Here is a 288,358-nt window from a genome sequence, read left to right as displayed (position 1 = left end):
ACTTCAGAGTACCCGCATTAAATCAACTAAAGGAATAGGTAAAGAAAACGAACATATATTTTCATGAATTGTATGTAGAAAATGTACCTATAGGATGGGGAAGAATGGAACATGCTAGTATAACAACTAAAATGTAAGACTTTATCATTTGTCAGCACAGGGAAGGTAAGACAAGGAACAATGTGAAATATGATTTTATTAAAAGCAAAGAAAAAGGAGAATGCGCAATGGGTTCCCTCAGATTTATATTTACCTAGAACGATGTGGAGACCAACCCTGGCCACGGGTCAGTTAAGGACAGGAGAAACCCCAAGGAAAGGACAATCGCCAGTAGGCCAGCAGGTGCAGAATGGACACCCAGGACAGGACAGGAAAACCAGATTAGGATCGGGACAGGACCACCAAGGAAAAACCAGCACCCGCAGTTCGGTAGCAACGCCTGCGCTACACCCTCTCTGCAGCTATCAGTCAAACCCCGATTGGGTTCTCGAATTCCCCAGCAAAGTGCTCCGCCAGCACTTCAGGTTCTCAAACCCCCGATTGGGTCTCTGGAATTTAAGGACAGAGTGCTCCGCAGCACCTCTGTTTCTGGATCAGCTATTGAGTGCGTTGGGTCAGTGACAGGTCAGCTATTCGGACAAGTCGGACAATTTCTCTAGCTAAACCTAGGCTAGTTATACTGTTTTCGGGTCAGTATACCACCCCCCAAATGTTGCAAGTGTAAGAATCCCCAATTTCGATTGGTCCAAAGAAAGGACAGGTCAACACACCAACCAGGATTTGACTTTCTCAAGCCCCAATTTACATCTTTTGGGACCGCCTATTGAATTTGGGGTTCCCATGACATGTTTTACACATTACAATGAATAATACAATATTCATATACAATTGTTACAAATGCAGTACAGTTCAGCTTCGTCTTGCTGGGTTACAGGTCGGTTCCCAGGAGCATCTTGGCTGTGGCAGCCAGCTGGCTGGGTTCCACTGGTACAAGGTTTTCTTCCCTCTGCCAGGGTGACATGCGCAGTAGGGACTTCTAAGATGGGGTAGTAAACACCTCCCAGGTCCAAAAGAGTCAATACATGAAAAGTAAAGGAAAACAATTTAGAACATAGAAATAAATGAATACACTGTATACCAGGAATCCCTATATGACTCCCCTTACTTTATACTAACTATAGCATTAAGGTTAGTACAAGACGAACAATATAGCAAAAAGCTGCAGTGCAAGCTTCGGCATGTGAGAACACAAAGCAGCCATCTTAAGTTTAGTGCGCAAGTGCAAAAGATTCCCACCAGAACTGCGAGTACGTCACGTCACGTCACGTGAGTGTGACCAACGCATGCGCAGAAGAAATTCCCGCTAGGCAGTGGCCATTTTAGAGGCAAGCGTATTACGGTTAGTAAACACATATGCAAGTTTCGATGGGACACCCCGTGTAATGTAGAAATGTGCAATATTAGTAACATGAACATGTTGATTACAGTTATTAACATTATTTAAGGTTCTTGATACAAGCAAGTCGCTTTACGTGCGAATCCTTGCTCCATCAATCCCCTCTTTGATGATATTTTATATCATCACAAATTCATGGAACCAGATGCCAACTTTTCATATTTTTCCCAGTTCAATCTCTTCGAACATTCGATTCAGTTTTTCTTTAGTCTCTTTATTAGGGTGAGAATTTTTCACCCTTTTATAAATCTGATTATTCAGCTCCTCTAATTCAAGTTCATCCACATTTCTCTTCACTCTTCTCTTGTTCACAGTGTATTTTTTTTGTGCTTTTGACATTTACAACAGATGAATATGATGAATACTACTAAACCTATTCCCGCAATTGGCATCAGTACTTTAATCAAAAAACTTTTACCTAAGTTAGCAAACCAGAGACCATCAGTGAGTCTCTTCCAGGCACTGTCAACCTCGAGTGGTTTGAGTTATTTTCCCAAATTTGTAATGTTCCTCACATACCCTTTGATCTCCACACTTTTATCAGGTATGTAAGTGCAACAATGTTGCGCTTTCAACATTCTGCAGACTCCGCCCTCTTTTGCCAATAGGGTATCAAGAGCAAGTCTATTCTGTAAAACCATTGATCTGAACGCAACCATTTCGGTATTGACCATCAGGAAACCTCCAGCAGTGTCAGTAGACAACCGATCTACTACTGTTGATAATTTGCAAATTCTGTGTGTATTCAGAACCACTCCCACTGTAGGTATCAGTGCACTAAAAATATCTCCTACTATTTCACCAGCACTTTCTCCTTTGGTGCATACTAATTCATTAGTCTTTTCAGTGCTTCCAGTGATTTTCCCCACATGGTATATCTTTGGGAAGACAATACCAAAATAACAACTCCCGTACCAATGGTCGGGCAATTTGAAGTAAGCCTTGTTCCCACAAATAAAATAAATCCCAGGAAACACAGGCTCTGACCCATCTTTGAAACCCCAACCCCCAATTACCTTGTAATTATGTTCGCATTCACCGGAACCAATGAAAATATTGTTATAATAACTAGTCATTTCTCTTTTAAGACAAAGTTTCCCTTTCTTTTCGAAATCCAGCAACATTGCAGCGTTAGCTCCACCATTTGAGGTGCTCCCTATACTCTCTGCCCATTTAGGAACTTTTTGGTTCTTGTCTTTGGCTTTCTTTTGGAAACTTTCTCTTCTCTTTTCTACCATATCCAGAAATTCCCTTTCTTTTTCATGTAAAGAACAGGTCAAGTTATTTTTGTGTGCGTCATCTATATTTATTTTTCCTACAGTTAGAAAATAATCACTCATGTATTTAGCTAAGTCTCTAGTTGTATGTACAGGGTTCAGGTTTCTTCTAACAGGAAGTTCGGAGAATGTCACATCAGAATTTGAATAATAATACTGTAAAGGTCCTCTTTTATAAAATAAACTAGTTAGTATACTACAGGAAATTCCATAGGTTAAGGGCAAGTTGTGGTAAGTCACACCTTCAGCTACAGAAGTAGGCAGCTTCATGCAGACATAACAGTCGTCTATTTCCATAGTTTCTACATAATGTACGAACAGGTTTGTGAAAACATTTAAATGAGTCTTGTTCTTTATTTTTTTAAAGTGTAATCCTTCCTCATCTGGTGCTTCTACATCTATGCTTGTTTGTTTCAGGCTAAGCGGTTTGTCCAATACTTCTTGTGTGTGATTCTAGTGTCGTCAGGTAGATTATTATTTGGGTAAAGACTTGGGTTTTTACTCATCATAGAAGGAATTGTTATGGTTAGTCCTATCCAAAGTATTAGTACTATCGCTACACTACATAAACATACTCAGACATTTTGGCTCAAAAGAAGCTTCAACCCCTCTTTGTAACTCTGCACAGCTTGCTTACTCGAGTAACTTTTCAGGGTGGCTCTGCTTCTTCTTCGGTCTGTTCAACAATCAATTCTTCATCACTTTCATTACTTTCGTCACTTATTTCCAAGTTCTGAAATTCCTCCAATACAAAGTAAGTCCATTCAGGGCTCGAATACTTGTTATTCAGTTTCTTGATGCGAGCACTTCTACTCTTTGGCTTTGTCACCACTGGGTCAGTGTGACTCGAGACCTCATTTATCTGTTCAGGCTCCTCGGTTATCGTCTTTAGACGCAATCTCAGCCTTTTCACAAATCTAGGTACTGAGTCACCTTTCTTTAGTCTTTTAACTGGCACTGTGTCTTGGCCTTCTCAAACACTCTTTTGTTTTCGTTCAGTTGTGGCACATTGGGATCAAGTTCGTCCTCTGTATTGTTTCCTAACTGACTAGGTCCAGGTCTTTCATCTGTTTTTTCTGCCTGGTCCCTGAACTGGCCTTGTTCAGGTGTATGCAGGTTTTGGCTTTGATCTGTTTCGATCTCTTCTTCCTGAACACAATTGTCTAATCCTATCTGTTCCTGTTCAAGCTCTTGATTTTCTTTCGCTTGAACTTCCGCCCTAGTTTCTATCTGTCCCTCTTCTGGTGCAGGTGTTCTTGGTGGAGTGTCAATCACCTGTTCTCTCCCTATCTGGTCCTCCTCAGAATCAGATTTAATGTGGATTTCGATGATCTGAGTAGCTTCTTCTTCACCTGTCTCGTCCTCACTATCCCACTGTCTATCTAAATAGGTCTGTCTTCTGGTTCGTATAGGGTCGATTGTCAGATCGATTATCGGGACCCAACCTTCTTGACTGGAGCTCGGTTGTTCTTCTTCAGCTACTTCAGGACCGATGTCTTGGGATCCCTCAGCTGCGCAACCTTCAGCCTCAGTTCGTCAGGTTCAGTCACTTTCTTCGTATGGCTGGCATGGATCCAGCGAGGTACTCCTGCACACTTTACAGCTGTGGTGGTTACCAGGATCACCTGTCGTGGCTTTCCCCACCTGGGCTCAAGGCAACTTTTCCGAGTGTGCTTCTTTATTACGACCCAGTCACCTGGATTCAGGTCATGTGCTGGAGTCGTTGGCCTGGCGGCGTCTTCTCCCCCAACCTGGCGAGAGATAGAACGTTCTTGGTCAGCCAGCTCTTTACAGTATTCTAGTGCCAAATCATCAGATATGCTTATTATTTTGTATCCTGGCACCCATGCTTGCCACATTGCTCTTCCCATCAGGATTTCATGTGGACTCAAGCCCGTGTTCCGGTCTGGAATACTTCTGAGTCCCATAAACACAAGAGGCAGAGCATCTGGCCATTCCAATTGAGTGTATTCACACATCTTTCCCAATCTTGATTTGATTGTGCCATTTACCTGTTCTACCACTCCAGAAGCCTCTGAGCGATATGCACAGGGCAGTTTTTGCGTGATTTTGAATGCTTCACAGATTTGTCTTATTATTTCATTCTGGAAATAACTTCCTCTGTCATATTCAATTAAGACTGGGAAACCGTAACGAGGTATAAGTTCCATAAGTAATAATTTGGCTACTGTGATGCTGTCATTTCTACGTGCAGGGAAAGCTTCCACCCATTTTGAAAACAGGCAGACAATGACAAGTAGGTATTTCATTCCTCGACAAGGGGGCAACTGAATGAAGTCAAGTTGTAGTCTAATAAAAGGGCCTTCTCCCTTTCCAATTTTCCCTGGCAATACTATAGTTTTCTTCCCAGGGTTAAATTGTTGACAGACCAAACACCTCTGGCAGAGTGCCTCTGCTACGCTTCTGAACTTCGAATTGAACCATGTCTGGCGGAACATGCGAATCATCGCATCTCTGCCTACATGTGTGTCTCCATGTATTAGCCTAGCCATAGGAGCAAGCATACAGTCTGGCAACACAGGCATATCATCAAGGTAAACAATGACACCATCTGCACTTCTCCTTCGACAACCGAAGTTTCTCCATCTTTGTTTTTCCTGTGGTTCTGCTGCTTCCTGTAAGTCTCTCACTTCCTCCCATGTATTCACTCCCTCTAGCATCAAAAGTTGGCAGCTGTTTCTGTTTCCCCCAACCTTGATATTGATTGAAATTCGGTATTTTGCACAATGTTGGGCTAACTGGTCAGCATATCGATTACCTGCTGTCACTTTGTCATCACCAGATGTGTGAGCAGCACACTTGACCACAGCCAATTATTTTGGTAATTGGATTGATTCCAGTAAGTCCTGCACGTATTTTCCATTTCTGATAGGGGTGCGTGAAGAAGTCAGGAATTCCCTTTGTAGCCACAACTGGCCAAAGTCATGCACAACCCCATAGCCATACTGGCTATCAGTGTATATGGTTATTTTCAAATTCCTCCCAAATTTACAAGCTTTTGTCAATGCAACCAATTCAGCTATTTGTGCAGACTTGACTCCATATAAATAGGATGCTTCCACTGGACGCTCTAAAGTGGACACGGAGTAGGCAGCGCTTAGGCCACCGTCCTCATGTCTCAGGCACGATCCATCTACAAACAACTCATAATCTTCACTAAACAGGGGGTTCTCTCTTATGTCTGGGCGCGGTTTGGTACTGAACTCAGTCAAATCAATGCAATCATGTGCAAATTCTTCCCTTACCTCTGCTGCGAATGAGCTAGGTAGTAAGGTAGCTGGATTCAAAATGTTACATCGTTCAAGGGTCACGTTTCCTGCACCTACAAGGATTCTCTCATACTTAGTCAGCCGACTAGGTGTGAGATACTGGGTTTTTGTTCTTGTCAGTAAAATTACAACAGAATGTGGAACATACACAGTTACCGGATGTCCCATAACAATGGACTTACTCTGTTCCAGACTCATGCAAGTTGCAGCTACAGCTTTCAAACATCCAGGTAATCCAGCGGCTACTGGGTCCAATGTGGAAGAAAAGTATGCCACTGAACGTCGAGTCAAACCATGAATTTGGGTCAGGACTGAAAGTGCACAGTTATCTCGGGTGTCACAGAACAGTGCAAAATCTTTTGAATAGTCAGGCATTCCTAATGCAGACACAGTACACAGACATTCTCGTAATTTGGTAAAAGCTGTCATGCTTTCGTCATCCTACTCTACTGGATCAGTTGCTCCTTTCTTTGTAATTTTTATCAATGGTTTTGCTAGGACTGCAAATCCCACAATCCACTGTCTACAGTACCCTACAAGTCCAAGGAACATTCTGACTTCCTTCTGGGTATTTGGCAATTCCATGTTTCGAATTATCCTAATTCTTTCTGTGGTGACTTTCCTGATACCTCTCTCTATCTGGTGCCCCAGATATTTTACTGATGTGGTACAGAATTGTAATTTTTCTGGTGATACTTTATGCCCTCCTTCACCTAAATGGTTCAGTAAGGCAATTGTGTCAGTTACACAGTCTCTTCGACTTTTAGACGCCACCAAGAGGTCGTCTATGTATTGCACCAAAACGGATTTTCCTGGCAGTATTAGGGTTTCAAGGCACTTTTTCAGAATCTGATTAAAAATTGAGGGGCTTTCTGTGTACCCCTGAGGGACACGATTCCAGACGTAGACGTGACTGTCGAACTCAAATGAGAAAATAAATTTGCTGTCTGGATGCAAAGGAATTGAAAAGAATGCATGACAAAAGTCAATGACGGTAAACCATCCAGCATTCCATGGAATTTGGTATAGAATTACTGCAGGGTTTGGCACGACAGGACAACAAGGAACCACAATTTTGTTAACCTTTCGCAGGTCCTGTACTACCCTGTACTTACCACTAGGTTTCTTGATTCCAATTATGGGCGAATTACATGGGATGCTCATCACTTCTTGTATGATTTTTGCTTCTAACAATCTTTTTATTTCAGTGGCAACTCCTGCTTTTACTTCTGCACTCACTTTGTTCTGCTTAATATTTGGGTATACTGCATTTTCTTTTATGGCTATTTTAATCGGGTCAACATTTTCCATCAATCCTACATCTTTTCCAGTAAAATCCCATACTTCTGGTTTCACTGTTTCTTGGAGCTCTTCAGGTAAGTCTTGTATTGTCAGTCTTTTAATTTCTGAGTCGGGTCTTGCTAACATTAATTTGTAAAGTCCGTCTTCGTCTGGGGTCTGAATTTTGACGCCATTTGGTGTGCAAAAGATAGTACAATTCATTTTACACAACAAATCTCGTCCTAGCAGGTTTACATGACTGGAATCACAGACAACAAATCTATGCATTTCCTTAAAATTCCCAATTTTAATCTCCATAGGTTTTGTAACTGGGGTACTAATTAGCTGATTTGAAACGCCAACTACCTGGATTGCTTCTCCCGAGAGGGGTAGGTTTGGAACGCCTGCTGTTCTTACAGTAGAACGGGTAGCACCAGTGTCCAACAGAAAGGTGACGTCATTTCCTTCAACCTTTCCTTCAATGTATGGCCCTGTCTGGTCCACCGGCAAGGAGACGCCAAGCACGCACTCCTCGTCCTCCCCCCTCAGGCACCGTCAGTAGGTGTCATCACAGAGAAACGTGTCATTTAACAGAAATTGTGAAGTTGCTGCATTCTTATTCTCCCTTCCTTCCCACACTTCGGTGTCTTCACCCTGTTATACTTTGCTCCCATAATTTTGTCTAGGTGCACGAGGCAACTGATTCTGTTTTACCTGTTGCTGGGTCTTCCATGGTTTCTCATTCTGCGTCTGTGGATTTAAATCATTTATTTGTACATTACCATTCTGTACAGCTGGACACTCGTCTCTCCAGTGACCTATTTGTCCGCACCCGTGACAGGGGAACTTCTTTTTGGCCTCCTCTCGGCTCATCTTTACTCTGGGCTTTCCCCCACCCCGGGGCCTTGATTCTGATTACTAGTCAATTTATTAGCTGCTGTTCTTGGTGTTCGGCTAATTTTACCTGTGCCCACATGACCTTTTCCTTTAACTCCTTTCGCTTATCTGCCAATTCATCCTCGCAATATTTAGCATACTTCAGGACCTCATCAATTGGTTTAGACTGCCAGCAGATTTTATTGTCTTTCATCCACTGTGAAATCTCAGGTCTTAATTCTAGCACAAATCTATAAATGAAGTGGGTCATGTCTTTCATCTCGATGTTGTCCAGACCACTGTACGTCTTGAACACCTGTAACAGTCGTTCATAATAGGAGTGCACAGTTTCATCTCTATTCTGGGTAGTTCTGTCTATTCGGGTCCAATCAGTTTCTTTTGCAGGCACTTTTCCTTTTAGATGTAATATTACCTGATTGTACTTTTTCATTACTTCTGCTGAAGGAGCCCCTGTGTTTGGGTCTCTCGGGTATTCCTCACTAGGCCAATCAATAGCAATTTTACATTCTGTCCACAAATCTACGGGAACTACAATGTCAAAGAACCCATCTAAATCTTTCCAGAGACACTTCTGGACCTTCACAAATCTCTCGACCTGTCGGTACCAATCTACATGGTTTTCTCGTAATTTTGGGAAGTCATTGGTAAAGGACACAATATCTTATCTAGACCATGGAACATGCACATATTTTCCCCCTGGCACTTCTCGCATAGGATATAATTTTTCTGCCTTGTCTGCTTCTTTTAACACGTACTCAGATGTCATTTGCTTTGATCTATTATCTTCTTTTTTCTTGGCCCACCTGGCTTTCCAATTGTCTAAGTCTCCCCATTTTTGTAAGAGATTTAACAATTCTCTGATCTGTACCTTCTTTCCTGACACATTCATGTTTTCCAAATCTTTGTCTGAGAATTCTACTCTGTAGGGTTTTTGCAAAACTTTGGATTTGCTAATATCGATTCCCATACTAGCCGCAGGGTCCATTAATTTCTCATGGTATATTCTGGTATTTCGGGTTAGACTTTTACAAATGAATAACAATTCTTCCTCCGTTAGGGTGTTCAGTCTGTCCAACCCCACATTTCCAGCTGATAGTTCTTCCAATTCTATTCTTATTTTGTAAATATCTAATGGTTTCGGCTGAGGATTTTGTTTTTCTAATTCTCGGCTCCATCTTTCAATTTCTTCAGGAGTCACTACTGTGGCACTTCTAGTACCCGAAGTTGACTCAATCTGCACTTCTCTCGAAGTGAAAGGAGTGTTCTTTCTCTGTGAACCCCTTTCTGGCTCCCGTACTGGTAAATCCATCAAGGAAATCACAGATTCACATTCGCTTGCCTGATCATCTACGATTAAGGGCTCTCTTCTCGGCTGCACTACAGATGGGGTAATAATTGGAGTCTTTGGACTTCCCTGTTTATCCCCGTACAAAGGAACAACTGGTCCAATAGTTACTGGGATTGTCAAGGCTTCAGGACTTGTATTTAATTGGGAGATTTTCTGAATTAATTCTGTTCTCTGTTTAACTATCGCTTCTCGTTCTCTATCCTGCAGTACTCTTTCCATATTAGTTTCATGCACTATCTGCGGAGTTAGGGTGGGAACATAATTCGGGGCAGTTGGATGCGTCATACTTGGTCCTTCACCATAGTTAGGTTTTAGGAAAGGGTTTCCTGTACTCAAAGGTCTTACCTCCTACCGATATGGAGGGCGTAGACAGGTATCTCTCGCATCTAAGGATCTTGATCCCTGCTGGTAAGCTGGTCTTAGGCAGGTATCTCCTACACTTGAGGATCTGGGTCCCTCATTATAAGGAGGTGGATTCTTCATTAATAATTCCTCCAAATAATCATCATCTGAATCCCCACAGGTCATCAAATGCTTTGTTTTCTCTGTCCTTTTCTCTCCCAAGGGTGCTTCTAGGGCTATTACAGGGTACAATCCTTCTACCATCATATCCTGTCTCCATTTTTTCATTCTGTTTTCTCGGGTTTCTTTATTTACCTTAGAATACCATTTTGTCAACCCCTTGTCCATCCTGGGCCTGTCTCGCTCAAAAGCCTCTATCTCCCATTCTTCTAAGGCCTCGTATTGCGTTAGTCTAGGTCTGGGATGTAAATCATTCATTCGGGTCCTCAAATTGAACAGAATCCTGCTATTGAATGTACCATCCAACGGAAATGCCAAGATCCCGTCATCTTTAGTATATTCCACCCAATTTTCCAACCACACGCAAGCATGGTAACCCCTGTCGAACATCATAAATGATGCGGGAGTATTAGGTGGTGGAATGACAACTCCTTCTCTAGTTTTTTTTTAAAACCACATTTTATTGATAGATCACATGGGAAAAAGAACAAATCGCAGCTCTCTGTAACCCAGAGACGTCTGCCAGACATAAGTGCACATATAATATAATGCAATCCATCACAATTTTTATCTGTAAGACATTGAAATCCTTGCAAGTAACTGATCCCCCTCCCTCCCCCTGCCCCCCCAACTATCCCCAACTCCCTCCCGCCCGGATCCCTCCCCCCCTTGCACGGTTTCTGACAATTCCAATCATCCGCGTACACACATCTTGTGGCACAACTCATTCACACCTCTAGGTCCGGGTCCTGTTCTGGCGGAGGCTCCAGCCATATGCCCCTGTAGTCAGCCCATCTCTTCCAGATCTTATAATCTATAACCTCGGGCAAGAAATATGGGCTTCTCCATCCCCATGCAAAAATCCAAGCCCCTTTTCCATGCTACTAGGGATGGGGCCTGCGGGTCCTTCCACGCCCTCGCAATATCTCGCTTGGCCACTGTGAGTCCTAACAGCAACAGATGCCTCTTATAGAGTGTAGTATCCTGACCTGACATGTGAAATGCTGTGTCAGTGGAACCCTACATCAGTGATGCAGTATAGAATGTTGGGAGCAGTAAATGTCAGTTAGATTAGAGCTGAGTACCTGGTTAGGTGCTCCTGGTGGGGCTATTATCCTGTTACTTCTTATCTACTAATAAACACCACCTATATGCACCTGGTCTGGTATCCTGTGTCTTCCTATCTACATCTGGACCTGTGGGACAAGCCCACTACATAGAGGTTGCCTCCCACTCCTTCCAACACATGCAACAGTCCCAATCGCGGTGTGCGCGGGAGCACCCAACTCAGCCCTTCATCCAAACCATTCCAGACACCCGTCCAGAACAGATTCAAGCGTCCACAACTCCACACAGTATGAAAGAAAGTGCCCTCCTCACGGCCACACCTAGTGCACTCTGGGGATGCAATAAGGCCCGCCCGCCACAGCCTCCGCCGTGTGTAATACACTCTGTGAAGGTATTTAAATTGAATCAACCTCAGGCAGACCGAAATGGCCGCACCCCTGGGACCCGCCAGCGCCTCATTCCAGTCTTCCTCCTCCAGCGTCCCGACCTCAGTCTCCCAGGTCTCCTTCAGTTTTAGTAGATCAGAGGAACAGTGTATGACTAGAGATTAGTAGATGCGGGAAATCTTTTTATTTTCGATATCACCCATGAAAACCCGCGCCTCTAATGGGCTAAACTCGGGAAGTGAGGTCAAGCCCTCTAAATCCGGAGCCAGGGCATGGCAAAGTTGTAGGTACCGAAAGAACTGCGTCCGGGGCATATTATACTCAATACTCAGATCTTGAAATGACTTGAACGACGTCTCGGTCATAACATCGCCCAGCCTAGAAATGCCAATAGCGTCCCACCCCGCAAACCCGGAGAGGGTCGCCAGACCCGGGAAGCGGCCATTTCGCCAGAGGGGGGTTTCTTCAGTTAGGGTCCGCCACCATCCCATCCGCCGCAGGGCTCGTCTCCAAACATCGAAGACCACCTGCGTCACCGACGGCAAGGCCTTACGCCCACTCGTCGCATAGAGCAGCTCGTGGAGCGAATGGGGTTCCATCAAGAGCCTCTCCAGTGCATAGGCCGGGTCTCCCCTGTCCACATACCACCATTCATTCAATACTAGGAGATGCAACGCTTGATAATAGGAAAGAACGTCCGAAGTCGCCAATCCCCCACAGTACGTTGAGCGAAAGCACGTGCGTAGCGCCACCCGAACAGGACCTCCCACCCAAAGGAACTGCCCCAGTACTGAGTCTACTTGCTTGAACCAGGAAGGCTGGATGGGATACGGATGATTCTGCAGTTGATATAGCATTCGTGGCAGGGCCATCATTTTAAATATGGCCGATCTACCATAGATGGTCAGCGGCATGCGGGACCATATTTTACTATCCGCCCGGGTCCGTTCCCAGACAGGTACCACATTCCGCTCCCATGCGACTGCGGGGATCTCGGTCAGGAACACACCCAGGTATTTGATGCCCCCGCCTGCCCTCTGGAGCTCCGCTGCCCAATCTCCAACCGTCGGGCCACTCCCTAGCACCAAGAGCGTAGATTTGCGTGGGTTCATGTAGAGGCGCGAGGTCTCGCCGAAGATCTGCAGAATGCGTAAGAGGCGAGGCCCCGACCGATTGAGATCTGTGAGAAAAAACAGGACATCGTCTGCGTATAGCGCAACACGGTCTGACAGGTCCCGCGTCCACTCAAACCCCTTCAACTGTGCGTCCACCCGGACCCAGGCGGCCAAGGGCTCCATGGCCAAGGCGAACAGATAGGGCGAAAGGGGGCAGCCCTGCCTAGTTCCCCTCTGTATGGCAAAGCTCGTGGACACCGCCCCCGCCACCCTAACAGAAGCCGTTAGATCCGTGTATAGTAGCTTCACATAGGACAAGAATACGGGCCCTAGATTCAGGTGCGGTAGGAGCGAGAACAGATATGTCCAACTGAGCGAATCGAAAGCCCTGTCCATATCGGCCAGGAATAGCGCCGCTTGCGCTCCGGAGGACCGAATGGCCGCCACTGCGACGTGGGCCCGCCGGATATTGTGCTGTGTCGCCCGCTGGGGCATAAAACCGGCCTGGTCAGGATGTACAAGTTCGGTGATATATGGCAATATCCTATTGGCCAGCGCCTTGGCCAAGACCTTGGCCTCCACATTGAGCAGGGAGATAGGACGGTATGAAGCGTACTACTCGGGGGGTCGACCGGGTTTGTGGAACACCACCACCTCAGCGTGTCTCCAGTCCGGGGGTAAGCTGCCATGCTCCCTTGCCTCTTCTACTACCGCTCTATAGTGGGCCCCAAGTTGTAGATGAAAATTCTTAAAGAACTCACTGGGGAAGCCATTAGGGCCAGGAGCCTTCCCAGTGTTCAACTCTCCCAGGGCGACACCCAGCTCGTCCTCAGTTAGTGGTCTGTCCAGGCGATCTCAGGCTTCATCTGAAATTGCTCGTGGCGGCAAATCAGCTATGAACTTAGCAACAAGGTCTGCAGAGATGCATTTGTGCGGGGAATATGAATCAGCATAGTAAGCCGCAAAGCCCTCCGCCAGTGATTTGGGATCTGTCATCAGGGAACCGGAATCATCTAAGATCCTCGGGGGGGGGGTCTGAGCCTGGAACTGGCCCTGACACAACCTATGGAGCATCATTCCCGCCTTATCCCCCCATTGATAGACCCTGCTGCGGGTCGCCAGCCACATCTGCCGCGCCTCATCTAGTAACAATGAGTTATAAGACTGTTGCGCAAGCAGCAACTGCTCCACCATCCGGTCCTTCCCACCAGGGCCACTGCGTTGCGCCAACTCCCTAATTCCGGCCTCTGCCAGATCCAGGGCATCCCTACACCTCCTCCTAGCCGCCGTACACCAGGCAATGTCTATGCCCCGCAGTGTAGGCTTCATAGCCTCCCAGAGCGCCCCGCAGTCTCCACTGTCCCAATGTTCTCGGCTAAGTACCGCGCTATGGCCTTCCTCATATGCGCTTGATAGTCCCCCAGTTGCAAGTGCCAGACCGAGAGGCGCCAGCGAAAAGGCTGCCGCCTCTGATCCAAACCTATAGTCACCGCCGTCGGGGAGTGATCCGACAACCCACGCGGCAATATGGCCGCAGACTCGACTCTACCCTGAGCCGCCAGGGGAACAAAGATATAGTCCAGTCTGGAGAAGGATTTATGAACTGCAGAGAGGAAGGTATATTCTCGCCGTGCGCCATGCATGTGCCTCCAAGTATCTATCCATCCCAGATTCCGAATCATATCACTCAATTTAGTGCGACCAGCTGCCACTGTCCCCCCCCAAGCCTGCACCTGTCACGTGCCTGATCCACAACGTCATTCCAGTCCCCACCTACAACAGTCAGCACATTCGGGACGTCAGCCCAGATCGCAAATATCTTTTCTACCAGCGACCACTGCAATGGGGGTGGGGCATTCACGCTGCCAAACACAACAGATTCCTCCCCCAATGTACCCTGAACAAAATTGTATCGGCCCTGCACATCTAGCCAGTGGGTGGAGTGGACATATGGGACCCTGCGATACACCAGGATGGCCACCCCCCCTGGAACCTCTGGCAAATCCTGCATGAAAGACCTGAGTATAGCCATATCGCTGGAGGCACAGTGTTTTAGTCCCCAGTAGATGTGTTTCTTGCAGCATTACGATATCTGCCCCGCCCTTTTAGCATATTTCAGAACCGCCCCCCGCTTAATCTTATCCAGCACCCCCCTTACGTTCCAGCTAAGGACACGGAGTGTGTCCCTGGGCCCACCGGCCCCGTCATCTGGACTGGACATCAAGGACCCACAGTATCAAGCGACCATCACGCTCGCCACGAGCATGTACTCCCCACCCCAACAGTGACATTGCCAGGACCGTGCATTCCCCCCTCAACTCAACATCAAACATTCCCCTGCATCCCCCCGCCCCATACCTCAAGAAACAATGAAGTACCTGTCGCGGTGTAGCAGGATCTCCACCCCAAACATGAGGTCGACGACCCTCCCCACCAACTGATCCCCATAACCCTAACCAACACCCAAAACACCTACACCCACCTACCCACTACTAGAGGACCCCTCCCCGCCCATGTACACCCCCCCATCCCCAGTCACCCCCATTCGCTCGCCGGAACCCTCATTCTCGCAGATCCACACCGCTCCCCGCTCGTGCAGGGCTCAATTACACCCCAGAGCGGAGCCCCCAATCAAAGATGGCATAAGGCAACGCAGCAACAAAATGTCTCGCAGAGCGCTCAGGTGCCCTTCTTCTGTTTCTCGGCCGCCCCGACTCCTTCTCGGAGGCTGTGCCTGACACTGATCGTTGCCGTGATCTGGACCTCCAATTGTCTTTGCTCCGAGCGTCTCTGGAGGACCTCGCCCGTGCCTCATCATGCGAGGAGTCTGAGTCCCGCCCTGGGGGTGTATGTACCCTCACCGGCCTGATTTCATCAGTCCATGAAAACACCTCCTACGGGGAGTCATACCGCAGTGGTTCTTTCGCTCTGGCCTGTTTCAGAATCACATCCCTATCGTGATAGTTGAGGAGCTTAGCGATCACTGGCCGCGGCCGTGCCCCCTCAGGTGGTTTTTGCATTAGGGCCCTGTGCGCCCGTTCAATAACAAAACAACAGGATAAAGTATCTGGCGGCATCCAGCTCTCAAGCTACTGCCCCAGGAAGCCCTCCATGTGACCCTTCTCGCAGCACTCGGGTAGTCCAACAAAGCGGAGGTTGTTGCGCCTGGCGCGCCCCTCTGCATCCTCCACCCGAAGCGCCAACCCCTTTTGGACAGATTCTAGGCTGGCCACTCTGCGTTTAAGAGTCACAATGTCATCTTCTACTCCGGAGATGCGCGTCTCGGCCTCAGTGATGCGTGAGACCGCATTCCGCAAATCTTGGCGCAGTAGTGTTACATCCGACCCCACCGCCCCGATCTTTGCGTCCAACACATCCCGAGATTGAGTAATGTCATTAGTGCCGCATTGTCCGGTCCTGTCGCCTGAGGTCCACCAGAGGCTCCCGCACTGCCCCCAGGCCCCGTGAACTTGTCAATCGGTCTCTGCTTAGGGCCTCCCCCACCACCAGCTCCACGGGTCATAGCTGTCCGGCTACTTCGGCGTCCAATCCTGTCGCAAATCCTCCGGTCCACCGCCCACAACTCCACCTATGGGCCCCCGCGGTCCGATCCGACCGCCGAGTCGTCGGGCAGGGCACCCCACTACTATGCCAACAGTTCCAGGCCGGCCCTTGTCGGCGTGTGCCCCCTCGAAGCACTTCTTCACTGGCAGCCACGCGGGCAGCCGGGGCCCCCAACCACCTCTACTAGCCTCCAATATCCACAGTCGGGCGGGGAGCCAGTCCACAGTTATAACAGGGGGCGCCCAGGGTCATTCACACGCATACCTGAAGTCAGAGGGGGGGCCAGAGCCCCTGTGTCTCTATCTTTGATAGGCTTCTCTTTCTTAAAATAATTCTTCACCTTGTTTACTAAGGTCATTTTCCTCTTATTTCCGTACATAATGTTTTTACGACCTTTCCACTGATCTTTTCCGAACCCTAGATATCTTGGATCAGGTCTAGTCTCTGGGTTAGACGTATGCCACATATACTTTTCCGCAATTTATCTTGTTTACAAAATCACTTCCAATACAAATGCGTCTTTTATTTTCCTGCAGCCAATCAATTGCTCGATTTCAAATAGTCTCAACCAATGGGTGCGCGGCGTTTCTCGTAAACGAGTTCTCACGCTCCTGTGCTCACCCCTCCTTTACAATTCCGCCTAAGCTACAAGCCGGCTGTTTCGACCAATACCAGCGCGGCACTGAGTGACGTCAGCGCAGCTCCGCAACTGACTCCCTCCTTCACAAGGCAAGGAAAACTTTGATTTCTACTCTTTAAAGTGCAAGTGCTCTGTTTAATTTACAACGCAAACACATTCGCCACTGTACTCGAGTGTCTAGAAAGAAAAGATTTGTTTCACTGCAAGTAAACCTCTTCTATTTACTTCTCAATTACTGCGAGTAGAACCCTTTTGCCTACCCTTCACACAAGCATTAGAGAACCTGCTACTCCTTCGACTCATCCACCTTGGGATATATACTAAGCCAAAAGTTTCACCAGTGAACCCCTTTGCTATCAATCAAGCTCAGACGAACCTGCTACTCCTTCCGTGTGACCCTTACTAGGTTATATCACAATAGAAGTTTTGCCAGCGAACTCTTTGCTATCATTTATTCATACATTTATACAGAAAACCCTAATTAGTGCTTCCAGTTCTGCCTAACCTGCACCAATTTTCTTCAGGTAAGTGACCTCACTGCGACGTGGATTCTCCTCACCACCCGCTATTCTGCCCCTGAGGATTCCAGACAAACATGTAACAATCACTAACGAGTGTATTAGTACATAAATCAATATAACAGCAAAAAGAACAATTTAAAACATTTCATAATTTTCAAAGCAATAAAACATTAATGGTACATTTGATCGATCGATACTTTTAGCAGCAACATTTTTTTCACAATTAGAAGCAAGTAACATACCTACCTATCTTAACTAGTCCTACCTATCTTTAACTAGTCTCTAACCATCATTCTGCTACCAGAAAATTACTGATAGAGCGCGCAGGTCACCCGACTATAATTTCACCATATGCACATTGGGCCCATAAATTCAATTCACCATATTTATTAATCGGGTAACCCTACACTCTACCACCAGTAACCCTGTTCCTTCCTATTTATTTCTAATGTACCCGACTTACCAATCCACTGTTACGGGTACCTATGATCACAATGGATCAGGGAGATAGCTGTAAAAGAAAGGCAGACACCAAAAATACATAATACCATTTACTCTAAATTTTGCACTCATATAATAACCACAGACTCAGGAAGTTTTAAAACCTTTATCTAGATTTCATCAGATTCAGAAAGCATAAGGTTCACAGCAAGTAAACTGTCAATGACTAAGATTATAAAGAGCACATATCCATATAGGAAGTAAATAAGACCAACCATTTAGGATTTATAAAGGGAAGGTAAGAAAAGGAACATACTAACATGGGTTTCAGAGCTTAGACTCAGTATGATGTCTAAAGGACGGGAGAAATAAGGAACATGCTAGAATGTCTCAGTTTTATTTTACCCCTTGTAGGTGGGTTAGGCAAAAGAACTTTAATCAGTCAATAGAAAATTCGAAGATAACATGTAGCTGTAGGGAAGGAAAAAAATGGAACACACTATATACTTCAGAGTACCCGCATTAAATCAACTAAAGGAATAGGTAAAGAAAAGGAACACCTATTTTCATGAATTGTATGTAGAAAATGTACCTATAGGATGGGGAAGAATGGAACATGCTAGTATAACAACTAAAATGTAAGACTTTATCATTTGTCAGCACAGGGAAGGTAAGACAAGGAACAATGTGAAATATGATTTTATTAAAAGCAAAGAAAAAGGAGAATGCGCAATGGGTTCCCTCAGATTTATATTTACCTAGAACGATGTGGAGACCAACCCTGGCCACGGGTCAGTTAAGGACAGGAGAAACCCCAGGAAAGGACAGTCGCCAGTAGGCCAGCAGGTGCAGAATGGACACCCAGGACAGGACAACCAGATTAGGATCAGGACAGGACCACCAAGGAAAAACCAGCACCAGCAGTTCGGTCAACGCCTGTGCTACACCCTCTCTGCAGCTATCAGTCAAACCCGATTGGGTTCTCGAATTCCCCAGCAAAGTGCTCCGCCAGCACTTCAGGTTCTCAAACCTCCGATTGGGTCTCTGGAATTTAAGGACAGAGTGCTCCGCAGCACCTCTGTTTCTGGATCAGCTATTGAGTGCGTTGGGTCAGTGACAGGTCAGCTATTCGGACAAGTCGGACAATTTCTCTAGCTAAACCTAGGCTAGTTATACTGTTTTCGGGTCAGTGTACCACCCCCAAATGTTGCAAGTGTAAGAATCCCCAATTTCGATTGGTCCAAAGAAAGGACAGGTCAACACACCAACCAGGATTTGACTTTCTCAAGCCCCAATTTACATCTTTTGGGACCGCCTATTGAATTTGGCGTTCCCATGACATGTTTTACACATTACAATGAATAATACAATATTCATATACAATTGTTACAAATTCAGTACAGTTCAGCTTTGTCTTGCTGGGTTACAGGTCGGTTCCCAGGAGCATCTTGGCTGGGGCAGCCAGCTGGCTGGGTTCCACTGGTACAAGGTTTTCTTCCCTCTGCCAGGGTGACAAGCGCAGTAGGGACTTCTAAGATGGGGTAGTAAACGCCTCCCAGGCCCAAAAGAGTCGATACATGAAAAGTAAAGGAAAACAATTTAGAACATAGAAATAAATGAATACACTGTATACCAGGAATCCCTATATGACTCCCTTTACTTTATACTAACTATAGCATTAAGGTTAGTGCAAGACGAACAATATAGCAAAAAGCTGCAGTGCAAGTTCGGCATTTGAGAACACAAAGCAGCCATCTTAAGTCTAGTGCGCAAGTGCAAAAGATTCCCACCAGAACTGCGAGTACGTCACGTCACGTGAGTGTGACCAACGCATGCGCAGAAGAAATTCCCGCTAAGCAGTGGCCATTTTAGAGGCAAGCGAATTACGGTTAGTAAACACATATGCAAGCTTCGCTGGGACACCCCGTGTAATGTAGAAATTTGCAATATTAGTAACATGAACATGTTGATTACAGTTATTAACATTATTTAAGGTTCTTGATACAAGCAAGTCGCTTTACGTGCGAATCCTTGCTCCATCACTATTTGCACACAAACAAATGCACAACACCTATATGCTTTTCCTGATAGGTCATTACTTTAGTTATTGCAAAACTCAAAAACCATGGTGGATGATCCTAATCAATCCAACATGGCCTAAACAATCTTGTTCATGGACTTGCAGATTTACCATCCATACCCTTGAGTTCACTAACCAACCATCTGTCCAGGTGCCACAGAAAAGTCATTCATCACAACCTAGAGATCTTTCAACTATCAGATTAGCTCCTGAATTCAATGAACTCTCAAATTTAGGCATGCCAGCAGATTTTGTGAAGACGAGAGCGTGCACTAATACTCAAATTTGACACCGTAAGATTGGGCCTTAACAAAGATGCGGTTGCAGACACAATAAACTTTGATCACAAAATAGGACCATGATAAATCAAAAGATACTAGGACATATTTTTAACCCCGTTCAGAGCAATCTGTATTTTTGATATATGAATTTTGGGGATTTGACATTGTAACACTGTCTATAACAAATGTGTGGAATGTATCCAAGGGTGGTATTATATGTACTTTCTCCTCACCAATGCATGCATATATAATGTGTAGAATGTAACGGAGGGAGGTATTTTATGGACTTTCTCTTCACCAACTCATGGATATGAAATAGTCAATAAGGTTCAAATCTCTCATCTGGAAAACAGCGTGGTTACTAGATAATACCTCAGCCCTTGCAGGGACATATCAAGTGCACTCCCAAGGAGTATGGCAACTTCAACAGCTCTCTACATGGTGGTGCCCCTAATGGATTATGTGCTGTGTTGCCACAAGGAGTAATCAAAAAAGACTTCAACCTGCATTATTGTTTGAATGAAGTAAGAGAGATACGACTGTGGGAAAAATAGATCTTAGACATCTTTTAAAATAAGACGAGCCTTCCTATCTTGTATTCCATCTTCCACAATCTTGATGTTTAATATGTCAAACTGCTTACTATTCTAATTCAAGCATGTCACTATGTGAGCGAGCTAAAGCTGTAAAGAAAACTGTTACGTACTATAATTTCACTTCTCTAGCATTGGTATATTTCATAAATTTACATGCATCCCTTTCTTCTCCCTCAATAGAGGCTTGCCCCAGTCCTTTAATTTTTTCACACTTGTGCCGGAAATCTGGTTTAAGGCCTAACGGGCAAGCTATATTTTTAAAATCCTATTGCACTGTTACCATAGTACTCACATCTTAACAATAGGCAATGATTCAAGTATGTGAATCTTTGAAAGATACAACCTGGAGAATTGCAGTTACAGGTAAGTAACTTTTTTGTTTATGGAGGATAGTCTTTGATGGGAGAGGGGTCTCTGAAAAGGAATTCTTGCGATTAAGGTATACAGGGGTATCCCAGCAAGAAAAGAAGTCTTCTTCCAGTCATAAGTGGTTGGAAAATTCTACATATAAATTTGAAGCACATATAGCTTATTATATTCACTGAATATGGGGTTGATAGTTCTTCATTTCTACTTGAGATTCACAGCTATGTAAATTTTGGAAGAAGATCTGTTTGCGTTTATAGACAGGTAAAGCACCTTCAATAAGTACGGCACAATTTCCACACTCACAGGTTTTCCTTAAGAATCAGAATTAGAATTTAATGTTCCCAATGTGGTTTGTGAGTGCCACGTTTTACCTCGATGCACAAAATGCTTTGTGAGCTGGACCTACAACTGTCATTTTAAAAATGGTGTGATCACTGGCTTTAGCTCAAAGAATAGATTTAATGAAGTAATCCTCCTTCCTGCCAGCTGCACTGAAATTAACAGATCCCGATAACCTTGAAGGCACAACATGCTCGGAGCACCACAAATAAATATATCTTGTGCTACTCAACTTTGTTACGATGGCACTAGACTCAGTAGGGTAATAGAAACCTGAAAGATCGCAGGTGCACTGAGCACAAACTGAAACATGCTCCTTTCCAATTCCTGGTGGTATTAGAATGATAAAGAGAACCAAGAACCATATATAGAGCCCACAGGATTCTGCAGTAGTCAACTTCTCATGCAGTTGACTCAGAGACACACACCGAAGATGGTAGCAAATACCCAAAATAACTTAAAGCTCAAAGCCCCGATGGCCGAACTTCTATATGAGCAGCCCTACATATGCCTAGCCTTAAAAACTACATTTGGCATACTTGTCCACTTAAATACAGCAGATACACTCAACAATCTCTAATACAAGGTCATTTCACTTTTAAATCTGTTAGAAGACAGCCGAGCATGCCCACTAAAGCATTAGCAACAACACCTGCAATGAATGCTGGGGGTGTCAGTGTATCATCGATGGCTGCTTGGAACATGCTGTATATTCTTCAGAGAGAAGTTGGCCTGGCCTGAAGTGCAGACAACAGGTGTTGCTGATGAAGGCGATGCTAAAAGGGAATAGCTATGTATGTATTTGTGTAGTGCAATCCTAGCTGAAAGGCAGCCCACCAAATATGTATTTAATTGTTGATTGGAGGGGAAGTTTGATTCTATGAGCTCAGGTGGACTGTTTCGTCATTGTGGCGTTTAGTTTTAGCTCATTCCTGATTGGATGATTCAGATCCTGGATGCATGACTATAGAAAGGCTGATGTCTTTTTTATTGACTTCTTTATCTCCAGTCATACAATGTCATGGCTGTACGTGTGCTGAGAGCCATCGTCGGCGGTAAGCTTCTAAGCTAGATAGGCAGGGAAGCCGGTCATGGCTTTGTAGATAATGCAGCGAGTTTTATATATGGTGTCAGACGCAAGGGGATGTAGCTTGAAACGATTTCTTAAGCAAGAACTATTACATATAAGTGACGGGCACATGTCTATATATAAAATCCTAAATGTTTGCCGTAATACAAACATAAACATGAACTGAATACAGTATATTTTATATTCAAAATATCAAAAATATTTTATTTCATGCACAATTGATAAGAAAGCTAAAATATTCTTGAAAGACTATCCATGTTCAGAAGTAGTCTCATGTGATGGATCAGACAAGATTACATATCATAAACATACAGTAGGATACTATGATATCAATACAATCAGCTTAAAATGTTCTCAAATAGTCATGATATTGTTTGTGACTAAAAGAAGTGCATTCATAAATTATAATCGATAATTAATTATAATATAACATTTCATATTGTGACAGGCTTTAAGACGCAAGGGGAGGCAGCTGAGTTCCAGTAGGCGCGATCATATTTCTTCATGCCCTTTATGAGTTGCTGGGGCATTTAGTATGCCTTTACAGGGAGGCATAGAGGCCATGAAGCAGGGTGTTGCCAACACGCAGATGTGAGAATATGATCTGCAGGAAACTAGTTCAGAAGTCCCTTTCTGGGTGGAATGATTTCACTTTTGTTACCAGATTTTCTAGTCCAAGTGTTCCTTGAGGGTAAGGCCAGTGTGCAGGGTGAATCACAGGTACTCAACATTGGATGAAATTTGGAGATCTAGAATCCGTTCAGATTCATATCTACAGAGACCAAGGTTAACACTGGTGTCCCACTTTTCTGATGGAGGTCTTGTCTGTCTTTTCCAGCTATTGTACAAGTAGCGGACACTGTACTCCGGTGTTACAACACAGGCATGCCTGGCATATGTCACAGTTGAAGGATGAAGACCTGTGGAAACATTGAACAAGGCTCTGTATAGAAAGAAAGCAGAACGTGAAGTGCAAAACTTGCTCCAACTAATACTATACACCTGTGTTGTGTTTTGTCCCTTTAAGTTACGTTACCGCGTGCAGTAGCACGAGTGTAGTTGCACGAGAATGTCTTATGATGCACATTTGTTATGTTTTAAATGAGCGTTCTTGGCTTCGGTTTTTCTCACCGGACAGCCTGCATTCTTTGTCGCGGCTGTGCAGGGAGAAGTACTGGAGCAAGTCAGCTCCTTTGTTGGACCTTAACTTGAAATAAATATCTTAACCATCAACTATTTGTGGATCATTACATAACAAATATGGTGACGATGTTTCCTTCAACGGAGTGAACCCATGAGATTTTACCTTATTTTAAGAAAAAGTCTGTGAAGTGATTTATCGGGAAACTGCGATTTCTAAACTTGAAGCTTCAGGAAATTTCTATAACCGGCGTGGCATTGATCCGGTAAGGCATTGTTATTTTCACATTTGGCAGGATTGTAATTGAGAGCAAAAGAAAGGATCTTTACCTTGTGCATCTTTTGGATTTGAGCGCGAGCAGTTACCAGTTCATCGGCATTCCACCTATGCGAGTGTGTCACAGCTGATGTTTACTTGTATCTACGTAGTACGCTAGCTGGAGGTCACGCTAGAGTTGATTACGTGCTGTATGTGCTGCCATCTTGTGGAATTACTTATTCCTTTGTTTTTCAAACAGGAAGCATTTATTGCCTACCGATTCATTTTTGATTCATTTTTAATTCATTTAAATATGAAACGATGTTTGGAATGAGCCTTTCTTCAGCCAATATATCGTGAGAAGGGACTGTTACTTCTTTTATTCATTTATTTATGACATTTTTATTTTAAGTGGTCATTATTATTTGTTACTTTGCGCAATATGGCAACTCAACAACAACATTTTACTATTCAGCCTCCACAGCCCTTTTGTCTTCTGGTGCAGAACCTGTTACAAAATGGTTAGAATGGAAAAATTATTTTTTGAATTTTATTAAAGCTATTGATTTGGACAAAAAAATGCCTGCTTAAAGAAAGAAAACTCTTCTATTATATTCACTTGGTCCTGCTGGATTAAAAGCTCATGAGCGCATGCAGAAAAGTGTTGTCAGTGGAGATATAGATGAATTTCTTGCTGTGCTGAAGGATTTTGACAATCATTTTGCACCTAAGGTGTGTATTGGTATTACACGCTATAAATCTTTTCACAGAGCACAAGAAACCAACAAAACTTTATTTGAGTACGTATCAGCTTTACGCCTTATTGCAGAGGATTGTAAATTTGATCATCTAGAGGATCAATTTATTAGAAATCAAGTGGTTATGCATGCCAGTGACTCTTCTATCCAAGACCGCTTATGGATTAATGGAGATTCTGAATTAAAAGACATTTTAGCTCTTGTAAGGAAGGCAGAACTGTCTAGTCGTAGTGCCAAAGCATTAAAAAAGGATACTAAGACTGATGACAAAACTGAAAGTACTGTCAGTAAGATCAAAGAAAAATCTGGAGAGAAAAGTAAAAAGAGCAATTTTAAATCTTCAAAGTTTGATTCATCAAAGAAGAATGAAAATTTAAAATGTTTCCGTTGTGGAAGCAGTTCGCATCTAGCTAACAACAAACTTTGTCCTGCTTTAAAGCAAAAATGTACGAATTGCAATTTGACAGGGCATTTTGCTAAAGTTTGTTATAGGAAAAAATCTGTTAAAGTGAAATGTATAGATGATGAGAATGAGTCTGGTTCCGATGAGGATGACAATTCTGTAAAAAAAAAATCATTTCACACTGTTTTGGATGATGAAACCATTAGTGATAGTAATAAGAAAAAGACGGTTATACTTAATATTGTTGACAAAAATTGTAAAAAAAAAAACCTTATGTTTACTATCCTTAGGTGGTGTTAATATTCAAATGTATGCAGACTCAGGGTCTCCTTACACGATAATGAATGAAGAGGTTTGGAATAGGAAGTTTGTAAGCAAACTGGGCAGTGATTTATTACCTTCTGACATCCGACCGGAAGGTTATTCGGTTGAAAAAAATCGACATGGTGGATTTTAGATCTCTTTTATTTAGGTTTAAGGGAAGAGAGGCCTTTGGAAAATTATATGTTTCTAAAAAAAGTCCCTTCCGTTTTGGGGTGGATGGATCAGGGCAATTTGGGAATAATTCTTGATCCCAATAGTGATGAACCTGTAATGCTGGTTGATGATAATACGGATTTTTGCAGAGTAATTTTAGATTTGTACCCCAAAGTTTTCAGGAAAGAGATTGGTAAGTTGAATGATTTTAAACATCATATTGTATTAAAACCGGATGCCTGTCCGAAGATCCATACGGTTAGAAACATTCCTATTGTTTTAAGGAAAGAAGTAGATCTTGAACTAGAGAAACTAGTTAATGCTGACATTATAGAGCCAATCGAATTGTCTCAATGGATTTCGCCCATTGTCGTTGCACGCCGTAGCAATGGTAAGTTGAGGCTATGCATAGACCTGAGGCATTTGAACAACAATATTGTTGTTGATAAGTTCCCTTTGCCTAAAATTTCTGAGATGTTAAGGTTGGTAAAAGATGCTAATTGGTTTTCTACCATAGATCTATCAGCAGCATACCATCAAATTCCATTAACTGACGAGAGTAAACATCTAACAGCATTTATTACACCGTCAGGTTGTTTCCAATATAAAAGGTTACCGTTTGGTTTAGCATCTGCGGCTGCTATTTTTCAAAGATTAATGCACCGGCTTTTTAAAGAATTTAATAATGTAAGATGCTTTCAGGATGATATCCTTGTTTTTGGTAAAGACAAACAGATACATGACACTATCTTAAAAGAAGTTTTGAACATTTTAGAACACAAAGGATTGACAGTAGAGCATACAAAATGCAAATTTGCGGTGAGATCTATCACTTATTTGGGACATGTAATCATTGGGGAGGGAATTTCTACTAAACCTTCTCTTGTAGATTCTGTTTTGAATGCACCTCACCCAAAGAACAAAGATGAAATAAGGTCTTTTGTAGGTTTAGTTGAGTTTTACTCGGAATTCGTTAAGAATTTTTCGAGCAAAATTTATAACATTCGCCAGTTATTAAAAAACAAGTCAAAGTTTGTGTGGTCAGCAGACTGTGATAGTGAATTTAGGAATATCAAAAAATAAATTTCAATGGCACCTGCTTTAAGTGCGTTTGATTTTGAACTTGACAATGTGATCACAGTTAATGCTAGCAACAAAGGTTTAGGTTGTGTGCTTTCCCAAGTCAATCAAGAGGGGAGAGAGTTTATTATTGCATATGCTTCACGTTCTTTATCACCTACAGAGGAAAGATTCTCGGTGATAGAAAAAGAATCCATGGCCTGTATTTGGTCACTTGAACACTTTAGAGCGTATGTTTGGGGAAGGCCTTGTATTCTGAGGACTGATCACAAACCCTTAGTAAAGTTATTAACTACGGAAGGTCTGTTCAATGCTTCTCCAACGATAGCAAGGATGTAATTGAGGCTACAAGATTACATTTATAAGGTTGTCTATGTTCTGGGGAAGGAAACTGTTTCAGCTGACTTTCTTTCACGCATTCCTATTAATTTATCTGACAGCTCGGATCATGAGTGGGAAAACATTCAGGTGGCTTTAGTGCATGATCAGGGAATAGCTAGTATTGGGAGAGTGGAGTGGGAGAAGTCTTATAAAGAAGATAAAGTTTTGACAACTTTGTTATCTTTCATCAGAGAGGGTTGGCCTCCTAAGAGCAAGTTGTCAGATGACTTTAAGCATTTATGGGAATTTCGTAATGAACTTTCTTTGTTGAATGGTAATATTATGCGTAATGATAAAGTCATTCCTCCCATCATTCTTCGCAAGGTCATTGTTAAAATGAGCCATGAAGGTCATGGAGGTATAGTTAGAACCAAGCAAAGAGTGAAACAATGTAGTTAGAACCAAGCAAAGTGTGAAACAATTGTATTGGTGGCCGGGTATGGATTTATTTATTGAAAGAATAGTGAGAGACTGTGTGTGGTGTGCAAATTCTGATAAGACGCTTGTAACTTTAAGACCACCTATGGCTGAACCAATTGTTCCCAAGGCTCCTTGGCATACGGTAGCGATAGATATAATGGGACCTATCGGTTCCCAGAATAAATATGTCTTGGCTATGATTGATCTTTTTTCAAGGTGGCCAGTTCTAAAGGTAGTGGAAAAGGTGAACTCGGAGGAGGTAATTAAATTTCTGGACTGTGTGTTTTCGGATGAGGGGTTACCTGCCTTACTCAATAGTGATAATGGGGTTCAATTCATGTCAAAGATTGCTAAAGAGTATTTTGATAAGATTGGTTTAAGGCATTGCACTACATCTCTCTACAACCCGAGTGCAAACGGTATGATTGAGCGTTTTAATAGAGTTTTAAAGAATTCTATTCAATCTGCAGTAAGCAATAATTGTGATTGGGAATTGCAACTGTTAAAGACTGTTTGGACATATAGGACTTCACCTCATGATGTTTTGGGTACATCTCCATTTGAAGTCATGAGGGGTAGAACAGTTAGGACTAAATGTAATCCAGATTGGATGGCCAATAATTCTAAGTCTGTTATTCCATTAGATGTGTTGAAAGAAAGGATTAAAAGCAAGCAACAAGAAAACAAAGATGCTTCTGATTCAAAACATAATGTTAAGGTTTGTGATGTTGGTGTAGGATCTTGGGTTAAAGTCAAGAAACCCTGGAAGGTAAAAAAAGGGGAAAGCCAGTTTTCTGAACCGTTGAAAATTGAAACAATTTTCAAGAATGCAGTATTTTTGAGTGATGGAAAGGTCTGGAATTTGAAACGTATTGCTGTTCTCAAAAGTGATATTCAGTTATATAAAAAAGTGAAAGTGATGGGTTGTCAGGGAAGAGATCTCAGCAATTCATCATTGATGAAGATCTTATAAGAAATAGTAACACAATTGTGGATTCAAATGTTTATTCTGAATTGGATAATTTTTCATCCTTGAAGAACAACATAGGTGTAGAGTCAAGAAAAGGTGATGTGTCTGATGGTGCTGTGCCTGGGACATCTGGTACACCTGTAGATGTTTTGCCTGGAACATCTGGTACACCTGTAGATGTTTTGCCTGGAATTTCTAGAGCTGTAGAATCTAATTCTTTTGTTCCTGTTGATGATACACTTAGTGTTACTAATGATATGTTAAAAAATGATGGTGTAAATATCAATCGTCCTGAACGTATTCGTATTAAGCCTAATTGGTTAAAAGATTTCGTTTGTGATGATTTGCCTTATTAATTTTTTTTCTTTTTTTTTTTCTTTTCATTTTTTCTATTATGTATTAGGAGGAAGATGTGTTGTGTTTTGTCCCTTTAAGTTACGTTACCGCGTGCAGTAGCACGAGTGTATTTGCACAAGAATGTCTTATGATGCACATTTGTTATGTTTTAAAGGAGCGTTCTTGGCTTCGGTTTTTCTCACCGGACAGCCTGCATTCTTTGTCGCGGCTGTGCAGGGAGAAGTACTGGAGGAAGGCAGCTCCGTTGTTGGACCTTAACTTGAAATAAATATCTTAACCATCAACTATTTGTGGATCATTACATAACAACCTGTCTCTAGCAATAGGCCACAGTCCATTCACAGTCGAGCTGCAAAATGAGGGAACAGAAGCACACGAGATACAGGCCCATTATTGGTCCCTTCATGGTAAGTTAGACTGGGAGACAATGCATCTTAAACAAGTTTCATCAAGACAGTTTAACCATAACAGAATCAAGTGGCAGGATTATCAGCGCAGAACCCCTTTCAACCTAAAACATAGCATAGCTTCATTATAGCCAGAGTTGTTTCAAAATCTTCAAATGTCTACAGTGGATTCACCCAAGTTCAGTTCGGGATTTGTCAGTACATCCTTGAAGGTCTACAGTGGCAATTAGTCCGAAACTCACAGGCTCAGGCTCCATTGAAAAATTGAGCACAGAGTCGCTGATTGTCCTTTGAAACAAAAGGGAGAGGATGAGTGAAGGTGGATCCCTAAAGCTACTGGCCCGCATTCAAGGTCATCTTTTTAGGCAGACGAGCTAATGTAGCTAAGACATTTCAGACCAGTACTGTTCTTTTTTGGAACCGCAGCATTAGAAAGTCTGCTAAGGTAAGGGATTTTAAGGTAAATGTTACTTACCCTGTAAGCATCTGCTCATGGCATGTAGTGCTGAAGATCCACTTGCTTTGCTTCTTCCACCAAGTGTTGGGCTCAGATGTGTGCAACTTGTTTTTCTTCTACGTAAGTCTCTTCGAGTCCACCTATTAGTAGTATTGTGCATGGGCATCCGTTCCATTGTTACACTGTTTCTTCCGCACCCACAGGGGGCGACATTAGAGCTGGAGTATAGAGAATATAGTAAAGAACACCATGCATAGCAAAGAAATTAAAGATAAGAGAAAAAATGAACATCTGCAACAACCTTGGGCGACCAGGAAGGATGGTGTGCGCATGTGAATCTGCAGCACAACATGCCACGAGCAGATGCTTACAGGGTAAGTAAAATGTTCTGTTCATCACATGTGTAGGTGTCGATACACATGCTGTGCATGGAATGTAAGAGTGTAATGGAAAGAGGTCTGGTAGGGGCCAAGGGAGGTCCTCCGGTAGCCTAGGCTACGGATTATTCAATTGAAGTGTTAATCAAAAACTGGAGACAATGCAAAAAAAGTCCCATAGGACTGCTAGACTTAATAAATGTTAGGACACAAGGTTTTCAATGACAACTCATTTATTATCGTCATAAATAGAGTATCATATATGTGAGTGATAGATCCAGTGCTCACACATAATTGTGAAAGTGCGTGAAGTGGGGGGAGTGGTGGTGAACATTTAGAAATACATCGAATTGAAAAAGGTAACAGTAAAAATCTTAAATCAATTGATTACAATAATGGAGTATTTTTTTAAGAGGTCGACGGCGTTTCGATCTCATATACTTGAAATCATCATCAGAACAGAGTAGTGTGAGCAACGTGAATCTAAGAAAGGAAAGAGTTTCAAAACATTGGTCCTAAGGGCTTGTACATGCTGGTATTTTTACACGGCTGAAATAATTGCGGTGGCCACTATCAAGAATGGGGCCATGCATGCGTAATAATATGTTAATACACGGGGATCGTGTTGGCTAGTTACGCTCGGTCTGCGTTAAGTATTAAGACAGTGAGGCCAATGAGGCAGGAGCGCAATAAATGCATAGGTGAGGCAAAAGGGTGTAATTTATAATTAGTGAGCGCCCTTGAGACAGACATTTGTAATTCGACAGTCTATATTGAACAACGTATTGAGTAATCTGCATTTGGAAAGAGCAAAAGCCTTGAGATGTCATCTAGAGGGACCGCTTTGCTAATAAATTGAAGTGGCTGAAGGCTGGCTTACTTGTAGAAGGAAGCGTGTATTGGCTTAATTATCCGAGTATCTAGCGTCTAGATAGACTAGACATCTATCGCGGGAGGGCATCTAGAAGGGGTCAGAGCACCTGTTATTTCCAGTATCTAAGAAGAAAGATGCACATTAAATGATAGGGGAGTGGTAGAGGGGGAGGGGAGTTGGGGATTACGGCACCAGGAGGCCTAGATAGCTTACTTTAGGAAGGGGCGCATCTGAGTTCAAGGTCCATAATTCTTAGCGTCGTAATTGGGTGAGGGCACCCGGATTAAGTCAGAGCACTTGTAGTGCACTAGTTCCTACGGAGAGAGGTGCACATTAGGGTACTGAAAGTTAGATTAAATTAGGGCATGAAAAGACGGCGAAACAGATCCGTATAACTTACTTAGGAAGCTATATTTTGCAGTGTGATTCACGGAGGGGAAGGTAATTAAACAGCCGGCAGCATCAAGGTCTTATACCTACATGGATGGAAGGGAAATTGATTATCTGGCCAAGTGGGGAGGCCTGGAGCGTGGATCTAACCACTTGTGTGGGGAAACTTACTTAGTTCCTCAGTGTGCTGGCAGCGGGGTGCACAGACACACACCTGTGTTCGCGAGGAGTACATTTCTAATGGTTTCCCAGCAGGGGGATTGTTTAAGGAAGCAGTGCGCTGCGATCACGCGCATGCGCAAAGGAATTCGGGTGCGTGAAGGGAGGTCAGTTAAAACGATGGCTCAGGATGGAGGCCATGTTGGGAGAGGAGAAAAGTGGCGTTAGTTATGAGTGTTAGCTTGGAGTTAAGGCGTGTGCATTAATGCAAAAAAATTGCATTCGGATTAAGGGGGTGAGGCATTTTGTCACCAGCCCAAGAGAGGGAGTACTGCCATGAGAATTAAGTGAAAACATAGAATAAGTAGTACATTCCTAAAATCATACATGTGGAGGAAAAACATATGAAGGGAGGTCAGTTATAACAATGGCCCAGCATGGAGTCCATGTTGGGAGAGGAGAAAAGTGGCGCTAGTTATGAGTGTAAGCTTGGAATTTTAAGGCGTGTGCATAGAGGCAATAAACTTGCATTCTGATTAAGTGGGTGAGGCATTTGGTCGCCAGCCAATGAACGGGAGTACTGACATGAGATTTAAGTGAAAACATGGAATAATTAGTACATTCGTAAAATCATATATGTTGAGGAAAAACATATACAAAATCATTAGATTAATGCAGTGATATGTAGACTGCTGTAATACATTATGGCATTGCAGTAAATTCTCATTGTTGACTCGCAATTGTCTGAAGGACTGAAACAGTTCGGAACAGGAGTAACGTTACAGAATCATGTTCCATTCGTCAATAGTGTTGAGTCCGTTTTCAATAGAGCGACAATGGAACATCCATTTACATTCAAGTCTGTTGAGGATCGCTTGAGTATCGCCACCTCTGACGTGAGGGCGTATGACGTCGATCACTTGCCATCGGAGGTCCAGTTCAGAGTGTCCTTTTTCTAAGAAACGTTCCACTAGTGGTGCTGTCGTGATCTGGCAGCGTATTATGCTTTTGTGTTGACTGATTCTTGCCTTCACTTTTTGTGTGGTCTGACCCACATATATGAGGTTGCAAGGACATTTAATACAGTATATCACGTTAGCAGAGTTACAGTTGGAAAATGACTTCAGTTTGTGTACAATAGTGCCATATTCAAACGTTTTGGGGTTGTTGGTGAGTGGGCATGCAACACAGTTTCCACATTTAAAATGGCCTATGACAGGGGGTAGACTCAGGTATGATTGAATTGTGTTGTCAGTCTTGGATGGTGTGTGTGCTCGGACCAAATGGCGCCGAATGTTTCGTCCTCGTTTAAAGAGAACAAGGGAGCTTCAGTTGAGATATTAAGAGACGTAATCAGAGGCCAGTGTCTTTTGATTACTTTAGTTATCTTGTTGCTAGCAGGGCAGAATGTGGTAACACAAGGAATTCTTGACATGGTCTTTTTGGGACTAGGTTCTAGTAGCACTTCTGTGTGTGAATACCATGCACGCTTCATTGATCTTTTAACCAGGCACCTTGGGTAACCTCTGTTCATCAGTTTGTCACACAGGTGATCTAACTCCCTTAGATAGTCTTCTTTCATTTGACAATTCCACCGTATCCTTAGAAATTGGCCATATGGTAGACCATCCCTTAGGGCTCTAGGGTGGGCACTGTTGTAGTGTAGGAGGGTATTATGCTCTGTTGGTTTTCTGTACAGTGTACTGTATAACCCTCCTTCATTGGGTTTAACAGAGACGTCCATATAGTTAATTTGTGTGTTGCTAGATTCATGGGTGAATTTTAGATCTGGTTGACAGCTGTTAAACCAAGTGCAGAAGGTCTCTAGTTCGTTAGTAGAACCTTGCCAGATCACGAACACGTCATTGATATATTGATGCCAGCTCCTGATTTTGGTGCGGTGTGGGTTAGCTTGGTTGAGAATGAGTGTTTTCTCTATATTTTCTACAAAAAGTATTGCAAAATTTGGCACACAAATTGCCCCATGGAAGTTTCTTTGCATTGTTTATAAAACTGGCCTTGGAACATGAAGTATTTTTGCCTGAGCGCTATTTCTAGTAGCGTGATGATGAAATCAGTGGGCACTTTGTGTGGTCTGGGCCTGTCACTCAGATGTGACTCAATGACTGAGATCCCTCTATCATGTGGAATGTTGGTATAGAGGGATTCAATGTCCAGTGTAATTAATAGTTCTACTCTGGGGTCAAATTGCTCACATTCCACCAGGTTAATAAAAATTAGTAGTATCCTTGACATAAGCCATGGCGTCAGTGACTAGGTCATGAATGAACAAATCGATATATCGACCCAGGGGTTCGAGGATTGAATCATAACCACAGAGGATGGGTCTACCAGGAGGGTTAGTTAGGTTTTTGTGAACCTTAGGCAGCGTGTATATCACTGTGATAAATAAATAAATTACCGGTACTATTTTTCTATGCATTAACTGGAAAGGATAGCTCAATAAATAAGAGGCAGAGTCCGTGGTATCTGAGTCATACAGGCTTTAATCAGGATGGCTCGAGCCAATGGACCATCGGGTTCCATCACCTGCTAAGGTTCAGGAAGGGATAATCTCAGGAAAAGAGGGGACAGCTGCTATTTCATTAACATCATACAATATATATAGTAAAACAGTACAATTGCATTGAATACAGTAGGCGTAACAAGTGACAAACGAAAGATAAGAACATATGGGCGTGAAAAGAAGGCGTGTACAGGGCGTGCACGAAGACATGTGATGTAAACGTCACAGAGATGTCATAAGTGGGTGGATACATGGAGGGGGCTTCATGGGCAGCTGGAACCTTTAACCTACTGGTGCGCGCAAACGGGCCATGACGTGTAACTGGGGAGAGCTGGGGGCTCTGACTTCTAGCACTAGAAGAGGAGACTAAAGTCTGGGATGTCAGAACGACCTGTACCTATAGCATATCTGATATCTTGTGTTTGGAGAACATGTTGCTTGATTCTAAAAGTCATCAGGGCAAAGGCTACTGCATGCATATATTTTTTCATGTATTGCGTGAGCTATGGATCTTCTATGGATATTAATTCAGTAATTCGCTTGCATGGAGACAGAAAGACTAGACTATAGATGAAGATGTTTATGCGGTTCGTTAGCTAGGAATGTGAAGCCGGGGAGCTGAACTGATAACTGTAAGCATAACATATTGTTGGCAGACAGGCAGGCAGGCCAGGCCGGGCACCGCGCTGCTTGGCAGGAAGTAAGTGAAGGGTCAGGGATGCGGGCGGGGCTGCATCTCTCCTCGGAGTGGTTCAGGAGACTTGAGGCTCGAATCTGGTGTCCGGGCCCTGTAAGGCCTAGAAACGGGTGCTTTTAACGTTCACTATGTAAATACGTTGGCAACATAGGCCTAAAAGCCTAATTCACGTTGCTTTCACAGAGGACTGGATAACTGACATACTAACGTTGGACACAACTGTAATTGCGTCTTTATTCGGTCAAGGGAGAAATATGCATATTAATCATGCACATATAACATATAATGGGGAACACGTAGGGACACATGACAGGGCAAAATTCGATTTTCCTCATTCCCTCCTTGTTCCCTACGTTTCCCTCAGGAAACATCAATATTCATGATACCATCTATCTGTTCATACAGCATCATTTGCTCGTCTCTTATCTTTTGGGAATAGGACTTTGGACGTGGAATACAAGAGGTAGCGCACAAGCCGCAAATCGCAGGGCCACATTGTAAACAGAGACAACAACTGAATATGATCATTACTACTATTCCCAGGAATGACAGCACTTTCCATCCCCAGGCAGATATTATACTCCAGAGCCAACCGGACCATGTCCAGGTGCCTGGATTCTGGTGTAACTGATGAGCTATTTTATGAAGTCTTGTTATTGCTGAATATACAGACGGTGCGTTATTAGGAATGAAAATGCAACAACTAGATCCGATGACTCTACAAGCTCCGCCCCTATCGGCCAGTATGACGTCAAGAACAAGGCGGTTCTGAAGAACGACAAATCTCATAGCAGACTGCTCTTCTGTTAAGTTACCTAGGGCGGAAGTAGTCTCATTCACTACTGCTTCAAGGGTTCTGGTTAACCTACGTATTAACTTACTATTCTGGACAGGACCTATGAAGAAAAAGAAACCTTTATTGAAATCTGTATACTGTTCTAATGCAGTTTCAGTTTGATCGACAATTGGGGACTCGATCTCTCTTCTATGTCTGACGTGTACTAGATGTGTATTTCTGTGATAATCGGATGGGGCTAGGAAAACTGGTGGCAGTAGGAAGGCAATGTAACATGTTCCATCCCAATCTAGGGGCAGACGTACATATGCGGTCTGACCACATACAAAATATGAATGACGTGAGGCTTTGAAAGTATATTTCCCACTGTCACTATACTCGACCACAGTATGACAATCACTGTGTCCTAGATGTACCGAACCATTTCTTCTAACACATAATTCGCCTTTCACTGGTAAAACTGTAATAGCAGGCAAGTCTGGAGTAGTCTCGGACTGAACATTCAAAATCATGAAATTGGAGGAGAAATTACCTAGATCATATACTTCATTTTCTAAATCTAACCCTGTCCTATGGGAAAGACCTTCCTTGTCTGGGAAACATGTTCTATTCAGAAGGGACTTATCGTCTAAGGATGATGTTAACGTAAACCATGCTCCACACGAACCATTGTGTGAAAATGGATAGGGAAAGAGTGGCAGAACTCCCTTAGGTGTCTGGAAAGGGGGGAGTCGACCACACACCCAACAATTAGTGGCATTGCTGGTCTGATGCGAATAGTGTAACATACGAATAAAAGTATTGTTGCGCATTGCAAGTCGATAGGATAACTCGTGAGGGGGTAGTTCACTAAAAGTGTGCTCTACTGTATCATTAGAGGAAAAATGTACATGCGGACCAAGAGGAGGAAAAAATACATGTAAAACGTAACTTACACATGTGATCGTAAGACTCAGAAATAACATAAACAATAATGTAACAACACATCTGCTTCGCAGACTTTTACAGTAACGTATTTTCTTGGAATTTCGTCTATCTCTCTCACTATGTGGGTCTATCTCATACATGTCAGGAACCTGTCTAACCGCTTCACCCGAGAGGGACTTAAACAATTAAACGCTGTCTGACTTGCTAGACCTTAACTTGAGTTTATACTCCTGCTGCGGAGTTTTCTCTAACAGGGGAAGTTTAGAGTCAGTATCGGGGCAGTCCTTGAAAAAAGTCTTTGGACACAGTCCATGGAAACGCTTGATGTGACTGGAATGGAGCCAGCCTTTTCTTCCTTCTAGCTTTACGGCAGTCCTTGTGGTCATCAGAACGAGTTTCGGCTCCTTCCAGCGGGGCTCCAGAGGGTTTGAACGATCGAAATTCCTAACGAGGACTAGGTCACCTGGAACGACCTCGTGCGGTTTCACCTGGGTGTTGTCTGGAAAGGCAGCCGCGACCTGTGAACGACAAGAGAGTAGTGCAGACATCAAGGAAGCTAGGTAATCTGTCAGCATATTACTATCAACATCGGTGATTTTACGTGGCATAGGTGTACCCCACATGTTTGGGGGACGTCCAAACACTACTTCAAACGGTGACAGACCAGAACGGGAGTGAGCGACCATTCTCATGTAGAAAAGGGCAACCGGCAGGGCTACCATCCAATCTACACCTTTTTCTGCACAGACCTTCGCAATACGTATTTTCAGAGTTTGATTGTGTCTCTCAACGAGGCCAGCTGCCTCGGGATGTCGTACACAGTGGAACTTCCACTGGTACCCTAACAGAAGTGATACCTGTTTCATGAGTTCGGATGAGAATGGCTGTCCGTTGTCTGAATACACGACTCTGGGCAAACCATAACGGGGGAAAAACTCACGAACCAACTGCCTGGCAGTGGTCGCGGCAGTGTAATCTGAGACTGGATATGCTTCTGTCCATCTGGACAAAGCGCATACAACTACGAGGACATACTTGAATCCACGACATCGATCCATCTGGATATAATCCATCTGGAGGACTTCAAAAGGGTGGTCAGGAGGATGAAATCCACCTTGTTCCACCGGAACACCTTTACCTGGATTGAACTGACAACAGATCATGCAGGTACGCACTTTCTGCTTCGCTGCTGCTCGTAAATGCTTGTTATACCAAAGGTTCTGAATGCTGTCTAACATGGCTTTTTCTCCTAAATGTGCTGGACTATGTGCTGTATTAATAATGACTTGAACCATAGAGTCGGGGAGAAACCATGTGGCTTTTCCCTTCGTTAACCATCCCTGATCTGTCTGGACCCCTCCTTGTTCAGACCATTTCTTGATTTTGTCTGGGGTAGCATGTGTCTGTATGTCTAGTACATCTTGTGTAGGGTCCTTGACTGTCATACAAGTTGTCTGGACTGGAACATCTGACTTTGTCGTGTTAACTGGAACATCTTGAGTCTGAGCTGTAAGCTTGGCTGTTCGATCTGCCAGATAGTTACCTTGGGAAATGGCGTCAGTGGCTTTCGTATGTGCTTTGCACTTCATAATGGCAATGGCTGTCGGAAAATGTATTGCTTCTAAAAGAGCTTGAATGAGGGGGCCATGCTGAATCTTGGCTCCATGAGAGGTCAGGAAACCTCTTTCTTGCCAGAGGACTCCAAAGTCGTGAACGACTCCGAATGCATAACGTGAATCTGTATATATGTTTACTTTCAGGTGCTTGGCTCGTATGCAGGCTTGTGTCAGAGCAATGAGCTCTGCTGCTTGAGCTGACAGGGTGTCAATACGTGTCTCTATAACTTCAGTTTCAGCAGTCACTGCATATGCGGCTACTAACTCTCCTGTACTTGTTCTCATACATGAACCATCCACATAAAGTGTCAGGTCTGGGTCAGGTAATGCAATGTCCGTCAAGTCTTGTCTTGGCTTTGTCATGGTGTTAATAACTTCCACACAGTCATGTGTGGCAGGATTTGATGAAATCGAGGGTAACAGTGTAGCAGGATTTAATACGTTACAGCGTCTGATCTCTATGTGTGGCTGAAACAGTGTCAGTTCATATCCTGTCAATCGTGCAATTGTCAAGTGCTGAGTCTGTGTTCGGTTTAAAAGAACTTCCTTCCACGGAGTGTGGAATTTGTACTGTCAGGGAGTGTCCTAACACTATGGAATCACTTTGTCTGATAGCTAGAGCTGTGGCTGCAACTGACTTGAGGCATGCAGGCAAAGCCTGGGCTACTGGATCTAATGTGCTAGAAAAATAAGCACAAGGCTTGTGTTGACCTGCTTGATCTTGCGTGAGAACAGATAATGCTGTACCATCACGTTCAGTGACAAAAAGCGTAAAAGGTTTACTGTAGTTTGGTGTCGCTAATACAGGTGCATTACATAAAGCTTTCTTTAACTCATTGAAAACAAGTGTATGTTCCTGGGTCCAAGGGAGGACAGTCGATGTCGCTGCCTCCTGTGTTGTCAATTGTATCAGTGGCTTGGCTAGATATGCGTACTGAGGGATCCATTGTCTGCAGTAAGAAGTGAGGCCGATAAAAGCTCGTACCTCCTTCTGTGTCTTGGGCTGTGGAAGACGTGCGATTAACTGGATACGGTCAGGTGTCAACTGTCTACCCCTCTTGGACAGCAAGTGTCCAAGGTATACCACTTGCTGGACACAGAATTGCAGTTTCGAAGGGGACACCTTGTGCCCCATTTCTGCCAGAAAATACAAGACTGTCAGTGACGCACGTTCGCAGTCACGTTCTGTACGGGCTGTGATTAATAGATCATCAACATACTGGAGTAGGGCAGTGTCAGTTGGCATGTGAATACTGTCTAGTTGTCTTTTAAGTGCTTGACTATAAATACTAGGACTTTCTGTGAAACCTTGAGGTGCACGTGTGAATTTATAGCTTCTTCCATTTAAACAGAATCCGAAAAGGAACTGGCTATCTGGATGAATAGGGACACTAAAAAATGCGTTCTTGAGATCAATAACAGTAAAGAACGTAGCTTCGGAATCAATGGCAGTCAATAGGGAAGAGATATCTGGAACCACTGGGTACTGGGGTATGATACATCTATTAAGCTCTCGAAGGTCAATCACTAATCGATAAACTGGAGGTGCATTTGGGTCAGTACGTTTAAGAATCGGAATGATAGGAGAATTGCATACATTGGAGTCAGTTTCTACAACTACTCCTTGAGCAATGAGCTCGTCAATGATTTTCGATAAGGCTGCTACAGCCTCGGGTGGCAATTTGTACTGTCGGATTCGTGGCAATACAACTCCTTGTTTCAGAGTGACACGATACGGTGTAATGTGCATACAACCTACATCAGTTGGACCTTGCGCCCATAAATGCTGTGGTACATTCAGTAATCTTGGATCAAAATCTCTTAACACATAATGTCCTTTAAAATCACGTAAAAACAATCTCACTCCTTCCGGAGAACAGCAAATCACAGCACCTAACTCTTTCAATGTTTTAATACCAAGTAAATTTTCAGGACATGATTTCGTAAGTAACAAGTCTGTAGTTCGGGACAATGGACCAACTTCTAGGGAAACTGGTTTCGATATTTCATTAACAATTGGCTTTCCTGAAAATCCCAGGGAAACATTTCTTGAGCCTGAGAGTGGAGCCCCTGGAACCTCGTCATGACTGATGGTAGTCCTACTTGCCCCTGTATCAATCAGAAACTTTCTGTCTTTCCCTAATACTTGACTGTGTACATAGGGACCTTCTTGATCTACAGGAACCTCGATGAGAGGCAAGCCAACCTCCCTCTCTAGGCTGTTTCATGAATACTGCTGATATTCTGGATAAACTGACTGTGCGTACTGGTACATCTGTTGTGTAACGTGTTGTGTGGCAGCTATAGGCTGCGGTACTGTAACTGTCTGTTGTGCGTTCTGCGGTGGTTGCGTATTCTGCGGAACATGTTCCTGTCTAGGAGGACGCGGTCTTTCTTTCGTCTTACCTGTAGCTATGTTGTGTTTCAGAACTGCACATTCGTTTATATAATGACCTGGCTGTTTACAGTAATTGCATGTCCCTTTAACGGGAGCTGCAGAATGACTAGTTTGAGTCGCACCCCTCTTTTGACTATCTGTTGGAACAGACTGTGCAACTAGTACTTTCATTTTCGTGTCTTTCATACGTCTCCTTTCATGTTCTTGCTCTTCTCTGATTCGATTCTGGTGATACTGTAACATCTGTAGCATTTGGGACGGAGTATTAGCTTGCCATGTACTCTCGACCTTTAATACTCGATTTTTAACTTGTGGTAAAGAATTTTCAACTAGTTTGGTAACAAAAAGATGTGGATACGACTCACTACTTGTTTTCAAGCCGCTATTAATAATGAAACATTTCTCAAATCTGGAATAAAAATCACTAGTGTCTTCGTCTTGTTTCTGTTTACAGGCTGAGATGGCATCCCAGTCTTCCTTTTTCGTGGCTAGTAATCTCGGCAAGACTTGTATTAACAGTTCGGGCAACTCTTTGGCTTTATTCCCGAGACCAGTACCTGGAACTCGTGTGTTATCTTCGTTCTCTAACGCTGTCCAGTCAATCTTTTTCTCTCCCACCTCCCATTCTTTTTCTTTCAATTTTTCATATATGCCCGCAGGCAACAGGACCTTTAACATTTTGATGATATCAGGATACGTGTATTCTCCCATACGGAGCATGTCTTTTAATTCACGGTGGAACCCTGCTGGATCCTTATCGTGACAGGGCACTAACTTTTTCATTTCTAGTAGTTCTATTTTCGTTATAGGAGTGTAAACAAATACTCGTTCGAGTGTACCATCCGTTCCCTTAACAGGATGGACTTCTCGCAAGGGATTCTGTCTGTCTATGTAAAATGTCTTTCTTACTGGGGGTGGTACAGGAACAAAATGTGGAGTCAGGAACGTTCTGTATTTGTGACGTTGTTCTAAAATGACGTTAATCAAATCGGTACCTAGACCTTTCCATCTGTTTAGGAGTAACTCGTCCAATACATTATATAAGGGACCTGGATCAGAATGCTGATCCTCGTACAATGTAATGAGGTGCTGGATCATATACATACCCACCAGTCGTTGTTCGTCTGGGGACAGTTTCAGAAACATTTGAGCCACTACTTCGTCTGAAAACGTGGTAGAATCACTAATCCATCGAACTGCTGATCGGACTAGTTCTTGTTCATGCATGGTACTAAGCTCACTGTAACCTATTCGTAGTTTCAGAACTTTATCGGTAGCCTGGAATAATTGTTCAAGAGAACACTGTTCTGGTACGGGAGGAGGAAAAACTTTCTTGTAGTCTAGGCGTGTGTGTCTGTCGGAAAGTCCCGTCCTACCTACATACGCTATTCTGGTGGGATTCTCGTTGTCTATATCTTCGTCTGAAGAGTCATTCTCTTTCTCGGCTACTCGGCTTGCTTTCTCCCTCTCGTGTATACTTATAATTTCTTTACGAATCTTTCTGTACATTGTTTCTATACTATTTTGTGTCTTGTGTTTTCCGTCTGCTATGTTGTCACTCCATCTTGTCAGGACCTTCATCTCGTCTTTATCTTTACCAGGCTGGTCTTGTTCTCTTATTAAACAATTTATCAAAAATTGCAAAATCATGCCTTGAATCTCGACTTTCCTGTGTGCCATAGCTTCGTGAATACTTTCTGGTTTCTCCCCTGTTCGGATGAAATGGTATATTCTGTCTAAATGTTCCTTCATATCTGATATGGTAGTCAAAAAGTTTGCAACTCGTCGTAAACGTACGGAATATAGTATCATGTGATCTTCGCCTGGCACTGGATCATATCTACAATCAGTAAGGTATTTCTTGAGGGCTGCGTACGTAGCCACTTTTGGCGTGCGCTGTAATGCTTTGTCTCTCAGTGTCAGTCGTTTTACTTGAGGCGGGGTGATAGGAATACCTCCCCCTGCTCCTCCTGAACTAGAATCGTCAATTAATACTGGATGTGCAGCTGCTGGTAATGTGACTGGTAAAGTAGGAGTACGTAATGTGGGTTGGTCCTGGGGTACTGGCGGATTAAAAGGATTCCCGGGACCAACGACTGGAGGAACAGGAATTACATTATTAACAGGGGGCTGAGGTCGAACAGGCGGAGTAGAATTCGAATTTGCATATTCTGGGACAGTGTCGTCTAAATAGGAAGAAAGGAAAATTTCAGCTGCGGTCGGTTTATGACGTAGCTTAGTCGGGACCAATGGTGGCGGTAAATTACAGGGTGCTTCCGGGGTCGCCTTAGGCAGGCCCTCGGCGAGAAGGGGATACATACCTTTAATAAGGGCATTTCTTTGTCTATTTAACTGTTCTGCTCTAACTCGTTCACCTTCTTCTAGTAATTCCCGTTCTTGGGCTTTTTCTGAGGATTCCCTACTTAGTTCTGCTTTTCTGAATTCTTTTTCTGTTCTTTTATGCGATTCTTTACGCCACAATTCTATGGCATATTTCTGGGATTGTCTGGCTTTCTTTTTCCATAATGCTTCCTCTACTCTCATGATGCACTCAGCATCCCAAGTTCCTGAAACAGGCCATCTATATTTTTCTTCGAGATCCTTGGTGTAGTCCACCCATAAATCTAGATACAGTATGGCATCTAAGCCATGTTTATGATACATGAAATGTCCAGGACTGTCCCTAGGAGGGACAGGAACTGATTCTTCGAGTAATGCTTTTCTAGTTCCTATCTGACGTAACTTTGAAAATAGAGGCATATTTGAACGTACCTGAAACTTGAACACAATACACAATGAACACAGTAATGAATAGCAAACAAATCACTCATACCACGACATCAAAAAACACATTAATAACAGTTTGAACAGAATACATTGAAAACACAATACTTCGAAAACAGAATACTGGAACTTCTCGAGAAACTATACCAGAGAACAGACTTACTAGAATTACTGGATGCACTGCTAAAACAGTACAGAACATACCGGTCTCCTAAAGAGACACGTCATACCGTATCCACCTAGGTGGACACGTCGGACCGGATCTGTGTACCCAAACCCGTCGGACCGGGCACAAATTAATGAACCAGTCTAGATACGTTCCCAGCAACGGTACTCACCGGGAAGCAAAACTGAAGGCCTCGGACTGGACTGGACTGCTACGACGTCTGGTTACTGCTACACACTACGCATGCGCCTCGGGCTTCGGAAACAGGTGGGCCTCCGGATACCTTGGACCTTGCTCTCTCGGCTTGGGCTCTGGTCGGGACGATCCGCCTTCCTCACCGCCTCGTCTGGATGCCGGACCGCAGTCTCCGTCTCCTCCGTGGGCCTGAGGGAGACTCGAAGCAGAAATATCTGCACGTGCACAGTAGGGGTCCGTCACGGCTGTAGAAGGGTCAGGGGGCCTGCGTTACATCGCCAGCGCGTGGGGAAGGGGCACCATTATGTGGTAAATAAATAAATTACCGGTACTATTTTTCTATGCATTAACTGGAAAGGATAGCTCAATAAATAAGAGGCAGAGTCCGTGGTATCTGAGTCATACCGGCTTTAATCAGGATGGCTCGAGCCAATGGACCATCGGGTTCCATCACCTGCTAAGGTTCAGGAAGGGACAATCTCAGGAAAAGAGGGGACAGCTGCTATTTCATTAACATCATACAATATATATAGTAAAACAGTACAATTGCATTGAATACAGTAGGCGTAACAAGTGACAAACGAAAGATAAGAACATATGGGCGTGAAAAGAAGGCGTGTACAGGGCGTGCACGAAGACATGTGATGTAAACGTCACAGAGATGTCATAAGTGGGTGGATACATGGAGGGGGCTTCATGGGCAGCTGGAACCTTTAACCTACTGGTGCGCGCAAATGGGCCATGACGTGTAACTGGGGAGAGCTGGGGGCTCTGACTTCTAGCACTAGAAGAGGAGACTAAAGTCTGGAATGTCAGAACGACCTGTACCTATAGCATATCTGATATCTTGTGTTTGGAGAACATGTTGCTTGATTCTAAAAGTCATCAGGGCAAAGGCTACTTGTCACTAAAGGCTAGTGCATGCATATATTTTTTCATGTATTGCGTGAGCTATGGATCTTCTATGGATATTAATTCAGTAATTCGCTTGCATGGAGACAGAAAGACTAGACTATAGATGAAGATGTTTATGCGGTTCGTTAGCTAGGAATGTGAAGCCGGGGGGCTGAACTGATAACTGTAAGCATAACATATTGTTGGCAGACAGGCAGGCAGGCCAGGCCGGGCACCGCGCTGCTTGGCAGGAAGTAAGTGAAGGGTCAGGGATGCGGGCGGGGCTGCATCTCTCCTCGGAGTGGTTCAGGAGACTTGAGGCTCGAATCTGGTGTCCGGGCCCTGTAAGGCCTAGAAACGGGTGCTTTTAACGTTCACTATGTAAATACGTTGGCAACATAGGCCTAAAAGCCTAATTCACGTTGCTTTCACAGAGGACTGGATAACTGACATACTAACGTTGGACACAACTGTAATTGCGTCTTTATTCGGTCAAGGGAGAAATATGCATATTAATCATGCACATATAACATATAATGGGGAACACGTAGGGACACATGACAGGGCAAAATTCGATTTTCCTCATCACCGGGGTTCTAGTGTTCTTATTATTCAGGAGAAATTCTTTGTGACTGATATGGCCTAATTCTTCAGCTTCTTTTGTTACGTCTTGGATCTGATGTTTAATTTCAGAGAGAGGGTTATGCCAAAGTAGTTCACAATGTGTAGTGTTATTGAGTTGACGCGGGATCTCATTATCATATGACAATACCACCGCCGTTGTCGCAAGGTTTGATAACGAGGTCATCCATGTTTTTGAGTTTAAGGAGGCTATACCTTTAATCTCTTTCCTCTAGGCTGATGTTATAGGGTATGAACTCATGTTGATTTTGTAGCTGCTGTAGGTCCTTGAGAACCAGGTTTTCAAAGGCCAGCACCTCTGGTAGTAAGGAACCCGTGGGAGGGTTAAAGGTAGATTTAGGGCGAAGCCCTGTCATGTCATTGTTGGAAGAGGATTCTTTGTTAAGGAAGAAATATTTAAGTCTAACCTTCCTGAAGAATTGGAAGGTCTCAATTTGTATACTGAACCAGTCTGGTTTCTCAGTGAGTACAAAAGAGAGTGCTTTACTAAGTAGCGAGACTTCTGTAGAGGCCAGTTGGTTGGTCAATAGATTGAAGATGGGGATAATTTCATTATTAGGGGAGGGGACAAGGTCCCCTGGTCCACTGATGTCTAGTACTGGTAGCCCCATTGATAAAACTTCTGCCGTGTCTGGCGTTCTCCTGGTGGGAAGTTGTACCGTGGCTTGCCTCTCCCCCTGTTCGTTTGGAAGTGTTGGCCTCTCCCTAAAAAATTAGGGTTGCTTGTGGAGGTGCTAGGACCAGCACTTGCGTCAGAGGAGTCGGAGTCAGCAGATGATTCTGCAAAGGTCACTGGTTGTCTGTTTTTGAAGCGGCCCCAGGAACCAGTTTGTTGTCTCTGTGTGTTTAAGGGGTTGTAAAATAATCGTCCTGTAGGTACGGGTAAGTCTTCTCTATTTTATAGTTCTTTATGTCCTTTGTTACCATGGTTGCCTTTTTATGTTGTTCAAATTTCTGGAAATCTGAGATTGTTTTTTCCAGTTTTTCTAGGACAGATTTGGCGCCCGCCAAACTATCAAGTTCTAGAATTGATTTTATTAGTTCAATCATTTCTGCCAACTCTTTTTTACTTTGTTCGAATGCGGTGTCTATGCCCAGCACCATCCAGTGGCGCGAGCAAGTCGTACCGATGTGAGCTAATCTGTTTTTAAACTTAGGGTTATGTAAGAAGACTGCTGGAGTGTTGCGAACTTGTAGGCCCAGGGGTATTATATCAGCCTTCAGGTATTCTGGTAGCATCCAGGAGTGAAGTTCAGTATGTATGTGTTTCTTTTTGAGATGTTCTAAAGCAGCTATCTTATCAGCGGCTACATCTGAGGGTGCTGCTGAGGTTAGTGTAGTTTGAAAAAGTGAGGGGCCGCTGGTCATTTTCGCAATATAGTCCTCAGTATAGGTAGGGATGAGTGGTGTTGTCATGCTTAGGTGAGATTGTACAGGAAAAATGGGTAGGGGAAAAAATATACATCATAAATAATAATTGGATGCGGTTCAGGTTGGGTACTTGGTGAGCGAGAAGGAAGATAAATTCAAAAGCCACTAAAAGGCGAAAACCCTTGCAGTGATGCCACTGCTCGTAGCCTGTGTTTAGAAACAAGGGTACCCCAGAGTTGAGACCGGGGGTCGTTGAGACAGTGTAATGGACAGAGGTCTGGTAGGGGCCAATTAAGGTCCTCCGGTAGCCTAGGCTACTGATTATTCAATTGAAGTGTTAATCAAAAACTGGAGACAGTGCAAAAAAGTCCCATAGGAATGCTATACTTAATATATGTTAGGACACAATGTTTTCAATGACAACTCATTTATTATCATCATAAATAGAGTATTATATACGTGAGTGACAGATCCAGTGCTCACACATAATTGTGAAAGTGCGTGAAGTGGGGGGGGAGTGGTGGTGAACATTTAGAAATACATTGCATTGAAATAGTTAACAGTAAAAATCTTAAACCAATTGAGTACAATAATGGAGTATTTTTTTAAGAGGTCGACGGCGTTTCGATCTCATATACTTGAGATCATCATCAGGATAGAGTAGTGTGAGCAACGTGAATCTAAGAAAGGAAACTGAGTTTCAAAACCTTGGTCCTAAGGGCTTGTACATGCTTGTATTTTTACACGGCTGAACTAATTGCGGGGGCCACTATCAAGAATGGGGCCATGCATGTGTAATAATATGTTAATACACGGGGTAGTGTAGGCTAGTTACGCCTGGTCTGCGTTAAGGATTAAGACAGTGAGGTCAATGGGGACGCAATAACATGCATAGGTGAGGCAAAAGGGCGCAATTTATAATTAGTGAGCGCCCTTGAGACAGACGTTTGTAATTAGACGGTCAATATTGAATCACGTATTGAGTAATCTGCATTTCGAAAGAGCAAAAGCCTTGAGATGTCATCTAGAGGGATCTCGTTGCTAATTAATTGAAGTGGCGGAAGGCTGGCTTACTTGTAGAAGGAAGCGTGTGTTGGCTTAATTATCCGAGTATCTAGCGTCCAGATAGACTAGACATCTATCGCGGGAGGGCATCTAGAAGGGGTCAGGGCGCTTGTTATTTCTAGTATCTAAGAAGAAAGATGCTCATTAAATGATAGGGGAGTGGTAGAGGGGGGGGGAGGGGAGTTGGGGATTACAGCACCAGGAGGCCTAGATAGCTTACTTTAGGAAGGGGCGCATCTGAGTTCAAGGTCCATAATTCTTAGCGTCGTAATTGGGTGAGGGCATCCGGATTAAGTCAGAGCGCTTGTAGTGCACTTGTTCCTACGGAGAGAGGTGCACATTAGAGTCCTGAAAGTTAGATTAAATTAGGGTGTGAAAAGACGGCGATACAGATCCGTATAACTTACTTAGGAAGCTACGTTTTGCAGTGTGATTCCCGGAGGGGAAGGTAATTAAGCAGCCAGCAGCATCACAGTCTTATACCTACATGGATGGAAGGGAAATTGATTATCTGGCCAAGTGGGGAGGCCTGGAGCGTGGATCTAACCACTCGTGCGGGGAAACTTACTTCGTTCCTGACCGTGCTGGCTGCACCGGCACGGTCCGGTGTCTGCGAGGAGTAAATCTCTAATGGTTTCCCAGTAGGGGGATTGTTTAAGGAAGCAGCGCGCAGCAATTACGCGCATGCGTAAAGGAATTCGGGTGCGTGAAGGGAGGCCATGTTGGGAGAGGAGAAGAACGGCGTTAGTTATTAGTGTTAGCTTGATATTAAGGCGTGTGCATAAAGGCATTAAATTTGCATTCGGATTAAGGGGGTGAGGCATTTTGTCACCAGCCCATGAGCGGGAGTACTGGCATGAGAATTAAGTGAAAACATAGAATAATTAGTACATTTGTAAAATCATACATGTGGAGGAAAAATATATGAAGGGAGGTCAGTTATAATGATGGCTCAGGATCGAGGCCATGTTGGGAGAGGAGAAAAGTGGCGCTAGTTATGAGTGTAAGCTTGGAATTTTAAGGCATGTGCATAGAGGCAATACATTTGCATTCTAATTAAGTGGGTGAGGCATTTGGTCGCCAGCAAATGAGCGGGAGTACTGACATGAGATTTAAGTGAAAACATGGAATAATTAGTACATTTGTGAAATCATACATGTTGAAGAAAAATATATACAAAATCATTACATTAACTCAGTGATATGTATACTGCTGCAATACATTATGGCATTGCAGTAGATTCTCATTGTCGACTCGCAAGTGTCTGAAGGACTGAAAAAGTTCAGAACAGGAGTAACGTTACAGAATTATGTTCCATTCTTCAATAGTGTTGAGTCCGTTTTCAATAGAGCAACAATTGAACATCCATTTACATTCAAGTCTGTTGAGGATCACTGGAGTATCGCCGCCTCTGACATGAGGGCATATGACGTCGATCACTTGCCATCGGAGGTCCAGTTCAGAGTGTCCTTTTTCTAAGAAATGTTCCACTAGTGGTGCTGTCGTGATCTGGCAGCGTATTATGCTTTTGTGTTGACTGATTCTTGCCTTCACTTTTTGTGTGGTCTGACCCACATATATGAGGTTGCAAGGACATTTAATACAGTATATCACGTTAGCAGAGTTACAGTTGGAAAATGACTTCAGTTTGTGTACAATAGTGCCATATTCAAACGTTTTGGGGTTGTTGGTGAGTGGGCATGCAACACAGTTTCCACATTTAAAATGGCCTATGACAGGGGGTAGACTCAGGTATGATTGAATTGTGTTGTCAGTCTTGGATGGTGTGTGTGCTCGGACCAAATGGTCCCGAATGTTTCGTCCTCGTTTAAAAGAGAACAAGGGAGCTTCAGTTGAGATATTAAGAGACTTAATCAGAGGTCAGTGTCTTTTGATTACTTTAGTTATCTTGTTGCTAGCAGGGCAGAATGTGGTAACACAAGGAATTCTTGACATGGTCTTTTTGGGACTAGGTTCTAGTAGCACCTCTGTGTGTGAATACCATGCACGCTTCATTGATCTTTTAACCAGGCACCTTGGGTAACCTCTGTTCATCAGTTTGTCACACAGGTGATCTAACTCCCTTAGATAGTCTTCTTTCATTTGACAATTCCTCCGTATCCTTACAAATTGGTCGTATGGTAGACCATCCCTTAGGGCTCTAGGGTGGGCACTTTTGTAGTGTAGGAGGGTATTACGCTCTGTGGGTTTTCTGTACAGTGTAGTGTATAACCCTCTTTCATTGGGTTTAAAAGAGACGTCCAGATAGTTCATTTGCGTGTTGCTAGATTCATGGGTGAATTTTAGATCTGGTTGACAGCTGTTCAACCAAGTGCAGAAGGTCTCTAGTTCGTTAGTAGAACCTTGCCAGATCATGAACACGTCATCGATATATCGATGCCAGCTCCTGATTTTGGTGCGGTGTGGGTTAGCTTGGTTGAGAATGAGTGTTTTCTCTATATTGTCTACAAAAAGTATTGCAAAATGTGGCGCATAAATTGCCCCCATGGAAGTTCCTTTGCATTGTTTATAAAACTGGCCTTGGAACATGAAGTAGTTTTGTCTGAGCTCTATTTCTAGTAGCGTAATGATGAAATCAGTGGGCACTTTGTGTGGTCTGGGCCTGTCATTCAGATGTGCCTCAATGACTGAGATCCCTCTATCCTGTGGAATGTTGGTATAGAGGGATTCTATGTCTAGTGTAACTAATAGTTCTACTTTGGGGGCGAATTGCTTGCGTTCCACCAGGTTGATGAAATGAGTAGTATCCTTGACACAAGCCATGGTGTCAGTGACTAGGTCATGAATGAAAAAAATCGATATATCGACCCAGGGGTTCGGAGATAGAATCACAACCAGACAGGATGGGTCTACCAGGAGGGTTAGTTAGGTTTTTGGTATATAAGCAGTGCTCCCAAAAGCGGGGGTCTAGATGGAGGACGTTGCAGAAGACTGAGAAAGTGTACGTAGGACAGCCTGGCCAACTCTAACTTGCTGTCTGGCGAGGACATCCCCACCCTAGTGTTTGGTAAAGGTATGAGCAGTGGACCAGGCGGCAGCTTTACATATGTCAGATAGTGGTATATTACCCAAGAAAGCCATAGAAGCCCCTTTCTTCCAAGTGGAATAAGGGATGGGTGGAGTTCTTTTTGCTTTGGAATAACAAGTCTGTATGCACTTGACCAACCAACGTGCAAAGAGCACGTTCTTTTATGAGCCTTGGAAAGAGCACGTCCTTTATGTGACTTGGTGTAGGATACAAATAACTATTGTGTCTTACAGAAAGGTTTTGTCTTGTCGATATATAACATTAACACTCTTTTGACATCTAGAGTGTGCAGAGCGCATTCTGCTACAATCCGTGGGTGTGGAAAGAAGACTGTCAGCTCGATTGGTTAAGGTGGAAACTAGAAACTACCATAGGGAGGAATTTTAGATTGTTTCTGAGAACCACTCTATCCTGCTGTATCTGGGAGAAAGAGTCTTCCAAGGTAAGAGCGTGAATTTCACTAATTTGCCCTAGGGAAGTGATGGTTGCAAAGAGTGAAGTGGTTGAAAAATAGGGCCCATGAATTTAGTGAGGACTATTTTAAGGTACCAGACAGGAATCGCCTGGAGTGGAATCACCCTTTTGAGGCCTTCCATGGATGCCTTAAAAAATAATTAAGTGTAGGTGAGGCCTGACTTCTTTAAAGGAAGGAGGTAACAGAGATGTCTTGTACAGATGCTGTCAGTGGCGTAGCAAGGGGATGTGGGGGGTAGGTAGCGGTCCACCCCGGGAGGCACGAGTTTTGGGGGGCTGCCAGCAAACACCTCCCTCTTCCCATGCGGCCACCGCGGGGCAGCAAAGGCAGGGACCGCAATGGGTGGCAAAATGTCTAGCTAGGCCACTGGACGATGTGAGAGGAATGATAGTTTTAGGAAGACAATCGTGCATGTAACATTTCGACTTGTAACATTTCCACTTGGCTGCATAACAGGCTGTGGTAGTAGGCCTGCGTGCCTCTTTCACAATAGACATACATTCTTCTGGTAGGTTAAGGTAACCAAACTCTGAGATCAAGATCTCAGGAGTCATATTGAAAAGTTGAGCTGCTGAGGTTTGGTGTGTCTGACTGTGCCGCTATTTTGTGTAAGAAGATCTGGGCTGTTGGGGAGCTTCTCATGTGGAACTAGAGAGTTCTAGTACAATTACTGTTATGCCCAGGTTGCTGCCACTGAGATGAGCATGAGGGATGTCTGTGTCAGCCTCCAGGCCGCGAATAGAAAAAGTGGGAGGCAGAAAAGTGTAGGCAAATACAACACATCCATAGTGCATTGCCCATGAACTGTGGGTGTGGTAGTTTGCCAGTGAAGGTTAGGCATTATACATTTTAAGAGGTGGCAAACAGCTCTATCTGTGGGAACCCCCGACGTTGAAAGTACGGGAGTAGGGCCTGAGGGTGGAGAGCCCATAACGACCTGCCAGATCGTTATCCACCCTTGGAATGTGTTGAATGAGTAAATGTACTCTGTGAGGTATCACCCACTGCCAGATGGTCTGGGGTTTACTGGAAGCTGTGATGAATGTGTGCCCCCTTGTTTCTGTAAGTGGAACATGACAGGACTGTCTTGTATTTGATGAGGGTTAAAAGCCCAGAGAGAGAGCAGGATGGCCAGCAACTCCAGGTGGCGGACATGAAAAATGTGTTAGCCAGGGGTCTACTGACCCTGAACAGTGAGATGATTGAGATATGCTGGCCAACCTGTGAGTGAGGCATCCGTGGTGATGGGCTCTTGCAAATCTGGGTCCAGGAAGACCCAACCTTGTAACAGGTTCTTTGCGTTCACCACTGTGGAGGGCGATGTGTGCGGCCTCAAACCAACACTAGGTCCTCTAGATGACCTTCTGCTTGAGACCACTGTGCTGCTAGGCACTCCTTTAAATGCATGGAGAGCCTGGTATGAGGGACTACAGCTATGCAAGAGGCCACCATGCCTAATAAACGCATCACAGGTCTGTCACCTGACGATCTGGCTGAAAAAGGAGTAGGTTTTGGAAGGCTTATTCCTACACAGGGAAACTGCTTGAAGACAAATCTTCTTGATCCAGTCTGACGCCTAGGAAATTCAAAGGTAAGGAATCTGCGGCTAGATGCCTCTATCAGATATTGGAAATAACATTTCCTTCTGCTGCCCTTGCAGTACTGTTCTGGGAGATGTTCTACCAAGTCTGCCACCTGATCCCAGTGGGAGCGGTTGAACCGGGAGAGTAAACCAATGGAATTGCCTTGAGTGTTAGCACATTTCCTGATTGAATGAACCACCAGGGAGTCAGGGGTAAACTGCCCACAAATGTATTGAGGGAAACTAGGTGAGGCCTTAAACTTCCTTTTTACTCTAGCCTCAACTGGCTCCTAGAAAATCCCCATAGCAGGATTGAGAACTCCCTTGAGCATGAAGAGGTATTTGAGGAAAGGGCTTCCACAAGGAAATCATCTTCCTCTTGTAGCATATATGTCTCCATTGTGGAAAGTGGCAGCCCTATGTATATCCTCATGGTATGAAGTAACATTGTCTGGAGGAGAGGGTTTAGCATGGTACTGGTCTGGGTCAGTACCTGCGGGGTTCTATATTATAGTTGTCTCAGTGGTCTGGGTTGTGTGGGTCATATGGATCACAAGGGAGCCTAGGACTATCCCCAGTCCCTGAGTGTGAGGAACATCGAGGTAAGTGCTGTGGAGACTCCAAAGGCAGAGGAGAAACAGGGGGAGGTGAAGGCGGAACAAACAGGAGGTAGTGGAGAGGTAGCCTTGTAGTCTTTTGGGCCTTTTAGGAGCAGGAAGTAAAGGGGGATTGATGGCCTCGTAATTCATAATTATTCTTTTGTTTCGTTAGACTTTTTTCCAGTTTTGATAGGATTTTAAATTTCTTCCCACCTTGGAAAATAGAGGAAATGGTCGATAGCCTCACAGAAATCCTTTTGATCAAGTCACTGAAAGGGCATTTTCCAGACAGCTGGGTTTCCAAAACCTAGATGAATAAACAGGTCATTTTGTTTTCTTTTGTAGCCAAAAGATCGATCTCAGATACTCGCCCGTCCAATTCCACACCCATTACTAATGTTCTAATCAATGGTTACTTAAATTGTCTGATTTTGTGTTTCTTGTACCTGGAAAATGAATTGCTGCAAGATGAATGCGCTTCTCCAGCATGCAATGCCAGATGGTCTGGGAACGGACTCTGAATCTTGTCCCACTCTACTACTTGTTTAGATTGTACATCATTGAGGTGTTGCGAGACTGCAGTAGTAAAATACCTGGCTTAATCACTGTAAATATTTACTTTAATACCTGTTGCTCCACTCTCATGTTTATATAAGAACTCTCAGTCAGGAGCAGAATCCTTGTATCCCCTTCCAGGGATGCAACTGTCACCACAGTCTATTTAGGAAACACTGGAAGGAACAAAGCACCTGTCAGCACATTCATTCTTCTTAAAAACAACTTGAGAGAATACGAGGCTCTCGAAGACATCCATATCTTGTCGGCCCAAATACCTGACTTTTGGTAGCACTGATCTTTCAGACAATCTTGTAGAAGTCTTGTATGCAATCTTGCTTCAGTTCGGAGAAATACAAGAGATTAGGGAGTCCAGGAGGGAGGAACCTTGTCCGATTGAAGGGTTTTGAGTTAACTGAATTGGAAGGCATTTTTTATGCAAAAAGTGAAATCTTTCTTGTGAAAAAGACACACTTCCTAAACATTTGTCTAGATCCAGTCCCAGATACTCAATCAAATGAGTTGGTTCGAGTGTTATTTACTTGAAGTTGCTGAGAAGACCCAGTTCATGTAGGTCTATTGTCAAGTGGAGATGGCTCAGGAGTCACTTGCATGATTCTGCCTTGACCAACCAATCATCCAAGCTAAGGACAAATAAAAACAACTTTTCTCTGGGCACCATTGCCTTGCCTTTTGAAAAAGCTCTGAGAGCCGATCTTAGACCAAAAGGTAGAGCTTTTTATTGTTAAAGATTGTTGTCGACTTTGAAGCATAAGAAATTTGAGTGTTTGGCCCAAATTGGCAAATGAATCATGCAGATCCAAAGCATGTATCCAATCCTCTTGATGGAGAAGGAGAAAATTTGACGAAATGCGAACATTCTTAATTTTGCAGTTAATCCATTTGGTTGCCTGTATGAGAGCTAAAATCAGGAAAACTCTGTTTGGGTCCTTTGTTCCCGATTATAACAGAGAGGAAGTAGACTCCTTTGTTTTACAGCTGTCTTGTTAGTGGCTCTATTGCATTGCTTTCCAACAAACATCTTAAGTTCGGAATCAAATGATCCTGCACAGGTGCAACTTGAGGAGAAGAAGAAAAGTTGAGTACCCATTCTGCACAATATCTAACACCCGCAATTTTTTGCATTCTTTTGCCATCTCTAACAAAGTTGGAAATAATCCAGCTCTCTGCCGTGCTTCTTGCTGGATGGAAAGGATTTTTGATTCTTCCTGAGCAACAAGTTTCCTTTTTCTGCTCTGATAAAGTAGCAACGTAGACTTTTGAAAGCATTGTGTAGATTTCTAGACTATTAATGCATTATTAATAATTTCACGTTATTAGTATACACAGAAAGATTAGTGTACACTCATACATAATCAAGTCAAGTCAAAAACCACTTTATTCGATTTTGTTAAAAATCATAAAAGCATACTAAAAACAGTTAAAAGCCATTCCAAAATTCATATAAAAAATTTCATACAATACAATTTCGATAAAAGTTATTAAAAATACAAGATTAAAAATCATCATGTACAATTAGGTAAGGCACAACAACAATCAACATGCACACCAATGTTACACTTGTATGTTCCTCTTCCTGATTCTAACAGCAGCGACAAGATAATTAGCTACGCTGAACATTACCAAAGGTGATTCAAGCATTTGCAAATACAGGAGTGCTGGTTTAGCCTGTAAAAAAGCTTTCTCTTTCAGTAAGGGTACCAAATACTTCTGTCTTGGAGCATTATAAAAAGGACAGAACAGCATTAAGTGCATGTTATTTTGCAGGGAAAAATCATCACATTTGCATACAGGTGCATCCTCGGGCTTAAACCAGCCTTCACTATCACAGAGTACCGTATAAATCTGGTTAAATCGAAATTTAACCAGAAGCCACCTGTGAAATGGGATATTAACTAGAGTGAGGTACGGTTGAATAGCTATACATGTTAATGTCATAAAATGAGCTCTAACAATGGGTTTTGTTAATTGATGTTCCTCTCTCTCCAGGGTCTTGAGTTTGAAGAAATTGAGCTTAACCCAATCTAGGTCTGCTTTTTTCAAGCCAAGCGGGGCGGAAAATATCTCGGGGCGGCCTAGTTCCACTGAACACTTATGAATGTAAGACAGCCAAACAATATCTTTATACTTGTCAAGTTTTAAACAGTCCATCAGTATTTTGTGATTAAGACCCAGATTGTTATTGGTCCAAACCCTAATCCATAGTAGGATAGGTGCCATAGCGAGGATGTCAGTAATGTAATCAGCTCCAAGCTCCTGGTGGACTGAGAAAGTGGCTGTCGACGGAGGAAGCCCTAACATAGAACGAAAAAACTTGTTTACCTCCTTTTGTATAGTTTCAGTTTTCACATAACCCCACAGACCTGCTCCATACCGTGCAATAGCTAATGTTTTTGCCCTATACAGAGCTAGTAATGCACCACTTGGTTTCCCCCCCAAGTCTCCTTGAGAAGCTTAGGATAGCATTTGCAGAACTCCTCACTGCTTTAGTTTTAGCTGTTATTTGCGGGGTCCAGTTGCTATTAGAATCAAAAACTACACCTAGGTAAGTGAAAACTTTAACATTGGTAATCACTTCCCCTTTACAATAAAAAGATTTAATATTATTTTTAGCGGTCCCAAAAACCATTACGTGCGATTTAGCATTATTCCCCACTAGGTCAAGAGAGGACATGAAATCACTAAATGTATTTAAAAGTCTCTGTAAACCTAAATGAGTCCTAGCTATCAATGCGGCATCATCCGCGTACAGGAGCACCGGAATATGAGTGTCCCCTGCACGCGGGGTATCCGCAGAGACAGCCAGAAGGTTTTTTTCCAGAGCATTTATGTATAAGGTGAACAGCATGGGGGCAAGGATGCAGCCTTGCCGCACACCCCTGCCTGATTTAAACCATGCTGTACAGTGTCCTACCTGATCCATTCTAATGGAAGCCTTTAAATCTTTATGGAGTTCAGCTAAGAAATGGACCAGAGGAGGATCCAATCCCAAGCTTAACAACAAGGCCCACAACTTTGCTCTGTTAACTAGATCAAAGGCTGTTGATAAATCCATGTAAGCAACAAAGATTGCCCCCTTTTTAGCCTTTGTATATTTTGAGATGATCATATGGAGATTTAAACATTGGTCCTCTGTCCCTCTTCCTGAGCGAAAACCATATTGTGCGTTGGACAAAATATCATTTTCAAGTGTCCACTTGTTAATTTTGGCCAACAGAACTTTTCCCAGGATCTTCATAGAAGAGTCCAACAAGGATATAGGGCGATAACATTTAGGATCACTTCTTTGCCCTTTTTTAAAAATTGGGACTATGATCGAGCATGCCCATGTTTTTGGGAAACCCCCTATGAGTACATGATTAAAAACATTCATTAATAACGTTGCCCACATCTCAGGGTTTGATTTGTATAAATCCAAGGGAACCCCATCAGGTCCTGGGGCTTTCTTCTTCGCAGAACCAATTATTGCGACCTTAACTTCAGTTTCACTAAAATTTAGATTTGGCTGGGTAACAGAACAACAAGGAATATGAACTGTTTCATAGGAATCATTACTCCCATAGATTGCAGAAAAATGATTTAGCCACTCAGCTTCTGGGATATTTGCCTCCAGGTCTATATTACGAGTTTGGGCAAATAAGGGGTTGTTTATTATTGACCAGAATTTGGAACTATTTTTGAGAGTGGCTGAATCCATCAAAGAGTCCCAAGCTTCTTCCTTAATGACTTTTTTACGTGACTTCATCGCCTCTGCATATTTCTTCCTCAACTGCGCTACCAAAGGCTTATTTCTGGGTGAATGTTTAAGCGCTGCCAACAGTGCAGCATGAGCTTTGGAGCAAGCGTGGTCAAACCAGCCAAAAACTGGGGCAGGTCCCTTCTTTGGTCTGAGTGTAAGCTCTTTTTCCACCCTGGAACATATAGCCTCAAATGCAGCAACTACTTCTTTTCCCCCCATATCTGGATCCCTACAAGTCTCAAAATCTACTATCATGTCTTCTTCAATACGACTTAAAAAATCCTCTGGGCAGACTTTGCACCATTTCAATCGCCTCCCCTGATCTGCACTCTTAACATTCTTCCCAGCGGTGGCAACAAAGCCACTTTAAGGAAACCAAGCGACACATCCATGACCAAAGACACCGGGTTATGGTCACTAAAACTACTTACAATAGCGTTGTAAAACAGAACGTAGCGGAGGAGACCTGGAGACAAAAAAATGTAATCAATAATTGATTCACTACCTCTCGCATTATAAGTGACCACACGGTCATTTGGATCTGAAAAACCTGGTTCATATAAGTCATTAGCTGATAACAGCTCTTCCATAGCTAAACCTTTCGAGCTATGCTCAAAGTGAGGATTGATAGCAAGATCGGGCCCGTGAGAATCTTTGATCTGACAGTGTGACCCACACAAATGAACGTTAAAATCACCCATTAAAATGAGTTGCACGAAAGTGGTTTGTTTTGACAAATAATCAGTTAAAAACAAAGATAAACTATCTAAAACAAAATTTGGGGGTCCCCCCTGCATTGAATTATAACAGTTTATTAAGACTGTCTTAATTTTGTCCGGATGGAGGATTTCTAGTATCTGAAAGTAATGCGAGTGACTAGGAATTTCTCTAATGCTACCGGCTATGTTGACAGACACCAATAGCAACAATCCCCCTTTATCTCTTCCTGCCGGTGCACACTGTGCTCCAACAAAAAAAGAAGAATAACCATCCAGCCAAAAATATTTTTCCCTTGACCAAGTTTCCTGCATGGCAACTATGTTGTGTTCTTTTAACATTTGTAGCCAAATCGGGTCACCCTGTTTAACGCGCAAACCCGCAATGTTCCAGGACAAGACCTTAACATTCCCCCTACCATATTCTATTGAAGCATTCCCATCATTCGCTGGTGTATGACAGGGTGGTAAAATGTTAGTACTATTATCCACACTATTTGGTGTCGTATTTATTTGATGTGTCAGATTGGGCTCTAGTCAGTCCATGCCAGCCTGATTTGTGAGAACTGAAAATCTATTTGACAGGGTTATGTCAGCTACGTACACTTTTCTTGCAGGCCAATCTGACCCACCACCCCTAGATTTCGTTGTCACCCATTCATTCCCCTGTAGAGGCAAAGTATGTCTACCCTCTGCCCCGACATTCTTATTGTGTTGCGCCCTACTATACCCGCCGCCAGTTGTCAAAATTGCGGGTGGGTAGAAAAAACCCAAAGGCATGGCACGCACACCCTTACCCACAGTATCCAAGGGCGAGGAATCCCAAAAAAGGCGACTAGAGACATTGCGAGATTTGAAATTTACTATGACACAGTCCCCTGCCACACATTTCTTAGTTTTTCCCACCCAATTTACCCGTCTGCACATAAGTATGTTGTCTGCAATATCACCTTCACCCGTACAATTCGCATTGCACCATCTTTTAGTGTGGTTAAGAAGTGTTTCACAATGTTCTTCTCCCCATCAGTAAGTTTAGGCACATTTACCAATACCGCTACAAAAGGAGTTGCATCTGGAGGTAATTGTACCGGGGGCACTCCACGCGCCTGTATGCCCTGCACACCTTGTTGCCCTTTACAGCTGTCTTGTTAGTGGCTCTATTGCATTGCTTTCCAACAAACATCTTAAGTTCGGAATCAAATGATCCTGCACAGGTGCAACTTGAGGAGAAGAAGAAAAGTTGAGTACCCATTCTGCACAATATCTAACACCTGCAATTTTTTGCATTCTTTTGCCATCTCTAACAAAGTTGGAAATAATCCAGCTCTCTGCCGTGCTTCTTGCTGGATGGAAAGGATTTTTGATTCTTCCTGAGCAACAAGTTTCCTTTTTCTGCTCTGATAAAGTAGCAACGTAGACTTTTGAAAGCATTGTGTAGATTTCTAGACTATTAATGCATTATTAATAATTTCACGTTATTAGTATACACAGAAAGATTAGTGTACACTCATACATAATAAAAACGAATCTTTCTGTTTTCTTATTTTTCTATTATGTCGCAGGGGAAAAGAGCAAAATTGAATTAATCACATGATGAAAATGGGAACAAGATGAATGTGAACATTAATTTGAGTGATAGTGAAAACTACTCAAACAATTGGTGTTTCTAGCCTGATATAGCCTTGAAAAAGTCAGTGTTCAGGATCTTCCTCACAGGTTGAAAAAAAACACAAATTGCCCAACTGTCTCCCTGTTAGGACAGTGCAACATTCTGGAATTTTCAGAGTGGTAGGTTCACATTTTCTCAGCCCTAATAAGCCAAGATAAAAGGACACAAATTCTTGCTTTTTGATTTTTAGTATATACTGTTATGCAGTGGTAATTTCAACCACTGCATAAAATGACAAATTCTGCTTTTCTGAATATTGAAGAGAGTACCATAGTCAGGACAAGGAAAGATGATTGGGTCCTTCTGCCTGTTGTCTTTTGCTGCAGGCAGCTGCAGAATAATACGTCAGGTTTGGGGCTGCATATAATTCTAGTCTGACAGCAGAATATGTTGAAACATTTTTTGGGGGGGAAATAGTCTATAATACAGCTCTCTTTCCAAGAGAGACCACATGACTTGTATGCCAACATATTCTTCATTTTCTCTTCCTGAAAGTCATTTGACGTTATTGCGATTTTAGCGAACACAACCTAACTTCCAATTCAAATGTTGATGGCATTCACAAATTATGACATAGGAAGTAAAATAAAAGACGAGATTAGAAAGATGAGTAACATTTGGAAGAATTGGAAAACAATGTCTGCAAAGTACTTGGAAAGTTGAAATATTATTTTGCAAGCAAATGGATCAGCCTGTTAATAATGTTTCCACCTTTAAAAGACATGTGCAAGCCATGTCTAATCACAAATTTACAACGCTAAATCTGATGGGCAAACTAGCAGCAGAGGATTATCAAACGAACTGCAGATATATTCCATCCTTGTTAAGGACATATTTAATCTGTCTAAAATTGCAACAGCTCCTAGGTCATTCCTTCAAGTTGAACAATACTGAGTTCAACTTAGATCACTAAGCAAAACATAATGAGAAATATACTCAGTGAAAATGTACACATTTTTTTATTTTTTTTTAAAAAAACTACGTACTCACAGAAAGAACATAATTGTAATCGTTCCTTAAACTAAATACCTCAATTACTTATGATTCACATTTACCATGCACTTTTAATGAATAGAAGAAACAACATTGACCGTTTATGGAATTACATATTCTGACCTGTCTTTTTATTTACATATGAAACTTACACAGCCAGCCATGTATAAAAACAGAACGGTCCTGAATATTAAACTTGTAAAGTCATAATTCAGAGACAAAGTTGGACAGTAAATTCCAAGACCAGGATATGAGGAGTAGCTGAAGATGTGGGAGCGATTGTGTCAATTGCAGCCAGATGAGTTCAGGAAGGAATACAAATCAAAAACTGCAACAAAGAAATTGAACATACAATAAAATAATAGTTACTTACAGAGACACGGTTATTTTATTTCTATAATCATGCAAGTTAGTGAGTTGCACTTAATTGTTTTACATTTTCTCAATAAACTTGAGCATCGTTTTGTATTGTTGGCAGAACTGACATTCTTCAATTAGCATTAGGATAATATTTTTAAATATAACATTTTAAGTTAGACGGGGTATAGCTATGCCCCTCATGTTCTTGTCCTGTCCTTGTTTATTGCAGCATACTGTTTTGTGGTTGGATGGGCTGGAGAGAGGAGGTGGTGAGAGCTAGGAAGGATAGCCTGTTATATTGCTGACTGTTGTTGTATTGTTCCTATGACGGGAAACGTTTGTATGTCGGGAAAGTTTGTTATTTAATGTTATGCAAGTCGATATGTGGCAAGTATAGGAACATGCTCCTTTTGGACATGGTCACCCCGCCACCCCCCTTTTTATCTGGTATGTGTTACAATTTTGACTGAAGTGAACTGGGTTCCTGCTAACCAGGTCCCCAGTGCCAGTGCTCTTTTCCTAAAATAAGGTAATTGGTTAATTGTTCCCCACCTGGCAAGACTTTTAACACCTCTGTAAGCCCCAAGCAAATGTTGCCCCTGGTGCCTGAGGCATTGCTACTAAAGAGGGTCCCTAAGGGCTGCATCATGTATTTAGCCATCCTAAGGAAACCAGCACCAAACTCAAGCAGACTGCCACTGCAGAATGTGTGAAATGGTGCAAACAAATATGAAAACATGACCTGGCACACACCCTGTGTGCCATGCCCACAGACACTGCATGCAATTTATGTAAGTCACGCCTACAGCAGGCCTAATAGCTCTAAGGCCGGGTGCATTATATTACATGTGAGGACATATCTGCATGAGAAGATATGCCCGTGTTGTCTAGTTCAATTACTGGATAGTACAAGAGAACAGGGAAGACATCTTTATTATATATACTGGGCAGTGGTCAGTAAGAGTTCCCCAGCTACATAATGGGTTCACTGAAACCTATGGTGTTTGGTATCAAACACCCTGTCTTAATAAATCATTACTGATGCCAGTAGTGAATGTATTAAGATATACACCCAGAGGTCACCTAAGAGGTGCTCCCTGAAAAGCTATCAGCCTCTTAGCGTGCTGGTTAACTGGTATCTTCCAGCCTGCCACCACAGACAAGTTTATGACCCACTGGAGGTGACAGCCCGCACTCTCAGAGGTCAGAAACAATGCCTGCTTTGGAAGGAGAAGTTTACACCTCCTCCAGCAGAATGGCTAATGAACCTGAATATCAAGGCCAGAGGCTTCAAAGCTTCTGCCTCCTTTGATATGCGACTTCGGCTTCCCCTCAGACCTGGGAGGTGCCATTTGGCACCAGGACACATGGGTTATTAGCTATGGGATAGGTATGTTGCACCACCAGGTTAGCCCTCCATCAGATGTGCGCCACAAAAGAAGGATTCCACCATCTTGATTTTGGTGGATTTAGGAACTCTGGGACAGGGTTATGCCCACCTCCCTACAAGCAGTGGTCATATAGTGGGTGTAGTGACCCCAAGGGTAAGTAGCCCATTGGGTACTACCCTTCACTCCCCTTAACACCCCTAAATTCAGCATTTAGGTGGCTCCCTGACACCAGGAACTAAGATTCTGTATAAGGAAGAAGGACCAAGAAGAGCTGAATAATCGAGAACTATGGACCATCTGTGGACTTTTGATGCCAAACCCTGCCTGTCTGCTCCTGTTCCAACAATCACAACAACCAGACTAGTCCTGCACCTGTGAATCCTCCATAAAGCCTCTGAGCACTGCCAGCACTTGGCAAACCAGCCAGTGTCTCCCTTGAAGTTGAGAAGCCACTTCCCTGCATCCTGTAGGCACCAACTGCAAAGCCGGTTCACCGTTTTGCTGACTATTGGGTCCACAAAGGCAGCAGCCACCCAGGAGGAGGTTACCGTGCTCCAGAGGGTCAGACCCATCTCCCCACCAAGTTTGGAGAAGCCAGGACCCCCAGGAGCCGCCCTGCCCTAATACCCCGTGAGCGAGACCCCTTACAGCAACCAAGGCAGTTTGTAGTCCATTCCAGACTTCGACACCGCCAAGACCAACCAGCTGACGAGGGACGTCCGCATCGTGGAGGCCAGCACAGAGAGTGGCCCAGCTGTCCTGCTTGTCTCCCCTCTGCAGGTCTGACCAAGTGCTGTGAGTGCCTTTGAGGCAGGGGAACAGCCGATCAAAATGCTCTGGACCAGAGCTCCCCAACCCGGGTCCACGAACCCCGGGTGTGCCCCCCTGCTCCCAAGACCCTCACAAACTGAGCTCCCAGACTTGTCCCCAAGTCTCCCTTTGTAGCCTGTTTCTAGGTGCCTGTCCTTCAACGGTGTAGCACGCAAGGCTATAAATCCGTCTAGCACCTCTGCACCCTGACACTCCAGGACAGGTAAACCCGAATTGCTGGTGGATCTTGTAACTCTGACCCCCTACCACCTTAAGCCCTATAAGGGACCCCCGAAATAAGATTGTAAATACTTGTAGGAATATATGTTTCTTTCTCGCATTTGTCTGCCATTGTTGCTTAGCTGTAAAAATTGATAATTGGAAAAGTACTTACACAATGACGAACTTCTTGCTATCAAATATTCCATAAAATATGTTATTTTTCTAAATTGGTCTCGAAGTTTCTTTTTGAGTGTGTGTCTCATTTTTGACTCTGTATGTACAACAAATACTTAACACTACCCTCTGATAAGCCCAAACAGCTCGCCCACACGACCACATAAGAGAACATTTGGGATTAATAATTTAAGCCTTGCAAGCCAATAAGGGTTGTCTGGACTTTCTATGTGGAGTACCTGATTTTGGTACACTACATAAAAAGCCAGCTTCCAACAGTATGAATGTTACTGTAGATATTAAGTGGTGCCGTCCGGGTACTGGGAGGATAATCAGCGTTGACCCTAAAAATCTGCTGTTTGCCAAACACTATGAGACTGTTGTGGCAGGTGGGGAAATGGAAATAGTCCAGGAATGCCCAAGGACTGAATACTTGCAAAAATGCAATGAACAGCTGCACTCTGTAGGAAGCATGGCATGGAAAAGCAATACCACCTAAATTTGTGTTACAGGAGAACTTAGCCATGAAGTGGAGAGGGGACCTCAATCACTCCGCTAACCATCTGAATGCGTAGTGTTGCCATGTTGATAAGAAGCCATGTTCTCTTCCTTACAACACAAGTGCTGCAGTATGCTGAAACAAACGTGCAACAGAATGTTGAAGGTGGTATGCTTTGACGTTTGGCAGCACAGATGGGCATGATCTTTGCCTTCTTATTGTGTATGGCTCCAATGTGGTTGAAATATCCTTCTTTACAAAACTGCCTTACATTATATCAAAAAAGGCAGATATTATGCTGATATTGGGATGGGCCTTCAACTGTGTGGTCTCTCGAGAGCTAGACAGATACCCCACTAGACTGAGTGAAGGAACCAGGCTGGTAAGCACAACAAAGGCTCATGATAGAGCACATGGATTTAAAAGACAGTTGGCGAGAATACCACCTACTTGACTTGGTTTACTCCTTTTACTCACCACAACATGACTCATACAGCAAAATAGGTTTCATTTTGTTAGCCGGCCAATACGGGACTGATGCACAAACTTCAAAAGAGAACTATATCAGATTGGGCCTCATATGTAGTATGCGTATATTCATGGTCTAAACATAGGCCCAGGGTACCAACATTCCGACTGTGTGCTAAATCACTTGAGGATGCTGCCTTTTGGGGTATAGTCGGGCTGTAAGAGTATTCTAAACATAATTGGGCATTGCTTCCCTAACAGCAGTGAAATGGGATGTAGTGAAGTTAGTGGTGAAGGGAGATTGCACTGGGAAAATACATTGGGGGACGAAGCAAATGAAGTGTGAGATAGTAGTAATAGAGAGCAGAAGAGTCGAACTAGAAATGAATGCCCCTACCCGGCTGGAACTGAAAGATGACTTGCTCAGATTCAGGTAGACCTTTCCTGAGTTGTATTCCTCCCTATATAGGTTTTCTGGGTGCTATTTCTGACAAAAACTGCATAGGGAAGGGGACAACTCTGGTAGACTGCTGGCTTTTTCACTGCAGAGGGAAACCAAACACCAACATTTCCTTCACATTAAAGAAAGTAATGAGAATCTGCAGTTGTTAGAAATCGGAATTTACAAGGTTTTTGTAACTTTTTACAGACCCTATACACTGCCCAGAGAACGTCAGGCTCGCTTGCTCTTGAAGATACTTAAGTAGAGCATCCCTCCTGCAGTTTTCCCTGGACCAGAAGTGACAAAGTCCCTAAGGTCTGACTCCATCGTATGTAGGCCCAGACTCCATCTTGACTAGAGTATGTCGCCATTTCTTCCCTCTCTCACACATGGGAGTTCCCATCTTTGCTGATTTATGTATAATCATTGTCATGCCTGGCATTCAATGCAGATGTCGCCAGACGGAATCTTTCTAAGAACTGTGAAAGCGTCAAGACATTCGATTAATGCGAAAGATGCAACCATCAATCCGACATTTGTCTGGGTCAAATGTTTACTTTTACAGTGTTAAGGATAAATAAGAACACATTCAGACATATAACTAAAACATTGTAGTCTGAATTGATGTCCTTATACCTTATTTGTTCATAAGGAAACGTCTATTATGCATACTTAGATGCACATAATCTATGTCAGACATTCTTCACATATGTCAACAAATCCAGTTTGTTATAAGTTTTTGTATATAAGGACGAACACTTGTCAGGTGAAGTCCTTTGTCCAGATGTGCAATATTACCTCGCTATTAAATGCCACCATGATACGATAATATAATGTACCCTGTGTCAGCAATCAAACACCAGTTCATGGTGGGAAGAATTCTGACGCACTTGACTGTGGTTTATCACATCAAGCAGATCTGTTTGAAACATTACACCCGCATTAGAAGCTGTGTCTATTCTATGCCGAAAATTGCAGTTTTCAGAACTATGAAATGAGAAGCCCAGTAATAAGATTGGAAGTCTTCCATTCCCAGCCCATCATCATATACTGACTGTAAGTCCTTGGTATCTTTACCCCCAAAAGAGAAATCTCAGAAGTATGTTGAAATCCTGCAGATCCATCTGCAGAGTGTTTCTAATAGGGGCATCATGTTGTGTGCCAAGCACAAATTGAGTACCCCACCATTTCAAACAAACCGATTTTCCATGCAGGCAAGTCTGCCAAATCCACCCAAAGTCACCCTTCTTCAAACGTATAATAACAGACCTCTCACAATTAACTTTTAAGCATGAAAATGCATCTAAAATATTGATTATTATTAAATGTTCCTCCTACTCAAAACCTTGCATCAGCGCATCTCGCGGAATCCATTTTGCTAACTGCCCCAAAGCTACGGCAAATAATGATGAAAAGGGTCAATTCTCTTCGGCGCCCCTTTCAATGGGTACTATGGCAGACAATCACTTTCACTACTGGGATCTAATATAAAATCATGAGACACTTTAAAGAGGATCAGAGAGTTCAGTCTCGGTACATCCTGCGATGAGGCACCATGGACCCATCTCAGACTGAGTGTCATGGAGCAGCCTGACATAAAGCTGTTTTGTCCTGAGAGTCCTCTGGACCGGATAACCTTCATCGATATTTTGGCAGGATGCTGGCTAGCACTTCTGTCTCAATATCGATGAAGGCGATTGGGTGGAATGAGGCACAGCTAGCAAAGCGTTGATGGGCTTTGGTATAACCGTAGTCGTTGCAGGCTATCCAAAAGGGATTCTGCCTGCCTTAGCAGTATATGTTCCAGAGATGCAAAGCATACTTTGCCTGCAATCAGTTGGAGCTTGGAGTCTCCCTAGATTGCATGCTTGCCATGGCCTTTGCCAGTTCTTTGTGGGTAAATTCAAGGTTAAGCTCATCACATCACACAGCACGATCCCTCAAAGTTCTGCAGCCCTCAGCCCTTTTCTTGGAGATCTGCCACTTTAAAGTTGTATGTAGTAATAAGCGAATGTGTTAGCTGTCTGGAAGTCCTCTGTCCACACTCTTGCATGTACTGCTGGCATTTGATAAGGACAGACTGCAACAATTAGCAAGTGTCCATGAAGCACAATATAGGAAAACTTCTTAGATATATACAGTTCTGCAGACTCAACATGATATTGCAAGATTTATTGGGGATGGGACCAGAAGCCTCAGACAGACAGCATCTGCCGCCAACAAATTCCCATCTTAAAACTCAGCAGTTTTTATTCGGGCTATCGTTATTTAAATGCACTGGCATTCTCACTACCTGCAAGAAAAGAAATTAGATGGAGCCCGCACAGGGTAAAATCCACAATTCACAGTGATTATGTCATTCCTACAAGTTATGGGAACCACTGCTTTTTCAGCATTAAAAGTACCCAAACGGGGGGCGTGGCCAAGATGGCGAGCTAGGAGGACGCTTTCCTCGTGTGCTCCCGAGACCCTGGAGCCTTTGCACCGCCCGACACCGCTGATCTCCCCCGGATCGAGCGGAGGCAGTGCCCGGTGCCGGTGGGCGTGTGGTGGCGTGGCCTGGGGGGCCCCCGGTGACTCCCTGGACGCAGCCAGGCCGAACCGGAGCAGTCCCCGGAGCAGAGGTTGGCCGCCAAGCCGGCGGAAGCCAGTGGGGCCGGAGTTCGGAGCCCGCCGGAGGTACAGCGGGGGGCCTTGGCAGAGCGGCGGTGACCAGCGGAGCGGAGGCGCACCCAGTGCGAGCCGCCGGCGAGGCCGCGGAGCGGGAATCCACAGCGGCCCGACGACGCGCCGGCCGAAGCCTCGAGGGGCGGACCCGGCGAAGACCTTCTACGCGAGCCCGGGGATCGGGTGGGCCGGGAGGCCTGCTTCTGCGCGCCGGCTTTCAGAGCCCATCACGGCGCCCCAAAGGACTGGAGGTACAGCGCGGAGATCGAGGGGCACTCAGGGGAGCCCCGGGGTTCCCGGGGGTGGCGCGGAGCCCCCGCCCTGACGCGGCTACTAGGTGGACCCCGTTGGGCCTATAGCGCGGAAGCAGCGCATATATTGAAGGCCCCTACCGGAGATGAGTCCTGCCTCCTTGTCCACCCACAGCATCGGAGCTCGGCCGCTGCGCTGGGACCCTCCGGCGGGAGCCTCACTGGTGACTCGAGACTTGCCTTTTCCACGCATTGAGTAGCGCGTGGATTGCGGTGGTGTGCACCGGCCACAAGGGGGATCGGCCTGCGCCATTCTTACTGAGACGCGGACGGGAGCGACCCCGACCCCTACAGATGGACTATAACGCTGAAGCTGGCCCGGGGGTACAGAGGGAGCCCTGACAACGCTGCGCTTTGGCCTGGGTGCGACGGGGTGGACCCTACTACCATTGCCTCTGGACATTTTCCTCCACGTAGTGGTGCAGAGGGGGTGCCCTGCTGCCGGAGGCGGACTGCTGCGCCCACCCTTGGGGTGACGCTACGGAGGCCTGGGACACCCTCCGGCTGGGATTGCACCGCGGAGTGACACTCCGGGGGGTGCTTGCACGCGAATCTCGGCCCCTACACTGCTTGGAACCTTATCGGTGCCCTCTCTATCGCGGCACGCTTCCGCCCCTACGATGTCAAGCAACCGAGGGGGTAAGAAAGGTGAACGCACCTTACCAGAGATGCTGAGTAGGACTGCCCCAAGACAGGACAGGAATCAGCCTGCCCCGAGCCCCCCGTCCAGCTCTCGAGGGGCAGAGGGAGGGGAACCTCCGGTGACCCGATTGTTTCTAGAGTCGCTGTTCAGCACCCTCAGGGAGGACTTCCAAACGCTGAAGCAGGAAGTGGCTGGGGAGGTCCGTGAGGTGAGAAGAGAGGTCGACTCCCTTGGAGAGCGAGTGTCCACTATGGAGGAAACTGCCACACCCGAGACGAGGTCCTGCGGCTCAGGGACCAACAGATTGACCTCCAGGCCCACGCCGAAGATCTCGAGAACAGGTCCAGGCGCAACAACATCAGAGTCCAGGGCGTCCCATCTGGAGAAGAAGGGGAAGACGTGGCCGCTTACCTGGGAGATATGTTTCGTGACATTTTGGGTGAACCCAGAGATTTCCCGGTGAGGATTGACAGAGCACACAGAGTGGGCTTGCCACGACGGGCTTCGGCGCCGCCCCCGGACATCTTAGGCTTCCTGCCGGACTTCCCTTTGAAGGAGCGGATTCTACGCGAAGCTCGGCGGCGGCAGCCGGTGAGTTTCCGGGGACATCAGGTGGCGCTGTTTCAGGACTTGTCTACGATTACCCTACAAAAACGCAAATCCTTCAAGATCGCCACAGACTTCTTGAGAGAACATGGCACGCAGTATTCCTGGGGCCACCCCTTCCGGCTCATTTTCCGTTGGAATGGGACTTTACATCAGCTCCGGTCCCTTCAGGACACTTGCGGGGTGCTGGGAATCACAGCAACGGATGACGACACCCCCACGCCTTCCCGCCGATGCACCACCAGGGAAGGGTGGCAGACTATCCGAAGGCACCGACCCACTAACCTGCCTTCGAGACCCGACTCGCCCACGGTCAGAGCAGAAATGGACAGCGCGATACGGGAGGTATCCAGAGACACGTCGTCTGGTGATATGGCCTTGACGGCCTGAGCATACTCCGGGGGGAGATCTTGATGGCCTCATCTTCACAGCAGGTGCGAGGGTTCCGGGGGGGAGGGGGCGGCGGGGGGGTGCAGGAGGTGGCTGGACGTCCACTCGAATAACTTACCACAGACTTGTCCGATATGGACCAGACTGGGACAATGATCTTCTTTCAGGGAATGTTGGGGGGGTGGGGACGTTGGGGAACCGGGAGGGGTGCGGGAGGAGGGCGGTTGGGCCTGGGGGGGAAGGAATGGGGGGAGGGTGAGCCTCAAGTTTGGGTGAGGGGAGGCCGGGAGTTGGGCTGGTTGAGGGACGTTTGGGGGGAGATTCGGGGTTTGTGCTGTGCTATCATGTTTTACTGCTGTTTTTGCCTTGACCTCAAACCGCAAGTACAGAGTTGCGGGTATCGCGCTATTGGGTTATTGCATTTGTTAGGATCTACACCGCCAATACACACGGCGATCACTGACGACACAGGTTCATTAAGCGCTTTCATTGGGACGACCGTTCATGACCCTTAAGATTGTTACCCTTAATGTGAAGGGACTGAACAACCCGGTCAAGCGTAGAGCGATATTATCCCTACTTGAAAACACCCAGGCAGACATCTGTCTCTTACAGGAAACCCACCTCCTAGCCCGAGATTGCCTCAGGATGAGGTCACCGAAATTCCCAGTACAGCTCTTTTCCTCAGGGACTACTAAGACAGCGGGGGTTGCAATCTTGGTGTCTAGAAAGTTTACAGGAGAGATCCTGCACAAGGTTGCGGAGCAGAGGGGGAGGCTCCTGGCTTACAGGGTCAAGTTGGGGGGATTCTTGTTTACTGTGGGTTCGATCTATAGCCCTAATGACCGCCAGGACCTGTTCTTACACTCAGCCTTAGAAGACATCGCGACTACACCGGATAGACACATAATCATTGGGGGGGACTTGAATATGGTCTTTAATTCACTCTTGGATAGATCTGCGCAGCGACGCCCGCACACCGGGGAGTTCTCACAGCTGAGTAACTCCCGCTTGGGTGATCTCGATATGCATGATTTGAGGAGACGCCTGCACCCCACCACCCAGGCCTATTCCTACTACTCCCACGCGCACAAGACATACGCGAGACTAGATCATCTCCTGGTTACGGGACCGGTCGCCGAACTGGCGACGGCTTCCGACATAGGGGTCCTCACGTTGTCAGATCACGCCCCGGTGTCGGGCTCCTTTCAGCTGCCGCCGGTGTCTCCCTCACGGGGGGTCTGGCGCCTCCGGGATACCCTGCTGCATAAGCAGTCTGTAGTAAAACAGATACGCGACGCGATTACTGAGTATCGGTCCCACAACGATAATGGAGATACCACCCGGGCGACGCAGTGGGCCGCCTTGAAGGCGGTGCTCCGTGGTGAGTTCATCGCCATTTCCTCCGCGGAAAATAGAGAACGACAACAAAAAAGGGACGAGCTTACGACTAAGGTGCGGGAGCTGGAACAGATGCATCAGAGGACGGGGGCCCCCAGAATCTGCGCCATTCTTACTGAGACGCGGACGGGAGCGACCCCGACCCCTACAGATGGACTATAACGCTGAAGCTGGCCCGGGGGTACAGAGGGAGCCCTGACAACGCTGCGCTTTGGCCTGGGTGCGACGGGGTGGACCCTACTACCATTGCCTCTGGACATTTTCCTCCACGTAGTGGTGCAGAGGGGGTGCCCTGCTGCCGGAGGCGGACTGCTGCGCCCACCCTTGGGGTGACGCTACGGAGGCCTGGGACACCCTCCGGCTGGGATTGCACCGCGGAGTGACACTCCGGGGGTGCTTGCACGCGAATCTCGGCCCCTACACTGCTTGGAACCTTATCGGTGCCCTCTCTATCGCGGCACGCTTCCGCCCCTACGATGTCAAGCAACCGAGGGGGTAAGAAAGGTGAACGCACCTTACCAGAGATGCTGAGTAGGACTGCCCCAAGACAGGACAGGAATCAGCCTGCCCCGAGCCCCCCGTCCAGCTCTCGAGGGGCAGAGGGAGGGGAACCTCCGGTGACCCGATTGTTTCTAGAGTCGCTGTTCAGCACCCTCAGGGAGGACTTCCAAACGCTGAAGCAGGAAGTGGCTGGGGAGGTCCGTGAGGTGAGAAGAGAGGTTGACTCCCTTGGAGAGCGAGTGTCCACTATGGAGGAAACTGCCACACCCGAGACGAGGTCCTGCGGCTCAGGGACCAACAGATTGACCTCCAGGCCCACGCCGAAGATCTCGAGAACAGGTCCAGGCGCAACAACATCAGAGTCCAGGGCGTCCCATCTGGAGAAGAAGGGGAAGACGTGGCCGCTTACCTGGCAGATATGTTTCGTGACATTTTGGGTGAACCCAGAGATTTCCCGGTGAGGATTGACAGAGCACACAGAGTGGGCTTGCCACGACGGGCTTCGGCGCCGCCCCCGGACATCTTAGGCTTCCTGCCGGACTTCCCTTTGAAGGAGCGGATTCTACGCGAAGCTCGGCGGCGGCAGCCGGTGAGTTTCCGGGGACATCAGGTGGCGCTGTTTCAGGACTTGTCTACGATTACCCTACAAAAACGCAAATCCTTCAAGATCGCCACAGACTTCTTGAGAGAACATGGCACGCAGTATTCCTGGGGCCACCCCTTCCGGCTCATTTTCCGTTGGAATGGGACTTTACATCAGCTCCGGTCCCTTCAGGACACTTGCGGGGTGCTGGGAATCACAGCAACGGATGACGACACCCCCACGCCTTCCCGCCGATGCACCACCAGGGAAGGGTGGCAGACTATCCGAAGGCACCGACCCACTAACCTGCCTTCGAGACCCGACTCGCCCACGGTCAGAGCAGAAATGGACAGCGCGATACGGGAGGTATCCAGAGACACGTCGTCTGGTGATATGGCCTTGACGGCCTGAGCATACTCCGGGGGGAGATCTTGATGGCCTCATCTTCACAGCAGGTGCGAGGGTTCCGGGGGGGAGGGGGCGGCGGGGGGGTGCAGGAGGTGGCTGGACGTCCACTCGAATAACTTACCACAGACTTGTCCGATATGGACCAGACTGGGACAATGATCTTCTTTCAGGGAATGTTGGGGGGGTGGGGACGTTGGGGAACCGGGAGGGGTGCGGGAGGAGGGCGGTTGGGCCTGGGGGGGAAGGAATGGGGGGAGGGTGAGCCTCAAGTTTGGGTGAGGGGAGGCCGGGAGTTGGGCTGGTTGAGGGACGTTTGGGGGGAGATTCGGGGTTTGTGCTGTGCTATCATGTTTTACTGCTGTTTTTGCCTTGACCTCAAACCGCAAGTCCACAGTTGCGGGTATCGCGCTATTGGGTTATTGCATTTGTTAGGATCTACACCGCCAATACACACGGCGATCACTGACGACACAGGTTCATTAAGCGCTTTCATTGGGACGACCGTTCATGACCCTTAAGATTGTTACCCTTAATGTGAAGGGACTGAACAACCCGGTCAAGCGTAGAGCGATATTATCCCTACTTGAAAACACCCAGGCAGACATCTGTCTCTTACAGGAAACCCACCTCCTAGCCCGAGATTGCCTCAGGATGAGGTCACCGAAATTCCCAGTACAGCTCTTTTCCTCAGGGACTACTAAGACAGCGGGGGTTGCAATCTTGGTGTCTAGAAAGTTTACAGGAGAGATCCTGCACAAGGTTGCGGAGCAGAGGGGGAGGCTCCTGGCTTACAGGGTCAAGTTGGGGGGATTCTTGTTTACTGTGGGTTCGATCTATAGCCCTAATGACCGCCGGGACCTGTTCTTACACTCAGCCTTAGAAGACATCGCGACTACACCGGATAGACACATAATCATTGGGGGGGACTTGAATATGGTCTTTAATTCACTCTTGGATAGATCTGCGCAGCGACGCCCGCACACCGGGGAGTTCTCACAGCTGAGTAACTCCCGCTTGGGTGATCTCGATATGCATGATTTGAGGAGACGCCTGCACCCCACCACCCAGGCCTATTCCTACTACTCCCACGCGCACAAGACATACGCGAGACTAGATCATCTCCTGGTTACGGGACCGGTCGCCGAACTGGCGACGGCTTCCGACATAGGGGTCCTCACGTTGTCAGATCACGCCCCGGTGTCGGGCTCCTTTCAGCTGCCGCCGGTGTCTCCCTCACGGGGGGTCTGGCGCCTCCGGGATACCCTGCTGCATAAGCAGTCTGTAGTAAAACAGATACGCGACGCGATTACTGAGTATCGGTCCCACAACGATAATGGAGATACCACCCGGGCGACGCAGTGGGCCGCCTTGAAGGCGGTGCTCCGTGGTGAGTTCATCGCCATTTCCTCCGCGGAAAATAGAGAACGACAACAAAAAAGGGACGAGCTTACGACTAAGGTGCGGGAGCTGGAACAGATGCATCAGAGGACGGGGGCCCCCAGAATCTGGAGGCAGCTTATGGCTGCCCGGAAACTTCTTTCCGCACTGGACATGGACAGGGCGGAGTATGCAGCGCTGCGCCTGAAGCACGCGTATTACACTGGCGGCGACAGGTGCGGCTGACTACTCGCGAACAAACTTCGGATGAAACACCAGCGCCAGCGGGTTACGGAACTGTCGATTCCCGGCGGGACGACAGTTGCGGAGGACCGCCAGATTGCGGACGCATTCCGTCGCTATAACGCTGACTTATACGCGGGCGAATCCCCCTCGGCACTAGCTGAGGCTGATTACCTCGCATCGGTCGAACTCCCCACTCTCGCCCCGGAACAGGCGGACCACCTGGAGCGGGACATTCGACCAGAAGAGGTGATTACGGCTATCTCCCGACTCAAGCATGGGAAAGCCCCGGGACCCGATGGTTACACCCCACTTTTCTACAAAACGTTCTGCCAGGAACTGGCACCACTGTTGACACGGCTCTATAACTCCTTTTCGGAGCCGGGAGCTATCCCTCCGGATCTGCTCCGGGCAACAGTATCGGTTATCCCCAAACCGGGGAAGGACAGCACTGAATGCGGCTCCTACCGGCCGATCTCGCTATTGAACGTGGACCTCAAGCTCTACACGGGGATCCTAGCAACACGTTTGACGCAACATATGCCAGGACTTGTGGACCCGGATCAAGCCGGGTTTGTCCCCGGTCGGCAAACGGTGGACAACACTAAGAGGGTGGTACACGTCCTAGAGAAAGCCTCCCGTATTCCCGGGGAACACATGCTGCTATCGGTCGACGCGGAGAAAGCGTTCGACCGAGTGCACTGGTCTTACCTTGAGAAAGTGCTTTGCAAACTGGGTATAGGGGAGAAATTCCGCACCTTCATATTTAACTGTTACAGATACCCTGCCGCGGTGGTACGGGTGAATGGGTGCAGCTCCAACCAATTTGCGATAGAGAGGGGAACCAGAAAGGGGTGCCCACTGTCACCGCTACTCTTCGCTCTTTACATGGAGCAATTTGCCCAGAGGATTCGTCAGAACCCGAAGGTGACTGGCGTCCGGATGGGGGGCTACATTCACACCATTAGTTTGTATGCGGATGACGTGATCTTAATGCTTGATGACCCGAGGGAGGCGCTCCCCGCTTGCATTGCCGAGATGGACACCTTCGCTACGGTAGCGGGTTTCAAAATGAATATGAGGAAGTCGGCAGCCCTAGATATCTCGCTATCCACTGCAACGAGACTTGAGTTACAAAGACGTTTCCCCATGCGTTGGTCTAAAGATCTGATCCCATACTTGGGCGTCTTACTGGCACTTTCTTTGCCTGCCATGGTGACCGCGAATTACACAGCATTGGGCAGGAAGATAAAGGAGGAACTGTCCCGTTGGAACAAAGGCACATTGTCGTTGCTGGGACGGATCGCTGCGGTGAAGATGACTCTTTTGCCGCAGGTACTGTAATTGTTTCGGGCCCTACCGCTTCAGCCGCCGAAGGGTTGGATCCGACAGGCTCAGGCCGACATCGCACGCTTTGTTTGGCAGGGCCGCAAACCCAGACTTAGAAGAGCTTTGTCCACGCTGGCACCTGAATCCGGTGGCCTTGGCATACCGGATCTCCACAAGTACTTTGAGGCGGCGCAATTACGGTATTTAGTGGAATGGAGCAAGTGGGAATCTGACAGACACTGGCTGTTTCAGGACCAGGTGGTGGCAGGCAGGACCCTACAGGAGATACCCTTCATGCGCAGAGCTCACCGCCCCCCCAATCTTTACGCGTCCTTTGTCACGCAAGTTCCGCTCAGAGTGTGGGATGCCGTGAATGTTGCGCATGAGCTCACCACCTTCCCGTCGCCACTTACACCATTGATTGGGAACCCCGACTTTCAACCCTGGATGGAACCTGGCGCATTCTCGCTCTGGCGGGCTGCCAAATGCTGCGCTTTGTTTCTCCGGGATTACCACCTGCCCGAGACTGAACGTATACGGTATCTACATGTACGCCATTGGGCGCTTCAGCCGCAAGTGCGGGACCTGGCTGACCGGAAACTTACTCCTTACGAGCTGTGGTTGGCGACGCGCTCTTCAGACGCCAAGCTCATCTCAGACCTGTACCGACTCTTACAGCCCCCCCCTTTCCACATCCACAACCCCGGACGGGATCGCTGGGAGCGGGAATTGGGGAGGGAACTGAGCCACAAAGACTGGGACGACATCTCCTACCGTGCGCGTCATTCGGCTTATCACACTGGGCTCACCGAAACCTTAACTAAGATAACCACATACTGGTACTACACACCCCAACGACAGCATGAAATGAACCATAACATCCCAGGCACCTGTTGGCGCGAGTGCGGGCAGACTGGCACGCTTACACACGTCTTGTGGAATTGTCCGTTGCTGGGTCCCTACTGGAAAGAGATCTTAGATGAGATAGACCAGTGCTTTGACATTGAATTGCCTCGCTTCCCAGCATATGTCCTGCTAGGGTTACCTAACGGGTTGATGTATCCTCTAAGGTCCAGAAGGGGTAGACAGATAGCGATTGCATTAGGCTCAGCGATACAGAACATACTCATATATTGGCGCACCACCACCCTTCCCACCACTATAGGCTGGCTGCACAGGTTATGGCACGTTCTGGGTATGGAGAAACTGTCCCTCACAGTGGCGGGCGAGGTGGATAAGTTTGAGGAACTGTGGCAGCCTTTCCTTACCTTACTACAGTCGGAATTCAAAGAAATGACATGTCCCCGATATCTCAGGCTAATGCGACTGACATCCCTGACTAGCCCGCTTGCCTAGTTAGCTTAAATGGAGAACGTGATGAGAGGTGTGGTTCCACCGCAGAGGTGAAGAAGGTGTGAGACATTCGCTCAGCACAGGGGGAGGGGGAAGGGGGTTTGGAGGGAGGGCAGGGAGAGGGGAGTTGGTTGTTGGTTTCGTCACTGCCCTCACACCTAGCCTGTGGCTCTACAACATGTTCTAATTGTAATGTCTGGAATACTGACGGCGCTCCTGGAGCAGAGACTTTGCATAGCATCCTTATGACGACTGTATACATTGTATGTATTGTTTTCCTTGTTCATAAAAATGCAATAAAATGCTTTAAACTTAAAAGTATCCAAACAAACACACATAATAAAAACAACAGAAAATACAGCTCAGCCTTAGCATTGGCTTTTTTTTATTTGATTTTTTTTATAGTTTACATTTTTTAAATCTGCATCCTCTTCATGAAAGGAAAACAAGGCTAAACAATCTAATTGCCATCAAAATCCTTTGCAACCACTCAGTTTTTTATATTCCTACAGTTATGGAGATATTTACCAAACCTAGAACAAGGAACATGCAGCCAGCTGTTGGTAACTGATTATCTTTGCAATCTACATACTGAATTTTATAAATTACCAGTGTTGTGTTTGCCAACTAGAAAATGCAACCATGCAGTAGTGCACCTCATCCTGAAATAACTCACCACAGACCACTCATCCACGCAACACTTGCTAATGTAGGGGTATCTGGTACTTGGCACTTTGTCCCTGTGGTGAGGCTGGGTTACTGTGGGAAGAGTGACTAGGGCTGCTAAGTGAAGTAGCATTGTACGATCTACATCTATTCTTAGAATGAAAAGTAAACAAGCGACTTTTTTATGCCACTCGTTCTGTATATGTTTGATCAAAGTCCCTTAATTATCTCATAATACAACAGATGAAATGCAAAACTTGTGAAGGCATCACTGGAGACGCACAACACCTGGTGGCTAAGTTTTTCTGTACAGTTGTGTCTGGAGGCCGCAGGTTATAGTTTATTGGCGCAAGCTTTTCCAATTACTCTCTCAGTAGTCAGAATGAGTGAGCACTTGCTTTACATTGCTGCAAATATTTGGTTTAATTTCAGTACTTTTCCGGTTTAGCATACAGAGTGATTCTGAGCAAGGCTTGAGGAGAAGCTCTGCAAATGCAGAAAGGGGCCTAACATACATATTAAATTAGCCACACTAACCCTCCCACAGCTGTGTGACAATATGCAAGTCTAGCACTGCCTAAACCACTACTACAGAGAGGATGCCCTGTCTGTGGAGCTCGTTACGGAGGGCGCACTCCCTACACATACTCAAGCCCCCTTATGTAGCGAAGGGCCTACTACGTATAGGTATGTTAGTAATATTTTATCTTGTGTTAATAAAACACCATAGAAATTTGTTGGAAAAAAACAAACACAAAGGTTGAAGTGACATTCTAGTTAGGGGTCGTAATAATTTGTTACTTTATGTTAAAAAAACCTCTAGAAAATTACTGAAAAAAGCAAAGGTTAAAGCCATGTTAGTTAGGCCTAAAAATAGTATCTCACTTTACATTAAAAAAAACCTTAGATCTTCACAAAAAAATCTTAAAGTTAAAGTGAGGTTAAAATTAGGTGAAAATATCAGTTGAAAATACAATTTTGAATTAAAAACTAACTGAAGTTCACCCGTTATAGTTTACCCGAGCTAAAAATAACATGCAGCCCTGCTATTCACTGCATACGACCTCACATATTACATACTCCTCACATGTTCAATGAATCATTGATATTATCCAGGATGACATCTCAAATGCCTTCATTGATGACATCATCCACTTTTCTAACGTTCAATTTAGTTTACAAATCAGACAGTCTTTGAAATATGTAAATAAGTACTAAATGGCACAGACTCACGCAAAGCACAATTTCCATAAACATATGTGCTTAAATAAAATAATTACACTGTAGTCCACTCCCTCTAGACACCAAGTCCCTTTAGGTGGCCAAGTCCTTACTACACACATCCTTTGCGATGTGTACAAAATTTCAGAGATAGCCCACTACTTCTAGACACCCAAGCACCATTAGGTGGTCATAATCCTACTATGTACAGCCTTCACCCTGAGCAAAGATCTTCATAGACAGCCCACTACCTCAAAGCACCCAAGTCCCATTAGGTGGTCAAGCCCCTACTACACAGTCTTTGCCCTGTGCACTGCTCTTCACGTAGAGCTCACTACCTCCAGGCAACCAAGCACCATCAAGCCACCAAGCTCCGACTCCGCACAGCCGTCACCCTGTGCACAACCTTTCACGGACAACCTACTACTTACAGACGCTCCAATCCTGTTAGGTTTTGAAGGCTCCACTAAGCACAGCCTTTGCCTATGGACAACTCTTTATGGCGAGCCTACAACCTCCACACATGCAAGTTCCCTTATGAGCCCAAGCACTGTTAAAAGGTTACACTTATTAGCAGTACGAAAACTATTGAACATTTGCTCTTGATGTAGCTAACTAAACCCCTGTCGGTGTCACAAGCATATAGAAAACTGTCCCACTCATTGGATGATTTCATCAATTATGTCACTAAACATGTCATGATTAATGTAATATGTGAGGTCATAAGAAGTGCAGGGCAGTGACTAAAGTTATACTTACCTCAGTAACTACAACTATATAATGTTATCCTGTAAGCCTCTGTTGCTTGTGGAGTTGTAAAATAATTTGCTCTGCACACTCACATAATCTAGCGCTGGGCCCAGACGTTTGCAAGTTGTTTTTCTTTGAAGAACTTTGAGTCACCTTATACCATATGGCTCCTCCCATACCACACAATGTACCAGGATAAAGAGTTCACCTCAGATTGTTTTCCCCCAGTGGTTTTGCAATATCAGTGGAGTGGAGCGAACTAAGACACTGAACTAAGACAGAATATATGTGCTGTGCATTGTGAACAGACAAAGTAAAAAACATGTTTGATCATCTGTCAAGTCTGTGGAGGAAGGAGGGCTTATGTCAAACTACAGAACTACAAGTTACTAAAAAGTTACTTACCTTTGGTAATGCCCTTTCTGATGGATACTCTATCTGCAGATTTCTCACTCTAAATATCCCAGGCACCAGCCTTGATCTGGCAACTTCTCAATAGCACCCCACGCCAATAGTGGGTGCTGGCTCTACTTCGATGCCATATACAGCGTCCCTGTGACGTCACTGAGGACATTAAGCACTCCGTTAGAATGCTGATGTCAGTTACCATCCCTTTTTTAACATGCCTTTGAAGCAGACATGGAGATTAGAATCAGGAAGACAGGTACAGCAGTTTTTAATATGTTGGGACCAAATCAAAAGGTCATGTGGGATAATCAGCTGTGCAAAGGGGAGGTGGGTGGGTCAAAGAGGAGCCTGCAGGTAGATATAGTATCCAGCAGGAAGAGATTTGCTGAAGGTAAGTAACTTTTTCTTCTGATGGACACTTATACCTGCAGATTACTCTCATTCGGATTAGATTCCCCAGGCATTCTTCAACTGGGAGTTGGGTACATGGCTGGATATAGCTAAATATCCTAAAGTATGGAGCACAGAAGTGGCCTTACTACCTCGCTTCAGAGTCTAAACAGTAATGCATTGCCAAATGTGTCAAGATAGCCAAGGTAACCGCCTTGCAGATGCCTGCTTTTGCCACCCCACTCGCCAACGCAGAGGTAGAACATTTTGTTCCGGCTGGATGAGCTTGTATACCTTCTAGTGTATTCTTATGAGCTAAGGCAGAGCAATTGTTGATTCACAGGATTATCTATCTTGACAATGTCCTCTTGTGCACTGCCTTGCCTTTAATTTTCCCCACATATCCAATGAAGAGCTGGGCGTCCAGTCTAAATTTACATTAGCTCTCCACGTAAAAGCTGACCACTCTCTTTGGATTAAGCTTGAGTAGTATTTTTCCTTCTATTGTTGGATGTGGCAGAGGGAAGAGGGCTGGTAGGGTGAAGGATTGCACTAGGTTGAATGGGAAAACCACTTTCGACAGGATGGCAGCCTTGGTTCTTAGCACCAACTTGTCTGTAAAGAAAGAGGTGCATGGGAGCTTTCCACTCCATGCTTGTTACTCACTTACATGGCTAGCTGACGTGATAGCAAATAAAAAGACTGTTTTGAAAGTAAGAAGCCGCAACAGGCAACTGCGTATCAATTCAAAAGTAGAACACATTAAAACGTAAGAATAATGTTCGGATCCTCTTGAGCCATTATGAAAGGAGTTGGAGGAAACTTGTTTGTAGGCAGGGCTTTAAGTGGGATGAAAAAACTGGGGGGTCTCTCAAAGGGGCGTGGCCAGTGTAATTAGGGGCGTGGCTCTAAAACACTTATGCAAAATATCTGTGTTTAGCATAGTGTGCCGCCCGACTTGTATTTTGCTGTCTCTGTCATTGCATCCAGATATGTGATACAACAAGTAACATCATACTTACAAGTAAGTACTATTGGCTTTGTCAATGGTTATTAGTTGCATACGATAAATAAGCTGCAACTATGGCTTGTTACATATAATATTGAAAAAGCATGCAGTTAAAGCCCTGGTGACCCTACCACAATGTTGCTGCTTTTGCGTTACAGAAAGAGAAGGGAAATCCACAAAGAAAATGACTATTTAAAGGATTTCCCTTCCCCCACAGCGCTCACCTGGCATGACGTCATGCCGTCATGCCGTAACTTCTCCGCTAGTGAGAAGTGAGGGCAGCGCACATCCATGTGCTTGCTGTCTCGAAACAGGTCTCTATCGGGCTGTTTTGCGTCCTGGCACTTTTTTCCAGACTACAGTGACAGCAAACTGCAGTCCGGGAAAGAAAACAGACCACCTGTGCCAGGGCTCAAAACAGACCCCGATAGAGACCCGTTTCGAGGCCCCCACAAAAAAACTGCCGGTGCTCAGACCCCTGGAGACCCGGCCCACTTAAAGCCCTGGTTGTAGGCCCTTTACAGAACCTCATAACTACTGGTGACAAAAGAGATGGCTGATCAGGTAGACAGAGTAAGGCAGACAAGGTCCATAAGTCACACTTAACTGGTGCCATCACTCACCCCTGCTGGACTTATGAGAGGTTGAAATGTAGCATACCAGAAAGACGGGGCTTGCAGAGTCTCTACGCAATTGTCTGAACACCACTTGCCAAATCTTCCTTATCGACCCAAGTGCACTGTCTTGGTAGAGTATATATGGGAACATAAGATAACACCACTTCAGGAGGCAAGTAAAACAATCTTGTTACCCTACTCAATGTCCAAGCATGGAGGTGTAGGATCTGGAGCTTGGGGCGGAGAACATGAATCTGCAATTGTGAGATGAGGTATACCCTGTGAGGGAGACGGAGCAGTGGGCACAGGGAGAGGCGAATGAGGTTTGCATACCACACCCTTCATGGCCAGTACCAGGCTAACAAAATTACTGTGGGCCCGGTAAAGGAATTTTTTTTTCTCAAAACACAAAGAATCAACAGCATGGGAGAAAACGCGTACAGAAGTGGGATGTTCCATCTCAGGCAAAATGCATCCTCCAATGAAGCCGGCAGAGGATACTCAAAGGAACAAAATTACTGGCGGTGAGCATTCTCGTGAGTGACAAAGAAGTCCACCTGAGGAGTCCCCAGAGTTGGAAGATGTACAGGACTACCTCTTGGGCAGGGCCACAGGAATTATTAGATTCTGTGGCCACAGCGTTCGTAGGCACAATTATGGATTTGCCACATTTGTCACGTAATCATTTTCTGTATAATCTACAGATTCTAACAAAAAAAAATTGTTTGCAGCTCTAACGTTACTAAAGAAAGTGGCGACATGTGCCTGCGCAGTGGGAAGCCCTTTGTAAAGGCTGACTGGTCATCTTTCCACTGCTTTTTGCAGTTTACGGGTGTTAAAATGGTACGTACAAGTTGTTTGCCCAGACAGTGTTACCATATGTAAAAATGAAACAATACTTTCAAAAAATTTGCTGCATTATGCTGCTTAATTTGCCTTTTCTTGCAGCAGAATTTAGTCCTCTGTCACACAATTCTAGTGGCCTACACTTGGTGTAGAAGCCACTCATGATCGACAAGAATACGCTGGCTGATACTGACCGCTCGTACATTAAGCACTCCAAACAGATGATTTGCCACCAAGCAGAACCTATGGTCTTGAGCGCAGGACCAGAGCCACAAAGCCTCTTGACAGAGAAGGTGTGAGTCTACACCCCCTTGCTTGTTGATGTACCATATCATGTTTGTATTGTCTGTCTGGTTAGACTGGCCAAGAAGGGACAAGAGGAAGGCCATGAAAGCCAGATGTACTGCCAGTAATTCTAACAGTTTTATGTGCAATATCAATTCTTTTGACGACCACAGGCCTCGGATCTCCAATTCCTCCAGATGTGCTCCCATCCCCAAATATTGTGATAAATTGTGTGTCCGGTGCCCTTGAGACAGGTTGCTTTCCACACTCCACCTGGAGATTTGAAAAAAGCTTTGGAGCGCTCCACCATGTCTGAACCACTGCTTGCAGAGGCTCAGCTGGAGGGCCCTGGTGTGCCAGTGTGCATGGGTGACCAACAGACTGCAGGAGGCTGGCAGACTGAGCAGGCGTAATTCTTCCGGACTAGAATGACCGCTCCATTGTGAAATATCGGACCCATAGCCTGAATGTCCTAAACCCTCTATGAAGGAGGGACAGTTCGACTCAAAGCGGTGTCCAGTGGTGCCCCTATGAACAGGATGTGATGAGAGGGCATATGTGTCAGTATCGCTGCGGTACAGCAATACTGGGCTCACCACAACCAGTTCAGTCTGCAGATTGTTTCCCCCTTGTTCATAGCGCATTGCTTAGGGAGTCTTCCCTGTAGGAAGAGTCATAGGTTCCCTGGGTTTGTACGCTGGTAGCTGCTCTGCAATTGCCATTTGTGAACATTACTTATAGCCTGGGTGTGTTTTCACATGTGCTGTATAGCCTGGGTGTGTTCTCACATGTGCTGTTTTCTTTGCAGCTCAGTTTCGATGCAGGACTATACTTCCCAGATGCCACAGATGGGGGCAATCTTGGGTGTGGCTGAACACATAAAAGCAGCCCTGCCCGAGGGAAAATGCTCAATATTCTGCTGACATTGGAGAGGATGGAGCTCTTGTTACATCACCAAATATAAGTGCTGCTTCTCCTTCAAGTCAGTGCCGCTTTCCTGTCGCGTACAGCGGATTCCTAGTGTCTCCTCTCTTCAATTGCTGGCTCCCGCTCCGAAGCTACTGCAGTCCTGGGCACTGTTGAGCACTCACAGGGCCGGTCAGGCCTTATGCAGCAAGCCTGTCATTGGCAATTGGCGCATTGGGAGAGTATTCCGAAGGAATCTTATTCATTCAAACTAGCTATTATTCTCTGACAGTATAATTACAAGCGATGTTTCCAATAACGCCCGAGCTCAGGCTTGAATTCATATTGGCATATACAAAAAATGCAACATAGATGGGTAAAAGGAAGGCTACTTGGGGGGGTGGGGGAAGGTTTGGTAAAAAGGAAACCTCAAAACACGCAGGAGGGAATTGTGTACTCAAATTGGCAACTTGTTGGGTGAATGCAGACATACCCGCTTCAGCTTATGCGGTTTCGTACTCATCTGCGACTAGTGCAACGTCTCCTGGCCGCTCAAGCAGACAAAAAATATTTTGTGCGATGTTTATGAGTCATAGCAGACGGGCTCAGGTGGACTAAACAGAGGGTCAAGGTTATTCCTTGTCACTGTCTGCTTTGGCCCACTCTGAATCTGCCAGGCCATTACAGGTCTTAACTGAGGATATCTTACCCTGTAGAAATTGTTTTACCCTTTTATCTAAACCAACGATTAACCAGGTTGTTAATACTGATAGTAACTCTGCGATTGAACCTATGACACCGGATGCTCCTCCACCCCCTTTATTTGACCAGACCTATTATACTGCCCTTATTTAGAGTTAAAAAAATAAAGTGGGGATGTTAAAATCCTTGGTCTCATCGCTGACTGATTCCCTGTTTTAGACTTTGATAAAGTCTGCAGGCACTGGTCAGAGCAATCCAACGGCGATTACCCATAGCACATTTGTTACCCCACTTAACCAAACGATGGCTCAAGCAAAGATTAGTTCTTTACATCTATTGGGTTGTTCCCTTATTTCTAATTGTGATTACTGCTCACTTAGACATGTGGCCCCATGTGCTCTTGATCAAACCAAGGCGATTTCCACCAGATCTACTGTTCAGTCCTTAGGCACACAAGTAGGGCACATCTCTTTGGCCTCTCTCTTCTTCTGCTTTTGGGGCTATTTCTGGCAGATATATTAGTGTTTCCTCACCTGTGTTTCGTTTGGCAGCAGTGGGAGCTTCGGACTGTGAGCACGCTGGAGCTGCTCTTCCTGTAATCTCCTTCCTCAACTACTCGCGGTACCCGCTCCGCGGGTCCCGCTTCGCCTTTGGTGCTTTGCCAGCGCTGCTGAAGTGCGCTGTGACTGTGTAATCTCCTTACAACTGAGCCTCTGAGGTGTGGTGTGTGCAGGGCTGCGAGCGTGGTCAGGCGTGGACTTCAAGTCCCAGGAGCGCCTGACACTCGGCATTACCAACAGCTGACCCGCTCTCCCTGCTGGCTCCTCCCCCGCCTCAGCGCGGCTAAATCCAGCTTGTCAGTTTCTCTGGCTGTTTCCTCACCTGTGTTTCGTTTGGCAGCAGTGGGAGCTTCGGACTGTGAGCACGCTGGAGCTGCTCTTCCTGTAATCTCCTTCCTCAACTACTCGCGGTACCCGCTCCGCGGGTCCCGCTTCGCCTTTGGTGCTTTGCCAGCGCTGCTGAAGTGCGCTGTGACTGTGTAATCTCCTTACAACTGAGCCTCTGAGGTGTGGTGTGTGCAGGGCTGCGAGCGTGGTCAGGCGTGGACTTCAAGTCCCAGGAGCGCCTGACACTCGGCATTACCAACAGCTGACCCGCTCTCCCTGCTGGCTCCTCCCCCGCCTCAGCGCGGCTATAATTCTCCTTAGTATCTCCGCAACGCGGGAGCGCGCGGGAGCGCGCCGGGAGAAGCCCGGGACAAGGGCGGGACCGTCTGTGGCCGTCAGAGGCCGAAGGAGGCTGGGCTGGGCCCCCTCCCTTGGTTCTTTAGCTACAATTTATGCTGTTTTATCATTCATAGGCTTGTATTGTATTTTAACGATTTTGTTCATTTGGTTTTATACTTTACAATCGTTCCTATCTTAATTTTTGTCCCTTTTTAATTCAGCCTCATGACGGCTAAAAAACTACGCTCTGGACGAGTGATTGTGGGGAGATCTGGATCTAAAACTAAATCAAACCCCCTACGAAACAAAATAGCGTCTACTATGCAATTGAAGGGGCAATGCCAGCTTTTTAATTTATGGGACAAAGGGAAAGACAAACCTATTGAGCTACAGTCTAGGGATGAAATTCTAGGTTCCAATGACGTAGTCCCTGTTAATGGGGTTATTAATGTTTCTTCTAGTTTAAGCTTGGCGGTCAGTCATTCTCTTCCCATTCTAGCCAGTCCTGATGAACTAAGGGGCTCACCGCCGTCATTAAATAATGTACATCTGAATCAGAATATTCACCTTAATTCTTTGGCTAATATGCCCTTAAAATCTGATGACATTGCTCCTTCCCAAGTTACATTAAGGGATGTCCCTAAAGTTTCATTGTCTACAGATTTTGAAGCAGCTACGCTAGTTACATCCCCTGTATTAGGGAATGAATTCACTCTGCCTGACATTGATTTAACAGCTCATAGGGCGCGGATGGGATTGTTGCAGGGGAACTCTAAAGGTGTGCCTTTAGAGGAAGTAATAACGATTTCAAGTACTGGTCCCCTAAGTAGCACACCCTCTAATAAATTAGATTTCTCCCTTCCACAATTAAATCTTACATCCTGTTCAGGTCCAATGTTGAACAATTTAGCTGAGGGCTCTCCAAATATTAATGGGAGGCTAATTTCTAACTCTTTGTCCTCTTTGGAATCAATTTTGTCTTCGATTCTAAGATTACTTGAAAAGTTTGTGGGAGGTTCGGAATGTATTTTTGATACTGTAACGCAGATTTTGCAAGTTCTCTTGTTAAGTAAAAACGAGTTAGTGTCAGACCCTCCTATTTCAGGGGCTCCTCTGTCGATGCCCCAGAAAATAAGCGTTCCTTTCACTTCTGCAGTTTTGGATTTTGCGCCTGCTTCTTCCGTGATAGAAGGTCAAAAGGAAAGTCAGCCCATAGTACTTTCAGTTATCCCCAAACCCTCCAAAGTGGTTTCGGCTGGTGCCAATTGTATAGCCTTGCTAAGTGATAAGATAGAGATAATGCCAACCTCCCCTCTTATTTCTAAATCCGAATTGCCTTCCCTCTTTCCGATATTTTCCTTGCCATCAAATAAGGAAGAGGAGATCCCTAAAGTAAAAATGGGATTGACGGGAAATATGAGTCCCCAGAAACATAAAAAGAACAGATTGAAGAAGAGGAAACCTATTCGTAGGTTTGCTAAAAAAAGACAGAGGAAACTTCTCTTTGATAAAAATGTGGAGTTAAGTGTAGATGATTCTCCGAAGGTGGAGCAGTCTCTCACCCCTAAGGTAGAAATCAGGGTGGTATTGCCCAAAGACGATGCCCCCCCCTCTGGACTAGGTCCTATAAATTTAACTAACCCTTTCCTTCCCAAGGATTTTCTCCCTCCCGCTAATCCTTTTTCCTTTTGTAAGGTTAATCCAGGTTCTAGCCAAGTTAGATCTAAGGTTACCTCTTCATTTGTTGTTCCGCCCCCGTCTTCTTTAAATCCTACGGCAACACCCTTTCAGGCTCCACCCTTAACGTCAGTTGTCCTCCCAAAAGAAAAAACATATGTGGATACGTTATTTCTTGATTTCTTTCCTCTTTTTGAACCAGATTTAATTTTGAATAGATCTGCCCTTTTGACCTGTTTTAAAGAGATCGAAAGTTTGAAATTAATTCAAACTTCCGATTTAGATCTGGTACTTCTCCTCAATTCATATGTGGGGAAGCCTTTAAGATCAACAAGGGTGAAATTCTATTCTAAGGTTGTGGTAAATCTTGTTCTTCAATGGGCTGAGGATCTTCAAATTAGAGGGATAGATGTGATGCCACACTTTGGGGAAAAATTTATTTTAAATACGGCCGCTAATGTTTCATTATCGCTTTCCGCCAATTCGGGTGTGCGATTGTCGGATTGGTCTAATCGTAGATCAGAGAATCTGAAAGTTTGTGTGGCTAGGAATGAAAGGCTAGTTTCCTACAAAAACCCTCCTCTTAAGCAGACAGTGAAGGATGATCAATCTAAATGGAGTTGGCTTCCTGGAGTCCTTGCGAGTAAATCTGCCCCCCGTTCCATTCAGGATTCTAATTTTTAACAGGGAGCTGAAATTCATCTCATGGAACACTGCTGGATTCAAAGATTATAAGGAGAAATTGGGTTTCCTTCATTCTCAAAAGGCAGATATAATCTGTTTGCAAGAAACCTGGGTGGATGGAAGTTTCGTTTTGGATAAAGACTATTTTGTTTTGGATTTTAACGCAACCAGCACTAGAAGAGGCCATGCTAAGGGAGGGTTAGCATGTTTGTTATCTAATAGATTGCAATGGAACTATTCACACTATCTGGATCCAGGAAAACTGTTTCAAGCAATAATTCTAAAAGATGTATTTGAGGATTGCCCTAATAGATTGCTGATTGTGGTAAACATTTATATTCCCCCTAATTGTCGTTTTAATACTGGTTTAAAAACTTTATTTACCTTTTTAACTAAAGTTTTGGAGTTCTCACCATCGCCGCATGTGTTAATGTTTGGGGACCTAAACTGTAATATATCTAACTACGGGTTGGAGTTGTTTAGAAATGTCGCATTGGAAGAATCTCTGAATATACCTTCAGCCCAGTTCCCCCCCAAAATTAAAACTAACAAAAGAGGTAAACTTATTTTAGACGGTTTACTTAAAGCGGATTGTGTAATTGTAAATGGGAGGCTTCCATCTGATATCCCGGCAGCTTTTACTCGTAAATCCAATAAGGGAAAATCTATTATTGATTTTATCATGATAGATTATGCCGGTTTTCACCTGTTGAAGGATATGAAGGTCATTGAATCAAATCTTAGTGACCATAATGCATTGACGCTTTCTGTCTCCATTAGTCTTCAGAAAGCGGTTCCGTGGAGTCTGGATATAGATTCTGTGAATTTTGATTCCAGCTCAGGGAAATGTTTTTGGAATCCTTGTATTGTTGAAAACCTAGCGCCTCTTCTCTATTCTACTGTTGAGAATTTACCTTTCTGGGAAGGGAGCGTATTGTTATGTTTTACAAATTTTTTAGATTCCGTAACTGCTTGTGCAAAAAAGAAATCAGGTGTGAAACAGTCCCTTTTAGCCCCTTACCCTCTACGGGCTTTAAACAGAGAAATAAATAAAGTTGTAAGGGGACAATTTTTAAGTTTTAACCAAGAAGCTAAATGTAAGTTGTCTATTCTAAAAAGAAGGAGAGTCAGGCTTAAGGCCCGTTTAAAACGTTTTAAGGAAGATGCCCTCTGGATTCAACTGAGGGAAGCTTCTTATAATCGCCAAACTAAGACCTTTTGGTCCTTAATTGGCAAAGGCTGTGGTACTAGAGCCAGTCCTACGCCCATTGCCATTGAGGAACAGGTGTGGGTTCACTATATCGAGAAGTTGTACAGTAATAATAATTCTTTTGAGTTTAAAATTGACTCTGAGAATGTTTCACCTACTTTAGACTGTCCAACAGTAAAGGAAATTGAATGTGCCATTAAGAACATGCGCTCCTCTGGTGCGATGGGTCCTGACAAAATCCCAATTTCAGTATTAAAAAACCAGAGTGAACTTTGGAGTAAAATACTCTTTCCAGTGTTTGAATTCTGCTTTTTTAGCGGAACAGTCCCCCCCTCCTGGAAAGGAAGCATCATTGTCCCTTTATATAAAAAAGGGGCAAGAGATCTACCACAAAATTATCGTCAAATTGCCATGCTTGACGCTATTGGTAAGGTGTTTGCAAAATGTGTGCTTTCTTTAATTAATGATTGGGTATCTGAACATAAAATCCTTCCCTTGGAGCAAACTGGTTTCAGACAAAATCATGGAACTTTAGATAACCTGACTGCATTACAAGTTATTAATGAAAAATATGTGAAAGTTCGGGGTGGTCAGGTATATGGCGCTTTTATTGACTTTTCCACCGCTTTTGACAAAGTTGACAGAAATTTGCTGTGGAGAAAGTTATTTAACCTAGGTATGCCTGCATCACTTATTAAGTTAATTCGCGCCTTGTACTCTGACACTTGGTGCAGAGTATTACTTGGAGGTGATCGCGGCGTATCGAGATTAATTTCAACATCTAATGGGTTGAAGCAAGGTTGCCTTTTGGCTCCGTTGCTATTTTCCTTATATACTGTTGACTTACCCATCGCCCTTTCGGCTTCCGCCGGTATTGCTCCGTCCCTGGGGGGTGTTCCAATTGCATGCCTAATGTATGCAGACGACATCCTAATTTTGGATCTCACCCCAAAGGGCCTAAATAATCGGTTGCACGCACTTTCTGAATTTGCGGAAAGTCATTTTTTATCTATAAATACGGCAAAAAGCAAGGTGATTTGTTTTTCTGGTAGAAAGAAGTCTAAATGTTTTAACTTTTCATGGGTTGTGGGGGGGGAAAAACTAGAATGTGTGAACTCTTATACCTTTTTAGGTAAAATTGTCTCTCATACTTTAAGTGACAAACCACACATAGACAATAACTCTCGGAAGGCCATTTCTCAGGGAAAGAGCTTAGTTTCGCTGTATAAAGCCACAGGTAGACGACATTTTTCTATTCTTTTAGATGTCTTCAGAGCGAAAGTTCCTGCTTCCCTGTTATATGGAATTGAGTTAGTTGATCCAAAAAAATGGAGTTTTTTAAACTCTGCAGAAGGAAAAATTCTTCGGAGTTTAATGTGTGTAGGCACAGCAAATTCGACTGCCTCCTTGAGACTGGAATTGGGATTACGTAGCAGCAGGGTACAAGGTCTGGCTAGTATTATACGCTGGGTAGTAGCATTATCTAAAGGTGAACCCAATACCTTAAGAAACCTCATAAAAAATGAATTATTAGGATCTTTTAATGACTTCTCATCGATTGTAAAAAACTTCAGATTTGCTGTGTTACAATTGAAATTAGATGAGGAGACTCTATTTCTATTGTCCCCTCATCAATTAAAAAATGTTTTGAAGTCAGTTTCCTGGGAATTGGGGTTTAGTCTAGATAGAGACTTTTGCCTAGCGAAAAAAGGTTGTACGCCTGTGATTGAATCTTATACCTTGCGGAAAGCTCAACCGTATATGTACTGGAATATTTTCCATGGTGTGAGACGACTGGTGTACTTATTAAGACACAATTTGCTTCCGCTAAAAGTTTTACATGCCAGCTGGTTTGGTTGTTCGGCACGCTGTGATCTTTGCCAATTGTATGATCAAGATCTAGATCACGTCATGTTTGTTTGCCCTGCACTGATGCCTGGCAGGCGTAGATGGTTAAGACCAACTTGCTTACAACTTAACATATTATCTGCATCTTTGTTTAAGGCAGCCTTGATTAACCCTCCCAATGAAATGTTTGCTTTTAAACTGTACAACTTCTTCAAATGTTTTTTGGACCTGTATTAAGTTATTACAAGTGTTTGTGATGGAAACTTTTTATACATTTGTTGCTTTGTATGTATATGTTGTTTTATGTGGACCTCAATAGAGTTCCTTATCATAATAAATAAAACTTGAAAACTTGAAACTAGTGTTGCCTCCTTCTTGATGACCAATATTCCTAAGCTCGTCCTGAAAGCTAGTTATGAAGAGGAAGAATCCAAAAAGAATAAAGTGACACACTGGAATTGCCATGTTAGGGGTTGTCGGTCACTTATTCGCGATGACATCATCAGTGCTAAATGGCTAGTTGTTCCTAATTCTAATTGTGTCCAAACTAAATGGACTCTTGGGTCTAGAGCTATGGTTGACAACTCAGTGGCCTTGGATATTATTTCAAGTCCCCCACTTCACTCTAGGATCCAATTTAAATATCAGAGGCAACTTCAACTTCAAAACCCCGAAAAGAGATCCTATATGGCGCCAGTTATTTTCTCCCTCAGATTTTGTGATCAGGGCAACTTCTTAAACATCCTGCAAGCGGACTCTCCCATCAGGATGGTGGATTGACAACCACCGCCTAGTATTCTGGATATGGGAGTGATCTACATCCAAGTAGCCAAGCTTCAGCTGGGCTGAAACCACTTCCAAAAGCCCCTACAGTTGCTGTAATTGATACAAACTTAGCAAAACTCTCCTTTATGCTGGATGGACCATCTTTTGCAAGCCACTATTTATTCGTCAGTAGTGCCTGCCTTAGTCCAATCCCTTTAGTGAACACTAGTCAATCCTCATCTATCAAGTCTGTTGTGGCTGAATTTCTATCTTACCTTGGAATGTTGCAGATCTTGATTCTAAAATTGACCTCCCAGATTGGAATTCCTTCGTTGAGTTGCATGACATTTGCCTGTTCCAGTAAACCTGGAGCCCGTTTTCAAACTTGGCTATTTTAATTATTTTATTCCTGCCACACGTGGACCCGATAGTAGGCTCTCAGGGGGTCTTGATACACAAACAAAGGCCTGTCTCCCAAAACACTCTTGCCTTTAAATTTTTACATGGATCGTGTAAAAAATTTTTTAATTACCACCAGCCAAATATTCCTTGGCTTTTCCATCCATCTGAGTGTAAAAAATATTTAATATGGTACTCACACTACAACCAATCTGTCGCCGTACCATCACCCACCAAACAATATTCGTGGGAAGAAAAAGTGTGGGGAAGAGAGTGAGCACCTCACGGAAGAACCGCCAATCGGGTCTGTCTGACTAGTGATTGTCAGTGATCCCAATTATCATCATTGGTTACTCACTCTCATAACAGTGGGAAAGGGAAACAAAACAACAGAAAAGGACCAATAACATATAACAGTGCTTTTTCTCGACATCAGCCCCACAATCTGCTGACTGTTCTGACTATAGCGGGTTAATATTTAACCCTACTATATTGGTGTACACATTTAACACAAAAAAAACCAACAACCCCCAGTGAGGAAGAAAACGTGAATCTCACACAGTTTAAATGGAAGAGTTCACTGGCCACTTTTAGTTTTATTCTGGGCTGTGAATCCTCCCAAGTAAAAATGACTCACACCATATGTAGTCTCAGGTGGGTCATAGGTGCCAACATGTTTCGTTGCTTTTATTTTGCGCAACTTCTTCAGGGCGAATGGAGGTTACCCACTGTAATTGCCACTTTCATTCCATACACACCTATGATGGTATCAAACGACAAGATTGCAAAAAACACATTAAAATGAGCCAAGGGTTACAAAACCACACTGTGATGCGTGATTGTGATTTCGAAAACCAAGCACACAGTTACCTTGGGTTAGCGATTCTCTCGTATACCTGCTACCCACTTAATTTGCAAGTCTACTCGTGTCCGGAAGGATCACGTGTTGGTTCTCAAAGCCCGCTTTCGTCGGGTCTTCTGCACGCAGAGACAAGGACATAACCACAAATAAGGTACGTTAGTGCAGGCCTAAAGAGTGTTCTAAGTTCATACTTAATCTCAAAGAGTGTAACGCCCCTCGTTCGCACAACACCCCGTCGACACGCATCCCTCATCCACATGGACGCTGCCCCTGTTTGCCATTCACATCCTGTATTTACCGACCAAATCAAGCAGCTTACCACCACCCGGTCCCCGGCACTGCTTCTCCGCGACCGCAGCTCCTCCCGGCTCTGCAAAGCCGATATCAGGGGGCGCGTCTCGGTGCCTAGTGCGTCACATGTCACGTGACAGCAGGCGGCCCGAGTGGCGGCCATCTTGAAGTGGGTTCTAATTCCCAAATGGGGGCTGATACTACAGTCTACACGATCAATCTATCAATACTTATAAATAGAACGGGCCACCCTTCAGATTTCAGGGTAGTCATTAAAAACTGTGGGCTGAAAAAACTATTTTAATGAACTATTTTCATGAAAACCTGCTTCAAGTAGTATAAAGCCAATTTACCATATTAAATCGCAGAGTTTTAGTAATTGCTAAATGTAGCAGATTAAACTCGACTCGGGTTTTAATGTCTACAATATGTGTAAGAAAGTTGCAAACAAAAGCCTACAATGTATGCAACGAGTGTGTAAAAGGTGCTGTTCCCTACACAGGCGTTTATACTACCCCCTAAGTATGGAAAGACTATCATGTGGTTGAAAGGGGTGGAGGAAAACTCGGAGCTATGGGTAAAACACCATGTGGTTGGTGTGGTACAGATGAAAGAATCAGGAAAGCGTATAGATATGTTTGGATGTATCTTATTGTTCATCGTTTGGAGATTTTATTCCACTCGATCAAATCATTTAATCCATCACGATCTACTTGTTCCTGATATATCCATCGAGCTTCCTTTCTCGCCAAAATGTTCTCAACATTATGGCTTTCACACATCACCCTCTCAAGAACCACCCACTCACGGTCCTTGGGATCATGTCCCATTTCCTTGAAGTGTTGGACCAGCTTAGTAGTCAATTTCTTAGCTCTCAGGGTGCTAAGGTGCTCTTGTATGCGGATTTTAACTTTCCTGGACGTGAGTCCAATGTAGTGAAGCCCACATTTACATGTCAATCTGTAGATTACATTTACAGTGTTGCAATTACTAAACCTGGTTAGATGCCAGATTTTGCCATCCCTCAAGGTAACTGTCTTCGAGGTCTTTGTTAAACTACACACCGAACAACTAGTGCAGGGGTGATGGCCCGATGGTAACTTATCTGTATACACAGGTTGAGGTGTGCAAGTGTGGACCAGTTTATCCTTCAAATTCGTGGCTCTCTTAAAAGCAAACCGTGGGGGTGGCATCTTGCTCACACTCGTATCAAGGATAGACCAATGCTTTCTCACAATCTGCCGTATTTTGGTGGACAGGGGGTCAAAGGTCGTGACCACCGGTATACACTCCTGTTTCGTTTTGACATGACGTTCAAGGAGTGCATCACGGGGTGTGTTCAGCGCCCGTTTCCACGCTTGCTTAACCACCTTCTTGGGGTATGCCCTGGCAGACAATTTCACAGCCAGTTCCTCCGATTGCTCAACAAAAGATTCAGTGGTGGAGCAATTGCGCCTATAGCGCAAAAATTGTCCCACGGGAAGATTGTCCCGTAAAGCTCGTGGATGGAAGGAATTATAGTGAAGCAAGGAATTTTTGTCAGTTTTCTTGTGGTGTACAGTTGTGACCAGTTTGTAATCAACAGCTGCAATATCAACATCCAGATAGACAGCCGTGGTTCTATTGATAGTCCATGTGAACTTAAGGCAATCATCCATCTGGTTGAGCCATGCGAGAAACTCAAGGAGGACGTCCTCTGTACCCGTCCAGATACAGAGGACGTCATCAATATATCTCCTCCACAGGGAAATATATTCCCTGAACGGGTTGTTGGTCGGATGGAGGACCACATTCACCTCGAACTGGCCCACATAAATGCAGGCCAGACTCGGGGCAAATGTGGCCCCCATGGAAGTCCCAGACACCTGCAGATATAGTTGGTTCTTGTATTCCAAATTTTTTTTTGTCAATGCTAGCTCGATGCATTGCATGACAAAGGTGATGGGCGTGTCATAGAACCACTCCAATTCCCCAAGGGCCCGCGCTGCTGCCACCAGCGTGACGTCCTGGGGAATGCTGGTGTAGAGTGACTCTATGTCGATGGTTACTATGAATTGTGAACTGGGGTCAAAGTGTACTCCGTCAAGCACGTTCAGAATATCAGTTGTGTCCTGAACATAGGACTCCTGAGTGATCACTGCCTCGCGTAGAAAAAAATCAGCAAATTGCGACAAAGGCTCCAGAACTGGCTGTATGCCCGACACTATTGGGCGTCCGGGGGGTGGTCTCTGGGGTTTGTGGATCTTCGGCAAGATGTAAAACGCCGGAATGCGGGACTTCTTGTTGACAATGAAGTCCGCTTCTTTAGGTGTTATCCACTTCTTCTCCAGACCATCCGCTACTAACCCTGTAATCACATCAAGGAGGTCAGGTGTGGGGTCTCTAGTGAGGGGATGATAATTGGTGCGTACACTCAACAGTCTCAGCACTTCTGCCTCATAGTCGCAGGTGTTTAACACGACGACCGCACCACCCTTATCTGCCTGTTTAATAGTTAACAGGGGGTTTTCCTGGAGGGATTTAACAGCGTCCCAATCTATTTTGTTCATGTTGCGGCCCTGATGAAATTGTGGGGCTTGTTCTAAAGTTGCCACATCATATAACACTTTCTGTTCGAACACTGCCACCTCAGGACCCAATGAGCTACTGGGTGGACAGAAATTCGAGGGACGCCGGAGGTTCGTGTTAAACACCGATTGGTCAACCTTTTCTTTGTCGCTGAAAAATTTGTGTAATTTGATCTTTCTCATCAGTTCATGTAATTCTACTCTACAGTTAAAGGGATCATGTCGGGGAGTCGGAACAAACCCCAACCCCTTATTCAAGACAGCTACTTCAGCAGGTGGTAACACATGGTCGGATAGGTTCACCACAATGTCGTCAGGTATCAACTGAATTATAGCCTCGCTCATAACTGGGTTGTCCTGCCCCTCTGGCGGGTCACTCGGGGGGAGAACTGTTGCCAGTTGGGCTGGAATTGTCCTCTGCCCCTGCCTCTGTTTCTCCCTCGAAAGGTTTGGTTTCCACCTCCCCTTGTGCCCCCCTGGTTTTGGCCTAAAAAAGACCTCAGTAAAGCACCAAGGTCTTCGTCTGTCCTTGTCTCAGGTGCAAAATGTACCCTGTTAGTGTTCTGAGCGGCAGAGGTGGTAGCTACGTCCTCCTCCTCGCTACTGGTATTATCGAACACCCAGTTGTTCGGTGTTCGACGTTGTTGTTGTCTATTTCCCCCTCGCTGAGGATACTGCCCTCTCTTATGGAGATTGGGTTGTCTCTGCTGATCTACCTGGGTTTCGTAATACTGGTCCTCGGTGTATGGAAAAGCCCATGCGTGGGTGAACCTGTCCAAATTCTTTTTAAGCCCCTTTATCTTTTGATTGACCATGTAGGTCTTATAATCGGCCAAATCACTTTGTATCCTTTCAAGTTGTTCTTTGGCATCAGTGAGTGCTGAATTTTCTTCTAGCTCTAATATTTCTTTAAGCAGCTCATCACTGAGTCTTTTCGCAGTGTTAATAATGAGGATCAGCCAGTCCCGTGTACATTTATTTGAGATGTAACTCCAATCTACACGGAACTGTCTGTCCTCCAAGAAGATCTTAGGTTCAAGTTTGACTATCAGACTTGGGGGTGCTGCTCCTGCTCGCAAGTACTCTGTCATTAGAGCCCCATGCAGGGCTATTCTGATCTGCCGTTTTTTAAGGGTCGATAAATTGTCCCATTCCTCCCGTGCCGTGGAGCTAGGCCCAAGTGGGACATCAGGTAAAAGAGAAGGACCAGACAGTATTAATGCTATTTGCTCATCTGAGAATGCCAGACAGTTCATCACTCAAACCACCGGGACCGTATCTCAAGAATATATAATTATGTGCAGAGTTCTCGTGATCACAACCAGAAAAAAGAGGTATACACAACTGTATGCATAAAATGTAAAGTATTGGCTCAACTCTTAAAAAATTTTTGTGAGTACCAAACATTTGGGAATTAGAACCCACTTCAAGATGGCCGCCACTCGGGCCGCCTGCTGTCACGTGACATGTGACGCACTAGGCACTGAGACGCGCCCCCTGAAATCGGCTTTGCAGAGCCGGGAGGAGCTGCGGTCGAGGAGAAGCAGTGCCGGGGACCGGGTGGTGGTAAGCTGCTTGATTTGGTCGGTAAATACAGGATGTGAATGGCAAACAGGGGCAGCGTCCATGTGGATGAGGGATGCGTGTCGACGGGGTGTTGTGCGAACGAGGGGCGTTACACTCTTTGAGATTAAGTATGAACTTAGAACACTCTTTAGGCCTGCACTAACGTACCTTATTTGTGGTTATGTCCTTGTCTCTGCGTGCAGAAGACCCGACGAAAGCGGGCTTTGAGAACCAACACGTGATCCTTCCGGACACGAGTAGACTTGCAAATTAAGTGGGTAGCAGGTATACGAGAGAATCGCTAACCCAAGGTAACTGTGTGCTTGGTTTTCGAAATCACAATCACGCATCACAGTGTGGTTTTGTAACCCTTGGCTCATTTTAATGTGTTTTTTGCAATCTTGTCGTTTGATACCATCATAGGTGTGTATGGAATGAAAGTGGCAATTACAGTGGGTAACCTCCATTCGCCCTGAAGAAGTTGCGCAAAATAAAAGCAACGAAACATGTTGGCACCTATGACCCACCTGAGACTACATATGGTGTGAGTCATTTTTACTTGGGAGGATTCACAGCCCAGAATAAAACTAAAAGTGGCCAGTGAACTCTTCCATTTTAACTGTGTGAGATTCACGTTTTCTTCCTCACTGGGGGTTGTTGTTTTTTTTTGTGTTAAATGTGTACACCAATATAGTAGGGTTAAATATTAACCCGCTATAGTCAGAACAGTCAGCAGATTGTGGGGCTGATGTCGAGAAAAAGCACTGTTATATGTTATTGGTCTTTTTCTGTTGTTTTGTTTCCCTTTCCCACTGTTATGAGAGTGAGTAACCAATGATGATAATTGGGATCACTGACAATCACTAGTCAGACAGACCCGATTGGCGGTTCTTCCGTGAGGTGCTCACTCTCTTCCCCACACTTTTTCTTCCCACGAATATTGTTTGGTGGGTGATGGTACGGCGACAGATTGGTTGTAGTGTGAGTACCATATTAAATATTTTTTACACTCGGATGGAAAAGCCAAGGAATATTTGGCTGGTGGTAATTAAAAATTTTTTTACACGATCCATGTAAAAATTTAAAGGCAAGAGTGTTTTGGGAGACAGGCCTTTGTTTGTGTATCATGATTTGAGTGGGGGGCGGCCTGTATCCTTATTTTTCCCCCTGAGGCTCCATTTATTTGGAATTGTCTCAGGGGGTCTCACCATATGGGGCAAATTGGAATTGGACTGTAAAATTCAAATGCTTTCCATGGACCTTAGATATTCTGGCTATTCGACTAGGATAGGACTAGGACAGGGAGAGGTATTTTGATACTGATATATTCAATCTATATGCCAGTGGGGTATGGGGAGGCTTTAAGTCACATACCATCTCAACCTTGGAGGAATATTTGTCGGTTCACCATTCTAATTCGGGTTTGATAATATGGGATGACTTATACACCATATTTAAGCTCTTGGGTAACAATTACTTTATTGGAGCGGAGAGGAGGATGAGATCTGGGAAATTCCGCAGCTTGAACTTACACCTATCCAAAGGTGGACGGAGGCTGCTTTGCAGCTGAAAGGTACATTGAATTTTGGCATAAGAGCCACGAGCCACCAACAGTAGAGCGCTCTCTGATAGGCAGGGAGGTAATACCTACAGTAATTCCATCCACTCTAGTCGCATAGATTATATTCTACTAGACCTTCGTTTATGGTCATCCTTTTTGACATGTCAGTCAAATAGGATTGAGAGTCACCATGACCCGTAAAGTCTTTCCAAAGACTCCCTTTGCCCCAAACTAAAAAGTTTACAATTTACAATAGCCCCAACGAGGGATGATATTCCCTCTAATGATAAGCGGCGTCTCAAATGTGGAGACACCACTCATCCTACACCAAATAGGTACAGACTTACAGGATTGTTTGTTGGAACTGAGCTATATGCCCTGCTTGCCCGTAAGTGGGGCAACAATGACTATCATCCATAATCAACCCTTTAAGAAAATACTGTCCTACTTTGTAGTCCCTATCGACAGCCGTAAATGGAACCCTTTCAAAGTAAACAATTGGTTTAATAAAGAATGTAGACTCTCGTGAAGAGACCTGGGTGAGGCACTTCAAACAAAGGACATTGGAGAAATGAGCCTGGCTAGGGAGAGATATAAAAGGGCCCAGGCTAGGGCTAAGAAAGAATGGGACGAAGGAAGATGGCAGGAACTCAAACTAGCCTGCTCTCTCAAGGATTCTACCATGTTTTGGGCACTAGTAAAGCTGGAGAGAGATGTTTCTGTTGCGCCTCTACAAAATACTATTGCTATCCAGATCAGGTTGACCATTTTTCTAATCTTTATTCAGAAACTGTTTTTCCCAATGACTTGGAAATTGCACTGGTGTTGGTGCACATAGACGATTTTATAGCTTTATCTGAGCCTTTTTTGATCTCACCGATGTATTCTCCGCCCTGTATACAATTACTAGAGGTAGAGCTCCAGGATTAGATGGCATCTGTCTGACATTTTCTAACTAGAAAGAGACAAATGATCTTGGTATATTCTCTTATTACCTAATGCTATTGTTAGAGTTACTTCAATACCGGACTCATGGATGAGGGGAAGGATCATTCTGATATACAAGAAGGGGGACAGATCTCAATCAGCAAATTACAGGCCAATTAATCGGATCAATTGTGTACAGAAAACATTTGCCCGACTGGTCTTGAGTAAGATTGAGGATTGGATTTAGGAAGAAGGTACCCAAGGTTGATCAGGTTTTTCGCTTCCTATGTTATTGGAAGAACGATGTGGTCGGCGGGGGAAACTTGTATGTTGCCTTTGTCTACCTCAAATCTGCTTTTGACCTGGTCCCACGAGGTAGGTTATGGCAGGTTCTGGGTGACATGTGCCTTCCCAGGAGACTCTCGAGCATATTGATGCGTTTACATGAGGGGAATAGTGCCCAGGTTCGTTGGAGAACCAAGGGTCAGGTGACTGTTCGTTGGAGAACCAAGGGTCAGGTGACTGATCATTTTTCTATCACCAAGGGTGTTTGTCAGAGTTGTGTACTTGCGTCCACCTTCTTTTCCTTATATCCTAATGATGTTGTCTACCATCTTTATACTCTTCCAAATTATGCATCATCTTTAGCAGGTATCAAAACACCTACTCTTCAATTCACGGATGATACTCTATCGATTTCAAAAACTCCAAGAGGTCTCTATGCTTCGGACTAGTGGGGGGTTTCCAATCTTGCCTCGTTTAATAGGTCAGAAATTAGATTCTTGAGGAACCTGGTTTGTCTACCACAAAGTTCCCCACTTAAAACCCTGATGTTGGATATGGGTCAATGCACTTTGGTAGATAGAGCCAACTAGAACTGGCTCAATACACCATGGCCCTAAGGGATGTGAGGAAGGCCTATAGATTCCATAAAAAACCCTGGTTAAGACATGTCCAAAAACTGCTACTTGATTCAGAGATTTATGGGTTAAACCGTACTCTAGTCCACCATTGATGACTAAGTTGTCTAATTGTCTAATACATTTTATTGGCTTTGGGTAGATGAAAATGCGGTCAGAAAAAGCATTGGCTATCCCATGACTGGAAATGTCCTTGATTTTAAATGCGCCATTCATCCAGAACCCTATTGGGATAAAATTGTGGCACCCCTATATAGGAAAGTATATTTCCAATTCAGGGTCTGCACACTTCCCCTTAAAACCTTTACCACCATTTGGGCTTCTGATGAAGATGTTCAGTGCCCTACATGTAATATTTAGCTTGAATCTGCTGGTCATGTCCTATTTGCCTGCAAGGGGTACACTGGTATACGCCGCAAATGGTTCAAATCAACCTGTAGGCTAATGGGGACACGCAGCCCTTAGAATTCTTAGATCAGATCCTAATATGTGTGAAACTGCAAAGTTTCTTGGCAAAAATGAGGGTTATCCAAGCAAGGGCCTTAGTTGTCACTGCTTGATCCTCAAATTCTTACCTGGTCTAAGCAAATAACCGAATGTTCTCACACATCAATATTTCATTGTTTATGTGAATTAGAGCAAGTTTGCATTTTGCGGTCATTCGGACACCACCTGAACATACTAGGCAGAGACACTGTTGCTCAGGTATACCTGCAGCCAATATATCTTGCTGATCTCCATGATACAGATTTTTACTTTGTTTGTGATCCCTGTATAGTCTAGTCCAATTATGGGTTTGGAAAGAGGCATATTTTTCTGCCAGTGTTATGCTTGCTATATGTATGCTACTTTCAAAACTAATGCTACACAATCTTATTTAAATTCATTTTTGGTATGCTGTGATGCATTTGCACTCACACTGGTTGTTACTTCTCTTATTATAATATCCTTTTTATGTTTTTATATTTGTAACCGTACATTTCTTTTTGTATTGTCTGGTTTTATGACTAACATTTGTTAAATGAAATGAAAAATGCACTAGTGTGCTTCATAAGAAGTGATATAGAGACAACAGAATCTATGGATGCACGTGGTAGCAATTAAACTGCAATTATGTTTGTACTTTTCTAGCATGCCTGAGGTGGGTGTGACTAAGTGTGAGGTGACCAGTTTTTATCATCTCTGCTGTAACACGAGCCTATTTTCGTCAACCTCAGTGTGGGGTCTGTATCTCAGAGACAAACATATACTAAGTTGCTTCGGAAGGAATTATTCCATCAAAAGTATTGCATTGTGTATTCACTTTTATTTAACCATTTTCCTTTTCAGATCTCCTTTCCAGTGTTCCAACCCCAAACCCTTTCCCTCGCCTGGCCCCTCTAAAACTCAGAGCAATTATGGCATTCTGAGTTGGAAGTGCCTGGAGGTGGACCAATAAAATTGTTGTGCAGATTCAGAGGAGAAAGGCCACCATTGACAATATAGTAAGATTTGGGATTGTTGATCAAAAAACTCAGATCGAACTGTTGTCTACAGGTGAATCAAAAAGCTCAGATCGAACGGTCATCTACAGGCAACCTCTGGAGAGCCAGTTATCCAGGTAAGGGAACACTGGGGTTCCTGCACTTCCGAGATGGGCCGCAACCACCGCCATCCCATTTGTGAAGACTCCTCCTGCGTAAGTGAGACCAAAGGGAAGGATTGCAAGCTACCAGTGTTTGGATCCAACAATGACGCAAAGATACTTCCGGTGAGTCCACAGGACAGGGAGGTGGATATAGGCATCCTGCATGCCGACAGACACCATCCAATCTCCCGCTAACAGGACCTGATCAAGGGACAACATCTTGAACTTTTCCTTTTTGAAACACCAGTTCAGAACCCTGAGGTCTAGATTGAACAAAGACAACCGTCATTTTTGGGGACCTTGAAATACAGATTAGTACACCATACCAAGTTCCTGCTCTAGAACCAACTACACTGTACCCTTTAGGAGCAAGAATAAAACCTTTTGCTGAAGGACATGTAGAGAATGCATTGGTTTGGTGGGGTGGGGGATTAGGATGCTGCTGGAAGTGTAGGACATCCCTCCTTTCTATGATCTGCAAGACCAAAAGGTCTAAAGAAAAGGCCCTCAAAACTTGTGGAAAGGGGGATACCTATCCTCCAACAGGCTGCTTGTGTACTGACAAGGGGAAACTAAGGCTGCTTCCCTGCTGAGGAGGAAGAAGGGGAGGCGGGAGGAAGGGCGCGTGTTCGTCCTTTGCCTCAACCTCTGTTCTGCTTATACAAGGAGGTTTGGCTGTTGCTGTTGGGCATGTTGTTGCTGTTGGGCACATTTGTGGCAGCCTCAAAATGAAAAAGCGCTGGAGAAGTGTTGAAACTTCCAAAACTGCAGTCATTCTCTTATCTGGGTCAAGAGACCAAGTGATCTGGCAGTGGCTTTACTATCTTTAAACCTCTCTCGAAAGGAAGGTCCATCAGTGTTGTCTAGAGATCCTGGGAGAATCCAGAGCTGCTCAGCCAAGTGTGGAGGCAAAGGGAAACATATGTCCCCATGGCTCTTGCAACGGAGTCTGCTATGTCCAGGCCAAAATATAAGACTTGTTTTTTGTCACAACAAATGTCATTTTTTTTTGTCACGAAACAGGACCATCATGGCCCACATATAAATACAGAACATTATCATAGAAAATCCCTTGAACAATAATAACAGAAACTTGCACTGTGACCATCCAACTGCCCTCCCCCCCTTAGTACACTGACAAGGTACCTATAGAAAGACATCACAGGTGTCCATTTCACCTATTTATGTCTCTTGACCAAATTGTCTAATTTCGGCATCAAGTTTATGTTCTGTAGTGAGAACGGAAGTATGACCTACTTTGCCACAACTTGACCATCTACCACTAGCTCTGAATAGTGATCTTGCAGTTCATCCTGCACATTAGCGATTACTGTTTGTGCCATGTCTCAGAGCGTGCAGACATATCTGTTGAGAAAGGTAGCCATGCTACATATAGAGACCAACTTCTTTGTGAAACACTCAATTTTTTTTGATTGGTGGGAAAGGCACCAGGTGCCAACATAGAGGAGCAAGAGGACTACATTATTAGGCTCTCGGTTGAAGGATGTGAGGACAGAAAAGCCTGATCTGCTGATGCTGGCCAGTTAGGCCTTGCTATCGATCTGTGAACTGCAGTAGAGGATAACAGCTTCTACCAAACCGCAAGTATAGGCTCTGTTAAATTTAACAGCAACAAGGGTTCTGTATAATCGGTCGCTGAAGTACGACCCCAGTGAGGATGTTGGCTTTTGTCTCAGTAGTGGGCATTTCAAGGTCCAATATTTCTGCTGCTTTCCTGTTCAGATTGGTAGGAAGTAATCTTCACTGAAGGAAGCACAAACAAAATGTAGCTCCCATTCAGGGGAGGTACCAAGACCACTGGCATCTTTGAGGCCTGCAAAAACGGGGTCCATGTTAAAATGACCGTCCGATCATTATCTGGTATGGGGTCTATCGGAGGATCATAGTCACACAAGAAAAACATGCCTCCATCTACCAGTCGTTGAGTTCCTCATCTTCAATGGTGATGTGGAAGCTCAATCATTTACAGTGACACCAGAGGAGCAGGATGTGAAGCCAGTGGTCTCGGTTCAGTAGTAGGTGACATTGGGAAGTGCTGGTGTCAGCAGCAGAGCTGGTGGCATCACCTATGGCACCAGCGGTATTATCATGTTGCCGGTAGTCGACTGCAGCACTGAGGAGGTGATGAGGTCTGGTGCCGAAGGCAAATATGACAGGATGGTCAATGGAGGTGGAGTCAGTCGTGGCTCCGATCCTGACAGTTGGGCTGGTGCTGGTGTCGAAGTTGAAGCCCTCGTAACTGGAGGCAATGGCAGGAATAGCATTATGGGTACCTTGGAGTAAGGAATGGGTCAGATAAGGTACTCTAGCTCTTCAGAGCGTTTAAGGACTCGCGTGATTCAGCGCTGTGCTGAAGGTGCGCTTCACTTTTTAAATTGACCCGTTTTGTATTTCTATTTATTTTTTTGGTTGTTCTCCCCTGATTTTAAGTCTGGCATTTTCCCTCTTACCTGCATTTTAATTGCTGACTCACCGCTGCTTTAACGGGTCCGGTCCTGGGGGTTCTGTTACTGTGGAGAATCGGCCGCCATCTTGGGAGTGGTGGTGACGTTTTCTGGGCGCCATTTTGAGCGGTCTAGTGGTGTTGCAGACACGCGGTAGCCCTACTTAAACCAGTCCTCAAGCGCGCAGCGGTATCGCGCAGCGGGCGCGCCCTCATCGCGCCTGAGTCGTGCCAGAGTCCTGCCCGTCTGCGCCCGTCAGCGCTAAGGAGGCGTGAGGCGTGGCGGTACTCTGTACGTGGGAGTTCGGAAATTTTTCAGGTAATGTCCTTGTTGAGTGGATATTCCAGGGATGAGCTGCTGGGCATTAGGCAGTCGGTCCCATGCTGTTTGCTTGGGCCTGTTAGTCCTCTGTGCGGCCCGTATATGTGTGCCTGCGGAACTTGGTCTCTTAATGCCCCTTCTTCGATCTCTGCCCTGACGGAGTCCTCTCCGGTCAAACCCCCTCGCAGTAGACATTGGTCTCTCGAGATATTACTATTTGGAATCTTAATATTAGATCCCTTCGGAAGCACCACTCAGAACTCCATGATGTTATAAGGGATGAGACACCCGACGTGTTCTTCATGACGGAAACATGGCTTCAGGAAGCAGACACGGCAGTTGTGAAATTTGCACTCCCTCCTGAGTACTCCATCTTCACTCACAATCAGGCATCTAGGGGAGGTGGCATTGCTGTGGCCGTAAAGTCCTGCTACCCATGTGATTGGAGGGTAGTGGATCTGGTAGGATGTGAAAGTGCGTTTTTTAGAATTTCTATTAGCCATCATTTTACTTTCTCTGGCCTCTTAATCTACCGTCCTCCCGGTTGTGACACTGCTTTTAGAAAGGCTCTCCCGGAATGTGTTAGTTCTTTGGCAATGGGCTGCGCGAACTTCAGCATACTAGGAGACCTTAACCTTCATTTTGATTGCGGTCATATTTCGGCTATCAACAGTACTCTGGCGGATCTGGAGGCTCTTCAGCTTAATCAGCTGGTTACCTTCCCCACTCATGTGGGGGGCCACATTCTTGATCCTTTATTTACGAATTTGACTGGGGCCAAGGTGGCTAGGCCCAGCCCAGTTGCTTGGACCGATCACTTTTTAGTGAAAATTCTTCTTCTGATCAAAGAGCACCCATTTAAGCCCCTGGATAGAGTAGTGCTTAAACGTCACTGGAAGAAACTCAAACTGGAGGACTTCCATCATCTCCTGGAGGTCAACCCACTAGGCCCTTTTCTTAATGTAGACTCTGGGTATGATCTTTTTTGTGATTGGGTCTCTCGGGCCTTGGATGCATTGATCCCCGCTGTCTGGACTAAATGCTGTTCCGGAGAACCCAGCCCATGGTATGACAGTTCCCTGGTGCCGCTAAAACAAGCTTGTAAACAGGCAGAAAGGGACTGGCGGAAATCCTATGAGGCTGGGAAAAAAATTCTGTATTTTGCTAAAATTAAAACATATCATAGAGCATTGTGTAGAGCCCGTGCAGCCTATTATTCCCAGGAATGTAGAAATAGTCTCAATCCGTCCAAGTTAATTTTTAAGGTCCTTAAGGACCTGACGGCTAAAAGAGCTCCTGCGGCTGAAATCTGTTCAGTGGCTCATTGCGAAGACCTGGCCGCTTTTTTCATTGAAAAGGTCCAAGCTATTTATCGCGCCTTTTCCATCACTGAGCCAGTAGCTGAGCCCACTAGCTCTACACTGATCTTATGTGAGGCCTTAGCCTCATTCCCTAATCTGCCGACGGAGATATTTCATAAGCTGGCCTATAAGATAAAATCTGGCTCGCCAGCGGACCCCCTGAGACCAGCCCAGTTCAGAGACTCTGCGGCTATTTGTTTTCCTCCAGTGCGCCACCTTATAAATCTTTCTCTCGCCTCGGGTGTCGTTCCAATTAAATGGAAACAGGCTGTTGTGACACCCATACTGAAAAAGGCCACAATGGACCCCCTTAAACTCGAGAGTTATCGCCCGATTTCTCTCCTTCCCTGGGCCGCTAAAATTGCTGAGGCCTTTGTGAATGGGGTGTTGTCTGAACATCTTGTGAGAGCAGGCATTCTGGATCCCTCCCAGAATGGCTTTCGTGCTGGCCACAGCACTGAAACAGCCTTGCTCTCAATGACGGAACATCTTCGTTCTGTGCTTGACTCTGGTCAGACTGCGGCACTGGTACTACTGGATCTTAGTGCCGCGTTTTATACGGTCTCGCACAGGATCTTACTCCAACGTCTTGGAGAGGTGGGTGTTACGGGCACTGCACTCGACTGGTTCAGCTCCTTCCTTGCTGATCGGACCTTCAAAGTAGCCACCCCGCCTTTTGAGTCCAAGTCCTATCCGCTGGAGCTGGGTGTGCCTCAGGGTTCGTCGTTGAGTCCCACATTATTCAATCTCTATGTGAGACCGCTGGCGGCTGTCGTCAAGCATTGGGGCATGACTATGGTCTCTTATGCTGACGACACGCAGCTGGCGGTCGCCCTGAGTGGGGACTCCGACCTTGACGCCCCCAGATTCCGGGATGGACTTCTGCCGGTAGCTAGCTGGATGAACGCCAACTGTCTCCAGCTTAATGCTAAAAAAACTGAGGTCATGATTGTGGGCAAGCGGACGGATCTCTGGGGTGATACATGGTGGCCCCCTGAGCTGGGTGTAACTCCTATTCGAGTCTCAGAGTTTAAAAACTTGGGGGTTTGGTTAGATCCTGCCCTGAGTTTTTGCGGCCACACTAAAAAAGTGGCGGCCACCTGTTTTGGCATCTTACGAGGGTTGAGACCTATTTTGAGGTTCTTTGATGCTTCCACCAGGCAGTTGGTCATTCTATCTCGGCTTGATTACGCCAGTTCGCTCCTGTTGGGAGCCAACCAGGCTGAAATCGCCCGGATGCAACGTGTCCAGAATGCCGCAGCTAGAGCCCTGGTGGGTTTACCGAGGTTCTGCTCTGCGGAAAGTACCATCCGTTCGCTGCACTGGCTGCCAATGGCACAGAGGATCCATTTTAAGACCCTGTGCCTCTCCTTCAAGATCCTCAAGTTGGCCTCTACCCAGATCCTTGATAATCTTTTGGTGCCTTACGTGCCCTCGCGCTCCTTGAGATCTTTGGGGCAAAACTTGGTGGTTGTCCCACGGTTCAGGCTGTGCAGGGCTGGAGGTCGGTCCTTTCAGGTTTTGGCTGCCAAATTGTGGAATTCTCTTCCGCCCCACATCCGTGAAATGGATGAGCTTCTGAAGTTTAGGAGAGCTATTAAAACGCATCTGTTCCCTCATACATCTTAGTACTCTGATCTGTGCGCTTTTGCCCTTGTACTGCTGTGTTGTGTTTGGGTACTTTCTATGAAGCGCCGGGACGCCCCTTGGCTGGGGCAGCTGTGCGCTATAAAAGTGCTTTTAACATAACATAACATAACAGATGGAGCCGAAGGCGCCGCATCCTCTGTGGCTTCTTTCATTAGGTCCTTGTCTGACACCAATGGCTTTGGTGAGGCTGGGGGTAGTGGTGGCTAATTTTCCGAAAAGTGATTATGTCCGGTTTCATGCCGCCTAATTTTCTTATGCTGCTTCTTGGACATTTTCAATGCTGGCGGAAACTTTGACCTCAGCCTAGACTTTCGGCAACCATGACGTCCATCCTGTGCCCTGGTCATGAACATCTTCTCTTCCCTTTCCTTTATGACCTTGGGCTGCACCCTCTGATACGACTCGCAGCCCTTCACGTTATGATCAGAATTCAATCAGCAAAGGCAGATCTCATGAGGATCTGTAATGAACATATACACATCACAGTCCCTACATGGCTTCAAAGCTGACTGGGAGAAGACATTTCGCTGCACCTGAAGAAATCTGTGAAAATTGTCCAGATTGTTGACAACTGCTGAGGAGACAGTGAGAGTTCTGGATCACATAGATGGCACAGAAAAAAAGGAACTGGTGTCAGCATACTAACGGGGTGCTTTATGGCCCCAGTGATGTCACAGGGACGTTGCATATGGCGCTGGAGTAGCATGGGATTGCTATGGAAGAGTTTCTAGATTCAGACTGGCACCTGGGATTTTCAGAAAGTAAGGAATCTGCAGATAGAAGTATTGATCAGAAATATGGCTAAGGGTAATTAACTTACTCGTAACTCAACTATTTTGCCTCAGATGAGCTGTATAATGGTCTGAGTGCCAGTCTGAATGCCATGACCCTATGGAAGTTGATGTGACCCTTAACAGTTATGTGGTTAAGATGTGCTCACCAACCCATGAATTAGACATCCTTGGTAATGTTGCAGATGCCAGTCTGACTGTCAGGAGCTCCTTGTAGTTGCTGTGAGCTTTAAAAGTCATGAGGTTGAGATGTGCATCCCCACCCATGAGTGAGGCATCCGTGGTAATGGTCACCTGTGGTAGCAGATCCATAAAAGGCCTGTCCAACAACAAATTCTTCTTGTTCCACCATAGCACACGCAGCAATACTGTTGAGCTGTACCAACGCTCCGTCTTCCTGACTGATCTTCCGCTTGTGACCACTGCCCTGCTAGGCACTCCAGTAGTGGGCGAATATGTTGCTTAGTGTGCAGTACTATTGCAATGAAAGAAGTGATCATCCCCAATAGGTTCATTACCATCCTTACTGTAAGAAGACGTGGTTTCAGAAAAAGAGGTCACAGCCTCTGGAATGTCATCACCCCCTCTTGATTTGAATTGGCTTGCCCCATGATGGTATTTACCACAGAACCTAGCAAGGAATGGATCTGCTGTGGCTCGAGATGTGACTTCATGGCATTGATAGTAAAAACCTGTGTAACATTGACCCTGCTGTCCCAGTGCGTTAAGTATTACTCAAGGCTGCTATTCATTTATTCGCCATTCATCCATCTAAGAAGTTTCGGTTCAGGTACGCAGTTAACACCAATAAACATTTGATAAATATCACTAGGGCTGTTGTGAACCCAAAGGATATAAATTTGAATTGGTTGTGTTGGTCACTTGACACAAGGCACACAGAGCTGTGATGCCCAGGCTGAATGGGAATGTATGCATCCTTGATGTATAGGGTCATGATGTAATCCCATATATTGCAATCCACTGTGAAGAGCAGCAGAATGCAGTCCTGCAAAGTGCGCCGTCAAGGTATACGGTTTTGAGGCTGAGGTCTAGGGCAAACTGCAAGATTCAGGTTTTCTTGGGAATCCCGAAATAGAGGGAGTAGACTCCTTGGCCCTCATAGAGAGGTGGGACCATTTCAATTGCACTTTTTGTGAGGAGAGATTCTACTTTTGCCTGTAACAGTCGCAGATGGTCTCGATTCATTACGTGGCAATGAGGTAGTATGTTTTGGTAGCTTCCTAGGCAGTACCCCTGATGTACGACTAAAGCACACATTTGTCGGAGGTTATTTTCTTCAACTGCGGAAGGAATCATATCAATTTTCCCACCAATAGGTGCTGTTCGATCATGCTGGAGATGCAGAGGGTGATTGGTTAATGATGGGTGAGTCGCTGCTTGGAGGTAGAGATGCCCTTGTTGGAGCCAGCTCAACCTAGTTTCTGCCAAGGGGGTGACCTCTGCCAAAGGACATGGCTCCCTGAATGTCCTAAAAGGACTGCTTCTGAAGATAACTCTGAATAGGAGAGGATGATTTAGGACCACCCCTTGCCTGCTGTTTGCGGGAAGCAGATGGGTCTGCAGTGAGTCCGTGGCATTGGCAGTCTGAGCCCTCGAGCATTCTGTCTACCTGAGCACCAAACAAATGCTGTACATCAAATGGGACTCTGATTAGATGCTTTTGAACCTCCAGTCTAAAGCACTAGACTCTTAGCCAGGCGTGTTAACTGATGAGGATGCCGGTTTTTGAACTCCCTGGAAGAGTGTTAGCAGAGTCCAGACACACAGAGAGTTCACATTTGAGATGACTTTCCACTCCTGAACCAGTTCTTGCCCTCTATAGAGGCAGGCTTAAACGAGGTGCCTCATCAACTCCTCCATTTTCTCATAGAGGTAGCAATCATATCTGGTGAGTAGTTCAGATGAATTGGTAATCCTCCACTGAGTGGCTGCCCCACAGCCATGCTTCCCAGCCACATTGACTGTTTCTCTCCTTATCTACGGAAATACACCCCCTGTTGCCATGGCAGAAACATTCTTTCTAGCTAGATGTACAAACAGAGAATCAGGCAGGACCTGGCCCTTGACACAAACTTGGTTGTTTAGGGTTGTATTTCTTTTTTTTAACTCATGGGTGATAATCATAACCTTAACTGGGTCCTTGGAGTTGTCCATATTACATTTCATCATGCGTTTTGGCATGTGCCAGTACTGGACAGATCTCTAGGTTTTAGGGAGAGTTTCAATTAAACAGTCCTCCTCCTCCACTACCATTTAGAACTTAAGCTTGTTGTGCTACGCCGCTCTCTGACTGCAGGGAAGGCAGTAGTGTAATGGAGGGAGGAGGCTGGAATGGGGTATTGACAGGATAGTGCCGTAGATCGGATCTTCTTGGGGCTCAATAGGATAGATGTGCCAAGGATCTTCCCCAGCCGTGGGTGTGATATGTGATAGGTTCGTGGTAAGGATCGTGAGAATCAGAAGAGCTCTCGTGGACTTAATCAGTGAGATCTGAATGAGTAGAGGACAGTAGCAACGTATGAGGTGGTAGTGTGAAAAGCCAAGGAGCTTGTGGTGGTGTGTAAAGCCAGGGTAGTTTGTGCTGGACTAGGGGTCTATGCCCCTTGAAATCAGAAAGGATTGTAGTGCCACAAATATTTTTTTTTCCGAGGTGAACTTCTCTTTTTGGGGAGGTGAGGTCTATGGGGCTGGTCCTGCAAGGGTGGTTGTGTGCAGATTTTCCCTTGGGAAAGGAAAATATATTTTGCGCCTGACTTCAGGCACCTCACAGAGCCTAAAGGTGGGACTTTCCACCAGCCCAATTTTAGCATAGAGGTGTGTTTCAGAGCTGATCTTGGGGTGGGTCTAACCGTCAGCTTAAAGAGGATGTTGACTTCAAGGGTGGTTTCTCTGAAGCTCAGGGTTGAGCCAGCATGGAATGAATGTAAAGGCTTGGTGGCCTTTGCTGGAGGCTTTTCTGGAGCAAGGAGGGTCACTGTGGGGTAGAGAGGTTTCAGAGACTGGAGTTCTATCCCACAGTCAGGGTCTCTTGTAAGTCAACTGGACTCCCTCAGGTGCAGTGCTCAGACTTGAGTGATCTAAAGGGAGTTGATCCTCGAGTGCGCATGGTGGAATAGAGGCTTTAAGGTAGCTTTGTTCTATGGCCTGTGCTCTGGTGCAATAGGAGTTCCCTCTCCTTCCCCTCTGATACATCACAGGACAAAGATGACTGAATATCTTTGGGCCCAGGTTCTTCCTCTTCTTTGCCGGATCCAAGTAATGTCTATGCTGCATCTTGTAGTGAGCCCAGAGGCATTTGTGTCAGTAATGGGTGATCTTTTTATACTTTAATGCATTACATACCGAGCAGGTCGACTATCAAGCTGCACAGACAGTCAGAAGTTACAAACCCAATGACGGTCAGACCTGAAAAGTTTCAAATTACATTTAGGACAGATTAAAAAAAGTAAAAAAATAGTCTTGAGTACATCTGGGAAGAACTAACAATAAGTAAATTATGCATATGTAAACTCAGAAGGTTGAAAAGATGGACAGTAAGGTCCTGTTTATTAAGTATTTTAGGATGAGACTTGGTCCTGTTTTGTTTTTGACACAGGCTATATTACAATCTCCATTATGTGAGCATAAAAGATTTTATACTAACAATGCGTATTACGTTTATCTCCGACCTTCTGGCAAAATGGCCAGAAGTATCAATTGGCAGCCAAATAACAATGTCATAAATATACAGATAAAATGTGATGAAAAAAAACAGCTGACATGTTTCGTTGGTGAGACTTTTTCAAGGTAATACTGGTTGATGAGAACGCAAGATTGATGGTAATGTACAATGGGCCAAGGAATTGGTGAGCGAGATATTTAGCAAAGTGAAGTGACTGTAGTCTTGTTAGGGTAAAGTGATGAATAGTAATGGTCCACAGTGGACAGCGGAGGTAGTCTGGTTTAGTATTATTGGTGAAAGATTGAGTTTGTTGACCTAACGGAGGCGTCATGGGGTATCACGTTACTCAAAACTTCTTTGAAGATAAACAACTTGCAAATGTCCCCTCGAAACACTAAATGGCAGGAGTAGGCAGAGCATGCATAGCTATAGCAACATATGCTATGGACATTGTTTTACACATTAAGCACTATTCATGATAAGATAATATATTAGAACTTCATAAATCACTTACCTATATTACATTTCCCCACACTGGGAAATAATAACTGGCAATTTGGGCTTATTATTAGGTCCAGTAGGCACGTTCTGCAAAAATGAGGACCAGAAATGGTGTTATGTACGTAAGCAAGACTTGTTCCCTGATCTTATGATAATTTTTTGAGAACTCACCAAGTACAAGGTGCACAGCACATGGTAAAAAAATGTTTCCCATCTGGAGTTCAAAGGGATGGCACTTTGCATTATGTCAGTGTGATTATATTTAATTTAACTCAGACAAAAGGTGCTAAATCAATAAATACCTATGTGGAATCATACTGCCAGTCTAAAAGGTGAAGAGGTCACATACTTGTCGCAAGTTTTGTCTATGCTTCCACCGAGCCTAAACACATGGACCCACAAAAGGTAAAACCAGTTGTGCATGAATTGGATTCTTGGCTAACTTTTGAAAGCTTGGTTTAAGCAGAAAGGAAAATACCCAGAGAATATGTGTGAGATGTTTGATAGACAAAAAAACACCACTGTTGACAAAATGATAAATATGAATATAAATCCTAAAACATTAAAAGTACAATTTTAATAACCAAAATGGCACAAAAATCTTAGAACATATGGAGTGGAAATTCAATAGTTAAAATATAGCATTATAGGTCAGTGACTGAGTTACAAGGATGTTTTTTCACCAAGGGGTTCTGAGTGACATCTAATAGACAATGAGAGTGAAGCTTGAGTTGTCTAGGATGTCACTCGGAACACTTAAGTGAAAAACATCACCATACTCACAGTTACGCATGTATAATTTTATGTTATTTATGGCTCCCCAAATCAGCTGGGACAGCATATAACTGCTAGGCTGAGGCAAAGGAGTAATGGTGGAGCCATTTACAATCCGCCCTCTTGTTCTGGGCCCAAATGTGAAAAACCTTACCTTAACCAACCCCCACCACCTTCTCTCCCTCCTTTCCTTCTCCAGCAGCTCTGTGTTCTGCTTTCAGTCAAAGAAGGCAAGCATCTCAGCACTAACAGGCTCTCAGACAGCCCTATCAGCCTGGCCTAGAAGGCCTTTATGACGTAGCAACAGTGGGTAACCAGTTTTGTGATCAACTGTTGCTATTTCATAGCAGTGAATTTCCAGATTTAAAATCGTATGTAAATGATAGAGGCTTCTATGGAAGCAATACATAACATATAGAATTTAGATGGGTAACAGTGAAGTACGGGGATGTTTTTCACCGAGGGGTTAAGAGTGACATCAAAAGGGCGAAGCTAGAGTTGTCTATGATGTCACTCAGAACCCTGAGGTTATGTATGACCTCCCCAAAATCATCGGCCCCTGCCTTCAAATGCTACGCAGTGGCAGAGGAGTAATCACCTTTCCCTGCCTTCCTTCCCCCTACTGCAGCCGTGCTCTATGCTTTTAGTCAAAGCAGGCAAGCAGATCTGCGCTGACAGGATCCCAGAGAGCCCTATATTCAACTCTGCTCCCCTGCTTGCCGCAGGTTCACAGATGGGATGGGACCTTTGACGAAAGTGTGACTACAAAGTCTCCCTCTCATTCCCCCTTCGGAACATATTTCCCATTTCATCTGGGTAATTCCCAAAGCAGCGGCAAGTAAACCCCTTTTTTAAAACAAACATTCACATGCAAATCGCAACCAGAGAAAGAAAGCATAGCTGTGTTGTGGGCTTGTGGACATTTCCACTCTTGTAATGGATCATCAAGCATTGTTTACCATCTTTGGCAATCCAATAGCCATAATGCCTACTAGAATTGAACGTTGTGGTTTGCAACTACAGAAATAGGACTACACTATTGTGTACCACAAGGGAAAGATCAAAACCCTGTTGACTACTTTTCACAAGTGCCAGTACAGTGCCCTGGTAACCCGTCCAAAGCGGCCAAAGCCTACATTGCCTTCATCATAAGGTCCAATACAGCTGTCACTATTTCATTAGAACAAATAATTGCTGCAATGAGCAAAGATAGTGACATGCTGATGCTAAAACTAGTTATTACACATCAATCTTGGAAACAGCACAACGAATACCAAAATCTCAAAAATGTGAATGATGAACTGTCCGTTACTCAAGAAGGTATTGTCTTACGAGGTTCAAGAAATGTCATAGCCAACAGCCTGCGACAACAAATAATTGGAGCCGCCCATGAAGAACGTCGTGGAACTGTTGTCACACAGCGAGCTTTGTGTGATTGAGTTTGGTTTCCTTAACTTGATAAGCGAGTTGAAAGAGTGTTGAAGACCTGTCATGTGTGCAGTTGCATATCTCCCAGACCCACTCAAAATGCCTTGAATGTGTCTGATTTGCCAAAACTTGTATGGGAGAGAATCGCTGTTGATTTCTTTGGTCCTCTTGACAATGGACATCACCTGATTGTGGTCATTGATAAATACTCCCTTTTTCCATTGGTAGAACTCTCATCTACCACTCACGAGAGTGTGTTCCTTCAATTATAAAGTCTGACAATGGCCCACCATTCAACAGTGAAGAATTCAGAGACTTTCTCAATCACCTCAAGGAGAAGCATCAGAAAAGCAGACCTCTTTAGCCGCAAACAAATGGCATTGTTTAGCGCTTAATGAGCACACTTAAAAAGACCATCCAGCATGCTACATCTGAGAAGCTTGATCTGAAGTCTGCTGTTATTAGAGCTTACTAGTTGACTCTTCATCCAACAACAAGTGAAAGTCCTGCCACCTTGATGTTCGGGAAAGCCATGATGACCAAGTTACCACAATGGACCAACAGAAGATTTACAACAGATGGTGAACTTCGTCAAACCGACTAATGCCGTAAACAAAAAAAGGAAAGAACATACATTACTTTCACTAAAGGTGATCGAGTATTGGTGAGACAACAGAGAGCACGCAAATCTAATGCTCCCTTTGATGCAGAACCTTTCAAAGTTGTGACTAGGAAAGGACGCATGGTGACTGCTCACCATCCTGGAAAGTCTATTACACCAGATTCTTCGTACTTCAGACATCTGCCTCATTATTCATCAGTACCTGATGTCAGAGATGAGACTGGTTTGATTGAGAGAGTAGAGAGTCCTCTGACTGAATCTGTCCCTACATCACCAGTCATGGATGCTTCTCTTCTCAGTGGACACGATCTGGGCGTTTGGTCAGGGGCTCCATGACAACTTATCGAGGAATTGTAATGTATGGGTGTGTAGGTTGTATATCTGTTAAAAAAATTGCATTTTTTATTTAACAAGATCGGAGGTGTAGTGCATTGTGAGTTAGCAATGAAGGGACCCTTTTGGTTCCAGACGGGCTCCGTAGAACTACGAAGTAGGAGTTTGAGTATGGTGAATAAAGTTCATGTTTAAAACGTAGAGTTCGCAGTTACACGCATGGGAATAAAGACGTGTAATACTAAGCTCTGTGTGTGGCATGTTCATTTACGAGTACCCAGGCTGGGGAGGATGCTACAGTTCCATGAGGAAAGTAGCTTGGTTTTTAAAAGTGAATGAGCCCTCTAACTTCTACTGAATTCTCTGGCCCATCACGCATAGTCCCAACAAAAAAGGAAATGGATCATTTTAAAGGTTTAAGCTACCAGGTTTTCATTGTGATAAATGAAGAACTTCGGCTTCTGTTTGGAGCAATATTATTTGCCTCTTAGACCTTAAGGCACTTACTTTGATTTTTAATAAATCAACCTATGTAATCAAATTAGGGTTTCTAATGCAAGATTCTTGTAATTTGTTTTGATGTACGAGTTACTTACCTTCGATAACGATGTATCTGGTAGAGTTGATTCTAGCCGCAGATTCCTTAACGTAGAATTATCCCCAGGTGTGAGACAGGATCCGGAAATCTTTTTGCCACAGTATCACTGAGCGCCGGGGGGACGGCATCACGTGACTCCGCCCAGGAGTCGTCCACGTACGTGACGTCAGAGAGGTCATATAAGTCCCACCCCGGTGCACCTACTTCAGTTTTTTCCTTTTCCGCGTGCAACGCGGATCCCGTCTCTGTTCAGCCCTGTTTAGGCCCCTTTCTTCTTTCATAAGTGTGATATCTTTTGGTGGAACAGTGTGCGAATGCCTTTGGGCTTTAAGACTTGCACGTCATGTGGGCGACTTATGTCGGCGACGGACCCTCACCTCATTTGTATGTTGTGTTTAGGGGAAGATCACGGCACCACAGATTGTGAAGGGTGCCAACAGTTGAAGCTGAAGCTAGAGGGAAAGACACGCCGAGTCACATGGCGCTGGAAGGTGCCGGTGCAGGAGGTGTTGGGGCACCGGATCCCCTGAGGTGGGGCGCCCCCAAGTTCCCATCAGGGAAGAAAGGAGCAAACCCTCAAAGGGAAGCAATAGCTCCCTTCCACCAGAGCCCTGCTGAAGAACCTCCAAAAGATGATCTGCTGGGAAATGAGCAACCGGGTCACCCATGCGCAGAATACCCACAGCCATGGACACCGCGTGAGCAAAAGCCGCACCCGCCTCCGTAGGGCCCCGGGGAGGAGAAAGCAGCTCCTCCGTGGGCGACGGCTGCAAACTAAGGCAGCCATCCCCGAAGCCAAGCGGGGCGGGCAAAGGCCAGACCTGGAAGTTAGAAGGAGGAACCGAAGAGTGGGGGACCTGACGCTCCTCCGGCGAACACAGCGGCCTCAGGAATGGCAGGGAGCCGCCCTTCGATGACGCCGGTGAAAAAGCTACCACGTGGTGGCCTGTTTCCGGTGAGGATGACACCAGCAGGCACCCAACCACCGGAGAAGAGTCCGAAGACGAATCCGCGACTCGACGCCTGTCCGGCGCCGCAGAGTCCGCAGCCTGAGGCAGGACGTCATCACCATCCGGCGCCCAAGAAGACGCCGGACAGGGCTCCTCAAAGTCACGCAGCGCCGGAGACCGGCGCCGAAGTGGTCAAGGGGCGGTGCTGGAACGGCTCAGACTCGACCTCAAAAGGTCGCCGCCTGCGTGGAGGGACAAGCGGGATCAGGGGAGTGACAAGAAGGCCTCCGCCAGCCTCGGCCCAGAATGTGACGTAGGTGGTCCGCTGACCAATGCGGCGCCGCCAGGGCCGATTCAACCTCCGACGAGGCAGCCGCCTGCGTGGAGGGAAGAGAGGGTCCCAGAGAGGGACGAGAGGTCCTCGTCCAGCCTCGACCCAGAGCGGGACGATGGGGGTCCACCAACCCCTGTGGTGCCGCCCGGGCCAGCAGGCGCCTGCGCCGTAGCGGCGTCAGCTCAGCTGTGGACAAGGCCGCCGCCTGTCCAGAGGGCCGAGCGGGGCTCGGGGATGCGACCCGAAGCCCTGGCGACCTCCCGCAACACCACAGGGACTCCCGCAGGAGTTTACGGCGAGGCAGAGGCGCCGTGGTCTGAGGGAGGGACCCCCAAAGAGCCACACCCCAACAGCACCACATCCTCCAAGCCTGGAACCGAGCCAGTCGGCGCCAGGGCCGCAGCCACCGGCAACGCCGCAGAGGGCCCCGCAGGGATCCGCCATCGTCCCAGGAGGGGAAGGAGGAGATGCCAGCGAGGCCTGCAAAGCCGCCGCATATGTCTCCATCTGGGCTCTCGACGCCCCCACACCGGGAAACGGTGGATAGGCGGACGACACTCGGAGCCGCATCACCCGGCAGGCCGAACACCAGCCCCCGGGGACAAGCTGCGACACTTACTCACCGGGGAGCGACGCTTGTGCGACATCAAAGAGGGATGAGGACGCCGATGACGACGGCCGTTTCTAAAACCTTCTGCCGAGAGTGACCGAAGGGATGAAGCCGACCTTGAGAGACATGCCAAGAGTAGTTTCATCCGGCGCTCCCGCCGCAACTTCAGCTTCAACTGTTGGCACGCTTCACAATCGGTGGTGCCGTGATCTTCCTCTAAACACAACATACAAATGAGGTGAGGGTCCGTTGCCGACATAAGGCGCCCACATGACGTGCAAGTCTTAAAGCCCAAAGGCATTCGCACACTGTTCCACCTGAACAGAGACCGGATCTGCGTTGCACGCGGAAAAGGAAAAAATTGACGTAGGTGCGCCGGGGTGGGACGTATATGACCTCGCTGATGTCACGTACATGGGGGACGCCTGGGCAGAGTCACGTGATGCTGTCCGCCCGGCGCGCAGGGATGCTGTGGCAAAAAGTTTTCCGGATCCAGTCTCACGCCTGGGGATAATTCTACGTTAAGGAATCTGCGGCTAGTAGTCTCTATCAGATCACAGCTGTAAATGACTTGACAAAGGTATGTAATCAACACTTTTCTATTGTGGCTACTGTTGCCATGGTAAATATTGGCAATGTAATGCAGCTGGTAAGGCATGGTTATGCCGATGGGTCACACATTACAAGTACCAAGTACTGGAAATCAACTACTGTATCTCGAAGCCAATTCGTTTAACTTTTTTTGTAATAAATAAAAAAAAAAAGATCAAATATTCTAAATGGTAGGGAGCTTTTTGTATATTATTGAAGGCTTAACATTAACGCTTTAAATGGCAACACTCATCACATATTGTATCTGCCAGTCGGTCATAAGCCATTAATGTGAACATTAAATTTCTTTTAACAATCATAGGCTGACTTATTATTGACACAGTCGCAATGACCTCCCTGAAATATTTTTGGTAACAGCGTCAAAATTTGGCACCATGGAGCCCCTCAGTGATCTTTGCCTAGGATGCCAATTTATAGTGGCCAGGAGAACCAGCCACTTAACTTGCTATCCCTAATCTGGGCTTTGTTCCTCTTGTCTGAGGAGTCATGAAGGCAGCTTCAGAATGGTAAATAACTGGCCCTAAAATCCAGTTTATTTTCTGTAGTTTCAATGGTATGGCCTACGCTTTGAAACTTGCTGCAAACATGACTTTTGAGAAGCAAAGGGTAGGATAACTGGTTAACCCTCTCATGGCAATCAGGGTTACGAAGTGCATCTTATCACTTTCTTTTATCTCTACCATTTTGGTGAATCGACAAACATGATCGTTACGCTTTCTAAACACACAATTAAAACAAAACAGCTCTACATTTTCATCCAGTGATTAGAATCTAGATTCTTAAGAGATCTCCAGGTTGCAAGTTGAGCAACTAGCCGTTAAAACGTATGTTAAAACGTATGTTCAAAATCACAAATAGGCAGAGACGATTACATATGCTCTCAGAGGATGTTGATGTCCTCAAACAGAAATTTGCTGAGATGAGTCAAATGCAATATGTTTTATTTGAGAAAATATATCAATGTTCAGCTTGCACAAGTCATGTTAATAACAGGAGAATTCAGAAGAATGAAATCAAACAAAAGATGTAAAAAATAATTTACAACCACTAAAACTCGCAATATCTTTTGTATTTGGCACATTAATGACAATAGAGCAAACTCACCTCTATTTTCCTCATTACAAGAAGTCCATCGATAATTTTACCTATGAGAAAATAATTTTAAGTTACAGGTACATAGGAAATGAGTTCAGCAAAAGGTTGAACAATTCAGTTTACTTCAATGTGTTAAATGATTGTATATGTAAAAATGGTATACCTCTATACATTTTGTGCACAGTTTAAGTAAATTTGCATTGCTGCCCAACATTCCATCAGATGAATTCTACTACCTCAAACTTCTCTCTTAAGAGAAGTCTGCATTTATGCACAAGGATGACTAAGGACCAAAGGCTAATTACATCTGATATACTTCGGGATAGTTCAGTGAATGAGAGAATCATGTAGGGCACTTAGTTTTTGCTGATGTTATTTAACATCCCCATACAACCAATGTGGGAGCTGATGTGATCTGTATGATGTAGTTTACAGTAATACATAGCAATGCCACAATTTATCTGGTTGTCTTCTTAATTTACCATCGAGGTAGCTCAATCTTAGAAATGTTCAGTGCAGTTAACTGATGTAACCTGCTGGGCATGTTTTTGAATGTGAGCACTGACAACACACCCCACATATCCCCTTGCTGCTCTTTTGTCTGTTTTAATAAGCAACATCTATATAAGTGAAGCAAATGCCTGGAGGTCTCTGCACAAATGTCCTTCTAAGTTCAAAAAATTGAGCACCAATGTTAATAATGATGCAGTATGAAGTGCTACATATAGAATAACAGGGTGATTATTTTGTGCGTCTTACCTTTTTACTTTTGTGGCACAAACCCTACAGGCATCAACTCCAGGTCCTCTGTAGATATTCACCCTAATTTATAAAACACTGTGACAACTTTCAGTCTCCTTAAATAACTGGGAAAGGGTAGTTACTCACATACAGAGGACCAGTATCACAAATTCTGGATTTCTCATCATATATGCCACTGTCTGTTCTTCTCAGAACTACTTGTATAGCTGCAGCAACCCTGGCTCTCTGAAGTGGCCTCAGTCACACCCACTACTGCATGGAACCTACGCCAGGGCTTGTGCTGGCACCACCTTAATTCACTAGTGACAGTCAAGTAAATCATCCAAGAGTGAATGAGGACATGCAACAGGAAATTAGTGTGTATTTGACCATCGTACATATAACTTTGTAGTATTTGCCAGTATGTGTATACATTCCACTAATGCATACAAAAGACTGCTGCTTGGCTTAAATCCAACACACTACAGTTTAATAGTGACAAGACAGATTTTATGCTGTCCAGCATCCAAAAATTCCCCCCCCCCCTCTTCCTCCAAATTTCTGGCCCGTATCCTCAGACACGTCTCTGGTGCCCTCAGAGACGGTTCAAAACCTTGGTTTAGCATTTGATAGGAAGCTTAGCTTGGAAGCCCATGTTAACAAGACGGCTGGCATTTGTCTTCCCTTATTAGAGCACTGCACAAGATTCTTCCACTGCTTCCTATCTCATCTAGAGCCCTGCTACTAGGAAGCACAAAGTACCTAATCAAGAGACTCCAGAGAGTTCAAGTGGTGGCAACCAAGCTGACCCTAAATTGGCCAAGAAGGTCTTCTGTATCCCAGTCTTTGAAGGAGCTGCACTGGCTCCCACAAACACAGAGAGTAATGTTTAAATCTCTCTGTACTGTTTTTAAGGCTCTTCATGGCACTGGACCAATATCCTTGAAGACAAGAATATAATGGCATGTCCCCAATACGAACTTACGCTCATCCTCAGCCAATATGGCTAGTGTGACCAGATTCACAGATTCAGAGGAACCAGACTTCATGATTGAAGCAGCTCAACTATAGAACGAACTCCCAACCGCCCTGAGACTGTTTGTCAATTTAACCCACTTTAGGAAAGGGCTTATAACATGGCGTTTTCCAAACAATTAGAGTGTGGCTTAAGATAGATACAAGCCCGATAACTGCGGATCACCGGCACTCTGTAGGCACCCCATGTCTTATTGGTGAGTATTACAGTGTCAGGATACCTGTTAAGTGGCAGTGCGCTTTAGAAGTAATTTAAATAAATAAAATAAAATGAAATGAATAAATGTGTCGCTCATGCTGAGAACTGAAGTAGCAGAACACAATAGTATTATCAAGTATTTGGCCATCCTACATCCTTGCCTAGAGATTGCAGGGAAACAATACAAAGGATCACCAATGGGAGAAAAAAAGATTCTCTCCAAATCAGGAATACTCAACATAGCATCAGCTAAAAGCTACAGAATAAAAAATAAACACAGTTGTGAATATCAGACTAAGTATGAAAGGTAAAAAAACATTGTTCAAGTGAAGAAATCAACAATAATGGAATGCTGAAATTCCAGTGACATAGCTACTATGAGGTTTGGCAGTAATAACCAACTTATCATCATGCTACATAATTATATATTTTTTAAAAGAGTCCATACATTGAAGGGCTTTAAAAACCACAATGATGTTTATCAACTGATCTGACTAAACTTGAGAGAGCATCTAACGAACAGTATGAGACAGGAAACAATCACGATCTTTCAAGTATTATGCACGCCCCTGAAATACTCCGCTGAAATATTTCAGAATCCTAGGGTGCATAGTGATTCATACTAAGGAACAAAACTGGACACCTAAGCCAGTTCAGACCATCATCTGGTTTTCAATTAGAGTGATTTCACAACATAGCCTTTGGACCCTTGAAAGAAACAAGAGAGAATAACTGTCTGCCAAATGCAAGGACAATGTCAATGCATTTAAATATCCCTGAGCTGTTTCATTTATGAGTCTATAATCTATGTTTTTTTTCTAAACTTAAAAAATCGGAACTATTCCTGGAAGATTGTCTGATACCATGGTCAACATCATATGTCCTCATCATACTCACCAAAAACAACATGTTTCCCATCAAGCCAATCACACTTGGAGCAGGTGATAAAAAACTGACAGCCATTGGTTCCAGGACCACTGTTGGCCTGTTGATAAATTCAAAGCAAATTATTACTCCAACGTGCAATAGAAGCAAATCAAAACCTAATAATGCAAGGAAGCAATGTGTCAAAATGCACAAACATTGTTACATCTACTCAAGTCCTAGTCAGTAACATACACAAATTAGAAACGATACACGTGAAGAGAAGCATTCTGAATAATTTTGAGCAACAGGCCCTGTGTGCTTAGTGACATTTCTCACCATTAAAAAACAAGCTTTCCTAAATGAATGAATATGTCAGGCAGTATACCTGCAAACTTGCTTGCAACTAAACAAACACAAGTGAATGCTCATATGAAACAATCAACACCAAAGCAAAGTTGCATGCGTCATAACGAGGAGCAGAAGCACAAGTGGTTGTGGGAATGGGCGGCAGAAGTGTTCAGGTTAGTGCCGGTATGCACCAATGGGAGGCATCAAAGTGTAGGCAGGATCCATGAAATAACTGGAACTCCGTGAGGAATCAGAAACTGAATATTTCTTCGGGAAGATGACCGGATCCTGCCTGCCCTGTTCCTTTTTCATTCCTGTGTACCTCTTAAGAGAGTTGCAATAATATGGATATGCCTATATTGTAAGTTATCATCCTGCTGGAGAATTACGCACTGTGCAAATGCATACTGCTGCTTTTGAGTTGGCTGCTGAGATCTAATCGCTGGTTATTTATAGGATTACTGTACTCAGTCTAGTGTCTGGGTTCTAATGAGCTTTCAATCGCAAAACTAACTTGTACCTGAGTAGTCCTGGGCAAAATTCACGGAGTTCTGTGACTGCCGAAAAAAACCACGTTGCGCCCCGCTGAGTTCTGCATGCGTTGGAGTGTAGTAAGTCACGCTGCTCATGTTGATTATTAGTGCCAGGAGTTTGTCCTGCGCTGTAAAATCAACACAAACAGCACCACATACAGCACAAGAGGGAGTAGCTTTTTTCTGCTGCTCGAGAAGATGTTTTACTCGAGTGACAGCTTCCTCAAAGCGAGCGTCTACACTGTGAAATCTTGCAAGGAGGTGGTCTAGCGTACAACATTCCTTGCTCGCTCTCGCCACCCTAACGCCTTGAAAAACATATTGAATTAAAGGCCATAAAAATTACCTGGCAGCTCTCATTATAGCCCTCTTGTTAGGCCCAAAAAGCTCCTCAGACCTAAGGGCCCAAAGGAAGCCACAAAATACTGCACCACTCACCTATCAAAAGAACGCGAAAATGAAGAAAAGCTTGGCAGATACATCACCAGGATACACAAATTAAAGGCTGAATTTAAAAAACGGGGCACCAATGATACAGAAAGCATAACAGTTGATCAAAAAGTAATTTGCATTGTACCAGAAGGAGAGGGGCACTAGACAAGAAATACATGCAGGTTTGGAAGGGGATCAAACATGAGCAGCCCAGGATTCTTTTTTAACCTACTAACTGCTGTGAACAAATGATCTTCAGTCTGGACATCCTACGAGCCCAGATGAAGTGGTACTGAATATACATAAACAAACAATGCACGACTCAACTTGGCAGGAGAAAAGGTATACATCTAAGACAACACCAGACTACTGGAACTCAAAGGTTGCAAAAAAGAAAACTATTAGAAGGCAAGCCTTCAGGGGGGCGTGGCTACGAGCCGATCACGGCGGACGTGTAGTTGCTGAGCTCCGTCCGTAGCCCATGATACTTGCTATTTATCCTGTTCCCTAGTTACACCACCCACCCCAAATTAACCCCAGGAGCCTCTACGAAGGACAGAGGAGTGGCGACGGACAACAGCCACCCTCCGACGCTGCCCGGGACCTGGTGAAGACTCGGTGTTTGTCGGGGCCTGTGACCACGAGCGAAGCCGCAACCTCGATTTGCGGCAGGACCGACCGGCGGCGCACCCAGACCGACGCTCCGCCTGCGGCCCTGCCGCGATACAAACTGCACGCCTCTGGGGACCGGAACACTGCGCGACGGCTGCCGGACACTGACGGGTGCTGGGGTGGCCGGAGGACCGCTGCACTGAAACGGAGGCGGAGGGCGGCTACACTTGCCTCATCTCCCGGGCCCCCAGAGCCCCAAACCATTCACACGAGGGGTCGCCGGGAACGGAGCCCGGAGCCACGGCTACTGAGCTGCGCCGTGGGGGGCACACCGAGACACCAGTGGAGTCCCTGCTCCCACCCTGGCGAAGGCAGACCTCGGAGCCCCTCTGGATCGAGGCGCAGGGGCAAGAACGTCACACCTAGAAGCACTTCTACAGGGACTGCTGCACAGCGCTACTGGCCCCCCCCATTACTGACCCCTTGTGCAACGAAGCAGACAACACCTGCGACCGCCGCCTCAGCTCGCACCACTGCTACACGAAAGGCGATACTCATAGCACCACGGCATTCACCAAAGGCGCTGCGATCGTCACGGAACCAGAGGACCCCCTCACCCCTCACGAGCGGTTGCCCTGCTGGTGCCCCGTCTCCTACCGGATTACCTGCTACGAAGAAAGCCCGGCCCTAGGACGCTGTGTGCCACCGCGCAGTGGAGGTTGTGGTAGGTGTGCGTGGCCGGCGCAGCATCGCCCTGCACACTAGATCTATGGGGAGGCACAGGGGCAGGGCCCAGGACCAGGGCGCATCGACGGACATGCAGTCCACCGGCTCGGAAGACCCACTGGCCTCCTCCAATATGGAAGTTATTCCGCCGACAGGGAAAGGAACGCAGGACGCCAAACTGGACCTTATCCTGAACGAAATAAGGGCCTCAAGAGAGGCGCTTGAATCACGTATGGACAGCATGGCGACGGGCCTCTCCCTGCTCCGAGCGGATCACAAAAGCTGGCGGAGAGGGTGTCGGAGCAGAAAATAGCGCTCAATGATCTAATTCCCTAACAGACAGAACACTCTGCGAAGCTGGAAGGCATGGAAAAACAACTCAGACAACTATGGGACAAGGTGGATGACGCGGAAGGACGAGCCCGACGCAACAACGTCCGCATTTTGGGCATTCCGGAACGCAGCGAGGGGAGGAATCCTACCCAATTTGTAGAAGACTGGCTCAAACAGATGGTGATTCAGAAAAGGGGGTTCAGAAAAGGGGGTGGTGATGAACAGAGTGTCTGAATTAAGCAGACCACTCTTACCCAGTCCAAAGATCAGGGCTTGATCCATCACCGTTATTTAGCTCACTGCCCCATCCCAGCTCAGAACCTGGCTATATGCAAATTAGTCTGTCCCTGGCCCAGTGCATCATGGGAACAGGGCAGACCAAACTACCAAGCCAATTCTTCACCAGAAAGGAGACAAGCTACCGGGGACCGGTTTCTGGCATTTCAGCCTCGTCGGCCCAGCTTGCTTGAATCCTGATGGAGCAGTGAGCAAGGGACTCATGTCTGAGTATACCCTGCCACACCTATAGTGGCCAAAAACGATTCAGAAAAGGGGGTGGTGATGAACAGAGTGTCTGAATTAGCAGACCACTCTTACCCAGTCCAAAGATCAGGGCTTGATCCATCACCGTTATTTAGCTCACTGCCCCATCCCAGCTCAGAACCTGGCTATATGCAAATTAGTCTGTCCCTGGCCCAGTGCATCATGGGAACAGGGCAGACCAAACTACCAAGCCAATTCTTCACCAGAAAGGAGACAAGCTACCGGGGACCGGTTTCTGGCATTTCAGCCTCGTCGGCCCAGCTTGCTTGAATCCTGATGGAGCAGTGAGCAAGGGACTCATGTCTGAGTATACCCTGCCACACCTATAGTGGCCAAAAACGATTCAGAAAAGGGGGTGGTGATGAACAGAGTGTCTGAATTAAGCAGACCACTCTTACCCAGTCCAAAGATCAGGGCTTGATCCATCACCGTTATTTAGCTCACTGCCCCATCCCAGCTCAGAACCTGGCTATATGCAAATTAGTCTGTCCCTGGCCCAGTGCATCATGGGAACAGGGCAGACCAAACTACCAAGCCAATTCTTCACCAGAAAGGAGACAAGCTACCGGGGACCGGTTTCTGGCATTTCAGCCTCGTCGGCCCAGCTTGCTTGAATCCTGATGGAGCAGTGAGCAAGGGACTCATGTCTGAGTATACCCTGCCACACCTATAGTGGCCAAAAACGATTCAGAAAAGGGGGTGGTGATGAACAGAGTGTCTGAATTAAGCAGACCACTCTTACCCAGTCCAAAGATCAGGGCTTGATCCATCACCGTTATTTAGCTCACTGCCCCATCCCAGCTCAGAACCTGGCTATATGCAAATTAGTCTGTCCCTGGCCCAGTGCATCATGGGAACAGGGCAGACCAAACTACCAAGCCAATTCTTCACCAGAAAGGAGACAAGCTACCGGGGACCGGTTTCTGGCATTTCAGCCTCGTCGGCCCAGCTTGCTTGAATCCTGATGGAGCAGTGAGCAAGGGACTCATGTCTGAGTATACCCTGCCACACCTATAGTGGCCAAAAACGATTCAGAAAAGGGGGTGGTGATGAACAGAGTGTCTGAATTAAGCAGACCACTCTTACCCAGTCCAAAGATCAGGGCTTGATCCCTCACCGTTATTTAGCTCACTGCCCCATCCCAGCTCAGAACCTGGCTATATGCAAATTAGTCTGTCCCTGGCCCAGTGCATCATGGGAACAGGGCAGACCAAACTACCAAGCCAATTCTTCACCAGAAAGGAGACAAGCTACCGGGGACCGGTTTCTGGCATTTCAGCCTCATCGGCCCAGCTTGCTTGAATCCTGATGGAGCAGTGAGCAAGGGACTCATGTCTGAGTATACCCTGCCACACCTATAGTGGCCAAAAACGATTCAGAAAAGGGGGTGGTGATGAACAGAGTGTCTGAATTAAGCAGACCACTCTTACCCAGTCCAAAGATCAGGGCTTGATCCATCACCGTTATTTAGCTCACTGCCCCATCCCAGCTCAGAACCTGGCTATATGCAAATTAGTCTGTCCCTGGCCCAGTGCATCATGGGAACAGGGCAGACCAAACTACCAAGCCAATTCTTCACCAGAAAGGAGACAAGCTACCGGGGACCGGTTTCTGGCATTTCAGCCTCGTCGGCCCAGCTTGCTTGAATCCTGATGGAGCAGTGAGCAAGGGACTCATGTCTGAGTATACCCTGCCACACCTATAGTGGCCAAAAACGATTCAGAAAAGGGGGTGGTGATGAACAGAGTGTCTGAATTAAGCAGACCACTCTTACCCAGTCCAAAGATCAGGGCTTGATCCATCACCGTTATTTAGCTCACTGCCCCATCCCAGCTCAGAACCTGGCTATATGCAAATTAGTCTGTCCCTGGCCCAGTGCATCATGGGAACAGGGCAGACCAAACTACCAAGCCAATTCTTCACCAGAAAGGAGACAAGCTACCGGGGACCGGTTTCTGGCATTTCAGCCTCGTCGGCCCAGCTTGCTTGAATCCTGATGGAGCAGTGAGCAAGGGACTCATGTCTGAGTATACCCTGCCACACCTATAGTGGCCAAAAACGATTCAGAAAAGGGGGTGGTGATGAACAGAGTGTCTGAATTAAGCAGACCACTCTTACCCAGTCCAAAGATCAGGGCTTGATCCATCACCGTTATTTAGCTCACTGCCCCATCCCAGCCCACAGATGGTAGGCACGGAAGATCTAACTGCTCTATACAGCGTGGAACGAGCGCATAGGATGCCCTCCAAACCGCCGCAGCCAGGAGCACCGCCGCGCCCATTGATTGCATGCCTCCTCCACTACAAAGATCGCGACACAGTGCTATGCGCAGCCCGGGAAAAAGCACCACTCCGATATGAAGATAAGACTATATCTGTGTATCCAGACTTCACTCCAGCGGTACAGCGAGCCAGGTCCACCTTTATGGGGGTAAAACGCAAGTTGCGCGAGCGGGACTTGAAGTAGGCCCTCCTATTTCCCGCCCGCCTCAAGATCCTCCATGGCAACAAATCACACTTTTTTGATTCACCAGAGGAAGCGGAAGAATGGATGGAGGTTACACTCACGCCGACAAGCTCACAAGACCCAATTGCCGAAGATGGGAGCGGCGGCCATCGTCACCGGCCTGACCGCCGACGCCCTACCACTGATACTGATCAAGCCCCCTCAACACGGAACCCTCCGACTAGATGGGAAACGGCGATCAGCTCGGAGGAGCGGACAAAGGTAGTGGAGCTAACGGAGGAAGCACTGGCCGCTCACGATGCAGGCACGGCGAGAGACGTCGCCAGCCTTTCAGACACACATACCAAAGTATCGGGATCGGCGGACAGCCTGCAGCTTTTCCCCAAGATCACAGCACAAATGGCAGCAGAATTTTGACACCAGCATCTTGAACACTACCTGGGTGGTAATGTATGAACTGTATGAATTGCCACGCGCAGGTGGGTGGCCAGGGGGGGTTATACGTGCTCAGGGCTTGCTATGTCACCGCAGACCTGCACGAATCGGAACCGAATAGACTACACCCCCCGTCATATGAACATGGTTGTGTTTGACTGTTACCCACGTTGGGTATCGTGGTTTGGACCCCGGGTCTGTTCATCTGGGGACCTCAATGTTCAGGGGTTAATTGTTTACTTGGCACTCCACTACTACTACAGGGTATACTTGGCATGCTCACCCACGAGCCCAACATTGCCACAATATGCGATCAGTTATGGGGCCACTTAATGTTTACAACTTGTGCACCTGGAACGTGCGGGGCATGGGCTCGGTACACAAAAGACACAGAATACTGGCACAACTCAACCGTAGGGGAGTCATGATAGCTTGCCTCCAGGAGACACATTTGAACACTGCTGAGAACTCAAAACTGTTAAAGAAGTGGAGGGGCCAACTCTTTGCCACGTCCTACTCTGCATTCTCAAGGGGGGCGGCTATTTGGCTCCGCAATTCTGTGCCCTTCAAGCCAGTGGAACAGAGAATTGATAAAGAGGGACGGTATGTGTTTGTGAGGGGTATACTAGATGGTGCAGCTGTTGTGCTCGGCTGTGTTTATGCACCTAATTCAGGACAATCGGATTTTCTAACCAGACTTAATGGTGTACTAGTGGATTGGGCGGGATATCACTGGATTGTTGGGGGGGACTTTAATGCGGTGTTGGATGTTACATTGGACAGGTCACACCCGCCACTACACGCCACCGACAGCAGGAAACAGGCGGCTGCGCTAACGCACTGGGCAGAAGGGTGGGACCTGGCAGATACGTGGCGCAGTAAACACCTATTTGACAAGGAATATACCTTCTTCTCCCCGCCACACCAATTACACACCAGAATTGACCGGGTGTTCTGCTCCCGCCCTCTATTAGAGGCGGTTCTTACGGCACAACACATGGGGAAGACACTTTCACACCACAACCCTGTAGAACTGACACTACACTGGGGTAGAACACAAACGCCGATACCAACGTGGAGGTTGCCCACGGAATTGCTGGAGGACGCGGTCTTCAAATCATCCATGGCGACCACCATTGAGTCCTACTTTGCTACAAATACTGACACTGCTAGCTCCAGATGAATAGAATGGGACGCGTTCAAAACCTTCATAAGAGGAGAAGCGATGGCCACCCGGGTGGGCATGAAACGGGAGGTGATTGATGGCCTCAAGGAAATAGAGGGTAAACTGGCAATGTTAGAACGCGCTGCAGCGGGCACGAACCTACACTTTACACCACTACAAGAAGCACACATTAGGCATGCTGAGCTGCTCGAGGACTTACGATTACTGGACTATCGCGACTACACTAACAGACAACACACGCAGGCTGATCGGTCAGGCCCACTGTTAGCCCGCATTATACGGGACTCCCCGACCTCCCTATTTTAGAAATTATAGACCAAGAAGGCACGTTGGCCTTGACTCAATTAGGAGTCAACACTGCGTTCAAGGACTACTACACTACACTATATGGCCAGCACCAGCCCATGTCGCAAGCGGCACTGGAGAACTTCATGGGGGAATTAGATCTTCCCCAACTCACTGATAGACAGAGAGACGACCTGAAACGTAATATCACCACAGCAGAGATTAAACAAGCAATACGCGCCCTCCCGAGGAATAAAACCCCTGGGTCGGACGGCTTACCTGTAGAATTTTATGAGGCATTTGCCGACCTACTCACCCGCGACTGCAAATTATTTACCAAGAGGCACTACGGACTACCTCCCTGCCACAATCGTCCCTCCAGGCCTTGATAACTTCCCTACCAAAACCGGGCAGAGACGGGATGCACCTGGCTAACTACAGGCCCTTATCCCTACTTAACACTGACTACAAGGTACTGAGCAAGGTATTGGCCACTAGACTAGCGCTGTACATCCCCCAATTGATCCACCCCGACCAATGCAGGTTTGTACCTGGTAGAAGTACAGCTATGAACCTTCGTAGACTAGCCCAACTGATGCCACGAGACCAAGAAGATGTGGGCACAGAGGGTTGTATCTCACTGGACCTGAAACAAGCTTTCGACTCCCTCAGATGGGATTTCATGTTTGCAACCCTTGCAAAATTCGGGCTACCCCCGGAATACGTAGCGTGGGTCCGGCTACTATACACCCAGCCTACGGCACGGGTGCGTACGTCTAGATGTGTCTCTGAACCCTTGGCCATCTTCAGGAGCACCAGACAGGGATGCCCGCTCTCTCCGCTCTTATTTATACTGGCGCTCGAACCGCTCCTCTGTAGGCTCCGGAAGGAAGCTTCTCACCGTGGCATTCAGAGAGGCGGGACGACTCATGTGGTGTCCGCGTATGCGGATGATATCATCCTGTACCTCCGTGACCTACGGGGTAACCTAGACCCGATACCCACGCTATTCGAAGAATACCGACTGTTGTCGGGCCTCACGATAAGCGAAACCAAGTCGTATGGATATTGCTTTAATGTCACTGGTCCTTCTACATCCCTGTTTTTCCCGCCGTACACCTTCCAAATGGCGGAAACTACTTTCCGCTACCTTGGAATTCAAATCTAGAGGTGCGGAGGAAATGATAGACGGCAACCTAGGCAGAGCAATACGGGCGTTGAAATCACAGATACAATTTTGGTTGTCGCTGCCTTTATCGGTGGTGGGTAGAGTAGCGATCTCCAAGATGGTGGTGCTCCCCCGACTCATTTACTTCTTCACTAACCTGCCATTCTTGATCCCAGCGTCAACTTTCAGGGCACTGGATACGCTCCTGACAGAGCTAATATGGGGGTCGGGCGGAGACGCATAGGACTTGCTAAATTACAGCTTACCTCTGGGACTGGATGTTAGAAGCGGCTGTCTCTAGTTGGCAGAAGTATACACTTCTGACAAATAGGGACACACCTTTTCTAGTCAGGGCAAGGGGATCACACACTTAGATAACCCCTGCTCACCCCCTTGGTAGCTTGGCAAAGCAGACAGGCTTATCTCAGAGGCAGTGCGTTAAGCATTTATGACCACATACAGTAATAAAGTGAATACACTACAAATGGACACGACACAGTAGTATTATAAAAATAAGGATTTTTATATAAGGCTTAGCACAAGACCAAATAACGACAAAAATATATCACAGTCTTAATAAATACTCTTGGAAGGAAAAATAATAGTTCAAGCACGGTTTCTTCTTAGCACAAAGTCTTTAGTATCAAAAGCAACTCTTCTTCTTTAAGACACAGTTCTTGGCAACAATGTAACCCACACGAGAGTCACACGACGTCGAGGCAAAGATAATCCAAAGGTTCGGCGTCGACCGCGAGGAGCGCTACGTCGAGCCCGGAGTCGCACAGACCCCCACAACACAGTACCTTGGAAAAGTGAAGCACTCGATGATCAGCGGCGTCGAGATATCCGGCGTCGCATCTTCGGCGTCGATCGGGCCTCGGAGTCGGGGCGATCTGCAGCGGCGTCAACCGAAGTCAGGCAGGAGCAGCGCTCACGAGATGAAGCAGGATACGGCGTCGTCGATGTCGATGTTGCAAGAGTGAGCAGCGCTCACGGCGTCGAGAGGGCTCGAAGTCGATGCGATCAGCAGCGGTGCAGACAAGAGGTCACTTGGAGCTGGAGCCGAACTCACTACTCACTGGCGTTGTTGCTGGCGTCGATCGGGCCCGGCGGCCGGCGTCGAGGAAGCGGGACACTGGAGCCGTTACTCACGATGTCGAGCTAAATTCGGCGGCGTCCGTCGGCATCGAGTTTGCTGGATTCTTTCAGAGGTGCTGGATTCACAATTTCCAGCAAACAGCACTTTAAGCAGATGAAGTCCTTTAGCCCTGTGACTTCAACAGGAGACTGGCACTCTTCCAGCCCTTGGAGATTTTCTTAGCAAAGATTGAGAGTACACACACAGTTCCTCTCTCCTGGTTCCTTGGCAAAAATAAAGAAGCAATGCAGGATTCCCCCAACAAACAGCACTCTGGCAGAAGGGGTAGGCAGTCCTTAGATCAGCAGGCTTCTTGTCCTTGGTTCAGGTTTCCTTGTCAGAAGTGATCTAAATTCTTGGTTCAGGGGTCCTTCACTTATACCCCTTTTTGGCTCTGATCCCTTTGTCCATGCAGGGGAATTTCCCCCCATCCTGGGTTTGTTGTGGGTGTTGCCAGGCCGAGGCACCTGGCCTATTCATTGTGCAGGGCAGAGTCTTCAGCCGCCCAGCAGGAGCGGAGCCAGCATTGTCACTGGCAGGGCAGGGCCATCAGCTGCCCGGCAGGAAAGTCCCAGGCAGGCACAGAGTCATCAGTCGCCTGGCAGGGGGGCGGAGCCAGCATTGTATCAGGCAGGGCAGGCTATCAGGAGCTACTCTTCCCCTACTCTCAATGCAAATGCCCCACTCATCCCACACTGACTCATTCAGACCTCTGGAGCCACCCAGCTCCTGTCACACGCACACCAGAACCAGCAGAGACCGGTAGACAGTTAGACAAGAAAATAGCTACTTTCTAAAAGTGCTATTTTCAAACACAGAGTCCAAAAACCATCCACACAAACGGATGCGTTATTAAACCCTGAGTTCAGGGATACCAAACTCGACATTGCACCATGCTCCCCGAGCCCGCTAGGATTATAGCATTAATAATCCTGGCAGCCCATTCTAACTGATGGAGAGCAGGTAACCTTACAATAGTGAAAAACGAATATGGCTGTAATTCACTATTAGGACATGCCAACCTTGTCAGGCTTGTCCTACCTTATGCTTACAATGCACCCTGCCCGTGGGACTACCATAGGGGTGACTAACATGAAGTTAAGGGAAGGTTTAGGGACTGGCAAGTAGGTGTACTTACGCAGTCCTCGTGACAGTCAGACTGCACGTGGTCTAGCAATGGTAGACCTTCAGACATACTTTTACTGGGCCGCTCTTGTGGGTGGCACATCCTGTGCTGCAAGCCCACTAGCAGCATTTGTATTTACAAGCCCTGGCACTCCTGGTGCACTCTACTAGGGACTGACAGTAAACCAAATAAGCCAAACATGGAAGTCAATCAATACAGCAATTTCACATAGGGAGCACTTGCACTGTGGCACTGATCAGCAGTGGCACAGTGCCCAAAGCATTTACCAGCAAAAACATCGTAAACAGAGGAGGCAAACAGAAAAAATGGAGGAGAGACTCATGCCAATGATGCCAGGTCTAACACGTGTCCCCTCCAGCTGAAATGTGGGGAGAACTACCCTTACCCTAGGGAGTCCTCATCACTAAGGCGGAAAAATCTGGACAGACCATCAGCATTGGCGTGATCTGTGCCAGGGCGGTGTTCCACCGTGAAGTCCATCCTCTGTAGGGAAATGGACCACCTCAACAGCTTTGGATTCTCACCCCTCATCTGCATCAACCATCTGAGGGGCCTGTGGTCTGTCTGAACCCGGAAGTGAGTCCCAAACAGGTAGGGTCTTAGCTTCTTCAGCGCCCAGACCACAGCAAATGCTTCTCTCTCTATCGCACTCCACCTCTGTTCCCTGGGAAGTAACCTCCTACTGATGAAGGCTACAGGTAAGTCTCGGCCCTCTTCATTCACCTGAGCTAGAACAGCCCCCACGCCATGCTCCGAAGCGTCCGTCTGGACAACAAATTCTTTAGAAAAGTCGGGTGCCTGGAGTATGGGTGCTGTGCACATTGCAGTTTTCAAGGTGTCAAAGGCCGTCTGACAGGCGTCAGTCCAGATCACAAGTCGTGGCTGCTTCCTGGAAGTCAGCGAAGTCAAGGAGTGCACAATGTTACCATAATCCTTGACGAACCTCCTGTAATAACCTGTGAGACCCAAGAAGGCTCTTACCTGAGTCTGGGTTTTGGGCGGTGCCCATGCCAGGATGGTATCAATCTTGGGTTGCAGGGGGGCCACCTTGCCACTCCCTACTTGGTGCCCCAAGTACACCACTGAACCCTGCCCAATCTGGCACTTACTGGCTTTGATTGTGAGGCCTGCTTTGCGCAGGGCCAACAACACTTCCTGGAGGTGGCGCAAGTGTTCCTCCCAGCTGGCGCTGAACACTGCGATGTCGTCCAGGTAGGCAGCACTGAAATCCTCCAGTCCAGCCAAGACCTGGTTGACCAACCTCTGGAAGGTGGCAGGGGCATTCTTCATCCCAAAGGGCATAACCCGGAGCTGGTAGTGCCCATCTGGTGTGGAGAATGCTGACCTCTCTTTTGCCCCATCAGTCAAGGCGATCTGCCAGTACCCAGACGTCAGATCAAACGTACTAAGGTACCGGGCAGCCCCCAACCGATCTATGAGCTCATCAGCTCTGGGGATGGGGTGCGCGTCAGTCTTGGTGACTGAATTGAGTCCTCTGTAATCCACACAGAACCGAAGTTCCGGTGAAGCACCAGGCGCTGCAGCCTTTGGGACCAAGACCACTGGGCTGGCCCAAGGACTGCTAGAGGACTCAACCACCCCTAAGGCAAACATTTTGGAGACCTCCTCCTTGATGTATGCTCTGACCTTGTCAGTCACTCTGTAAGCCTTGTGCTTCACAGGAGTGCTGTCCCCGGTGTCCACATCATGGACACACCACTGAGTGACACCAGGAATCAAGGAAAACAGATCAGGGAATTGTCCCAACAATTGGCGACAATCCTGCTGCTGTTCAGGGGTCCGTGTGTCAGAGAGGACAACACCATCCACTGACCCATCTTGCTCTTTTGCATACAGGAGGTCAGGAAGAGGTTCACTCTCCTCCTCCATTCCAGCATCTGTAGCTAGGAGCATGCCCACTTCGGACCTTTCTAAGTGGGGCTTTAAACGGTTGACATGCAGGACCCGCAAGGGGTTCCTGGGAGATTCCAAGTCCACCATGTAGGTGACATCGCTCTTTTTCTCCACAACCTTAAATGGTCCAGTCCATCTGTCCTTGAGCGCACAAGGTTCCACAGGGGACATGACCCAAACTTTTTGTCCAGGCTGAAGCTCTACCAGAGTGGCTTTCTGGTCGTACCACCGCTTCATCTCCTCCTGGCTGGCCTCCAGATTTGCCTGAGCAAGATCTCTGAAGCGCCTAGTCTGGTTCCTAAAGGCCAGCATGTAACTGTATACATCCTGGGGAGGTTTCCTGGGAGATTGCTCCCAGCCTTCTTTGACCAGACTCAAAGGTCCTCTTACCGGGTGACCATACAAAAGCTCAAAGGGGCTGAACCCTAGAGACTTCTGTGGCACCTCACGGTAAGCAAACAACAGGCATGGCAAGAGGACGTCCCATTTACGCCTCATCGGTTCTTCAAGACCCATAATCATGCCTTTAAGGGTACGGTTGAATCTTTCAACCAACCCATTACCTTGAGGGTGGTAAGGAGTGGTGAACTTGTAAGTTACCCCACACTCCTTCCACAAAGACTTCATATAGTTCTAAATGAAGTTGGTGCCCCGGTCTGACACCACCTCTCTGGGGAACCCCATGCGGGAGAAAACACCCATCAGTGCCCGTCCCACCACGGGGGCCGTCACTGTTCTGAGAGGGATGGCTTCCGGGTACCGTGTGGCATGGTCCACCAAGACCAGGATGAACCTGTTGCCCAGGGCTGTCTTGGGGTCCAGGGGCCCAACAATGTCAATCCCCACCCGGTCAAAGGGGTTACTGACCACGGGAAAAGGTTGGAGGGGAGCCTTCTGCTTCCGCCCGCTTTTCCCACTTGCCTGGCAAGTTTGACAGGTCTTGCAATGGATATCTGTATCCCTTCTCATCTGAGGCCAATAAAAATGGGTGACAAGCCTGTCATAGGTCTTGTCCTGCCCCAGATGTCCAGCTAACGGAACGTCATGAGCCAAACCCAGTAGGAAGGCTCTGAAGTACTGGGGTACCACCAGCACACGGGCTGACCCAGGCTCAGCAGCCTTAGGCTCGCTATACAGGAGGTCGTTCTCCCAGTAAACAAAATGTGACCCTGACTGATCACCTGAGGTTTGGGCTGAGGCCTGCTGCCTCATACCCACAAGAGAAGGGCACACTTTCTGTTCTGCACAGAATTCCTCCCTGGAGGGACCACCATCCTGCTGCCAGTGGGTCAGCTCGGGCAGGTCTCCCAGTTCGGCAACTTGTTCACCTGTGGGTTCCAGGGCATACCCCTCAAGGTCTGCCTCCTCCTCGACCACGGGAACTACGGGGGACGGTTTCCCGCGCCCCCTGCCTCTTCTCTTCACAGCTGGGTCCTGGGCCATACTTTCAGGCTCCAGAACCCCATCAACACCCTTACTTGTAGTCATGGATCGAGTGGTTGCACACACCCACTCTGGCACACCCAACATTTTCAAATGTGTCTCCCTCTCCACCTTAGCCCAAGGGGAGTCTTCCAAATCATTGCCCAGGAGACAATCAACAGGCATGGCGGGCCTTACAGCAACTTGAAGAGTACCTGAAACTCCCCCCCATTCAAAGGAAACTTGAGCTACCTCACACTCTCTCTGGGAGTTGTCAGCAGCTATCACAGGGTAGAATGCGTGGGGAACAACCTGCTCTCTGGACACCAAGTGACACTTGACAGCTGTCACACTCGCTCCGGTGTCTCTGAGAGCTTCCACTCTATGGCCATTAATGGTCACCCACTGCCTATATTTCTTAGTGTTACTAGGCAGAGGGGGTGGAGGGACCAATTCCATGTCTCCTAGAGAGACCAGGGACATCTCTACGGGACCCTCCCCACCATGGGCAACCATCTCCTCCCCTCCCAGGGCTACACTCGCCAACTGACGGGGAGCTGCACGTGGTGGTGCAGTAGAGTTCTTCAAGGGACACTGAGGATCATAAAAACGGTGTCCCACCTGCTTACAGGCGAAGCAGGTCATGGGGCCCCTACGAACAGGTTTACCTGTCGGGGCCTCTGATTTCTTATCTGGGGGAGGCTGGGAACCCTTCCCTTGGTTCCCTTGGGGATTACTTTGGGGCCCTTTCTGGAACTCCCTCTGTTTACCCTTGTCCCCCCCACTCCTCTGCTGGGGACCCTGCCCACCTTTGGCTGAGTCTCCCACTGGACCCTTGTGGACCCTGGTACTGACCCAGCGGTCCGCCTCCTCAGCAAGTTTTCTAGGGTTAGATATCTTGCTATCAATAAGGTGCTGGCGCAGCTCTGGGAAACAGTTATTAGACAAGTGCTCCCAAGCAAACAAATCATAAAGAGCATCATAACTTTCCACTTTGCTGCCCTTTACCCAACCATCCATGGCTCTGCAAAAATATGACACATATTCCACCCACGTCGTACCAGGCAATTTCTTACATTCTCTAAAGGCCTGTCTGTACTTTTCTGGGGTTAGGCCATACCTTAACATTAAATCATCTTTCATATGAGCATAAGACATCCTATCCTCAACAGGCATGTCTAACAGGGTATCTCTTCCCTCATTCACAAAGCGACCCCACAACCCCGCTCCCCAATCCTTCTCAGGGACCCGGTGGGCCAACAATGCTAACTCATATGCTTTAAACCATTGACCAATATCTTCATTCTTCTGAAAATCTTTGATCACATCTTTAGGAAAATAAAACCTACTTTCTGCAGGCACAGATGGGATGCTGCCACCAGAGGGATTCAATTCTAACTCTTTAGCTTTGAGCTCCAACTCCCTCATCCTGGTATCACGCTCAAAAGCTAACTTCTCTCTTTCAAACTCTAACCTTTTGATCTCCATATCAGCTTCTCTCCTGCCTCTTGCATTCTCTATTTCCAACTGCCCATTTATCTTAAGTTTTGCCATTTCCATGTTGTAAGCTCGCTCTTTCTCCCTTTCTTCTCTTTCTTCAGGAGAAAGACCTTTGGAGGAAACACTGCTGCCAGGGGGGGATGTGGGCACATTCACTGGCACCTCCTCCTCCCCTTCCCCTTCCTCTGTCGGTACCACCACCGGATCAGAGGGATCTCTGGCCTCTAACCAGGCCTCCAATGCTTTGAGATATTCTGCTTTCTTGGAGAGGCCTGGAGTAGGGACTTTCAATTGCTTGCAAAAGTGTTTCAGCTGCTGTGCTTTGTACTCCTTTATCTTACTCCTATCAAATTCCTCCCCAACAACAGCAGGGGTAGTCACTCCGGCATCACTCATGGTCAAAACTGGCAGTTTCAAAAATCAAGTTTCAGGAAATTTGGAGAACAAAAATAGAATATCCAACCAAAACAGATTGTGGCTGCGCTATGGTCTGCTTTCACTATGTAGTGCACACTAATCACTGCACATGGGTCATAAATGCAAAGTTCAAATCCTCACCACTGACCCACCAATGTTAGAAGCGGCTGTCTCTAGTTGGCAGAAGTATACACTTCTGACAAATAGGGACACACCTTTTCTAGTCAGGGCAAGGGGATCACACACTTAGATTACCCCTGCTCACCCCCTTGGTAGCTTGGCAAAGCAGACAGGCTTATCTCAGAGGCAGTGCGTTAAGCATTTATGACCACATACAGTAATAAAGTGAATACACTACAAATGGACACGACACAGTAGTATTATAAAAATAAGGATTTTTATATAAGGCTTAGCACAAGACCAAATAACGACAAAAATATACCACAGTCTTAATAAATACTCTTGGAAGGAAAAATAACAGTTCAAGCACGGTTTCTTCTTAGCACAAAGTCTTTAGTATCAAAAGCAACTCTTCTTCTTTAAGACACAGTTCTTGGCAACAATGTAACCCACACGAGAGTCACACGATGTCGAGGCAAAGATAATCCAAAGGTTCGGCGTCGACCGCGAGGAGCGCTACGTCAAGCCCGGAGTCGCGCAGACCCCCACAACACAGTACCTTGGAAAAGTGAAGCACTCGATGATCAGCGGCGTCGAGATATCCGGCGTCGCGTCTTCGGCGTCGATCGGGCCTCGGAGTCGGGGCGATCTGCAGCGGCGTCAACCGAAGTCAGGCAGGAGCAGCGCTCACGAGATGAAGCAGGATACGGCGTCGTCGATGTTGCAAGAGTGAGCAGCGCTCACGGCGTCGAGAGGGCTCGAAGTCGATGCGATCAGCAGCGGTGCAGACAAGAGGTCACTTGGAGCTGGAGCCGAACTCACTACTCACTGGCGTTGTTGCTGGCGTCGATCGGGCCCGGCGGCCGGCGTCGAGGAAGCGGGACACTGGAGCCGTTACTCACGATGTCGAGCTGGATTCGGCGGCGTCCGTCGGCATCGAGTTTGCTGGATTTTTTCAGAGGTGCTGGATTCACAATTTCCAGCAAACAGCACTTTAAGCAGATGAAGTCCTTTAGCCCTGTAACTTCAACAGGAGACTGGCACTCTTCCAGCCCTTGGAGATTTTCTTAGCAAAGATTGAGAGTACACACACAGTTCCTCTCTCCTGGTTCCTTGGCAAAAATAAAGAAGCAATGCAGGATTCCCCCAACAAACAGCACTCTGGCAGAAGGGGTAGGCAGTCCTTAGATCAGCAGGCTTCTTGTCCTTGGTTCAGGTTTCCTTGTCAGAAGTGATCTAAATTCTTGGTTCAGGGGTCCTTCTCTTATACCCCTTTTTGGCTCTGATCCCTTTGTCCATGCAGGGGAATTTCCCCCCATCCTGGGTTTGTTGTGGGTGTTGCCAGGCCGAGGCACCTGGCCTATTCATTGTGCAGGGCAGAGTCTTCAGCCGCCCAGCAGGAGCGGAGCCAGCATTGTCACTGGCAGGGCAGGGCCATCAGCTGCCCGGCAGGAAAGTCCCAGGCAGGCACAGAGTCATCAGTCGCCTGGCAGGGGGGCGGAGCCAGCATTGTATCAGGCAGGGCAGGCTATCAGGAGCTACTCTTCCCCTACTCTCAATGCAAATGCCCCACTCATCCCACACTGACTCATTCAGACCTCTGGAGCCACCCAGCTCCTGTCACACGCACACCAGAACCAGCAGAGACCGGTAGACAGTTAGACAAGAAAATAGCTACTTTCTAAAAGTGCTATTTTCAAACACAGAGTCCAAAAACCATCCACACAAACGGATGCGTTATTAAACCCTGAGTTCAGGGATACCAAACTCGACATTGCACCATGCTCCCCGAGCCCGCTAGGATTATAGCATTAATAATCCTGGCAGCCCATTCTAACTGATGGAGAGCAGGTAACCTTACAATAGTGAAAAACGAATATGGCTGTAATTCACTATTAGGACATGCCAACCTTGTCAGGCTTGTCCTACCTTATGCTTACAATGCACCCTGCCCGTGGGCCTACCATAGGGGTGACTAACATGAAGTTAAGGGAAGGTTTAGGGACTGGCAAGTAGGTGTACTTACGCAGTCCTCGTGACAGTCAGACTGCACGTGGTCTAGCAATGGTAGACCTTCAGACATACTTTTACTGGGCCGCTCTTGTGGGTGGCACAACCTGTGCTGCAAGCCCACTAGCAGCATTTGTATTTACAAGCCCTGGCACTCCTGGTGCACTCTACTAGGGACTGACAGTAAACCAAATAAGCCAAACATGGAAGTCAATCAATACAGCAATTTCACATAGGGAGCACTTGCACTGTGGCACTGATCAGCAGTGGCACAGTGCCCAAAGCATTTACCAGCAAAAACATCGTAAACAGAAAAAATGGAGGAGAGACTCATGCCAATGATGCCAGGTCTAACACTGGAGGACTGGGAGTGCCGGACTTCCGGGCCTATAATTTTGCCTGTCAACTACAATGGCTGGCATACTGGCTGGCAGACCGAAACCTACATGAGATCGACATGTCAGAGGAGGATCGTTCCAAAGGGAAGATTCATGTGTTGCTCCTGCCCCGAGCGGAATTGCCTAGGGACACCCCCCTCTTCTCCGACTTGCAGTGCAATACTGGCGGAAGGCAGTTAAGTACACGACTCCAACGACTTCATACGCCCCTACAATTCCACTACTGGGTATCCCACTGGAATCGGGAACGCTCTCGGGCCACAAACTCACACCATGGCACGACGCAGGGGTAACACACATTGGGGACCTCTTTGCGGATGGGCGCATACTGTCCTTTGAGGACTTCAGAACCACACATAATGTACCGGGAGGTTCATTCCTCATACATGCTGGTTTACGACACTACGTGACAACGATATGGGCGCGGGATGGCGAAGAGCCACCCATAAACCCATTACTAACGATGCAACACCTTATGGGAACGGGAAGCCACCTAACTAGATGGCTTACTACTGGCGTCAGGGCGGGGAGAGCGATATCGCTGTTGCCCCTGAGGGTAAAGTGGGAGGGTGACATTGGACGGCCGCTCGAAGATAAGGAATGGGAGCGTATCATACAATACCCCAAAAAAGTGGCTAGAAACCCGAAGTTCAAATTCATTCAATTGATGATATTGCACAGGGCGTATCTCACGCCGCGCCGTATACATGCTATGTTCCCTGACGCTGCAGACACCTGCCCTCGATGCAGAACGGATGATGCCTCACTGCTACACATGCTATGGGACTGCCCGAAACTGGGCTACTATTGGACCACTATACATGAATCGCTCACCAAAGCGGGTGCGCCCCCACTAGCACGCACCTTGGAACATACACTACTAGGGCTAAGGCCAGCAGCGCGTAAAAGGAGTGTGTCGACACGCTTCACTGATATGGCTATGCTGCTTGCGAAGCGTGCAATAACCATGCGATGGAAATCTCCCAAACCACCCGATCATGACATGTGGAGGACAGAGGTTATACGATGGGGAAGGGCAGAAGGGGAGGCGTTGCAACGCGAAGAACGTAGGGGTCATAGGAAGACATTGATATCACTGGACTGGTTCACAATACTAGGGGCTTTCGAGGCAGAGGGAGATGATGAATCTAATGTCTCGCTCTCCGCAGTTTGAGTTGCAACCTGTCCACATTACATTACCAATTACCGCAGGCATGCATGGTGCACCACGATACACAGAACTGGGGTAACCCACTCATCTATTGATCGTGTCTCTGACTGATTGCACAGACTACTGTATTGGACAAGAGCTGTTTTTGGGTGTAGCCAAATGCCAATGTATATACGCAACTACGAATTATGAGTGCCTGGGGTGGGATTGCTAGGGGTGGTGGGTTTCTTGGGAGGGGGGGGGGGTTTGTTTGGTTAACTGCAGATACAACGAAACAGAAAATTTATGTACCATTCGTCATTACTATACAGCATAGGACATATCAATATGCAACTACTTGTATACTGCCTGTACCATGTTATGCTTTACTTTATATGCGAATAAACAAATTTTCAAAAAAAGAAGGCAAGCCTTCAGAAGGTAAGCATCTATGATTTGAAACAGCATGGCACCATAGATCAGAGTGCCTACTTCTCATCTCCACATCAGGAACTTGCTAAATACACAATTTCTAGGAGCTACTCAACTGCCCTTGAAAAGCCCACATTGTTTAATCACCGTAATGCTATCCTAGAGGAGGATATTTCCGCGAAGGAGCACAAACTTGCAACCACTTCAAACCCACATTCCATTTCTTGCTCTCAAGGGGCCTTGATTTTGGCGAGTCTGCCCTTAGTAAGTGAGGGCCACAAAGAAGAGACGTAACAGAAGAAAGCAAGTGCAGTACATATAAAATCAGGTTTACGTATTCTTGAACATTCTGGGCAAGGGACAAACATATCCAATGAATGCTCGCTTCAGTGAATACATAATTCAAGCAGTATGATATCCACTCTCCACAACATAATCAATCAAGGATCACAAGCAAAGATTATTTCTTCTTCATTCTTTTCTTACCATGGAAAGAAGGCCAGGAGCGGAATGTTTTAATTTAAAGTTTTCATCTGCAAATGGACCCCTGTATATACTGGCAACTCCTGTGCCATCTCCCTGTAAAAGAAAATAAAACACACATGTCTTTCAGTATTATATGAAGAAATACTGTCCAAAGCATTTTGCAATATGACATATTTCCAGAATTTGTGAAATTGAATAGATAGCAAGAAAAATGAAAACAACTCTACTGAAGCATTACACAAAACCCCAAAGAAGGTTATCAAGCAGGAATGGTACCTCAACCATAGAAAAGAGACCATTTCAATTAAGCTAAAGGGGAAATATTTCAAAAATCTGATCAACAGCACAGCCCTACCAATGCAGCTTGTTCCTGATATTCTAGCAGACTCTCGAACTCTATGTCCGCCCAGTCCCAACTGCACATCTCTGAGAAATGCACCACATTCTCGACACCAGATTTATTCACTTCTATTCCAGCCTGAACTGCACAACTCTAATGATGCACCGTATTCCCAATACCAGGTTTATTACAGTTGCAACTGCACTGATCTTCCGATACACTTAGTTAGGCGTACTAGACCTATATAAAGCCAGCTGTTCCAGTCAGAAATGCATAGCTCTGTTCTGAGTGCTTATTCAACTTGTGACAATTTCTTTTAATTTTCAAAGATACAAGCTTTAGGAGAAGCAGCAAAATATGTGTCCCTGTTGATTGAAGTATGTGCAGCTGGTAGGTGCACAGAGCAGTTCTCTTTTTTTGTGTGCATGTAGCATTAACAGAGGTCAACGGACGGTGATGTACACATATGAAAGGTCAGCACACATCTATACGCAGGTAGAGTTGTCCTACAAAACATGACTTCAGGAACTTCACACGGGAAAACAAATGCTGGAAGGTAAAGACAGGCTCACAAACCAAATATAAAGCATTGCTAAAGTACACCACATACAGATACTTTTTAAAGTGCAGGAGATTCCAGTTTAAAGGATAATTCCAATTGAAACCAACAGGCACCAATAATCATCTAGGAAATACAAAAGGGAACAGTTAATTAGAGGCTCGAACCTCCTTTGCCAATAAATGGATCAATTAGAAACACTTTTTTTAAATGTCAATTTAAATTTACAAAATGGAAATGCAGCCCACATTGCTGAAACTGAACAAACTGCAATTTGCTTTAATTAAAACTGAATCACATGCATTAAATGCACTGCTAAGATTAACGGCTGGTTATTGAAAGACGTTGTTGTTGATATAGAACACACCCTTTTAAGCTTAGCTGTGAATAATAAATTTTGTATAGTGGCATGCGTGACCATGGTTTCACGATTAAGGCTCTCTGCAGCCTAAATCCAGAAAAAGACTGTTCCCATCACATCATAAAGCATGATCGCACACAGAGAGGAAAATTATAACACTGAATTGCCCGGAATCGTCACTATGCCCATCATCTTGCAATGAAGCAGGAAACAAATATAATAACAAACTTTAACTAGGTACGGTTAAAGAAAGCCTTGGAAATGTTTAACATCCAACCTTCTTTACAGTTAAAGAAAGCCTTGGAAATGTTTAACATCCAACCTTCTTTACAAAGAAACCTATACTCTAACTGCTTACTGACATGATGGTTTAGGTTTAATCCCAATATTGTACATTTTCGAAGTTTAGATTTACTAAAAGCCTTCTTGTATGAAAGAGCATTTTCCCATTAAAACCTATTTCTTAGGGGGTGTAGATAAAGTAGCAGGCTTGACTCATAAACAGTCTGATCAAAACGCTATCAACATCCTACAAATGAAAAACTGAAGCAATGGCATTGGTGGCCACTGTCCATTTTATTCAACACACAGAACATGATCAAGAAACAACTTAATAGGAAATATGTGACCATCTTGTGCTTTCAATGTAAGCCATCAGGTTGCTTAGGTGGGGCAATATTCAAAGGAACATGGAGAAAGGTAGTGTCTGCAAAAAACATGACTCTCACAGACATCCTGGTACTAAGAGATGCTGACACTGCTAGGGAAGAGCTGATAGAAGCTCTAGTGGATGTGTGATGTGGTTCAAATGTTCACCAAGGGGTGTTCCTTTATTTCTCAGACGACAGGACCCTTCTTCCCAAGTAATGCCCCCTTCCAAAGGGGCTGGAAAAGGTCTTATGGCTTCCCTGAAGAGATATCAGTGTGGGCTGCACCTAATGAAAATATATTTGAATGGAAACCCTGGAAAGCTTACTGGACCGCCGCACTAAGAACAAGAGTGGCTGCAGGGTGGTATCCAAAATAACACCAAAGGTGTGGCCTTGTTTTTGATGCTGGCTCCAGAAGAACCTAACATCCTCTCCTTGTAGAGTTGATACCAGTATTCTATGGGTCTAGCATGTTCAGTATTGATGACACTATTTGTGCACTGGTACTCTACTGGGGCTGAGACCGTGGAACCGTGTTTCACATGTCCAGCATGCTTTGATCATCATTTTCTTGTCTTTGGTTTAGAAAAAATGAAATCCCATCAACATTTTAGCAACTGATGTTTAGGTTTGAAATAATATCAGGGCAAACTCTAGAGTTAGCCTTACCAAGCTCCTCTAGTCATAGGCCAATGCAAGGACAGTTGAAACTTTAGGAATGAGCTTGGAGTGAGGATTACCAAGCACCTTCGGGTCACTTATGGTGTGAATGTAGCAAAAGTAAGCTGAAGCTAACCCACAGTGCACTCCATTTCCAAGCTGACTGGCTGTAAAAAATATACTGGACTGTAAAAAAAACTGGTCCCTGAGAGAAAGATTCCTGCACAATGCCTGGTTATGTGGAAGAAAATGTGAAGGTGACGAAGAAATGGTGCAGTTGATTCACAATCGCTCCCCCTTATGATCCCTCCCTCTGATAGAGAATCACACATAATGGTGTATGGGGTTTTAGACCCAATGAACTTCAAGATATGTCTGAAGCCTTCAAGTAGGGTGCAAGGCATTGCATGTATTATTTGAAGCTGTTGACCTTGCAGAAGAAGCATGACGTCTGTGGAAAGACCAAGGACTGTACTGTCACAAAGACGACAAAATAAGCAGAACAATTCTAAAGAAGCACATAAGACAGGACACTATGTCCAAATTGACAAATAGCCAGGAGTATAAACAAGGTGGACATGCTAATGGCAGGGCAGCCGCAGGACTGTGCATAGCTCTCACGCTTAAACCGTGTTAAAGGACCAAAGACTTCAGGTGTGAATGGCTGCTTTTGGTGGCTATCATGCAAAGAGGGATGTTCTATGAGTAGCGATTTAGGCGAGCGGAATGCAAGAGTATGTCCTTACATGTCATTTCGAGTTTTTGAAGGTTCAACAGCTATTTTTTAAAGAACAGCGTATCAACACCTACATTTACAAAGTCCCCTCCTTGAATCATGAAATCCTTTATGACTCTGAAAGAAATGGAAAATATTGTCAACACAAATATACTCTACAATTAAAGCACTGAAACAAGAAAAAAAACTTTGTCTGTGACAATATAATATGCAATTAGGCAAACTGGCTACTAATCAAGTCCATAATTAAAATGTTTCATTTACTGTCTCTGTTTGAATGCAAAACGTGTAAAGGTGTAAGTGTCAAAAATGTTCTGACCAAACCACATATCAAAAACCAGGGCTAGGAATGAGAGACTCACAAATGCAGCACAGATGACAATGAGGAGGACACATGAGCTCTAGCAAATAGCAAACATTTATTAAGCTTTTTTTTTTTTTAATTGTTATGAGAAGTTGGCCTGATATGATGTTTCCAATTCTGGAACCACCTTGTATCAGTCCAAACTATCCCTTATGGTGTCTGGTTGTAAGTCAACCTTGTAGACAAACTATCTTAATGGTAGTATAGACTAAGCAGCCTTAAAGGCTAAACTCAAGAGGTCGTGTTAAGCGAGCTGTTTTACCAATCACAGTCCTGTAATATCAAATGAAAGGACACCACACAAGTATATATTATAAAAATATATGTATTTATTCCTAAAAATAATCCCCAGTATTCTTTATGAACAAAGGGGCACAAGCGTTAAATCAAAAGCACAGTATAACATACAAAGTTGCACAATTATGGATGAGGGCGGGGGCCACTCAGCGCATATACTAATAAAGTGGTATAAGAGATACCAATCGAACAGTGGTTAGGCCTAGGGCCTAGGGAATCGCTGGGAGCAGTCGGGACAAGCAATGCTGAAGTCGGGAAAAGCCCGTGGATTCGGGTGCAGTGCTTAAAGCACACGCATGCACCAATGTTAAGTCAATGGTGCGTAAAAGTTACACAAACAGAGTTTTAGGATACTTCCGATGAACCTAGAAGGACAAAACTTTAGACACAGACTCTAGAGGTGTGTACCAGTGTGGGAACACCGGCGTTGCAATGTTACCTCTGTTAAAATCTGGATTGTGGCGTAAACATTATCGGCGCCATCTTGTCCTTTTCAGATCCATACGTGCGCGTAAGCGGCAACCATTTTGATTGCCATGGCCTCTCTGCCCACTCCCGATAGCCAGCGTCTCTCTCTCCCCCTCACTCCCCAGCCTCGCAAGCATCCCCGACAGCCCCCGGTCTTTTCTGCTTGGGGCATAAACGCACATCCAGCGCGACCCTGTCTCCGAGCCACATCCCGTGCTGAACCCCCCTCACTCTTTCATCTCATTCATAGAACAGGCCCTTTTGATAACCTCTTCCTCCCTGCCCGATTGTCCGGCCTGACCCCAGGCCATCAACTAGCTCAACAGATGCAGTTTATTGCCCCCTACAGTAGGACCTCGCCCCACATCAAAGGAGCGGGGATTAATCAATGCCTTCACACCCCTAGATCCGACTGATCGCCCACATTCCTGTTCCCAGCGGAATGTCCAGCTGCGCGATAGCCATCATGCTGAGATTTGGGTGGGGACCTCTACTGTAGATATGTGTGAGAACGGGCCTGAACCGGGGATTCCAAAGACGCCTTTTTGAACTTCAAAGCAATACCACGGATGTCATAAATGTAACAAAGCCATAAACCTGTGTATAAGAGGCCAGGCCTCAGAGATGCGGTTAGAGCACCTCGAGAAGATACCCTGTTGTCTGACTTGACGTGTTCTGCTCCGTCGGAATAAAACTTCTGTTTCCTGCCTTCCAGTCTCCAGCGCCTGCCTCTTTATTTGGTAACCGTGAGTTGGGTGAGAGGCGGCTAACGCCGGGCAAACCTTGAAAGGGGTAATCGACCTGATCTGCCTGACCCTTTTTCCTCAATTGGCGTCCCAAACGTGGGGCCCATCAGCGACACGTGGATCCAGTGGGAGAGGTCCTGACGACGGAGTGAACGACTGCAACGATCGGGAAGTGCACCTGCCCGATAGACCCTCGTCTGGCAGCAGATCATCCGAACTTCACTCGTTCCGAGCAGACCTCTCTCGAGTGATCTACGGTCCTGACTGGGAACCAGCAGGAGTGCCACGACAGAAGATAGAGGACGATCGGGCGCTGGAATCGGAAGACAGGAAACTGTCCATGCGGTCCGGGTAAGGTCGTGTAACACGACAAACTGTGAAATATTTGATTGATTGATTTGAAAATACTAGTATTACTCTCCGAATTGTTGGTTCTCTTGGAGATTCTCTGTCTGCAAACGGAGAGGAATAGAAAGTATTCTCTCTTCCTTTGCAGGTAGTGAAGGGTAGGTAACGCAGGCTTTTGCCCCCGTTGTAATCCGTCGTGCCTATCTTTCTCCCCCACTGATTGATTGTTTGCCCGAACATTGTTTGTTCGAGGATTGTTTTCTCGAGAATTCTCTGTCTACAAACGGGGAAGGATAAAAGTATTCTGTCCTCCTTTGCAGATAGTGAAGAATAGGTAACGCAGGCTTTTGCCCCCGTTGTAACCCGTCGTGCCTATTTCTTTCTCGCCACTGATTGTTTGATTGAACGGACATTAATTGTTCGATATTGGTTCTTTGGAGGTATTCTCTGCTTACAAATAACGTGGAATAGAGATATTCTGTCTAGTCTTTGTAAGCAGTGAAAGGATAGGTAGTGCAGACTTTTGTCCCCATTGTAACCCGTCATGCCTATCTTCTCCCCATTGTTCAGTAGTTGGTTCAGCCCGGACCGCTTATTAGAGGTGGATCATCCGGCTCCTCTGGAGGGCACCCCTAATAAGGATATGTTTTTAAATATGGACTAGTCGCCGTAGCTTATAGTAAGTTATGGCATAAATATACTAAAAAGGATCAGGAAAGTCAGTGGCCACTGATAGGATCCTTCGATGACGCAAAAATAAGCGTGATGGAAACAGCACTTTGTAACAATAAAACAACGCCCACTATGCTTGATAGTTTCGGCATGTGGCGCAAGGAGACGGAACAACGAAAGAAAAGAAACAAAGTCAGACTAGAGAAAGAATTACGAAAAGCAGCTCATTTAGCCGCGAGCAAGTTGAAAGAAGAGATAAAGGAAAGAGAGGGAGCTAAACTGAAGCAAGAATCCGAGACATCGAGCCAATGTCCCGTTAGAACACCCTCTACGCTTTACCCTGAGCTACCTTCGAAGCAGCGAGCGAACGATGATCTACTGCTAGGTCCCCCGATCATCTACATGCCCCCTCCATACGCCCCTTCCCAACCTCTAGTGCAACGCACGCAACCCCCTAGCACAGATGAGAGCAGTGCCAGAGCCTCGGTCCTCACGGCCTCCGCGCCGGCCGAGCCCCTTGTACTCAGCGCAGCGCAAGCAGCAACATTAGATGAGCCCGAAACTGAGAAGAAAGACTCTGCTAGGCTCAATCGATTGAGTAAGGATGAACGAGCAGGGATTGATAAGATCGTAAAGACGCTAGTAGAGCGGAAAGAAAACGAAGATTACGTGACAGATATATGCAATACATATGCTGATAACCACAAACGACACTTTGTTGCACGTTTCTGTTATCACACCCTTAACGCCTATGAAGACCGGTATCGTAACAAAGGTCCTGAAAGCCTAACGACTCTGTATAGAAAAGTCGACATTGGAGAGCAGGGCGAGGGTGATGTGACGGACCTCTTCTCGCGCACGCTTGAAGTCTTCCGCCACCTCACTGAACAAAGATTAGAAGCCGACACCACGACCCCTGTAGCGACTGAACCTCAAACCGAGAGAACTGACACCATGATGCCAATAAGAGAAGCAGCACCTTATTGGGTCCCCTCACGAGGACAGGGAACACACGACGATATTAACCACCAAGATGCGAGAGGGAGGGTAGTGTACAACTGGGTCTACCAACCCTGGGATCGGCAAGACATCCTGACTTTCCGAAAGTCCTTGCCCGATCTACGAAAGAACCCCACTGCCTTCTGCACAGAATTAGGTACCGCCTTGGGTTCGACGATTATGACCCTAGCGGACATCGACTTGTTTTTCGGGCTATGTCTGCCAGCTGATGTGTGGAAGCAAATCCGGAAAGTCGACCACCTTGAGCTGTTCGGACATACCTGGTCACAACTCGATGGCATAGACAAACAGCGAGAGCCCGGACAGAAACCCTTGAAATCGATTCTAGACCTACCAGACAAAATAGTACTAAAACTGAAAACCATAGTACCAGAAAAGAAGGTGGACTGGTCAATAGTAACGGCTTGCTGCCAGAAACCACAGGAAGACGCCTCAGAATATTTCTCCCGGTTCGAAACGGTGTTCTCCGATTACAGTGGCCAGGGCATGACCTCTGCGACCGGACATCACTTGTTCGTCCAGAACTTCGTAAAAGGCCTGACACCAGAAGTCTCGCAAAAACTGCAGACTAGTGAAAGTAGTTGGGCTGCCTCCAAACCCGCGGCTATCCTTCAGATGGCTCAATACTACGAACGGCAAAAGAACGAGAACGATAGGGCGACTGAGAAAAAGAAAAAGGACTTGAAAGAACGAGTGATGATTGCTCAATTGCAAGGAGTGACGACAGGAAGCAAACAGTATAGAGGAAACTACCAGTCAAATGCTCCTAGAAATCCACCCCCAAGAGACCACACACCCGCACCCGGCGCTCCACGAACAGACCTCGATGAGAACCAGTGTGCGTTTTGCAAAGGATATGGGCATTGGAAGTCCCAGTGCCCGGTCCTGCTAGAAATGTACAAAAATAGGGACGCAAAAGACGTAGCGGGTGGGCCGAAAAATAGAGGACAGGGACGAGGACACACAAACGACGCCAGAAATGACAGATCAGGCAGACCGAACACTTTTGACCACCCCCGACAGAACCAATGCCAGCAGACTGACTGTGACGATGCCCGCGACTGGGCATAGGACTGCCTAGGGCAAGGGAGGGATCCAGTCGAGCTCTATGTTGACCAGCAAGGTCCTTATGTCACCGCTAAGGTCCTAGGTACGAAGTCTCCATTTCTGGTAGACACTGGCGCGACACGTAGTGCGTTATCTAAACGACTGATTCCAAGGGCACCCTTGTCTGGCTCACGCATAACATCAATAGGATTTGATGGAACGCCCTCCACTAACCCCTTATCCGCACCGGTTTCCTTCGACTTGGACAGTAACCCTACTGACACGACGTTTCTGCTTTCCTCCAACACCCCCGATGCCATTATGGGACTTGACTTACTGAAGCATTTCCGAGCTACTATCAGGTGTTTACAGGACGGAGTTCGAGTCATTCTGTACGATAACCCGACTTTGCTCAGACCTCATCCCGCACGACACATGTTCTCCATCTCTGACGCTGACGCATCCTTACTTGACTCTCTACCTCTGTATCTGTGGGCTAAAACTGACGCTGACGTAGGACGAATGATGATCGACCCCGTGCACATAAATGTTCGCCAAGATGCGATACTCCCAAAACTCCCACAGTATCGGATATCGCCCGAAGGTGAGAAGGCATTGGTAATGATAATCCAGTCCCTGGTAGAGGCAGGAGTGGTAGAGGAAGTAGTCAGCAATATTTGCAACAGCCCTATCCTACCCATTGTGAAGAAGCAGGGCGAGGGAGATGAGAAAGCGTACCGCTTCATCATTGACCTTCGAGAGGTCAACAAGGTAGTTGTACCTCAGTACCCTGTAGTCTCAGATATCGCCACCATTCTGACCCTGATTCCTTCCACAGCCACCACCTTCACTGTAATAGACCTCAAGAACGCTTTCTTCTCCATCCCCATCCACCCAGACAGCCGCTACCTTTTCGGCTTCACGTTAAAATCCCGCTCATATAGATTTTGTAGAGCTCCCCAAGGTTACACAGAAAGTCCCAGCATCTATAGCCAGGCCCTCAAGAGACAGTTGGACGCCGTTCAGCTACCGGAGGGAGTGGTGTTGATACAGTACGTCGATGACATCCTTTTGGCGGCCGACACCACTCCACTTGCAGTCACAGCCACCATCCAACTCTTGCACTTCCTTGCGGAAAATGGCCACAAGGTCTCCAAGAGAAAGTTGCAATTCTGCCAACCCCAGGTCACCTACCTAGGCCACCTCTTGTCCAAAGACGGGAGAAAGCTTACACCCGATCGAATTCAGGCCATTCTAGAAACCCCTGTCCCAAAGACCCAGAAACAAGTCCGCTCCCTGGTAGGCCTCACCTCCTTCTGCCGGCAGTGGTTGCCAAATTTCAGCCTCATTGTAAAGCCACTACTTTCCCTACTAGCCAAAGATGTCCCCTTCCCACTCCCTTGGACCCCCGAATGCCAATCTTCCTTCAAAGAACTTCGAGACGCCCTTTGTTCTGCAACAGTCCTAGGAACCCCCGATTACACCAAGCCCTTCTCTCTCTACACTCACGAAAGGGAGGGGTGCGCTTTGTCTGTCCTGACTCAAGCTATTGGCCCCAAGCAACGACCATGTGCCTATTTCTCTGCCACCCTTGACCCCGTAGCGAGAGCCTTGCCTGCCTGCGAGCCGTAGCTGCCGCTGCTGTCTCTATCCGACAAAGTGAGGGGATCGTACTATCGAATTCCCTCACTGTATTAGTGCCCCATGCTGTTGACACCCTCCTGAACCAGACTAAGACGCAACACCTGACTAGCGCACGACTGACTGGATACAAACTGACTCTGCTTGCACCCCACATCACGCTGAAAAGATGCACCACACTGAACCCAGCCACCTTGTTGCCTCTGCCCGAAAACGACCCAAATGTCCCCCCTATACATGACTGTGTGACCCTCACAGACGAACAGACTAGGAGTAGAGTTGACCTCCGAGACACCGCCTTCACAGACCCTGACGGAGAGCTATGGGTAGACGGCTCTTGCATCAAACTCTCCGACGGCACCACCACAGCTGCCTATTCAGTAACGACAGCCCGAACAGTAATTGAGACAGCCCGCATCACACAACGATCCGCACAGGCGGCAGAACTGATTGCCCTCACACGAGCATGTATTATAGCGACAGGGACCACGGCAAACATTTACACGGACAGCCAGTACGCCTTCGGAGTGGTTCACCATTTTGGACTCTTGTGGAGAGAAAGGGGATTCCTGAAGTCCCACGGCACGCCCATCCTCCACGGAGATCTAGTCTCCGCCCTGATTGAAGCAGTTCTCCTCCCCAAACGATTAGCCGTAATCAAATGCCAGGCACACAAGAAGGTGACAGACTTAGTCGGACAGGGAAACGCACTGGCCGACATCACTGCCCGAACCACAGCTGAGAATAGGACGACGACACGCATGTATGTGACCAGGTCACAAGCAGAAAAATGGACTGACGCTAGGGAAACGATTAGGGACATCCAGTCGGCCAGCACACCTCACGAACTGAAGGAGTGGGCACGGGTAGGCTTAAAAGACGATGAAGGCTGCTGGCGGACAAAAGACACAAACAAATGGTTGCTGCCTGACTCGTACCTGATTCCCATACTGACTATGGCACACTCCCCCGCACACATAGGATCTGCCCCCATGATCGAACTCATCTCCAAGATCTGGCACAACGACAAAATCCCCGACTCAGCCAGACGCCTGGTCCAGCAATGCCTTATCTGCCTGCAACACAACCCTGGGAAAGGAACTGTGGTACCCCGGGGAGGGTTTGGGGTCCCCGACCATCCCTTTGAGGTCCTCCAGATGGACTACATCCAACTAGAAAGATGCCAAAGTCTGAAGTATGTATTAGTCATTGTGTGTGCCTTCAGCAAATGGGTAGAAGCCTATCCAACCTGTGATAACACTGCCATGACCACTGCCAAGGTACTACTGAAAGAGTTTTTCCCTCGCTACGGTCTTTGTCGAATTCTATGGAGCGACAACGGCCCCCACTTCATAGCTGAAGTTATCCAACTAATCTTGAAAGGGTTGGGTGTAAAACAGAGGTTTCATGCAGTCTTTCACCCCCAATCTGCTGGCTTAGTTGAGCGACACAACGCCACACTGAAACTAAAACGGTCGAAGATAGTGGCCACCACAGGACTTAAATGGCCAGATGCCCTCCCGCTGGCATTGCTATCGATGCGCTCCACTCCCACTAAGCACCATTTGACCCCCTACGAGGTTGTATTTGGGCGACCGATGAACCTCTGGACTGCCCCTAAACCGACCTCCATTCACGACGTCCCGGATGTCCTACTGTCTGATTACTTGTGCAAATTGACTAAAACGTTGTCTGTCATTCATCAGCAGGTGCAGCAGGCCATCCCCGATGCTTCCAGGGGTCCGGGTCACGATATCCAACCGGGGGATTATGTGCTGATCCGAAATTTCCAACGGGCAAAGAGTCTGGAACCCCGGTGGACGGGCCCCTGGCAAGTACTGATCACCACCCGGACGGCTCTTCGAGTGGAGGGGAAACGACACTGGCTGCACGCACACCTCTGTAAGAAGGTCTCCTCGACCCTGGCCACGACAGAAAACGTCAGCACCCAAGAAGAGCTCCTGAACAAAGACCGGCCATCACTGAACTGCTATCCTGATACCGAGGCACTCGAACTTGCAAAATTCACTGATCCCACTGTGCCATCCAGGGAAGGGTATTTCCTGCGTCGAAAGGAGGGAGCTTCGGCTAAGCAGACCACGGACTAACTTGAATCTCAGAACGGTAGCCTAAACACCACCAAGGGTTACCCGGAGAGAAGCTAAACGAAGTCTGCGGTTCTGCCCACTACCGAGCACCTCGAAGATGATGGAAGCGCCAGATAAGAAGATGATGGAAGCGCCAGATAAGAAAATGATGGGAGCAACCGGAAATACCCACTACAGGAACCCAAAGACTGACAGTATGCACAAATCAAAGACAATTGCCCTTTTCATTGTCCTCCTCTTTTGCCTCCTCCTCATGACTTCCTTCTGGATCGTGGAAGAGAGCGCACCCGCTCATCAGATATTGCTGACCACTGCACAGCCAACCACTATGAAAGAGCATCACCTGATCTCCCTTTCGCCTCAGCTCCGAGAAAGGCGTAAGGAGTTCTGGAACAATTCCTTCGTGCAACTGTTGCACCAACACAACCTTGCCGCCAACGCCACAAACTGCTGGATCTGCGGGTTGCTCCCGCATGCCACCGGACACTCCATCCCTTTCATCCCTTCCCCTTTCTCAGTTCATGGCTCCTGCCTTGCCTGGTTGATCCTCCTGCAAGAGAGCTACAAGGACAACGCCACTTCTGTTCAAACAGTGTCACACTTTTACCATGGGTTCTGGCTGAACAAAACCGGGAGGACATCTGCTCCCTTTTGTCCTTTGACCTCTGGTTCCTCCTTCCATATGGACATCCCTGCCAAGGAACGAGTTGAAATGCAGGTGTTCCATAATCCAGCCAGACCCACCTTCTCCTACCTACGGAAACGAACTGCTGCCACTCTGACTGTGGCTCTGTCTGTTATCAATGTCACGGGCCTCGTGTGCCTCGAAGGCCTGGGAACACAGCTGGTGGGTCACAGTTCCTGCCACATCACCAGAACATTGGACTCAGTTGATCCCCCCTCCTTTGTTGCTTCTCCGAATATGTACTTTGTTTGTGGCACCAAAGCTTACACTTGGCTCCCAAAAGGTTGGGGGGGTACTTGCTACATCACCTTCATTCTCCCTCCAACGTACGTGGCCCCAGCAAACCATCACCGGCAGAAGCGCGCAAGAGACATTGAACAAGCCGACTCCACCGGAGCACAGTTCCTGGATGCAGTGAAGGGACTTGTTCCTCTGTGGGGCCCAATGGCAAACAGCCGCGCCATCCGACACCTGACCCAGGCAGTAGAAACGACCATGAACATCACGGCCGGCATCCTCACTAACAATACGGCCGAGCTTCAGGCAGTCCGCCTGGTGGCTCTTCAGAACCGCCTTGTTCTAGATGTGGTTCTAGCTGACCGTGGAGGAGCATGCCGCATCATCGGATCCAGCTGTTGCACCTACGTGCCAGATAACTCGCCCTCAGTCTACAAAGCAATCGAGCACCTCCACAGACTTTCCTCAGAGGTTCACCAGGAGCAAGAAGGATGGTCGCTTGGGAGCTGGTTTTGGGGTACTTTGAAGGACTGGGGATGGAGGTTGTTTACATTTATATTGATACCGGTCGTGGTACTGTGTGGGTGTTGCCTAGGTATTCAACGCTTGCCACCTTTGTGTTCACTCATTACTAACTGCATGTGCCCTAAGACTCCGAATTTCGAAGCTGAACGTACGAAAGCTTTGTATGATATCGAAACACGTAATATAATGGGGATAGACATAAATTGACAAGCTGGCTAGATATGTTGAAAAGGGAGGACTGTTAAAATCTGGATTGTGGCGTAAACATTATCGGCGCCATCTTGTCCTTTTCAGATCCATACGTGCGCGAAGCGGCAACCATTTTGATTGCCATGGCCTCTCTGCCCTCTCCAGATAGCCAGCGTCTCTCTCTCCCCCTCACTCCCCAGCCTCGCAAGCATCCCCGACAGCCCCCGGTCTCTCCTGCTTGGGTCATAAACGCACCTCCAGCGCGACCCTGTCTCCGAGCCACATCCCGTGCTGAACCCCCCTCACTCTTTCATCTCATTCATAGAACAGGCCCTTTTGATAACCTCTTCCTCCCTGCCCGATTGTCCGGCCTGACCCCAGGCCATCAACTAGCTCAACAGATGCAGTGTATTGCCCCCTACAGTAGGACCTCGCCCCACATCATAGGAGCGGGGATTAATCAATGCCTTCACACCCCTAGATCCGACCGATCGCCCACATTCCTGTTCCCAGCGGAATGTCCAGCTGCGCGATAGCCATCATGCTGAGATTTGGGTGGGGACCTCTACTGTAGATATGTGTGAGAACGGGCCTGAACCGGGGATTCCAAAGATGCCTTTTTGAACTTCAAAGCAATACCACGGATGTCATAAATGTAATAAAGCCATAAACCTGTGTATAAGAGGCCAGGCCTCAGAGATGCGGTTAGAGCACCTCGAGAAGATACCCTGTTGTCTGATTTGACGTGTTCTGCTCCGTCGGAATAAAACTTCTGTTTCCTGCCTTCCAGTCTCCAGCGCCTGCCTCTTTATTTGGTAACCGTGAGTTGGGTGAGAGGCGGCTAACGCCGGGCAAACCTTGAAAGGGGTAATCGACCTGATCTGCCTGACCTTTTTTCCTCAACCTCACCCACAGGAAGCGGGTGCATAGGGTCGAAGTGGCGTCGGGTTTCGTCACGCAGGTTCTGGGTGCTTGAAGCTGAAGATGCTGCAGGCGATGTGAAGGAGAAGTGTCCGGTGTGATCCAAGGGTGGATCAGAGTAGAAAAGTACCTGAAAGCAGAGGGGACAGAGTCTGGGTCACTCAGCAGTGACCAGGGTGGAACCAGGATGGAACCAGGAAATGTCAGGCGCAATCAGGTGGTTGTCGAGGAGCTTCTCTCCGCTGCCACGTGGGCTCTGGGGCATCTGCGACGTCCAGGAGCGGGTCACGAGCTGTCCCACGTAGGCTCTCACCGTCGGCACTGTCGGCTTCAAGATTGGAGCAACCAACACTTGGCAAGATCAATCCACGCGGAACTGGAAGATTGCTTCTCACTCGGACCAGGAGGGTCAGAGTGGGTGCTCCTTTTCAGAGGAGCGGGTGTAAGTCTGGAGCAACCAGAATCACAAGTCGTATTTAGGTTTTCGCCGGCACAGGGGCCACAAGCCAGCTGGCAAGTGACCGGGCCAACGCGTTGAGCCAAAGAAAGCAGAAGGGCCCCACGCAGCACTCGTCGAGTGTAGAGGGGTGAGCTTCGGTGCAAGAGTGGCTCAGGGTTGGGGCTTCTCAAACCCCGGTGCACAGCTTCGAGGGTCACTCGTGGGCTGCACGGTCAGCGTCTCGTGGTCTTTTCAAGATGGCGTGCCCCACGCTTCCGGTCGCCTCCACGGGTCTCAGCTCTGCAGGGACTGTGGATCGGGCTGTAAGAAGGCAGGCAAGCTTGATCTCGTCGATCTCTGTCGCTCGAGTTCCGGTGGGAACTGCAACAAAGCAGACGTCGAGGTGCTGGATGGTGCCTGTTTGCACAGGGTGGTCACTCCTTGACCACAAGGGAGATTCTTCAGTCTTCTACGTCGAGTAGGATGTCGAAGGGTCCAGAGTTTCGTTTCTTATGTTTCATCAGGATAATCTGAAGTGCATTGGCACTGCTCCCATTCTTATACCAATCTAGGGGGCTGGATTACCTGCTTTATTATAAAATAAAATAAATAAAGGTCCCCTCCTATGGGTGGGACCCAGGAAGGGGGTGGGTACACCCCTTTCCTTTGATCCAGGCCGCGCTGGGACGGGGCTGGTGGGCCCCAGAACCGGTTTGGCCGGATTATGCAAGGGGCAGCCTTGTGCTCCCCAAGCAGTGTCTGGTTTCTTTCAAATCTCCCTGCTACAATCCACTATCTCCTGTCTGGGGGGGGTGTGACACCTCCCTGCGACAGGAAACCCTTTGTCCAGGCCTCCTTGGCTGAGTTTCGGTCAGCTGCAGGAGGTCAGACCCGTGTCTGTGGCAGAAGAATCCATTTTGTGGATCTGAGGCTCTTTTAAAAATCAACCGCATTTCAGTAAAGTAACATGTCTTCTCCCTCTAGAGGGGTGGAATGCTATCCCCGTCGCCAGGACTGGCGAGGGGATAGTATTCCAAATCGTATGACACCTTACACAACATGTTTTGATAAAGCCAAACCAAAGTTGCCATATAACCGCGAGGATTATAATGCACTTAATAGTATATGGTATGGCATTATCCCGGAACAGCTTAGGGAGTTGTTCCCGACAGCTGCAGACAGGCTCAGCTCATGCTAGAGCTCCATCTCACATTAAACCACGCACTCTGCCTCCAGGATTGATAAGGCCTTCCATAGGAGTGGCTCACAGGTTTATATGTGTCCAGATATAGGTTGAGATATATGTATACTATATCTAAGCAAGAGTGATTACCCCATCTTGCCCCAGCTGAGTGATCAGCCAGTTGTGTCAATTTAAGAACCAGCCAGGGGTGGCAAAAGATATGCTGCAGCCCCTGGTAGGCCTGGTGGCACCTATGCCCTGAGCACCTATAGTGCATGGTACAGGGGCTGACAGGGAGTCCATTTCCAATTGTGGTATGTACCTATAGCACATGTATTACTAATTTAGAGAGAAAGCAGCAGGCTGGGGGTCTGATTAGCAGGCCCACAGCCTCAGTAAGTCGAAAACCAGTGAAGCAAAAAGCAAAAATTTGGGGTGACCATAGGATAGCAGACCCTACTCTCCTACACAACCCCCCCCCCCCAAACGCAGGGACATTAAACTTAACCTTGACCAGATAAGTCTTCATTTTCTAAGTGGAAGTACCTGGAGAGACCATCTGCATTACCATGGTCAGTCCCTGGGCGGTGCTCCACTGTAAAGTCCATCCCCTGTAGGGAAATGGACCACCTGAGCAGTTTGGGATTTTCACCCTTCTTCTGATTTAGCCACAAGAGGGGCTTATGGTCTGTCTGAACTAGGAAGTGAGTTCCAAACAAGTATGGCCTCAACTTCTTCAGGGCCAAACCACAGCAAAGGCCTCCCTCTCAATAGCTGACCAACGTTTCTACTTGGGGGTCAGCCTTCTGCTAATAAAAGCAATGGGTTGGTCTTGACCATCTTGATTAAGTTGTGAAAGCACAGCTCCCACCCCCAACTCAGAAGCATCTGTCTGTACAATGAACTGTTTGGAGTAGTCAGGATTCTTCAGGATAGGTGCAGAGCACATGGCCTTCTTCAGGTCATCAATGCCTTTTGACAGCTAACTGTCCACTGAACCTTTTTGGGCATCTTCTTGGATGTCAAGTCATTCAATGGTGTCACAATGGACCCATAGTTCTTTACACATTTTCTGTAATACCCAGTCAGGCCCAAGAAGGCTCTGACTTGTGTCTGGGTAGTTGGAGGAGCCCAGTTCTGTATGGTCTGGATCTTGCTCTCCAGTGGCTGAACCTGACCCCCACCTACTAGGTGGCCCAGGTACACAACCTTGCTCTGCCCTATCTGGCACTTGGTAGCCTTGATAGTCAGGCCTGCCTTTTGCAGGGCCTCCAGAACCTTCTTCAGGTGGATCAGGTGATCCTCCCAGGTGGAGCTAAAGACAGCAATATCATCTAGATATGCTGCACAGAAGTCATCCAGCCCAGCAAGGACTTGATTCACCAACCTTTGGAAGGTGGCAGGTGCATTCTTCAAACCAAAGGGCATTACCACAAACTGATAATGTCCACTAGGGGTAGAGAATGCTGTCTTGGCTTTTGACTCTTCAGCTAGTCTGATCTGCCAGTAGCCAGCTGTCAAATCAAATGTGCTCAGAAACTTGGCAGAAGCCAATTTATCAATGAGCTCATCTGTTCTTGGAATGGGATGTGCATCTGTCCTAGTGACAGCATTGAGACCTCTGTAGTCCACACAAAACCTAATTTCTCTCTTTCCATCTTGGGTATGAGGTTTTGGCACAAGGACCACTGGGCTAGCCCATGGGCTCTCTGATGGCTCAATCACTCCAAGCTCCAATATCTTTTGCACCTCAGCCTTTATACAATCCCTGACATGGTCAGGTTGCCTGTAGATCTTATTCTTCACAGGCAGACTGTCACCAGTGTCCACCTCATGGGTGCACCAGTTAGTTTGACTGGGTGTGAGTGAAAACAAGTGTCTGTGGGCTTGCAAAACCTGTCTGCAGTCCATCTGTTGCTGGTCAGTGAGACTGCCTGCCAAGGCTACTCCATCAACTGATCCATCATCAGGGTTCTGGGAAAGCAGGTCTGGGAGAGGGTCACTCTCTTCCTCCTGTTCCCCATCTGTGGCCATGAGCAAGCTCATGTCCTCCCTTTCCACAAATGCTTTCAAACGATTTACATGGAGCACCCTGTGGGGGCTCCTAGGGGTTCCAAAGTCAACCAGATAGGTGACTTCTCCCTTTTTCTCAATAATAGGGTAGGGTCCAGTCCATTTGTCCTGGAGTGCTGCTGGGGCCACTGGCCCCAACACCCACACCTTCTGCCCTGGCTGGAACTCAACCAGAACAGCATTTTGGTCATGCCAAGCTTTCTGTAATTCTTACTGGCCTCCAGGTTTTTGGATGCTCTCTCCATATACTCAGCCATCCTGGAGCGGAAACCAAGTACATAGTCCACAACATCTAGCTTAGGCTTTTTGAGAGGTAACTCCCATCCTTCCTTCACCAAACATAGTGGACCCCTCACAGGGTGGCCAAACAAAAGTTCAAAAGGGCTGTAGCCAACCCCCTTCTGTGGGACCTCTCTGTAAGCAAAGAGCAAGCAGGGTAAAAGGATGTCCCATTTCCGCCTAAGCTTCTCTGGTAATCCTTTTATCATTCCCTTGAGGGTCTTGTTGAATCTCTCTACAAGCCCATTGCACTGTGGGTGATAGGGTGTGGTAAACTTGTAGTTTACTCCACACTCCTTCCACATTGCTTTTAAGTATCCAGACATGAAGTTGGTACCTCTATCTGAAAGAACATCCTTTGGAAAGCCCACTCTTGAGAAAACTGCAATGAGGGCTTTTGCCACCACAGGGGCTGTGGTGGTCCTCAGGGGAATTGCCTCTGGGTACCTGGTGGCATGATCCACTACCACCAGTATACATCTGTGCCCAGATGCTGTTTGAGGATCCATGGGACCCACAATATCTATTCCAACTCTTTCAAAGGGTACCCCTACCACAGGTAGTGGTATGAGGGGGGCCTTTGTTGTGCCACCTGACTTACCACTGGCTTGGCAAGTGACACAGGAGCGACAAAACTCCTTGACATTTTCTGACATATGAGGCCAGTGAAAGTGAGGAACAAGCCTGTCCCAAGTCTTGTTCTGGCCTAAGTGTCCTGCAAGGGGAATATCATGGGCCAAGGTGAGAAGGAAACCCCTAAACTTCAAAGGTATAACCAACCTCCTGGTGGTACCAGGCTTGGGGTCTCTAGCCTCTGAGTAAAGGAGTCCATCATCCCAATATACTTTATGGGCACCTTGAGCATTCCCTGCAGCCTCAGCAGCAACTTGCTGTCTGAGGGGTTCAAGTGAAGGGCAATCTAATTGGGCCTGCCCAGGTCTGCCCTTGAGGGTCCCCCTGTCCCAAGAAACTCAACCTGGTCAGGCTCAAGTTCCTCAGAGACAGTCTCCTCTTGGATTGCAGAATCAGTTTCCTGTGAAATCTGATCCTCAACCTGGGGCAAGGGGGAAGGCACAGCCTTTACCCTCTTGCTCCTTCTCTTGGGTTGTGGTTGGTCTATTGTTCCAAGATCCACCACTGGTTCAGGAAGGCACTTCTTAGCCTGAGTCCTTGTCACTGCAAGGACATGTGCTGAAATCCCTAGCATTTCTGCATGAGTCCTGTACTCCACTTCTGACCAAACTGAGCGTTCAAGATCATTGCCTAACAGACAGTCTACTGGGTGGTCTGCACTCACAACAACTTTCTTTAGGCCATCTACCCCTCCCCAGGAGAAGTTCACAACAGCCACACTATGTGTAGTAGTGGAGTTGCTTGCATTGGTCACTAGGTAACTTTCACCTAGTACAATCTGTCCAGGGTCCACAAAGTCAGGTGTCACCATAGTGACACTGGCACATGTGTCCCTGTAGGCCTGAGCCAGTTTCTCATTTATCAAAGGCGTCTGCCTATATTTGCCCAGGTTACTGGGACTCACTGTAGTGGACAAAGATAAGTCCACATCATATAGGAGAACTGCCTGAGTAGGGACTCTGACTAGGCCCGATTCCATCTCAGTACCCAAGGTTACCCCTACTATACCCTTTGGTTGTGTACCACCACTGCTAACAGTACTAGGGGGTGCAGGTGCTTTAGGAGCTGCAGTGGTGGGGACTGGATTTTTCTTGGTGCATTCACTGCCCCAGTGTGAAACTGATTTGCAGGTATTACACCAAGGTTTCTTTGGGCCATCGTTCTTCTTTTTCTTGTTTCCATTTTGGGAACCACCCTCCTTAATACTAGTTTGGGGGCCTGAAGACTTCTGGTCCTTTTCTTTATCTTTCTGATTCCCACCCTTCTGGTCTGTTTTCTTCTGGTCACCACCTTGGTTCTGGGGTCTCTGCGTAATCCTTGTTCTGACCCATTTGTCTGCCTTCTTTCCCAATTCTTGGGGAGAGGTCAGATCCGAGTCAATAAGGTATTGATGCAACAGCTGGTTCTGACAGTTATTAAGAATCTGCTCTCTCATTATAAGATTGTACAATCCTGTATAGTCTGAGACTTTACTTCCCTGCAGCCAACCCTCCAAAGCCTTAGTGGCACATTCAACAAAATCAGTCCAGTCCTGAGTCTGTGCTTTTTGGGTGTCTCTGAACAACAACCTATATTGCTCAGTGAGAAAAATTCTTACGGGGTAACCCAGTATCCCTTAGACACCGCAGAGCCGAGTGGACATCATCCAGAGAATCCCTCATTGAAGAAAGACACAGGACCCCTGTAGAAACTTCACTTTGAGTGCTAGGTGGGCACAGCCAAGGCAACCAGCAACTAAGTCCCACTACCATGAACATATCGAGATATTTCCTTAAACTTTTGATTGGTGTATAAAAAGAAGAGAAAACGAATGTGGAAAATAGCCACCAACAAGCCTGATTAAAACAACAGGATATCCAGAATAGATTGAAGACCGTAGAAGACACCCTCACCAAGTAGAATATTGGGATGTCTTTTCCATGAAGAACTGGCGCATTATTTCTTTCCCTCCCCCGTCCTGAAGAAGACCCATCAGAGACCCACAAATAAGGTGTCCATAGGGTCGAAACGTCGACAGATTTACTTAAAGGACCAGTTTACCATGCCCAATTACAATTGGCCAATGTATTGCGCTGGGTTTGAGTTTCATTAAAACATGAGTTGGCCCTTTCCAATTTTTTCCCTTTTGCCTTAAATATTTCCCATTCACATGTAAATAGATTATCACATATTGGTCACATTGTCACAATATTATCACTTTATGTCACTTGATACACTGTTTTGATTTGTTGCGCCGTACCTTGCATTTTGTAAAAAGTTTTATGCATATACTGAAGGTGTCAGTCAGAAACAAAATGATGAAATGATGAAAAATAATGGAATAATTAAATCATTCTGACCCTTTTCTTTGTTTGGTTTTGCACTTTAATGATAATTTAAATAGCATAATAAGTAATGAAGTTATGTTTTGAGTACTGTTGAAGATATACGCATGATTTGAAGCAATTGTATACATACCTGAAAGAACCGTTGTTGAATTTATATTGCTCAGTGGTTAGGCCAAACCCTTCAATAAGAGCACTCTTCAGGACAGAGTAGTTTTTGGCATCCTCAGGTCTAACTGTGAGGAGCCTATCCCTCCCTTTCTCAGAAAAGGAGTACCATAAAATTACAGCCCACTGATCCTGAGGAACCTGCTGTACCATGCAGGCTCTCTCAAGAGCAGTCATCCATTTGTGGATGTCACCCCCTTCCTTGTAGGGGGGCACATTTTTGTCAGGTTTCTATTATCATAGCTCCTGTCTTTCTCTCTAGGAATTATGCTGCCACCAGTGGCATCTAAGCCACACAACTTCTGTTCTCTTGCTAAAGCAAGTCTAGCTTGAGCCAGGGCTACCTCCTCCCTCTCTATCTGGAGTTTGACAGCCCTCATCCTTGCCTTATGCTCTTTCCTCTGAGAGGGAGTCATTCCTCTCTGAGATTCTCTTGAGGCACTAGAAATATGAGAGTCTCCTGATGGAGATCTCACTCTTCTGTTGCCTGGGAGAATGATGTTATGGGATATGGGGAGGTGCTGGCCCTCTCCATTCCCAAGTAGGTCTAAGTTGGCCTGGTTAAGCCTGGCAACTACAACCTGGTTACCCCTCTGATCCTGATCTTCAGGTTCCTCTAATTCTGAGTCCTCCTCCTCCTCTTCCTCCTCTTCTTCTTCCTCCTCTGGAGGGGTCTCATTCTCAGGGGGTTTCACTCCATCCCCTAAGTCTAAGGGAGCTGCACTCGCCTTATCTAAGTCATCCTTTTCCAGAATGGCTATCAGGGTAGGACTGGTGGGACTTCTGCCCCTTTTTAGCCCCCTTGCAATGCACAAGGCACACAAGTCTTTGTGGCTAAGTTTGTCATAGCTGGAAGTTGCCTTGGTAAGGTCAATTGTCACAGGCAGAGAGCTTGGAGCTTCACCTGTGCCAGACATGACTCTAGTGTGGTGTAAGTGATGCACTTACCTACACTAAGTGTTTTCCCACTGTACCTTGCTAGTGAGTTGTAGTCAGGGTGTGCTACTCCCTTTAATCTACAACTACTAAGTTCAGTAGAACTTAAATATGCTAAGCTTTTGATTTATATGTACCTAAGGTACTTGATGTGATCTTTCAATTTGATAAAAAGATTGCAATGGTAAAACAACAGCAAGCTCAAATCCGCACCGCTGCGCACCAATGTGAGAAGTTGGCCTGATATATGCTGTTTCCAATTCTGGAACCACCTTGTATCAGTCCAAACTATCCCTTATGGTGTCTGGTTGTAAGTCAACCTTGTAGACAAACTATCTTAATGGTAGCATAGACTAAGCAGCCTTAAAGGCTAAACTCAAGAGGTCGTGTTAAGCGAGCTGTTTTACCAATCACAGTCCTGTAATATCAAATGAAAGGACACCACACAAGTATATATTATAAAAATATATGTATTTATTCCTAAAAATAATCCCCAGTATTCTTTATGAACAAAGGGGCACAAGCGTTAAATCAAAAGCACAGTATAACATACAAAGTTGCACAATTATGGATGAGGGCGGGGGACCACTCAGACCATATACTAAGAAAGTGGTATAAGAGATACCAATCGAACAGTGGTTAGGCCTAGGGCCTAGGGAATCGCTGGGAGCAGTCGGGACAAGCAATGCTGAAGTCGGGAAAAGCCCGCGGGATTCGGGTGCAGTGCTTAAAGCACACGCATGCACCAATGTTAAGTCAATGGTGCGTAAAAGTTACACAAACAGAGTTTTAGGATACTTCCGATGAACCTAGAAGGACAGAACTTTAGACACAGACCCTAGAGGTGTGTACCAGTGTGGGAACACCGCCGTTGCAATGTTACCTCACCCACAGGAAGCGGGTGCATAGGGTCGAAGTGGCGTCTGGTTTCGTCACTCAGGTTCTGGGTGCTTGAAGCTGAAGATGCTGCAGGCGATGTGAAGGAGAAGTGTCCGGTGTGATCCAAGGGTGGATCAGAGTAGAAAAGTACCTGAAAGCAGAGGGGACAGAGTCTGGGTCACTCAGCAGTGACCAGGGTGGAACCAGGACGGAACCAGGCAATGTCGGGCGCAATCAGGTGGTTGTCGAGGAGCTTCTCTCCGCTGCCACGTGGGCTCTGGGGCATCTGCGACGTCCAGGAGCGGGTCACGAGCTGTCCCACGTAGGCTCTCACCGTCGGCACTGTCGGCTTCAAGATTGGAGCAACCAACACTTGGCAAGAGCAATCCATGCGGAACTGGAAGATTGCTTCTCACTCGGACCAGGAGGGTCAGAGTGGGTGCTCCTTTTCAGAGGAGCGGGTGTAAGTCTGGAGCAACCAGAATCACAAGTCGTATTTAGGTTTTCGCCGGCACAGGGGCCACAAGCCAGCTGGCAAGTGACCGGGCCAACGCGTTGAGCCAAAGAAAGCAGAAGGGCCCCACGCAGCACTCGTCGAGTGTAGAGTGGTGAGCTTCGGTGCAAGAGTGGCTCAGGGTTGGGGCTTCTCAAACCCCGGTGTACAGCTTCGAGGGTCACTCGTGGGCTGCACGGTCAGCATCTCGTGGTCTTTTCAAGATGGCGTGCCCCAAGCTTCCGGTCGCCTCCACGGGTCTCAGCTCTGCAGGGACTGTGGATCGGGCTGTAAGAAGGCAGGCAAGCTTGATCTCGTCGATCTCTGTTGCTCGAGTTCCGGCGGGAACTGCAACAAAGCAGACGTCGAGGTGCTGGATGGTGCCTGTTTGCACAGGGTGGTCACTCCTTGACCACAAGGGAGATTCTTCAGTCTTCTACGTCGAGTAGGATGTCGAAGGGTCCAGAGTTTCGTTTCTTATGTTTCATCAGGATAATCTGAAGTGCATTGGCACTGCTCCCATTCTTATACCTATCTAGGGGGCTGGATTACCTGCTAGGTCCCTTCCTATGAGTGGGACCCAGGAAGGGGGTGGGTACACCCCTTTCCTTTGATCCAGGCCGCGCTGGGACGGGGGCTGGTGGACCCCAGAACCAGTTTGGCCGGATTATACAAGGGGCAGCGCCTTGTGCTCCCGAAGCAGTGTCTGGTTTCTTTCAAACCTCCCTGCTACAATCCACTATCTCCTGTCTGGGGTGGTGTGACACCTCCCTGCGACAGGAAACCCTTTGTCCAGGCCTCCTTGGCTGAGTTTCGGTCAGCTGCAGTAGGTCAGACCCGTGTCTGTGGCAGAAGCATCCATTTTGTGGATCTGAGGCTCTTTTAAAAATCAACCGCATTTCAGTAAAGTAACATGTCTTCTCCCTCTAGAGGGGTGGAATGCTATCCCCGTCGCCAGGACTGGCGAGGGGATAGTATTCCAAATCGTATGACACCTTACACAACATGTTTTGATAAAGCCAAACCAAAGTTGCCATATAACCGCGAGGATTATAATGCACTTAATAGTATATGGTATGGCATTATCCCGGAACAGCTTAGGGAGTTGTTCCCGACAGCTGCAGACAGGCTCAGCTCATGCTAGAGCTCCATCTCACATTAAACCACGCACTCTGCCTCCAGGATTGATAAGGCCTTCCATAGGAGTGGCTCACAGGTTTATATGTGTCCAGATATAGGTTTAGATATAGGTATACTATATCTAAGCAAGAGGTGATTACCCCATCTTGCCCCAGCTGAGTGATCAGCCAGTTGTGTCAATTTAAGAACCAGCCAGGGGTGGTAAAAGATATGCTGCAGCCCCTGGTAGGCCTTGGTGGCACCTATGCCCTGAGCACCTATAGTGCATGGTACAGGGGCTGACAAGGAGTCCATTTCCAATTGTGGTATGTACCTATAGCACATGTATTACTAATTTAGAGAGAGAACAGCAGGCTGGGGGTCTGATTAGCAGTCCCACAGCCTCAGTAAGTTGAAAACCAGTGAAGCAAAAAGCAAAAATTTGGGGTGACCATAGGATAGCAGACCCTACTCTCCTACAATTGTTTTTATTAGTTTTCTTTGGAAAATAAACAATACAGTAGCCCAGACCTCAAAGCAAGCTTAATCTCGTTGTTTAGTACAGTTCGTATCAAGAACCCCATACACAACTTATCAATATTAAACGCATTTCAGAATCACACATTAGGTCCCAGTAACCAAGAGATTCTAAACAGTGCTTCAATTCTTTGGGTGCTTAGGTAGTTCAGTGTCAACAACCTGCATCAAATAGTAGTGATACAGAGCACATATATATCTAGGGCGGGATGATTGAGCTTTCAGTAAGTTATACAGGTCAAGCTGATTGTGAGAGCATGTAACCTCCGTAAGCCTCTTTATTATTGTCGCGGCACGGCCACATCCCCATTGCTTCATCATCAATAATTTGGCTAACTGTAGAGCAACAATGCTAAATTTGCAGTTAGCATATGGGATTTTCTTCACCCAACCCGGCATTGCTACCAGTGGAAAAGTGGGTAAGGGAACCTCAGTAACTTGCTGGATGGCGTCAAATACTTTGCCTCAGAACGTAAGGCTCTGAAGATAGCTCCAAACTAAGAGCAAGAAAACAGCAGCCTGAGCACCACAGCGTTCACATCTAGAAATGCCTTTCAATCCATATCTATGTGGTGCTTCTGGCTTGCAGTATACTCTATTGATGTAAAAAAAATAGATCAATCATAATCGACTACTAGGCAGGAGCTCCCCTGTTTGTACAAAGCAGTATTCCCATTCTCATCAGTTAAGAGAGCACCCAAGGCTATCTCCAAGCTCTCTCCGGCAGGAATGTTCCAAACAGGTATTTCAGCTTGTGCCTCACTGTACTGCACTGTAACAAGTTTTTGGGGAGTTGCATAACCCAGAGCTATCTCCATAGCTTGAAGCCTGGCAGGCTCCTGTGGGAAATTTGGCATCAGCAGGATCTTCAGCCATCTAATTATTTGGTCCTCTAGAGTGGCAATCAATCTACCATAGTTGAGTGACAGGATCTCCTCAATAACTAGGCTAATCCATATTCAAAGATACTTAATCAGAGCATCACACCAATCCAGAGGATATGTGGTGTTTAATCTAGTAATCGGACATGTTAGTGAGATGATAGCTGATTTATTTCAGTTAATGGACAGGCCAACTAGACAGCCATATTTTTAAAACGTCTGAAGAATTGGGCCAAAGCTAATCCGCATATCTCAAAATGTATAAAGTTATGTCTTCGGCATACCTATGGGGCCTATCCCTGGAATGAAAAGCATGTTGCGCATAATTCTCTCCAAGCATAACTGATAAAGGCTCCACAGCGAGTGCAAATAGTGCGGATGACAGCCCTGTCTCATTCCCTGCATTATGTCAAGTGGAGACGCGAGCCCCTCATTCTCGCACAACCTGGCTGTCGGTAGCATGTAAAGCAGTTTAATTGGGGCTAAGAATGGGGGAGGCATTATTGTGAGGCCAAACGAGGCAATGAGATAGCTCCAGTCAAGCGAGTCAAATGCTTCTGCAGCATTCAATAGGACTGCCCCAGCCTGAGTCTTGGGTCGATTTTGTTTAATACTGCGAACATCGTTTGAAGGTTGTGCATGGTTGACGTCTTCAGGACAAATCTAGCTTGATTTGGTAGCACCAGCATTGCTAGCAGCAGTATTAGACTGTTAGCCATGGCCTTCGCGAGATTTGTAACATAACAGTTATATATTTTGTAATTGTAATTATGTAGCGCTTTTGACCCCTGACGAGGTGCTGAAGTGCTTTACAGCAGGTAGCATGCTAATCTGGAACCCAAGGTTAGTGGTTAATCTAGTGGTTATGACTCTTGCAACTTATAATGGCATTGAAGTGCAGTCACTGTAAAAGGATCAACACATTTATAAATGTATGGGGTGGGGTCAGCAAACAGATGATCTTCATATGCTGGCCTACATTCCAGCCTGGAAAGTTAAGCATTATACAAACTGATCAATCGCAAGGAGCAGAACATGCTCCCATCTTATGCAATACTTTATGGTATTCTTAGTGCGTCGTCTACACAGTGGACATAGTAATGACATGGTCAGTTTGCTACTAGTCTTTATCCAGTTCGATGCACGACAATGCCACCAGTAAAATGTCTCTGCGGCAGGAGGAGCAATGTCCATCATTCCTCCCCAGAGTCAATATCAGAGCGACTATTCATCATATGTGATGTGCCGGCGGGTGTGTTTTAAACCTTTCAGAAATGTGTTCGCCTGTGGTGGGTCTGAGAAGATCTTCTATTTGCCACAGTAAGTAAATTTAAGTGGGCCAGGTATAGTATACCATATGGGAAGTTCAGCTCTTGTAGATTTCTTCTCTGGCAAAAATGTCTGTGGAGCCTCCCGCACCACAATTGTGAAGTCTGGACAGAATGAGTTGTGGCATAGTATTTTTTTCGCAGGTCCTTTTTCTCTCCGGCCTGCAATAGCGCTGTGTCTCAATAGCCGAAATTCAGCAGTTGGGCTAATATGGGTTTAGTGGGTGTGCCCGAAGGAGCATGAGCTGGGGTGAGCAAACAGTGGCTCTCTCAACAATTAATTGTTTAGGGAAGTTTCCTGCCCCACACAATGATACCAGCATTTCCTTGACAGAGTTCCACTTTCCTGGCTGCTCTTGATTCTGCAACTCCCATTATGCGCAGATTATTCCTTTGGGAGCATGCCTCCAGATCTTCGTTCTTGGCTTTTATTAGCGCTACAATGTTTTCCACCTGAAGGAGTTTTTAATTTCCTGTCTGTTGATCATGTGCCACACTGGAGATTTCTTAGCTTGGCTTCCGAGATGCGGCCTTCATGCTTTTGTCTTTTTTGGGTCATAGTACCCATTTGAATAGTCTGTGTATCTATCCTATGATCAATGAAGGCCAGACTTAGGGCCTGAGTACGAGTTTGCAAGACAAGATAACACCGTCGCAAACGTCTTCCAAATTACAATTCCATTATATCAAACAGAAGTTATAATACGGCTGATGGGATATTGTCACATTTGTGACGGTATATCCCAACCGCCAAACTCGTGATCAGGCCCTTAGTGGTTTCCTACTATGGCGCCCTTTCATGTCAATTTCCTCTTCAGCAAGTTGATGCCCACTCGTTGCCGGCATCTCATAGATAATCTCAGAGTCCACGCGCCTATCTTTAGACACAATTTTAGGCTGTTTCAGGTCCACAGTCTTACTCATTCTGTAAGTCGATAATTGCAATCTGAAGCCTCCTCTGTGTTCTATGTGGTCTCAAGTCCTGGTGTGAGAAACTGGAGGTGGGTGCTACCCAGGTTAGTACTGTAGCCACAGCCAAGAATTCCAGCCAGGAGCAGGTCGAATTTACTCCTAGAAATTGGGGTCCAACAAAGGGGTGTACTCTATGTCGCTGCTCGGATCTATCTCCATCTCAACTCTGGCAGAAGCCTCCCTGGGGCTCCAGGCCCACAAATACCACAATTGTTCAGCAACACAGTGTTCTTATCTTATACCTCAGCCACGAGTGGCTCCAGCCGCCCGCCCCTTGCCACCGACCATACAGTCAAAGATTAAAGGGCAGTTTGCTAGTCAATTTCTCTCAGTTTCATCTGATGTTCCATGACGATGGGTATAATGCACAGCTCTCTTGTGGTCAATAATGTATTGCTTGGTGCTTCCTGAAGGTAAGGTTATGGCAGCTACATTTTTATGGTGCAAACTAGTAAGGACGCCAAATTAAAGAAAACTAAGGACAGTATATATTCGCTCTCTAGTGCTTAGGGAGCGATCCCGCTGAAAAAATCCCCTTTGATTAAAGTGGTGAAAATCCTTACACCGCTTCCACAAGTATTTAAATTTGGGACTCGAATCTCCAAGGAGTAGAGTGATTGGGCAGTGAACACTAACTCCAGTAGATGATGAAGTTTTGTTACTCATTTAATGTATGGCATAAAGCAAAAACATTAGGTAACAATCCCTCTCCAGTCAGACCTTCACAGGTCTTTATGTACAAGAGCAAAATGAAAATTGGTTAAAATAAAACTATCTATATATGGCACACCAGATATCCTAGTAAGTTACGATGACGAGATAAGACATGTAGTCTGTTTGTAGGCTTATGTTGGAAGGTACTCTACTGCAATTAAAATTATGGTCTATGACAATGTGGGTGTATGAGAGAGGACGGATACAACTGCATTTATATGATAACAGAGTACAATCAGTCACTGGTTTCTACACTCCTGAAATCAAGAAAAAGCTGTCCAACATTAAGCACAGAAGAATCTCTTGGGAATTATGTATCTGCCCTTTGTAATGATTTCCTTTTAATCAAAGGTTCAATCAAGAGAGCGCAGTGTCCCTGAGCCTATGCTCCAGGATGTGACCCTACACCCAGTAGAGACCATTAGCCCCCAACCAAAACTAAAAGGATAGTACCTTGCTTTGGCCGAGATAAACTGTGGAGTGTCTTGTTACTGTGGCCCCCACTGCAACTGGGATATCAAACAAAGTTCAAGGGGCCAACGTAATTACATAATATTTTTCAGAAGGTGGTGGCAGCTTTGTTGCAGAACCTGCTCAAATAAATAACATCCTGCAGGCAACTCAGGTCTGCTGGAGACATTTCCCCTATCAGCCTATGAATATAGATAGCATACTGGATTACTTAAAAGTCAGCTTGTAGGCATGCAGAGTCAGAGAAATGATTATATTGGATCTTCCTGCTTATTTTGATATGGTAGACCGTAATCTACCACTAGAGAGGCTCCGTCAAGTAGGCTTGTGCGAACAGGCACTATACTGGATTAGTTAATTTGTTGCGTGCCCAGTACAAGCCATTACCTGAATTCCAGTCCACGTTCAATCAAGTTATTTGCAGGATTTATCAAGGGTTGTCACCAATGTTGTTTACTCTATGTGTTCTCCCCTTAAGTAAAGCTACTGAAATTAACTTTGGTAGCCCAGTCCTTTACCAGTCTCTCAGATTGAGAGTCTACACAATGCCTCCTTCGCACTGGTATCACAGATAAACAGTGTCTCTATAAGGCTGATTTCGTTCATCAACAACTATTTCTACCTACTTTTCTCTTTTCCTGCATTGATCCTTGTCAGTTTAAATGCACAGCAAGTACCATGAATAGTGACGGTACAATCAGATTCAAGGTACACCTCACTGCTGAAACTTATTTGGCCAAAACCTTTCTAGGGGTGTTTATGCTCCCATTCAGACAAGAAGGGGGATAGCACTTGGACTGGACTGTTCCTACTGGAGTAGGACCACTACTGATTTGCATGCAGTTGGTTCTGTTCCGTAAAGGCACAAACAAGCTAAAGAACAAGTTAATTCGGTAATGCTGTTTCTGGTAGAAACTCTACCCAGCTGCAGATTCCTCACATTTTGAATATTCCCCAGGCATCAGACTTTTCAGCAGTACCAACTCACACAGGCAGGTGGCACCATGCAGCTCTGCACTGACGTTGTTCCACTCTGGAAAAGATATGTGGAGCTTATATAGCGTCACTCCTGCATGCGGACGCCAGTTGCTTTCAATATGAGTGCGCCCACAGACGCAGAGCCCCATGAGCTAACTGGTGTGACCAGTTTGCAGTTTCGTAGACTTGGTATCTTTTGAATGGACAGGGTCCAACCACTTAATGGAGAGGATGGGAGGGTTGGTGAGAAATCTGCAGCTAGATAGAGGCTTTGCCAGAAAGAGCGTTACCGAAGGTTAGTAACTTGTTCTTCTGATTGAGACTTCTAGCCACAGATTACTCAGCCTTTAAATAGATACGAAAGGAGGTGGGTCTGTGAATGAACTCCAACCAGAAAGTCCTGCAGGACTAGTGGGACAAATGCCCCTCTCCGGGGACCTAACAATCCAGACAACAGTGTTTTGTGAACCTATGGAGGGACGCCCACGTAGCTGCCTAGCATATGTCTACGACAGGTACTCAGTGCCCTAATGCAGTGCCAGCAGCAGCTTTGGCCATGGTGGAATTAACATGCAGTCCTTCTGGAGGCTGCTTTTACCCAATGTGTAGCAAATTTTAACGCAGAGCACGATCATGCGGGACTTGGTTCTCTCATACACAGCCTTGCCTATCTTGGCTCCACAGAACCCCACAAAGAGTTGAATGTCCATCTGGCGTTCTTTGGTATGATCTATGAAAAAGATCAGTGCTCTCTGGGGTCCAAGAGATGAATTCGCTCCTCCTTAGAGGGTTGAGGGGGAAGCATAGAACACAGGTAGGGTCATGTTTTGACCAATGTGGAATGGTTTCACAACGTTAGGCTGGAAGGATGCTTGGGTCCACAGAACCAGTTCGTCTAGTATGAAGGTGCATTCAATGGGTTGACACAAAGAGCTTGAAGCTCACTCTGATGGCGAAAAGAAACACTGTCTTGAGGGTGATGAGCCACAAGCAACAGCTGCGATGAAGCTGAAATGAAGTGAACATCCGAAATGTGAGGATGAATTTAATGTTCCTCTGAGGCATGACAAAGGGAGAGTAAAGAAACGAATGGTGTAAACTTTCGAAAAAGCACATAACACCTGGAGACTTAAACAAAGTGGGCTGATCCAGCAACTGCAAAAAAAGCCAAAAGGTACCCTTCAACTTGGCCCAGAGCAAGGCATTTATGGGGTAATGGCAAAACGAACATAAAATGTCAGATAATTTCACCAGGAGGTGGTCTTTCTACCGACTACTGCACCAAGCTACAAATTTATCCCGACAGGCATATACAGTTTTTGTCAAAAGATGCCTGGCTGCCAAGATGACATGAACCACCGAATGGTGAAGGTATTTAGCTGTCGCTGCTCAATTTCCAAGCATTACAGTGGAGATGGAGAAGGCCAGGGTGTAGTACCTTGCCCTGTTGCAGAAACTGCAGGTTCCCCCAGATATGCAGCCTTATTGGCGGACAGATGCTCAAGCCAAGGAGTAACCAAATGATCTGTGCCCAGGCAAGGGCAAGTAGGAAGATCTACTTGAAGCAGGAGCAGTATTGGCTGGAAGGCATACAGGAGTTCCGACTTCCACTTTAGGCGGAATGCACTCAAAAAGAGTGAGTTGAGTCCTAAAACGTGTGTGGAAGGAGTTGGTGGCTTGAAAGCCGTCCACCACAAACTCGGTGTAAAATGGACTGTCATATTGTACTCAAAGTTAAAATCTTACCACTAACCACTGTTAAACTTTAGTTGTGAAATTGGGAAAACTGGAGAATCAGGGAGTGACTGGACTGACTGACTCATTTATTATCTCTTTGTTAAACATACTCATATAGCGCTAACCTATACAGGTTGGTAGAGGAGGTCTTCAAAATTAACTGTAAACAGAAAATACTTGTCAAAATAGCTGACTTTCAAAGTGAATCCATGGAAAACAGGTGAAGACTTTGCAACCAGAGGGATCCCAACAACAATGAATGGGCTTACCAAAAGCCTGTGACAAACGTCACAAACACGTGGATTATCTTGACATGGCAGAATAGTTAATGTACCATCAGGTGCTATAACATCTTCGAGACACCAGACACGTATTATAACCCCCACAAAGTCTACAGGTTTAGCCACATGAAACTTGGAGTGTTATGAGTTGTGTTTCAATTGCTAAATGATGGCCTGTTCAAAGGGAACACTGGGTAACAAATGTCCAGAAAAATTTCCTGGAGAGTCATTTATTGAAGAACAACCTGATAAGAGGTTGAGAGCTGAACTGAACATCCTTATGAAAAGGGGCGCAAACGTTACGCTTTCCAAGAGCCAAATTCATACATTATTTTAAAAGGGCATATGCCTAAAATTATGTGGTTCAGCTCTCATGATGGAATTCACTCGACATTTTTCTTTTTTTTTTTTTATGGCCACTTTAGGCCACGTCTCAGCCTGATCAAACAAGATAAAGGGCCAGATGCATAGGGTGACCAGGTGTCCCGGATTTGCCCGGATGGTCCCGGTTGTTCACCTGCTGTCCTGGAAGATTTCAGGAAATGTAGCTCCTGTCCCGGTTTTTGGAGAAGGGCGACTGAAAACTGCAGGAAGTGTTTTTTTTTATGTTTTACAAAGCAGGGATAGTTAGCAGTTGTTTCAAGAAAATAATTTAATTAACAGGCAAGCTTCTGGGTTTAAAAATTGCATTTTATGTATGTTCTAGCTGCCTGTTATGTAATTCTCTGCTGAGGAGCGCTGCCATGAAATAAAACTGTAGTCCTTCGTCTATTTTCGTGAAATATCCCGGTTTTTGGCTTTAAAATTCTGGTCACCCTACAGATGCATCAACAAACCATCTTGTGATTTCCAAATTGCGAATTCTTGCGATTCGCAATTAGAAAATCGCAAAACTGAATGCATGAAAGTGTGTTTAACACTTTCTGTGATTCCCATGGGGTCAGAAATGACCCACCTCATGAATATTAATGAGGTAGGTCGCAATTTACGACCTCCTAGGAATTGCAAAAAGCACAGGGATGGTGGCCTGCTGGGGTCAGCAGACCACCATGCCCATGATTACTTTTAAATAAAGCAATCTCTTTTTTTTTGTAAAGCAGCCAATTTTCCTTAAAGGAAAACGGGATGCTTTACAAAAGAGAATATTAAAACTTTTCCTTTAATTTTCTAAGAGCAGGCAGTGAGTGGGCCATGGGACCACTGCCTGCTCTTAGAAAGTGCATTTACAGACATCCTCAAAGGGGAAGGGGTCCCTTAGGGACCCCTTCCCATTTGCGAATTGTTTACCACCTACTTGAAGTAGGTGGTAAAATGCGAATGATTTGCAACTGCCTTTTGCGATTCAGTAACAGGTGACCGAATTGCAAAATTGGGTTTGCTGCATCAGAAGAGCATTTTTTCGCGTTCGCAAATGGCTGATTCTGCTAATCTGGCCCTAAAATTTCGTCCTTTGTTTTTCACACAATAATTTGCTAATGGGTTCACAAATGAAGGGGGTGTTGTACCAATGGAATTAGGATTGGCAAAAAGATTTTCAATCAACTAAAAGAAGATGCAAGTAATGCCCAGGTGATATATAATTTTGATGGGCAATGCAAGACATTATTAACTGTTGCTTGCTGATATATTTCTCGGGCTATAGTGTTTGTCTCTCATGGCCTGACAGATGCAGAAACACACTGTAATTAAAGCCAGAGCCTCTGTATACTGCTAAGGAATGCAAGTTACAGATTCTTGGCACAGGGGTTACCATTCAAACTGTGAACAGTTTTTAAGCCACTAACTAACTTTCTTAGAACCAAGACGTCCATGCATGTCATTCTAATGATGGTGGTTGCAATAAATACCGTAGTACAAAGAAACGTTGTGTGGATATTGCCTGACTTTTGTTGAGATATGTACCAGGGTATATGGAGGATTTAGGGGATAATGAAAAATGGCATAAAGATGTCATGTTCTTTGATGCATGGGTGGTGATAATTATAGAAGCAGTATTGTTGCTAGCCTGTGGCAACAAAGAGCGCTCACTTGTTTTCTCATTCCTTTGTAGATATCGTTCACAAGTGTGCAGTGTAGATGTTAACGTTTATTCATGGAGGAGGAGCTACGACGGTGATTGAAGAGCGACTGTAAGCCTGTGACTGTTTTGAGAGGTTCAATACGATCAGGAAGCAGTCGACTTTGTGTCCTACTGGCATTATGCGAGATAAGAGGGGTGTAAAATTCAAAGGTAAGTTCGGTCAGCATTTCCTGGTGAGGCACAAGGCAAACAGCAATGAACGTCAACAAATCGAGTTGCCACAAGTGTGCAAAAGAAGGGTACATTGTATTAAGTTTTGCAAGAGCGCTTATTTGTCAGTGAGGACATCACAAGATAAGAAGGAGGTGTTTGAGAAAGTAGCATCATAAGTAGGAAGTAAAAGTGAAGGTAATCAAGAAGAATAGGCGGTTCGCCACAAAGCTCCTTTTGGGACGAGTCTGATAGACAAGAATCAGAGAGTGGTACTGGTAGCAAAGGATGGATTTGGAAGTTGATGCTGTTCTGAAGAGGTGTGCCTACGATTGATACGGAGTGCAATGTTTTGCAGCCCGTTGATGTATGTTTATGGTTAGCACTCTATATCTTGAGGCCATTTCACAATCTTAGTAGTGCCAAACTGTGTACAATTGCGCTATTAGACTATTTAAGTAGTGGATCTACTACAGGCATGTCAGGGATATGCAAGCTAATGGTTCTAAAGTGTTTCGAAGGGGAGCTGCTGAAGGATAAGGCAGGGCAATTTTCTTAAGAAGATCTTTGAACATTTACGAAATGTGAAAATGTACAGAGCTTTATACAACATGCAAGCCAAAAACGTAGTGGAAAGGGTAACCTAAAGGAAGGAAGTGCACAATCAACAGTGGCTAATATACTATAAGATGGCTGTAGCTGAGACAATATGTCATTTAATGTAACATTGAACATTTTGTTATGCAAATGATGTTCTTCATGTTTATGAGAAAATGTAGTGATGGTAGAAGAGCAAGCCAGAGTTGGATGAAATCCGACAAGATGGTGTCATGTCTGTGATTAAGTGGTCAGGAACCAGGTCAAAAGCAAGCGAGACACAAGTATTATTATGCTGTAATGAAGGGAATACATGTGTTTTTCAAAAAGGGAATCCAGATGATATACAGTAAGACATGTGGCAAAGGAGCGTTCCATCACTTCTAAGAGGAAGGCGATGGAAAATCCTGGCAGTGGAAAGGTCAGACAGGAAAACTGTCTTGCTGGATTTAGTATACACTACAGAGGGAATATGTTACACTACTGGAAAAGAGTACGACATAAAAGAGCATGCATTAGAATGGACGATACTAAATGGACAGTACAAAATGTGTGCAGGTTAAGTCTGCCCCACCATGCCTAAAAGGCAATGATTAAGATAAACAACATTATTAAGTTTAAGATCATTCCATTATTTTAATCCCTCTTGTGTGTTACAGCTATAAGCTATTTATGGGGGAGTCGTGGTGTGATGTGACATGGAATGTTCTGCCATTATCAGCTAGTGTCCATTAACCTGCCACATTGGAAGAGGCATGAATGTGTGCAGTATTACGATAAATACGTTTTCTCCGAAAAATGCATGCAACCTCTTCTTGGTAGTACTTTACAAAGGCGATTTAACTGCTTTTCAATCCTTAGACACACTTTCTAGCTCTCAGGGAGTTGTTGGGGGGTTTCTGAGATCTGAGGTAATTCTGGGTTTCAGGGAGGTGTACTGGAAACGTGTCTGTGTTCACCACAAACTGCAAGGCAAAATACTGTCTAGTTTCTACGAAAGTACTGAGTAGAAATCATTGTCCCACACTGGTTGACAAAAATGACTTTTAATGGAAAAAAGAAGGGGGTGATGAATGAAACCTGCTCATTAAACACCATCATTGTTTGATAATACAGACATTGATTTTTTTTGCGATTCTGCAGGTAACTAGTTCATTTAAAACGACTTCGTTTTTTTCTATCGAAGCAATGCAATTCCTTGGAACAGGCATTCAATGTTTACATTTTTACCAACATTGATACTACTGGATAGTTGAATCCTAATTACTTTTTCAACAAAGCAGGATTGTAATCTTCTACAGTTATGTTGAAGTACAGTAAAATTTATCGGTTTTAAAAGAGAGGAGTTGGCGTAACGGCTAGGACGGTGGACCTTGAATCTGGAGAACCGGGTCTCGGCAATGACCCTGAACATCCTGTGATTCTGGACAAATCACATACAGCCAGATTCATCAAGCTGAAATCGGCCCGCAAAGGGCCAGATTCTGAGAATCTGGCCCTTTGCGAGCGCTATTTTTGCATTTGGGATTCATCATCCCAAATGCAAAAATCGCAATTATATAAATCGATAAATTGCGAAGAATCGCATTTAAGGAATCTCAATTAGAGATTCCTTAAATGCTATTCATGAACCTTTTTAAAATTGCGAATTCGCAATATGGGGCCGCTATTTACCGCGAAGTGTAACTTCGTGGTAAATAGCGAAAACTTAGAAAAATGCACTTTAGTGCATTTTTCTAAGGTGTATGTTACACACACACACATGTCCTTTGGACATGTGTGTGCGCAACACCAGTGTACATTTGCATTTCAGGGGTGCTACAGGGTGTCCTTTGGATACCCTGGCACCCTTGAAATCGCTTCCTTATTTGCGATTCGCTAATTGCTAATCACAAATAAGGAATGAATGCGGAAACCATTCCTTATTTGCGATTAGCAATTACCGCATCGCAAATAAGGAAGCAGTAGAAATCGCAAAAAATATTGCGATTTCTACATGCATCCCGTTTTGCGAGTCTTTAATAGCGATTCCTTAAAAACCGCTATTAAGGACTCGCAAAACGGGACTTTGATGAATCTGGGGGATAATCTCCCCGTGCCTAAAAAAAAGAATGTGTCCTCATGTACCGCAACTGGTGCTATGTAAAGCGATCTGATACCCGATACCGCGTCAAGTTTGCGCAATATAAAACTTCATAAAAATAAAAAAAATTAAAAAGGTGTGGCCTGTATAATAGTTGTTCAAAAACATACCAAAGTATTTTGAACCATAAATTGAACCACTGTATTCTAAATTGATAATAGCCTGTCACAGGAGATGAATATAAATGTTCCAGAAAAATAACAGAATATTTAACAATACAATATTGGACCAGCATTTGTTTTTTTATTACAAGTCAAAATAACAGATTCTGCATTTACCTGTGAAAAGTACTCCCTTTGTAACCTATTGGAACACCATCTTTTCTAAACAAATAAAAAAAGAAATAACATAAGCAGGCCAAATCATTAAGCTCATTAGTTAAGGGGACAGTTCTGGGTACAGACAAAAATCATATACAAAAAAGTCATAATAAATAATCCAATGTAATTATTTGCTAGGAAAGTTATCTTTCTGGATGGTATTGTCCTGTATAGTTTGGTGGGGGTGTCAAGTCACATGCTTAGCACACTCCGTTCATACACTGTTTCGATCATCATTTTGAAAAAATATACTATTACTTTCTAACATACAGACAAGTACAATTAACATATCAACAGGCTGCCATGTTTGGAAGCCAAATCGACTATTTATAATAAATGAAATATCCAAAAGATGAACAAGAAAAAAAGAAAAACATACATCAGTACTTGGACAGCCCAAAATTAAAAGGCAATTGGCATAAACAATAGTAGCTGGCTGGAGAGTCTCCCTGATCATCAGAATTGAGCGTTCGGGGAGAAGGACATAAACTATTCTACAACTGGAAAGCATCAGAATCCAGAGATATCCAGGGCATGTAAGGATGCAGTGGCGAGGTCATTGATCATGGCAACTATTATTGCATGCCTTCAACTGTGTCAAAGCAACACATACAATGCCCCAGAACTTGCATATTCTGTAGGGACACTGCCTTCACAAGTAGCTGTTCTTTTCAAACATTTAACAGTTCATGTTCAGATAAAAAAAAAATTTAGGGATTCTACAAAGCAATTCTTGAGAAGTGTGGCTCACCGGTTAGAGGCGGCAGACCCAGAAGCAGAGGTCGGCCTGGGACCAGGGTTCAATTCCTGACGCGGCAGGGTACGGGACCAATGTCAGCGGGCTCGATAAATCTCGCCTCGGTGCCTCTCTAACCATGGGTCCCACTCTGCAACTCTGGGCAATAGCTTGCTTAATCTCCACAAGGGCCCCCTCGCTGCCGGAGATGCCTGGCTTCACCTTGGGGATGCCCAATAGGGACCATCTCACAGGGAAAGCCAGGACGGGTTCCCCAGCGGTACACAGCGCCAAGAAACCCCAGGGTGAACGTGCGCTCTACAAATACATACTAACATAACATAACATAACATAACTAACACTAGTGTTTTACCAGCTCAATGTACATTTACCAATGACACATCGCCCAGGAGACAAAAAGGTATTGAATGCAATCAGGTAATGGTGAAAACTACTCCACCTCTCACACCCGATTAGAGTAAATCAGAGGCACTCCAAAAGAACATGAAAAGTTGTACAAACTGATCTGCCTTTAGTATATGTGATCTTTGGGAATTCACCTCATTTTCTGAGATGAAATTAGATGCTATAATGCAATGTAAAAAGCAAAATCATCCCACCTTAAAGTCAGAATACTGTACCATATTGTAGTTGCACTGATATAGTGAATCATTCTCCAATATATGATCTGACATCTCCACTTTCTCTGGTTCCAGTTGCCCTTCCCAGGGTTTCTTTTTTTTTTTTTTTTTTTTTTTTTTTTATTTGTTTATTGAGGTAAGAGGATTGATGCACTTCATGTTGCTTACAAACAGAAAAAAAAAGGGTAAACATATACAGTGCATATGCCTACATCCATAAATGGCCGGCTACCCGCACTCAAAAATCAAAATCATTGGCATTAGTGTTACACGGCCCATCAGCCGACATCCAACGGACCGGCGGCGTAATGTCTGATAGCACCCACATGTATATCAGTGCTGTATTCGCTCACTTATAAATCAGTAATCTTACATTTTCAAAGTTTTTTTTCTTATCTTGTACCGTAACTGAAACAAACCAAACAATGTAGTCCCCAACTTTTAGTTCACCTTCTGCTATAATCCTTCTGTGTCACAGCATCCTCCCTCCTCAGTGCCATTATTACGAAACTTGTTCACTCTGAGTTGTCAGTGTCGTATCTGTAGGTCCCTCTATCTCCGTCTCCGATCCAGAACCATCATGTGCCAGTAAATACACCCGCAAGTACCCCCAATAATCCTTGGGTCTAGAGCCACCTGGCAGCTCTTCTTCATACGTTGCGAGTGTGTCTCGACAATACACCATATCTCTCATCCAGTGCTTCACCTCAGGGGCCCTTCTGCCATTCCAGTGCATAGACACCCTTCTCTTAGCCAGTAAAAGCGCTATAGCACAAAATTTGCGTTTCAATGCTCTAAGTTGCGGGATAATGCCCAACAAACAGATTTTCGCATCACACAGCATAGAGGTCCCCAGCATCTCGTTCAGGACCTGCATGACGCATTCCCAAAACCCCGCCACTTTGCGGCAGTGCCACGCTAGATGCATGAAGTCCGCATCATCTTGCTTACACCTACAACATTGTGAATCATCTCGCAAACCATATTTATGTAATCTCTGAGGCGTGTGGTATACCTGATGCAAATACTTGTAGTGTATTATTTTCAAGTTCCCGTTAGGGGTCAACATACCAGTGAGCGCACAGGAGGAATCCCATTCCAAGTCAGTGAGAGGTTCTGCTAGTCCAGCGCTCCATCTGTCCCTAGCCTTGTGTGTATTCGCCCCCACCGCCTCTTGTACAGTTGCATACAGTTTGGATACTAGATGAGACGCTGTCGGTGTAGTTAGGAGTAGTTGTAGGGGCGCGAGTGTGGGAGGTTCCTCCGGATGTGTCGGGTAGTGTTCCCTAAGCGCTCTTTGTAGTCTATAGTAGTTGAAACTGAACAATGGAGTCGGGTTTGTGATGTAGTTTAGCTTGTCCAGTGTTAGGAAGACCCCGCCATCGTATAGGTCCCCAAGAGTGTCTAGTCCCGCCCGCTTGAACAGATCCATGCCGACCCGCTCCTGCGTTACCGAAAGAGCTGGGTGATGTGCCAGAGGAAGTGTCGGTGCATACAGTGGTAAGCTGTGCGTTGCCTTGCCTATCAGCCGCCATGCCTCAGCCGTGGTATTAACTGGATTTATGTCACGTTCATGTAGTTTAGTGCGTTTATGTGTCAATATGTTGGCTAGTGGGATAGGGTCAGTGTCACCCGCCTCTACGGCCACATGTGTCAAGAAGGGCACCTCGTGGAACCAGTAATGCGCGTATTGCGCTTGCGCGCATAAGTAATATAAATAAAAGTCCGGCACCCTGAAGCCCCCCTTAGTATATGGCAGCGTCATGGTACGTAATTCCATCCTCGCTTGTTTCCCCGCCCACAACAAATTAAGGACCAGTGTGTTAATATTACGGAATACGGCTGCGGGCGGTTTGATTGGGATATTATTAAACAAGTACAGGAACTTCGGTAGAAGCACCATTTTTACAATGGCCGCCCTGTCTGCCAACGATAGGGGAAGTCTGTTCCATCTCTTAACCTTGTCCTCTAGTGACGATATGGTCCGCCCGTAGTTCGTCCTTACCACCAATTCCGGGTCTCTGTGGAACCATACACCTAAATATTTCGTAGGTTCCTCTTGCCATTTTAAAGGATAGTCTAGTTTGGTCGGGCAGGTGCTGTCCGTTAAGGACAGAACTAGGGATTTATCCCAGTTAATCTGCAACCCGGATTGTAGGCCAAACCTAATGTACTCTCTCAGGAGTGGATTAAGGTGTTGTTCAGGATTCTTAACATACAGCACCATGTCGTCTGCGTACAGTGAGATATGTATGGGTCTGGAGGGCATTTGTATCGCTGAATAGTGGTGATGCTGCCGGATCTTACATGCCAGCGGCTCCAGCACCAACGCGAATAGCATCGGCGAGAGCGGGCACCCCTGTCGAGTACCTCTGCATATTGGAATGGGCTCTGATATGTACCTGTTCACTCTGATGCGTGCTGTCAAGTTTGAATATAACATCGTTATCCAACCCAGAAAAATCTGCGGAAACCCCATACGCACCAGTACTGCTTGGATAAAGGGCCAGCCGATTGTGTCAAATGCTTTAGCTGCGTCCAGTAACACAGCCACCGCCTTCGTTTCCGGTGTTAAATAATGGGCCAATGCGAACAATGTACGAGTGTTATGTGTAGTCGCTCTGTCGGGGAGAAAACCAGATTGGTCTGGCCTGATCAGCAAAGGCATAAGGGGTTTCAACCTGTCCGCTAGTAAACTAGCTATGATTTTAGTGTCCACATTCAATAATGAAAGAGGGCGATATGAGTCGCATTTATCTACCTCTTTACCCGGTTTCAACAACGCCACGAGCAGTGCTTCTCTCATGGACGCTGGTAGCGTCTGAGCTTCATGCGCCGCCCCGTACAGCCGCACCAAGTATGGTGCAAGTGTATCAGCGTATTTTTTATAGAATTCCGTGGCAAAGCCGTCCGGCCCAGGTGCTTTGTTATTTGGTAATCTCCGAATGGTATCAGCCACTTCTTCCACTGTTACCGGGCGTTCTAGATATTTCCTGTGCCCTTCAGCTAGCCATGCCAGCTCTATATCTTCCATGTAGTGTAGTAAATCACCCTGTGTCGGTGATGGACGCGCTGTGTACAGTGCCTCGTAAGTATTCATAAATTCAGTTAATATCCCCTTGGTGTCCGTGATCACCTCCCCTGTGTCCGTGCTAATGGACGTTATGTTTTGTGGGGCTCTACCCGCGCATATTTTTGCGGCCAATTCCCTACCAGGCCTACCTCCTTCCCCATACCTCCTCGCTGTCGCACGCTTTGACACATACTTCAGTTCGTCCGTCGCGAACTCATCGTATTCAGTTAGTAGCGCTTTAATTTCCCCCAAAACAGCAGCGTCGCCCGTCAGGGTGTACGTTTGTTCCAAGGTTTGTATAGCCTGTTCTCGTGTGTGCAGTTGCCGTCTGATATCTTTGAGGATGCCTGAGGTGGTGCTGATACAGATCCCCCGTATCGTGGCCTTAAAGGCCTCCCATAGCAGACCAGGGTCTTCAGTAGTTGGGGCGTTGAGATCGAAGTAATCTATTATAGCCTTGTGTATGGTTTCAACATATATGGGGTCTTGCAGTGCAGCCGCGTTGAAACGCCAGGCAAAAGGTGGTGGGTCATAGTATGGTATAGCGATGTCTAATAGTACTGGACCATGATCCGAAAGTGTTCGTGGTAGGTGAGTTATGTCCCTAACCCATGAAAGTATCTCCTGCGTGCCCAGCCAGTAGTCTAGCCTAGACCAACTATTGTTTGCTGCATTTATATGTGTCGCTATAGTCGTTACTGGGTTGCGTGTCCTCCATAAATCTACCATGTTTAGGTCTTCCATGGTGTCTCGCAGCATCAACCGCGCTTTGCCGTGCTGTTCCAGCGTATGTGTTGCCCTATCCAGAGTATCCTGTAGGGTGACATTGAAATCCCCACCCCAAATTACGTGAGTTGTCTGCATGTCGACGATAGTGTGCCACACCTGTCTGAAAAATTCCGGGTCATCCACATTAGGCCCATATGTGTTTACTAATAGTATCTTCTGCCGCCTTACCACTCCAGCTATTATGACGGTCCTCCCTTCTGAGTCCCTATGTATGCTCGTGATCTCAAAACCCGTTCCCTTTCTGATTAATATGCTCACCCCTCTAGAGTATGACGAGAAGTTCGAGTTGGTGACAGACTCAGCCCATTTAGCGCCTAGTGTGGAAGTACTGTCTCGCGCTAAGTGCGTTTCCTGTAAAAACACAATGCTAACTTGTACCCTGTCAAAGTAAGCAAAGAGTCGCCTGATCTTTTTCGGGTCGCCTAGCCCCCTTACATTCCACGTTAGAAATTTGAGCGTGTTAGTACCTGTCATGGGTGTGAACTTGGATATCAATGGTGTATACCTTACATTTATAACTCTGTCTGTTCAGTGCGTACTGACGTAAACATTTTACAGTGACCGGCATCGATGTTGGTACGCTCTGTACATAGACATCTCTCACATCATAATACACAACTAAGGAGTTCGCCATGCGTCTCAGACACAGAAATTGCAGTTGGAAATATTCAGAAATTCCCACCCTCCCCCCACCCACTTTAGCCCCCGAACTTTGCCAAAGCCATCCCTTAACAACCTTTAACTGTAATGTCAAATTCTTAGCGGGGTACACCCACTCGGGGGTATCACCAGGTTCACACGTCACCATCCACATAGTGGACGTGGACGGTCGCAAGTCCACGCTGTAATGTAATACACGTGCTCTAGTTCCCCCAACCCCTCACCTCCTCCAGCACAAGCAGGGCCGCCAAAGTGGTATGATGTCAGTTCGCCAATTCCCCCACTATTAGTTACATCTGCGTAGCCACTAGACTGAACCATGGTATGGACAATGTGCCTTCTGTCAGTTGAGCTATGTAAGCCATACTTTTTGCCAGGGTGGCAGGCACTAGGTCGTGACCACGCAATCTTCATAGCTGAGTAGCAAATAACAAGAAACCCCTATGCCCTCTATTCCATTGATACTCACAGTCATGCTGACTCTGCCGCGGCACATCTCCATCAAGGTCCATACTTACAGTGAGTTCGTAAGTGCCACGCCAGGTCACCATCCGCTACAGTCACAAATGCCTAGGTGTGTGTGAACATTCGCCCACGAATGCAGTGTCCATCGCCTGCGCCGCACAGATGGGCACCGAAATTCAGTTCCGTGCGTCCACAGTTTGGGTCAGTCATTCCACATCGCTCGTGTCCGCACTTCGATCTTGCTGCTTGCGCCGTTTCAGTTGTTGCCGAACGTATTCCTGCGCCGCCTGTACTGTTGGTAGTATGACCGGTTTCCCGCCAGTGAAGATTTTGAGTTTCGCCGGGTATAACATTGCATATTCTTGTCCGAGTTCTCTTAGCTTCTTTTTAACTGGAGCGAATTCCTTCCGAGCCAGTTGCACCGCCATGGTATGATCTGGATAGAACTCCAGCGTGTTACCTTGATGAGTGACCTTACCCATTTCTCTGGCCAACCTAAGTATCGTGTCGCGGTCTCGGTAGTTGAGTAAGCGGGCTATGACCATGCGTGGGGCGGCACCAGGTTTTGGCACAGGCGCAAGTGAACGGTGTGCCCGTTCGACCAGGAACACGGAAGACAGTTTCTCAGAACCAAATACCTCTTTCACCAACGATTCTATATAAGTCTCCATCTTCCCTGTGTTTGTGGATTCCGGCAAGCCCGAAATCCGGACGTTGTTGCGCCTGGACCTGGCTTCCTGGTCCTCCACCTTGGCGCGCAAGCTTTCCACTGTCTTTTCCAGGCCTCCGCAGGACCTGGACATGGCCTGATGATCATCCTCCACTTGCGAGATTCGTTGTTCGGCTTCCGTTATACGCCCGTCGTGCTGTTCAATTTTCGCCGTCATGTTGTCCACTCTTTGCACCACGTTGTCCAGTTTTCCATTCATTTCCTGCAGGCTCTTCTGAATCGCCCGTAGCACTGATTCCATGCCCGTGGCGCCCGATTGTTCCTGGCCCCCTTCCGCCTCTGGGTCTGTCGTGGCCATTTTATCTTGCTTCCGCGCTTCAAATTGGAGCTTAGTTTGTTGTCTGTCTGGTTTCCCCATGTCAAGCTGCTGCTTTGGCGTAGTTTGTGCCGATGACAATCTGGGGCTGCTAGCCGTTGTCCCACCGGCCGTGGAGTTGACGCGGTGTGTTTTCGCTGCAGCCCCCCACCGAGCTTTACGTGCAGTCATTAGCCAGCCACGTGCTTTGGAAATATGGCCGATCGTCTTCGTGCAGGGCCGTCTTCTCAGGGCTCCAAACGGCGCTATTATAGTGGCTGCAATGCGTTGGGGGGCCTCCCCTCAGAGCAGGTGTGCAGACCTGACGTGCGTGGCAGAGTTATGGGGTCCGTTCCTCATATGTGCATGCTCCATGCATACCCCTCACCTCCTGGGCAATGCGCAGTCAGCCTCATGACTCTCGTGGGGGCTAGAGATAGCGCTTGCGAAAGTTAGGTGCCTCTGCACGTTGCATATATCTCCTGCCGGCAGCTGAGGCGTGCACGGTACTCACTGCGTGTCCTCGTGTGGGGGCCTCGCTGGCCGAGCGCTCCACAGGCGCCTACTGCTGACGAGGATTCAAATGCTTCTTCTCTCCCTCATGTGCGAGTGGCACCGCTGGTCTTCGAGGGGCTCCGACCGGCCTGATCGACCGGTGCCGCCGCCAGTGTTGTGCGTTCCACGGGCGCCGCCATCTTGCCCACAGTGGAACGCACGCCGATTTGGAGTTGCGCTAAGTTCTGGGGACCTGCGGGGGCCCCGCCGAGCCCCAGGTGTTGTCAGACAGCCATATACCAAGCCGCGCCGAGTGTCAGCTTCAGTCCAGGCACGCTAGGTGCTGGCAATCGCTCCGGGTCCCTGAGCCTCCGGAGCGGCCATTTTGAGCGGCGTCCGCGAGGGCTCCGGTTTTTTAGCTGTATCGTCTGTTTCTCGCAGCGCAGGCCGAGTCACCGTGTCAGGAGAGGTCAGCCCCACATTCCGACGCACAAATCCTTGCTCAGCGCTTGTGCTGGTGGGGTTTTAGGGGGTCAGAAGTCGGTAGAAGCGCGACCGTCCGGCGGAGCTGACTCGCTAGCCAGCCATACCGCAGTGCGCCCTCTAGCGCCCCCTTCCCAGGGTTTCTTTAGGTTCGCTAATGAGGGGTCTGAGTTATAGTTTAGAAACCAAGCAGAGGCCATATTGGAATTAAAATCATTGTCTGTGATAAGCCCATGACATGGATCAGGATTTTACATATACAGGCAGACATGTGGTGCACCTACAGGTACTTATACACTTTCTGACTCAGTATTGAGCAATTCACTCACGGGTCGATTTGCACAGCTGTTTATGAAGCAGAGTGACACATAAGCAAGTAAATTGGAGAAGGTTGGAGTGAAAAATTTGCACTTGTAAATTTGATTCACTCGTGAAAATGACAGCAATAAGCTATCATTTTACATGTGGAAGAATGTGCTCACAGGGGTAACTTATGTGCATTACAGCAAGAGGATATCAGAAGATAGCAAACATCCACTCACTAGCAAGTTTGTGGAATCCTTAAACCTGACAGGATAATTCCAACCCTGAAACGTTTCTGAGATTTAATCTGGTCAAAGGCAGCAGTAAATCAATGTTTAGGGTACCAAATGGGGAGGCAAGACCCCAGAAAATGGCAGTGGGTGTATAGAAAATCTCCTGTTTCTGTGTGATCTCTCGTTTTTTTTTCAACTCTTGCTGGATCTTATAAGTGTGCTAGTTTTAAAACTCTGTGCAGTTTATCACTGCTAACCAGAAGTAAAGTGCCAGTGCTCCCCTTTTAAACACAGTTGAATAGGCATATTCATAATTGGTACATTTAACTTACTTATAATACCCTGGTATATGGTGCACAATGTACCCAGGGCCTCGAAGTTAAATGCAACTAGAGGACTGCAGCACCTTTTGGCAATCCCCTACAGTAGTAATGCAAACATGGCTTCAGGCCTATCAGTGTAGTCCGCTGAAGTAGTGCAAACACTGCAATTATGACAGGTCAAAACCTACCTTTAAAGTATTAATAAATAACCCTAAGCAGGCCTTGTATCATACAAGGAAGGGTGTACAGTATTTAAAAGAAGGACATGTAGAAATGTAATGTTAACATATCCTTACAGTAAATAGCACCCAAAAGCTATGCGTCACTGTGGCAGGTCTAGCTCCCCTATGGAGTACAGATCAAAATACTAATACTGTATTTCGGGAACGTGACTAGCTAGAAAAATAAAGATAAACTATTATTAAATAGTTATTAAAAATCTAATTCAATTGTGAAATAATTTTTTTAATAAATATTAAAGAAAGGTAACTTCGAAAGTTGTGGAGGCTAAATTTTCATTTGGTCTCCCACTTATGTCAGCCAGTAAATAGCATTTTAATAGGTGGGAAAAAATGTGACATGCTTCCCAGGACCAAACAATAGGTTGATCTGAATTGGTAGAGATGACTCCTCTGAACCGAAGAGCACATGTAGGATTGGAGGCTGTGAGCATCCTTTCTGACATTACTGTGTTAAATCCTACTTGAATGTCAAATTTTGCTTGACAAGCCGGCTGAGTTTTTACATTTAACATCGGGGTGCAGTTAAAAGGAAGGGAATCAGGACACCAAACCATTTCTTGTGTATCCACTGTCTGGTTTCTGAAAACCCCTGCTTTGTTCTGCCAGACTTCTGTCTCTAAGTTTACTGGATTGCCATGACTGCTTTAAACTGTTTTGTTGTGTTAGATATGGGAGGATACTAGCATTGCCATAGTACAGCTCACCTCTGGCCCCCGCTGAACCTGAGGAACAACGGAAGAGGAGAAGAATTGTGTCTGTGACCTGAGAGGAGGTGTAAAGTTCGAGACCTGCTTTATTTTGTACCCAGGACAAAAAAGTGGGCTTACAGTGTCATATCACTGACCTCCTGATCAAGCTACAATAAGCCTCTCCTGCAACTGCCCAGCTGATCAGTGGCTAGACTAGACCTTGGGCCTTGGCCTCTGCCCGACACCATGTAACTCTCGAAGTGCCTCCCCTGAGGTCATGATGGGCTTTAGAAGTGTACTCCTATGGCAGATTAGGACTTCAAAGGTCTTCAGTTAGAAGGTAAAACCTTTGCCCATGATGAACCTGGCTTTTGTATCTGACCAGCGCTGCTAGAGGCCAGCATCAAATTGCACCTACGCTCTGAACTACCACGAGAATGGACTATCCTTAGCGCGTTATGCTTATTGGAGCTATTTCTATTTTAAACATTAATAATTCATATCTCCAAAGTTTCGCTCACTAGCTATTTGTCATTTTGATTATTAAAGTGTACTCTATTTTCTAATTTGGTTTGGGATTTTTATTGTTCTGCATTTGGAGTTTATTACTGCTTTGGTACTGCATAAATATTTTACACATTGCCTCTAGGATAAGCCTGTCAGCTTTGTGCAACAGCTGCCAGGGGGTTGAGCTTAGGTTTATTTAGTGACTATAAGGGTTCACCATTACAAGTGTTGTAATTATTCCTTTATATGGGCAGTCACCCATGCCAAATAAAAAAATCCAATTTCCTATAAGTGAATGGAAAGAGGTTTTTCCTGGAGGGAAATACTTCTTGTCATGCAGTTAAATAATAGCAAGTGTATTTATATAGAACATTTACCCCTTCAGAAAAATACACTTGCTTCATTTCCAAATTTGTATGTTTATGCATGAATTACTACAGTGAAGCTGAGGCATTCGGGCATCACAGGAGTACTCCTGAAATTTGTGTGAATCCCAAGAAAAGTGGAAATCAAAATTAATGAAGAAAAACCATCTCTTTCTGGGTTTGCACAATTATTCATATGGTTTACTGGAAAGGATCCTTTTCTAGGACAGTTCGAAACACTGTAGCTCATGATTCCCAAGGAAACCTAGTCGTGGAGGATCCCACAAGGAGAGAAACAAACCTGACAAATAAAGCAGGCTCATGGAAATGGCTCAAAATTCATTTAAACATGCTCAAAGCTGATATGAATGTGCTCAATACCCCATACATCAACCAGATTCAAAGCCCAATTAAAAACACTCAAAATCGATTTAAACCAGATTGTAAAGAGAGGTGATTTCTCGTTCCCCCTCTCTATGAATGAGGTGAGACGACTCAATCCCCAACAGTTCGGAAAACAAAAACAACGAGCAAGTTGCATGAAGCATAAAGAACCTCCGGTATTGTAAAGTCTTGCGCATCTCGCAGGGGAGTACACTGAGGGAGAGAAATATAGGAATGAACATGACAGTTTCAGGGTGAAACACATCCTCTAGAGAGTGAGGAGCCCTTGTAGTACTTGAGGCAAAGGCCTGGAAGAACATTTCACTGAACACCTGATTTTGGTGATTTAAGCACACAGGCCCTGACACTTAGCAGTCAACTGTGACACCTTGTCCTTCTTCAGTGCCACCATGTATTTTTCATCCCTGCATCTACGAGGCAGAAAGGCTGTTTGTTTTGTTCTTCACCAGCGATGTACTAGTCTCTCCTTGTCTTGCAATGAGAGGACTGATGTTTTTTGGCAATGATCTTATAGTTCGGGTGAGAGGAGGGCAGTGGTGAGAGGAGGACACATGCTGTGAGAGGAGATGCGCATGCTAAGGCAGATACTGAAGAAGAGAGGTGGACAGTGCGCAAACTGCTGTAAACACACTGGGGGACGTCACAACGAGTGTTGCAGGAGTGGGGGCCCACCGGAAGGGCTGAATACTTTCATCTGAGACCTCAGAGGGAAAAAGGTGGAGGTAGTGGAGACCGGGGATCATGAGACCGGTGAGCGGAGGACCAGAGGTCACAAGGGAGTAAAGAGCAATCAGAGAGGGGCGGAACACTGAGTGCCGAACATTGCCTGAGTCCAAACAGCAAGCTAGTAAGCAGAGCGGAGAGGCCTAAAAACTAATGGTAAAAGGAACATCAGAGGCCACCTAAGGGACTGCTCAATATCATACGACATTACGTGAATCGAGATGCCATTGTGCTTATTTGTGCCAGCGCATGACCTGGCACCAAGCCCCAGGCTTTGGACTAAGAGTTCCAAGCTCCAAGCCTTTGCTCTGGCGCCACTGTATTTTTTTCTGTCTTCGGTTCTAGTTCCAGCCACAAGAGAGGGAGGCTTTTTGGATCATAGGCCCAAGGACTTTAGAGAACATGGGAGTAGGGTAAATCAGGCACAATTAGGAATGGCGATCAAGGATTAAGGATCAGACAACAGCCTAATGGTGGAGAGTTAAATTGGTTAACTAGTTATCTTAGTGACAGTGAGGTGTAACGACTTGACGAAGCAGGTCTCGGTAGACACAAGGTCGACAATACCTTAGGCATTAGGTACTGGGCGGTTGCCAACGGTGCATGTCCAGCATTAAGCCCTGCAGCTTGTGTCCATGGTGCTGTCAGCTGCTGCTGGCGTAAGTAAACACACTTTACTCCTATAACCAGTGATCTTCATAGTGCCCAGTACCTGTGTTCTGTACAAGCGGTCAGTACTCAGGCCCTTTCTACTTTGCCTGCCTGGTTCTGTTTGACCCCTCTTGGGGGACCTCTTTTGATTAGACTGGTCCCTGCGTGTCTACTATTAAAATCCTGACGTAGCCTGGATATGATAGCCAAAAAGCAAAGGGGGCAGCAGTAGGAAGAATGACTAAGGAGGTCAGCCCCAAGTACCCCAAGCTACAGATGTATGGAGGTGGTGAAGTGGAGCGTCTGACCCAAATAGGTGACATTTTAAGCATGGACAAATGAAATGAGAGCTATGAGACAAGTGTGCTCAGTGAAAATAATAGCATAAAGGCCTTTATAATTCAATCCTGTGAGTTGAATGGATTAACTGGCCTAACAAGGCTCAATAAAGGTAGTAAGCCAAATGGAGTAAAAGGGGCCAAAGAAAAGGCCGATCCTCTAGTCTTTGATGAAAAAAGTATGGCAAAGACTTGTAGAATCGGTAAGGCAAATAAGGTGAACAGGAAAACGACCCAACAAGAAAAGGAGGGAGCCCAAAAGTGTTTAAAAGCTGATTGTATCAATTTCTCAGACTCCCTCAGGAACTTTGTAACTTCGAACTTTTACACTCCTAAGAGTCGGAAATCGCCTAATTTGTCATGCCTATCAAAGAGCTTATGCTTTACCTGACCAAACCACGTCAGGTTACAATGACACAAATACTATCAAGCTACCTCAAAACTTTAGGTCGATCCTGTGGAAAGGTGGCCTGGTATATGCAGTCCACTAATTAAAGATGGCACCCTGTCCCAGTCCACACAACCCTTATGATGTATGAGGTCAAACATAACCTTTAGAAAGCTATCCTAGTGGTAGCTGTGGAGAGCAGCCTTCAGGCTTAATCTTGAAGGAATGTAAAGCAGCTTGTTTTACCAGAATATCACCTCCTGAATGACAAAATTAAAGGAGAACCACACAGTAGCTATATAAAAATATGTATTTATTAATATAACACTCTCTACTAATCTTTACATGAGATTAGAATATAAAGCACACAATACTTAATCAATAGAACATTCGTAAGTAGCACAATACACAGCGGGCTCCAGGGGGAGACCGAACCATATACTAAAAAATGGTACAACAATCACAACTTGACTAGACACAGTGCTTAGAGCACGTAGAATCGCTGAGACCCTGGGGAACCTCCCAAGGCAGTGACACAGGGCGCCCGCGGAGGACGGGTGCAGTGAGGAAACAAGACCGCATGCTACGTACAATTCTATAGGAAATTTGTGGTTGTAAAGTTACAGTTTAAGGACACTTTATGGGAACTTCAAGCAAAACCTTTGGAGCATAGGAGGTTCTAGAGCCAACCCACCAGTGAGTACCGAAGTACCCGCGTTACGTATCCCAGTGGATACGGGTGCATAGGGGTCAAGTGGTGTCGGAAACCTTCGTCGTTTTCAATGGAGAGCTGCAAAGAAGTACTGCTGCCAGGAAGGTGAAGAGTGTCCGGGGGAATCCAAGCCTGGATTCTACGTGAGAGGAACCTGAAAGCAGAGGGGACAGATTCTGGGTCACGTCGGGTGAACAGGGGCTCGGTAGTCGAATGCCCCCCGATATTGGGTGCTTCAGGTGCGAGGAAAGGATGCTTGACTCTGCAGCCACGGGGACCAGGAGACGCCGAGCATGACCAGGATCCGGAGGTAAGCTGTCCCACGAAGGATGTTGAGTGCTGAGGGGTCGGTGTCCGGCTGGAGCACCAACAAGCCTTGGCAAATCCAACTCACGCAGGCAGATCAAACAGGTTACCGTGTGGACCAGCAAGGTCCAGGGGACTCTCCAAGCAATGGAGAGTCAGGGCACATCTGGAGCAACCCGGTAAGCCCAAGAACAAAAAAGGTGACCCTTGCCAGGAACCACAGGCCAACGGACCAGGAGTCGCAAGGAGACCTCCAGCGTATTTACAAAGTACCAGCCCACAGAGCACTCAGTGCGTGGAGGCCGGATTTCTTTGGTGCAAACTCTGCTCAGGGTCAGGACTACATGGTGTCCAATGCGCAAGCTCGGGGATCGCCAACAAGTAAATGCACTTGCAAATATACGCGGTGCACAGGGGTTCGGGTCACACGGTTTCCACGAGGAAGACTGGTCTCAGAATCGCTGAGAGGTCAGATCTCCCTCAGGGACCTTCGGAAACCCACCTCCTGTGTGCTTGAAATCTTCAAACTCCTCAGGAGCTCTGGAGAAGCAAGCTGGTAAGATGCGCTTAGGTGCCTGCTACTGCAGGGGAGTAACTCCTTTACTTCAAGGGAGATTCTTCTCGTTGTGCAGGCAGTCAAAGTACTTGGTTTCTTCTTAGTAAAATCATGTCCAGGAAAAATCTAAAGTCTCGTAGCCAGGTAACCCAATTTATACACTTGGAAAGGGGTTGGAAAGATTCTAGGGACCCTCCTAGGGGAAGGGCAGGACAGAGGGGTGGCTACACCCATGTCCTTTGTCCAGTTTTCAATGGCTGCCAGAACTGGTTTGAGCTGGACTATGGACAGGGTCACCAAATGTGCTCCCAGTGCAGACTTTCTGGCACTCTCAGAATGCACCCACCCAGCCCCAACAAACTAAACCCTGTCTGGGAGGTGGTTACACCTCCCTGTGACAGGATGCCTATTGTCATGCCTTCTTCTGTGCAAGCTTGGCTCAGCAGCAGGAGAGCAGAATCGTGTCTGTGGCTGGCAGCGTCCATTTTGTGCTGCCCGGGTCAAGAAAGCTGGTACCGGGTAGACCAGTGACCCAAAGTAGGGTGGAATCATACCTCCCACACCAGTTACTGGTGTGGAGGTATGATTCCAAGGTGTATGACTTCAAACACAACATTTTTAAGCAGCCGTTTAAAGGTTAGCATTTACCGCAACTTAGACCTATATTTATTTATTTGTTTTATATATGTCTGGCTGTAACACAGTCAACTTCGGAGAATGGTCTCCTAAGGCTGCAGAGGGGCCCTACTCATGCAGGGGCAGCCTTTTGCGTAAAACCCAGCACCCTGCCTTCAGGATTGATAAGGCCTGTCATAGGGGTGACTGATAGGCTTTTATGTGTAGTGATTTAGATAGATATAGTGAACCTATATCTAAGTAAGTGGTGCAAGCACCAGCTTACACAGGCTGCTGTAGCAGAGCTGTTGTGCCATTTTGAATGGCCTCTCATGGGTGGCATAATACATGCTGCAGCCCATGGGAGGCCTCTGGGGTACCTATGCCCTGGGTACATGGTGTACCATTTACTAGGGACGTATAAGGGTACCCCAATATCCAATCTGAACCTAAAGTACATACTAAGCAATTTAAGGGAGAAAGCAGATAGAATGGGGTCCTGGATAGCAAGATCCCAGTCAGACTAGTCCAAAAACAGTGAGACATCAGAAAAAAAGTGGGGGTAACCATAAGAAGCAGATCCTACTTTGCTACAGAGGGTGTCTGACCGAATAAGGTATATGCTCCTAAGAGATCAGAGAACTCTAAGGACATTGTGAAAAAGTTAACAAAAAGGAACGTTTGTTCTAATCTGCAAAAGTGATCCTTCAATGAAGGTAAGCGGGAGTTGGGAGCTACCCTGATCTAACCTTTAAGGACAACAAGTGGAAGAGGAGAGTAATGGGGGATATTCCACCAATATTCGCTGATATACAATGTGAATGTGATGGTAGCAATAATGCGATCAAAGGTAACAATATGGATAAAGTCTGTTTACTGAGCAGGGAATCAAACTGTTAAATAGCTGGGGATGGTAAAGAGGATGATATGGGATTGAGGTTAAGAGATACACTATGGAAAGTGGAGAATGTACAAGCTATTCACCCACCTCGGTTATCCTCCTCTCCCCTACTAGAAAGATGTCCTTTGCAGGGGCCTGTTGAGACTTCAGACTTGTTTGCTGATGGCGTCTCGGAGGAAGACCAAGGGACTGCTCCTACTTAGACACCTCTGCTCAGAACTCCCTAGATAATGCCACAAATTATCTACATTAAATCTGTTCACATTGATGCAATCAACCTTTCAGGGTATGGCGAAAGCCATAGTTATATCAAATAACCAGCAGTCAAAATAGATCCTACTACCTGAAGGTATAAAGAGACCCTTGATAAAATTAGGGGACCCAGAAACAAACTTGACTAATAAGCTCGGAACAGACATGCAGATTGGTTTTAGGTCTCAGTTAATGTCAACTGATGGTAATCTGTCTGACCAAACAAAATATGTTTTTAATCTGCAGGTATCCTTCGATAATTCATCACCATGGTGAGCAGTAAGGGAGGAAAAGGTTCCTCCAACCTTTTAGCAAGCAAACTGGGAGAAAGAAGACAAACAGGGCTCGCACCCCAAAAGGAGGGCATTCACATCACAAATTGTAAAACCCAGTGGGAGAGTTTCAAAAGGCCATGGGGGAAAAGCTACTGTTATAGAATTTCCCAAAAGGCAGTTGTACGTCAACCGAAGTTCAATACTACTGAGTAAAAAAAAGAAGCAAGGTATGACAAACCCTGAAGGTGATCATAGTTCAGCTGATACACAAGAAATGCAAATGCGCTGTCTACACGAGACCTAAAGAGGGCCAGTTTTGAGTGGAAAAATGTGATGTATCCTTGTTGTGCTTTGGGCCATTTTCTGCCTTGGGCACTAAGCCTACCCACACAAGTGAGGTACCCTTTTTATCAGGAGACTAAGGGGAATGCTTGTTGGGAAGAAGTTTGTGGCTACCTGCAGATTCCAGTATTTCCTTCACAGAAATCTTAGGAAAATGTGTTTTTTAGTCAAAGATAGCACGGGATTCTGGGTAAAACAAATGGTGAGAGCCACACAAGTCACCCACCCTGGATTCTCTCAGGTGTCTAGTTTTAAAAAATGTGCAAGTTTGTTAGGCTTCCCTAGGTGTTAGCTAAGCTAGGGCCCAAAATACACATCTTGCCACTTTGCAAAAAAACAGGGTAAGCTTTGAGTGAAAAAAATGTGATGTATTAATGTATACTTCAGGGGGACTAGCCGTTCCCACACAACACAAGTGGGGTACCATTTGTATCAGAAGAATTTGGAACATAAAATATTAGACCATTTGCTATTACCAATTCGATTTCACTGCACCTGTGCCTTCCAAATGTAAGCCAGTGTGTAAGAAAGAAGACATTTTGAAAAGTATCCTATAAATCATATTAAAGTAGGGGTACTCACATATTTAGAGATCTACAAATAACCACTCCATATCTTGTGCCCATTTCAAAAGTACACAGGTGTTCTCGAAACCCATTTTTTACTCTACATATTCCACCATAAGAATTGGCCTATATATTTTAGAAATCTATAGCTTTCTTGAATCACCCAAGAATTTCACACTGGTTTCCATCACAACCTGGAAGTAGATTGAGAGCACAACAAATGGGAAAAATGGGCTAACTTTTTGAAAAAGGCCAAAACTGTGGTGATTTTTTTTTTTTTATTCAGCCCTCAATGTTCCTGAAAGCTGGGAAGATTGTGACTTTAGCAAAGCAAACTGCTCGCTGACGCCATATAAAATTTAAAAACCAGACACTTTTATCTAGGGCATTTTTCCCTATTTTACCCCAAACCCACAAAATGTAGCTATGTTTTGCCTATTTTCTCAGCCCCATCCCAGGGAATCCACAAACCTGTGGTACCTTTAGAACCCCTAGGATTTTGGAGAAAAAATTGTGTATATTTGGCATGGATACCTTATGTGGAAGAAAAGTTATTGAGCACGAAGCGCACACTACCATTAATACCCAAAACAGGGCTCAGCACTGGAGGGCAAATGGCCCAACAGTTATGGGGTAAACTGTAATAACATCAGGGAATTTGGAACTGGTAGGATTCCGTATGTCTAATGAAGGTGAATTAACTAAAGTAGAATTCTCCCCGAAAGTAATCGTAGATAAAATAATTCAAATAAAAATGTAATGAATGGAGTATGGCGTGCTGATTTGTGACAATCCAGGTTGCAGGAAGACTTAACAATACTAATCCGAAAAGTGAAAGGATAAATGCAAATACGTATGAAACCCAGCAAATTAAACCCTTGTGAAGAAATCCCAGCTAACTGGTCTCTACGCAAATTGAATTGCCTCAGATGTCAATGTGCTTCCCGGGTAAAGCAAATCGATGAAGATAAGAGAGGAGAGACCCCTCAAATTGTGCCAAAACTGTTACCTTTACAAATAATGAAGATTAGGGGAGAAGGGATTGGCATGAATCAGATTAGGAACATAGGCCAAACAGATATAGGGAGCCAGAGTGGTACTATGACTAGGCCAATAGGCAACCCGCAGCAAGTAAAATTCTAGTTTGGAATGTGCATGGATTTATTGCTTTCAAGGCTTCAGCTACCTATAAACTCCATTTAGAGGAATATACTATATTTATATTGCATGGAAATTGGCTGCAGGAGTGCTCCTCAGTAAAAGGGTTCATTGTAATCAGTAGGGAGGCCAGCTCATCTTCTAGGGTAAGGCACACCTCTGGCAGGCAGCTGATATTGATCTCAGTACTTAGTGTTAAAAGAGCTAGCAAATTATACACATCTTGTACCTGGCTTCTGGCCTGTTTAATTCGATTACCAAATTTAAATATGATCCAAGATCTTAAGGTTTCTGTCACACTGTAAGAGGTTTTGGGATGCATTTTTAATTGAACCAAGATTTGTAGGCTCTTCATAGTCCATACCCCTCGGCCAAATGGTTTTAGAGGGAGGTTTTCATTTAAAAACTCCACTAACTATTTTTGACTATTGCGTTCAGGATGCCTTGCATTGTTATGAAATACCACTGGTATTGTATTTGGGAGTAAAATTTGATAACGCACGGGAGTTAGCAATAGCCCTTGCCCAACATGGTCTGAACAATCAGAATGGGCGCTTTACAAGAAACTTCCCTGCGGCTGCAACTTTTAGATATGGTAAGAACAAAACTCCTATAGATTACACCTTTGTTTCAATGGAACACTTTTGTGTGGTGACAAATTTCCAAGTTAATGACCTAGGGATAAGTGAAATAATAGGATGGAATTGGTGTATAATTATGCTCTCGGATCTAATGGGGAACATGTACTGGCCTTACCGGCTGTTTATAAACATAGGATAAAGGTTTCGAGAAAGGAGGCTAAATTGCTGAATCGAAGATCGACATCAGAAATGATGTTGCAGCTTTCATTGAGATCAGCTTAAGTACTATAGTTGGTTGATTTGTAAAGTTCAGGCCCTTCGGAAAACATAAATGCTCACCAACTAGACTATCAGGGCAACAGCAATTAGGTTGGTTTGATACTGAGTGTCATGCCCTCAGAAGAGAGGTCAATAGACAGATGTAGAACAGCCACCAACCAAGAGACCACGGTTGCAGAGGCTTTTGGAAATTCCAAGAACACATACCAAACACTTTGCTCTAAAAAGAGGGACATTTTATGAGCACAATTGGATAAAGATGCATGATGAAATTAGCAAGGGCAATGGTGAATATGATGCATGTGATATCCCCTGCAAACTTGCAGGCTCAGGTTTTAGACACGGGGCAAAGTTAATTTCTGAGCTTTATAAAAAATCAAATTACGAGGGAAAAAATGATCATCAAAATTATCATGTACTTGACTCTACTCTTCTGTAATTGCAAGACACTGGAATAATTGCAGAGATAATTTCAAATTTAAAATCATCATGAGCAGGTGGCCCAGATGGACAACCGATTGCCCTCCAAATCAAACCTGTTATGGTGGGGAAGCTTTTTAAGTCTTTTTTTTTTTACTAGCACTGGGTGTATCCCTCTTTCAAGTTGACATTCTGCTGTACAAGTTGGAATTGCATTTGTTTAATAGTCCACCTGTTCTGCTGTTTCTGCTGCAATTTACAATCACAGACAGGTCAACTTGTCAAATTCTCTTATGCACTTCAGCCTTCCAAAAATTATGCATTTCTGCTCAGCCTTCTGGCTCCAGTCTATGAAAATTTCCATTATTATTTTGAGGCACTGATTCAGTATCTAGATCAGTCTCTAAATAAAATATGAGTGCCAGGCTTGTCATACCTTATTGGTTAAAGTGTCTTCCAACACAGTTTCTGTTACTTTGGCATGACTTAAGATTTAGAAATGAGCTCTTCAGAGAACACTTAGGCAAAGATGCTAATATATATTGTGTAACATACACCCATAAAATGTAAATGGGCCCTGCTATTTATTGTTTAATGACTATGTAATCATTACCTAAAGTTACTCTGGAGCGTGTACCTTGACGACGAATGTTGATGAACGGTGAGAAATGAATTACCCTGTCAAGTGTAAGACCAAAACCTGTGGCATACAAATAACCTAGGATCACTTGTCCTGCACAACCTTAGGCATATTGCAGGAGCGGGGGGTGCGCCCCAAATTAAAAGACCCTCATGCACGTGATGGGTATGATGGTGTTTTAGCGGTGTATCTTGGTTCTCCGCTTTCTAATCACGTGTGTGCATAATCATCAGGTCGATCAGGTTATGCAACCTCCACCAGGAGGTATTTACCCAGGGTTGAAACAGTAGTGAGCCAGTGAGGAGGAATCATTAAAAAGGCCCGGAAAACCAGAAATTAACTTTAATAGGTCTGGGTTCGGGTCTAGTAAACTCTGGTCCAGTGCATCTTAGGATACTTTTTATGAGCAATGGATGCACTCAGAGTATAAGTACAAATTAGTGAGAGGGAGGGAAGTTAAAAATTGGTCGACATGTTTCTGCCTCTTTTGCCTTGATAGGACTTATGGGCTTTCATCAGGACCGTTATGTGAATAACGTGAAGGTAAGGGGCTGCGATCAAGGTGCTCTAAATAAAGTGATAAAGAATAGGTATATTGACCTGTCTCTTGTTGTGAATGAGGTCACAATGTACCTGTGAAGAGAAAATAAACACAATTGTCTTTCAACACACAAGGGAAGGGGTACAAGGGGATACACACCAAGCAGAAATCTGCTTATCAAATCTATCCATTGATAGATTATTGTAACAACTAAAAAATGGCAATACTTCATTAAGCGGCTGCTATCAATGGCAATGTCAACTCTCTCTTCAAATTCTCTATACTCAAACAAAGGGTAATGGCATGCTCAGAGGTAGGTGCTGCATGCATGTAATTACAGCGTTTGTACAAGTGTGAAATATATTGTGGTTTTGACCCCATGTAATTCTAGGATAGTACACTTCATTCGATGTCATTGTGAAATATTCATCATGTTTAACTCTAACTTTTCTGATTCACACGAAGAAATTACTTTTTTATGTGCAATATCGTGCCTCTACACACGTGTTCTCTTACAAACATGCCCCTAACAGACATCGGTCTGTTCTCTAAGAAATTGCGTATTACCTCGCGCGTATATGTAACGCGCTCCAGTCGGGTGAAAAAGGCCTTCAGGAGGACTAAACAAAGGGAAAGGTTTAATTAAAGGTCGGTTCAGTACAGTACTTGCGGTTCTTGGTGCTCTTGTTCCCCAGTCGCGCTACCTGTTGCGTCCTGTCCTGGCGTCCTCTGTGAACGCGCTGCCTTCCTTGCCCCGGAAACAGTCGATTCTGTTTCCGGGTCAGTAAAAGCATTGGGAATGGATCTCATTGGTCCTCCTGTGTATCACTATGACAACCTGAGCTGTCGGTCACGCTCTTCCCGGCAAATTGTTTATTTGTTCGTAATATGCTCAGGAATGGTGTGTGAATACCGAGGAGGTACGGTTTTAAAGGTAAAAGTGAAAAAGAGAGAAGATGGGGGTGACATAGATATTTGTCGATGTCGTAGTGGAAAGTGAAGGCTTATTGTTTTTACAACCTGTATACAGCGATTGTCAATGTTAATCCGTATTTCAATGATGGACATAGCCTCAGCGAAGTCGTGTTTGTTGGCTGGTGATCCATTGAGCTCACATGGCGTCTTCATTTTCGGGGTAGTCACGTTAATTACGCATTGTCCGCGTCACTAAGTTATTGTACAGTGACTGGGTGTTCGTTCTCATATTCGGGTGATTTTCCAGGGACAATATCTATTGTTCAAGGTTAAGATTACGTTCATTAGGCTTGTATAAATTATTTATTTCCTATTCAGGCTGAGCCAGGGGATGTTGTCATTCAACCCTTCACGGTCAGTTCCCAATCTATGTACCCATCTCTGCTCCTTCTCAAATAGGATTTTTTCAGCATTCCTGTCTTTGTTGTGTAGAGTTTCAAGGATGACCCAGTGAAGGTCTTGTGTTGTGTGGCCCTTTTCTAGATAGTGATTGGCCATTTTAGTGGTGCTCTTTTTACATTTCACGTTGCTTCGGTGTTCACAAAGTCTTTGTTTGGCTTTTCTGCATGTCATGCCAATATATCTAAGGTTGCAGGGGCAAGTAATCATGTAGATCACGTGACTGGTGTTACAATTAGTGTGGCTGTGTATGATCCATTTAAACTCCGGTAGTAATTGAAGTTCTTTTGTGGGTCTTGTGAGGCTGCAGACAGAGCATGAACCACACGGATAGTGTCCTGTTACTTGGGGATTCCCCCATGGATCAGTGGGTCCTCTTGTTAATCTCGGTGGTGGTCTGGTATGTACTAAGATGTCTTTTAGATTTCGAATTCTTTTGTTTGCGAACCTTGGCTTCGGCCATGGCAGGTTTCCTGATGTCAAAATATGCCAGTTCTTGTTTATAATTTTTTTAACGTTGTTGGTCACTGGACTATATGTGGTTACACAAGTGGTGACTTCCTCAGACGGTGATTTGGGTATAGTTTCGAGGAGCGCCTCCCTGTTGTGATTTCTGGCGCGTTTTTTGCACTTATTTATCACCTTCTTGGGGTAATCTCGGGCTTCAAGTTTTCTGCACAGATCGTCAGCTTGTGACTTGTACTCAGTGATGTTACTGCAGTTGCGTTTCAGCCTGAGGAATTGGGTGTACGGCAAATTCTCCTTCAAAGGGCGAGGGTGGAAGCTCTTGTAAGAGAGTAGGCTATTTTTGGCAGTGGTTTTGAAGAATGTTCGAGTCTGGAGAGTTCCGGCCTCCGCATAAATAGTTACATCTAGAAAGTCTATGCTGTTCCGGTCCGCACAATATGCGAATTTCAGACATTCGTCTCTCTGGTTGAGCCAATTGTGGAACTCAGTGAGGCTGTTTTGATCCCCTTGCCAGATGACGAAAATGTCGTCTATATACCGTTTCCAGAACAGTATATGACGACGGTAAGGGTTGTTATCCTCCTTCAGAATGTGCAGGTCCTCAAAAGTGCTGACATAGAGGCCTGCCACACTCGGGGCAAAGGTACTGCCCATCGACGTCCCGTGGCATTGTAGGTACAGAGTATCTTTGTATTGGAAAAAGTTTTCCATGAGTGCCAACCGGCAACATTCCAATACAAAATGCCTGGGAGTCTTGTAATTTCAGGTCGAGTTAAAGAGTATACTTTCAAGAGTATCCATGGTTTTTCCCTGTGGAAGGCTAGTATACAAGCTCTCTACGTCGAATCCAACCAGGAGCATGGTGTTGGGAGAGTATTCGATGTCTTGTAATTTGTTGAGCAGGTCTCTCGTGTCTTGTAAGTACGTAGGAGTCTTTTGGACCAAAGGTCTGAGATATTGGTCTGCGAACTGCGACAGGGGTTCTAAAAGGGAACCTATGCCCGACACAATCGGTCGACCGGGTGGTGGTATTCGTCCTTTATGTGTTTTCGGTAATGAATAGAAGTAGGGTATACGGGGTGTAGTCGTCCCTAGATACTCCCCTTCTTTTTTTGAGATCCAATTATTGGTCTCTCCCTCTTCTATCATCATCGTGATTGTTCTCTGTAATCTTGGTGTTGGGTCTATTGACAGGACTCTGTAGAATTTGTCATTTGCAAGTAGGTCCATGCATTGGTGGTCATATCCTTCGGCTGTGAGGAGAGTTTGAAGAGAGAGTTGACAATGCCATTGATAGCAGCCGCTTAATGAAGTATTGCCATTTTTTAGTTGTTACAATAATCTATCAATGGATAGATTTGATAAGCAGATTTCTGCTTGGTGTGTATCCCCTTGTACCCCTTCCCTTGTGTGTTGAAAGACAATTGTGTTTATTTTCTCTTCACAGGTACATTGTGACCTCATTCAAAACAAGAGACAGGTCAATATACCTATTCTTTATCACTTTATTTAGAGTACCTTGATCGCACCCCCTTACCTTCACGTTATTCACATAACGGTCCTGATGAAAGCCCATAAGTCCTATCAAGGCAAAAGAGGCAGAAACATGTCGACCAATTTTTAACTTCCCTCCCTCTCACTAATTTTTACTTATACTCTGAGTGCATCCATTGCTCATAAAAAGTATCCTAAGATGCACTGGACCAGAGTTTACTAGACCCGAACCCAGACCTATTAAAGTTAATTTCTGGTTTTCCGGGCCTTTTTAATGATTCCTCATCACTGGCTCAATACTGTTTCAACCCTGGGTAAATACCTCCTGGTGGAGGTTGCATAACCTGATCGACCTGATGATTATGCACACACGTGATTAGAAAGCGGAGAACCAAGATACACCGCTAAAACACCATCATACCCATCACCTGCATGAGGGTCTTTTAATTTGGGACGCACCCCCCGCTCCTGCAATATGCCTAAGGTTGTGCAGGACAATTGATCCTTTCTCAATTGATTATTGAATATACCCTGGAAACTGAATGGATCGGCTTTCCATCTCCCTCATTTTGATTAAAAGATACAAATAACCTAGACATGCAAGAAAGAACTCCATCAGATCTATAGCTGACGGTCCCTATGAATTTTATGGTTCAGAATTGGGGTTGCTGACAAAAATCTTAATGTATGAAATTTGCCAATGGTACAGTGGAATTTCATGGAGGCCTGGAGGAATCTGTGCAACGGTAGGTATTCAATTTTTGGGATCTTTCAATGCACTTCCCCAAAATTTGTGCTTACCATAAGTAATGACAGATTTTTATTATAAATGAAGAGAAGCTAGTTTTTCAAATGCACCTGATAGCACTTGTTAATTTAATTCCTCCTTGATGTGTTTGCTAGAAAAGGTTTGCCAAAGGTGCTGGTGTCAGAAAAGGGAATTTAATTACTGCCCAACTGGATTCAGGTCTCTAAGAGGGAACGGGACTTTTTCCCATTCTCAAGGTAATAAATTGTTTGAGCACAAACAGAATGTTTGAAAAGATGCACACCACATTCTACTAACACCCTTTAAAAACTGAGAGGACACAACAGAACATATAGATGTGGAGCAGGAAGGTTGCCAAATGTTAAGGACCCAACAGAAAGGAGGTAAGGAAGTAAGTTAACAGGTTGCATGCTGTAAAGGATATGAATTGCAAGCTGGCGATGTGATTAGAATTAAGATGTCTGAAGATGTGATAAAAGAAGGACTTTCAAGGTTTGAAGCGTGTTTAGAATCGGGGAAATGGGCATGGAAAGAGTGGCCAAGGTCAATAGAAAAAGGAGGCATTGAAATGGGAAGAGGTTGTGAAGAGGATTTTAAGTTCACTTAATGTAAAAAGTAGTTATTAGAGTTGCACAAGTGGTTACCTGCAAACTGATTTCCACATGTCTTAAGAACGTAAGGAAATATAACCATTGAAAATGTTTGTAACATCTTAATGCCTTATTACATTTATTCTCTTATCAATTGTATATGGTTTAGTTGAGCTTTGATGTGGTTGTAATGTTTTTTCTGTTGCATGCTCAGTATGTATTGCTGTCTTAGCAAAAGAAAGGCAAGTTGTATTTAAGGAGTGGATGTCACTCCTGTTCAAATTGTGAGCCAGCATTCCCTTATTGACTTATAATGGTAGCCCTGTATTGTATTGGGCGCATTTCCAAGAAAGGCAATCAATGGCAGAAGCAGTAATAGTACACTACTGGCAGCTGATCTACAGCATTCCTAATTATTTTTCCAAAAATACCTTCATTTTTTTGTACCAAGTCTGGGAAGAAGTTGCAACTTAACCCCTTCAGCGCTAATGACAAGGGTAACTCGTCATGGACTTTCCATTGATTTCAATGGAAAGTCAATGGACCTCGCACACACCCCTTAGCAGCCAAGTGGTTAATCTGCCACTTAATGAAGTGCTCTACCATAAGCTATTACAAACTTAGCTGTTCTCCAGGACATAACAGTAGTTGTTACCGATTTCCCTAGTGCCAGAAAGCACAGAGGAGCGCCTGGGTGCCTTGTAAGCTTTTTCATTAATGTATTATTGCTTTCTTAATTTTCCATTAGTTTACTCCTTCATTACAGCAGAAAGCATGACGTCAGTATAAGGTAAACATAATCCCTAAAACAAGAAACAGAAAGAACAACTAAGAAAGAAAGACAGAAAAAAATGCAAAAAATAAAATCAAGTCTGCAGCCAAGAAAATCAAATATCTAATTCGACTTTGGTGGGATTGGTGAATTTATATTCCAACTACCAAGTAATGTAAATGGCAACTCCATGGGTATAGCCATTTGTTCGACAGAAACCTTTAGCAGTTAATTAGCCTGATGTGTTAAGCACTCGTTAGGTGCTCGGATTGCAACAACGAGGATCGGCGGCCACACATTGTTGGGACGGGACCAGGATGAACAAGCCTTACTAAGCCCAATCCTCCTCTGGAGCCTACTCCGTCAGAAGAGCATGAGATCCTATTTAGCCCCTCCCTCGCGAGTCATGTGCTGGTCGCCAACTTCCCATCCCCCAAGTCGGTCATTTACGTGAGTTTTAAAGGGTTTTCAAATTTTCTTAAAGCAATGCATTTTGTCCTTCAAAGTTGCAGATAGCTTTTCAATTATATATATTTGCCACATTTTCAACCATCACAGTCCCAAGGGCAGAGTTGACTCCTGATTTCAGAAATGCGCCAGCGTTAATCTTCACACTGACAGCAGATAGGATACTAGTATTTATATGGGAGTATTCAATGTATATGTATTGTACTACCAAGGATGGCCTCAGAGTATGACTTGCTGCATTCTTAATTCTAAATATTTTTACAAGCTATGGTGTTTATCTAGGTTAGTGACTCCAGATAAGGAAATTTAGAAAAAGTGAGCATTTCAGTGGCTTTTTACCCATATTTAACCTGAAATATTATCACAATAGTCTATTTTCGAAGACTGCAGAATCCATTTTAATTCCAAACTATTACCTTTCACTGACATTGTAATACTGGTTGTTAGGAGTGTGTTATGCTGCACTATTTTTTAACGAGTATCTCCGATATTAGCAATATTATTCAATTAAGCTTTGAGAGGACACATGTTCATTAACATGACTTTCCAATTGCTCTTCAGAGAAACCACCAGACGCACAGGTTCTAGCAATGAGCAACTTTCCTTTGAGCATGGACCCATAAAACTTAAATATGGTGTAATTTCTTCTTTACAGCAAGCTTGAAGCAAGAAGCGAAGCACAGACTTAGAGACCCCTTTGTTTTTATTACTGTTTCTTAGCAGGAATTTTTGCTTGGAAATTATTCTGACATTCCATGGACAATTCACCTAAAAATGTAATAGAAAGAATTGAACTCAAGAAAGAACGTACATCATATCTACGCACAACCGAACATAATCAAATACTAACCTGAATTCTCCTGTACAAAACTGCCTGCAAACAAAAGAAAACAATTTGTAAAAAAGGATATTAAATATATTCACAGAAAAGAACATATGAATCCCCCAGACAATATTTTCATTCACATTTCTTCCAGCCATTTTCCAATTCCAAGCTGTTAGTAGTGGTGGACACAGCAGGTGTTAATCACTCATTAATCCACCTTATTGACTTAGTGCTGATATTTAATCATGTGATTAATCAGAAACTATTCTGTAGGTAAAAACTGATGAAATTGCATTGATCAATGTTTATATAGTCACAGTTTTCCTACCAAAAAAAAGTACTCTGTCGCAGAGTCAAATTCAAATTTCTCGAGTTGTAATACAAAGGGAGGGAAGAGGGAGCTCAACAGGGTAAGGTATCTGAATACCAACATAAATAAGGAGGAATGTAGCAATGCAGTCGGAGTGGGAGTGGCAGCAAAGAAAAGCAGATGTGGGGAAACAGGATTAAAGTGAATCTTTCTTGCAAAAATGATTCCTTCAAAACAGTTGTTCGTAACCTGTGGTCCGGAGACCCATGGGGGTCCGTGAAGCCTACTATTAATAAAGTGTATATAAATAAAGAAGTAAAGTGTACATTTTAAAACATCCTGTAAGTGTGAAGGAATATGAAACTGGAGGCAAACAAATTAATTAGTATCCTCTGACCCATTTGTTGTTGCAGTGCAAGTGCATCAAACAGAATATAGTTTGCATGATGAATGGCCTCAATTCAATTTAGAAAAAATCTATCCTTCCCATTAAAATGTTGATTTTTTTATACTTGGTAATAAACTAAAATAGTTAATCACTTTATGTATTTGTTTGATACATGCTTGTTTCTGTATTTTCTGTGAAATGTTTTGCAGTTCAAATCATCGAAATGCTTGGGATGAGGTTCCTGGCTTCCAGTAAAGGCTCAGTTCGGGTCACCGGATTCAAATAATGATTCAGTGGGGGTCCCCGGGGTCCAATAATGATTAAGTGGTGGTCTACCGAAGTCAAAAGGTTAAGAACCACTGCCTCAAAAGAAGTGTTGTTTTAGAGGAAGCTCAACAAAACAAAAAAACACACAAATGTTACTTCAATGGTAATTTTACCACAAAAACCGAATGCTGTAGAATGCAACGTCTTTACAATGAAACTCATACAAGCTACGTATATATGGGGATCACATCTTTATGAAATTTAATTTTGACATGTGTCTGCATTTGTGTACATTTATTTCTAGTGCCTCTTTGCAGAATGTATCCATACTTATTTTGGGTTCTGTGATAACAAAGTTAGACAAGCAGAACAATGTATCACAATTCAGTTGGACAGTTGCCACTCTTTGCAGACTATCAGTCTGCTTTCTAGCCAGGCTGAACCATTAAAATCTTTAGAATAAACACGGACATGAGTAGTGGATTTCTGCACTGAGAACAGCAAGATGAAAAGAGAGCCTATAATTAGTACACAGACCCCCTTTTAGAGTGCATTGACTTTAAGTACCTACAAACTAAGAAAATTGTATATAAAAATCCTCTTCAACAATGTAGACAACAAAAATGTAGAGGTAAAAAGTTGTATCAAAAAGTCTGTTTAATATCCATATCTATGTGTTTAAAACATATAGTGGTAAAATTGTGGATTTGTTTGCTGCTACATTGCTGTTATCCATTTTTGGGTTGGGATTGTTTAACTTTTTATACTTCTCTTCTGCTCAGTACTCCAGCACGTTCTCCCTTTTTAATACATGGGTAGGAGTTGCCCCCTAAGCACACCTATGTTCACCCTTTCCTTACCTTCTTCCTCCCGGCAGCCTAGTTTTCTTCGAGCCCCAGTATTCCACTTTTGTCCTCCTCACCAACAACTCTGTTCTCAGTCAACACTCACCTCTTTCTCGTTTATTATTTGGAGGTAGGACATCCTCTGCAGCCCCAGTTTAAGCCTTCTATTTTCCCTCAAACCCTCCGTCGCTCTTCCTTTACACACTTTGTTTTTCGCTTCCGCCCTATTCTTACTTTTTAGCCAAATTGCTTTGCTTCCCGAAATCTGTGCTTAACTGTTATCCTTCTTCCTTTTTTAATCCACAGCCCTCCTAAGTCCCTCAAAAGTGGTGGCAAGCTTGAGTGATTTTATCTTAAAATTAGGATTTTTATAAAATATTTTAAATGGGAATGGTGTGTATCATAGATGTAAGAGTCTTTAAGTGTTACATTCAATAAAGGCCTAGCTGCAGGTAACAATACATTTCGCTCTGAGATGGAAATCAGGCAGTTAACAGACATGTTATTGTTTTCCTTTTTTTCCTAACAAATGGTAACAGTACAGAGAGGAAAATTTCTATTTTCTAGTCATCAAATTGTAGAGCGAGCAATAGCCTAAGAAATAGCTAGGGCGAAGATGCTCTTATGTGTTCTGTCCTGCAGGAAGAGGAAGGAAAGTAGCAGTAAGCTTCCACATAGGTAAGTTCTGAACCAAGTGTATTGTTTGAATATCCTCCATAATGATACAGGGACTGAACATGAGCTAATGCTTCCTTACTCCAATAAACACCAAGCCCGCAAAATGTACAAATTATATTGGGGCAGGGATGGAGTTGAACACACCGACTGGTTGGTGGAGGGGCGCTGATCCCTGGAGATCTGACTTCAAGCCTGAAGGCCTCATATGGTATGCAGGGAGGTACCACTCGACTCGGAAAATTAGCGTAACGGAATATAACTCAACAGTGCTGGTAGAAGTCTGGTTCCAACCAATTCAGCAAAAAATAATAAACCCTAAGGGTATGTCATGAAATATGAATGACCTAATTTGTATAGTTATTGGTCAGCTGTTTTTAATATTTACAATCATTTGAATGCTCTTGATGAATAGACAAATAGTGTATAATAAATCATACAGTAGAATACCAATCATTGTGTTTGCATGCTGATTTCAGGATACAGGGCTCAATGTGCAGCTTCTCTGAATGAGAGATACTCTGACATTTCTGTCTGACTGTCACTTGAGCCTAACCTAATTGGGGTAGGATAAAGGGCACCTTCTATTTCTCTTTTTCTCCGAATAGGTTGTAGCCAGCTTGTGGGGCTTAGGGGATTTAAAAGGTGTAACCGTAATAAATTTGGGGCAACAAAAGAAATGTATAATGTTGAGCATTTTATCACAACATTTTCTATTCCAACCTATGCATCATTTCATTTTATCATGCAGTATTTGGTTTCTCAACTTCTTTGACTTTTTTTTAAATTGAAAACTATGAAAAGGAGGCTACACTAAGTTGCAGTTGCACTACTCCAAGTATCTGCACAGGTGAGGTAGCCAAGAAGAGGGAAGGAAAGGGTTCCACAATTACTAATTGCCTGAAACAAATATATCGCTTTGACTACATTGCACCTTACAAATTCAGCAAATACACTTTAAAAACATGTAGTTCCTGCATACTTTAAACATGGTGATCTTGTAACAACAATGGTCAGGAAAATAAAAGGTATTAAATAAGTGAACTACTGAGCTACCACTCATGAGTAGGGGGGTGAAGATAACCATTTGGAAGCTGAATGACAACCAGGGAAATAATGTAAGATTCGCACATCTGCAAGACAGCCATGGAAGATGATGGAAGAACAGATTAGTCTTTTGCAAAAGGACATGAAGTTAAGACTTCTGAGCTAAAAACAAGTTGTTTGAACCTAACGTAACTATAGTGGATATGACAAACTCCTGCGGACAAAAATGTCAGCTGTGCCTTTCCTACCAGCAAACCTTTAAGTGAGTGGGAAGATGGTTTGAAGCATCACCACTAGAAGTACTAGGATTTAAGGCCATTAGGTGTTGTGAAGATATTTGATACCGGAGAGAGGTCAACTTCTGAAATTACCAAAATGCTGTCTGATGATAAGTGAAAATGGACACCAAATCCTTCAGGCAGTCCTTTCCAGAAGCAGATACACAACCCTCTCCTGTCATTGAAGATCATTAGGGGTAATGGTGATGGTAATAACAAAGACTTGGGGAGATTCTCAGAGAACTCACAACTAAATGATAAGTTCATAACCATGAGACTCAACTAACCTATCTCAAGTGAAGGTCCCCGAATAAGTCAAACATTCAAGTATGGACTGAATAGTCCTACCTTGCACTGGAGAACTTTTAATAACATTTAATATTCCTACACCAGCGGTGATGTGCATAGCTTACTATTGTCCCACGCTGATGTGCACAGCTCCAATTCTTAATATTGACTTTATTATTGTTACCTTATGTGCACAGCTGTGATTTATTGTAGGTATTCACGTGCACAGCTTTGGTTCTCTTTATTTACTTCCACACACAGCTGTTTGCTTAACCTTTGTCTCATTTATTTTCGTGTCTTTCTTAAAATATTCACACTTGCTTACATCTTTGTGAAACTCTCTCCTTAATTATTAAACATGCAGAATGTCACTGCTGCTCCATTTTTTCTAGCTGCACCTGGTGATCCTTTAATTCCGTGGATCAAATGGAAAAAAGTATTTGCCAATTATGCTAGGGTCTGTGGCACTTCCTTAAGAGCAGAAAGGAAAGCCTCTTCGTTTATGCATTGTCTGGGTTCGGAGGGTCAGGAAGTCTTTGAACATCTCCCTGATCTTCTGGACAGTGTAGCCGTTTGAAATTAATATTAGTTAGAAAGATGGACATACATTATCTTCCCAGAGTAAGTATGGTTCTTGAGCGTTATCATTTTGGGAAGAGAATTCAAAGACAAGAGGAAACTGTAGAGCAATATATTACCATTTTAAGAAAACTAGCGTCTACTTGTTGTTTTGGTGCAACCTTGGAGGAGAGGTTGAGATATCAACTTATGCTTAGTTGTGCTATTGATAAAGCCAAGGACAGTTTATGGCAAATAGATAATCCCTCCTTACAAGAAGTTATTACTATTTTGAAGTTACATGCGCATTCTAAAGCTTGGGTTGACACCATTAGAAAGGAGTGTTCAAAAAACAGTGCAGTTGAGAAAAATGAAAAAGATGTTAAAGAGGTTGGTATCAAACCTCCCTCTAAAGAGTAGAACTGATAGGCCTTCGGTCTTAGCCAAAACTTTTTAAAGTTTTTCACCTTCTAGTAACAATTTGTTTCAAGGTACATTTTTTAGGTGTGGCTATCCTGGGCACATGGCCATCTTTAAAGACTGTCCTGGGCGGAAGGTATCCTATTCCAATTGTGGCAAGAAAATACATTTATTGCGTTGCTGTAGATCCAAGAGGGAGCAGAATAAAGTTAGGGAAGTTGATGTTTACGAGCAAGATGGTGAGGTTGTTGAGATTTGTCAAGTTGATTATAATCCACATTTGTAAAGTGCACAATCACACGTTAGGGTCTCTAGGCGCTGGGGGCCGTCGGGAAGATTAAGCAAGCTATTGCCCAGAGTCACATGGTGCTGGGCTAATCTGCCGCCGGTGCTAGGGATCGAACCATGATCCCCAGCTTCCGGAGTCAGTCGCCCTGGCCGCGGCGCCACACCTCTTCCTCATTCAAGGAATGAGGGGCCTTTTGAGAATGTATTGATAAATGATCAGTCTGTAAAAATGCCTTTTGACTCTGGTGCCAAAATCACGCTTATTCCTCAGAGTTTTTATGATCAACAGCTATGTAACAAGGTCAAATTAGTGAAGCCAGACAACAAACCCAGAGGTTATGGGGGAGAAGTTATTGATCTTTTGGGGTATTTCTGGGGCACTATTGAATTCAAAGGCAGGATTGTTCCTGGGAAAGTGTATAGCGCTATGAGAGGGGATTCTTTGATTAGTTGGTTCCCCTTGCGGGATATTTACGTGTACCTAGATCCAAATCAAACACCCTCAGTGTATTTGAGGGATATGTTAGCTGTTAAAGCTGTGAATTAGGGGGCTGATGTCTGGATTGCGAAATATCCAGAAGTCTTTAGCAAGGAACTAGGCTGCCTCAAGAAATATGTTCACCACATAAAGATCAAACCAGGAACTGTACCCCAAGAAGCAAAGGTCAGGGGTGTTCCTTTACTAGTGAAAGACAGTATGCAAAATTAATTAAGCTTATCAAAAATGGAATCATTCAAGATTTGGAGGAGACTGAGTGGATTTCTCCAGTCGTTATGGCTCACAATGACAACACCCTAAGGACAAAGAGGAATTAATAAAGTTCCAGGGTATGGCAGAATTTTACAATAAGTTTGTTCGCAATTTTTCACAAGAAACTGAAGTTTTGCTTAGCTTGCTAAAAAAAAGGTTGTGAGTTTGTGTGGAGTCATGCCTGTAGTGAAGAGTTTGATGTCATTAAACGGTGTTTGAATGATGCGCCTTCCTTATCTAGCTTTGATCCCTTGTAAGAGTCATATCTCACGACAGATGCGAGTTCAAAAGGTTTGGGTGCTGATTTTGTACAGAAAGCTTTTGGTTCTGAAAAGACCATTCTTTTCATTTTCAGACCCTTGAGATGTGCAGAGAGTACTTATTCTGTTGTGGGGAAAGACACTCTGGGAGTCTACTGAGCCATTCGCAAGCTAAAGAAATGTTTGTGGGGGAAATCGTTTCATGTTGTTTCTGATCACAAACCTCTTAGAGATGTTTCCTGTAAGAAAGGGGTTGACTTTGTCTCGCACAGGATTAGGAAGTGGGTTCTTGCCTTGCAAGAGTTTTAATTTGATGTTTCTCATCTTCCTGGCTCTAAAATCATTTTGGCAGACTGTCTCTCCAGGCTTTGTAGTCAAAATGATATTGCTGATGTGCCAGAGGAGTCTGGTTCTTTTTCTGGCGAGTAATTTGAGGAGGTGAATGTTTGTGTTACCACTGAGCTTTCTTTTCAGAGGAAGAGTGGAGAGAAAATGTTGATCAGGATAATGTCTTGAAACTTGTGCTGGTGAAAGTTTGTGATGGCTGGGGCAACAAGCATGACTGTGATGAAAATCATTAAAGTTTTTCATAATGTCAAAGATGAGTTAACCTTGGTGAGTGGTAGCTTGATGCGAGGTAGTAAATTGGTAGTTCCTGACGCTTTGAGAGATAAGCTGATGGACAATGCCAATGTGAGTCACATGGGAATAGCAAAAACCAAAGAAAGGGTTAGAGAGGCTTACTGTTTGCCAGGGATGGATGTTTTCATAGAAAGGGTTGTTCGCAATTGCCCCCAGTGTGCTGGGAGTGACAAGGTGCTGAAGTGCATGACGCAACCAATGAATGTCAGGGAACAGTCTTCTGGTCCTTGAATTGATCTGGCAATTAATATTTTGGGACCTGTGAAGTTCAGGTCTCAGGATCGATTTGTTTTGGTTTGTATGGACTTATATTCTAGGTGGCCTGTAATTAAAATTGTCAATTCTGTTGAATCTCAGGTTGTTGTGGAATTTTTGGAAGAGCTCTTTGAGCGTGAAGGGTTTCAAATGTCGTTATTGTCTGACAACGGAGTTCAGTTTACTTCACATTTCTTTAAAGAATTTTTGGAGGAGGGGTATAAAACATAAAAATGATGCCTTATATCATCCAGAGTGTAATGGCGCAGTAGAAAGGTTTGTCAAAGTGTTGAAAGATGCCATGCAGCTAGTAGTTGTTTCTGGTGATAATTGGGAGTTGGCCATCAAAAGAAAGGTTCGTGAATATAGGTTTACACCTCATTCAACCACAGGAGTGGCTCCCTTTAGATTATTTAAGGGTAGGTCAGCCATTACTAATATAATTCCATCTTGGGTGGCATCCTGCAGGAAAATGTCGAACTGTGGGTCTGAAGATACTGCTGGTTGGAGGGAAAAGGAGTTGGGTGTATGTTGAAGAGGAAGGATTTGTTGGATGTGAGGAAGGCTGCTAAGAAAACGTCCTTAGCTGTTGGTGACTGGATCAGAGTGAAATTACCAAGAAAAGGTGCTGCTGCCTCAAAGTTTGGTAATCCCTTGCAAATTAATAAATTATTCAACAATGCTGTCAAGACCAATGACCATAGGATCTGGAACCTGGGTAGGGTTGCCAAGTGTCCTCCTTGTGTTTCCTTTGGTACTGGGGTCCCTGCTGCTTGCTCTACTTCTCAAGCGCCTAGGAGGTGTTCTTCTCATTTGAAGACCACTCCTCGTCACTTACAAGATTGTGTTTGCTAAGTATTTCATTATTTTTTTTGATTGTTTGTTTTTCTTTCTCTGTATTGCTTCATGTTCATGCTATAAGAGGGAAGGTATGTGGTATTCTGCTTTTGTCTCTCCTTTTTGTGGCTTGTATTGCGCAATCTCCTTTTCTGAGGTTGCTAGGTTGTGCTCTATTGTGGAAATCTCCCACCTTGAGTGAGAATGTCAATATAGGAAAGCTTTTGTCAGTTGGTTTGGACTGTTGGTAGCTGAGGTCCCTTGCATAAGATGTACAATAAGCTTATGCTGTTTCTTCAACTACTTTAGGCCTCCTGCCTACTATTTATCCCGAGAAAAACACCTCAGAACTCTAGGAACTGGAGATATGTATTTGGTCAGCACTATCATCACTGTGGTCAGGCCCAACTAACTAGGTCTTTATATTGGTGGCAACAAACATGAAATTATGAATCCTGAAGGTCCGCTGAGCAAAGCCAATTTCCCTGCAGAATGGGTGACAGAAACTGGGCCAGATAAAGTTTCAAGAATTCACTTTGCTGGAGTCCTACAGATCTGGAGTGATGCATAATAAACTCTTTGTTATTCTTGAGCAGAAAACGAAGTTAAAGACCTTGCTACAGCTTCTGGGGCTGCACAATTGTTAAAACAAGAAATTGTATCTGAAGTGGCAAATACATTTTTTTAATAACTTGTCACATTTTGGGACAAAGGGGAGAATTAAGGCCCAGGAGGAAAAAGTTTTGTTTTAGGATACAAATCACCTTCAGATGTTTTGCATGCATGCCCATTTGTAAAGAGAAAAAAGAAATCCTTCTGGAACATGTGGTGTGCTGGAAACCACCTTTGGCACATGTATATCTCATGTCTTTGTTACCAGTTCCAGAAATCTAAAAATAAGAGAAGAATTTCAGCTACTAGTGTACCTTTTCCTTGGTTTGCAGTCTTCGAGAAAGGGTTGAAAACCTCACCACCTCTTTTTCCCCCCCTTTGTTGACCTTTACAGTTACAAAGTTACCATAGTAAGACACTGTAGTTGTGTATAGGGATTGAAATAGTTACGGTACCTGAAATTTTCTGCTGTTTTGGGCACAGTATCGGCAAACAGTTCTACTTTCATCCGCCCTACTTCCTAGTAAAAAAAAAAAAAAGAAAAGAAAATCGCAAAAAAAATTAAAAAGAACAGGTAGAATAAAGAATGTTTTACCTTAGAAAAATTATCTCAAATGGTACAATTTCTCAGAAATAACACAACATACTGAAAAATGTGTAGCAAGTAAACATAATACAATCCGCATTACAAAAGCATAAAAGTGGTAAATATGGCTCTTTGTACACCTAGCATTATATCAACAGTGCTATATAAAGAGTGACTGTGACATTACTACAATAACATACCTAACTTCCAGCAAAGAGAGGGGAAATAGGGTTGGATTGATATAGACAGTTTTCTCCAATATGTGTTTCATAACGGAGGAGAGCCTTATCCCCAAAAATTTCTCTTACACTGTGGTCTTTATAGTGCTAATGATTCATCTTCTTTAATCAGACGTTACTTCTCCCCGGAAACCCATACCTACTATAATACCGCCTCAGATACTTCATTAATTTGCAAATGTATCTCCCCTTACCTCAGCACCAGCCCTCCTCACCCAAACTACATTGCTGTGACACACCTGTCTTAACCACATCAATGCTCTTCCCAAACTCCATATACATTGCAGATCCTATTCTCACCCTAACTCGCTTTCTTAAGCCTACCCATTCAGTTAATCAGTCACTGTTACTACTCAAATTCCACACTTTCACAGCTTCAGATTGAGCCTATTGCCAAGGCTTCTTCCACTGTGCCTGTGATATCCAAACAAATGCTTGGCAGAGGCACAAAGCGTATGGCAGTAATACTAGAACAGAACAAAATAAAGACAAGTGACATCAAGGAGGATAAGTGATGTGAGTATATAAATAATTTGTTTTCATTTGCCCGAGTGAGAAAAGGGGCTGAGTTCTTCAGGATCAACAATCAGTTTTATCACATCAATAACAACATTCACATTATATCACTCACTGACACGCCAATTTAGAGAACTATTCATAAATATGCATATTAAAATATACACACTTCTTATGGTACAACATATGTGTCCTTAAATTACATTTGAACTATGGGAATATTATGGTTGCAGAAGTGACTATTACCGGTCAACAGTAGGCAATTTTTATTTTTAGATCTAATCAAAGCGTTCTTGGATGTATTTCTGACAGGTGTTTTCTAATGAGACACCCTTTTAAGTATATATAAAATATAATGGCAAATTTTTTAACTGTAATACAAGAAGCTTCAAAATTTGAAAAGCGTTCCTCGGAAATTCCACAGTTTGAGGATGCTGAATCTTGGTAGTAAATTATAGCTGTTTGGCTCCTCTTTTAGATGAGACTGTATGTCGTCTTGGCTGATTAAATAAACCAGCATGCCCTAGATAAGTATTTTTTAGCACAATTGTTAATGACTGCAAACTTAAAAAATAGCTGATAAACATTGCTCATCACCAACACATCACCACTCCAACTTGCTGAAACACTGTCAAACTCAATTTGATCAGTCTTCCTCAGTGACAGTAACAGGACTTTATCACCCCTACCACTTTAGCAAAATACCAAATTTGTCTACACTACATTTACCAGGCTATCTCCTCAGATTTTAAAAACACCCAACACAAACTATCGGTAGATTTCATTCTGTGGGATGAGTAAACATTAAGTACATGCTGTAATTTCATTTATACAAAGGTTAGTCTTTAGCCACTTGCAACCCTTTGCAGAAGTGGGTTCATCACATATTTCAATACATTTACCATAGCGCCTCCACTTGGCTATCAGACACAGGAACCTAAATTCATTAGATGATAAAGACTAGTGCACTAGGAGTTAGTTACTATGCTCAAGTCTTCATTTACTTCATCAAACAAATGTCATATTAATATGGGGTGCTGGATCTTGACCATTTCACTCCCTCACACATATTATCATACATTATATTGACACTACAGCAGTCTGTATGGCCTCGTCACATATCGAGAATCACAAATATTCAGAAAAAAGATCCACTTGGGTGTCGCACATCTAGATGCTACATCACACTCAAATACTGAAAGGGCTTATCAATGGACTGGACCCCCTTCACCTTCGTTAACAGGATTCGCTTAGGTGGGAATAGGGTCGTTCCTCTCCTCTCTTAGGGAATGTACACAGAACTGTGCGGATCATACACAACCATCAATTTGAGTAAATGTGAGGGAACAATGCTCTTGTGTTTTGATGTAGGACCACCAAAGCGTCAGGAAGTCCATGGATTTCTGGGTGGGAACTGACAGCACAAAATTGGTTCTGGATCAAACTGGACACAGGAAAAATCCTACTAGAGGGTTGGGTCCCACCCTTTCTCATCTTCCAGGGTAGAAATCTTTAATAATGTTGCAGACTCCTTAGCACACGTTTCATTAGGCTATTCTTCCTTATGTTGTTCTTTAATTGTTGAGGTGATAATTCCAACCCTCAAGGGGTTCTGTTTGGGGGAGACTGCTTCACACACACAGCAGAGGGGACGGAGTTTAAAAGACTAAGAACGACAGCGAAAGCTGCCCATCGAAAAACCAATACACTGGTTACAGCTCAAAGAATCACAAGATACGAACAAGGTCCCCAAACAGAACCCCTTGAGGGTTGGAATTATCACCTCAACAATTAAAGAACAACATAAGGAAGAATAGCCTTGAGAAAGTCGTGGGTTACATTCCCCTAACAACGAAACACGTGTTGGCTGTGATGTCTCCAGAAATTAAACAACACCAAAGACAACCGTGAATAAAAAGGAGTTCATTATTCATGAATGTATGATTGTTGTATGGTGGAAAAACATGTATACTACTTGAACTAATGAAACGTGTGCTAGGGAGTCTGCAACTTGGTGTGGCCCTAGCCTAATCTAGAAGAGGGAGTGTGGTTCTCTTCTCCTTATAGCACCGTCCTAAGAAATATCCATTTAGAATAACGTGGGTGGATTTTCCTCTGTGGCGCCAATACCTAGAATAAATACCACCAACTGAGACAAAAAAAAATAGAAATCTTTAATAATGGTGACCTACCAACCATACCTCTCCTAGCAGACTGGAAAAGTTCAGAAGATCCAGGTATTTTTCGACCCCATCACTCTTTTATACCTCCGCCCACTGACCGCAGCTCAAATTATAGCAAGAGTGTGCCGTTGTTGAAGATGGATAAAGTCACACACAATGCAAGTCGTGATCTTATAAGAAGAAGATATTTGCATGTTTTGGGGGTATGGAAAGAGAGCTGAAAAGACATCTACTAAATTCGGTGTATACTGGAGTAGAAAATCATGGTACTTTTACTAGATCACTTTATGATATTGATATAATAATCCACAAGCAGGATTTATGTTAAGCTCTAAAATTGGGATGTTTAATTCCTTTTTAGAAGAGCTTTGAAATACGTATGCTTTTGATAGAGCATAAGAATGCTGCATGCCACTGACTTAAATAAGGTTAGGTTACCTTTGGCCAAGCTGAAGTAAGGGTTGATTGAATAAAGGGAAGGAGCAATACAATTTATGCCATACAATTTGTCCTATTCAAAAGAGAGTGTGTGGAGAGCAAATGGTTACCACAATGTGACATAAAATCCCTGAGCTGTGTTAGTTTGATTGAAACTAGTAAACACCAGGTTATATACAGATCACTGAAGTAAGCACAGCAACCACTTCAACATGTTAGTCATCTTAATGACTTTTCACGTAGTGCTTCTGTGCTAGCAAATATCTGCTTTAGGCAAAAAAACAGTATGAGGTATGGAACCAGGCCTGGAATTTCGCCAAGGATTTATACAATTCCAATTTGCGCAGGCGCAAGTCTTGCATTACATTTTGACACTGTACTTCATTAGGCCATCTGTGCTCCTGTTTCTTAGCCACTCCCACTGGCACTCCCACCACCTCCTCCTGAACCCTGCTCCACATCTGACAACTATATCAAGCCTATTATAGTGTTCGCCTTCTCCACAACACAGACTAATTGGTTACAACCAGTAAAATTGGACTAGACTCCACAAAGAAGGTTAAAATGTATGGCCAGGTTTATAATGGAAAAAATGTAAATAAAGAAAGGTGTCCATGAAGTCCTAACCTTCTTAACTTTGAAAATAACAAAGACTACTAGAGACCAGTCCAATGCCACATATTTTATCACCCTCCAAAAGACAAATGATTATGTCAGTAAAAGATACTTGAAGACTGTAACCTGCGGGTTCCAGATATGTTCATACCAAATGCTGGCAATCATATTTCTTTGAAACAAAATCTCAAAGATTGGGCGAAGAATTTGACTACCTAGTGCCCTGCAAAATTCTTCTATTCCTACTTGTAAATGTCTGCATCAAGAAAGCATTCCGATTCCAAGTTTCCAGTGTATGTGATGGAGCTATTCACAGCCACTGAGTCTGCATTACCGTTCTTTAACAAAATCGAAAACACATTGGTGTTCTATAAGCAGATGTTACTGTTTTGATTAATCTTATGCTAACAAGTCAACAGCAGAAAACTGCTACATGTATAATCACCTGTTATTTACAGTGAATTGGTATGGCAATACTACACTATAAAACCAAGTTTTAATTAATAATGTAATTAAAAGACGCAAATGGCCTATATAGATACAAAGCAAATGAATGTATTTTCCTACATTTACATTGTACCAGGAATTCTGAAACCCAGGTATAGTCATAGGAAAACTCTAACATGCAGTTGAGTTGCTCTCTTGATAAGCGAAAGCAGAATTGTATTCAGGTTTTCAAAAAATTAGCATAATCACCCAGAGAATTGATGGATTCTGTGACACTTAAACCACCTGAGGTTGACAGTTTGTGGACCAAATAAGCACGATGTCAGAAGTGACTGCTTCAAGGGCTAGAAAACCTAATTTTCTTTTCTTTTTTAACAAGTTACTGTTATATTCTTGAACTTTTGTGCACATACCGTTAGCTGAAAGCAGCATTGGTTTTGAATGAAAACTTTATTGTAGGATTACATGAAATCACTACAAAAGTTGACAACTGTGTAAATAGGCAGACACCGTTTACAATACATTTTGGGTACCCTGTTTACATTTAAAGCTTAAAAGATTTCTCAACTGCTGTCATAAATGCCAGATGTAAGGACTTATTGTGTTACACAGTTAAACTATGTTGTATGTATGACTATCATAAGACTACATCTGGCTTTTGATTAAACATCGCTGGAGGAGATTGTGACCGTGAGGCTTGCCATTTTGGACTACAGGTCCCAAGAACACTTTGCCTGCACCACCTGAGGCGCATCAGCCCCTCCCACCAGCCCTACTTAACTCCTCGTGGCACCCGCTGCGCGGATGCCGTATCGCTGGAAGAGATTGTGACCAGGAGGCTTGCCATTTTGGACTACAGGTCCCAGGAACACTTTGCCTGCACCACCTGAGGCGCATCAGCCCCTCCCACCAGCCCTACTTAACTCCTCGGGTGCCGCATCGCTGGAGGAGATTGTGACCGGGAGGCTTGCCGTTTTGGATTACAGGTCCCAGGAACACTTTGCCTGCACCACCTGAGGCGCATCAGCCCCTCCCACCAGCCCTACTTAAATCCTCGCGGCACCCGCTGCGCGAAACGCGAGCGGGCCCGTGCCGGGCCAAGCCCGGGCCCATTTGAGAACGGAAGAGGATGGGCCGGGCCCCTCCTCTGACCGATCTTGCACCTTAAGGTTAGTGTTCATAAGACTGTTTGTACATTTGTGTTACTATCCTTATCTGGCGTTTATGACCTTTGGGCCAGTTGTAGGGTTGGTTATAAAATCACGATGACTTCTAGAGGAGGAAATGGGATGAACTCTACTACGGGTGGGTCAGTGTTGGGGACACTGGACCAGTTCCTAATTAGAGCGACATCGGTACTGGCGCACGAAATTGAATTGACTGAACGGCATTTATCGCTGGACCCTATGCTGTCTAAACGCTCATCTTTGGGCGGGCTAATGTACGTAAGGTCACCTGAGCAACCTATAGTCTCGGTTATTGATCTCCCTGCCTCTGCAGGAGGCGTTAACCAGCCATTGCAGGATTTAGTGAGTCCAGCAAACACTTCTTCATCTTTGGAAGCTGCATCAACGACCTCGCATGTCATTCCTGCAAATAAAGAGTCTGCTAGTAGTGCATTTCCCCGAGTTTAACAAGGTCTGCTTATAGTTCCTCGTCACAAGTGGCGGTTCAACCGCGAGAACCGCCAACAAAGAGAAAGCGGGGTGGAAGTCCCCAGAGACAACAAAATGCAAAAATTTAAAAATCTACAAGGACCGGAATAACGGAAATCGCAGAAGTGCCAACTATACCTGAAACTTGCTCACTGACTTCTTTAGCGGGTATGACTATTCCAAATGTGGGTGATGCATATCTGACCCAAATCGTATCGGGTTTTTGGACTAGAATGGAAGCAATATTTACTAAATCGTTCCTACCACTTCTTGAAAGACTCTCTTCAATAGAGGAAAGACTCTTGCACTTCGAACCAACGTCTGTACTTAACCATGTTAATAACATTAAGCCAATGCGGGGGACTTTGGGTTAATGTATTATGTAACCCCCTTGCCTCCATTAGTCCATCTATCCCACTCCCTTCTAATTTACCTTTACCTTCTTCTAGTGGGAATTTTGAGGCTAACACTATTGTGAATTTTGGCAATGTGACACATGGGGGGGAAGAAATTATTGAGAATATGAATCTAGTGATACCGAATGAGGGGGGTGGTCTGGCCCACGAACCATTGAGAAAAGATTAAACTCATGCCTCCCATAGGAGTACTCTGAGCCATGGTGTATTGAAACCTAGCCTGCCATGTAAAGATCTACCACCTGCATCAATCCTGTATGCTGTTGTATTAGCTGGGGTCCCTGTGTTGGAACATGGTAAAGAGGAGTCATATTCTGACCTCAAAAATAAATGTACCCGGGGCGTGGCTTGGCCAGAGAACATGGCGGTCGCTGCTTAACTGCGCTCCGACCAGCCTTTAATATCCTTATCCTATATCCTGCCTCTGGACATTAATTGTAGTGTGCCAGGAGAAAGGACGACCTCGAGGACGATCAAGTGGCTCTCCGCCGTCCGCGGAACATCCTGAGGCAGTGCTGCGGCGGCAATTGCAGTCCCGCGTAGTAGAGCGGCCGGGCGGGAATCGGCCCGAGTGCAGCCGGGGCGTCGAGTAGTCGGCCTAGCCGCCGGCGGTGACCCGAGTGACGGCGCTCTGACTGGGGGTGCCCCCGGTGCGACTGAAGATCAGAGCGCAGCGCCAGCGCCGGATTTTCCCTTTTCACCCCGAGGGCACGTGACGCTGGGGGGAACCCGGATCGAGGTGGCCAGCGGTGTGAGAAGGGGTGTACTGGTGGATGACCCGGGCTGTGGTGCTGGAGTCCCAGAGAGAGGAGGCCATCAATGAGTAGCAGCAGAGTAGCGGAGCTCCGGGGCAGCGTTGAGTGGATTGTCCAGCTGGGGGTGTGGGTGGAGGTGCTGAGGGGTCTGGTCTGCGCTCCCCCCCACTAACATCCTTGCCTGCCCCGGGGGTACCCTGATGTTCGGCAGCCGAGTCGGGCTGCAGTGAAGGCGGTGGAGTGGTGCCCCAAGGGCCACAGAGAACCTGGCAGTCCATGCTGCGTAACCGGGAGCCCTGAACCAGCCTGGAGGTGGTGGTGTGCGCTGCATGTTGGACACCTCGTGCTCTGCCGCCCAGAAGGACTCCGGAGCGGCGGGGATAGGAGTACCCTTGGGCTCGGAGCCTGTCATATTCTCAGCGGGCCCCTTGGAAGTTTCCGGGGTCCGTGGAGCTTGTCGGTGGCCGGATCGGGCCATAATCCACGCGCAGCGAGGCCCACAGGGATTGAGGTGAAGGTTGGACCGGCGGCCATATTGCGGGCCCTTGGGGTAGAAGTAATCAGCGGACGGGGCCCGGAGGGTGTATTGCCTGATCAGAGAACTTGATTCCCACGTGTAGGCTTGTCATTCGCTTGGCCCCTCGCGACGTCGCCCTCTGGTCACTAGCGTCAACACCCACTGAGCTGAGATGACGCGTGATAAGGGCGGCAGAGGTAACCCCAGACAGGGCACCATCGACAAGTTCACGGGAGCCGGGGCTGCGGCAGGTGCTTCGGGATCGCAAGGCCAGATTCCGGACAATGCGGCGCTCATGGCGGCCATTACCCAGTCCAGAGATATGCTGGACGCCAAGATCGGGGCAGTTGGCTCAGACGTCATGCTGCTGAGACAGGACTTGCGCAATGCTCTGGAGCGCATCACGGGGACAGAGACCCGCATCTCAGAGGTAGAGGACAATGTTACAACCCTGAAGAACAAGGTGGCGGCCATGGAGAAAATACCAAAAGGTCTAACATTGCGTGTGGAGGATGCCAAAGGGCAGGCTCGACGGAACAACCTTCGCTTCGTGGGATTCCCGGAGGGCTGCGAGGGGGGGAGTGGGGAGCGTTTTCTGACGCAGTGGCTGGAGAGCGGGCTCCCCCCTGATTCTCTTTCCCGCTGCTTTGTGGTGGAGCTGGCTCATAGGGCACTCATGCAGAAGCCTCCCCAAGGGGCTCGCCCGAGGCCGATTATTGCTAAATTCTACATGGACCGCAATATCATCCTACAGCAGGCCAGAGCCAAGAAATCCATAACCTGGGACAACACCAATATCTTTATATTTCCGGATTACACGCGCCTGGTGCAGCAACAGCGACAGTTCTTCATGGCGGCCAACGCCAGCCTCTGCGACCTGTAGCTCCAATATGCACTACTATATTTGGCCTGCTTGAGAGTGGTCTACCGATCTCGCACACTCTCCTGAGGAGGTTTTTAAATGGACTGATGAGACTGTGAGAGTGCGAGTTCACACGCCGCCCTGCAGAGATTCAGATTCATCGTCAAGCGAGGTAGCCCGTATGGGCTCCCAAGGCCAACGTGTAGGCAGTCGGAGGTCGAGGTCTAGGCGGAGGTCTCTATCCAGCTCTGTCCTGCGGCAGGAGGGCCGGTCTCCGGAGAATCAGGCCTCAGCGGACTGATTTGTGGGCTCTACGGAGACTGGGACTTGAATGACTGGGTGCTGATGTCCAGTTAGGTGCATATACGGGTTGGTAACCCGGGTACGCGGTGGGGGGGCCGAAAGGGGTAGGGCCCGAGTGTTATGGGTGACCAGTTGGGGATCCATTGGAAGATATGGTTCCTGTCCCCCTGTTGGGGACATGTCTCCTAGCCGACCGCGACAGATACTTCAACGTTTGCGAGGGGTGGGGGGGGGGGGGTGGGGGGGGGGTTGGGGGACTGGTGGGGGGGTTCTGTTCTTAGTTTGATTGCACACTCATGCTGATTGCTAGTAATAGTTTGTACGCTTTGGGTAACATGCATAGGCCATGCAGATGTAAGTTCATAGACATGTCTAGCACAGAGATGGGAGGGAGGGTAACTCCTGGATCCCTCCATGTAATTAGTTGGAATGTTCGTGGGGCCATGGATAAGGTCAAGCGGGGCCATTCTCCATTATGCAAAGAGAGCTGGGGCCGACCGACGTGCTCCTACTCCAGGAAACGCACTTATTGGGCACTAAAGCTCTTTGCTTGCAGCGATATGGTTCCCACAAAGTATTCCATTCAGGGTTCACACGGGGCTCCCGGGGGTAGCGATATTGATTCACCGCAGGGTCTCATATGTGCATGAGAAGCTCTGGTCAGATGCACAGGGAAGGTATGTGTTTATACAGGGCATGGTTGGAGGCGATGTGTTGACGCTGGGTAGCGTGTACGCCCCACCGCCACTGCAGTGGTCCTTGGTGGAACTGCTCATTATGGGGAGATATGCCGGACACATTCTCTATTATTGGAGGCGACTGGAATGATGTAATGGAGTTAGATCGCGATAGGTGGAGGAGCAGTGATGCTGTTGGGGGGGGACCTCCTACCAAATTACACTCCCTAGTGACAGGGTTAGATTGGACAGATGTATGGAGACACCTGCATGCCCTCGCGGGGAATATACCTTCTTTTCCAGTTCCCATGACTCCTTCTCGAGGTTAGACTACATATTTGTCCCCAGGGTACTTCCAGGGTGTTATCAGCGAACATCCTGCCCAGCGCTTTGTCGGACCACTCACCTGTTGCTCTCACCTTTCTGATTGGTCCGGAACGGCAGCCGCTCAGATGGCGTATGTCGGGTGGCAACTACAGAAAGAGGATTATCGGGAACGCTTGACCAGAGAGATAGATAATTACCTGACGACTAATGTGGGAGCAGTTGGGTCTCCAGCGGTGCTTTGGGAGGCGCTAAAACCCACCCTCCGGGGTGTGGACATTTCCTGGTGTGTGGCTGCGCAGAGGAAGCGGCGGGAGGATCTGGTGCGCCGGAAGGCAGACATGGAGGTGCTGGAACGCAGAGGTCGGGAGGCCAATGGGGGCCTGGCTAGGAGGCTAGGCAGCTAGTGTTGGCTCAGCAACATTAGGCAGCGGTGCTGTTGGATGAGGCTCGGCAAGCCTGGCTTGCAACACGTAGCAGGGTTTATCAGTGGGGAGATAAGTCAAGCAAGATGCTGCATCATCTGTGTCAGGGCACCCTCCACGCCCAGCCACTACCGTGGGTTCTTGACCCGAGAGGGGCGCCAATTCTCAAATCCCCAGCTATAGCGGAGAGCTTTGCCACATATTATGAGGCCCTGTATGCGCCGAAGGAGTGTCTTATGGTAGAGGTTATAGAGAAGTTTATTGATGATCTTCCCCCCAAGGCCGTCTCGGATGAGGTACGGGAGCAATTGGATAGGCCTCTATCGGACGATGAGCTAGGTACGGCCCTCGGGGAGTTGAACCCCGGAAAGGCATCGGGTCCCAATGGCTTCCCCAGTGAGTTTTTTAAGCGCTTTTCGTGCAACTAGCCCTTCATTATCGGCCGGTGGTGGAGGAGGCGAGGGGGCGCGGCTTGCTTCCCCCGGACTGGAGACATGCGGAGGTGGTCGTCTTTCTCAAACCGGGCAGACCCCCCGAGGAACATACATCGTATCGCCCCATTTCCCTTCTTAATGTTGAGGTAAAAGTGTTAGCCAAGGCCTTGGCTAACCGGCTCAAGCCACACATCACAGCATTGGTGCATCCGGACCAGGCTGGGTTTATGCCTCAGAGGGCGACCCGCCATAACATTAGACGTGTGCATGTTGCGGTGTCGGACAGTGGGCGGCTTGGGGAGCCAGCAGCATTGCTACTGTCCGACATGGATAGAGCTTTTGATTCCTTGAGTTGGGTGTACCTGTTGGCTCTGCTGCGGAATCTTGGTCCGCGCTTCCTGGCTTATCTGCAGCTGCTCTATACGGGCCTCACGGCGTCAGTGTGGGTAGGTGGGGCGATATCTCGCTCCTTCTCGATACGACGGGGAACGCGCCAGGGCTGCCCCCTCTCCCCTTATTTATTTGCGCTTGCCATGGAGCCGCTGACGGTCTGGGTGCGGATCGATGCCCAGCTTCGGGGTTTCTGTTAGGCACCAGGTCTAATGGATAAAATAGCACTATACGCGGATGATGTCCTGTTTTTCCTTACTGACTTAGACAGGTCAGGCCGCGGCTGATGCGCATCCTTCAGATATTTGGTGAGACCTCTGGGCTATATATGAATGAGTGCAAGTCCACATTGTGGGTGTTAGGGGGTGGATCAAGGGTGGGTGAGTGTGCCTCGGCGCTTCAACTGGCATTGGATGGTTTGAAGTATTTAGGGGTCTTTCTGTCTGATGTCCCGGCGGTATCCAGAGACCGTAATCTGGCCCCAGTGTGGGATCGCACCCGGGAGGACCTTAAGGTGTGGTCTTGCATGCCCCTGACGCTATATGAATGAATGAATGAATGAAAATAATTTATAACGCGCAACTAAAACCCTAAGGTGTCAAGGCGCCTAACAAAATAAATAAAAAAATGGCAAATCAGACTACAGATATGCGCGCACAAAAAGACGGGTCTTCAGGGCCTTTCTGAATAGCTGCAGAGTAGGGAGGGCCCTAAGTTCTATAGGAAGAACATTCCACCACTTGGGTGCCAGGTTGGAAAAGGCTTTGCCTCCCCATCTAGCTTTTCGGATACGCGGGACTGATAGGAGAGCCTTGTTAGAGGAACGTAAGTTCCTGCAAGGGCTATAACAGGACAGGATAGACCCAATTCCTATAAGCCTGTTTCTTGCCAGAGCCCAATAGACCAGACACAGGGTTTTAAACAGGATACGATATGGCAGGTCGGCTATCTTCAAGATGGTTGCGCTTCCCCGTCTCCTATATCAATTACAAAATCATCCTTACCAGATTCCACCCGTTGGTTTCAGCAAGTCAATTCGGCGCTGGGAGGGTTCTTGTGGGGTGGGGGGGGGGCGCTGTCAGAGTGGCTCTTCGTACCTGTTTTCTGTCTACGTTCACGGGTGGTCTTGCTACCTCGGATGTCCTCTCCTACTACCAGGCAGCACATCTACTGGTCCTAAATGACTGGTGGTACGGCGATAGGGGTGATCCTGCCTACGGGGTGGAGCGGCACCTAATGGACAACAAACCCCTGTATACACTGTTGTACGCCGCACTACTTCAGAGTCTCCTGCCCTCAGTCACGCAGGTGGTGTTTCATGTCTGGCAGCGGGCCCAGAGCAGGATGGGGTGGTGGAATGGCCTGACCCGGGAGACTCCTCTCTGGGGCAACGGGCGTCTGCCTCAACTAGCGGCCTTGCAGGGCTTTCAGGGATGGGATTCTATTGGAATCTCGGTCCTCAGGGATGTGATGACTGATCTGACGCTTAAGTCTTTCCAAGAGCTACGGGACAAGTATGGAATGCCACGCTCACAGTTCTTTAGTTATCTGCAGTTCCGACACGCGTTGGCGCCCAGTCTGGAGGGCCTAGAATCTCTCCCCGACTGTAGTCCCATTGAAGCAAAGGTCTTTATGGGGGAACTGCCAGACCGTAAGATCTCCCGCATATATCAAACACTGGCCATTCATTGTTCTGCGAATCTGTAGCGGCTCAAGACAGCATGGGAGAGGGAGGTGGGTGAAATGGAAGAGGAAGATTGGGGGAGGCATTAGCGAGCCCCCGGGGGTCAGCAATAGCCACCCGCCTGCGACTGATACAATTCAAATATCTACATCGAGTGTATTTTACGAGACTGCGTTTGTGGATTGGGTACCCGGAGTGTCTTCGGTGTAGGTCAGAGGAGGGTGATTTTCTGCATACGGTCTGGAGCTGTCTCTCGCTGCACCGCTTTTGGAGGGGGGTGTTCTCCTGCTTATCGGAGGTGCTGGGATGGCAGCTTCCCTATACGACGCGCTTGGCCCTGTTACATGTCATGGAGGGAGTTGGGAGCAATAGATACAAGCGACACCTCTTGTTGTTAGGGCTTACGCTGGCAAAGAGGGATATTGCTAGGGCGTGGAAGGCTACCCGGGCTCCGTCATTGGCTGCCTGGAGGAATGGGTTGGATTTTTGTATGGGGCTTGAACAGCCCGTCTTCATTGCCAGGGGGTGCCCCCGTAAACATTACAAGATTTGGAAACGGTGGGCAGACTATCGGGGATTGGACCTGGATCCGCCGCCGGAGGAAAATGTTCGCCTGCCAGACTGATGGGCGTGTGACGGCAGAGCTGTGGGAGGTTGTTGATGGACTTGGTGTATGGTCCCAGGGACGTTATCTTTGTTCTGGGGCGGCATGAGTGCAATCGGGGGGTGGGGGAAGGGATTGTTCTGTTACAGTTTTGCCATGACCAAACGTCACCGTCATTTTTGTTGTATTATTGATGTGTGCAACAGTCTCCGGGTTACGGAGCTATGCACCCTATATGTACCGTGACAAAATAGAATTTGTTTTAAAAAAAAAAAAATTATTTACCCACTGGCTAAACACTAACAGGCCACTTCCACCGCAGTATACAGTGAAACTCAGAGTAAACTGGCTGGGGCAAAGAAAGAAACATATTGAGGGCGATTGAATCTTGATCAACTTTAGAGACAGGCGGACGATAGAACACATATGTCATTGGCACCTGACACGGTCACCAACCCAGATACAGTCCCTCCCTTTAACCTATTTTTATGCTGCCATTCCTTTTCATTCACCATTAGAGAGAAGGGGCAAGCCATGAAAAAACTGGGAAAGTTGGGACCCAAGAGCTCAGGTAGGAAGTGTATATAACGGGTGTTGCACATACAATACCACCCTACCAGTTGTCTTCCCAGTAAGTAACAGATTTGGGGCCATATGTAGGTAATCTTCATTTACCGATTCTAAAATACCGAATTTTACCGATTCGGTATTTCAGAATGGTAAATGGTATGTAGGAAACAATTCAGTAAATATTACCAAATCGGTGCAATTCGGTATTTAAGAATCGATATTTACCGATTCCGTAATTCCCATTCATTCCAATGAGTCTGTAGGCCTATAGGAATTAATGCGAAGCCATTCACTATTACCGATTCGGTAAATACCGAATCGGTAATAGGGGGCACATATTCAAAGGTGGCAGGGTGTCATTTTGACACCCTGTTGCACCCCTGAATCGTGCGTGTGTGCACATGTGGCACAAATACATGCCCTAAGGGCATGTATGTCTGCCACGTGGCACTTTTAAAAAAGCACAAAATTGCTTTTTTAAAGGTTTTCGATATTTACCACCAACTTGTAGTTGGTGGTAAATAATGAATCCTGAATGCAAGAAGGCACTCACTTGAGTGCCTCCTACATAGCTTTTTGGATTCGGTAATTACCGATTCCTCAAAATAAGGAATCGGTATTTCACCGATTCCCTAAGGAATCAGTAATTACCGAATCCTTAAACCTGCCTCCTACATCTCAAACCCTAAATACCGGTCGGTAACGGCCGAAATTCGGTAATTACGGCCGATACCGACCGGTATTGGGCTACATACATATGGCCCTTAGTGTTCTAGATCAGGTAGACTGACTGATCACCAGTAATCATCATCTAATTCCTGAGGCCCAACGGCTAGGCGTGCCCCCTGTTGGTGAGGGTGTTGTGGCCCATGATCAGACATTGATCCCAAGCAGGGAATTGGTGAGTGAAGAATCCTCTAAGGGACCGATTGATGATATTAAGGAGGTTATAGTCTGTACATTGCCCGGCAGGGTGATGCGCAAGTCTAATGTGATTGAATGTGGGGAAACCACTTCCTTATCCCAGGTCATAGAAGCTCAAAGGCATCTGGGAGCTGTGGTTTCTGATTATCTTCCGAAGTTGGGTAATGATTTGGCACTAATGGAGAATTTTAATGGGAAAGCTGCTATACACTATAAGGCCATTTCTGAAACCACTGCCGGCCATGATGAGGAGATCTTGTCTGTGGCCCATGAGAGAGGGGACTCCATTTTAGACACACAGAATATTAAGGTTCAAACACTACAAGGGCTAAGGTTGTTGTCCTGGAACATTGCCGGGCTGAGTGCTAAAATGGATTTCCCGATTGGGGTGAATTCATCGACACCCATGAGATTTGCTTATTTCAGGAGACTTGGGCCCTGAAACCTTTGCATAGAGTTGGGTTTGCAACATACTGTAAAGAAGCGGCACATGGGTATAGGGGAAGACCATCGGGGGTTGGGTATTTGGGACGGCGTCCATCTGGACTGCTCAGTTAAGGCGATAGAAACCCATTGCCCTGATATTTTATGTATTATTCTTTCCCTTGACAATTTCCCAAAGGTGCCCATTATTAACGTTTATTCTCATCCTGTTAGGTATGGGCAGACATCGCAGACGCTAGACTATCTATCCGCCCTTCTCTCGATGTTGCCTGAACAAGTTTTTCCTATCATTGGTGGGGATTTCAACTGCCACTTTGAACCCTTGAATGCTTTACCTCATCCTATTACGAGTGATGAGGATTCAACGTGGGGATTCCCAAAGTGTAACCATTACCCGATGAAGGGCTAGACCCTCTAGTTCTGCAGCTGACCTCACTTACTCTCAGTTATTCATTGAGGGCATGTAATGGTCGCCTGTTTGCTGATAATCTAGGGAAATATACCTTTGAAAGGAATGGTCAAGCCACAATTGACTATATTTTGGTGAAGGTGGAAATTCGGCATAGGATTGTGAACTTTCTGGTGCAGTCTTGTGCCGAAAGTGATCACAATCCGCTGGTTGCCACTTTGGATTGGTGCCAATCGGCAGTGGGACAGCTCGTGACTACCCCGCCTCCTTCTGATTTAATTGCTATCAATGGAGGCAGAAGAATTTGCTGGGGAACATTTTTACAATCCCCAGAGGCTATGGCTTCCCTGTATGAATCTATTATACCCTTTTTAGTTAAGGCAAGCTCAATTGTAGATAACAGCGGTGCCCCTGATTTTTTCGAGATGCTGGGGGAAAACTATTTGGCTATGGTCACTAACCTCGCTCAGTTTTTTTTAGCGTATCAACCCATAAAAAGAATGAACAAAGAAGTAATAATCCCTGGTATAATAGGGCATGTAGAGAAGCAAAAAATGCCCTGTTGACAAAACTTCGAGAGGGTGACATTTTAGATGCAAAATCCGAATGGGAAATTGACAGATGGCAGGCCATTAAGAATGCCCTAGACGATAAAGACCCAAGAGGGTTTTGGAACTTGGTGAAGAATGGAAACCCGAGGGCAGGAATGCAATTGAGCCCAACCTTGGGGAGGAGGTCTGGCGATCTCCCTTTGAACTGCTGTATTCTAAGCCCCAAACAGGAGTCGTCGAGACGGGTATGCCTGCCATTGATTTTATCCATGTCCCCCCAGGCAGATATACCTCCCTGTTCTTTGGCTGAGGTCATAGTGGTCCTGGCCAAAGTCCTTCCAAATAAGGCACCCGGATTGGATAGGATCCCAGTAGACCTGTTCAAATCTGAATTGGTAATCTGGGGCCCGTATCTGCAGTGCCTCTTTAAGGCAATTCTCCATGGCTTGACAACCCCTCAAACGTGGGCAGGTGCTGAGATCATTCCTATCTATAAAAAAGGCTCTCCCTTAGAACCGGCAAATTATAGGCCTATTAGCCTAATAGATGTAACACAAAATATTTTTGCCCTTTGTTCTCTTGGGAAGATTGCAGAGCTGGATGGACGACCATAGTATACTTACTACCCTACAAGCAGGTTTTAGGTCCAAAACCTCAACTATAGACCAGTTGTTGAGACTACAACTAATCTACTGGAAAACTGTACTGCTGGAGGGAGGCTCTCTCTACCTAACATTCATGGATCTTAAATCCGCGTTTGATGTGGTAGATCGAGACCAATTGTGGGGTTTACTGCTTGACATGGGGGCCCCAGTGTACCTTAAACGCTTACATGAAGGTACCTTTGCCAAAATAGGATTCAGGAATAGCAGGAAACTTTCAGCTCCATTCCCCGTAGAGAAGGGTGTGAGACAAGGTTGTGTGCTTGCACCAACTCTTTTCTCCCTCTTCCTAAACGGGCTTATAAAGGATCTTTTAGCTGTTAAGGACATAGACTCTCCAAAACTTGCTAACCACAGAATACCAGCCTTAATGTTTGCGGATGACACACTGCTCCCACCTAAAACACCTATGGGGATGCAGCGTGTCCTAGAGGAATTCAGCTTGTTTTGAAAGAAAAGGAATCTGGAGGTTAGCATTCAGAAAACAAAGTACATGGTCTTCCATGCCGACTCTACCAACTGCCCACACCCTAAAATGGATTCTAGGCCACTAGAAAGGGTGCCTGTTTTTGATTATTTGGGCATCACCCTGAATGAGAGAATGGAATGGGGGCCGCAGATTACCAAGGCAAATCTAAAACTAATTCAAGCAAGTGGGGGGATTTTAAAAGTCCACAGAAGCTGTGCCGTAAAGGTTATTGGCCCCCCTGCAGAAATAGATAAAGTTCAAACCAGGGGAGCCTCTTTATACAGTGCTGAACTTTGGGGTCATTGTCCAATTAACACCCTAACTGGGACAGAAAATAACGTTTTAAGGCAACTCTTGGGTCTTCCACAAAGCATCCCTTTAATTCCATTGAGGATGGATCTGGGCATTGCTCCCATTGCTGACCTGATCACCTCTCGCCCACTCCTCTACTGGCGTTGGCTACATAGCCAACGCCAGACTTGGAAGATTACAGAGAGGAACTTAAATCGGTTATGTCAATTTTGGGAGCAGGGAAGATTCCCTGGCTGCCCTTTATTCGTGACACTTTTAGCAAAATAGGGAGAAATGACTTGTGGTCTGTCCCTGAGGAGTCATGTCCTGCTACTTCCAAACAGTCACTAACCTCTGCTTTGAAAGAGTTAGACTGACAAGAATTATTCAATCGACTGAGTCATCTAGTCTAACCTCCAGGTTCTTGGACATAACATAGCCTGGAGCCGGCTTTAGATCTGATTCAACCTCTTATAGCCAAGAAATTGTTTCTTCAATTCAGGCATGGGACGCTCCCCCTCTATGCATTTACTAATAGGTGGGTGGGTGCCAATAAATCACTATGCCCCGGGTGCAATGAGTCAGAAGAGACGGAGATCCATGTGACCTTTTTTTGCCCAGCATATCATCCAGCAAGATCCAAATGGATTCTCCAACTATGCAAGAATTTAGGATTAAGAAACTATAGAGGTCTTCAGATTACTAAAGCATGATACGCACCCAGTTGTTGTTGTTGCTATAACAAAATATTTATTTGCAATGTGGTGCAAACGCAGATGTTTAGTGAGATGCTAGGACAGAGTTCTGAGATGGTGTTGTTTTATTCATGATCAATTTCCTGATTTTAAATGGTATTAATCGATGATTAACTCTTCAAACCTTCACTGTTAGCTTATTTATATTTTTAAATGTTTAGTATTATACGATGATATCCTCTAATTTGCTGCTAAGAACTGACCTCACTTGAGATGCCTGATTATGCCTAATTGTCCCTAAAGGTTAACCTTTAGAGGGGCAGTGTCCTTTATATTGACATCCTCTTGTTACTCAGGGTTTAAACGCTAGAGAGCAATTACTGAAATTGTTTTAAAACTTTATTATGTTATTTTATGTTGTGGCATTTATAAATGTTGTATTATTGAGCTTTTATGGCAGCATTTGCCGAAATAAAGTTTGAATTGATTGATTAAACAGACAAAACATCAACCTAATATGCGATTGTGAAGCGTTTAGCTGGAGACGAAAAACACACCTGCAGCTCTGCAAGTTAGGGTATTAATCAATTATGCTAATGATTCTGGCAGTGTGGATAGTTCTTATGACAAAGTTGATTGTAGCTTACTTTTCATAACCTTGGTTAATGCCACAGGCGACGGGTACTAAGTTTTAATTTGCAGTGACAAACGCATGACTCAGACTTGGCTTTTATTTCTAAAGCAAGTGTGTGATCGATCATGAAACGACCCTCAGTAGTCAAATGTTATGCCCAGATATTTTTTGTAACATTTTTGACAAGAGAATGGGTGGCAGAGATAAACACCGCACTATCTACCAGTATTTTCAATTAATTGGTTCAAGATGCTGTAAAAACTGTTGCCCACCTCCTAAAACCAGCCACCTATCTTGGTTTTCTATAATACAAGCCTTTAAACACAAAGTTGGAGAGGCAACGTTCAATTCACAATTTCCAGCTAAAAATGCCATTCAATTTCACAATGGAGAAGACAGGAGTGATGGACGTTCACGCAGATTTGTGAAGATCATAAATATTTTATTTCATTTCAGTGCATCCACAGCCAACGCGTTTCGCCCAACACGGGCTTCTTCAGGGCTTTTATCACAAAAGCAGGTTGGACCTTTGTTGTAAAGTACCACAGGATAATCCCTTCTGCTATAAATATATCCTCTTGTAAACTCTAGGACATCGAAGCCTTCTGCACACGGAATTCAATTTTCTAGCGCACGATATTCCATGTATGTTCCAAACGGACCACTTTACTGATTCTCGTGTACACGGTATCGGGTCGAGGTATACGCTGGATCGTCAGAATGACGAGAGTGTCGTCAATGCTTTAATCAGCACGTGACAGAATAACTCCTGCTTCATACGAGAATCAGTAAAGTGGTCCGTTTGGAACATACATGGAATATTGTGCGCTAGAAAATTGAATTCCGTGTGCAAAAGCCTTCGATGTCCTAGATTTTCCTTTGTTATCAGCTATTTCTGGAGAAGTGTGGCTCACTGGTTAGAGGAGGCAGACCTGGAAGCAGAGGTCAGCCTGGGACCAGGGTTCAATTCCCGGCTCGGCGGGGTCTTGAGTCCTAAAATGTCCATGGACTCGACAATTCTCGCTCCGGTGCCTACTCGATTTACGGGTTCACACTCTGCGACTCTGGGCAATAGCTTGCTTAATCTCCACAACGGCCCCTCGCGGTGGGATGCCTGGCTTTCACCTTGTGGATACCCTGCCGGGGTTATCTCACAGGGGAATACCAGGACGGGTTCCCTAAGCAAGCGCTTAGAGACCGCTTGGTGATTTGCGCTATATAAATTCCTGTACATTTACATTTACATTTACATTTATTTCTAGGTTTGGAATGTTTATTAGCTACTGCAATTATCTTAAGAGGAATGATTTTATCAACTTGATCAAGTTTGTTGCGCTTTAGATTGTATGCTGACTACTAGTCAAATTAAACTGTCTGATTTGTGTTTTTTTTATAGGTTCAGAAATATACAAAAATGGAGATCCACCTACAACACAAAGAGCTTTTCCCATCTTGGATCTTAAAATCATGGAGGAAGACTTAACATGCTTTCTTCGGAATGCCATTTAAGTTCTACAAATTGCATAACATAAAGTAGCAAACACTGACAAAAATCATATACATATATAACCAATGTTAACAAACAATTTTCACAAAACATTCACAACAGGAAAAAAAATCCTGAGAGCACCAACCCACTTTCCCAAAATGTTCTCTTTTTTTATACACTATGACCAATTTGTCCTTCCATCAATTAAAAGGGGGAGGATAGGATGATTGTCAATTAGTGGTAATCGCTGATCTTGCAATCAGAATAGCAATACACCAGGATCTCCTTGCCCCTTTGATGCTAACCCTAGATGCCTTAAACTGCTCGTTAATATCGCCAATGCATTCAGTGGTATTAAGTTGATTAACAGCTGCTAACGGTAGTTTAAACCTTTTCCCAATATACCCCTAGGACTTTCAACTCCACATTATATGTAGGCAAGTACCTTTCTCCTGACATCTAAAGCCATTAAATGGTTTATCTGAATTACTTTTATTTAAGAGCGCCGGTTTATAAAATACCTGCCATTGGGCATATAATTATATGCGCCTAAAATTAGATCTTCGTAATACGGTAAAATTAAAATTGACCGATTTCTTTTTTAGGACTTGCAAGTGAATCTGGAAGGCAGTTTCAGTTTGCCAGTTTCCGGATATTTGCTTGTATATGGCAATTTCCGGTGCTTTCTGTATCTGTAGGAAGTAAACCCAATAGTTAATTTTCAAAGGCAAGGCACATTATCTAAAAACATGCTCCACCAGAGCTCAAAATCTTTCTAGTTCTAATTTGTCTAAATTGCTTAAAGCACTAAGCATTTGATGATGTGCAAATTGATACTACACTCCCTGATCTACTATTTAATGTTTCACAATGTCTCTGTATTGTATTGTAATGCATTGTAATTGCATTTATATAGCGCTTACTACCCCTGACAAGGCGTTAAAACGCTTATTCGGCGACTAGCATGCTACTCTGGAACCCATAAAGGATTAGTGTTGAATTAGTATAGTGAAATATGAAAGTAATTTGAGTGGTAGTTAGGTTAGTCAGTTAATTGGATTCAGAAGGATAGCGGAGGGATAGAAGAGGGAAAAAGGTTTGCATTTATTTAGCGATTGTTACCCCTGATGGGGCGTTGAATCGCTTTTTTCGGCGAGTAGCATGCTACTCCAGGACCCATAAAGGATTAGTGGTGCATTAGTATAGTGAAATATGATAGTCATTTGAGTGGTGGATATTAGTCAATTTGGATTGAGAAGGATAGCAGAGGGATAGAAGAGGGAAGAGAGTTTTGCATTTATATAGCGCTTGTTACCCCGTAAGGGGTGTTGAAGCATTTTTTAGCGAGTAGCATGCTACTCCAGAGCCCATAAGGATTAGTGGTCATTTAGTATAGTGAAATATGAAAGTAATTTGAGTGGTAGATATTAATCAATTTGGATAAAGGATAGCAGAGGGATAGAAGATGGAAAAAAGGTTTGCATTTATATAATGCTTGTTACCCCTGATGGGGTGTTGAAGTTTTTTTTTCCGGAGAGTAGCATGCTACTCCGGCACCCATAAAGGATTAGTGGTGGCACGGTCACTGGATAAAGTCTCCAACGACAATGGTTTTCATCACCCCAAACCTCTGAACGTACTTGGGATGGGCAATTTTAATGCCCACTACTGTCAAAAGCTACAGAAGCCCAAACGCGGGTTAACAGATAAGGAGGGAGATACCATCACCCACTTAGAATACAGTGAATATGGGGATTCTCTCAATAGGCTGTTGATCAGCATGAATCTAGCAATAATTAATACGGTGGACCCTAGCTAGGATGTCTGGTCAAAATATACGGGAGCTCAGAAAAGGGCTCCACGATTGATTATATTATAGTCTCAGAATTCATCTGTGCCCGACTAACCAAGACAGAGGTGACCTTCTCACAATTTAGAGACCATGCTTCCCTCTCTTGTGTAATGAAGTATGAGGGAAGACACAAATCACAGCCATATATTTTTCCAAACATGGTCCTAGCTATGAAGAATGGTTATGTTCTGAAATGGGACAAAGTAGACAAAGATAGATTTCTCCCAGGTTTCCTAAACTGTAAACAGTAAGACATGCTGGTATGCTTAAATATAGTCAAGCCTAGGCCAGGTGACTTTAGAATTTACTGATGTCCTATTAAAAATTAAAAATGTTCTGACGCTGGAATCTTCCCCAAAGAAGTGTCCACCAGTCTGCTGGTTTGATTCAACATGCACTGAAGTATTATCAAACTTGCACTCAGCTCTAAGCACGGCCCCACGAGACAATTTCCTGGTTCAGAGACTATGGGCCACATATAAGGAGGCCAGATCCACCAGGAAAAAGGTTTTAAGGGAGGAAGCCGAACAGCATCCACACACAAAGATAGCTCTTGGTTCTGGAAGGCTGTGAATGCTCTATTTTTGAAGGATGCAAATGGCCCAACATTAGACATGCATATAGAGGAAGGGGGTGGGTGGCCCTTTTCAAGAAGATATATCGCACTAGATAATTCACAGAAATATTCCTTGGAGGATGGAACACCCCATCTATTATTTGAGGTGGCGGATGTAAAGAGAGCGCTGGATCAGTGCAGTACCAGGAAGGGTCCTAGCCCTAATGGTACTTTTGGAGCATCAGGACTTATGGACACAGCTATTGGCGAACGTGTTCAACACAATAGCAAAGACGGGTACACCGAGATCATGGAAGCAATCTATAATTTATAATAATGTCCTTATATACAAGAAGGGGATAAGTCAGATCCTAAACATTATAGACCTATTTCATTGATTGATAGTATGGCTAAACTCCAAGGATGCATGCTATTACACAGGTTGGAGGAGTGGGCGGAGGAAAAGAACATTTTAGCTAAGACCCAGTAGAAAGGGCAAAGGGACTATCGACCAGTGTCTTAATCTGAGCATGGGGATACCTAACTACACGTGCCCAAGAAAGGCCAAAATTTTCATTGCTTTTATGGATTTTTTTTTTAAAGATCTTTTTATTGAACATAAACAAGCTTCAGTACATGGTCGGTCCATAATAGCAGATTTAGAGAGACATGTATGCCTTTATGGATTTAACAGCCACATTCCATTGGGTTTCCCCATTCTAAACTGTGAGCTATAATGAAGGAGATGGGAGATGACCTCCCCATTATTACTTTCATAAGACAGATCTATTCCCAGGCGACCACGTGTGTTAGTTATGGTAGGGATTATGAGTGCACTAAGTTCTTCAACATCGAACAGGGCTTCAGACAGGGGTGCGTCCTGGAACCATTTCTATTTTCACTTTACACTAACAGAGTGTAAGTTGTTTTAGCGGGGAGCTCCAGAGTTGTCCCGTATATTGGATCATGCCTCCTTCCCTATCCACTATGCAGACGATGCAGTGCTCATGACCGGAACAGGTCAAGCATTGCAGAGACTCAAAGGATTATGCCACCTTTATGAAAAACTTGTATCTCCACGTGAACGAATCTAAGGCCTTTGTACTCCTCTCCGGGGCACGCCTGAAAAAATCTCCAGCTTTCCACTTAGAAAACCGAAGGGTTGAGGTGGCTTAAATGTTTTCCTACTTGGGAATACTCTTTGACAAGAAATTCCCCCCAAAAATATTGTTTCTAACAGAGCACTGATGCTAGGAAAAAGCATGCCGGCAATTGTTAACTTTACGGAGAAATTGTTGTGGAAACCTATTCCCGAGATTTTAGATATTTATGCAGCACAGCTATCTCCATCGCTACTTATGGGGCTGCAGTGTGGGGTATGGTGGAACTCGAACTGCTTCAGCGAGCGGAGGATTCATTTGATAAAAGACTTTTAGCCCTGCCCCAAAGTTGTTTTAACTTTATATGCCATAGCGAGCTGGGCTTATCATATATTACAGACACTATTAGGCTCGCGCCAGTTCTACTTTGGCTCTCGATATGGAGAAGCGAGACAGTTACTTTTAACCAAACTGTATTGAGGGATTGCTTAAACCTTGATTTTGCACTAAAGACCTATTGGTTGCAATATGCAAAGTGAACAGTGGTGGAGTTGGGGCTCCCAGAATGATTTGAGTTTCTTTCCACATGCTTGTCATTTACAAAGACGAAGCGTAAGGAGATATTTTTAGCAAGGGCAACGGCTAATAGATGGGAGGCAAATAGGAACAAATCTACTGTTAGTCTGTATCAAGTGCCTCTCCCCAACCAAGGTGCCCAGTCTTCTTTAGCTTTTATACAGAATCTGCAACACTGTTTTATCATAACAAGATTCTGTCTAAACTACATTCGAATGATTCTTGGCATCCCCGCAAATTCTCATTCCTTGAGTTAGCCTATGTCCCTGAGACAGCGTGTCAATTCAATATAATTACACACTGCATATTTTTTTTTTTTGCACATTTTGCTGTTCACCAAGAAAAAGTTTTGTTTCGCTTTCACACAGGTATAACTTTAGACAGTGTCATCCAGCACTAGCCTTTATCCAACAGCTTAATGGATCACTGGTTTGCCGTACAGTTACGACGTACCTTTTGGTTGGCCAAGCGAAGTAGTTGGTAGGACTGCCTTTGATAATCGTGTTTTATGACAAATTGAATGATTTATAACAGATCTTTTTAGCTGCTGTACTTAATTCATCATGATAAGTGTTTACGAAGTCTCTGGATATGACGTTAATATAGACTAGGCATGTTAAGCTTAACACTGTTGTATCATTAATGCAAATGTATCCTCATTTTCTGATGATGTATCTTTTAACTATCTTTTAAAGTAAAAATAAAATCATGCAATACATTTCGAGCTCGCAATGTTTATGAATTATTAGAATTGGTTTTATTAGTGATTATGAACTTAAAATATATTTATTTTGTCTGTCTATATGTATGTACTTTTTATGCAATGGAAACTAAGCGAAATATAGATTTTTGACTGGCCAAGTTACTTAAAAATAGTTTCCAAACCGCTTGTCGAGCTAAAACTGGCAAATGCAAAGACGACAGAGTACCAATCCACCGTGAGTCAACCTATTTTTGTTTCCCCAAAAATGTAATTTCCAGAAACAGAAGCACTAACTAAATTTCAGAATGAGACAGTAAGGTTCATACTGGTTTATAAACTTCCTGATAAAGATCTGACTTTTGATCCTTCCCTTTTGGACCGAATATCCTGTACATATCATATAGTCACAAAATTACGAGTATGAGACAATAGTTTAAAAAAATTGAACTATTTAATGGTGCATTAACTTGTAGTTGAATCATGTGTTGGGGTCACTAATAATTAAATCATTCAGACCAGCTCATCGTTTAATTCGAAGTCAATGTCACCAATTGACAAATTTACAAGGAACAGAAAAAATGCAAAACATTCACAAAACAAGACCAGATGCAAAATAACGACTTTACTAATAAACATACAGCAACCACATGCAAAACAGAATCAATAGAATGCGCTTGGAAATTATACTATATTCATGGATGCCAACCTTACTTATCACATTTAAAAAATTTGTCTGATAGGATGAGTGACATCTTATCACATTTTCAGCAAAACAGTTATGTTCCATAGCATGACGTTTATTTTAAAAATAAGTACCTTCTGCCATACATAATAGTCAAGGCAGCATCTTAAACAATCTCTGTGCTCATGAATTGCTTACGCAAGGTCATTAACCTACTTTAATTTTCTATCCGAATAGCCCTCAAAACATGTGGTGGCAAATACAATACATAAGCCATATGTAGTTAGACCGATCTGCTGAGAGCCTCATGTAAACCTGTTCTAACCTCTTCAGCTGTATGTGCATAGATCCCCTGACACACCCTCCTCCCTTTCGTAGAGAAATTAGCCTATTACACATATTTGCACTGCGAACACCCGTCAGACTAATCATCTATCTTTCTTTCCCCTCCAAACTAGTTTGTCACTGAGCAGGTGATCTAGGTAAGAGGTGATTTGTCATACTTTGGTGATATTTACTGTTAACAAATCATGAAGTGTGCTATAAAACGAGATAAGTAGTTGGCGATGAATTTCAGAATTTTATGGCAAGGCCCGGAGACAAATATTATGCACAAAACCTTTATTACTCTCAAATCATAGCAGCAAACAAACTAGAATTAGAACATTAATAGAACTCTAGAACAGTGAACATGCATATAACATCAGAACAGGCACCCATCTTTCTCTTTTGTTGCTGCTCAAACACAGATAAGTACATTCATATATTTTGTACTAGGAGTTTGACTGTGGTATGGTTACATATTTAAATGAAGGAGAATGAGTTTTGGGGTATGAGTGAATTTATTTAAATACATATATATCAGGATTTTTAGGTATATTGGAAATTTGGAATTTATTGAAGTTAATTAATGGCTATAATATTTAGCAAGTAGTAGCCTTTTAAAGTGTCTGGTGTGGATTAGGATTTCACGGTTGGATTGGCCCGAAATGTTAACATTTTTAAAATAAGGGTTTTTAGGGTTTTACCGTTTTCAGCGCGTGAGGTTGAAGAAGGCACGAGTGCGCTTGAGCGTCTTAGAGCATCCTTTGTCTAACGATCAAGCGCATTTGAAGCAGGGCGGAGAGCGCACAAGCGTGTCAGAGCTTCCATTCTCTGATGAACAAGCTTGTTAGATTCATCTCGCGTAGTTGGCAGAGTGCTCAAGCGAGACAGCATTCTTTGCTGACGCTCGGGCGCGAGTGATTCATCTTGCGTCACACGTAGTGTGGGGCGCTAGAGGGCTCATCAGGAGGTTTCATTTGTAAGGAAGAGGTCGCTTTACTCGCGCAACGTACGGCGGCCATTTTGAGACTTTGGGAAAGCTTAAGGCAAAGGTATGCTTTGATAGACGGCCATATTTTGGGAAATTGTCGAACGATATCTGACTGAACACTTGTCAGTTTCAGTCAGATGTTGACTGGAGTTCAGGAGGTCGTGTTTCAGAGCGAGGGGTGAAGTAATTTGAAGTTGCTTGTTGAAAAAATTTATTTGAAGTGTAAAAATTAATAAGGAGAATCACAGTTAAGGTGTGCTTATCTGTTAAGCTTGCAAGGGTGAATTTTGAATACCAAAGAGATTCCTTGAGTGTAGAGCTTATTTAAAGGTAAATAATTAATATGGATATTAATGAGGGATCTGGATTGATCAGAGGATAAAGCAGTATATAGAGAAAATGTTTGGAAAAATGTCTGCTTCATTTGATAGGAAAATTGAGAGTAGTGTTGAGAAAAGTTTGAAGGCTAGAGATTCTAAAAAGAGATATGGGAAAGATGAAAGCTTTTGGACAACAGAAGAGGTGGATGTTGTTGCTGGTGGTTCAGGTTAAGGAGAGGTCAAAGAGGTTCAGGTCCACTGTCTTCTCAGTGGACTCCTGCGGAGCATGTTGCCAAATATGTGAGATACTGGATTAGGAGGGAAATTCCTAAGGAGGTGCGGACACGATTATGGTCTGAGTGCCCTAAACCAAGTCTGAATTGTAAGGTGGCGTATACACCTGAATTGGGCCCAAAATTTTTGACTTTTTTTTAATAAGTCTGGAAAAGTTCCCAGAAGGGAATTGTATAAGGGTCTCAAGGGATGCCAGGATAGTCTGCTGGACGTGCTAGGCCCACTAACATTGGATCTATGTGAGGAAGCACATACAAATAATACGGGAGTTGATATTGTGGAGTTACGTCAGTGGGTGCAAAAGGCAATTTGCTTGCTGGGTAATTATAATGAAGCATTAAGTGTTGAGAGGCATAAGAGCATCTTATTAAAAATGTACCCTAAGTTGGCAGACCTGGCAAATAAGGAATTTGGGGAGCAATGCAAAGGGATGCTCTTCGGTGAGGAATTCGTGAAGGACATGTCCAAGTACGTTGGTACTTTCATTCATTACAAAAGGATATTCGGAAGGTTTTTGGTACGGCCATGAGAATGCAGGGTCGATTCACCGGCCGTCGTCAAGGGATTACCAGAGGATCTTTTGGTAGAGGCTAGAGACCCTATGGATCAAATGTTGGATATGGCTTATCAAGATCAGAGCAAGGTAGTCATTTCTACCCTCAGAGGCAAAGGTCGAGGTCTCGGGGAATGCAGTCGGAGAGAAGAACAAGAGGTAAGATGTTTCACAGACCCTATTTCTATCAATGTAAAATTGGGCGGCAGACTAGCTCAGTTTGTTTCAAGGTGGAAAGAGATAACTCAAGATCCGTGGGTCTTGAAAACAGTGGCAGGTTATCGAATAGATTTTACGGAGACACTGGTTCAAGAGAGGTGTCCCGCAGTTTTAAGATTCTCAAGGGAACTAGAGGATCTACTTACAAAGGAGGTAGACGCTTTGGCAGCGAAAGGGGCAATAGAGCTGGCGAGGATAGTGCCAGGGTGTTTCATGAGTAATATATTTTTGGTGGAGAAAAAAGAGAAGGGTATGAGACCTGTTATAAACCTGAGAGAGTTGAACGATTGGGTGTGTTACAACCATGTCAAAATGGAAGGAATCCATATGTTAAGGGATTTGTTGAGTAAAGGGGATTGGATGACCCGTTTGGATTTGAAAGGCGCGTATCTGACTGTTCCAATGTGCGTGGAGCAAAGGGATTTGCTTCAATTCAGATGGAAAAGAGTTCGGTGGAGGTCCAAAAGTCTCCAGTTCGGATTGACGTCAGCACCTTGGGGCTTTACCAAAGTGATGAGACCGGAAGTAGCGTGGTTGAGGTCCAGGGGACTTCGACTGATTGTGTATGTGAACGACATTCTAATTATGGCAGAGGAAAAGAGTTTGTAAAAGAACAGACGGAGTTTGCAATGAGAGTTCTGGAGGATCTAGGTTTTGTGGAGAACAGGGAGAAGTCGTGTGTGGAACTGGCCCAGGTGATAAGAGTTTTTAGGTTTTCAGATTCAGACATTGGAATGTGTGTAGAAATTGCCAATGGAGAAGGTGAAAAAGATTCGGAAGGAAGGAGAGTGAAGAATGAGGATTGGATCACATTGCGTCCGTTGACAAGTCTGCTGGGTGTATTATCAGTGTCTATTCAAGCGATTTTTCCAGCTCCCCTTCATTACAGTGTATTGCAGAGGTTGAAGGCTTTTCATTTGAGGCAGGGGGCAAAATATTCACAGAGTGAGGAGGTATCAAGAGACTCAGGAGGAGTTGGATTGGTGGTTAATGAGCCTGGATGCGTGAAATGGAAGAACAATATTTGGAGAAATTCCGGCGATAGAGTCGAATGCGTGTCTGCACGGTTGGGGAGCAAGGCGTGGCACAATGTCGACTGGAGGACAGTGGTCCAAGGAGGAAAGGGGGCTTCACAAATTGCCTGGCGCTCCTGGCAGGTTTGTTTGCGATCAAGTGTTTCATGAAGGATCAGGTGAAATGTGTGTCCTGTTACAGATGGACAACATTTTGGAGGTGCTTTATGTGTACAAGATGGGGGGTCCTCAGTCGAGAGGGCCAGTGGATTTAGCAAAAGAGTTTTGGAGGTTCTGTTTGGAGAAAGAGATTATGGTTCAGGCACAGTATATACTGGGGTTGAGCAACACAGAAACAGATTGGTATTCAAGGTCTCGACAAATCCACTCGCCCGCTCGCATTTGCGAGGGAGAATGGATGAGGACGAGCTATTTTTAGGTCCTACTCGCCCTTTGTGGCGAGTAGGAAATCAAACTAACTTTCGTCTTCTGTCTTTAAAAACAGAGCAAAAGTGACAAGATAACACGATTTAAATGCATTTTTATTGCTCACAAAGGAAATGAGCAATAAACATGCCTTTAAATCTTGTTATCTTGTCACTTTTGCTCCGTTTTCAGAGACGGAGGTCAAGTGGGTTGGAGTCAGGTCGAGCAGATTTTCCATGGTACTAGACCTGCAGGACTAGTACCATTTTTCGGATTTGTCGAGCCCTGAGGTATCTCAAGGATGCAAGCAGTTGGAGATTGGACACAGGAGTTTTCCAGAGGTTACAGCAGAGATGGGGGGCCTCTGCCGGTGGATTTATTTGCGGACAGATTAAATGCGCAGCTGATGGATTTTTACAGTTGGAGACAGGATCCGGAAGCGAAAAGGATAGATGCTTTACTTCAAGGGTGGAGTACGGGGAGGCTTTATGCCTTTCCTCCATTCTCCATGATTCAGAGAGTGTTGGTGAAAGTAAGGAGAGAGAAGGCAGAGTTGGTTCTGGTGACGCCGTTTTGGCAGGCCCAAGTGTGGTTCTCAGATGTGATGAATTTGTTAATTGAGGATCCTGTTTTGTTACTGATTTTCCCAGAGGTTCTTTTGGATGCCCAGAGAAATGTGCACAAGTTGGTGGTGACAGGTCAGTTGAGACTTTTAGCTTGGCTGATTTCAGGAGAGTCTGGCAAGTGCAGGGTTATCTGAGGAGGCTTCAGATCTTATCGCGAGATCTTGGACATCTGGAACTACGAGGGTCTACAGGCCAGCTTGGAGGAAATGGTGTTGTTGGTGTGTTGAGAAGGGTTTGAATCCAGTATCAGCTCCTTTAGTGGCGGTTGTGAATTATGTATCTGTTCTGTATAAGACTGGTTTGGCTTACAATACAGTAAATTTGAGCAGATCAGCGATTTCAGCGAGGCATGTATTGGAGGATGGTGTGCCTGTGGGTCAGCATGCTTCAGTTAAAAGATTGGTTAAGAGTGCTCAGTTTTAGTTGCCACCTAAGGCAAAGCATGCTGTTCTTTGGGATTTTTCGGTTGTTCTAATGGAGTTGGACAGTTGCGGTTTAAATTCGACATTGAGTCTTAAGTTGTTGTCATGGAAGTTGGCGATGCTTTTGTGTTTGGTCTCTTTTAGAAGGGTTTCAGATATTAGAGTTTTGGAAGTTAATTCTGGGAGTTACCAACCAGAGGGTGTGTGTTTTGAGTTGCGCAAAAGGACGAAGACTATGTCTAGGACTATTTTTTATCCTCTCTTGGAGGGGCATAGTAATTTATGTGTGGTTTGTTGTTTGAGGGAGTAAGAGTTGAGAACATTTACTTTAAGGGAGTGTGGTTGTTCTCAATTATTGATTTCTTACATAAAGTCTTTTAGGGCAGTTTCAGCTTCTACTCTGGCTAGGTGGGTGAGGGAAGTGATGTGTAAGGCTGGTGTGGATGTGAGTGTTTTTGGGGCACATTTTGGTAGGGGTGCTATGGCTAGTAGAGTGGTTATGAGAGGATCCAGTTTGGTTGGCATTGTGAAGGTGGCGGATTGGTCGAATAAATCAACTTTAAAACAAATGATATGTTAAACCTGGGGAGAAAGTGTTGGGCAGAGATTTAGAAGAACTTTGAACATGCATAATATTGGCCTCCGGGCCTTGCCATAAAATGCAAATTTTCCAGTTTTAATGGGAAGAAAATCATGATTTTATTAAAGGGACAGAGGATAATATTATCCCTCCGCTTACCCTCTCCTATTAAAATCTTTGATCTTTTAATTTAAGTTAAATGAGAGAATATGGATTTCGGGGACGTGACCTTAAAGAGAAAATATGGATTGGAGTTTTTGATTCTGAAGATGGGACTTTGTTTATTTCACAGCTACTAAAGAGGAAGATGGCTGCCTGTTCTAATGTTATATGCATGTTCAGTGTTCTGGAGTTTTAGTAATGTTCTAATTCTAATTTGTTGTTACTGATGTGATTTGAGAGCAATAAAGGTTTGGTGCATATCCGTGCCTTTAATAAAATCATAATATTCTTCCCATTAAAACTGTGGAAAATCTGCATTTAAAGTCAGTTTGCATAGAGTGTACTGAACGTGTTCAATCACCTGAGTTTACACGTCTCACAGAAATCTACAGCAATCACAACTGCAGCCCCCGATTGTACCCAAAAAACCCGAAAGAGGTTATAAAACGGATCTTGACACCAAAAACATTTGGTAAAGTAATTTTTAGAATTATTTCGAACCATCACAAACAATTCTATCAGCTAGTAGAATCATGGGAACTGCTAACTTTGTTCTTCAAAGAAAAGTCTTTGATACCTCACCGTCGTTTTGAACAGTGGTGAGACCACTTTTGAAAAGAAAAAGAAAAAAAAATACTGGATTCCATACAGCAAGGTAATGTCAGACTAATTTTTTAACCAATTCCTCATCTGCTATTTGCTGCCAAATTAATAATATAACTGCCCACTTTAGCCAGCCCTACGCCATTTCAACACTGTAGTTCTCTTTTTGGGATTCCCAGGACCATAGAAACCAAAAATCTAAATAACTGTAGAAATTAAAAGTAATATGCACCCATGCGGCGATATGGAACCAATCTGGGATTACAAACAGGTTATTGTTTTTTTCACAGGGGGATACCTAAATAGCTCTATAATTTGGCCCCCCAAAAAATTAACATATACTTTGTTTACTATCATTTTATACAGCTGATGAACAAGAGTTAAAAAGTTTGCACAGTAATAATATTGCATATTGGCCAAAGCCAGCCCCCACTTCTTGCCCAGCTGATGTTGTTTTTCTAATCAAATTCGTGGAGACTTCTTATTACAAAAAAAAGAGCTAATATGGTCTTAAAACTCCTTAAAGAATTTTTCGGGAACACGCACAGGTGAGCAAAAAGTTGGAAAATAACAAGGAAAGTATATTCATTTTAATCATTTTGGATTTGCCAATTATCAAAATAGGCAGAAACCCCAGCTTCTTAAAAGTATACGAATTTTAGTGAATAGTGGGTGAAGGTTTAATCTATACATCATCCAACTCTTCCAAAAACAAATTCTCAGATCATTCTTGGGAGCATTATTAAAGGTGGCCTCTAGATCTCGACGGATTGCCCCCACAGAAAATTTAATATTAAAAGCTGTTTTAGTCTGGTTTCATTTATATCCTCCTAATTCTGAAAAGTTGCTTATTATGTGAAACAGGGCCTCTAGTGATTGTGCCTTAAGAAAGGTGTACACCACTAGGTCATCTACAAAGAGTTTAGGTTTCTGGGCAACCAGAGGAATAGCCTTAAGGCTCTGAAAGCTATTGCCAGAGGTTCAATATATACAGCAATAATATTGGCAACAGGGGCACCCTTGTCTAGTAACGCATTATATTTGAATTTACTTTTTTGCACCTCTTCCATTAGCCGATGCGAGCACTACTTGCGGGTGCTGCGCAGGACTGTTGGCCGACGCAGCCCTGTCCGCTCAATAGAACGACCGCACATTCCGCCATGGTAAGCAGGTTAATTACTAGTGAAGCATTTGTTCCAGCTGAAAGTTGTTTTAAGGTGTTTATCAAGTGCATGGGGAGCCCTACTTTTTCAAGCACTGCAAACAAAAGTGTCCAGCCATGCATTTTCCGCATCTATAAAACATAAATGCAACTGGAACTTTTTTGCAGATACATACTCTATATCCATCAAAAAGTGTGTATCAACAGAGTTGCTGGCCTGGTATAAAGCCATTATGATCTCTAGGTATAATTTGGGGTATTACAGCTGCATGTCACAAAGAAAATCATTTTGCCAAGACTTTATAGTCGGTATTGAGAAGCATTATTGGATGAAAGAAAGTAAATTGCCTGGATACTTACCATTATAAGAAGCAAATAATACTTCCTATCGAGAAAGATGAGGGAATTTAACCTCTAGATAAAATATAATTAATTAGTTGCGTCATTGGGGCCTTTAGCTGCTCAATAAGGATCTGGTACCACTCAGATGTAAAACCGTAATCACCCAATGCTTTTCCCCTTGGTAAGTTCTTTATCACCCCAATTAGCGCTTCCTGCATTACTTTCCTAATTAATACTGCAGCTTTTCCAGATAGTAAACTTGGGAGAGACCACTTCTGAAGATCTTCAAAGGTGGATACACATGGTGGATCTACATGCTCAATGTAGATATTTTCAAAATGCTAATGGAAGAGCTGCGTTGTTTGTTTAACGTCATTTGTGTAACTAAATGTTTGTGGATCATTAATGTTTGTAATCTGAGTAGCTATGGCTCTAGATTTCAAATGCCAAGCTAGCAATTTCCCACTATGCTTCCCTTCCTCACAGAGTTGTTGTACTTCTGATCTCCTAACGACCAGCTCTTTTCCTAGAAGGAAGAGTTTTAGTTCCAGCCTTGCCTTGTCTCACTGGCAATAGTTTTCATGGTTAATCATCAGAATCAGAGTGACTTAAGCCTAGAAGAGTATATCCTGCTTGGATAGGAACTCTTGGCTTCACCTCTTCCTTGTTAGGACTTCTAGGGAATTACTTCCCCTCTCAACGTAGCCTCAAATGTTTCCCACGCATATTCTATAGGTGCCTAGCCAAAATGTACCTAAATAAAACTAGGATATTATCCTTGATGCTTTTACAAAATTCTTCATCAAAGTTTGGTCTAACTTCCATCTAGTACTTCCTTTGTGCAGGGGATACACATTAACATCTAAAGTTGGACTTTAAAAAAAAAGGCAATTCTTAAAGCTAACAAATGCGTATTGTTGAAGAGAAGCCTAATTCAGACTTCAAAGTCTGGAGTACTTGAGCAACGTTTGCTTTTTTTGGCACCTCCATTTTTTGGAAGGATCTAATGAGATTGGAGTACATTAAAATCTCCACTGATAATAATTGGATTGGAAAAGTCAACTAGGGATAACTTAACTGGTGGGGGGAATCTGGGTCCTCTTTTATAGGACTATAGTATAAAACACTATCAAGTCTAGCAATTTCAATTTCAATGCAACAGCTAGCAGCTTTGTCCTGTACTAATTTATTAATAGACTCTGTAAATGTATTTGAGGCCAATATTATGACCCCACACATGAGTGACTGTGAAGCAATAAGGCGATCCATTTTAATGGGGGAGGAGGGGCAGAACTTGCCATCTGCACTAGTGTAAGTTTTAAGATGAGCCTCCTGAAGTAGCAGAAGTGATACATTTTGTTGAATACCCAAGACAATATACCGCACATTGTTTATCCCATTAACAATTAATTATATGAGCCTAACGATGAGAAGGATGAAGATCGTAGCCACCTGGCAGGGTCTTGAGAGCAGGCCACGTCCTCTAATCAAGATGGCAGAGGACATCTGTGCTAGCAGGTACTGAGAAGACCTCTGGCTCTGAACACATAACTCCCTGATCCCCGATGAAAAGTTAGTCCAGACGCCATAGGCATTTAATCCACCACTGAGAGGTGCATACTGTAGGTTGCATGCCGCCAGCTCCCTCAGGTGTCTGCCTGGAGAAGCTCACAGGGGAGAAGTGTGGTCCACTCGTCGTCTGACGCCTGCCTTTTTGTTGTCAAGCCAGCTAAGAGTTTCTGATTGTGAAGCTATGCAAAGTTCATTAACACAACAAACTGCCCTTGTTTTCAAAGCAAACCGCTTTGCTAAAATACCAACTAGATGAGCAGGAAAATATTTCAAGGCAATCCAATTTAAGATTTGTTGGTATATCAGAGCTAGAAGACTAGAATATTTCAGCAAAGGAGGTTGTAGAGCCCCTGATACTTACTCAAGTACTCTCCTAGATGAAGGAAGCTCTTACAGTAATGCGGACCCATAGTTGCCTCGATGGCTAAACAGAATATTTCACAGTACGATTTTGGCAAACTTCAGTGACTATAGAGCGTAGGAAAATACACACATCAGCAGCTTTGTAGATTAAATCATGAAGTTTGCCACTCTATTTTAACCCTTTTAAGTTGTCAGTCTTTATGCTGCTGGATATTATTGGCACTTTCATTAAGGGAGCACTATAGTTTATAACCGAAAAGAACTGTAGTATATGGTAGCTGTTTGGCTGTTAGTGATTTGAAAGTTCTTAACAGAAGAGATAAACGAAAGGTTAACCAGTTTGTAATCTAAGATATTGTTTCTATGGGATGAATAATAGTTGGGTTTACTATCTGATCATACGAAAATCTACCATCTCCCCTAGTTTATAACTTTTTAGGGGTATTAATACTATTTCAGGAATTCCCCAATAGTCTGTCCTGCATTATGATGGTGGTGTCGCATTTGGCTGGAGTGGCCATTAAATTTCCATTTGCCGATCCATTAGGCCTTCTGCAAATTTTACAAAAGGCAGTAAAATATACAACCCATCAGTTACCAATGTTCGGATTTGTGAGAAGACCAGCATACTCCATCCTCAAACATGTAGAGCAGAATTAGCATACAGAGTAGATGCGAGAGCCTGTGCTCACGCTAAATCTAGATTCTTTACTCGGGTTTCTGAAGAGGGTAGGACATCATGCACAGTTAGCATTCTAGTACACATAATCATGCTTTCTATCCGATGTTTAACTTCAACAATAACCATTTTTTTTCTCCTACACAAGCGAATCCAATATGCTTGTATGGGTGAAGCCACAAGGCGAGACGTATTGGGTTGGCCAATGCAGGTTCTTCACAAAATAATGGGAAAATAAAACTCCATGTGTAGATGTACTAAACTAGATGTAGAATTCCAGCAAAGTTTGGAGAAAGGCCCTTTTGTTAGGTCTCGCCTATGCAGCGCGCATGCGTTGCATAGGAGAGAAACCTTTAGCCATCGGCATAGCTTTGGGGGCAAAAACGTGCACGCGTTGCATTGCTTGCGATGGCAATGCGTGCACACCTGGCGATTCCCTTGCGGGAGCGCGCAGCGCCATAGGGTGGAGCCATATGGTCGCAATTATCGCGCCTTGCTGCACGCTCCCGCAAGGGAATCGCGCAGGCCCCCTGCTGCAGCGCGATGAGCTCGCTTGTTTAGTGAGCTTGTACGATACACAGTGGTATGCCTTGTCTTGCGTTTCTTTCACACCTATTACTTTGTTGATTTATCTTAGAATTGATCACTTCCAGGTCATTCTCGCTTCCTCCCTGACCTTCCATTAACTTGTTCTTCACTACCAACAGTAGTGACAATTGGACCCAAATAATGTGTCATATCTTCAACCATATGCTTTTAGATAACCATGCTTTACCAGCTGTGATGCTTCAGGCTTTAACTACAAAAAAAAGTAAAAATCCCAGAATGCAGTATACTGTGCCCTGAAAGCGCTGACTGGTTGAAGGCGTCTTACATGACAAGGGTCACGTGGCCGCTGTGCCAATAAATCAACCTTGTAAGGATCTATACAGAATATCAAATTTTGTAAAAATGAAGCTATCACCCTGAGGACATGCGAGGTGTGAGTGGTCCATAACTCCACATACAGTGCCGCTCGTTCTCTCCATAGCTAACGACCCGTTTTAGTAGTTCATTTTTTCTGAAATACACACTGTGCTAATTAACATGAGAAAACAACACATGGGACTCCCAGCCAAGTGTGAAACACTCAATCATTTGATCCACTAGGCCCTTTGAAGGTCGCAGCACGTTGACAAATGAGGTAGGCGAGTGACGTTCATGATTGCTTTCTTGTAGGCCGTTTGTCACCAGACTGCAGGCTTGCTTAAAACGCAACCTTCAGATGAGTTCATATTGTGTTTCTAAAGTACATTTTACATTAGCCTGGATTAATAGAATATTCTACACGGAAAACCGGCGGGTGCTCGTGACCATATTATTCCCAGTAAAACTTATCTGACGCTTCCATTGATCACACTCTGACATTTTATCTGTTTTATGTTCCTGTGCGGTAAGACCTAACACATCGAGTGCAGAATCACCAGGTCCATTGCCACAGTTGCCCGAAAGATGATGAATCATTGCTACAATGAGAAGCATGCGTTTCTGTGGATCCTTCCCCGGAATCTACCAATAGTAGATTCCCATAGGGGTGCAACTGCTGTCAGTGCATGCATGCCTGCTCGAAACTCACAAAATGAGCACAGGTACACACGAGTAAAGCGACATTCAAAGAGGACTTTACGTGAAGAAAATTAAAATACCGAATAAAATCATTTTAATGAAGTATGCTTGTTTCAGCTGGAATAATTGAAGTGAATGCAGTGTCATAATGAAACCCGAGGTGGTCACCCTGCAAAGTTAGTCAGGGGTCTTCCAAATAGTCCTATTCCACCGATGCCTTGTTAGCCCCTCCCATATACAACTTTCACTCACTGCCCCACCGGCGCCATAATCTGGGACTGTTGGAAAACAACCACCTAACAAGAATTGGCATAGCCCAGTGGTTCCCAAACTGTGCGCCGCGGCACCCCGGTGCGCCGTAACGCGGTGCCAGGGGCACCGCGCACACTTGGGTGACCAACCAGCCTTAAATTTCACGGAGCGTCCGTAGCCTTTTGTTTGTCATTTTGTCCATCACAGGGAGCAACGCTGCTCCCTGTGAGAGGCCTCCGCCCCTTGATGCTGGCGCCGCGCACTCCTCCTCGAGCACAAGCGCAGCCCCACCCGCCCATCGTCATTCTGTATGGGGGTAATTGCCACATACAGAATGTCAATGGGGCAGTCTGGGGGTGTAACAGCATGTGGTGGCGGCCTCCTGCCTCAATGTACAGCAGGGCATTCTGTATGATAAAATGTAAAACGCCCATGCTGCAACGGTAGAAAACAGTTAATTTAAAGAAGGATGTAAAACAACTTAAAAAGAACGGGTTATCGTTCTTTCACTGTCTCCTCATTTTAGTACTGAAGCATTTTCAATATTGTATTGAACAAAGCCATGGTTGCTGCTTTTTTATTTTAAGGAACTAGCAACCATTGACAAAGCCAACAGTCCTGGTTTGTTGTTGGTGTAATGATACTTGCTGTATTATATATCTGGATGCAAGGACAGAAACAACATAATACCAGTCGGGCGCAACACTATGCTAAGCGCAGATTTTTACCTAAGCTGTTTTAAACTGCGCTCTTAATTACATCCAACACCCCTTTGAAGAGACCCCCCAGTTTTTTTTACACAACTTGAAGCCCTGGAAACAACACCATGTCACAGTCACCTCACATCCTGGCACTGTGCATCATGCATGACTCATCACTTCTAAGTTTTCAGATTGCCTATGTGCAGGGGCATAGTGAACCCTCCCCCACCCCTTGCTTTAGGAACTACAGCAAGGTGAAGTTCTTGATGGGCCTCTTCTGTCTGCAACCCTGCAGACAAAGGCTCAGCTCATAATGTGAAAAGGTGGGTGAGTAAATAAGGGAAGGAATGTGTGAATGGCTGGATGGATTTCTTAACGGATGAATGAAAGGGTGAATGGATAGATAATGAAAGAATGGATGAGTGGAAGTATGGATGATAGAAAAGGTAAATAGATGGATGTATGGGTGGAAGGGTAGATGGATGGGTAAAAGGGTGGATGGGTGAGTGAAAGGATGGATGGATGAGTGAAAGGGCAGCTGATGGGCGGGTGAATTGGTGGATGGGTGTGTGAAAGGATGGATCGATGAATGAAAGGGTAGATGATGTGCAAGTGAATGGGTGGATGGATGAATTGATAAGTGAAATGGTGAATGGATGGATGAGTGAAAGGGTGGATGTAAGGATTGATGAGTGAGTGAAAGGGGGTAGATGGACAAAAGGATGGATAGATGAGTGAAGTGAAAGGGTGGATGGAAGAGAACGGATGGCTGGATGAGTGAACGGATGGCTGGATGAGTGAAAGGAATGAAGAGTAATAGGATCAATGGATGGATTCATGAATGGATGAGTAGATGGGTGGGTAGATGGATAAGTGAAAGGGGTATGAGAGAGAAAGGGAGGATGAATGACTGAAATGGTGAATGGGTGGAAGGATAAATGACTGGGCAGATGGATGAGTAGGTGAATTGGTGGATGGATGAGTAAGTGAATGGATGGCTGGGTGGAAGAGTGGATGGATGGATGACTGTACAGATGGATGGGGTGACAGGGTGGGTAGATGAATAATGGATGGATGAGTGAAGAAGTGAAAGTGTGGATGGATGGATGAGTGTAAGGATGAATGGATGGATGAGTAGATGGGTGGGTGGGTGGATAAGTGAAATGGGGGATGGAGAGAGAAAGGGAGAATGAATGACTGAAAGGGTGAATGGTTGGAAGAATAAGTGACTGGGTGAATGGATTGCATGACCACCTCTGACGTGTCTGTAAAATGTACCTTTTGTCCTGAAGTTTTGTCCTGAATTTTGACTTTTTGTCCTGAATTTTTGTCCTGAATTTAGTCCCTTTGTCCTGAATTTTTGCACTCACTGTCCTGAATTTGCACCTATGCCAGTTGGTCACCCTAGTACACACGATTTGGGAAATTGCAGCCGCAGCGTAGGGGGAGTGTAGGGGGGAGTCCTTGCTAATGTGAGATGAGGTATTTTGCCTGCCCATACAAACGTCTTAATACGTTTATTTAAAGTACGGGACACATTTGTGTGGACTGTAAGTGGCAGCCAAAGTGATTGCCAGTGAATAAGATTAATAATTCAAGCATTCCAACCATTATAATTAGGGCTCCCGGTTTTATGGTATTTTTTTTTTTAACATTTCCGTCTGTATTTATCCATATTTCTTTTTTGGTCATTTTATCTGTATTTATCCACATTTATTTTAGTTGCAAGCAAAAGAAGACGCTGCAGCTAGTATTTTTCCACATTTATTTAAATAGGCCAGGCTCACTTGTGCTCGATTTTTACCGGTTTAGATATATTTATATATAAGCCAAATTAAATAAACCCGATATGATTGGTAATTTTCAAAAGAAAAGGCACTTGTGTAATTTTAGAGTCGCACTTGCAGGATCATGCATGTCCAGACTAGGCATGAGTGCAGTCAATGTTTGTTCGCACCCACTTGGGTTGTTGGTGGCATTGTTCTGGATACTTCATTCACTGGAATGTTTATGGCTTTAGCATGTTTGCCACAGCCACCCCACAGCTGTTTCTGAAATTGGAGCCTATGGTAAGTGCTTTTTACATATTGGAAGCAAATGTCTTCTCTGTGCTCTTGGAAAAGATGTGTGAATTAGTGGTATTGATTAGGTCTTGTTTGCATAGCTGTCTTCAAAGTCCTATTGTTACCCCTTCTTTAAAATATACATAGAACGAGCTTTGTATGCACCTACAAGGGTGTTTTTTTCTCACCACATGCCATTGGCAGTTTTGTGCTTCATTGCGCCTTCTAGAAAGTGCTTCCATCCGAATGCATGAGGAATCTTAAAAGTGCATTACTACTAAAAAGTAAACTGAATCATTAGGGTCTGTCATATTAAGTTCTTTATCTCCTAAATTATATGCAGAAAGCCATCCTTAGTTTTTTTTCCAGTATTGGCAAAGCTAAGACTAGTTTTAATGTGCTTAATGGCATTTGTATATGTTTGTGCCTGTATTTGCTCATCAAAGCCAGTCCTATTCGTGTTGCCAATGCTTGTTTTTGGTTGCTTCTGCCACACTTAAGTTTATAACCCCTCTGGTACTAGGATGGTGCTACAGCCGTCTTTACCCCTCCCCTGTGCTCCCCTCGTCCTCTTTTCCCCTCCCATAAAACAAAACAACAAAGGTTGCTGGAGCTGGGGTGTTTTTACACTTTTTCTTTTTAAGTTCGTCTTTGTGAAAGGGCGCCTGCTACCTGTAGACAAGTTTTTGTGTGAGCCTCTTAAGGGAGAACTCTCAGTACGAAGCAGCTAGGCCTGGGTGGGCTGAATTTCCCTGGTTATTGTTACATGCCTCGTAGTCTGTTTTCACGTTTTGGATAGTGGTTGTTTCCATTGTAGCTCTCAGTAGTGAGCTATTTATGAATGAATGCTAATAACAGAAGTAACCATGCATGCACAAAGCAACTTTCACCCACATCATATTCAAAAGTGCACCATCATTCAAAGTGGAAACATGCTTGGCACCAAGCCTGATGATCTGTGCTCTGAAGCAGGGGCACCGGTGCATTTGACTGATGACATACACATTTTATAATAATGCCTCTCTTTAGAAAAGCGTCTGAAAATGGTTCTTCCTTCTCTTTGCAAACAGCATCGCTGCAGTACTTGGTATGGATCATCCATAACCAGTTAGAATTCAAGAGAGTGGTAAAGACATGGCTGTTCTCCAACAGATAATTCAATGATGGACAGATGGGATTAATGTATCTGCAAGCAATACTCTATTTTAAACTTCTCTGCAGGCGCACAACGCCCATGGGCTCAAAAGTCTCCAGTCCCCAGACCCCCCCCCCCCGCACCCCCACTCCCCCAGGTCGTGTGTGTCAGCCCGGTTGAGCCAGCTTTCCGGGCACACACACAGCCTCGCCCAAGTGCTTCACAGGTCTTTAAAAGACCATTTAATTGTCAACGAGGCTTCGCTCTGTCACCCCTTCTTAGAGCCCCTGCATCTTCTATTTGCCGATTGCTGGAAGAATTACCCCACCCCCCACGAAATTTGTATTAGTCCCCCTCCCCCCGAAATTTCACTGTAGTTGCGCCTCTGCTTCTCTGTCACAAAGCATTTGTAAAGCGACCACATGAACGATGTGTTAGGATCGGAGTACCTGACTGGGGCCAGTTCATGATTCATTAAGGTTGATGGCACATACTACATTTTCTATCCTGCGTGCTCCATTTCTGCAGAACATTCTGCTATCTCAGATTTGTACTGACTTTCTGTGCAGGGGGGAAATGAGCAGCTAATGCCCTGTATAATCCTCTCGGTCTGCAGGTTTGTAGTTGGAATACTTCCCTGTACTTCCTTCTGCTGGGGGAGGAAAGACACAGAACTCCAGGGTGCACTGGTTCATCCCTCTCCAAAGCTGCAGTGTGACGGCAGCGATATCAGATTACACATGGTCATTTCTTTTGACAGTATTTTTCCGTTTCTACTTATAAATACAGACAAAGGAAAACAAGTTTTCTGTCTGTATTTATATGTAGAAATCCGTTTAAACGGAAAACCGGGAGCCTTAATTATAATACCTTCATTGCGTCCCAATTACTTTAAGGAAGACAACAGGAAGTACATACCCCCCCACCCACCGGTAAAGAAATGGTGGGGAGCCACGGCCAACTGCCGATTAGGTCAAGGGAGCCACAGGTCAAAAAAATCTGGGAACCACTGGCATAGCCAATAGGTCTCGCCTTTAGGACCTTAAAAGTATTTAGTTATGCAGCATAATATCCTTGGTGCAACAACATCAACTGTTGAATGGCTAAACACTTATAAGGTCCCAAAGGCGAGACCTACTGGCTATGCCAATGCTTGTTTTTATTGGCTACTGTTGTTGCAAATTCTCTTACCGCAAATGTACGTAGGTTTTTGGTATTTACTATATGACAGGTAGTGAAGTGCTGTATTGGATGTAGCTTTAACATAAACCACAAACTCAGATAACACTGATTTTATAAAAATAATCGTTAAGCCTATACTTTCAATGTTATAAATGCGAACATTCAGTAATTAACTTAGAGACTCCTGGTTTTGTGAGTTCAAAGTGAGGACATTTATTTTCCGTCTCTTATAACTTAATAGTCCAAGTAAAATGGAAAATAAAAATCTCCAGATTTCTATAATTAATTCTCGTTCGCATACACACCAAAACGTAGCCATGTAATACAACGTGTAATCGAAATTAGAAGTTCCTAGCATAAACGTAACATTTTGTGGACTAAAAAGCCAGGACTGGTTTACGAAATCGCACGACATGGATACCCGCCAGTTACTAAAGTAAAGAGTGAGTGAGATACAGACAGTTAAATGAAATGGGTGAACTTAGCGGCGCCTGTCTGTGCGGAACCATATGGAAGAGAACGTGCAGCACATGGGGCAGGAAAAAGTGCTACACCAGGTATATTTCGGCTACAGTCTGCACGGAGCGCGTTAACTACTGTGCGCACAGACCGCAGCATAAGAAGTCAGGCGTGTCTTAACCTTTCTCCCACCGTAAAACACCTCACCTGCCCCCCTATAGTAACGTCAAAGAATACTATAGGATTATTCGAATTTGATGCCAGGACCGCCATTCTTGTGACTGTGACCCGGAAACAGAACTGTTTCCGACAGTAGAGCGCTTCACGGCATTAGCGATAAACATAGAAGAAAGCTAGGAAGGGCGCGCATTTACGATCCTCGTTTCTTTGATACTGGGTAACTCAAGTGCTAAACTCGTGTTTTTTACGTACTTGGCCAATTGCTAAATTAGGAAAATCTGAAGCATTAGGCTGTTTCTTTACTTCTTTATTTCTCCGTACTGTTTCACAGTAGAGGTGCCGTGGGCGAGCCAACAAATTATTAACAAGGCGGTCCGAATCAGGGCTTGGCCGAGCCCTAAAAAGTTTTTGTAAATTATACAACAAATATTACGAAAATAGGATGTCTTTTCCAAATTTCAAAAAGTACATTTCTTTAACAGGTGCTAGCTTTTGCATCATCAGCACGTCACAGCACTTCACTGAGAAGTACCTACTTATAAAAGTGATCGTTTTAAAACATGAAATAAACATTGCTACTCCGTCACACCCTAGCGACAGTGCCATTAGTGAACTAAATCCAAGACAGTTGTCATGTGAAACCTTGTAATATGTGTACACGCGCTCTCACACGAGCGCAAGTCAGTATTAATCTACACGCGCATTTGCATGCGCGCATGTTTACTTTCAAAGTCAAATGTTATATTGTGTATTTGGGTTTGAATATGCATTCTCGTGAGGGCGATCTAACTCTCTAGTATGGACAGTTTCCTTTATCAGTTGCTGTTCATACCCCGGAGAGGAAGGACGCACTCCCGTGGTGTTCTGATTATCTACTTGAATAAATCCATTCTTTTAATCTACTGCTTCCTTTGGATTACTCATTCTTGGGAAAACCTCACCCTTACATTTGGCGACGAATTTCGGCGTTTTTGTGGATTTAACTTCAGGATTTAACATCACCATTCATTTGTGCTGTACCTCCCTTGATCTGCTTCCTCAACTGCTCCCTCTGTTCAACCGGAAAGAAAACACGTGATCAGCTCTGAGTTCCTGACTCTCGCTTCTCATCAAAGGGTCTGCCTGCTTTACTAAAACTCCTTCCAATTGGGTTTCATCGCATGGTCACGCCCCCTAATGAAGCGATTGGCTGTTCACCTTTCCCTGCTTGTTTAAGGAACTGGAGCACGATCGTTTACCAGAAAACGAATTTACTGGCTTTGATAAAAGAAATAAAACTATCCGGAGGACATTTCTTCTCTTTAAAGGAACAGTAAGTCTAAATATTTTTCTACTTACTTCCTATTTGTCCAAGAGAAACTAAGCACTTTATTTTAAATAATAACTTAAACAAAAGGAAAAGTTTAACCTCATTCATCAACTTAAATTCCTGTTTTTCAATGGCAAAACAAGAAATTTTTCAACTAGAACATTTTTTACCTCATCAGGGTAAACCCAAAGAACCCTGGAAACTATGGATAAAATCTTTTGAAAACTATTTAGTAGCCATTGACGCAGAGGATTATTCTGCTAAGCGCAAACTTGCTATTTTATATAATTTTTTGGGGAGAGTTGGACGTGAGACTTTTAATAATTTGCCAGTCACTATTCCACCACCAGATGGAGGTGAAGGATGGAATATATATACAGATGCTATCCAGAGATTAAATAAGAAATTTTTGGAAGAGCCAAGTGTTATGCTTGAAAGATTTAACTTTAGAAAAAAGAAACAAAGTTCAGATGAATCCGTAGAAGACTATATATCAGTTCTCAGGAATTTAGCATCTGAATGTAACTTTGGTGCAGAATTGGATTATCACATAAGAGACCAATTTGTTTACTCTTGTTTTCATAAGAAGATACAAGAAAGGATTCTCAGTTGCAGAGACCCAACCTTGACTGAAGTCATTATCATAGCAAAAGGAATAGAGAGGTCCATCATCACCTCTTCTTGCTTGAATCAAGACAACGTTTCGCATATTAATGTTGTTGAACATGATGCTTCTGTTAATAATATTGCTTACAGATCACGTTTTTCAAAACCTTTTCAAGTGAGACAAAACAAAAATCCATCATATTGTTACAGGTGTGGATCTAAAACACACTTAGGTGATAGTCCCATTTGCCCAGCCTTAGGCAAAAAAATGTACTAAATGTGGAAAAACTGGTCATTTTTATAATGTGTGTAAAAACAAGAGACTTGTCAAAGTCAGTTCTCTAGATACTAGAGAAATTTCAAATGAAGATTCTACTGAACATGGTCTCATTCTTTCTAATAGTATGGAAAGAATGATGCTGTCTGTTGACATTGATATTATAGATTTAAATTCTTCTTCAGAGAAAAAGGTCAAAGAACCGTTAGCTGAATTCATTATTGGTGATTTGAAATTAGAAATGATGGGTGACTCTGGAGCACCAGTCACGATCATTTCTGACACTTTGTTTGAGAAACACTGGCCTGGTAAAGTATTAGAAGAATTAGATATCATTCCCAAAGGTTATACGGGTAAAAAAATTGTAATGTATGGATATTTCATTGAGTTTGTGTCTGGTTTTGGGAGAAAAATTTCAACGAAAATTTATGTTGCACTTAAAGGCAAACTCATTATTGGATGGCAAGATTTAGCCAAGATGGGCTTAAAATTAGTCCCTGGTTCTGAAAATCCCATTCAAATCAATGATGATGTTGCTATTGATGTCATAGATAATGTTACTATTGATGTCATAGATAGTTCAGTAACAAATGATGCTTCTTCCATCACAAGTAACATTTTAAATGAATTTGCAGATGTGTTCACATCACACATTGGTAAGATTACCAAAGTGGAACATTTTATAAAGCTAAAAAAAAATGCTATTCCCATTGTACATAAAGCTAGGCCCATTCCCTTGAGCGTGAGAACTGATCTAAAAATTTTACTTGATAAATTGGTGGAAGAAGAGATCATAACTCCTACAGACTCCTCTGAATGGGTGAGTCCCATTGTTATTGTACGAAAAAAAGATAATTCGATTCGTTTGTGTGCTGACCTGCGCTCACTTAACAAAAATATAGTGGTAGACTGCCATCCACTGCCCAAAATTCAAGATCTTTTATCGAATATTGCAGGCTCCACATGTTTTTCTATCCTGGATTTGAAATCCGCGTACCATCAAATTCCTTTATCCACTCCTTCTACTGACCTGACAACCTTTATAACACCTTTCGGTGCATTTAAATATCTAAGGTTACCCTTTGGTTTAGCCTCTGCGGCAAGCGTGTTCCAAAGGTTCATGGATCACATGTTAGCTGGTATTGCTTCAGTTCAGGCTTACCAGGATGATGTCCTCATTTACTCAAAAAACAGAAATGAACACATTGCTACCCTAAGGAAAGTACTTGAGAAATTTAAGGAATTTGGAGTTACACTTGGTACAGATAAGTGCAAGTTTATGGTTCAGTCACTAGATTATTTGGGACATACCATCTCAGCTTCTGGAATCAGTCCCAAATTTTCTCTTACAAAGGCCATTGATGAAGTAGCTATTCCCAATACCAAAGATCTACTTAGGTCTTTTCTGGGAATGACAGAATATTATTCTAGATTCATTTCCAACTACGCCCAGGTGGTTCAACCATTACGACTCTTATTAAAGAAAAACATTCACTTTACATGGAATGATGATGCACAAAATGCCTTTGAATTAATTAAAAAGTTAATTCTTCAGGCTCCTGCGTTATCACCATTTTTACCTGGTTACAAATGCATACTAGCGATGGATGCGAGCCAAAAAGGTTTAGGAGCTGTCTTATCCCAATGGGTGAATGGGAAAGAGTACACTGTTGGTTTCTCTTCCAGATCCCTCTCTATTGCTGAATCTAACTATAGCACAATAGAGAGGGAAGCCTTGGCTTGCACTTGGGCTGTAGAAAAGTTTAGGACTTTTATTTGGGGTACCCAATTTGATATTCTGTCAGACCACAAACCCCTAATTCATTTACTTTCAGGCAATGGAACGGGTAAAGCTTCCTCAAGGCTGGTAAGATTATTATCACGCCTACATGAGTACAATTTTGTTATCAAGTATATCCCAGGTGGTCGAAATGGCAGAGCAGATTGTTTGTCAAGATTGTCCTTAAAAGATGACTTTTTACCTTCAAGGTTTGATGACGTGGAATGCGTGGTTGCCACCATAGAGGATGTTATCACTGATCTTCCTCACATAACAAAAGATGATTGGTTAAAAGCGGCTACAGAAGATTCTACGCTTATAGCTGTTAAGAATATGATTTTAACTGGCTGGCCTAAAGAGAGGTCATTACCATCTCCACTAAAATCGTTTGCACAAGTTAGTGAAGAACTATCTATAGTTGAGGATTTAGTTATGCGTGGAGACTTAGCTGTACCTCCTTTTTCTTTACGGAAAAGAATTTTTGAAATAGCACATGAGGGCCATTTAGGTATAGGTGCGACAGCTAGAAGATTGAAAGAAAATTTCTGGTGGCCTGCCCTAGAGTCTGATGTTACCAAATGGGTAAATGCTTGTAGCACATGTCTGGTCTCAGACAAGCACTGGAAGATTGCAAAACTTCCGTTACACAACGTACCAACGCCTGAAGAAGCTTGGTTGAAAGTTGCAGTAGATTTTGCAGGCCCCTTTGATCTACTGCCCAATAATAAAAAGTACATCTTAGTATTGGTTGACTATTACTCAAAATGGGTGGAGTTTGAGTTTTGTTCTTCAGCTTCTTCTAGTGCTGTGATCAACTTTTTATCTAGAATTTTTATGACTGAAGGTTTTCCCAAGGAGGTAGTAACTGACAATGGTTCTCATTTTACCTCGACAAGTATGGAAACATATTTTTTGTCTCATGACATCAAGCATTTGAAAGTTGCTTTGTATTCTCCAGCAGCTAATGGTTTAGTCGAACGCATGAATAGAGTCATAAAAGAAGGAATACAGACAGCTTTAGCTGAGAGGGTTCCTGTGGATGTATTTCTTAAAAAGAAACTTTGGGCATATCTCACTACCCCACACACGACCTCTGGAGTTTCCCCCTTTAGACTTTTAAGAAAAAGGGATCCAAATGGTACCTTGTGTCCTTCTTGGATCAAGGATTTAAAGAAAGGCGACAACTCATGTTTGGTTTGTAAGGACAAAGAAAGAATGCTCAAGAGTGTGTCTTTCAAGCAAGCTGCTCAGAAAAAAAATTATGATGGTAAGAAATGTAAAACTGATTCTGATTTTGTAATAGGAGATTGGGTTTTGATCAAGTCTCCAATGAAAGTAAAGAAAGGCCTTTCCAGGTTTTCTCTTCCAGTACAGGTATTGAAGACTTCAAAGGGCTCTTTGTTTCTTGGGCAAAAAGGTTGGTGGAGTAAGAGAGTTTTGGTGAAATTAACGCCAGATCAAGCAAGAATGATAATTGATAGAAAAGAGGTCTTAACTGATGATTTACACTTTTCACATTTTTTGGAGGATTTAGGTGTACAAAAAGAGTTTCCTCTTGAACCTAATTTTGAGCCTGAACGTATAACTGTACAAAATGAGTTTCCTCATGATCAACTTGAACAGTGTCAGGATCCAATACCGTCAATTAATTCTTTTAATACCGATGTTATGTGTACTGATCAAGCAAGACCAACACATAATTGCTCCTTTCCTTCTAGGTACAAAGATTTTTATTTATCTTAACTGTTTTCATTTCTTTATGAAAGGGGAAGGGTGATGTAATATGTGTACACGCGCTCTCACACGAGCGCAAGTCAGTATTAATCTACACGCGCATTTGCATGCGCGCATGTTTACTTTCAAAGTCAAATGTTATATTGTGTATTTGGGTTTGAATATGCATTCTCGTGAGGGCGATCTAACTCTCTAGTATGGACAGTTTCCTTTATCAGTTGCTGTTCATACCCCGGAGAGGAAGGACGCACTCCCGTGGTGTTCTGATTATCTACTTGAATAAATCCATTCTTTTAATCTACTGCTTCCTTTGGATTACTCATTCTTGGGAAAACCTCACCCTTACAAACCTGTATGTGACCCAGGTTCTTATAGATTGAGGAATATTAAATCATACGTCCATCACACTATTAAATCAAACAATATATAGGTGTGCTAGACTCGCCTATTTGAAAGTGCTTTTATATTTGAAAATGAAGGAAAATGAGAACTAGTGAAATAAAATCTTTGACTAAAATCACACAATTTGGTTAGTATGGGATGTTTTAGGATTTCACTTTGTACAATTAAGGCAGCCACTAAATGGGTATCCATTTTTTGCTCAAATGTTAATGCTCGTTATAGGCTTGATCAACAGGATCTCGAGCTGAGCCAGGCTTCAGACTCGTACCTGGCTCGAATGTTCGGCAGCTCGCCCGCTTCACTTTCTCTGTCAGCAAAAAGAATATTGCTGAATGTTTTCATGTTTGACTGTTCCCTTTTATACTTTCGTTTTTCACACTTAGGAATAGGTCACACGGTCAGAAAATAACTGTAAAACATATATTTTCAATGAAAATTCATAATGTTCACTGGTGAGGATCAGGGCCGTCGCTAGGCATGGGCAGTATGGGCAGCTGCCCAGGGCCCGCGACCTTCTAACTGCGACGGGGCCCCCCACGAGTTCATCATCCTTTTAAAAATGCGCGATTGTACGAATTCCAGATGGACAGTCCCCTCCCTTGGCGTTTGCAGCCTTCGTACAGCGTGCAAGGCCCAAGGCGGGGCCCCCCTCACCTGTGCCCTGCTGCCATGGGCTGAAAGGGTAATGTGACTCCTGCATCCCTTTCAGCTGCCGCAGACTGGGCAGGGCTGGGTTTCTGGCCGTCATTTGCTGGCACCTCTTTCTCCTATCCTAATCGCCGCATCTGCATGATAACAGCGGCTAGGCAGATGCTTGAACTGGCTTTAGGTGTGAAGTGAGCCCTGCATGAATGCAAAGCAGAGAGCGTCCTGCAGGGCTCACAACACAAAAACAAATGACCTCACGCCAGGATGGGCGCCACTCATTTTCAATGAAGGGAAAGGGAGAAGAGCAGAACATGGAGAAAAAGGTTATTTTTCTTTTTTTTTACAGTTCAGTTTTATTGTATTTTTTTTCTCCAAACAAGCATGTGCATTCAAAAGGAACATAAAACAGTTAAACATAAGTAGTAACTCCAGTTGAGTATAAGTGCTTGGTGATTTTTACTTTCATGTAATTTACATGAAACGAAAGAAGAATGAACAATTGGGTGTGTAAAATAATAAGAGATGATAACATTTAGAGGGTGGGAGGGACAGAGGGGTGACCCACATCCATCCTTACCACCTGGAGTAGAGTGAATGAACCCTCCCAAGATGCACCCAATTTATATAACCCCTCAAGCCACCCACACACCATGCCTTGTTTTATACATCTAAAAAGGTTGCACTACTCCCCGGCATCATGTTTTTTCGCATCTGAAACCCCTAATTCTCATGTTTCTGGGTGCATCTGTACGTCTGGAGTTCTCTTTTACTTTTAATAGAAATATCGAAGGAGAGGCACATCTAAAAGAATAAGATAAGTAAAAGAAGGGAAGAGGTGGGAGAGATGATAGAATACAGCAGAGAAGGGAGAGCTGAACATAAGGGCCAAAACAGTTATAAAGTACAAGACACTTAAGGAAAGGGATAAGGGAAAGGAGTGATGTGTATGAATGGCAGAATCAATGGGAGAAGGGAAGAATCTTCGTTAGGTTCAAGGAATAGCATGCAAAAATGAAAGGTAAGATGCTTTGGGAGAGTGGGAGGATGGGAGGGGAGAGAATGATGTAAAGTAAAACGAGCAGAGGTGTAACAAAAAACGATGGGGTCCTGCTCTGCAGAATGTACAATGGGGCCCTGAGACTCCCACATCTCACAGATATTCATTTGGCCCTGGGCTGAATGGGAGCCCCCTGATGGGTTTGGGGCCCCCTGAAGTGTTGTGGGCCCATCTGTGCTGCAGGGGCCTGTACTGTGTCCTGGCACAAGAGGTGAAGCAAGGTAAGCAGCAGGTGAATGGCAGCGCATGTAGGGGGGAAGCAGAAGCTACAGGGGCAGAAACTGAGAATGGAGGTTAGAGGTGAGAGGTGAGAGAGAGATAAAACATGAAGAGTAGAGCATGGAGGGGAGAGGTGGACGTAAATGGGACAGAACCAGTGAACACAGTTGAGGCTGGAGAGAAAGATGAAAGGTGAAAGGGCAGTGCTTGAATAGGAGAGGTAGATATAAGAGAAGCGGACCATCAGGAGAACTTAAGTGTTATGGAGAGGGAATGGTGAGTGATGGATGTAAGAGGGTAGGACAACAAAGAGTAAGTAAGTGGCTGTGGGAGAGTGGCAGGTGAGAGGTATATTATAGAGAGGTAGAACGAGTGAGAGAAGGTTAGAGACTGTGAATAGATAATTGGTTCCGCAGGTAGATAAGAGATGGATGTAATAGAGGCAGAATTAGTGAGAAAGGTAAGAGACCGTACCAGAGATAAAGAGAAGTGTAGAGTATGGAAGGGAGATGTGGAAGTAAGAGAGGAAGAAACAGTGAGACAATGTAAGAGCCAGGGGGTTCAAAGAGGAGAGGTGGGTATTAAGGGGACAGACCAGCAAAAAAGCATTAGGAGGGTGGAGGAAGAAATGAGAGGTGAAGGGAAGTACATGGATGGGGCAGGTAAATGTAAGAAAGACGGAACAATCAAGACACCTTACACAGAGAAGAGAGAGGGAATGGTGAGAGGTGGGTGTAGAGTTCCAGAATCAATGAGAAAAGTAAGAGGCAGGGGGAGCGATGAGGCATACAGCATGGAGGAAAAAGGTGGATATAAGAGGGACATGATGAGAAAGAGGAGCAACAAAGCTGAGAATAGCAGAGATATTGATTTAAGAGGGGCAAAATCCACAAAATATGGTTTGAAGAAGCGATGAGAATAAGAGTAGAGTATGAATGGAAATAGGTGATGGAAGAGGCGCAAAATCAGTGCGAAAAGATTAGAGTGTTCAGAAGGATGAAAATGGGAAGAAGATGTAAATGGGGCAGAACCAGTGAAAAAAGTTATGAGGCTGGGGAGAGATGAGCAATGAAGGTAGCCTGTAAACCTTTGTGTTGATGCCCCTGCCTGTTAAAACCAAATGCCTTAACCATGAACTTCACTGGTGCAACTGGAGTACCGGGGAGTCACCTGAAGACCCACTGAATATCTATGAGGCAATCTGTTTTACAATTGTATTCATGCACTAATCTGGAAACATCAGTTTTGGAGAGATAAAGGCCTCGCTTTTCAACCTAGTTTGACGTGTTGTATTTCCACACAATAGAGCTTTAAAATATTCTCGCTTATTGTATTAGGGATAATATTTGTATTTGTAGCCATCTTAGTGATATCCACATTAGAGATGTAGCTTCTTGCAAAGCTACTTCAACAGTGCCACAAAATGAATGGTCAGAAGACGCTTCCTATGACGTCACTTCCTGTGACAGTACATCTTATGCAAATTAGAGGGGCCTCGCATGTTCCTATCCTGCCCGGGGCCCCACAAATCCTAGGACCGGCCCTGCACACTAGTATTCGTCACGCAAAATAAAAAGCGCGGTGCCAGGGTAGGAAAGGCAGAGGGTGCAAAGACAAGATGTGCACGTAGGAGAGGAACGTCATCCTCTTCGGCCCGCCTTGCACCAGCTAAGCTCAAAACTAATCTGTGCAGCTGTTTTGGGTGAGGGCGGGAAACGGAGCCAAACAAAAAGCCTAAGGAGCCCAAACAAAACTAAAGGGCTACTAAATTGAAATGCAAGCATCACAAGCTACTCACAGGGTCTCGGCGAATTACCGGTAGCTTGCGATTGACCGGTTGGAGACCCCTGCACTAGGATCCCCGTTGTTCCACACCCCTTCCAACAGTTTGTGCTTTTGCTCGGTTCAAACCTGTGTAACCATTCTGTGGTCATATACCACTTTGGTAAGTGTTTCAGTAAGGGCTGTGTTACAGGTGATGGGCCCTGTAATTTATGTCCTCCCACTCCTTACTAGTCATTTGTATCCTGAGCTCCCTCTCCAACGGGTTTGATTAGGTTTATATATGTGTCTAGAGGGTTGGATTAGGAGGGTATATAGGTCAGAGATCAACCGTTTATCAGAAATCTTAGGGATCAGCCATTTCTCATAAGGAGTAAGGTATCTTTGGATGGCCATCTTGTTGCCAGGGTGGAGAAGCCAGTGGCAAAGATGCCAAGAATGCAAACGCTCCATCTCAGAAACTGCAAAGTCCACGGATAAGTGTGTGAAGGGGATCACCATCTCCTCATCCTTCATATTCCCGCTGAGCGACAGGGGGTCTGGTGCCACTTATTAAATGTCCCAGGACCATTTCCTCAATAGAAGTCTGGGTTGTCGAGCAGGGGCATCAGAGGAGAAGGAAAGGATGAAAGACTGCATCTAGTGCTACACCAGTCCCAGGCATCCAGGGTTGCTTTTGTTATCGGAGAGAGGTAAAGGTTCAGGAGCCTATGCAGCATCTTCAAGAAGGGGCTCTTCTATAGGGAGGTGCCAGCCACCGCATGATCTTGGAAAAGCCAGTGTCCGATTCAGTGCTCAGTTTCTTCCTTGTTCCACTCAACAAGGTACCTTAGTTGGGCTGCCTGAAAATATAATTGATGTTTCGGAATGCCAAGGCCCCCAGCGTTCGGAGGAGATAGCTAAATTCTCTCCTCATTCGAGGCCGCTTTCCCGCCCAGACGAATTGGTGTAATTCAGCTTGCAGTTTTGGAATTATGCCCTTTGGGGGTGTCAAGGGGAGTGTTTGGAACAGATGAACAATTTTAGGCAAAATAGTAATCTTAAGGACTGCAATTCTACCAAGCCAGGAGATCGGGTGATGTTTCCAATGGGCAAGTTCAAAATTGATGCGTCTGTGTAGGGACTGGTAGTTAAGCAGAGAGGTAGTCTGTATAGTAGAGGCCAGTCAAATACTCAAGAAAGGGACTGCAGTCTTTGCCAATTGGATAGGGTATTGCGCCGCAAGTTGGGCTTCGAACACGGGAGGTAGAGATAAGTTCGGGGCTTGAGATTTAGCAACATTGACTCAGAAGCCTGAGGTAGGCCGAATGTCTCCAGCTCGGACATAAAGGCTGAGAGTGCCAAGGCCGGGTTATCCAGGGTCACCAGCACATCATCAGTGTAAAGGCTAATCGTGTGTTGTTCCCCCCAAATATAGTTCCAGTGATCCTGGGGATGTTGCTGTGTGTCGATTTAGACACTGGGTATACATTTCTCGATTCATGCCCTAATATAGGTACAATTCACATTGCCCCTATTTAGGCATAGAAATCTAGCCCTTATTTAGGCATTGCTCATGCTAACCAAATACAAGCATGGTCAACTACATCCGATCCTCTTAGTCACAACGAGTTCTCGGAAAACCAGACTCTTAAGCCTTTAGGAATTCCCCTTGCCTGTATATTGATTTCTCCAAGAACCCATTTATTATGCATTAACATCTATTCCTTAGGGGTTCATTCATGACGTTCTTATGCCCGACTTGTAGGTCAATACTGGCATTCCTAAACACCTTCAAGGTATAAATATACCTACACTTGCTATGTCAAGGCACGGTGTGGTTCGGCTACGTACTTGCACGACGCGGCTCGCCACAGCAAGTCCCGAAGGAAGTAAAGTCCCCAATTGACGCACTGACCAGACTCTGTCATCCTCCTCACTGAGAATTCAGCTCCAGTGTTTCTGACTCCCCTTGCGTGGTGCCAATTCTTGGCAAAACAAAACTAAACTAGACTATAGCTAAAACAGAACCCTATTTCTTCCCTCGTACTACACTTAGGTTAGGTACACTGGGGTAGGATTGTTTTAGAAGCACCAGATGAGTATATTAGTCTGTGTTATTTATGTATGTATTTTTATATATGTCATAGCTACAGACCATGCTATTGCAGTATTATTTCATCTTACTGCTAATGCTGTACGTATTATACTTCGCATTCTGTCTTACGATTGTAACAATTCATATCTATTGCATGAGAAAGAAAACTGCTCAATAAACCCTTTTTATTGAAACGCCTGTCTCTCTATTTTCATGCAACTCGGTAGAAACGAAGCATGCACGATTGACTGAGTGAAACTGTAATCTATTGTTTCCACGACTCTGAAGATATTGTTCTGACTCTAAGGGAAACAAAGTTATCATATTTATGCACTTGTCAGAAACTCATCCCTTCTTGTTCATTCGAGAAAGTTTCTAGTGACCTCTAAGTTAGCTGGCACACACAAGTAATTAAGTTTAATGTACTCGATAGAGACATACTGACCTCAGTCCTATGTTAAAACTATAGTGTATATTATTCCAATGCGCAGAGCCTATCAGGGATATAGGAACTACACTACAGGGTTTTTACGAACCCTTTGAACCAAAGACTCCATATAAAGAGCAAGCAACAGGGGTCACAGAGGGCACCCCTGTCTCTTTCCCCTACTGATGGTGAAGGGGGTGGAGACACAGCCATTCACCCTGACAGACGCTGTGGGGGAGTGGTAGCAGTTTAGCACCCAAGACCAAAATCTCCCGGCTTTCCAAAATGGGCCAAAACTTGTTCTAAAAAGGGCCAGTCTACCCTGTTGAAGGCCTTTTCGGCGCACTGCCTTTTCTATGATGTGCAAGACGTGCTCTGTATTGTCACTGGTCTGGCGCTGAGGAATAAGCCCGCTTGGTCTGGGTCTATAATAGATGGCATGTGCGGGCCCATTCTGCCTACCAAAATTCTGGTGAAAAACTTGAGGTCCACATTTAAGTGAGAATTTGGGCGGTATGAGCTGCACTGTTGCCTATCTTTGCCAAGCTTGGTGATAACCACCACCAAAGCCGTCAGCATCGAAATGGAAATTGCCCCTGGGGCAAAAAAGGAGTTACACAGCCGCATTAGAATCAGATCAAGAACATGGCACACCGTTTTATATAAGATAGATGGGAATCCGTCTGGTCTTGGGGATTTCAAGAATTTTGTCTGGAGAACGCTGAGGTAAACTCCTTAACCCGGATACCCTGTTCCAGCGTGTCTGCCTGGGTTGGGGACAGAGTAGACGTGTGAGAGTCAGCAAGGTACGAAGCACAATCTGTGGCTTCTAACAGTTGGCTAGTATATAAGAAGTTCTAGCATAGAAGTTCTTAAATAAGTCAGCGATAAAAGCATCATCTGTAATATGTGTCCCTGTTGAGGGCTGCTAAGGGCTGCTCCCCTAGGATCATTGCTCACCTCAGGATTCCATGCACCTCTCTCCTGAGCCCCACTGTCTGCCCGGCAGGGGCTGCATCTCATTTCCAGGAGGGGGCAGCAGGTGTGCCTGTGGTTCACTCTCTTCCATTCCGCTCCCAGAGGCTCCCGTGTGATGATGGCGGGCTCTGGAGTGTCTGATCGTGTCTTTTGGCAGCAGCCCATCTCGGGCCCTCCCAGGTCGGGCCCTCTCCTCACCCACGAGTAGCGGCCCTCTAGGGACCCTTGGCTGACTTGACCAGGCGGCGCCTGTAGAAGCACCAGGCAGATGTGGCAACCTGGGCGCCCGGCTACGCTGCCGGTCCACATGCCCACACCCATAGGAGGGCACAGCTGCGATATGTAGGCTTCTTCCAGGTCAGCTCTCCTCTCTGTGCATACTTTCTGGTCCTTGGTCAAGGGGCATAGTCAGTGGGATCACCGCAGCGCCGGTCAAGAGGTGTTCCATGGTGAAAACCCAGCACAGCAAACCCCGAACTCCTGCAACTCCAGGTGGCTGTAATAGGGCAGTTGTGCGGTTTGTGGCAGCAGAGATCTGTGGCGGAGCCAGAGAGACAGAAGAAAGGCGTCTCACTTGGTTGCCATCTTGGCCACCACACCACACCATAACCTAAACTTTAGACCTATTCATCATTAAAAGGGTTATAAATAAAAATGTATGGAATAAACCCTCTGTTCCAACTCTGTTGTGTATACCTTTGAACCCATAACCCAACACAATAATAGTCCCAAACCAATATAGAAAAATAAATACCAATTTAATGAGGAAACACATTTAAATCTCCAAAATTAGACAATGGAAACTGAAGATATAACTTTTTAAAGCTTTAAGTCAAAAAGTGGCTAGCAAAAGTAAAGCACCATTGAAATATATCTTTTTGCATTTGACCGGATCCTAGGAATTATTTCAGGCCGACTGAATGGAACCAAACAGGCTTTCCCAGTCAAAGATTTTACCTTAGGTCTCTGAAATGGAAGTCAAAACCCTTCAGTTGGCAATGTTCAAAGCTGAAGCTGGCGAGGGTCTCGAAGTTGGGTACATTGTCATTGAGCTTCCGCTAAGACCATTGGCTTTTGCGCCTAAAGATCTGAGTGGGAAAAAGATAGATTACATAGTTGTTGAGGTTGCTTTCTTACTGGCATGGATTTGCTGACTTGCTCACCTAAGGTGCAACCTCCCTGGTCAAAACTCAGCAACTCATCTCAGTCCTCTGAAAATGTTTTCAACCATTAGGAACTGTTTTTTGTTCAGCATTGCAGCCCAACCCCTCATTGCAGGCTTTTAGGTACTAGGTGTCTTTCCAGCCAGTGGTCCTGGAGGGTCTAGTTGTTTATGATCAGTTGGACATTGTTGACAGGCGACCTTCTGTTTTTTTCTATCACTGGAGCAGGCAACCAGTTAGCAGACCATTTAGTTTCTATTGCTAGGTGCTAGCACGTGTCAGGAGTCCTTGATTCTTTTTATTCCAAAGTCTTCTTCCTTCAGATGTTATCTTCCCAAGTGCAGGAGTGATCTGAGGTCGTGGTGGTAAGCTGTGTCAGTGATTGTCGAATTTTCCCTAGGCAATCCTGTCTTTCTTTTTGGCTTGTGCTCACCTCCCTTTGGGGCACTTCCTCTTTGCTTTTCTGTATTAAATCCCAGAAGCTCGAAATTCAAGATGGCTGATCCCGTCTGCACTCAGAAACTGAAAAAACATGCAGAAAGGCAACTACGGTTTCATCTCTGTAGATAAGGTTAACCCCCTCAGGGTCCAAACTAGTTCTCCCTTATACAGGGGTTGAAACTAAAAGTTCAGATGGGAGACAGAACTAGACATATATGAAGATGTTGACTGGAAGGCGGCTCTGATGCATTTGAGGGAGTTAGCAATTAATTCATACCAGCACCTGCTTCAATTACAATCTCTACACTGAATGTACCATAAGGGACGTAGATTACACCCGACGGGGCGGGCCCAATCATCAGATTGCCTGAAATATGAAGGGGAAGAAACCACATTTATTTCTATGGGGTGGGGATGCTGCAAGGTGCCGAAATGTTGGATGTTAATATTGAGGGAGCCTTGTCAAATATTGATGAGTTCCAGCTCTGCCTCAATTCGTTATCGTAGGGATACCAAGCAATGTTGACATACCCAGAATGAAGCTTATGTTCTGCGAAAATGGGCCCTGCGAACCCTGCCAACCGTACCTGAATGGTGAACAAGCCTAGCTATGTATTCACTGCAGAAAAGGTAACTTTTGAAAGTAGGGTCTATCTCTCGAAGTTCCTGGAAATGGTGGAGACATTATTATGCAATTTTTGGATCTGGGAGAGGTCGAGGCTGGAGAGGATATTGGCGTAAATAATCAATAGAGGACTGATTTTCACTGGGGTAATGCTGGGATCTAAATAACTTTAATTTATTTTATAATGTTTTCAAGCAGCACTATGAAATATACATTTTAATCACACGTTGCTGCCTATTGATAATCTGCGCAGTGGAATTTGCTTTTAGGCCTCCGGGAACTGTGAGTTCATCTACTTGACATATAGATGGTCCCACTTTTTATATAGTAAACATCATGGCTACTGAATTTCAAGGCAGGCTTTAGGGAAGATTTAATATCTAAAAATATTTATATTAGAAGGCATAGGCATTTTACCTTGCCATGTATCACAGCAGTGTCCAACCACAGCAGTGTGGTGTTTCTGGCAGCCATATATTTGTGTCATATATGTGCATGGCGTTAATACACACTGCATCCCACATATGAGATTTAACACCTGTGCCATTGGTTATTTCTGCACCATTTACTAAGACCTTAAAACAAAGATAAATACGCTAAATAGAGTAATCCAATTCACATGTTTTAGAGGAAAGCTCATGCACTACACTACTATTTAACTAGGGTTGCAAGTACAAATTCTTAAAGCCAGCCAAACTAGACAACTAGACTGGCAAAAATGGGGTTGGGTCTCACAAACAAAAGACTTTCAACTTAGAGTAAATGTGGTACAAGGAACAGAAGGCTTTGGACCATAATCCCTGGACCATAACAACAAAAAGGGTAACGAGGGCCTGTGTGTACCAACTAGGACTAGATAGACAAGGACAACCCGGGACAGGAGTAGCATACCCAAGTAGACAGACCAAAGAGGACCAGTACCAGATAAACTGTGGAGAAAAGGACCAGTGACAGGAAGGCCAAGACCGCAGACATCCGATCAAGGAGAACTAAAGGGCCAGAAGCAAAAGGACCAGGAACACCACAACTAGAAAGGGTCAGGGCTAATAGGACCCGGAGACACTAGATTAGATTGACCAAGGGGTTATAAACGACAAGAATGTCTAGGCCCCGTCCAGGAGTGTCAGAGTCAGGGAAATCCTAACCCAGGGTGACAAGAACTGCATGAACGAGGGTGACCCACAACATAGGAAGTTGAAGGACCAGTGCCTGAGGCATGAGAAAAACCTATAGGACCATTACTAGGAGGACCATGACCTAGCATCAGGAGACCTAATACATGAGCGCCGAACAAAGGAGTATCAGAATTAAGACCAGCACTACATGGACCAAGATGGCCATGATCAAAAGGATTAGGAACAGGCCAATGAGGGCACTAAATAAACCAGGGGAGCAGGACGAGGAGGACTGATGGCCAAATATTAGTCAAGTCAAGTCAAAAAAGGCTTTATTTCGACATATAGAATATCTTTAAAAGCATACATACAAGTAAAATTCATTTCAAAGCATTTAAAGATAAAAACGTATTTTAAAAAGAAACCCCTTGCATGATCTAAGTCTGCAATTTTTACTATTATTTTTTTTTTTATTTTGGGGGAAAAATATTTACATTACCTAAAATAGGCATGGTTATAGAACAGGCCGTAAAAATAAAAACATAATTAAACAATTTGTCTAAGTCTTTTTGACCGAATCCGCCATGCCCACCCAAGATACTTCGAGGTGGCGCATGCATAAAAAGTGCGAGTGTCTGAAACAAGAATCCTTAGTGCCTCATTGCAATGTCTGGTTCCCAGTGTACGACACAGGGGTTTTAACCATTTCATCCTTGGGACTTTATAGTCAGGGCACTCAAATAAAAAGTGAGGGACAGATTCATGGCGCTGTGGGCAGAAGGGGCACCATGGAGCAGTCTGGTAGGGAATTTTCCAGTGGCTAGTAAGATCCTTTACAGGGAGAAGACCAATTCTAAATTTAAAATACAGGGATCTTTCCCAAGGGGCTGAGATTATGTCCAGATACAGTTCTCTAATGGGGACATCTTTGGACTCCATAAAATTTCTGGTCGACTTACAGATCGAGGCAGAAGAGTTCCTTCTACTTACCACCCAATTCCAATAAAGCTGTTTTATCGTTGATTTGGGCGGGGCTGACTGTTGGTGCCATGCTTCTTCCAGCCCCAGATTGGTGAGTAGTGCTTTAATATCCGTTAGCCACTTTATTTTCGCCCAACCTGTCGATCTCATTATCTCCCGCAGGCCATCCGCATAACTTGAGAGCTCAGGGACTCTCCAGATGCGGGCCCACAAAAGCAAAGGGCGTAGCTTTGCTAGATCTTCAATCGCCCGACAGCCCATGTCCAATTGCAGTGGCAGGATGGGGACAGAAGGACCAAGGGACATCAAGCTTCTCAAGAAGGTGTTCTCAGCTCGAGTAAGATCTTTCGAGTTTGACATTCCCCAAAGTTCCGCCCCATACAGAGCGGCGCTTACTCCTCTGGCTGAGTAAATGTCCAAAACTGCAGCTATAGGTTTAGTTGAGGCAGCTCTCTGCTCTTTCAGCAGGGTCCCGGTTACTTTTTTCAAATTTAGCAGCATTTTGGTCAGGTGCTGGTCCCATTTCATAGAATCTACCAGCCGGATACCCAGGTAATCGAAAGTCTTGGTCCTATCCAGAGCAACCGAGCCCAGTGTTGGAGGAGGGCCAAGTTTTTGCGGGGGATTCAAGATAAGATACTTTGTTTTGTCTGTGTTTATACAAAGTCCTCTTTGTTTACAAAAGTCATCAAAACCAGAGAGAAGCTGTTGTAGGCCCATTGGCGATTTTGACAGAAGCAAAGTATCGTCCGCAAAAAGCAGGGTGGGAATTAAGCGACCTGCCAAGCGAGGTGCATCTGCTGATATCCTTGACAAGTGGTCCACCACCCCGTTAACATAGAGCGAAAAGAGTGTTGGGGCAAGAACACACCCTTGCCGGACGCCTCTATTCACATCTATTCTTGAGGTCTTTTGACCGTTCGGACCCCAGCGAATTTGGGCATAGTTTTTTTCGTGGAACTTCATGATCAAGTAGAGCAGGTAAGGTGGCAGGCCAAGATCACTAAGAACCTTCCATAAGTTATTTCTGGGAACCAAGTCGAAGGCCGTCCGGAGGTCGATGAAGGCAAGATATAAAGTGCCCTTCCCAATCGTGACGACCTTCCAGTGAATCATGAATAGCCTTAACGATTGTTCGATTGTTCCTGTACCAGTTCGGAACCCTGCTTGGAGATCCGAAAGTATCCTGTTTTCATCTGCCCACTGCTGTACTCTGGTTAGGAGGACCTTGCCTGCTACTTTTTGCGAACAATCTATCAGGCTAATCGGCCTGTAGTTCCCAGGGTCTTCTCTTGAGCCTTTTTTGTGCAGAGGGACCACTTCGGCGGCCATCCAAGAGGCGGGCAGTGAAGCACCCACCATGGCGGCGTTCAATACTGATGAGATTAACATACTCCAATCGCCTAAGTCTGCACGAAGCAGGTCGCCCGGAAGCCCATCAGGACCAGCCGCTTTGCGCGGGGCGAGAGATTTTATAGCACCTTCCGCTTCTTTCTTGGTAAACAGACTTTCATCATAGCTCTCGTCACCTCGAGGGATCTGTGGTAATGCGAAATCCAACGCTTCAGCTACTGGCGCTGTATACAGTTTCGAAAAATGTGAGTACCAGAGATCCTCAGTTATGTTACAGGTGATGACTGTATCTAGGGGTCTATTTTTCTTGCGAATTAAGTCCCAGAAACCTTTTGCATTTTTTCCACCACTGGCGATACGGAGTTCCTTCCAAAAATCATCTTCCCAGTCTCTCCTTGCTGTTTTAAGCTCCGCTTTATAACTCTTGCGTTTGGTGGCTATTAAGGTTGCATCTCCACTTTTTACAGCCAATATCAGTGCTCTCTTTCTAGCTCGACACTCCTTCGAATACCAACCAGGTTTGCCCTGCCGCTTATCCCGGTTAGTGTTTCCCTTTTTTACTTTGGTCTTAAATAGGTCCCCAATTGACAGCGAGATCTCGCTAAACATTGCTGTAATCCGATTTGGGCTGACAGGCTCATTTTCTAAGGTGGCACAGGCTGTAGAAGTAACAGCTTTGATACATGAAAGTTTCTCTTCATCTATTGCCACTTTGTCCCATTTCAAGCGTCTTAGGCAGTTTGATGGAACCACCCCTCCCAATGGACCAGACGCTGGTATATCGTGGTTTCCACAAGCAGGGTGAATCTCCCTCCACCAGTATGATAGGGACAAAGAGAGTGCGTTATGGTCGCTATCCAAGGATGGTAGGACTATCATATCTTTAATGTGAGCCCACAAAGAGAAATTTAAAAGAATATAATCTATCCTGGATGAATGACCAACCCTATTATATGTATGTGCCCCCGCTAGGTCTGAGCGTGTCCTCCCGTTGGCTGCTCTCAGGCCGTGCTCAAGTGTGAGAGAATTTAACTGGATAATTCTCGGAGTCCAACTATTTATGATTGGGAGATCAAGTGACGGGACACCTCTCCTTGAATCTTCATCATATAAGTCCAGGGATTCGTCGGGCAACAGGGGCTCGAATGTACAATTAAAGTCCCCCATGACCATAATTAACGAATCGCTATTGCACTCACCCAAGACTACCTCCAAGTCCGAGAGAGTTGGTGACAACGCTCTCCCAGAGGCCCCTCGTGTGTAGATGTTAATAATCTCCAGTTTTTCAGCTTTCCTCGGGCATGTTACAGTGAGGTGCATCAAGTCTGGTGATTTTTGGGGATGATGGTATACCCTCCATCCCAGGGAAATATCTACCCAAACCAAGAGACCTCCATATGGGCGACCTCTTCCCGATGCTGGAATATCTGCCGGGACAAAGAAGGTGGCATGGCCCACTCTGTACCTTGGTTCTATGCACCACGTCTCTTGAAATGCGCAGACTGAATGGGGTTCAATGAGCGCCACCCAGTCCGGGACATCTATCTTACTGTTTAAGCCTGCCACATTCCAACTAATGGCTTTCAGGGATGCATGATGTAGGGGCTCAACGCATCCTGCATTCCCACCCTGTGTACCTGGAGTCTGTGCTCCATCCACCAACTCAATATTCTCAGACCCATCGCCTGAGAGAGAGGGCATAGTTGGGTTAGACGGGGATTGGGGCACAGAAATATTGGACAAGGGTGCCCGCCCGACTGTGCGTGGTGTATTGACACTAGGAAGGGGGGCTTTTGTTGCCACTAAATTACCAAGTCACCAACCCCAACCCTGTGGGGCGGCTGCTTGAGTAGGTGTCCAAGCCCTTGCTCTGGGGTCCAATAATGGATAATGAGGGAACCATGCTCCTCTGCCCTCATCTTGTAAAGATTTTCTGGGCCCCATTAGAGGAGGGGGGTGATAGAAGTACCCCAGATCCCTAGTTTGAATGTCGCAGAAATTGTAATGCGACTGCTGACTACAGATCATACCTGCTGCTCTGGGGTCGTTGAAATTGATCAACACGCAGTCCCCGGTAAGATCCTTACGTCTGTTACCAATCCAACCCACACGTCGAACAAAGGCTATTCTACCATCGATATGCCCTGGGAGGGGTCTATTAGCTTTGAGCCAGGAGAGCGTCTTGTGTTTAAGGTCAGAATATAACTCACAAGAACCCTCTTCAAGCTCAGGGACCCCCGTTAAAATTACCACATAAGGCTTACAACCAGGGGGAAGGCTAGCATTTGGCGTGTGCCTTCTTCCCCTGTCTTTAGCCGGGGATTTTACCGTGGTTTTTACTGGAGGTTTGGGCACAGCCTGTTTAGCGGGAGTTGGGAGGGATGGGGTTGTATCACCCTTCTTTGCATTCACTGTGCTTCTTGGTACCTTGGTGTGTGGCACTATAGGCTTGGAATTTGCAGCAAAATTAAACTTCAGTACCTTGGGTGCCTGGGTACTAGCTTTGTTCCTTGGTCGGGCCAAACTAGACTCAGGAGTAGGAGTTAATAGTGAGGGTGTGGTTCCGCTTTTGGGATGCTGCGGTTGGAGTGCCTTTCCCAGGCCGGGCGACTTTAGGCAGGGTGTGGGCTCAGGGTGGGCTATAGTGACAGAGGGAACTAAAGGAACAGCACCACTCCTTAGCCCGCCATTTTCTTCAACCTGGGCCTTAGCGTGAAATTTGACTAATGATTTCACCGCGTAAAAGTTGTCCAGCATTGACTGTTCAAGTGAGGCTAGTTTGCGTGTGAGGCCATCGATCTTATCTACGAGGGGCATCACCACAGACTTAATTATGCTCTCAACTTGAGGGAAAATGCTGGTATCTATAGGAGCCTTATGACCGGGAATGCCTTCCAATGGGGAATCTCCGGTGAGGGTCGCGTATGGTTTTGGGTAAGGAACCTGATTCGAACTGGTGCGCCCTTTAGATACAATGTTCCTACTTACTTTGCTGTGGGGCTTTAGAGAGCCTCCCCTATGGGGGCTAGCGGGTCGCTTTCTCTTCTTTTGTGGGACTGAGCCTAAAACTAGATTCCCTGCGGGTATGGTTTGGTGAGCTACTACTCTGGGAGTACTGGCTTCGGTGTGTGCTACAGTGAGTGAGGAGTTCATGGCTTCCCTAGATAGCATCGGGGGACTAGATGCTACATGGTTTTCAGGATTGCAATTCAGAGTTTGCCCCCCCGGCGAAGGGTTAGTTTGAACGGAGGAGTTGGAGTGTGTCGGGTCAAGTACAATACTTGGTGCGGTGGTAGTTACCCTTTCTAAACTAGCCCTAATCCGGCTCACTCTCTCATCAATTGTTGGGGAATCTGTTATTACCAAAGGAGTTAGGGAAATATGTCCAGGGCTAGCAGCTAGGGCAATGGCACCCAGAGATGAGCGCCTGTTGGACATACTCATAGAATCCCGGGATAATCTTCGTTCAGCCAGGATTATCTCCTTTTCGACTATGGAAACTGCTCGAGTTATGAATTGGTCCATAGTACCTAAAACAACGTCTCCTGCAGATTTCTTCGTTTTACAGGATCGAGTACCTGAAGCCATTGTCCCGTTGACTGGGTGCCCACTTTACAGGGCCAAGAGATGTGGCCCGGCCCGGCCTCGTCTGGCCCCTGATGGCCTGAGATGGTCCCGCCCTTGTCCCGGGCTTCTCCCGCGATGCTCCCGCGTGCTCCCGCACAGCGGGGAAGGGGCGTTCCTTTATGGGGCGTAATTCGATTGATGGGAGGGGCAATCGGTCTGCAGGTGTGCCGTGGCGCAGG

At 45.1% G+C, this 288,358-nt stretch overlaps 1 protein-coding gene across 1 annotated transcript; it reads right to left on the bottom strand.

The window, feature by feature from the left end:
* Positions 1–60,893: 60,893 nt before the first annotated feature.
* PPIH (peptidylprolyl isomerase H) lies at positions 60,894–265,717 on the bottom strand. The gene is made up of 10 exons (XM_078643042.1): positions 265,606–265,717; positions 221,129–221,193; positions 211,977–212,000; positions 183,472–183,516; positions 148,605–148,647; positions 145,225–145,317; positions 124,054–124,141; positions 121,191–121,231; positions 113,839–113,912; positions 60,894–61,274 (listed from the first exon to the last, which is right to left on the bottom strand). The coding sequence occupies exons 1-9, from the start codon at positions 265,669–265,671 to the stop codon at positions 113,844–113,846; spliced, it is 534 nt and encodes a 177-aa protein (XP_078499168.1). The 5' UTR covers positions 265,672–265,717; the 3' UTR covers positions 60,894–61,274; positions 113,839–113,843.
* Between the last annotated feature and the right edge of the window lie 22,641 nt (positions 265,718–288,358).

This window comes from Lissotriton helveticus, chromosome 5_1 (assembly GCF_964261635.1).
Source record: "Lissotriton helveticus chromosome 5_1, aLisHel1.1, whole genome shotgun sequence".
In the NCBI taxonomy this organism is placed as follows: Eukaryota; Metazoa; Chordata; class Amphibia; order Caudata; family Salamandridae; genus Lissotriton; species Lissotriton helveticus.
Note: the sequence above shows the minus strand (reverse complement) of the source record. Positions and strands in the feature narration are given on the sequence as shown.

Coding starts and splice junctions, on each gene's coding strand:
- PPIH (XM_078643042.1), bottom strand. CDS start 265,671: ATGGCGGTCCTGGCATCAAATTCGAATAATCCTATAGTATTCTTTGAC. Junction 148,648..183,471: donor AAAGGGAGTACTTTTCACAG/GTAAATGCAGAA, acceptor CATTTCTTTCAG/AGTCATAAAGGATTTCATGA. Junction 145,318..148,604: donor AAGGAGGGGACTTTGTAAAT/GTAGGTGTTGAT, acceptor TTTCTTTTACAG/GGAGATGGCACAGGAGTTGC.